The sequence below is a fragment of the Mustela putorius genome, unplaced genomic scaffold (assembly GCF_011764305.1).
Source record: "Mustela putorius furo isolate JIRA1106 unplaced genomic scaffold, ASM1176430v1.1 tig00003898_pilon_pilon_pilon, whole genome shotgun sequence".
Taxonomy (NCBI): Eukaryota; Metazoa; Chordata; class Mammalia; order Carnivora; family Mustelidae; genus Mustela; species Mustela putorius.
In genome coordinates, this window is record NW_025422047.1 from 20,910,874 (window position 1) to 21,154,666 (window position 243,793).

Consider the following 243,793-nt stretch of genomic DNA (forward strand, 5'->3'; position numbering starts at 1 on the left):
CCCAAAAATAAAGAAATAAATCTTAAAAAATAATTAAGTTCTAAGGGTCTTATTAATAATTCCTGCTGTGCACATCTGGAATATTTTCAGTATCTCAAAGCCAATTCACATATTACAAACAACTGGAAAATAATCATTGGTGGCTTCATAACTACCAGGGGCTTCAAACTGTCTTGCAGGGATGTACAAAGTGTACTTATTTCTATAAAATGTTTTGTCACCATTTTTCTGGATTGCCTATTGCAACCACTAGTTTTGAACAAAATAGGATGATTAACAGTTCGCGAAACAACAATCCTATGAAATAAAGTACTTATAAAATGAATTGTTTTTAGGTCCTAAAGTTCCTAGAAATTACTTCAAGACACTGGACAGGGCTTCAGAAATGGGCCCTCTCAATTATGTCTTTACATGAAAAGCTCAAAGTGAGATTTCTTTTTGAAGGGAAAAATAAGGGGCGCTTGGGTGGCTCAGTGGGTTAAAGCCTCTGCCTTCAGCTCAGGTCATGATTCCAGGGTTCTGGGATGGAGCCCCCGCATCAGGCTCTCTGCTCAGCAGGGAGCCTGCTTCCTCCTCTCTCTCTGCCTGCTTCTCTGCCTATCAAATAAATAAATAAAATCTTTAAAAAAAAGAAAAAAAGAAAGAAAAAATAAGTTTAAGAAAGCTTGAAAACCATCAATCTAGGTCATTTCAAATAATAACTCCATATAAAACTGGAAAAAAAATTTCATTCACATTCCATGAATGAAGGTAACTGCATAAATCACAAACAATTTAATCTTGGGGCACTTGGGTGGCTTAGTTGGTTAAATGTCCAACTCTTGATTTTGGATCAGGTCATGATCTCAGGGTCGTAAGACTGAGCCCTGCATTGGGCTCCGCACTGAGCACGGAGCCTGCTTGACATTCTCTCTCTCCTCCTTCTGCCCCTCCTTACTCTCCTGCAAGTGCTCTTACTTTTTTTTTTTAAGATTTTATTTATTTATTTATTTGACAGAGAGATCACAAGTAGGCAGAGAGGCAGGCAGAGAGAGAGAGGAGGAAGCAGGCTCCCTGCTGAGCAGAGAGCCTGACGCGGGACTCGATCCCAGGACCCTGAGATCATGACCTGAGCCGAAGGCAGTGGCTTAACCCACTGAGCCACCCAGGCGCCCCTGCAAGTGCTCTTATTCTTAAAACAAAATACAAAAAAAGGACCAACAACCAGGCTGTGGTCTAAATGTCTTGACCAAAAAAGGGCAGAAATGAACTGAAAGATTTCTAATATTCCTACCAGTATTAAAATATTACACAAAATATGGGGTGCCTGCATGGCTCAGTGGGTTAAAGCCTCTGCCTTCGGCTCAGGTCATGATCTCAGGGTCCTGGGATAGAGCCCCAGGCTCTATAGGGCTCGCTGCTCAGAGGGGAGCCCGCTTCCCCTCCTCTCTCTGCCTGCCTCTCTGCCTACTTGTGATCTCTCTGTCAAATAAATAAATAAATAAAATCTTAAAAAAAAAAATTACACAAAATAGCAATGCGGATATTGATGGGAGCCAGTTTAGAAAACAGCTTTAAGATAAGTATATTCCAGATACATAGTTAGATTGGGCTCAATTTTAATATAGTACAAAAGGCTTAAATAAACCATGAAACCATGTCCTAGACTAAACTGGTACAACTAAAACAGGTGGTGTTTTATTTTTATTATTATATTATTATTAGATGGCTTATATTATATATACACATATATATTATATATACTATTATCAGATGGTTCCAACCCAAGGTCTTGTTTCTATATCCCGACAATCTAAAAGGAATTAGTCTTTGCTCCTGTAATTAAAAGAAGAAACAGAAAATGAACTAAAAGACTGCACATATTCTGTAAAACTTTACTCCATGATCACTTTACTCACAGGATCTCTGAATATATACCATTTCATATCTGGGTTAGTGAATAAAGACTTGCATTATGGGTGTCTGTACAGGATCTATGGTTAGGATATTCAGTAACAAGCCAGATTCTCTAGCAAACACTGAGGGATAATCTGTAAGAAATTAATAATGTGGTGATTGTAATAATTAATAATTAAATTAAATAACCTGGATTATTTAATTAATAAATTAACCAATAATTAAATAACCTGGAATAGGTTAAATTACAACATGAGTAAAACCGAAAAGAAAACTGTTTTCTATTAATTTTAGATAAAGCTCCTCTACAAGTTTAAAATAACCAATTTTTATAGTTTAACAAAAAAGAAAAAATAAGGTAGAGGCTAGGGGGTAGGATGAAGAGGCAGAGCAGAGAGGATTCTTACAACGGTGAAAATACTCTATGATACTGGAATGATGGATATGTCATATACATCTGTCCAAACCCATAAAAGGTACAACTTAAAAGTGAACCATTAAGGTAAAATGTGGATCTCAGGTGATTATGACTTGTCAATGTAGGTCCTTCAATTTTAAGAAATGTACCACAATGGGGGCACCTGGGTGGCTCAGTGGGTTAAAGCCTCCGCCTTTGGCTCAGGTCATGATCCCAGGGTCCTGGGATGGAGCCCCGCATTGGGCTCTCTGCTCAGCAGGGAGCCTGCTTCCCCTCCCCTCTCTCTGCCTGCCTGTGATCTCTGTCTGTCAAATAAATAAAATCTTAAAAAAAAAAAAAAGAAAAAGAAAAAGAAAGAAAAAGACATGTACCACAATGATGGAGGAATGTTGTTAATGGGAGACACTATGCATGTGAGGGAGTAGAAGGCATACTGGAAATCTCTGTACCTTCCTCTCAATTTTGCCATGAACCTAAAACCATCTAAAAAAATGTCCTGAGGGGTGCCTGGCTGCCTCAGTTGGTAGAATGTCTGAAATTCATCCAGATACTTAAGAATTTAAAAACATAAATAAAAATAAAAAAAGAAGGGGCGCTTGGGTGGCTCAGCTGGTTAGTGTTGACTCTTGATTTCAGCTCAGATCATAATCTCAGGGTCATGAGATCGAGTCCTTTTGAAGCCTGCTTAAGATTCTTTCTCTCACTCTCCATCCGCGCCTCCCTGTCCCCTTGCATACTATCTCTCTCTCTCTCAAAAAAAAAAAAGTTAACTAGGTCAGAGGGACAATAAATATCTGAATATTGCAGATATTTTAAGCTTTACAAAGACAAAGAAAGGTGAGGAAGATTATAGAGCAAAGTTTCAACTGAGATTTTGTTTTTAGTTTGTGAGACTATAAATTGTTTAAAAACTTGGTTTTTCTTCTAGTTTTTCCAAATTTTCTTTAATACATACTACTTTTTATAATAAAATATTATTTAAAAGGATAAAATCCTATCCTCTGGAGAAAAAATACACCCTTCAAATCCTATGAACAGCTAAAATTCATAGGCCTAGCCAACCCAACTACTGGCTTTTATCACTGCAATTCTTTTTTATTTTATTTTATTTATTTGAGAAAGATAGAGAGATAGTGAGCAAGTGTGCGTAAGCAGGGGGAGTAGCACATGGAGAGAGAGGGAGAAGTAGGTTTCCTGCTGAGCAGGGAGCCCAATGTGGGGTTCCATCCCAGGACCCTGGGATCATGACCTGAGCGGAAGGCAGAGGCTTTAACCCACTGAGTCACCCAGGTGCCCCTCTCTTTGTTTTCTTATTAATTTAAAAACAGGAGTTATATGCACATATTTAAAGCCATACTAAAGATGCTTTGTGGTGAATAACAAGTTCTCCATAAGCACTTATACACTCTGTATAAACAAATGTGATTTTAAGGGGTAAGAAAAAGACATGTTTTATGAAGTTGGTCAGAGATAAATGTGTCAAAGAGTTCTAGAGTCGTGATTTTAAAATTAGGTATGTACAAGTAAATAGCCTCTTTCTCCACCTATCGAAAGCTGAATGCTGTTCTATTGGATCATAATGTTGTTTTGATGCTGTAAAACTGCAATGATAGGAGTCTAGGTGACTGCTTCTCTGGAAGCACTTAAGTAATAAGTCATCAAAGAGATGTAGGCTCTTTAGAAAGTTTTGGTCATGACTGTTTTGGAAAAAAAAAAAAAAAAGACAACTGGAGGGGACCCTTAGACATAAAACGGGAAATCAGTAAGCAGCACATAAAGAAGAAAAACAAGATAATGAAGAAATGAGGAATTACATTCTAGCTCCCTGTAAGGAAGTGAACTGATGCAGACAAGCTTCTGGGAAAGGTGACATCTTCTATTATGGGCACATGGCCACATTAAGTGTCTTAAACCAAGTGTTAATAATATGTGATATGTAGAAACTGAGCACTTTTAGCAAAGGGTGGAGCCAATGCAAGTTAAGAAATGTATTTCAGGAGTTGAAAAGCAAGGGTAAATGTAAGATTTCCAAGATTCCAAAGCCAGAAGCCTTCAGGCTGCTAGACAATAGAGAAGTGAAGAATGTTTATAAGGGCCATACAGGAAAATACTGTCTTCATTCTAGAAAACAAATCCTTGGATATGAGTAAGAAGCAGGAATTAAGAGAATGGAGGGAGACCGGGCAATGACACCAAACCTGAATCAGACTCATGTTAGCTGAGTAACTTAACTAGCATTTCTCCACAATCTCAGCTTGCAGATTTAATATGAGAAAAAGGAATGAGGACTTTATGCCCTATAAGCAAAAGGCTGGTTAAGATCCCCTGGAGCTATACCTTTGTTAAAGAATCTGTATACGGATAACCATTTTTTAACTTTTTTTTTTTTTTTAAGATTTATTTATCTGACAGAGATCACAAATAGGCAGAGAGGCCCACAGAAAGAGAGGAGGAAGCCGACTCCCTGCTGAGCAGAGAGTCCACCGTGGGGCTCAATCCCAGGACCCTGGGATCATGACCTAGCTGACGGCAGAGGCTTTAATTCACTGAGCCACACAGGCACCCCAAAACGTTTTTTTTCTACTAATTTTCCTAGACTGGACTCTTCTTGAAATAATTAACTAGTGGCAATAAAGATTTTGATCACGCAACCATGATCTAGAGGTGATTCTAGACAACTTCTCACTACAGAGAATGGATACTTCTCTCAACATGTTAGAAAAATCTGAAGAAAGTGGTAGAGAGAAAAATCAAGAAGGAGAGCCAGGAAGGATGTTATACATCAATTCTTCCTATCTGGGATTTGGTCTACAGCACCTAAACAGGAGGTTGCTGGAATATAAGCCAAAGATCCTGGTTAATTAAAATACTAAAAAACTATTCTGTTAGTCATTCACCAGTTGAGTAGATTAACAGGGGTAGGGCCGAGGAAGCCATATTCTTAAAAACAGTTTAATATTAAAAAAAAAAAAAAAAAAGCCTCAGATGCCATTACTGATTAGCAAACTGTTACTAAAAACCTTCCTTTAATGAAAATCTTATTAAAGAGAAAACCCTCAAAACATCCAAATAAGTGGGCACCCCAAGAGTTTACTGGCCTATGGCAGACTAACATTGCACATCTTGAAAGAATCTGATCTTCTGGGTAAACTCCAGGCATTACCACTGATGCAACTAAACATCACTAGAACTCCCAACTACCACTCCATTTAGGACCCTGACCAAATTCTGTGTCTAAGAGATTCATATTCTAGACAAGATCAGAGGTAAGAAAGTTTATGGCAGAGGGACGCCTGGGTGCTCAGTTGGTTAAGCCGCTACCTTCGGCTCAGGTCATGATCCCAGGGTCCTGGAATCGAGACCCACATCGGGCTCCTTGCTCAGTGGGGAGCTTGCTTCTCTCCCTGCCTCTGCCTGCCGCTCTGCCTGCTTGTGTTCTCCCCCCCCCTCTCTGACAAATAAATAAATAAATAACATCTTTAAAAAGAAAGTTTATGGCAGAGAGTACACTGAAGAGCACAAATGGCAATTGTTAGCTACTCTACAATTTACTACATTCAACTCTTCTAATTTATTTTTTACCTCTATCTTTCCTCTTCTTTTCCCTGTTCTTGCCCACCTTGATCAATTACCACCATAGGCAAAGTCCGGCTGATGACAAAAAGCACTGAAGAGACTGGTTAACCTTTATTCTAAATCTTTATTAGCTTTTGAAACCTTATTTCTGTTTAAGAATCCATTTTTTCATTTTCATTTCAAATTACATTTAGAACTGAGACTCTTTTTTTAAAGAGAGTTCCTCATCAAATCATGTTCCTATCATGAATTTTCAATGGTTTTCACCATTACTTTAGAATAAAAAACTCTCATATTCATTGGCTTTTGATATTCAAAGCCCTTGGCCATATTATCCTAATGTACCTTTTAATTGTTCCTCTGACTATTCTTGAATATGAAAAGAACGCTTTACTCTAGCTAGATTCATTTATTACCTCTCCTTTAAAAATATCACATTTAGGGGCGCCTGGGTGGCTCAGTGGGTTAAGCCGCTGCCTTCGGCTCAGGTCATGATCTCAGAGTCCTGGGATCGAGTCCCGCATCGGGCTCTCTGCTCGGCAGAGAGCCTGCTTCCCTCTCTCTCTCTCTCTGGCTGCCTCTCTGTCTACTTGTGATTTCTCTCTGTCAAATTAATAAATAAAATCTTTAAAAAAAAAAAAAAAAAAAAAAAAAAAAAAAATATCACATTTATCCCTAGCTTTATGCTTTCATTCCTTCCTAAAAATACTCTCTTGAGAGTTTCCTCTGAACCAATTCAAATCCTACTTATTTCTAGGGCTCAGCTCAAATACCACACCTTCTTCATGAAGCTCTCTAATCACACCAGTCCTCAGAGAACTTTTGCTCTGTATTTTTATGATCTGTGTGTTTACATTATTTATGTGGCACTTTAAAACATACCATCTTCTGTTGTTGCTTTTATATGCAATTACCTTCTCTCCTGAAAACATTTTACGAAGTGCTAACTCCCCATATGGACCATGGAGATACGTATATAGCAGAAATTTAATAAATATTTTCTTGACTTTTATTTGAGAAGAAACACTAATTTAGAAGAGTGTTCCCCTTCCTCCTGGCTTTACAATCAGGGAAAAGAGTGCTAAGAGCAAAATGGATCAATTGAGGCTCTGCTACTTTTGGATTTAAGGAGAAAAGAGATCTTTAAAATAACTTATTTTTCTTCTATCACTAAATATCTTCTAAAAATCTATGTTCAGAAAGGAATTCTAGGGGTGCCTGGGTAGCTCAGTCAGTTAAGCGTCTGCCTTCGGCTCAGGTCATGATCTCAAGTCCCAGGATGGAGCTCCATGCTGGGCTCCCTGCTCCGCAGGGAGTCTGCTTCTCCCTCTGTTCCTCCCTCTGCTCATGCTTGTCACTGCTCTCTCAAATAAATAAATAAAATCTTAAAAAAAAAAAAAAAAAGGAATTCTCTATTATCAGAAGGGTTAGTAACTTTGACATGCTCTAAAAATATTAAATATGGAATGATCACCTCCCATATGACCTTTAACATTAATTATGATTCAAAATACTTTAAATGTACACATGGGTTTAACATATCTATCTATTGCTCATGTGTCTTATATACATGTTTTCCTAAAAGTATACCATCTTAGGTAGTTTAGTAGATAAATGCTGCATTTCTGGATTTTTGCTTGAAATATTATACAAAATGAGTGCTTAATTTTTATATGAAAAAACTAATCTTGCCTAAATTGACTCCATACACCGAGTTAGAGATCCTTGTAATATGCTCACATGATGCGCCGCACTGCTTCTCAGAGCACACAGAACAACAGTAACTACTGTATAACAGTTTGATTAATGTCTAACTCTTCACTAGGCTATACTTTCCTTAGGGCAAAGACTTGTATTTTCTCTCCTATTTTCCTGGTGCCTAGCATGTGCCTAGCATACAATAGGCACTAAACAAAAATTTGTTATATGTATTAATGAACTATGGCAGATACCCATTTTGGGGGGGGGAGGATTACTGGATGTGCAATATGTCATCTATACAACTGGTGAAGGGATGACAAAGGGTTTTGACTACTGCTCAATGCAGAGATAGAGGACACTGAAGAGATACAGATGAGAAGAAACATCATACGGCCTCAGGAAAAACACTCTGAGGGGTTAATGCAACATAGAGGTGAAAGCAGACTTCCAAAAGGACATAATTCCCATGACAAATAGATATGAAGTATCAATGTCACAGAATTTCCCTGGGACTCTTAATGGAGGCTTAGGATGAAAGGAGGCCTAACTACCTCCCCCCACCAACTACGCAGGATTGACAAAACAGCGCAGTGGGGAGGGAGATACGTACTGGGCGAATGTCTGCTGAGCTCCAGCTCTGGTCTCTCCAGGCTGCTCTGAAAGTCAGGAGGCAGCAGGGAAGCCACTCCCTCAGGATGGATCATCTCGTCCTCCGACTCAGCTGAAGCTTCTGCAAAGTACAGATTGGGTCGGGGCAGGGAGGGAGTGAAGGGCTAAGCATGTGGGAATATGTAGAGGAATGAAGGAGATCAGGCAAAGTCGCGGGACACAAAGTATATACTAAAAAGAGCACTGTACATAGAGAAAAACTCCCTGGGATTAAGATCTACCTCATTTAAAGGGTAGCTTAATTTACTTAGAACTCTTGCTGCTGGCAGGAATCCTCTTCTAACAGAGAGTTAAATTGTTTTCTTCCCTGACAAGAGGTAAATAAACAACTCACTTGGCCTAACTACCAAAGCAAGTAAGTAGCAGTTTCAGCCTTATTCCTGAAATTGCCTAGTTAAACAGGCCTATCTACACAGTGACAGGAGTAACAATGAAAAACTCCTTGTGACACTCTGGGCTTACCTTCAAGTTCTGCAGCTTCTCGGGCTTCACGTTCCAGACGCTGCCTAAGTAGCTCCTGCTGCTTTTCCAGATACTGCTTTATGAAACTGTTCTGGCTCATTTCCTCGCCAATCTGTGTAGAAGACATGGAAAAAAGAAAAGTTGAGGAAAGCAAACCAGGGAAACGGAAGGAAGAAAATTCCTTGGAACAAAAGCTTCCTCCTTATATTTGAGCCTAAGAAAGATAATCAAAATGTTGGAAGGTCCTCTTCTAAGCTACTCTTGTTGAGGACCAAAATAAAAAATCTCATGATTCATAAAAGAGGACATAAAGAGGAACTGCACATAATTTCTTATTCTAAATATTCTGATCCCAACCAGCAATGCCCAAGTAACTTAAAATCAAAATTCCCATATAATTATGCCTTTTAATCTAAAAATTTAATCTAAAATATTATCTAAATTTTTCTTCCCTTAGTAACAAGAACTGAAAAAATACTAGTTCATACTAGGTCATTTTTTTGTTGTTCCTTTCCAGGAATCATTTTGTCAAATATCTCCAAAATTCAAATACAGTACTTAGAGTATGAAACCGAAAGATTAAGAAAAGGGATGTCTGTTCAACATTTAGACAGAGTTTTAACTCCGTTTTCTTTGGGTGGGAAGAAATGGTAATATTATACTTAAACTCCAGGAGTTTAATCTCTTTTCCCATTTCTTCCTGCAACGCAGACTTCCACAGCACTCTTCCGTCCTTCAGTTTTCTCTTTGCAAGCCCTCCTCCCAGAACCTTCTTGCCTAGCAAGTCCTAGTAGAACTCCAAAAAAAAGGAAAAATATCTGAGTAAATACTATTTATGGTTTTAGTTATCTTTCCTAAGCATGGTAAATGCTTATCTTCACCTAAAATAGAGATGAGTCTCCTCTTGGTATTCAATGGACACATGAAGTATGAGTTGCATGTATTAGAAAGCATATGCATTTGCTAGAAAAAATCCTAGATTAATGAAAGCAAAGCTTCAAAGACTAAAATGCAATGAATAAAAGGAATATAATCACAAACTGATTAACTTACGTAGTTTCTTAAGCTTATACTTAACTAAACATCTGTAAACTGACTAGACTATGATATAGCTTAATGAAGTGGTAACCAGGGAGTAGGAAGGCTCTCTTGTTTTTCCACAGTATCTTGGGACTTCATCTAGTACCAGAGCTGCACAACACAGCACTAACGAAGACCTGGATGTTTTCCTTTATGTATGTAACATACTATAATGAGGGGATTTTAAGAGCTGAAAAACATCTTATGAGATCAAAATGTCTAAAAATCTTATTTTTTTAAACTGTGGGGGCGCCTGGGTGGCTCAGTGGGTTAAAGCCTCTGCCTTCGGCTCAGGTCATGATCCCAGCGTCCTGGGATCGAGCCCCGCATCGGGCTCTCTGCTCTGCGGGGAGCCTGCTTCCTCCTCTCTCTCTGCCTGCCTCTCTGCCTAATTGTGATCTCTGTCTGTCAAATAAATAAAATCTTAAAAAAAAAAAACAAAAAACAAAAAAAAAACAAAAAAAACTGTGGAATGACGACTTCTAAAGAAATCTTATGCTGAAACTCAATATATAAAAACAGATAAAAGTAGATCTAATTTAATTAAGAGGGGAGTGTGAACCCCTGCTCACTTGGGAAGAAAGTTATCTTCCCCAGGAAGCCCCCAAAAGCAGCTCTACAAAACCAAAGTCAAGCAATTATAAAACCTGGATTTAGTCCAAACTTTTCTCATATTGTACATAGGAACTTAGGAATCCAGGGCCTCTAAAGGTTAAGTTTCTTGCCCTAAGTAACAGAGGAATTAATGATATTTAGGAGGAAAAGCATAGTCAGTATTAGCACTAGAGATGGTGTTTAATTTCCAAAAGACTGAATTCTTCAAAAATCTATGTCAACACAAGAATTCTTCTTACAAGTATTTTCTTCCACTGCCCTACTATCTACTTTATTTCTACATTAGAAGACATCCAACTATTCTTCCCAAATCAACGGCAAATAAATGACTTCAGATTCTTGTACTATACTTCATCAGTTGGAACCACATCTTTCTGCACATACCACTGCAAGCATCAGAAATTAACTAATAGCTTTCCTAATTCAGTTCTTGAATTCTTTATTAGAATTCAGCTGTCCTGGTATGAGGAAATTTTCAACCCAGGAACTTAGGAAAATACTGGTGCGGATGTAAGCACCAAGTATACATCATTATGTCCTTCTATATGTCTGTGCATCCAAAAAAGCCCACCTTATCTAATAAACCTTTTTTCTTACCTGGGAATTTGGCTGGAATGCAGCATGGGGTGTTGAGTGTTTCTGTAAATTTTCTAGCATTAGAGCCTGGTACAGAGAAGGGCAAAAGTCAGAATCTAAGGGAATAAACCCCACCCCTCCCAAATCTCTTCATTGAATGCAATGGCTAACCACACACACTTAACCTGTACTCCTTTTCCAGGGACCTAAAAGCCCTTTACTAATTCTCTTTCATCTTCAGAAGACCCTTAAAAGTAGCCATGGTTACTGCTGCCAAAAGTACAAATGTAAAATGCAGGCACATAGAGAAAATCATTGACTTGGCTATGTAATAAAATCAGTGACAATGACAGAACCCGTACTACACTCTTTATTATCTTCTGTACTTCTTACTAATGCCCCTTCTAAATCTGGCCATTCAGGTAAAATGACTTCAAATACTCAAGTCAGCTTCAAATACAGGAAACCAATATGGGGCTACTGGTTGTGGTCTGATTGAGTTACTTGGTCAGTTACCCAGGACTAAATCTACTTGAATGAACTTGTATTGCTTCCAACAGAGTGGCACCTAGATTTATCAACTATATAAAAATTTCAAAAAGGAGGCTACAGAACAAAACCACCACAGACTCTAAACTATGGCTGACCCAATCCACACACAAAACTGTCAGCTTCTGTAGAGGCAACGGTCTGTCAATTTAACCCTTGAGCCAACCCAAACCTAATCTACACTACAGGCCATGTATCCTAATTAACCCCAATTAAAACCAAGACATTTTCATCTTCCCTCCGTTTACACCGAATCTATACATACAAATCCACCTACTTCATTACGATCCCACTCTAAACTACTCAAATCGATTCAAAACCCCCAACATATACCAACCTGCCCCACCTCTCTCACCAATATTCACCAAACTCTTATCCGCCCAAATTGCTTCTGGATGCCCTATAAATTATACACCCCTCTATAACCGAGTCCCTTCAAATTAAGGTTTCTCTTCATCTCACCTACTAATCTAATCAGGTAGATTTTACTCTATCCCAATCCTATTCTTCCGGACACCAACACCGACACCAACCCCATTAACTCCTCCGCCCAACTATACCCCTAACTCCGACCCAGCCCAATTCGCCCCCCTCAGGCCAGCAACGCCGGTGGTAGTAGTGGGATTTAACTCCTTCTGCAGCGCATGCGCCGAAACCACAGACACAAACAAGGAGGGGGTGGGGGAAGGAGGAAGGAGCTTAAGACACTCCGGGAGAGTAGCGCGCACCCTCCCATTTTGGGCTCGTGCCGCTGCCGTTAAGGCGGGAACCGGCGCTATCTCTATTCCAGCGCGAGCCTCACCAACCACCGTGCGCGCGGATCCGGAGGCTCGCGCTGGCGGCCTGAGCTCGCTCGCGCGGAGCCCGGACACTGCGCCTGCGCCGCGGCAGAGACTCGTCTCTACCGGGTCCGCTCCCCTCCGACACTCCGGCAGCGCCGACTTCTCACCCCTTTGAGCCGCTTGACCAGGGCACTCTTCTGCCCGCTCTTCGCTAGGCCTCGCTGCTCCAGTGCGGCCTTCAGGTCGGTCACCCGCAGCGCCTGAAGAGGCTTCCCGTCCAGAGTCACCTCCTCCAGCTCCGCCATCTTGCGTGAGGTACTCGGGTCCGTCCCGACGGCTTCGGGCATCTTCGGTAATTTCCGCCAACGCCCTTCGAACGTACCGAGCTGACCCCGCCCACTGCCATAGTCAACCCCTCGATTACCACTCAGAACTCCCCGGGTTCCTCCGGAACTGCTCGGGTATTTCCGTCTCTACATCGGCACCAATCAGTTCTTTCCCTCCTCCCAGCCACTTCCCCCTCCCTCCCTCTGCTTGCAGAGCTCGGTTATTTTCGTCTTACCGAGGCTGTGAATCGAATGTACTCGGAAGCCGTCGACTCTGGCATAACCAAAATCGGAGTTACTCGGCCATCTCCGAGCCTAAGGCTGAGACGCTGAGGAGCTTGGGTGTTTGGGGCTGGTCCGGGACCGGAAGTGCGTGGGCTGCCGGGCTGGCCGTGTTTAGGGTTTTCAGGAAACATGGAAGCAGGGGCGACAGTTGGAGTTTAAGCACTTTTGTGACGGTCTTCGGGTGCCCTGTGAGAGGAAAGGGGAGGTAAGCGGGGTAGAAGTCTCTGTCTAGGCTGGGTCAGACTCGGTGTTTGCGGGTTACGCTAGAAGGGCACACTGCCCGCTCTGCTACCGATCCCCCTGCCGCCTCCCAATCGCTGAGTCCCCGCCACTCCCATCTAAGACTACGTTGCTCTTTGGGTCCTTGGAATGCCAGGCTCTGTGGCCTCCAAAGTGGGCAAGTGGCAGCACCGTGTTTTGGGGCCCAAACTGTGAACTGATTCATATTCTTTGAACTTGAGTTTGCTGTGGAGGCCGTGTCGCAAGACCCGACGGAAGTTTTTTCTTACCCGAGTAAGAATAAAGTTCCTTAGGAGGAATTGCTGTGAAAAAGGCGATCTCCTGGACTGTTTGGGTACTGGACTGATGTTGATTGCTTAGGGGTTCTTTTCTTTGTTACTACAAATACTCCCAACTTTCAGCAGAGGAAACGCAGACAGAATAGGTTATTGATAAGTAGTTTAAGGTTTTCATTGTTAGAAATTCAAACTGTGGAACTCGAAACCTATTCAAGTTAACTGACCTTCTGTTTGCATTACTGATGCAAATCACTGGCAGAGTACCACTGGGTATTTTGCATTAAACCTTGAAAATGTGCAAAGACATCAGTTGTTACACATCTACTGCAGTGTAACACTTATTAGACTCCTAAGCCACCAAACCGACTAGACTTCAGTCTTGAATAAACATGTGGCTTCTGTTTTTTTTTACTGTGTTATCTTCTTTGGGATGAGGCACCCTCACTCTGCTCTTAATTTTTCGTGGTGCTTTATTGGAAATATAAGGAAGAAATGGATGTTAGGAAGTTCTGGGCATAATTCAGAGGCTATATACACATTACAAAGAAGGCTTTTTCATCATACGTGATTTTTTTTTTCTTTTCTCACCATTGATAGCTCTGGATGATTAGCATCTATGCCCAGACCATCTGCATGTACTAGATTTTAAAATGTGTACCTTTTTTCATTTTAAGGAAGGTGAGATGCACTAACATTAATCGTTTTTTCTTCGCTCACCCTGGAATACAGAAGTAGGCCAGGGAGAATGAGCAAGAAATATGTTGGTTATTTTTAGGTTTCTTATAAGAATAATGGAGAGAAGAAGGGGTTAGGGAAGGTGATGGGTCTGAAAAAGAGGGAGGTTGGCAAGTATGAAATGAAGTTATTCTGGAGTGACTTCTCTGAGGTAATCAGATAATAATCTATATGAATTACCCTTTTGTTTTCCTGTAAGCTGAATTGTTGAAAAGTAATTTTATCTGTAGATGCTGGTTTTGATAAGATTTCTTGTTGGGAAGTTGTATTTTGGTTACTCTAGAGAGTATATAACAGTGCTTTTATGTTTCAGGATGCCACTGGAATCATCTTCCTCTTCAGTACCATTATCCCTCCCTTCTCCCCTACCCCCAGTACCAGATGGTATTACTAACTCTTCCCCTCCCCCAATGTCTTACATCACTTCCCAGGAGATGAAGTGTATTCTTCACTGGTTTGCCAGTTGGTCAGGTCCACAGCGTGAACGTTTCCTACAGGACCTGGTAGCTAAGGCAGTGCCAGGAAAATTACAGCCACTGCTGGAAGGGCTGGAGCAGCTTAGTGTGTCTGGAGCAAACCGACCACCTTGTATCTTTGAGTGCCAGCTACGACTTTGGGATCAGTGGTTTCGAGGTTGGGCTGAGCAGGAGCGCAATGAATTTGTCAGGCAGCTAGAGGTCAGTGAGCCAGACTTCGTGGCGAAGTTTTACCAGGCAGTGGCTGCTACGGCTGGTAAAGACTGATGGGCATTAAAGTCAAGAAGATAATCACAGCTGATAGAACTGCAACTTCACTGCGAGATCTTCAGATGTGTCACTTAAAGGCCTAGGAATGGTATCCTGATCCGCTGACTGAACTTTCTGACCAGTACAAGCTTGATTATTTGTTTGGAGGATGAAGGGGCAGAGGGAATGGGAGAGAGAGAATCTTAAGCAGGCTCCAGGCCCAGCACGGAGCCCAACACGAGGCTTGATCTCACAGCCCTGAGATCATGACCTGAGCCCAAATCAAGAGTTGGACGTTTAAGGGACTGAGTCACCCAGGCGCCCCAAGGCTTGCTTATTCAACGTTAACAGCCTATCAGCTGAACTGTTCATATGAATGTTTTCCATCTAAGTCAATCCAGATCAGCAGTCTGCCTCCTAGCTTGTTCCTTTCTACATGTCACACCCTCAAGAATTCCATGGCTTCTTTTGCAAGTATAACCAGAAGGAACCTACACATTGTAACCCAAGTCTATTGCTGGCCCATGGGGCTATAAAGTAGAGCCTTCCTATTCCAGAAACAGAGAGAAGGACTATTAAAAAAAGGTCATGTTTTTGTAGATTAACTGGATTCACATGGCTGGTTTCACTGCCCTTATCAGATTCTGGCATAATTATGTTGACATCCCAACTATTAGCTTTCCTAGTAATAATTTTGTAAGATTATGGAAAAATCAGGAAAGGGATATCATTCGTTACTCCTTTCCCACACTGATGTTTATTTGAATCTAAATAGCAATGACTTTTCCTAAAGCATATGTGATATTCTTGGAGCTGATAACAGATTTCCTATTCTGTAAGTTTGCTTGTGAAACAAAAACAAGTGACACTCTTCATAGGTTGAAGGGTTTATTTTTTGTATCAGAATAAAGAATGAATCTTCAGAACCATGTCTCTCGCTTTTTTTTTTTTTTTTTTTCATTACAAGGCTAGTACAGAGGTGATACCTAAAGAAAGAGGCATTTTGAGAAAAGTAGAACTGAAGTGTAGACTTGCCATCCAGTTGTCTTCCAAGAAATAATCTTCCATATCTATCCTGTTATTCTCTGGGTAACATCACACCTCCCTCATTCCTGTAACTGGGCCCCTTGTATCTTGGAGCTCTGGTGAACCGTAAGGGCCAGATGGTGCCACCAGAAGAGTAGCTCGTTTCTGATAGGCCATGGTTCCCAGTGCACCCACCAGGATAAGCAGTGTTAGGCAGAGTCCTGTGGACAGTGCTAGATGGGTCACAGAGGGTTTATGGTCCAAGGTAACCAGCAACCTAGGAACACAGAAGTAACGTTTGTCTTGGAATAATGCCTAGGCTTACGGGTGAAGGACTTCACCTTTATCCTAATACGCAGAGATCATGAAAGCCTGCCTCTTCCAATCAGTAAGCTACAAAGGAAGTCAGGAATATAGAACCTGAAAGTAGGAAAAAGACCAAGGTCTGAGCCTCCCAGCAACTTAAGTTATTGGAAGGAGATCTAACTTGGCAGTGAGGGGAAGTTTAAGGGAAGAGTTAGACTATGGTGTTTGGGTGACTGGACATGGTGCCCCAGTAGTACTTAAGGGAGGAAGAGGACTAGGATCCCTATGTCCTAGACTTGGAGAAGTCCAATGATTATGGAGGGAAAGGTGTCCCATAGTGACAGACCTGAGGTGATCATATTAATTGTCTTCCGAAATAACCCTAAGACTACATATGAGTGAGAGCTTAATGCAATTTCCAACATCTGGACTCCAGAAATTTGAAAGAAAACTACTTAGGATATTCTCTTACTTGATGTGTCTTGTGGTAAAGCTGGCTCCTCCATAATGTACTTCTAGGGGCTTCTGCTGGAGAGTGAGGGTCAGGTGTCTGTGCAGCATACCAACCGAAGGCCCTTGGCAGCCAGGGGACTTGCTCATGTACACAGTGAACACCAGACTAGTGGTAATGGAGGGGCTGTGGAAATAGCACCTATAGGGACATTTGGATCTTTTTAAGGGAGGAGGAATCCCTGGAAGAGTATATCTCCTGAAGCAGGTGCAGGCTTAGGAGTGGGACAAAGTGTTCAGAGGAATGTTGTGAAGTAACCCACTTAAGCTGTTCCTGTGGCCCACTGTATAAATCCTCAGCCTGAACTGTCCCTTTACCTGCTGGTGTTGCCTCTGCTCACCAGAGCCTGAAGTACTGCTTCGGTCAGCCCGTCCAGCTCTTCCTTCCCCACCGAGGGGCCTGGGGGCCCAGCTAATTGTAAAGACAGCTGGAATAACAGGTCTTGAGGCGGAAGACTCACAGGTGGGGAAGTAACAGCACCCGTACCTTTGAAAGTTTGACAAAGCCGACCCCGGGGACAGAAGAGAAGACCAGAGTACCCAGGTATCTGTAACGAAATACATGGCAGGATGTATTTAGGACCTCAGTTGCTTGCTCAAGCCCCCCTTCTAAGGAAAAAGTACGATCTAGATCGGGGTCATGGACTCAGTGGGCACTTAGTAAAAAATGAAAGAACATTGGAAGAGGTTGGATAGTACTGCTTGTTATATGAGCACTTTTAGACTTCCTTTTGCCAATGCACTATGTGGCTTTTTGCTTATGATACCCACCTGAATAGCCTTTCCGGGAAGGCATTGGACCCAGGCTGTCCCCTCAGCCCGCACCTCATACGCTCCTCTCTCTGTGCATTGGTGTAAGTAGCAGCGGCCTGTGAGCTCTGCTTCCATCGGATGTGGGATCTCAGACGGATGCCTGGTCTCATCCTCATGGAGCAAGTGTGAAGTGAGGTTGGCGAGGAAGCAACGACTCTGGGAATGGTAAATTTCCCCGTGGGGGTTCTCTGCCCCAGGTGGGAACCCGTTTTCCTTCTTCCAGCATTCGCTCTGAGGGGCGGGACAGGAGGCAGAAAAGTGTTTGCCGAAATGCCTTAGGAATTGACTCTGCTCTGGGCCAGTTCCATTCCTTTCCTTTCTATTCTCTAGTCATCTCACCCCATTGGCCAAGGGCTTGTACATGCGGCAGCCTTCCAGCATGGGGTCGGAGGAGCAGCTTCCCTTATCCAGATGCAGATAGTGGCAGCCCAGCCCGCTGCGTGGAAGGGAGGGCAGCTGACCACTAGGATCTCCAACAGCTGTATCACCCCCCAACCACACAGCACACCTACCTGCCAGTGCAGAAGAAGTCTGAGGAGCCAGCCCCACACGTAGTCACCAGGCCAAATTCCAGGCCAGATCCTGCTGGAGAGAAAGGAAGAGAAAGAGCCCTCCAAACAAAAGAAGCCCCAAGTGTCCCTCAGCTTGAGCTGTGCTCATGGCTTCAGTGACACCTCAGTGGCAGAAAATCCCCCCCCCAAACTCTCACTGCCCCCATGGTGCTCTGCCAGTCTCCCCTGTTCTCACCCTGGCCCCACGGCAGCTCCTCTGCCACACTGTGATTGACTCGGTACCAGCCGGAGTCTTCGAAGGCAGCAAGAGTGATGGGATCCAGTCGAGTGCGCCGGGCACCATCAAAGGTAGCAGTCATGATAGAACCCTGGAGCAGTCGGGCCTCCCAGTGTGAAGACAGAGGGCCCTAGGAAGGAGGGAGCTGGTTGCCACCAGACCATTCCCTCTTCCTTCCGGCACCACCAGGCGTCCTGTTCCCACCTCTTCTTCCAAGGGAACCCCTGGTGAAGTCCCTGGCACTCCCAAGTGTCTGGCCAGGCTGTGGCTAACAGCTGGGGTGGTAAGAAGCAGTTGTCCCCACTCATCTCTCCTTGTCACTTGTCGCCTTGTAGAACAGTTCTCTCTAACTGAGCACAGAAGGGGAAGAAGGCAATATGAGGTGAGGAATGCTTAGGAAGAGGGGAGCAGAACTGGAAGGAAGGCATGGGTGGGGGGCTAGTGATCCCCTCTTGTTGACATCATGGGAAAGCTTGCCCTCATTCCTCCCATTTACCACTGGGTCCTGAGGGACAATCCCGCCACTTCTTGAAGAGCTGTCCTGAGAAGCCCAGAGCATGGAGCAATTCATGGAGAGTGACCTGAGGACAAATGACCGCAGGATGAGGGAGACCGGGGGTGGAGCAGGTTCACCTGCCACTGGATAGTTCCTCTGCCCAGTCAGCTCTTCCTAGAGTTGAGGCACCTTCTCCTCCATCCTTAATAGATTCTTTCATTCGTGGGAAGCTGAATGATGTGCCCCCTCTCCCCAACCTGTTTGCGCCTTCCTACTTATCATGCAGCAGTCACCGTGACAATGTCACTATGGCTGAGGCTGGGGCTGGAGAGATGCTGGGCACAGTAGATGATGGTACCAGCAAGGGGTCTGTCTTCCGAGTCCAGCTGGCAGCAGGCAGCATAGGCTATGACAGAGGGCTGTGGATGGGCCAGGACAAGGTCAGAGGTGGAAAGCAGGGAAGTGGGGGAACACAGAAGCACTCTTCCTGAAAACGGACACCCAGGGAACCCAGCAGGGATAGCTCCAGGGGAAGGCTTTGAAGGGGCTTAGCTTCCACCCAAACTTCATCAACATGACCAAGTCACCTCCAATAATCACAAGTTAATAAAAGCTGCCTTTGTGCTCTCTCCCCCTTCCCATGATATTTAAAATTAAGAGAGGCAGAACAAGTAAAAGGATTTGATTTGAGTCTCACCTCTCCACGGCACTTGGAAGTGTGGGCCACCCACACATACAGGAGAAAATCCGTGTCTTGGACCCCGGGTCCATCTGGCTGGACCAGTTGTGGGGGACCGTGCTCGGGCCACAATGCGTAACCACGGAGATGGGCATCTGGGATCTGTCCAGAAGTGAAATGTTGCATCTAGCTTAGCAGATGAGGACAGCAGGAAACTGGGAGTGAGGAGCAGGCAGTCTTTATCAGAATAGGGACTCCTGCCATCCCTCCCACCCCCAGGTCTCTGATTTGATAAACTGCCAGGAGAAGGGGCTCAGGAAGTTACTTTTGTTAGGAAGCACATTAAGTAATTTTGATGTTAACAGTCTTGGAGAAGTCTAGGCAGGCTAGAGATCTTTGGATTCCCAAATCTGAGAAATTGCTCTCACCTTTGCCCCCAGGCAACTCTCTCCTTGGTACCCTGGGTTCAAGAGGCTGCACCTGCCAAGCGTGAGTATCTGTAGGTGAGCTGGAGCCATCTTTGGGTACCCTGAAGAGGTCGTATATACATTCTTGACACCACGAACTCACCTGTGGTAGTTTGGGGCATCTGGGTCCCCCCAAACAGCGTGGCAGTACTGTGCGGGGTCTCGACTCAGAAGCAGAGGGCCTTGCACTGGAGGGACTTAAAAAGAGTCGACAATTTCACCTCAACATCTTAGAGTTCCTTTCCTCTAGTCATCTTCCTCCCTTACCCTCTGCTCCTCAGCCCTCCCTGTTGCCTCCCCACTCACCTGTGAGCATCCCCTGGAGTTGCTGAGCAGCCTGTCTGGCTGCGGCCAGGGCCAGGGCTTGTGGTCCTCCTCTCATTCTGGCTCCCTCCGGCTCCCAGGCTCCATCTGATACAGGGTCTCTGATAGAGTAGGTTCGAATTCGTAGGGGCTGAGGCTCACGGAAGCCAGACAGGGCGAGGGTGGAAAAGCGGAAGCTGGGTGCAGGTTGGGAGAGATGGGGCCTGAGAAGTGTCACAGACTTCTGCGTCTCATCATGTAAGCATCTGCTCACAGCCGTCCCCATCACCAGCAGCAGCAGGAACATTTTGCAAGTGTTTCTTCTTTACCTGGCCAGGATCCTGTCTTCTGCTCCTCTCTTCCCTGCCTCACTGACTTCCCGCTTCCCCCTCTCTACTCTCTCTCCATACCCCTCCACACCCCTCTCACTTAGCTTTTCAAGATTTGAGTGTGTTGTTGACAAAATCCACATCCACAGTTCCCACCAGGAGGTTGGATGTGAAGAAAGGCCAAAGCTGCCACCCCCAGGGGGTGCTTGAGGTGGGGAGCCGTGTGTGTGTGTGTGTGTGTGTGTGTGTGTGTGTGTGTGTGTGTGAGAGAGAGAGAGAGAGAGAGAGAGAGAAAGAGAGAGAGAGAGAGAGAGAGAGAGATGTCAGGGGTGGGGAAGGCAGTGTTATTACTTAAGGCCTCAGCTGATCTTTCCAGGGAGGAGCCTGCCTCATTCAGGAATCTCTCATCCTAGTTGCCCTCCTTCTGAGTAGATAACCTTGGAACCATCCCAGAACTACAAAATCAGTGTTAATGTAACGGTGTTCATGGGGACACTCTGTGCTTCATAGATGCTTACTTATCTTATTGGAGATGGGCAAACGAGGCTTCTGCACATCCCTGGCCCTGCTCTCAGAGCTGGGTGGACTCTAACTAAACTGCAAGGCTTTCATGCACCTCTCCTACCTACTCAGGGCACTTAGTAGGTGCTCAGGAAATACACTTTGGCTGACTGACCCCTCCTAGGAAAAGCTGTTGTGTTAGCTCCATGAAGCTTCACAGAGCCACATATGGTCATGCTGGAAGGGAAAGTCACCTCTTAAAATGGACGTTAACAGAATGTGCTCAAGGATGTTCTCACCCAGCTCTTGGAACTCCCTGTTTTCTCTGTTCATGCTGTGTTTTCACATCCTGCTTCCCCTGTCTGGATACACTCCTCCTTCCCTGCCCACCTGGCCAATTCCTACCTTCCCTATAATTACGCTGGGAAGCCTTTTGTGCTTAACACCTTCTGCCCAAATTCCACACTTGGAGGGGGAAGGGAGCCCACTTCACAGGAGGGGCATCTCCTCCCCTCTCTTGCAATGATCACTGGCTTAGTGGCTTTCCCTTCCTTCCGGTCCCTCACTCCTTCCAGGTAAGCCTGCTTCCTGGCTGACTTGGTAGCTGCAGTGCTCAGCACTGTCCCCAGGGCCCAGTCTTCAGTTTGTGGATGAAGGAACAGAACCTAACCCCATTGCTTAACTTTTGAAGAAACAGGTCAGGGGTGAAATGACGTAAAGCAACACAGCTAATTAGTTACAGACAGGACAAGAGTTTACAGAAAAGCTGCTGATTTACCAGGGAGGCTGGATTTTATACTTGGACATTACCAAACCCATGGCTGGAACGACCAGTTACAAGGGAAGCAGTCAGATGCTGGAGACAAACCAACTCAGTCGCTTTCCACCTAGGTGACTTTGGTCCAATGCCTCCAGCCTTCCATTTGCAAAAGGGGGATGACTGCATGTCCCTGGCAAGGTTGCTTTGAGGAGGAAGCAAAGACTTCTTCAGGGGCATCTGGGTGGCTGAGTAGGTTAAGTGTCAGGGTCATGAGTTCAAGACCCACATGGGGCTACACGCTGGGCATGGAGCCTACTTAAAAAAAAAAAAAAGGATTTGTAGGGTGCTGAGAACAGCCTGCAGCTCATGTTCAATACCAAGTCACATCAACGGTTCATATTCTACACTTCCAACTCAGTGGAGAATAGCTCTGTTCTTCTTGACACGTGTATCAATCTTTATAGGATTCCTGTTCTTTTTCTAAGGCAAACCGTTTCCTCCAAATATCACATGCCCTCCTTTTCCTGGCTAGGCGGGCAGATTTGCCCAAGGGGGTCAAAGTCTGTGGGGGCTCTCCTCAGGTAACCCCACGCAGCCCCCACCCTGCTGCTGTCACTCCTAGTACTTTGCTGCCCCCTTGTGGCTGCATCGAGGAGGGTGCGCCCCGGCCGGGCCGGAGTTCAGCTGAACTTCACACATGCCTGCAGAACTTCTACCTTCCAGCAGCAACGGCACTAGAAACAGCTCGTGCTTCTTCTGCTGCAATACCTCTTTCCTGCTTCTGCCAGGCAAATTCGTCCTAGTCTTTCCGGAGCCAGCTGAGAGGGTCTCCACCTGCTGAGTTTTTTTTCTTTACCCACCCCCACCTGGGGGGGGGGTGGAGGTGGTTTGCCTCTTCACTGTCCTCCAATACCAGTTCTCACACGTCTTTCAAGTAGCGCTATTACATTCTCCTGACATTTATTTTTGTGCTTATTTGCCTGCTAGACTGTGGGCAGGGGCTGAGTCTGATTCGCCTGTGCCTCTTTGAAGAGGTGTTAAGTAGGCACAGAGGGATAACGGAGGTAGGAAGGTGGCTGGGAATAAAGAGGAGGTAAGGAGAGAGGGTGAGAATAACAGTTATGTGAGCACACCCTTTGTGCCCAGATGTCTTGCAAGTGCTTTAGAATCATGTATTCTTTTTGGCAACCTTCCAGGGTAGGAATGATTATAATTACCCCAGTTTTACAACCGAGGCACAGCAAAATTAGGCAGTGTGGGTCAGTGGTAAATGTGGGGTTTAAGCCACCATGCTATCATGTTCTCAAGTGCACAGCATGGAGACTAAAAGTAAGATTGATCAATCAGAGAAGCAGCTTGAGAAAGAGGGGGAGCAGGGAGAACGGGTGGAGACAGGAGGGAAGAAGGGTAAGGAGAGGATGAGTTGTGGCAGAGGGTGGGCAGACCACAGAGCAGAAGGTGAAGAGGACAGGAAGGGACAAGGTTAGAGGAGGAAATCAGGGAAGGGAGGGAAGGCGTTAAGGAGAAAGGGGAGGAGGTAGAGGCCAGCTAGGATGAGGAGGGGAGTGGGAGAGGATGGGGACGAGCAGAGCATGTCTCGGTGACCTCATGGTCCGTGTGGATGTTCCATCTGGCATACTGACTTCTCAGTTCCTTCGCTGGCCCATCTCCAGCATTCTCTGTTCCACTTCAGCCAGCCACTCCCGGGAGCCTTATCATCACCAGAAACTGTAGCACCTATGAAATAACTGAATCAAACATCACCCGCTCTGATATGATCTCCTTTCCTTACCGTTGGTTTGCTCAAGTGGGCTTACTGCCGCTCTTCTAGGGGCTCATGGAAGAACCGCTGGCCCTTCCTGTCTTTTCATCTTCACCTCCAGGCTCATCACCAAATCCCTCCTTTGAAAGGGATTTCCTTCACCGTCTGTCCTGTGCCTCCTGCCCCCGAATGTTTGTCTTCTCTACACTGGCCCCCAGCAGCTAAGGACCACTGAGGGCAATCACCCCAGAGGACAGCCTGTGGTCATGCCATTGGCATCATTGACTTCAGCGGGGCACCCTCAAGTCAGAGATCTCAGTCCTCTTCCCTCACAGCACCTGGGGTCTTGCTCCTCCGAGCCTCTGCTCGGTCCCTAGCACTGGGCTCCTCCGTCCTGGTAAAGACAGAGCCATTGGACAGAACAGGCGAAGGCGCGCCTTTTTCACCCTCCCTGCACTGGTGTCTATCGCTGCTGCTGTCCCTTCTTTCTCCTCAGAGGACAGGAAATATCCTCATCCTTTGGGAGGTCGTTCATCCCTCCCACGCTCTGGATTCCTTCAGTGGGAGATGTGGCTTCAGCCCCTCTCTGACTCGGTCTCTTCCCCAGTCCATCAGTGACCAGGAAGGGCTTGCCTGGGGCCTTGGCATGCATTTCTCTGTCTGCTGGGAACCCCTGCCCTTTGCCTGTCTGACTCCTCACCTTGCAGATGTCTGTGTGTTACTTCCTCAAAGACGCCTTGTCTGACCTTCACCTTTCAGTCAGGTGCCCTTGTTAACATCCATCCCAGTCACCCTTCGCTTTTGCCACATACCCCTGCCCATTTAGAATAATCAATTTATTTGTGGTGGTGTGTGTGTCTGTCCCCTTCATGGATCTGTAACTGGGGCAAGAACTGCTCTCCACCTTTATCCTGTAGCTTCTATAACAAGCAAAGTGTCCAGCCTGAAGTAGGTGTTGTAAGTATTTTTTAAAGATTATTTATTTATTTGAGAGAAAGAGAGAGCACAAGGTGGGGAGGGTTGAAGGGAGAAGCAGACTCCCCGCTGAGCAAGGAGCCCAATGCAGGGCTCAATCCCAGGACTCCAGGATCATAACCTGAGCTGAAGGCAGTCGCTTAATCAACTGAGCCACACAGGCGCCCCTATAATTATTTTCTGAGCAAATGAATACACGAATGGGCATGGTGAGGAGACAGGAGGGATGTGAGTGGGGAGGGCAGGTGGGGAAATAAGGTAGAAGGTGAGGAGAGGAGATGGGCAGTGTGGGGACAGGATGGTAATGAGGATGAGTGGCATGCAGAGGTGAGGTTAGGGATGGAGGGGAAAAGCGGGGAGAGGAAGACCAGGCAGAGGCATCTCTCTGTGGGCCCGCGTGAGGCTTCCAGACCCTGAGTGGCTTCCCAGGAGCTCTTGTCCCCTGGCCATGCTGCTTGAGAGGTTTGGAGGCCCAGCCCGTAGGCGGGGTTAGACTTTATCTTGGGGTGCAGCCCTAACCTCAGATGGTGACAGAGCGGGAGCGAGCTGGGGTTTTGCAAACCGTCCCGATTGCAGCAGGCCAGCCGGCTCGCTCTGGACGGCGGGTGGGGCCTGGGCTTATCTCCCAAGCACAGCCCTAACCTCAGATGGTGACAAAGCGGGAGTGAGCAGACGTTTTGCAAACCGTCCCGATTGCAGCAGGGTGGGATGACCTGGCCAGGGCCAGCAGTGCTAGGTGTAGGGGGCGACATAGGCTTGGACAAGTTGGGGGCCTCGGAGCAAGTCTGGCTTGTGGGAGCCATTCTGTATGTGGCTTGCCTCTACCTACCTCAGATCTCTGTTTCTAAAACCAAAGGGAAGGTCGCCACTCTGTAGGTGGGGCTCTCCCTGTTAGGAAGCCTGCCAGTTCCCAAGTCCTAGGACCCCTCTGCTCTTCCGGAAGTCAGAATTGGTGGCCAGTGGCAGCCATTTTCCTCTAAGAACACCAACCACATCTCCAGCGGGGTGGCCTCCTGTGCCTTTGAAGGTTTTCCAGGACCAGGCCTGCTTAAAGTTGCACTGACAGGGGCCAGTCAGAAGTCCTGCCTGAGCTAGACCATTCCCACTTAGGAGTAGCACAGGCTGAAAGGGGAGGTGTGCTTGCTGGGGGCTGGCGAGGGTGACAGGAAGTGACTGGTCGAAGAGGAGGCACACAGGCCCTCAGCCAGCCCTGGCTATCGCTGCTTCAGCATCTCCTATACAGCCCCCTGCATCCCATAGCCCCCTCCCTCGCTGGCGCAGGGTAGGGGTGGAGGCGAAGAGGCCCCTTTCCACCCCCACAACCCCAACCGGGATCTTGCAACACTGGGATGGGGGCCCTGGGGGCCCAGGCATGTGGCAATCCGTGGGGGTGGGGTGGGAGGTGTGCACCGAGCAGGGGAGCGGCTTTCACAAGCAGCCACTGCAGGACTGACCTTGGCTGGCTCACCTTGGGCAGCTTCCTCTCTCTTCCCAGTATCACCAAACAGCCTTCCTTCTCCTCCGCCGTTTCCCCCAGGCCTGAGATCCTGACTTTCAACTCAGCATTCTCATCTGGGTTCCAGGCTCAGCTCATGAGGGAAAACTGGGCCTGAGCCCACTGTAGAGTCTAAAGCAATGGGAATGCACGTGTATGCTGTTTGGATCTTGATTTGCTGGTTTCTTAAAGTCACCGTGTCCCAAGGACTAGTGCCTTGGGGCTCCTTTCTGCCTCTTCTTTCCCTACAGCAACTTGGGAGAAAGGGCTTGGGTACTGGAATCTTGCTCTCTGGCCCATTTGGGCTTCTTAGAGACTGAGCTCTCCTGCAGAGGGAATGGAAAGAAAGTTCTTGGCAATTCCATTCCAGATGGAGGAAGGCATTTTCTTGCTCTTCCCTTTCCTCCTCCTTTCCATTCAGCCAGGCTCCTTGGCTTCCTTTCTTTTTCTTGATCATCGGATGTCTTAGGCCTCCCCGCCAATTTGGCACGTCTGCCTCCTCCCAGAAATTTTTTAGGTTTCAACTTCAATGTCACCTCCTCAGAGAAGCTGTCCTTGACCACCCCAGCAGAAATAACCTCCCTTCCTGCTTGTGTATTTGGTTTTCCCGAGTGGAGTAATTAATGAATTTACTAAAAGTGCTTTGTAGAGGTGTGAAGGAACAGGACTGAGGGAGAGCTGCAAGGAAAGATGAAGACACTGACTAGCTGCCGCAGGCTCCGTTACTGCCCCCAAGGCCATAAGGGTGGCATCTGTGAGAGGGGACAATGGAAGGTGCCCGTCCCCGACAAGAGAGAGCTAGGGAATAAGCACTCAACTTTATTCTCCGTGCACCATCCTGTCCCACCTGGAGCACAGCAGGATGACCAGGGGTGGAGGGGATCTAGAAGGGCAAAGGAAGACACCTAGTGTGCACTAGCGTGGTGCCTTTTTCTTCCCGCCCATTCGGCTAAGACCTGGGTCTGTCTCGGTCACCACAGTGTTCTTGACACCCGACAAGGGCCCACAAGAGGAAAGATGTTCAACAAATACTTGTTGAATAAGTCTACTCTGGCCCACACCAGTCGAGGCCAGGTGAAAAGCCTGATTCAGAAAGTGTGACTACCTGTCACCTCCCTGGGACGTGATCTGCCAGAGATTTGGGGCCATGCTCGCCACTGTGCTCATGCACGGACCAGGTGTGCTCTTTTCTGAAGCTGGGGCCGTTACTCTTCTGCAGCCCTGGTGCCAGGCTCCCGCCTCAAGGAGCCGCAGGGTGGTGGGGGGCTGGGAGGAGACCCAGTTCCGAATGGTGGGAAAGCAGCTCCGGGCTGATGCTGAAGCAACCGAAGATCCCATCATCCAAAACCTTGAAAATAAGTCAAGGGGCAGTGGTCTTGAGCTGAGAGGAGGAAATCCGGAGGTTGAGTCACTTACCCTGTTCTGTACAAACCCCCCTTATGCAACCCCATCCCCCTGGGCTAGAAGCGAGGTACAGGATTCTCCTGGGCATCCGTGGAGACGGAAACCTCCCCCTAATGACTTCAGGACGCCCACTGGTGAGGGAATAAACCATCCAGCGAGTTCGAATTTATCTACCCAGACCAGATCTGGGATAGTAGGCTCCAGGGACAGGTGAAGGAGAGAGGGCCTGACGGACACAGAGGCAAAGACAGGAGAGGGGCTGAGTCCTAGGTGAGGCAGGCATGGTGCACACAGGTGCCCAACACATAGGAAGTCTCTGCCGCTAGGGGTGTGGAAATAAGGGGAAGGGTGGGAGAGAGAGAAGAGACTGAGAGGATCCTGCCTTTCCCCTCTCAGAAAGTTATTCCTTGACCTCCAACTCAGGCTTTCTCAGCAGGGGCCTACATAACATTGGTGGTCTGGGAGATACTCTGGCCCGCACTGTGTCTTGTGTCTCGACAGTCCTTGGTTACTTGCTGAATGGGACTGGCAGGCCCGCCCCGTGCGGTGTGCCTCTGTGGGGAGGGCGTGAGCATGGCCTAGAGAAGATGCCCTGTGCTGACACAGCAAAGGGACAGAGAGAGTGTCAGGAGAATGTCTCTTATCCCCTCTGGCCCTCAGCCGCTTTATCTGTAAGATGTGGCTCTCACTATCTTGCTCGTCTGAGGCCAAAGCCCACCAGACGATCTCTTGAGGTCTCCTCCAGCACCTCCGGAGATCCGTGATTTTTTTGGAGCTATTTTTGGCGCTGCCTCTAAGCAATTGTGTGACTCTGGCTAAGCACCCCACCACCACACCCTCCCCACCCAAGGCCTCAGTTTCCTCACCTGCAAAGTGAGAAGTTTAGATGAGATCCTAAGGTCCTTTCAGTTCTAGCAAAATGGAATAATAATGACTGGTCATCTTACCATGTGCCAGGCCATGTTTGTCTATGAATACAACAACACTGTGAGGTGGGTACTAATGCTGCCTCTTTCTATGGTGCAGATGGGGAAACTGAGGCACACAGAGAGGTAACTGGTTCGCATTGTACAGCTAGCAAAAACAGGAGGGAGATCCAGATGGATGCCCTTGGGCTAGAGCTCTATGAAAGAGGATACGCTTCACATGAGGGGGTTTCACTGGCACAGGTGGATTATTTTCCTCATTATCAACTTTCTCCTGTTCACAGAGGTCTCGAGGCCTTTCCCAATGGAGTCTTCCCCCAGGCACTCAGATTCTAGTGCTATGGGGCACCTGAGTCCCAGGGAGTGAGGGACAATGAGGGAGTGGGTGGGAGCCACGGGGTGGGGGGTGGCGGATGTCAGGCTGGTGGGCTCAAGTTGTGGAACCAGAGAGAAGTGGTCGAGTCCTGGCTGCAGAGCTAGGGAGCCCTAAATATGGCAGAGCCATCTGGAACCTGACTGGAGCTCCCAAACCCATATTTCGAGGCACTGGGGTCAGCAGACCTAGATACAAGGGACTGGGTGGCACTGGGATCTCCCCCCACAAGCCACAGAACTCCGTTAGGGAAGTATCCTGAGGCTGCTGCAGGCCCAGTGGGGTTGTCGGGTGGGGTGCCTTCATCATCTAGAAGGACAGAGCAGGCTCGGGTGGGGGCAGGAGGAGAGAGGAGCAGAGTGGCAGACACACAGCCTGGCCGTGTGGTGTGCTGTGGGCAAGCTGTGGGCAGTGTATCTCTATTCTTGGATATTCATCTGGGAATAGAACCAAGAGATATGCAGACCCAGCAACAGGCCCTCACTGCCCTTGGAGCCCCCATGTCCCATGTGCACCCCCCCAATTCCCAGGCCCAGGGTGTAGGCCCATTACTGAGTCATAGTGCAATTTTATTCGGCCACAGAATCATTATGCTGGGGTCTGCCCTCCTCCCTTGCCACCCGCTGCCATTTGTCCACGGTCTCTGCCTCAGGCTTGGCCCATGAGGGGCTCTAGGCCTCCAGCAGGGTAGGTATCCCCAGAGTCAGACTGGGCCAGGGCAGGGGGTGGGGCTGGTGCCATAGTCTGTCAGCCTGGCTCAGCTGCAGCCCCCCACGCCTTTGATGAGGCTGGCGGCCTCCGGGATCTGCCGGAAGAGGTTTCGAAGGGTGTCCAGCTCCTGGGTCAGCTGCTCCACGCGACTGCGGAGGCGCTCATTCTCCGCCATGTACTCCAGCACCTTCTGCTGCGTCTCCAGGATGCGCCTCTTGGCCTTGTCGCGGCTCTTGCGCACGGCGATGTTGTTCCGCTCCCTCCGCAGCCTGTACTCCAGGCTGTCCTTGTTCACCGCCTTCTTGCCTTTGTGCGAGGGGCCAGCTGGGGATGGCGCCTTGAGGAGGGGGCTGCAGGGGGTTGCGGCGGCGGCCACAGGGGCCTGGAGGGGGAAGGCACAGACCGACCAGAGGTGAGGGCTGGCCAGGACGCAGAGTGGCTGCCGGGCGGGAATCGCAGCAGTCGGAGAACGCCCAGGCATCAAACAGGTCCGGGGTCCAGAGCCAGCTCTGGTCTCACAGTCAGGACAGCCATAGCACCCCCCCACCTCCCCGCGTGCAGAGGGGGCCCCTGCTCTGACCCAGACTCTCTTTCCCATTCCCACACTGTCTGAGGACACTTTCCTTCAATTTCTTTTGAGGCTCTAATCTTAGAATCGGTAGGCATTTCCCCTTCCAGAAGCAGGCAGCAGAGAAACTTCCTTCCCTCCTGGAAGGGAGTGATGGGTCCCGAGGTCTGGGCAGGTCAGCTGGCCAGTAGGACAGCCTGGACTGTGGAACGCCGGGATCCCAGCCACATGGTGGGGTTCAGGGTGAGAAGGAAGTGACAGAAAAGCAAAGCAGGGTCATGGTGGTGTGGTGAGCACAGAGGGTTTGGGGGTGGGTGGGTCTCCCAGAGCAACACCAAACACGGACCCCTGAGCGCAAACAGAGTGCAGAGTGCCCCACACGCATTGGTCTCCCTCCAGCCCCTGGGTGGCAGGAATGAGATCTGACCTGCACTTACCTTGAGGACGCGCAGGGGCTGGCTGGGCGCTGCCAGGGCCGGGGGCAGGTGCATGGCCGTCTGCCCGCAGTGTGCTACTTGATACTGTAGGGGATTATAGCTGCCGCGGCTGGCCCCTCGGCTGCCCTCTGGCCCCCGAGGCTCCTCCTTCACAGCCACAGCCCTGGGGTCATAGCTCCCTGGGCTGCTGTAGATGCCAGACCCCAAGGCCTTCCTGTCAGGGCCGAAGGTATGTGGGGGGTAGGCGAAGGGCCGTGGGTCCGGCGGCAGGTAGTGGGGAAAGGCAGGGGTTCCGGGTCCCTTAAGGCCTCGGGCCTCAGGTGCCGGCTTCACTGCGAAGAGGTCGGAGAGGAGCTGTTCCTCCCCAGACTCGATGTAGGCAGAGAGGTCGATGGAAGCTTCATGCTCACACATGTCCCCCAGCTCCCCGGGCCCCGCTCGGCCCCCTGAGAACTCAAGAGGCTGCTGGCCAGCCCGGGGCTCACACTCGTAGTAGGTCCCGTGGGACATGGCCGGCCCGCCCCCTCGGCTCCCCGCCCCTGCCACCCTACTCTTGGGGCACCCTCTGGGATGCTCTGCCTGCCCTCTCCCTATCTCCCCCTGCCCTAGATCTGCCCTAGATCTGCCCTCTCCGTTCTCCTCTGTCACCCACTCCTGAGTGGCCTCTCTCCTCCCACCTCTGCTGTTTCCTTTTCCTTCCTCTGTAGTCAATGCCTCTTTTCTCTTCCCTTTTTTTCCCCCTCTCTCTCCCTGGGGTGACTTAGGGAGGGGCAGGGTGCACCCCAGAGGGAGGGATGCAGGGCTTAAAGAAAGGGGGCCCTGGCCTATTTAGCAGTTGGGAGCACTCCTTAGTCAGGGTCCAAGCCAGGGTTCTGAGATGCCTGGCTGATGCTTCTGGGAATGCCTCCCCCTTCCCTCTTGAGTCCAGGGGATTCCAGAGTCCTCGCTGAAGGCAACACCTCACTCTGAGTGTCCTCCTCCCTCCAACTTCCAAAAAGTTCTGTGCAGAAGAACGAGGTGCCAAGTCAGAAATGAACAGAAAAAACCCTCTTCCAGTGCCGACCCCCCACCTGATCTGAGCTCCTCCCTTGACACGCCTCCCTCTCTGTCCCCCAGCAAGGCTGGGCTCCACCTCCCCCCAGGGGCAGTCCTTTCCTTTTGTAGCCCCACCCCCAGGGCATTCTTTTGGGGGCAGGCCAGGGGCGTTGTTTGAGGGGGTTATAGTGATAAGTTCTGCGAACAAGCCCTACACGGGGTCCTGTGGTGCAGAGCATGCTCATTTGCTAGGTTTTTGTGCAATAGCTCAAACCCTCTGATGCTTCTAGCCCAGGGTGGCCCTAGCAGCCTGGCACTGTCGCTCACTGCCAAGGCTGGGCTAAGGCACCTGCTCCCGACTTGGGCCCTGTGCCCCAGACCCAGGCAGGCCCCTGCCCCAGGAGCCAACAGCTGCACTCCTCTGGTGGGTGGCTCCAGTGCTCCCCCTTCCAGCTGCCCTGCACTGTGGGAGCCTCAGGTTGTCGCTGGGTCCCCTGCTCCCACCCTGGGGCTCAGCCCTGTTTCCTGTGCCTGGGGCCACAAGGCTCAAGCACTCCCTGCAGCTCAGCTTGCTGTCTTTCCTCCTGCATGGCCCTTCTCTGACCTCGATGCGTGTCTCTTGGGTCCACTTCCTCTTGTGAGGCTTGAGAAGCCTTCTCTTTTGTCATCATCTCTTCCTGGGACTGCTTCAGGGGCTCCAGGAGAAGCCCATGCTCGGCACTTTGGGCCCCCTTTCCCTTCCCTTTTCTTTTTCCTCTGGGAACTCCCCACTCTCTCCTGTTAGAGGCATTGCTGTGGTTCTGTTTTTACCTTGAATTTCACCTACAAAAGGGACTAGAGGTCCAGAAGAGGGAAAGGATGCAGAAATGCGTCACTGGCTCTTTGATCATTGGCAAATGCTGGGAGCACCCCATGGAGGTCAGAAGGTTTAACAAGTAGGGTATACCAAGGGCCAGGCCACAGGGGGGACAGACGCAGATGGGATATGGGTGGCACTGAATGGTAAAATAGAGTAAGCAGGTGCAGACAGGCCTGCCTCTGCGTCAGGCTAGTTACCCTTCCAGACAGCATCTTCCTCCCTCCCTTGCTCCCCACCACCCCATCAACCCCAGGAGCTTTCTGGGCACAGTTTAGGGTCCTTTCTCTGGGAGCCCTGACCTGGCATTGGGAGATCTGTGTGCATCCTGGAGACAGAGCTCAGGGACCGGAAGGGTAGGTTGGGTAGGTATTGATCTCATCTCCCTTTCAAAGGACCTAGGGTCAAACAGGTAATCAGAGCTTGAACTACCTCAGTTTGGCAGGAATGCCTCTGTTGACCGGCAGGCGGCAATATTGGTCCATAATTCGGAACTGGAGGGGCTGCTGTGGTCAGGCATCAGGTGGACGGCAGGGGGCAGGCTTCTGCAGCCCTTGCAAGGGCAGGACCCTGTCGGGCCTCTGGGAGGAAGGAGGGGAATCGTGGTGAGGTGGGGTCTTGCAGCGCAGTTACTGGGGGAGTGGGCAGGGTGAGAGGACTGGGGCGAGGGTCGTGTCTCAATGAGCAGAAATTCTAGCCCTCTCCGACTTTGAAGTAGTGATGACGGTTAAGGCCTGACGTTTTCTGGAGTTATGCTCTTTTTGGTCATTGAAACATTCACTTTTCCAGACGGATCGGTTCCATGTGAGTTAAGTAGGAAGGAAAGCAAGACCGATGCCATTTTAAATCTGCCTTATCAAGGAGGGAAACGAGGCTGAAAGGCCCAACCGCCCAAGGTCAGACAAGGATACAGCTTTGCTCTTGGGGGGAAAAGGCAGTGGGTTAGTTCTTGAAAACCCTAGGCAATTAGGAATAGAGAAAGGGGGAGCTGTGTGACTCAGAGAGCCCTGTTTGCCCTCAGTCTGCCGCGGGGGTGGGAGGCGGGGGTGGAGGGGTGGGGGGTGGGGGCCGGCGGGACGACTGCGTCAGAAGCCAGTGAACGGGGCGCTGGAGGAAGCAGGGAAGTGTGCAAATAGAGCCGGCAGGAAATGAGAAAGGCTGGGGCCAGGGGGAGATAAGTGATCTCCCTCCGGTCCCTCACCTTCTAGGCTGGTGGCTGACGTTGCTGGAGTACTGACATTACGTTTCCCAGTAACTGAGGAGTTTGGGGAGGGCAGGCAGCATTCTGGATGTCTAGACAGGGGAGGAGGGGGGTCTGGACAGGAGCAGGGGTGGGGAGGGCAGTCCCAGACAAGAGCTGGGGGATTCTTGGGTTCTGTGGAGTTGCTCAGGTGTGGAATGAAGCCCTCCCTGAGCAGCAGGCTTTCTTTCTCCTTTCTGCTTCAGTTGCTACCTGTTTGCCTTAATGGAAACAATGCAGGTATATTTTCTTAGTGACTTTGTAAAAGGCCTCAGTTCAAAGATCACCTCCTTCACCAAGTCTTTACAACAGGGAGCCAGCCAAGCACGGCAGCAGTGGAGTGTCAGAGAGACCCAGGCTTAAATCCTGCCTCTGTCACATCCCAGTCTGGTGACCTTGGGCAAGTTATTTAACCTTACTTGTAAAATGGCAGTAGTAACTTCTACTTTGTCAGATTGTTTAATGAAACTTTGTATGGAGAGCAATGTTGAGTCTTCCGCCATTCCTCCCACCACCGCCCGCAGTTTATCTGAGTGTCCTAAGCAGACATTATCTACAGCCCCATCTGATGCCTCAGTTTAACAGGCATTTTGGGGCACGGAAGTAGCAGACACAGTGCAGACTCTGGGGATCTGGCAGATTCGGCTCCTGTCTGCCATGGCTGGAGGTCCCCCCTCCCCAAGTGGGCAGTCAGCAGTGCGTGTGTGCCAGGAGTGTTCTCGCCTTCTTTCCCTGTAGACGATTTGCTCCTCAAGGGTAGGGTCAGATCCATTTTTTGAAACTTTTCAGCTGTGGTGACCGTATAGCCTGGATAAAAATTAAGGAAAGGTAGATTGTCAAGTATGAATATTTTTATGAAGACAATGGAACAAAGCGTTTGAAATCTGTGCTGACCCAGAAACTTCAGGAATAAGTTTGTTATTCTCACAGCAACTAAAAAACTCCGTGGACACAATGGTTATAAAGTGTGTTGTGTGACTAACGAATGAATGCTTATGCAGCTATGATTTTGGTGCCCCCCCCCATTCCCTAAGGTCAGAGCATCTGAATTCCTACCATTAAAGGGACTGACAGGGTTAAGACTGGATAAAGGCCCAGGCTAAACATAAATACCTTGTGTTCTGGAGGACACTCATATTTACCATGGCCCAGATTAAAAAGATCAGCATGTGTCACTTATGTGGGGAGGGGGGCTGCTGGTGATGGATAGGAGCGAGTGTCTCCACAGAGCGAGAGGGGCTTTGGGGAGGGCCGGACTTGCTGGAACAGGGCAACATGGAAAATACAGTGGCAGCCCATGGAAAGGAAAAGTGTGTGTGTTGGGGAAGAAGCAGTTCAAAAGTGTGGATTTGAGACCTCGGGGACAGCCTCTTGCATAAGACTGGTCTCTGCCCAGTTTTGCCATCAGTATCTGGGGACAACCTTGGGCTGAAGATTGAGGAAAGCTTTGAGATTCGGTTCAACCTTTTTTTTTTCTTTTCTCAGAAAGTACTAAATAGGTTAGGTGACTTGCCCAAGGACACACAGCTGTTTGGTGGCTGCTGAGCTGGAACTTAGAGCCAAGCAGCTGTGCCCTGTGACTGGCACGCCTCCAGCCTCAGCTGAGAAAAATGCCAGCCACAGATGAGGAGTGTTGGGGCTGGGTGGGGACTGGGAGTGAGGCGTTTTGCCTGCCTGTGTCCTCACGTGTCCCTCATGGTGGAGGATGATGTCTTAACACCCCCCCTCCCCTGCCCATGTCTGTCAGACGTGCAGGCTCTGGAGTAATGCTGCCCTAGAACAGGCAGCTGGGACGGCTGCCCACGAAGGAGGCACTCCAAGCACTGGGTCTAATCCCATCAACTTCCTCCAGCAATTAACCCCAATCACCAGTGGATGTGTCCCTACCGTACCTGGTTCCTCCTTTGTCCCCACTCAACAGCCTTCCTAGACCGCCGACTAGACACAGCCCTCTCATTCAGCTCCATGCAGCTGAGGGGACCCTGCCTCACATCCCAGTGCCTTCTGTCAAACCCCTCGGATCTGGCTGGCTGCTTTCCTAAGTGCCCCTGGCTTCTCTCCATAGGCTCAGTCCATCCCTTCCTTTCCCATTCAGTGCCAGCTGTCCCAGTGCCAGAAGACTTGGCTGACCAGACCTTGGAGAACCACTCTGCCATTGCCTCCCTCCACTCAGCTAAGTCCTGTCTGCCATCTACTTTCCCACCTGGGCAGTGGCGATGTTCTTCCTAGCTAGTTTGCAGGAACTTAATGAACACTTTGGGACTTCACTGAAGAAATGAAGTTATTGGTTCAAAATGAAGGTAGTTAAAAACCAACCCCTCCCCACCAAAAAACGCGAGAGAGTTGAGTGTGCTGGTACTGGGTCCCTGGGACAGAGCAAGGGCCTCTGGGAATGCCATCCAGGAAGGAACTTAGCAACCAAAGTCCTGACGAAGATAGGAAATGCCCAGGGACTCTGTCTCAGAAGGTCACTGAATTACTACCACCAACAACTTCGTTTCAATTTAAAATTTTATTACATCAAAAGAAAAAAAAAAAAAAACCCTCCACAAAACAAACTCTAACCCTAGACCAACTCAAAGACAGAAGATTATTATCCAGGTATAACTAATGCCCTCCCCACCCAAACAACCTTACATTAAAAAATTTAAAAGAAATAGAAATGCCAGCTTCAAAAATATTTATCCAAAAAAGTAAGGCATTCACTTTATGAAACAAATGAACAAACAAATAAACCCTAACAATTGAAGGAGGGATGGAGGTTGGAGGAATGAGAAGAGGGAACAGGAGGGTGGTCCCCTGACCTTCCAGGGGCCAGGCCCAGCCCACCTGGGGTCCACTCTGAAGGGACCGGAACTCAAACCAAACCTGACATCTCACCAGTTGGGGTTGGGGGGAGGCAGTCAGGCAGGACAGGTAGGAAGCTGGGAAAGCCAAGCAAGCCAGGAAGACTCCCAGCATATTCTAGTCTAAGCAGGTGGTAGGGGGAGGTAGGAAAGGGGGCCCTCCTGCTTTGGGATGAAAGGATCCTAGTCCTTAGCACATCAAGTGTGATAGGGAGGCTGCAAGGCCCAGGGTAAACATGGTGGTGTTCCCTCGGAGCGCAGGGAAAGGCAGCCTCTGCCCACAGGACGGCCAGAAGTGCGCAAACCAGAATGTGTCTCCAAAATGTGTACTTTCTGCCACTGCCCTTTCATTCTGTTTGGGAGGCTGTCCCAAGACAGGGCAGTGGTGGGACCAGAAGGGGAGGTGCCCGAGTTGGGGGAGGAGGAAGGAACTGGCCTTCAGAAGACACTCTCTCCCCACATAGTATCTGAGGTTATGGGATGGGCACACTTCTGGGGGGTGGGTGGGAAAGCACCCTCCATTCCAGGAAGGCTTTTCATACCAGGTCTGTCCTGAGGGTTAGAAATCAGGGAGTATTTTTAGGTCCAGTTCTTGGATAGGAAGTGATTTAAGGCTGATTTGGCTTGGGTTTCCGGCCTGAAGGTCTTGGGATCCTTCATACCGGTTGGTCCCGGAGCCAAGCCAGAGAAGAGGGAAAGGGCACAATGGGGGCCACCAGCAGTGCTGGTTCCATGGAGGTATGTGGGGACGTAGCTGCAGGGATCGTGGAGTGACTGTTCCTTCTCACTGGAGTGGGGAGGGAGGAGCTAAGCAGCTTTGCCATTAGGAGAGAAATGTCCTCTACATGGAAAATAAGAAGACTTTCTGGCTTCAGGAAGCTTTGGCACCAAGTGGGGGTCAGGATGCAGGAGATGGGGCAGGGCTGGGTTTCTGCAATTTGAGCCTTTCCCAATCTGTTCCACAGGCCTGGCTTGGGTTAGGGGGAGGGGGCAGTTCTCCTGCTCATTGGTCCTTAGCTCAGTAGGGAGGTGGTGTCCTGCCAGGAACCTTGTTCTGGACAGGGAGCTCAAGCTGGGGTGAGGGGAGGCACGATGGGGAGGGGGAGAGGAGAGGGCAGAGGGAAGCATCTCTCATTTCTTGGGTCCCTAGTAAAGGGAGGGGGATATCAGTCTCTCCAGCTGACCTTTAAAGATGACAGATTTGCCTAAGTCTGTCCCTCCCCAACTGACTCACTGTTGCTTCTGGTTCTCTGAGCAGAGGCCTCCCTTGGGCTCAGGAATGGGGAGGGAAGGCAGTACTGACTGGGCTCCTGAGGAGGCAAGTACAGGGTAGAGGGCCCTGTGGGGTACCGCCAGAAGCTCCACTCTCCTCCCACTTCTTGGAGCAGCCCTGGTGAGGGTTTTGGACACAGGCCCTGGTGGCGAGAGGCTGGTTCTTTGGGTACAAATGTCAGTGTATTTGTCTATAGTTTCTTACCACCCACACCCAGGTTCTGCTCCTGCTGGACACACCGTGTGTGTGTGTGTGTGTAGTGTGTGTGTATTGGGGGTACCTAGGCAGGGAAGGAGAGCAAAAAGGGGGTATAGGAGGAAGGAGCCAGCTGAGAGGCGATGGTGGTTCTCAGGGTTGGGGCTGCTCCGAATCCTTGTCCTTGGAGGCCGTGGGTTGGTAGATGGGCTGCCGCTGCTCCTCTGGGTCCTCATTTATCTCCTCTTTACCCGAGCCTGCTTCCATCTTGGGGTACACAACCACACACATCTTCTGGCTCACGAGGGTTAGTGACTCTATGGGAAGTTACACAGAATGGGTCAGTGCTGAGCATCCCACCCACCCCGCCAAGCCGGCCATGACCCTGCTCCACTCCCCTGCCCCATGTGTTGCCTCAGCAGAGCCCTGGTGCCTTCAGGAGACTTCCATTCCAGGAGACAGCCACCTTGCCTCTTCCTGTGGCTCTGAGCAGCCCGTCTGCTGGTTGCCCCTTCTCATCAAAGCCGGAGTCCCCCACCTTCTCTAAGCCTCGTGACTACCAGTTCCAGGATCTCCCTTGGCCTCTCCCCCAGGCAGCTCCTACAGAATGGCTGTCAGGGTGCCTATTCTTCCAGCTCTAGGGTCTGTGTGCAAACCTCAGCTGTTCTCCTCTCCTCAGAGGTCTCTGGGAAGGCACCCACACTTCCCTGCCCCATCTTCTTCTCCAGGGCTCTGTGGACCAGCCTAGGTCTCCTGACCAGGAGACCTAACTCAGACAAGGAGATCCTCTAGCCACCTGGCGTTTTTTTTTTTTTTTTTTAAGGAGAAAGCAGGCTCCCCACTGGGCAGAGAGCCTGATGCGGGGCTCGATCCCCGGATCCTGAGATCATGACCTAAGCCGAAGGCAGAGGCTTTAACTCACTGAGCCACCCAGGTGCCCCGCCACCCGGCATTTTTAACAACTCACCAATGAAGTTATTGAAACACTTGGGCTTGTGTTGCCAGTAAACACCCAGGAAATAGACGGGCACTCCTGTCAGCATGATGGCCAGGCCAATGCCACACACCACGGGCTCTGACCACAGGCTAAAGATCAGCAGAAAGGCCCAGAACAGCAGGTAGATGACGGGGAACAGCAGGTTGATCTGTGGAACAGATGTGCTGTTAGATGTGTGGATCCCGTGGTCCTCAGGATCAGGGTGTCCTCTCTCTTCTCAATCCACAGAGAGGCACCTTTGAGGGCAAAGGCTAGGCTTCACTTGGCTCTCTGGCTCCCACACCCCAAGCCCTGATAGATCAAGTGTCATGTCAACAAACGTTGGTGAACTTGGGTAGTAGGACGGGAAGAGGAAGGGCAACTAGGAAGGGAATGATCCTCATTCCTTTCTCTTTTCTCCTGGGCAGAGGCTAAACAAGTCCTTGTCATCCATGCTTCAGCCAGGGAAGCCCATGGGGACTGATAGGCTCTCTGGTTTATTGGTATATGTTTGCTGACATCCTAGAGTAGAAGAGAGGTGGAGAAATGAGTGAGGGGCAAGAAGGAAGTGGCCCAGGTCTGTCATACTCCTTGTTCCTTTCCCAGTTCGAGGTAGGGCCCTCATCTGGGCACCATGTGGCAAATGTCCATCCTTCTTTTCAGGATCAGTCTCAATGTGTTTTTCTCAAGCAATCTGAGAAGGTAAGTCTGCTAAGATCCAAGAAGTCAGGAAACCTACCATACTGTCAGGCACTCTGGGACTTTGATTTTATTCAGAAAGAAGCATCAGCTCTATGGGCTTATTGGCCATCTTGTTGGCCACAGGTGGGAGTGCCCAGTAGAGTCTTCTTCAAGACTCCACATCTAGCTGCTTTTCTCTTCCTTGTCATCTCAGAGGGTATGCAAGTGTTGGGAGGAGGGAGGGTTACTCTACCTTGTCATCCCTCTAGCAAGCTTTCTAAGAGTGACAGGAAAGTGGTGGTGGAAAACAGATTTGGAAAGCTGAAATCCCCAGCTGGGAGAATCTTCTTGAAGGATCTAGTCTCCTGTTTCCAGAAAAGGATTGTTCAAATAGCTCAGGTCTATGCTCTATTCTAATTTGCACGAGAACCCATAATGCTCTCGCCTGTTTTATTCTGAGCAATGCCATTCATTCACCACAGTTATCTCTTGCAGCAATCAGTAGGTTCACCAGGCACACTACTACATATAAGGCTATAGTAGTTTAAAAAGGGAGGCTCATGGAGGGCTGTAGTGGACTGAAAAGCTTCAAGGGAGAGGAGGAACTTGAGGCCTATGTGGAGAATAGTTATAATTTGGATAGGCAGATGGGAGAAGGAAACTCATTCTGGGATGGAGACATAGTTCAAGTGAACTCAGCGATGGGATGGAGGGAGGAGGAGGAGATGGGCCATACTAGTGGATTCATGGAAATGCTAGAGAGGTAAGAGAGCCCTGAAAAATCAACCGGAGTTTATAAGAGTTGTAGGAAACAACTACAATGATGAGAGTATCATTTAATCTAACTTACTCTTCCAGCTATGATTTGTTCTGGTCCTGTCTCCAGTGGAAAATGGAAATGACTGCCCCACTTATACATAGCACTTGCTTTCCAAAGGGTCTACTACCATCATAGAGAAGGTAGATCATATATGTGGTCAGCAGCTGAGAACAAGGGGATTTAAAAATCTGAGCAGCAGCTAGATTTGGAGAGGAGGGGAAAGGGATCTCAAGGGGAGGTTCTCGCACCTTGATAGGGCGGGGGATGTCAGGCTTCTGCCAGCGAAGAACGATTTGTCCCGCGACTGTGACTCCATAGAATAGGTAGTTGATGAAGCCCACGTAGTTGATGAGGGTGTACATGTCACTGGTGACCAGCATCAGCAGGGTTGAGATGCACTGTGGGAAATGGGAGAAGCTCATCAGTGATCAGTAAGGTATCTGGACACTGAAGGAGCTGTTTACAGGTGGGAGACTGTTCCCCTGCCTCTAGACAGACGATGTCATTTTACGATGAATGTCCTAAAATAGAGACTTTACAGCCTCCCCTCCCTAGGCATCCTGGCCATTGTTAACAGCTTCATTGCCAGGAAATTCTTTCTTATTGCAGGAATGATAATCAAAATATTTAACTACTGGTATGGCATGGGCACTAACCAGTCAGAATAGATACTGGCCATAAACAACTGGCTTGGCCACACAGGCAGTGCCAGTCTCATTTGTATTTCTTCCCTGGTTGTACCTCAAGCTAATTTTGGTGTTTCCTTTTTTTTTTTTTTAATCCCTTAGGGAAGATTGTTAACTGCAGATTAAAGCTTTGATTCCTGCCCTCATCCTCTCCTGGCTGAGTCATGTAATTTATTTTTCTCCCCCCTCTACCTTTTTTAATATTCTAAACAGTTATAAAGCATTTGCTAGGTGGCAAGCCCTGTTCTCAGTGTTCTACAGATATTAACTCATTTAACTCTCATAACATCCTCATGAGGTTTTCTTGATAGAATCCACTTTACAATTTCAAACTCAGCTCAGTGGCTCTCTCGGAATCATGTTCTGCCCCTCTGCTAATTTGTTAAGGCCAACAGAAGATTCTGTTCTTAGAGCATCTGGGTGGCTCAGTTGGTTGAGCGTCTGCCTTCGGCTTGGGTCCTGATCCTGGGATCCAGTCCTGCATCGGGCTTCACATCAGGCTCTCTGCTCAGCAAGGAGCCTGCTTCTCCCGCTGCCCCTCCCCCTGCTTGTGCTCTCTGTCTGTCACAAGTAGGCAGAGAGGCAGGCAGCGAGAGGAGGAAGCAGGCTCCCTGTTGAGCAGAGAGCCTAATGAGGGGCTCAATCCCAGGACCCTGGGATCATGACCTGAGGTGAAGGCAGAGGCTTTAACCCACTGAGCCACCCAGGTAACCCTAAATAAATAAAATCTTAAACTAAAAAAAAAAGAAGGTTCAGTTCTCATGTAAGATCTGACAGTGAAAATAACCTAGAAGATTTTAATGGATGAATAAGCCAGATTCTGACTGTATTTGCCTTGTAGCACAGTACTGTACCAATAGCTCAAACTGGAAAAAAGTCTGTGTCTCACTGGGAGTACTAGGGGTCTCCGGGCACCTTTCACAGCTAACCAATCATGATGGCCTTCATCCTGTATCTGAACATTCTGAAACTCCCCCTCATGGTGTACAATGAAGGCACTTGACTCCTGAGAGCTCTCAATTATCCTGATCTAACTGCTTCTCTGATGGACCAAAGTCATTTTCAATATTTTATTCAGGATCCAGAAAGAAAAAATAGTAACTTAAAAGACTCAGTGGGGACAAGTCTTTGCTCTTTCTTTTTACCCCTCTAAATGATTCTACACTAGGCCATTCTACCCTCATTTCTTCCCTACCCCAAGTTTTCTTTTCTCCATTTTCAGTTGCTAGTCTTCTTTTTCTTATAGTTTGTCTTATTTGGTGTACCTGTAACACTGAATTTGTTTCAGTGATATTTCCTGAGAGACAGGCAGAGCCTCCTTGGGGCAAGAAGATTGATGGGGAGTGGTGGACGTGGTGGACGTGTATGTGATTGGCCAGGAATGGGGGCCCAAAGCTGCAATCCTGGGGGCAACAAGTGCAGGGGAGAGCCAAGAAAGGAGGCTTCTTTATGAGACTGTAGAGTTGTGACATAGTCACTTCAATCTGACCCAAAAGGATGGGAGAACAGCAATGAGCCAGGGTGAGAGCCTGAAGGTGTTTCAGGACACAGGGTCTTTCCTTGTTATTTCTCTTGATATTCACAAAACCCATGTATATCATTTACCAGATTATCTAAGACCCAATGAAACCTGGGAGCAAACCAGGAAGGTGACAGGGCTGTGTGTGGGAAGTGCGAACTTCAGCTCAGAGCAAGTACAAAGAGGGAGGGTGTGTGTAGGGCTGGCAGAAGGAGGCGCCCTTACTGTGAATAACAAGGCCGGGATTGGGGTACAGCGCTTCACGTGGATCATGGCCAGCACGCTGGGAAGGTGGCCCTCCCTGGCTCCAGCAAAGAACAGCCTGGTAAAGAGAAAAACAGGTCAGCCTGGGGTGACCTATAGACTACCCAAGGAAGTTCCCTCCCCAGCCCAGTCTTCCTCATTCATGCCCACCTTCTGCTCACACAGGAGCATCTCCCCCACCCAACCACGTACCTGCCCTCCCATGCACACTCCAGCCCACTTATCACAGGACCCACATTCACAAGTGCAGGTGCAGGCAGACCAGAGGCAGCCAGTGGATAACGGATGGATTCTGGGTGCATGGAGACCCGAAGTATGGTCTGAGTGGCTTGGGGTTACTGATGATTATGACTTCACTTTGTGGGTCTCACAACGTCCTAATCCCTTTAAAAATGGGCCTCCCCCATCCTCAAGGAATACAGGTTCTCTGAAACATGGGGACTGAACTGTATGTCCATGGGAAGCCTTAAAAACACTGATATTCTAGTCAGGAGGTAGTTGCTACTGTGGGGATGGAGAATGGGTGGTGGACCAGAAAGGGACACGGAATAACTTGGTGGATATGTGAGAATGTTCTATATCTTGTTTTGAGTGGTGCTTACATCACTGTATACAACTCTCAAAATTCATTAATCTGGACAATCTGTGTATTTTATTGTATTGTATGTATTGTATTATATCATACCTAAAAATTTATAACCTTAAGCTACTTTTTCTATTCCCAAAGAAGCCATCCTAAGGAAATGAATAGTGAGTTAGTGAAAGATATATATAAAAGATATTCTGATGATAAAAAAGATAGGAAATATCCTAAATGCCCCCAAAGTAAAAGACTGATAACATAAATTATAGCATATCTATAAGATGGGATATTTTACAGTCTTAATGTTTTGAAAAAAATTCATTACATGAGAACATACTCAAATACAATGTTAAATGGAAAGAGCAAGACAGAACACTATATGATTCCATACAGTATGATTCTAATTAATTTAGAAATTATGGTCATGTAAAAACATACCAACTGATTATCTCAGGGGGATGGAATTATGAGTAATTTTAATTTTCTTCCATAGACTTTATTTAAAAAGTTAATTTCTAAAATGGATGAGAAATTTTAAATTGGAATAAAAATGATTTTTTAATCCTTTTTAAAAATTAGATCCTTTTTTTTGAGATAATTGTAGACTCACATTGCAACTGGAAGAAATAATACAGAGAGATCCTAGGTATCCAATCTATTTCTACTGGTAACATACTGCCAAACTATAGTATAATATCATGGCTAAAAATATGTATTTTTAAAAAGAGAAATTTTAACATAAAAGGGACTTCTTCTTCCCCTTTCCTTTTCTCAGAGAAAAGAATATTATAAGCCGTTGGAAGTTGTTTACATATTAGTATGAATTAAGCACCTAAGGGGTAGGAGGAAGGAGTTGGTGTAAAGGGCACAGGAAGGCACAGAATCAGCACGCTGGGTGTTCTGAAAAAAAAAACAAAAACCTGTCACTTACTTTGGAATTTGTGTGTGAGGGGGAGAGGAACTAATAGCAGCAGTTTGGCAGAAGGGTGGGAGTCCATTATGGCCCCAAGTACCCATGTGCATCACCATCAGTTGCCATCACCAACTACCGAGGCTACTGTCACTGGTTTCATGCAGACACGCAGCATTGCCCCTCTATGGTGCAGCCTCATGCACCTAAATGAGCTCCGGGTGCTCAGGGAGCCTCATCATGCACGTAGCCAGGGCCCCACATTCATGTCCCTCCTCCACATGCAGCCAGGACCAGTGTAACTGTCCAGGTCCAACAGCATTTGCCAGTGTCAAGTTCACAAGAGACAATCCTTGCCCAGCTAGCTGACAACAGAGGAGACAATGACATTAAGCATGACACACGCCCACACACACTCCTATTTCTCAGGAAGGGTCAACCTCTCCATATACCAAACACAAAAGAGTAAGGGAAAGAAGGAGAGAGGGAGGGAAGGAGGAGGAAGGAACGAAGGAACTGGAAAGATGAGCAGAGGAGGCCTGGTGGGTGAGCTGTGCCTCTGAATCAGAGGCCTCGCACGCCAGGGCCGCCGTGTCCTACATGCACACACAGCTGTATCACATGCATGCAGACCATCACTTGGCCTGCCCGAGGGACAAACCCCACTCTAAAGCGACTGTAGCCAGTCACTCTCTTCCATAGATCCCAGAGAGCCTCATGGGTCACTGCTCTTCCACTGCTCGCCCTCAGTTGGGGACTCCAGGTGGCCACAGCTCCTGTGTAACACGCACACGAGGTTGCTGTGGGTGAGTCTCAGTCTCATAGGGTCCCAGGCCACAGAGGACACCCACACTCCCTCTTTCCTGCCCTGGGTCCTGAAAACATGGCACTCCCTTGACATTTCATGAGAACTCCTCCCTGAGGTAATGGGTGGCTTTGGAAGCAGCTGAACTCAGGGACTGCCTGTTCTTGCTGTATCTTTCAAGTAGGACTATGGCCTGGGGGCAGGGTAACTTTCTAAGAAATGGGGAAAGTCCCCTTGAACAACACTGATAGGAAACAGTCCAGTGTCTGCTAGCCACAACGGTCCATTCTGGAGATAGGGAGAAGAGACCCTGAGGAGGGGCAGATTTCTGGGGATGTAGAGGCAAATGTTAGGGATTTCTGGACTGACTTGAGTTTCTGGCTTCCCTGAGAGTTTGGGAGTTGGGGGCCTGGCTTTGGACAAATGCTTTCCTTCAGCTTTTCCCCACTTCTCTCACTTTACACGCTCTGCCTAAGTCTTCCGAGCAGCCATGACAAGGCCGCCCACAGCCACTTGTCTGTTGAGCAGGGAGAAGGATCCATCCCACCTGCAGGCTGGTCCCAGAACTTCCATAAGAGGCCAGCCCAGAGCCCCCAGCCCACAAGCCTGTGTCCCTCCTGGTCCCTGATAGAGTGGGGTTCCTTTCAAGGCAGCATAGCCTGTTTCCAGGCAAGTAGCAAAGGGGCTCTGCGGTTGCTGCTGAGATACTGTCCTGCTGCTAGTCACGGTGCCCAGACCTACGACTGCGTCAGGCAGCCTGGGACCTCCTCAGCCCTCTGCTCCTGCTGAAATGAGGTGGGACAGGGCTTCTTGCCACTACATGTGAAGCCACACACATCGCAGGTAACCACATGAGCAGCACACACCCCTTTGCGTCCAAGCTGACATACAAATGCCCCTTCGTGAGCAATCACCCCCTACGAGGTCACCACCCAGGTGCCCACACAGACCCCTGCTGACAGAGACAAGCCCCCCACATATACACAGAGCAGTATGCGCAGCAGAATGGGCCCTGGCCCAGGAAGGACTGGGACGACACCTACCGGGAAGAGGTGAAGAGAGACCCATTGACTCCTCCAAATGTGGACAGGGCAACAGAAATGGGCATGATCCAGGCCATGACCCCAAGGAGCTTCTCTCCGAATGTCTGGGAGAGAAAACAAGGGAATGAGCAGAAGAGGCAAGGTTACAACTCAGCACTTGTACATCACTGCTGGGAATGCTCCCTCCCATCTTTATGCTTGCTGAGTCTCTCCTACCAGGGTCCTTGCAGGGAGAGTTGTTTCCCCAGCCCTTCCTGCACCGCACCGCCACTTCCCTTCCCATGGTAATCACACACAGTGGAGATTTAACAAGTGTTTTGGGCTATTAACTGAAGGAGACAGTGCATGGTGGTAATAATAATAATAATAACAACGATGATGATGATGCGTGAACATCTGTTCTCCTTGTTTTATGGATGAGAAAACTAAGACACAAAACAATTAGGTAGTCTGCCTAAGATCACAAACCCAGAAAGTGGAGGGCCAGGACCAGAAACCAGCTGTGGGAGTCCAAGCCTCAGTTACATTACACACTCATGAGTCAGGCAGGTTGGGGTTCAAATCTTAGCCCAACAGTTTGGAGCTGTGAGACCTTGAGCAAGATCCTTAATTTTTGAGCCTCAGTTTTCCCATCTGTAAAATAGAAATGGTTCTTAATTCATAGGGTGAGAATTTCTAAATTTACAGAATTAGTGTAGGAGGGGGAAAATGGTAAGAACAAGCCACTATGTAGGCTGAGAAAGAAAAGGTGGTAAAGCTACAGACTAGTCTCCCTGTACTGAAGGAATGTAAAATGTCAAGGGACTAGGCTTTTCTATATTTTCTGAGCCAAGTACACACTCAATTTCTCACACATTATGGGGGAGGTGTTGTTTAGAATAGATGTGCTGCTGGGTTAGGCCCGGGGTCATGCCCCAGGACACTGAAGAGCCTCTTTCTTTAGTCTTCTGAGAGGAAAAATGTGATGACAGTTTGGTAGGGTGGCGTCAGGGCTCAGGTGAAGCCAGGTCAGGGGGCTGCATGGCTCCCAGGTTTCTCCTGAGTATCAAAGACCCCAGTGCTTTGGATCCGCATGATCTCTTTCCCCAAAGAGCACAGACCATTCCTACTACCTGTTTATTGGCACACACTTTTCCCTGATGAGGAAAGGAGTCAGGCTGCATGAATTCCAGAGGAAGAAACAAAGGCAGAGAGGAATGGCATTGTCTTGTGCAAGATTATATCTTTCTAGGAGGAGACTGCCTCCATTACACAATCATCACATTTAGAGTTTAAAGTGCCCCAGAGCAGGAACTGGCAAATTTTTTTGTAAAGGGTCATATAGTAAGTAAGGTAGCTTTGTGGGCCATAGAGTGTGTGGCAACAAGCTGGTTCTGCTGTTGTCACTGTTCTAGGTACAACATGGCCGTCAGTTTCCACCTGGGCACTTGAAGATATGGTTTCTGCCCTGAGAACTTGGGATGACTTCCAATTCCACAAATTCATGGATCAGGGAAAAGTGAGTAGGGCCAATCAGGCAAGTCTATGTCAACATTCCTGGTTTGAGGAACTGTGTTTGATTTCTTACCACAGCGACTGCGTTTGATGCCAGCAGCTCCTGGGGGGACATTGCAGTGACATAAGCGACATTGGCAAAGACATACACAAATGTGACCAGTGGGATGGAGATGAAGATGGCTCTGGGAAGGTTCCTGTAGAAGGAGAGGAGGTGAGAGGGTAAAGGCCTAGCACCTGCCTCATCACGGGGTTTGGGAGGTGCCTTGTCTTTCTGCTCCAAACTGACCTGGCAACCTTGTGTGACACTCCCTCTCCCTGGGGGGATGTATTCTTTCTCAAAATGGGCAGGGCAATTTAGAGAAAATGTAACAGGGTAGGCTGGGAATATGCTTCATACCGGTTGATCTCTTTCTGACTGGGATCTCCATGATACACCCTTCTCCCCTGCCTCAAGACACAAAGACCCTCCTGACATTTCATCCTCTAAGGCAATGGTGCTATCTCAGCACTGTTTCAGCTTTTAATCTGCTCTGAGACAGTCACGGGATCATTTTTCTCCTCCTGGCAGGGCAGATGACAAATGGTTTAAGTTCCTGAGAAATAATTGTTTCTTCAGGATAGAGCAGGTCACAGTCAGAACAGGGGCAGAGGTGGAGAAGTGACCAATGGACACCTGACTCTCTCTTCCTAGTAGCAGGTGCTGTGGCCTTTCAAGGGATTTGGGAAGAGCTGGGCTATTTTAACTCACTTGTAGGGATCAACAAGTTCCTCAGTCACGTAATTAAGAAAGTTCCAGCCTCCGTAAGCAAAGGAGCCCTGAAGGAAAGCCAGTGCGATGAGGCCGATGTCGGGTTCTTGGAAATTCTCAAATGCGTTCTTTGGTTCCAGCCAGAAATACTCTCCTGTGGATGCAAGGGGCAGGGAGGGGGCTGCTCAGAGAAAGGAGCTAGAGGCCTGGAGGCCTCTAGCCTGCCTAGTCCTGTCTCAGCTCCTCCTGCAGTGAAAATCCAGCTCTTGTCTTGTTTCCAGTGAACTCCACACATTGGAGAAGCAGGACCAAAAGGAGAATGGAAATAAGATTAGGACTTTCACAGAACCTAGGAACCAGGAGTCCAAATGCAGGCTCAGGTTCAAAGCACAGATCTCAATGTTCTTTTCAAAGGCAAATTTGCTTGGAAGGAAAGGCGGGTTAGGGCAGAGTAGAGTAAATCAGGGGTGGTGGGCAGGGGGTGGGGGTGGGAGGGACCTGGGATTTGGAGATGCAGGATTAGGGCCATTGGCAGTCTCTTGACCACCTTCCTATAGATCTAAATTTATACATTTTCACAAAGAAAGCATAGAGAACAACAAACCCTCAAACAGAAGCTCCTCTAACACCATAGAAGTTCATGAGCATTCTGCTTTCTTTATCAATAACCTCTTGTCTTTCTAAGGCATCTCTCTCTCTCTTCATGGTATAGATTCCCTGAGGACAGGGTCCTTCAGCAAAGAGCTTTTCCACTGCCTTCCCAACCTTCAGCACAGTGTCCTACATGCACATGGGCCCTCAAGAAAGTTTGCTGATGATGTTGTAACGAAACACAGAGTAAATGCCCATATTTTACTTATTCATCTGCAATCCATCGTTTGGACAGAAAATAAGGAAATTAGAATGATCAGGAGAAAGCATCAGGGCCAGAATAGAAGAGACTTTTATCTCTGAAAAGATAGCATAGTGGGTTCTTTCTTTCTTTTGTTTTTTAGGGGGAAAGCATGAACCCAGTCCTCACGACCACATATTATGTAGTCCCATTTCTCATGTTTGGGGAAACTGCAGGGGTCAGCATATCCATAGTGCCATGGATAAACCTTGCCCTTGTAATACCCCCTTCATGATCATGGTATCTCCCCTACCAGGCAGGGGATTTCTTAAAGTGATTTCTTTAAGCCTACACAATATTACCTGCTAAAGAACTTAACACAACTGGTTAAAATAACAGCAGAACCTTAATTATGTTCCCTAGAGTAAATATCCAGGCACCCCACATGGCCTTCAAAGCTTGTAGGTGGGTGGGTGGTCTCTCTGTTTGTCATCTGACTTTCTCCAGGAGGCAGTGACACTGGGCAGAGCCTAGTGGTGCCATGGTTCCTGTGGAAACCAAATACAGACTTGGACTTGGAAGGGACCAAATCCAGTGGGGAATGTTGGCAGGGGCCCCAGGAATGTCGAGCTCTCTCTTGTAGAGATTATGAGTAATTTTGAAATGTGTAAAAATCTCCTCTGTTCTCCATTTTAAGATACGGGCAACATACAATGTAAGATGCAGGGAGCTTCTCTGGAGATGGGACAAGAGGGGAACAGGAGTCCAGAGGTCTGGGGGCTTCACCTAGCTGGGCCAGAGCCAGGAGGTTAGCATGGGAGACCTGAACTCTGCAAACCAGGTGGGGAAGGTTCAACTTCCAACCATCCCAGGAAAATGGTTTCTCTTCCCCTTTGTGAAGCAAGTGAAGAAGAGAAGTCATTCAAGGTCAGAATTGGAAAATCTCAGGGTGCACGTGTCTAAAGACAATGTGAGGGGGTGTGCACATGAAAAAGGCAGCAAGTTGGTTGGGGTCCTGTATTTTGGGTGCTACTCACCTTTGCAGATCTGGACAACTCCCATGATGATGATCAGGGCCAGGGCCAGGAGTTTCCCAGCTGTGAAAATGTCTTGAACCCGGGTGGCCCACCGCACGCTGGCACAGTTGACCCATGTGAGGAGCACTGAAATGACAGACCCCCAAACATACCCTCAGGGCTATAATGAGGCTGTAGGAGGCCCTCTGGACAGAAGTAGAAATGGTTCCCTGCTTCTGACGATGGGACTATAACAGGCGAGCTAAATTTCCCTCAGACCCAGCCCCCAGTCTCCAGAAACTTTGGCTAGGTTAATGGGTTACAAATGGAGATTACATGCCACAAATTAGAGCTTGGTCAGAGCGTGCCCTGCCTAGGGCTCGAAGCCAGAAGTAGGCATGGAAGTGAAGGCACAGGCTTTGAGGGAAATCAGCATCTCACCAGAGTGCAAGTATGGGCTTTGTTTCCAGGCCATTGTGTGTTCAAGGGGAGCCCTGAGCAGCTGGTGGGTCCTGAATGTCATCTTCCTCAGCCTGATTTTGGGGCAACAGAGGGTTAGGGGGAATCTTTCTTCTTCTTTTTTTTTAACCTGTGGTATAACTTACATAGAATAAAATTCATTTTTCTAAGTGTACAGTTTGATGAGATCTGACAAATGTATTCAGTTAGTTAATCACTTCCACACTCTTTATATGGAACATTTCCAACACTCCCAAAAGTTCTCTTTCTGGCATGTTAAGCTCCTTTGAAGTCAGTTCCCTTCCCCTACCTCTGGCAATCACTAATTTGGTTTCTGTCCCTATAGTTTTGCCTTTTCCAAAATGTCACATGAACAGAATTGTACAATATGTAGTCTTTTGTTTGGCTTCTTTCACTTTACATGATACTCTTGAGATCCACTCATGTTGCTGTGTATATCAATAGTCTGGTCTTTTTATTGTCATGTAGTACTCCATTTTTTTTTTTTAAGATTTTATTTATTTGACAGAAACATAGCAAGAGAGGAAACACTAGCAGAGGGAATGGGAGAAGGAGAAGCTGGCTTCCTGCCGAGCAGGGAGCCCGATGCAGGGATCGAATCCAGGACCCTGGGATCATGACCTGAGCTGAAGGCAGCCGCTTAAGGACTAAGCCACCCAAGTGCCCCAACGTAGTACTCCATTTTATGTATTGGTTTCTACTTACTGGCTAATGGACATCAGGGCTGCTCCCAGTTTGGGGCTATTATGAATAAAGCTGCTATAAACAGCTGCATAGAAGTATTTAAATGGATTGTAGATATCTTTGAGAAGAGTTTTCCTTTCTCTTGAGTAAATATCCAGGAGTGAGATTCTGAGTCATAAGGTAAATGAAAAACTTTTTTTTTTAATTGTTATTTTTAAAAGTAATCTCTAGGGACGCCTGGGTGGCTCAGTGAGTTGAGCATTTGCCTTTTGTTCAAGTCATGATCCCAGGCTCCTGCAATCAAGTCCCACACTGAGCTCCTTGCTTGGCGGGGAGCCTGCTTCTCCCTCTGCCTGCTGCTCCCCCTGCTTGTTCTCTTTCTCTCTGACAAATAAATAAGTAAAATCTTAAAAAAAAAAAAAAAAGTAATCTCTACAGGCTTGAACTCATAGGCCCAAAATGAAAAGTCACATGCTCTACTGACTGAGCCAGCCAGGCGTCCCTAAATGTATGTTTAACTTTATAAGAAACAGCCAAACTACTTTCCAAAGGGGTTATATCAGGGCGCCTGGGTGGCTCAGTCAGTTAAGTGTCTACTTTCGGCTCAGGTCATGATCCTGGGGGCCTGGGATCAAGCTCCACATTGCTCAGTGGGGAGCCTGCTTCTTCCTCTCCCTCTGCTGCTCTCCCCAGCTTGTGCTCTCTCACTCTCTCAAATAAATAAATAAATAAATAAATAATCTTAAAAACAACAACAACAAAACCCCACAAAGTGGTTGTATCGTTAGCATCTCCACCAGCAATGTAGGCGAGGTCCTGTTGCTCTGAATCCTTTCAGCATTTGGTATCCTCAGCTCCAAAAGCTTGGCTCTTCTGAGAGGTGGGTAGGGGCATCTCACTGTTATTTCAATTTGCATTTCCCTCATGACTGGTGAGGTTGAGCATGTTTTCATATGCTTATATGCTACTAGTACTTTGTCTTCTTTGGTAGCATAGGGACTTTTAACTCTGCCTCCTATCCTAGGAGTCACAGGGCTCCCACAGAGATCCCAACAACATGGAAACTCCAAGGGATGGAGGAGAGTTCAGAGGCTGAATCCTAGGAGGAAGGGACTCTATTTTACAGCCACACTCTCCCAGCAACCCAGGGAGCCTGTGCCACAGGAATGGGACTCTCATCTTCCTGGTGCTTAGGAAGTCCTTGAGAACAAAGAGAAGAAATAAAATCCTCTTGTTTCCCCTTCCCCTGAGACAATGACGAGGACTCCCCCCCACCCTCCCAGTCCTCCAAAGGTACAAGTCACACATGTAGAAGCACCAGCCTTTCTTCTCAAGCGCTGCCCCGGCTTCTGACTTCACCTGAACAGTTGCTCAGATTATATCAATACCTGATCTTTAAACTGTGTTTTTACTTTTCAAGTATATTCTGACCTTACTTGATTCTGAGACCAAGTCAACAGGGTGAAGACCTGACATTATTATCTATCTGTAACCTTTCTCCCCACACCGGCTCTACCTGGCAAACTCCTTCTCATCTTTCAAGATCCAGCTCAAATGTCACCTGTTCTGTGTCTTTATTATTTTATGTATTCCTGACAATGTGGCTGCAAGGGAAGATACACCAGCTGCATTTTACAAACAAAACAAACAAACAAAGTTTGTCCCTCCTCTTTTTTCTCAGACCACGTTGTTTATATTTAATTTTGGCATCTACTTCTTTGTATTATAAAGATCCGTTTCTTTTTCTCTGTCTCCATGTAGACCAGGAGAGCAGGAACTATGACTTTTCATGTTTTCAATCCCTGGGCATCATTAATGTCTGCAAATAGCATGTGCTCAACAAATATTTAATACTTGGATACAGAAAATGCCTCAGTTCATTAGCCCTGCAATCTCATCTCAGTCTACAGATTTTACAATGCACACAATCTCCCCTGCTCCCCAGGAATCTCATCAAAAGGAGACACGAGTCCCAGTTGGTTGCACAGAGTCAAAAGAGCGACAGGAAACTTGAATTCAAGAGTAGAAACTCTTGACTCCTCACAGAGAAGTTGTTATCCAAGATGGTGTCATATAAGGAGAACAAAAACATGTTGTCAGAGGAAGGATTTTAAACGCCTGAACAGGGAGAACATCTTGTAAATACTCGAATGTTCCAGATGGACCGAGACATCCTGATAAACACACATTTGGTTTATCTTACTCAATTCAAAAAGGATTTCAGGATCACATGCCTGGTGACAATCCAACCCAAATCATTCTAAGCAACAGGGCCTGAGATCTGTTTCTCCTCAGGGCCTTGAGGACTGCTAGGTACAAGGCTGGGCCCTCAGCTCCCAGGAGTTCAGGAAGACACAAGCAATGACTTAAGGATAAAGGAGAATGATTTATGAAAAGAAGATTAGGACATAAAACCCATGAGGCTCAGGGATAGGTAAGGATTACAGAATAAGGAACCAGACTATGATTCCAGAGAAGAAAATTATCCTCTATCAAGGGGAGGACAGGGCACGGTGGGGAAGAGAGGGCAAAGTACTTGGAGGAAAACAAGGGATGAGCAGGACAAGTCACAGACATTCTTTCCCCAGTGGGTGGGGGGAATGTGGCCACCTCCTGGTGGGCTGGGATAGAAAACACAAAATCATGTATCTCCTTAGGAGAGGGACTTTGTCAAGGCAGTCAGAAAGATTCCTTCAGTCAACTCCAGAATATTCCTGGGGGATGGGAGATGTTTGAAGGAAGGGATAATTTGTTAAATAAACTCACTGTGGGTATCTTCTGTCCCACCTGACCTTATCTTCACAATTTCACAAGAACCCAGTCTTTGACTAATATTTAACCTTTTACCTTTACAGAGATCTTTCAAACATAAAAAGAGAAATCCCGAGAATTGGGTGGGGAGACATTTTGCCTGTGACACTAATCTCTTTAGAACAATGACTGCAGGCCCTCACATCTGACCCTTATCCCTGCTGTTGGGTGATCACAGCATGTGACTGAGGGGAAAGAGGGCACTTTCAGTCTCCTGCTACCACAGGACAGCTTCCCTCACAGCAGGCTGAAACCTGAGCCTCCAAACAGAGAGGAAAGGTCAGTGAGTGAAGGCAATACTGTTAGGTGCTTGCCAAGCCCCTGCCCTGTTCAGGCATCCTACCTCTGCCTGTCTGCTACCCAGAGCCCCTTTGTATTGTTAATGGCTATGGCTCCTCTCTCTTCTCAGCCAGAAGGTGCATTTTGAATGCTTGAGAAACAGTGACCTCAGGGAAGCCACATGCAGGTGGGGACCAGTGGCCTCTGCAGCTTGAAATGTAAGGGTTTTCCTTCATCAATCCATCCATCTGTCCATCCATCTAACCACCCATCTACAAATGGCCTACTGTGCTGGGCGCCCTGGTAGGTGGGGGAGTTATAAGACACAAGTCCTTGTCCTCAGGAAGTTGAGAGCATAAGGTGGGGAAGATGGGTGAACTAAAAGATGATAATACAACAGTGTGCCGACAGCAAGGCTCTTCACAGAAGCAAGTGGGCATCCATGAGGAGTCCCAAACGCAGCCCAGGGGACTCAGACTTGTGTCCTATAGGAGGGGGAGACCCTAACCAAAAGGTGAATTTTATAATTTTGACCGAGCTGGATAACAGAAATAAGGCATAAGACTCTGGTTCTTGTCCATCGTAATATGGCTGTGTGGAGGTTCCTGCTTCTCTAGAAGCCCCCATGGAATCTCGGGCTTATCTGTATTTCTTGGGCATTTTCTCCTTTCTCTTTGGTATCCTTTCTGTTTGCTAGGTTTAAAAAAAAAAAAAAAAAAAAAAGGTGGAAAGACTATCAAGACGATACTTCAAAAAAATGCTGAAGTCAGGGGTTGGTTACTTAATCTGCCAAGCTGGAAAAGGTGACAAGGTGACACCTTAATGTCAAGGTGACAGGAGAGATACAAAAAACAGGCAGGCAGGAGTAGGGCACTCAGAACCCAGAAATCTTGTGAGCTCCTCAGAGCTCAGGGCCCAGGGCCTCTCAGCTGCTGAATAGGAGGTGGGCTCAGGACTCCCTGTCTGTGGGAAAGCTGAAAGCCTGACAGAAAGGTGCGGAGTCCTTGTCAGATTTTTTGTGACAATGCAATCCTGTCACTGACCTGGACAGAGGGCCAGAGTTAGAAAAAAGAGACATGATGTTGGAAGCAGAGGTCAGAGAGGGAGAAAGAAAGATTTGAAGAAGCCATGCTATGGGCTTTGAAGATGGAAGAAGGGTCCACGAGCCAAGGAATGTAGGAGGTCTCTAGAAGCTGGAAAAGGCAAGGCAACAACTGTCCCCAGAGCCTCCAGAAAGAACACAGCTTTGCTGGCACCTTGAGTTTAGGACTTCTGACCTCCAGAACTATAAGACAGTAAATCTGTGTAGTTTGTAGTCACTAAATTCATGGTAATTTGTTATAGTAGCAATAGGGAATTAATTCAGGGCCAGGCACCATACAGAAAGACCAGAAAGCAGGTGGCACACACTGAAATAGCAAAACTTTTAAAGAGCAACCAGGCGGCACACCGCCGGACCCCAAAGGAGTACCTGTCCAAAGGAGAAGCCCCTCGGGTCTTGTAGAATGCCAGTGGAGGTAAAACGTGTAGAACACCAGTGCTTCTTCTGGTGGGGCTCTCCAGAAGAAACAATGAAAGTGAGGTCACCCACGTGCTAACCTAGTTAGCAAATTTCTACACCACATGACAGCATCCCAACTCTTCAATAACCTCAATCCTATAGCTAAGGTGTCACTGCCTCCTGTTTCTTCCCTTCCTAATTCTATATAGTATTAAACAGGCTCACCCTCCAATAACTCTAGCTGTGCTTTTCCTCCCAGAAAAATCCAGGGGCAAAAGACACTGCTAATATTCCTCTTCTATCCAATTCCAGGCTCTTTTTCCAGTAACCTCCATATTCCATACAACTTCAAGCCCACACAGGCAACCCAGATACACATACAAATGGAGGCCCAAGTTTCAAACTTCTTACAAGGCGAGTCTAGTGCTGGGAGGCTCACAGAAGTGACTCTTTTCTTCTCTGCCCCTATGGTTTTGTTGGTCTCCTAATTTTACTGACTAGATGCTATAATCACAGATCATAAAGGAAGTAAAGATGGAAAGCCAAGAGATGAACTCAAGAGTCCTGAGACTGAGTTTCTTTCTTAAGACAAAAGGTAGGGTGGCCACACTGTGTGCTATCTTGCAGGGGACAACACCAAAAGCACCCTGACAGAGCTAGTTCTGGGACTTTTCCAGGTGGAGTCAACCCAACCCAAACCCCCAGGAGGTAAGGCAAGGTTAAAGCACTACAAATTTTAGAAAGGAAGAATAAGAACTACATGTTTTGGGAATCTTTACCTTAGATGAATATGTTATAGAGTATAGGTAACAGAAACAATTTAAAATTAATCTCTCCAGTCCATTTTTAAACAGAACATCAGTGACTTGCAAGCACAAAGTAAACAAGTTTTCATTTAGAACATTTTAAGCATGGATTTGGGAAGGAATTGTGGGGCTGGTTTTAAGTGTCCGCAATCAGCACAGCCAGGGCTCTGTTTTCAGGTGCTCCCTTGCTTCTGGACATAGGATTCTGGCCTCTTGCTGAGCTGGGCTGGCAAATGGTCATTCTGTGCCTTTATCAGAGGGCCAGTGGACACCTTCCTGCATACATCCCTAAACTAATCTCATTCCTTTTGTCAAGCCAGCTTCTGCTTCATGGAGCACACTGTTCTGGTGTGATGGGGTGAAAGCCCAGATGTGGCCATTTAGATAGGAGGCTGGACTGGTTGTTATAAGAACAGTGCTCAGAAGAATGACCAGGTTGGGGCTTTTCTTGTAGACAGCTCTCAGCACTGGAGAGAGATGTTTGAGGCCTGTGCCCTACTACCCAGAGGCACATTTCTAGCCTCATGAGCAGAGCCAGGAATGACCTGAGAGCCTGAGAACCTCATATGTACATGGAGTAAGACCCCAGTTAATGTCCTCCTGCCCCCACCCGTTCCCAGTTGCTTATTCTTCCACTATGTCAGCCTTTCTTTCATCATATACATATTATCCCACTGTCCCTCTGTCCATTCCCACATTCTCTCTCACCCTGCTCCTGTCAGTGGTACCCATGTTCATTGCTCAAGGGCCACCCTGAGTCAGTAACCTGAAAATAACTAGTCAGTTTGCTTTCAGAACAGTGGGAAGTAAGATGCCAATGTAGCAAAAATGGGAAGACTACAATGGCCACTCCTGAGAGACCAAGAGAGTTGTGTCCATTGTTCCCAGAGCTTTAGAAAATAATTTCTCACTGGAAGATTTGACTCCTTGCTTTGTATTCCCTTCTCTGGCCCCTTGTCAATGTCACCATCACATGTTCTCTTGAACTATGGGAACTTCTTTAGGATTTCTTGGTCTTGCTGCTTGTATCTTTCTCAGGAGTGGGCTAGAGGCAGCTTGGAAAGGTTTGTTTTCCTTTAGCATATTCAGAACTAGTCCTCTCCGTCTTTTCAGATAGGAGAAAACAGACAGTAGAAAGGGGCAAAAAAATGCCCAGACTTGCCAAAGTCCATAAAGACAGGTAGTGAAGAAGGGAGGGAAAGAGTGAGCCTGAGAAATGCCAGTGGGGAGGAAGGAAGAGGAGAAACAATATACAACGTTACGAGTGAGGAGAAAGAGCTCAGAGCATAGCACAGAGAGAGAAGGCCAAGACAGGAAAAAAGAAAGATGTAATGCACTAAGCAGACAGCTGTTGAAAAGGGAAGCTGTGACGCCACTTTGTAGAAATCAGAACACCCTGTTCCTCTCCAGAACATCAAAATAAGCACCTTTCTGGGATGGAGCTCCCAGCCCTCTGAAGCAGCCGTAAATTTCACCTGGGTTATGGGCTTGCCTGCCAGAAACACTGGGATCTTAGTCTCACCTTTTGCTGGGGCACGCACTTCTCCTCCTTCCACCTTCCGCCATGATCTGCCAGCTCCCCCTGACTCCCTCCCTCCAGACCTGGAACTAAAGGGGCAAAGTGACGCCCCTCAGACCAGCCCTCTAGTGTTCATGGTGCCCATGCTGGAGCACCCCGTGAGCACCCGGCCTGTAGGAGGGGGTGTGGCGAAAACTGGGCTCTGTGATAGGCTGGATAGGACTCCCTGGCCGCCTCTCCCCACCTCCTGCTCTTGTAAGGATCTGGGCACGTGTTTCTAATTGTGGAAAGGCTGCCTTGGCTTGGCCTGCCAAACCTCAGCTGTTTCCAGATCTAGGAGGTTACCAGTGCTGGCTACCAAAAGGCACTGATAGGCAAAGAAAACACTGAACCCTGTTTGAGTTCTAACGCACACAACCTGAGGCTCTGATAAGATTCCAGGTCTCCACAGGGCTAGCCTGAGCTATCTTTCCTTCTCTGAGTCCTCAGAGAGACCTGGAGGGAAACTGGGTATGAGTGAGGAGACAGAGCCAGCTTCTTAAAATCCTTCCCAGTGCCCAGGACGAGACATTTTCACTTGGGGTGAGGAGTTGCATTATAAAGTCTCAAGTTGTTGACTAACTGAAACAAAGGTTGTATTATGATACATGTAAATAACTTGACTGATGAAAGACAAAAACATCAAAACAAAGCAACAGCAATAACACCAGAATAAATGAAATGAGCCCTTCCCTAAAAACTAAGCTTTGATCCCAGCTGTAAGGCCACAGCGAGGCTGTGAAACAGATCTTGCTACCATGCCACAGTAACATTTGTACTTCTCCAGCCCCTTTCATCTGGAAGCATTCTTCCAGCTAAGCTCCCACCCACGCTGCCCCACCCCCTTCCCGGCTCTCTCTTCCCCTTCCTTCTTCCCCTGACCCCTCGGTGCCAGTTGCTAGACCTGGAGTTTCTGCTGAATCACCATCTGGTACTGAGTTTAGCCAAGAAAACCCAAACTCCCAGCTCAGCATTTTCCAAGAGCTGAGTACTTCTCTCTTCAGCAGAAACTAAACATGGCCTCTGAGCTAGGGATGGTGGGGGGAATGGAAGGCAGCTGGAAAGCAGGGGAGACAGACCTAAGGCATCATGCCACCTCGGGGAAGCCCCTTTTGAATCCTATTAATTACCGTTCCAGTCCCGGCCTGAAAAATTCCTGTTATCTCATGCCCCAGTTCTCAGGGTGGTTGCCTCTCCAACACACAGCAAGGGGAATGCGGTGTATTCTGTAGGGTCTGCACAGAGCTCAGGAGGGCGAGTCTGACTTTCCATCATCCTCAGCCTTTGAAGAGAAGGTGTGGGAGGTCTGGGTTGGTTCTTGGACTGGAAGACTTGTGGGCTCTGTTAGTGTCACTGAAGCTTATGAACAGGGACCCAGGCTGCAAAATTCCCAAGACTGGTTTGGTTATAACCCTATTCCAATGGTAGGTAGTGTCCAAACTCGCTAAACTCTCATCTTTCCTCCAAAGCTCCCTGTGACACTAAGCCTCACTCCCATCAGTCTTGACTTTTATATTCTTGGATATGTGATATAAATTTGGAGTGTCACATTAACCCTTACAAGTTCACCAGACACAATTAATGCCTGAACTTCATAAACTACAGGCTCTGGCTTCTCTGGGAAAAACAAAGTAATCCTGAGAGTCAACAACAAAAGGCGAGAGGAGAATTTTATCTTCTATTGGTTCAAGAAAGTTAGCAAGTTATTTCCATCCTGGTGGAAGCTGAACTACTGGAAAACTCTATTTTAGGAGGCCTCAATCCCATTCATTATTCTCCCAACTAGGTCTGGACACATCCCCAGGAACAAGCTCCTTATTCCCCGGTTTCCAGAACTTGGGCTATGTGCACCCTCTGAACAGCAAACGCCACTCTGAGATTAAAAGCTGGAGACCAGAAGAGACAGTATGAAAAGCCAGGAAAGAGGAGGTGATTTGGACCAGCAATTAAAGCATACTGAAACTGAAAAGAATGCTTTTCAGTCAGCTACCTTGACTTCTCAGGTAGCTGGTGGGAACAAAGAGCCTGGTCTGAGAACAGAACTTGACTTAGACTAATTGATAGCAGTGTCCATCACCAGTGGATCCCTAGGGAAGAAGACCTCCGTAAAACTCTAGAATTCACCATGATACTTATAATTGCTTATTATGATATATAAACTATAAAGTAGTTACTGATAGTTTCTTCTTCTTAGAGCTCAAGACTGGGTCATTCTTATGGAAATGTAAGATGAGAATAACAAAGATACCTTCACTCCTAGGGCTTTGGGCATGAGGAATACTCCAAAGGCCATATAGGGCAAAGATGGGTTGAAATGGCACTGAAGAGCAGGTGTTCACTCTGCCATTATGGGCATGGAGGCCAAAAGCACATGGACTGCCTTCCTCAAGGGAGGCATCAGAATTTGAGTATTGAAAAGTGAATGGGAATGGTTGCAAAGTCAGGGGGCCAACTCAACTGAGTAAGAACTACACCCATGACAAGGCACTAAAATATGATCCAGAGTTGGCGGCGCCTGCGTGGCTCAGTGAGTTAAGCCTCTGCCTTCAGCTCAGGTCATGATCTCAGGGTCCTGGGATCGAGCCCCGCCTCAGGCTCTCTGCTCAAAGGGGAGTCTGCTTCCCCACCGTCTCTCTGCCTGCCTCTATGCCTACTTGTGATCTCTCTGTGTGTCAAATAAATAAACAAAATCTTAAAAAAAAAAATCCAGTGTTATCTTTGATTTATTTCATCTGCATTCCAACAAGAATGTGCCATCCTTGACTCCCTAGTCACCCTAATCATCAGGTCCTGCCATTTTTACCTTGTAAAGGCCAAATACACATATTTCTGTATTTTCCCACAGCTCCATCCCCGATTCACATCATTGTCATCCCTATCCTGGATTTCTGTAAACACATTGTACCTAGTCTCCTTGCTTCTGGTCTTATTCCCCTCTCCAATTCATCCTTTATCCTTGTAGCCATGAGTCTTCTAAAATGTAAATATGATCACGTCAATCCTTCCCATTGCTCTTAGGGTAAAGTCCAATCTCTCCAGCATTGCTCATAAATGGATTCCTGGCTGGATCTTCACTTCTATCTGTATCTCCTATCTCCTAGTCTATGCTGTGGCTATGCTGAACTACCTGGAGTTCTCCCAAGGGGCCAGGTTCTTTCTTGTCCCCAGACCTTGGCACATGTTAATCCTTCCAGCTATAACATTCTCTCTGCCCCATCCCATTCCACTTTCCTCTCCATGCTGGATACTGCCTGGCTATCTCCAACTGGTCTTTCCTTAACTTATATGTAGTTTTCTTCAAGATTTTCCTTAACCACACTCCCCACTCCCCATTTCTGTTATATCTAGCTCGGCCTGGATGTTGTCCTCTTGGAGGATTTACTACGTAGAACTGAAATTTCCTGTGAACTTGTCAGAATCATCCAATGGATGGTTCCCTAGTACAGGAATCTTTTAATCTCTCATGGCTAACAAAGTTCCTGAAGCAGACACTCACAGATTTGAAAATGATTGAATGATTCTGTATCCTGTGTGGTACCTAGAAGACACACAAGTAGACTCAGTAAATGTTGATTAAGTCTTAATTTCCCATTGCTGCAGCTGCAAATGAGACAAATGAGGGGCTTTTTTTGGTTCATGGTTGTATCTCGTGCCCAAAACAGTATCTAGCGCATCATGGGCACTTAATAAATGTTTGTTGAATGGAACAGGGTGTGGAGATTCTCATTTGCATAATGCTTCCCAAGAGTCTCAACCCCTTTCTGAGTTGTATCACTCTAGAGCAGGCTTTGGACCAGTAACCTGAGGTGGCTACCCTGAGGAAGACTTCCAACCAAATACTTGCTAAGGGCTCCCCAGGGCTTTGTGGGGGCAGCAGAAGGCAGAAATGCAGAACACATTATGACTGCTCATCATAAACGCTGGAGAGTTGAGATATTTCATTTTGATTTGTACTAGATAAACTAGATTGCTCTCTTTTAGCAGTCAATTAATCACCATGTCCAGTTGATTCTACTCTGAAATCTTTCTTGTTTTTGTCACCTTGTAACTTCATTTTTATTTCAAGCCAGGACTTCTTGGGCCTGCACAAATGCTTGGCTGGCTAACTCATCTCACTGCTTCAAATGTCACAATCTTTCTCCACTCAAATGTAAACCTAATCATGTTACTCCTCTGCTCAAAATCCTTCCGTGGTTCTCGTGTCTTGGATAAAGACTCCTCTCTCCTGCATGATGTACAGGATCCTTCCAGAACTGGCTCCTGCTTGCCTGTTGAACCTCATCTCCTGTCACTCTCTTGGGCTTTCCACACAAAAGTACTTGCTTTTCTCCAACAGGTCATTTTTCTCTTGATGCCAGGTCTTGCTTGTGCCCATCCCTTTACCCTGCTGTTCTGTCTCATGCCTATCGGGAGCTACCTATTTACCTTGGAAGATTTAGCTCAATCTGGGAGCCTTCCCTAGTATTCCTCTCCCAACTTTGAAGCACCTTTCTCTGTGTTGTACTTTTGTCATCACATTGTATTGTAATTATTTGTTTGCACACCAATCTCTTCATTAGCCTTTAAACTCTTCCCAGACTCTGTATAAATAATGCCTTATCTCCACTCAAAGCAGGAGCTCAATCTGGGGATTAACTGATAGATTTGCAGTTTCTTTCTTTTTTCTTTGGGAAGCCACTTACAAAATACCTTTAGTCTTTATGAATCATAAAAATGAAAAATGGGGTTTTAGTCAAATTGACCACTCAGTAAAAAATTAAGAGATTTTTCAATATGCAGTTGACCCCTGAACAACAGTTTGAACTGACCAGCTCTATTTACATGTGAATTTTCTTTAGTACAGTACTATAAATATATTTTTTCCTTATGATTTTCTTAATATTTTTAGCATACTTCATTGTAAGAATACGGTATATATAATGCATACAACATATAAAATATGTGTTAATTAGCTGTCTATGTTATTGGTAAGGCTTCCAGTCAATAGTAGGCTAAGAGTAAAGTTTGGGAGGAGTCAAAAGTTATATGTGGATTTTCAATTATGCAGGGAGTCAGTGTCCCTAACTGCTGTGTTGTTCAAAGGTCAACTGTATTTAGATTTTAAATGTTGGCTAGCTAGAAGATGTACAGAGAAGGAAGATGACTTGGATGTATGGGAATCAAGTGTAGGTGGTCTATGTTTGTCTGACGAGGATTATGAGGCACCCAAAGAACTCTGGTGGCTAAGGACGGCAGGAAGGCACTGCTGCTCAGGCATCTGAGGCAAAGAGTTTAGTGCATGACGATAAATTTGGGCCTTGAGAATGTGAAACCTCAAAGGCAAATGAACCGAGATTAAGGGACTTAGAAGTTAGGAACAACTAGAACCCTCTGATGTCAAGGGATTAATTTGCAAGAGACTTGCAAAACAACATACAGGTTTATCGATCATAGCATCCTGCATCAAGGACCTGGGGACTTTCCACAGAGGAATGCAGAGCAACTCAGGGTTAAACGTTATATGTAACAGTAAAGTCCTTTCCCTTCTAAACTGCTCAAGGGAAAAGAAAAAGGAGGAGGACAAAAAGAAGAAAAAGGAGGAGGAGAAATCTGAAACCCTAAAAAACCAACCCCTTAGGTATCTAAGTAGAAAGCTGGAAAACAAGATAAGAAGCATTTGTTTTACTTGTGAAATACACGCAGGGCACTCTTGTCCCCTCAGGGAGAGAAAGGAGAAGGAGCTTCTTTAGTACAGGCATTCAGGGGAAAGAGGAGACTTGAATGAAAAGAAAAAAATTCTACTTCAGATCCTGGACATGACCCTAGACCCCAAAGAGAGGAGGGAGGCCAGGAGCTGCCTGAGTGAAAGTTGACCAGTCTCAAGGACAGGGAGACAGATCCTGAGAGAAAACCCAGAGTAAGGGAGCAAGAAGCACAAATGGGGGACCGCAGAACACCTGATACTCCTTCAGTGCCACTGGGACCACTTTGTTTACAACTAGAAACTCAGGACAAACAGTAAGCTGCAGAAATCACCTATCCATATGTATATGATGAGACACACACATGTCTATATGCCCAGACATGGAGGCATGCATTTTATTTAGAACTGGATGGATACCTATCCACAGTTAGCACGGTTACTGGGCATGGGAGAAGGGTGATAGTAAGGGGAAGCTCTCACAGTCGGCTCCCTTTATATATTCCTTGAATCTTTTCCCGAGAGAATATAGTCATTTATTTACAAAGTAGTAAAAAGGGAAAGAAGGAAAAGAGAAACACTCAAAGCACATCCTAGAAGAAGGCACCAAAACCAAGTTTCAACACCTCCTATTCCCTTCCTTCCTAATTCCTTCCTCCCACTAATATGCTTGCTCTGGAGAAAGGAGAAGGCTTTCCATTTAATTAAAATGTAAAATACATTCTTTTTTTACTGCCTGGTGGCCAGGGATATTCTGCTGACTCAGCAGTGAATAATCAGCTTTGACCTACATAATAGAATAACTCAAAGTGGCAGCTGCAGTTGCATAAGCAGATCCAAATCTGCAGTTCCTTCTCCCTCCCCCCAAGGCTCCTTGCAGGCAAGCCAGTTCCGCAGGTTCTCTCCACCTCTCCAACCCCCATCTGGCTGTCCCACCACCATTTTTCATCCAATGTATTCTGGCCCCACCATAGAACCACACTTGACCTGATCTCCCTCCCACAGCCAGTGCCAGGCAGGGGCTTTGCCACATGGATCTCCCTGCTGGGCTGCCCACCTTGTCTTCTAGCTCTCTCCAGAACACACCAGTGAGGGTGGCCTTTCCCTCAAAAACTCTCATCCTACAGTGGGTCAGCTTGCCCTTGGCATGCCAAGATGATCCAGCAGAAAACAGAGCCTCTGGTTAAAATACACTCAGAAGAGCCCAAGATCTCCACTGGTTCTCTCAAAAATATAGCTGGACTGGGCCACACTTGGCTCTCCTGCCAAAGAGCACCAGGCCTATTTTCACACAGCCGGCTGGCCTGGCACCAGTTAAGAGGACAGGGAGCCTGGGGGGAAAAAAAAGGTAAGAGCATTTAAGGAAAGCCTTCCTGACCGTTTAGTTCTTATTTCACCAGATAACTTTTTTTTTTTTTTTTTTTAAGATTTTTATTTATTTATCTGAGAGTGAGAGAGACAGGGCATGAGCGGGGGTAGGGGGCTGGCAATCATGACCTGATCTCTCTTAACCAACTGAGCCACCCAGGCACCCCTTCACTGGATACTTAAGAGATGATTTGAGGGGCCTGTGAAAGTGGGTTCCAGAAAAAAAAATATTCAACAAACCAGAAAACAGAACATTTCTTTGCACAGACTTGAAGCGGCTGGGAGTATTTGGTGAGAAAATGTGAGTGTGTGGCTACATCTGCTCACATACCCCTGCAGGCGAAGGGGTCCTGGGCTCCATATGGCCTTCCCATCTGGGAGGAAGGGGGTGGCACAGGATTAAGGTGAGGACCTGTTTTCCATTTCCCCCAAAAGAAATAAGGAGAAATAAGTTCAGGTTTAAGAAGATTTTCCTCCTTACAAAGGTGAAAAAGTACTTGTATACCTATCTCAAGGACACTGAAAAACTCCTGTCTCTGGAGGACAGGACTGACCAATGTTAAGTTCAAGATAATCTCCTTGCAGTTCTCTTTAGGAGGCAGAGGACAAACCAGATAAGCTTTACTGAACCTCGGATGGCAGAAATTGGGAGGGGACTTTGTCATGTGGTCTTCGGAATTTTTAATTCTAATTCCTCCTTCCCTCTATGCTAGCAGTGTCAAGGTGAGAGGTGGGCTGTGGAGGGGACGGCGTGCAACCTGTCTTTCTGGAGAGGCAGACAGTTCTAATTTCCTGTCCTGAGGGGACATCTGTGGGGCTGTATTACTGCAGAGGGTATTTGCACAGGGGTCACCTATACTTGGCAGGTTGGGGGTAGGCAAAGGAAGTTGTAGGGTCAGCAGTCCAGGGAACTCTATCCTATGGCCTGCTTTCTCTCCTTGGTGACCAGTCTGAGGGTTCTCAATTTCTCATGGGAGAGTAAGGGCGGCCTCTTGTCTGAGACACTTCAGCAGTATCAGCAGGAAAAAGGAAGCAAGTCTGCGTGCACGAGACACTGAAATAACAGTGGCCAGCACTTATGGGGTCCCTCTTCCCACGCCCATTAACCTGGCTAATGGCAGAAACAGCAACTCTTCCTGCATTCCCATGCCCCTCCCCACACCTCTCCCTCCCTGCTCTGGATCCTGCTAGCAAGCAAGGACTGAGTGACTACCCTCAGGGACCACCCTCAGTGACTACATGACCCTGTGCTAAGAACATGTGTTGTTTCATGCAATCCTTGCAACCATGACCTCCTGTGCAGGCAGGATTACAACCCCCTCTCACAGTGGGATGGAGTGTGGAACTTTGCCAAGCCTTTGCCACAATTAGAAAATGGTGCAGAGAGATACAGCCTCAAGCAACCTGGTTCTGGAGCCCACATTCCTTTGCCTCCAGGGCCATAAGCAGACCTGACCAAGCATAAGGAATACAGTCCAAACAAGTATCTTGGCCCCAAAGTACCACCTGTCTGGATGGTAGGGGTTTAGCCCAGGGCTGAATATCATTGCCAAAGAGGGCACACTTGCCAAGGAGACCACTCCTTGGATCCCAGCTGGCTGCACTGTGAGAGGCTTTGGGGTGGGCAAGTGATGCCTCCCTCCCTTTCCCACCAGCACGACAGAAGGAAAGTGTCAAGACCTGGGAAAGGGTGTGGCCGGGATGGTCACTGCTCTCAGCTAAGGGTATGTGTGTTGAAAAGTATGGTAGGGCAGGGGTCATGTTAACACCAAAAGTGGAGCCTTTGAAAAAAGTACAAATATTTACTTTGGAAATTAGTTTTGTGGGGGGCACCTGGAGGGCTCAGGTGATGGTCTTGATTTCACCCTGATTTCAGCTCAGGTCATGATCTCAGGACCCTGGGATCCAGCCCCTCATCAGGCTCCCTGCTCAGGAGGGAGCCTGCTTGTCTCCCGTTCCCTCTGCCCCTCCCCCCAAAAATAAAGAAATAAATCTAAAAAAAAAAAAATTAGTTTTTGGTTTAAAGATATAAAACACCGCAACCCATTGAGATCCCTGAGAATTCCTTAAAGTACGAGTTGCAGAACTTCTCTACAATAAATCTCTAACTATTCCAGCTCACACAAATCTTTCCCCCTTCTCTGAATTTTTACTGCAATTGACTCTTCACCACAGAACCTGTGTATATAGCTTTTCTCCCCAGTTAGGCAGGAAACATATCAAAGGTGTGGGGAACCACAGAAAATGCATTTATGTTCTCCCAACTCACATGTTTACACTCTCCTCCCAAAGAGTTTTAAGATGTGAGTTGGCAGGTTGAGGAGGAGGTGGATGAAGCCAGAAAAATCTTCCTGCAAACAGCAGGAAGCTCCAGCATCGTGTACGGCATACGTACGTGCTGGAAAGAGAAGGAGTCAGGAGACCCGGCTCCACTCAGGGCCTCCCACCTTGGGTATGTCACTTGCCTGGCTCCTTTCCTTATCTGCTTTAGGAAAGTGATAATCCAGGCCCTGCTTACCTCATGGATTTGTCATGAGGCTCAGATCAGATAGTATAGATGAAAGTGCTATGAAAATTACTGTGCCTCTGAGTAGCTACCAATATTCCTTTTTTTTTGAAAACCAGCTCATTATTCAGAATCAATTCATCCAAAGCACCCATGTAGGAAAAGCAATGGGGGGAAATAATAAAGGAGGGAAGGAAAGAAAGAGGGAGAGGCAGGAGAACCGGAGGCATGCGGGCCGCCAGGAAGGCCAAAAGAGGCCATCCTGAGAGCAAGGCCCAGATGGCACTTACATAAGCAGATGGCAGCCAGGAGTCGAAGGCCAGACTCTGGGGGGAAGCAGGTGGGGAAGAGTGGCTGCAGCACATAGTTGGAGAAGGTGAGTGCGATAACAGCCTGGTTGGTGGGGTAGATCACCAGCACTGCAATCCATAGTCTCAGGAACCTGAAGAGGGAACAGGACAGAACTTGACCCAAGACAGCTGCAGGGACCCTCACCCCCACCAACATGCATGGCAGGGATTCACGAGTCGTGGGGGGGAAGCCTGGGCATGTTTCTGGGCAGCGTTAAGAGAGGTGGGTGGGCTAAAGGGGTACATCTCCTTTTTGTTTTCCGGGATGCTGAGAAGCCCAGTCCCTGCTCAACCAGACAGCCAGCCCTCCGCAATGACAATAAAGTGGTTTGATGACAAGGGGTGAAGAGTCTGTTAGCATAAACACATGGCTTGGCTTCGCTTCTCTCTCCCCTGTCCTCTTACTGTCTCTTCTCTATGGTCTGGGCCCCAGCATCCAGTGGTGGAAAATAAAATTGGCAACCCCAGAATTCTGACAGCCAGGACACGCTTAGGGTGTGGCCGCTTAAGCAACTGCCAAGGGTGGCACTGAGCGGGGTCATGAGAGGGAAGTGCGCTCCACACCCTTGGCCCCTTGGTGAGCGCTCAGCTCCTTAGTAGCAGGGCCACAGATGCTGAGGAAACTCAAGCTCAGGGCCTGGCCCTGCAGGAAGCCATCATCCTTGGTTGTGTGAGAAGAGGGTACCCCGTATCTAAGGTGGTCACTCTAATTTGTCAAGATAAGACGGCTTTGTTTTGGGATGTGCTTTCCCTAAGAGTCTATAGTCAGAGTTGTCATAAAGTTCTATTTGCTGTCACCCATAGAATCTTGCCCACTGAGGTCAACAGAGAGGTCAAAACTAGAACCTGGTTCTTCTGCCACCCTCAGGAGAATCAAGGGGACACATAGCTACACTAATGACCATGACAGGGAGGCAAAATAGGAATCCAAAAGAGGAATCCTTGGCACATTGGCAACCACTGGCCTTGGCTTCTAGACCACCCAGGCCTTCACAGATCCTCTTACCCAGCCAGTCCTCCAAAGATGTCCTTGACGTAGGAGTAATCACCTCCAGATTTGGGGATGGTGACCCCAAGCTCAGCATAGCACAGGGCTCCCACAGCGGTGATGAGACCAGTCACAATCCAGACAATGAGAGCGAGACCCACAGAGCCGGCGTTCTCCAGCACACCTTTCGGCGAGACGAAGATTCCAGAGCCAATGATGTTCCCTGTATGAGGCACCAAAGTTGCCAGGAGAGACAGTGGAGTTAGCATTCGCAGGAGTGGTCTTATCTCTGGTTTGATTCTAAAATGCTTTTGGAATGCATAACTCACCTTCAGGCAGGTGTGTCTAGTAGTAATTTACAACTCACCTTCAGGCAGGTGTGTCTAGTAGTAATTTACATGTCTCCTTTAGTCCTCAGTATAGAGTCATATATCATTTCTCCCATTTTACAGAGGAGGAAACTGAGTCTTAGTGATATCCAGTGCACTGCCTGAGTCCACATGGTAGTAAGTGGTGGGTTGGGTATTGAACCTCAAGATCCTCTTACTGGACTTACCATGGTCCACCCGAGGTAACAAAGGTCTTAAGACTAACAAAATGGCAAGACTGGAAAAGGAGGCTGTTCTCAGAGATACTCTGCAGGGTAGAAAGCTTCAAAAGTGAGCCTAAGGGTAATACATTTCAGACAGACTGTGGTCATACCCCGTGACTGGGGGTTTTCAAGACTTATGAGCCTCGACAGCACTCCTGGAGACTGGCTTTCACCCCAGACAGGACAGCCGCACTCTTGGTGAGGAACATGAAATAACCCTATAAAAACAATCCTAAAAATAGTCCTAGTCCTACAAAGTGGTTCATAGAAATGCAATATGTGCAAGGGTTTAGCACTACATTCTTGAAAGGTTGTCCCCCTCCATTCTTTCATGTGACCCTCACAACAACCTTCTGAAGTACAGAAAGAGGAGGAAGAACAGGTATTCTTCTCTCTATTTTGCAAAGAGGCTAAGACACAGAGGGGTTAATTGCCTTTTCCAAATTCCACGGCTACTGATGGGTAAAATTGGATCTAGAAGTTGGTCTCCTGATGCTTAATCCAGTGCACTTTCCACTAATCTATTTCTGCTTCTGTGTGCAAGGGGGTGACTTTCTCCTGAGAGATGAAGCTGGCAGCAAGGACTGAATGGTTGGCTTTTGGGATGTGTGTGCTGGGTAGGGGAGGAGTAAGAGGGTGGGAGCAGCTCCTGACAATTCCTTCCCAAGCTTCCCTCTACTTCTTGTGATTCAAGGTGGTGATCAGGGTGCACTGCACAGGTGCTTTGAAAACTCTCTCTGAGCCCCACCCAGCTGTACTACTAAAAGTCTGAAGGAAGAAGCAGAGACTAAGTGGATCCAGGTAGAAATGGAGAACAGGAGTATTATGAGGCCAGCTTGGTTTGACAGTGTTCTGAGGACATCTCATATTCCTACCACTTCTCTTAAGGGGTTCAGATCTGGGCTGAACAAGATGCAGAGTATAGGATTTTACACTCAACTTGCAAAAATGACTTTCAGATCTCAAACATAACTCCACCTCAATCCAGTCCTGAAACTTTTCACTTCTAAATCAAAATTCAGTTTTTAATCCCAGGCCATGCATCAGTTATTTCAGTCAAAGGGGACAAGAAGAGAATATTCACTTTCTAAAAGCAATACATTTTATTCCTCTGGGATAGCTTTTCACACTAAAAAACTGTAGTGTGAGATGAATGGGAAAGGAAAAGGGTCTAGGCAGGTGGAAGAGCAGTAACTGTGAGATGGACATACAGGATCTGCAGCTGGATGCAGCTGGAAGGGAAGCACATTTGTCTCAAACTTGCCTTTCTTTTTTTTCTTTTTTAAGATGTTATTTATTATTTATTTATTTGTTTGTTTGTTTGTCAGAGAGAGAGAAAGCGCACACAAGCAGGCAAAGTGGCAGGCAGAGGAAGAAAGAGAAGCGGGCTCCCTGCCAAGCAAAGAGCCTGATACGGAACTCGATCCCAGGACTCTGGGATTATGACCTGAGCTGAAGGCAGTGGCTTAACCGACTGAGCCACCCAGGCATCCCTCAAACTTGCCTTCCTTCTCTGCAGATAGTCCTACCCAACAGAACTGGGCCACATATAGAGATGATGCTAAAAGAAGAAACAATACCTCATGTTCAACTTTGTGATCTAAACATGAGGCAAAGAGAGATATAAAAATGAAATTCTGGGACGCCTGGGTGGCTCAGTTGGTTAAGCAGCTGCCTTCGGCTCAGGTCATGATCCCAGCATCCTGGGATCGAGTCCCACAAGGGGCTCCTTGCTCCGCAGGGAGCCTGCTTCTCCCTGTGACTCTGCCTTCCACTCTGTCTGCCTGTGCTCGCTCTCGCTCGCTCTCTCTGACAAAATAAATAAATAAAATCTTTAAAAAAAAAACAAAGGAAAAAAAAAAAGAAATTCTGGGCCCCACCAGTTCTTAAAGGCTTTTCCTTTTCTCGTACATTTATTTTAAGTCCTATGACAGGAACAAGAGACACCTTTCAGCACCCCCTCTCCTCCACCAGTCTCCACATGTGCTTTGCATGAAGACTGGGCTAGTGGAAACTTGGAGGCCTTCTAATGGTGTGTCAGGACTCAGGACACAGTTACCCTGGCAGGTGACCCTTAACCTGCTAAGTGAAATGTGCTGCTGCCCCCTGGAAGATACCAAGTGCCAGAAGCCGAGTTGCTAACAGGGCAAAAGGTGATAGCAAACTCCTTGTCTAGCAGGAATTTATCAGAAGAGTAATTTGTAGGGCATTTCAAAGGCAGCCATGAAGAGAGTAACACACCTAGATTATAAAACTAGTTCAAGGGGTTAGAAAAACGATCAATACAGGAGAAAAACAAGGTTTGACTTTGGTCTGCAAGGTACTGAAAAGGGAGGTGATGGGGGAAGAGGTAGGTGTTTCTCAGAGCCAGGAATGTCTGTCACAGGGAGGAAGTAGGGGTGAATGTTATTAAAGAGATCCTGTCTTCTCAGGAATGAAGTGTCAATGTTCTACTAAGGATTCTCAGAAAACAAATACCACAGTGGGGCTCAGGAAGCACTTCTGTTCTCCAGCTTTTGTTCTGCCATTTCCAGAGTGTGTGCTCCTTTCCTCATTCCAGGTGGAGGCAGCCACTGGAAGATGGGATGTACAACACCAACAGCCATTTACACAGTCTGGTTACTTCCTGCCTCCCCTTATTCTAGATATGTACTTCCATGGGGCTGCTGGAGTGATGGTAAGGTTTGTAATAAGCTGACATTGGGACAAGAATCTTCATTTTACAAAAATTGAATTCTACCCCTTGCCCTACAATCTTAATTTTGGCCAAATTAAAATTACAAAGATAAAAACTTCAAAAAAAAGGTGGGGGGGATTATGCTATAGCCAAAATGGAGTGCTAGAGAACAGAAGGGGAGGAATATCTCTCTTTGATTCTAGGAAGCTGCTACCTAGAAAACCAGAATCAGATAACATTTCCTCCACCTGAGCAGCCTCTGGAGCTTCTGGAGGGGGAAGAATGTCAGACATAGCTGAAAGAACATTCAAAAGTAATGCCTAGGGCGCCTGGGTGGCTCAGTGGGTTAAGCCGCTGCCTTCGGCTCAGGTCATGATCTCAGGGTCCTGGGATCGAGTCCCACATTGGGCTCTCTGCTCAGCAGGGAGCCTGCTTCCTCCTCTCTCTCTGCCTGCCTCTCTACCTACTTGTTATCTCTCTCTGTCAAATAAATAAATAAAATCTTTAAAAAAAAAAAAGTAATGCCTACTATATACAATCTTAGTGTGATTGATTAATATTTCTGTCTCCCACTGGACTATAAGACTTACGACAGCAGAGACTCTATGGTTTCCCTTCACCTGTAAAGTGTCACACAGTAGACACTCCATATATATTTACTGAATGGTGTCAGACTTCCATCTAGAACTTAGCTCCACAGAGCACTATATGTGTTTCTTTGAAATCTCCAAATCCTATGAAGTATGTCAAGTATGTATTGCAGGCCAGTGAATAAAGTAACCTACTTATTTCACTGCTGAAAGGTGATCCAGCTATTATTACCATCTCCATTTTTTTAAAAGATTTAATCTATTTGAGAGAGAGAGTATGAGCAGGGGGTAGGTGGGGAGGAGAAGCGGGACAAACAGATTCCCTGGGGAGCAGGGAGCCCAAAGCAAGGCTTGATCTCAGGACCCTGAAATCATGGCTTGAGCCAAAGTCAGAGGCTTAACTGACTGAGCCTCCCAGGTGCCCCTACCATCTCCAATTTATAGGGGAGGAAAATAGGGCAACTATTTTTTTTTTATTTTTATTTATTTATTTGTCAGAGAGAGAGCGAGCGAGAGCGAGCACAGGCAGACAAAGTGGCAGGCAGAGTCAGAGGGAGAAGCAGGCTCCCTGCAGAGCAAGGAGCCCGATGTGGGACTCGATCCCAGGACACTGGGATCATGACCCGAGCCAAAGGCAGCTGCTTAACCAACTGAGCCACCCAGGCGTCCCAAAAAATAGGGCAACTATTATTTCAATTTTCCAAATGGGAAAAAATGAGGGAGGTATTACCATCCCTATTTTATGGATGAAGAAACTGAGACACAAAGAAGTTGTTATTTTCCTAAACCACAGAGTAAGTTAATAGTGACTGGATTAGAACCTGAATCTTCTATTGTAGCCTCAAGCTTTTCCCAGGGAATAGTCAGTTTTACCAAGATGATGCTTATTATGAGAAGATGCTTATTAAGATACTGGAACACATATCCGACTCCTTCCTTCTACCGCACCACGTTCGATGGTGATTTACAAAATGTTCTCATTTGTTACTTTATTTGATTCTTGGAATTACTTTCCTAGATGCACAGGGTGGATATCATCATTCCAATTTACTTTTGCTAAGACTGAGTTTTAGAGAGGAGAGGAGACTTGACCAAAATCTCACAAAGCATAGGCAGCAAGGCCTGGACTAGAGGCCAAGTCCTTGAACTTCCAGCCTGGGTTTCCTCCACTACTCTACATGGCCTCTCCTCTAGAAATTGCATAATAGGACTTTTACACTTGAACCCTGTCCAAATGAGGTTTTTCTGGAGTGGCTCCGAAAAAGGAGAAGGGGGAAATGTCTTTTCTATTTTGACTATGAAGCTTTCTTAAGAGGCTAGAAGAAAGTTGATTACTGTGGAGATGTATTTCTCCATTGTTTTACTTTTAGACTCCTTGTCTATAAAACCATTCAAGAATGAAATGCCCATCCATCTAGTATAGCCGAGGTTTCAATCCTCCCTTTCATCCACCCCAATTAGTAAAATAATCATGTTATCACATAGATCTTCTTTGGTCAAAAGGGGTCCTAGGATGCCTGGACAATGAGGCCCAGCTTGGCTTCTTCTGTCAAAAAAAAGCTAAGCAAACCACTCCATTAAAAAAGAGGCCAAGTTGTATCTGTGGGCAAGTCATCACTAGAGAAATGTTGGAATTAAGAAAATCCATGTTTGCCATGAATAACCACTGACTTCCCCACTTGTGGGCCAATACCCATGTGACTCCTATTAAGGCTTTACTCACATCCAGGCCTGTCCACACTAGAATGCTGCAGACATCAAAGAATTTCCTAGGGCATGGATTTACAGACTTCTAATGCCCAAGAGACCCTCAGATACAAAAGGTTTGGCCTTCCTTAATAACTCATGCTAGTCTTAGAGTCTAGTCAGAGCTCCTCCTACGGCTTGGAGGTTCTGTCCATTTCCATAATGTTCAGAGAAAGCCAAGGTGAACTTTCTTTCTTTTCTTTTTCCTTTTTAAGATTTTATCTATTTTATTTGAGAGAGAGAGAGAGAGCATGAGCAGGGAAGGGTAGGGGCAGAAGGAGAAAGATAAACAGACTCCCCACTGACCAGGGAGCCTGATGTGGGACTCGATCCCAGGACTCCGGGATCATGACCTGTGCTGAAGGCAGACGGTTAACCAGCTGAGCCACCCAGGTGCCCCTAAGGTGAACTTTCTTTATGTTTCTTCCTTAAAGTGGCTGAGAAGATCTCAGGACTTTCAGGATGGGGGGAAGATGGAAGCAGAGTCTGGTATGTTGGGGGCTTTGATCCTCATGGCAGGAAGCTCACCCTGAGGACACTTTCCCATCAGGACCATACAAATAGCTACATCAGAGTGACCCTTTGGAGCTGCCATTCTGAGAAGAATAGAGATGTGGAAGGTGCTGCAGGAATCCCACTGTTTTGGATCCCTTACTGAAAAGTGAGGAGGGCACTAAGGCTCAGAGATGGGGGAGCCACTGATTCCTTGCTTTGCCACCCACAAGCCATGTAACCTGAATTTCTCTGACAGTCCCTTCCTTCACCTCCTGAATGGAATGATTGTTCCTGTCCTGACAATCTAATGGGTTTGTTGTGGGGATCAAGGGAGGAATATGTGTAGGAGCACTTTGTAATCTGTGAAATACCAGCAAATATAAGGAATTGGTAGAATTTATAGCAGTTAGAATAGAATCGATCTCTAGAAGAATCCAACGGACTTGCTTTGGAGGCTTGGTTCCAAAACATCACTGCAGAGCCAGGACCATGAAGCATTCTCTGAGTCATTTGTCTGCTTGTCTAGGTATAATTTTTAGATGCCGCAGGTGGGCGGCCAGCAGGTAATTGCATCTTAAAAAGTATTTACTGAGCACCCACTCTGTACATGCTTGCTTTAAAAGGTAATTGGGAAGCACTTGTTCACACACGGACTTTTAATGACATAGATGGAGCCAACCTCCACCCACCAGCCTCTGAAAGGCAGGCATCCTGGCCTGAGGGGCTACTAGTGCTGAGCCCTCACATATGCCCATTAAAGATTCAATTCTGGCCTCCAGCGTTCCCCTGTCTTGTTGGGGAACCAGGCACCAGCAGAGACAGGTTTTATCTATCTCAGTGGTTCTCATCCAGGGGCAATTTTGTGCCATTTCCTCCAGCCCCAGGGGACAGTTGGCAATGACTGGAGACGGACTTGATTGTTACAACTGGGGGAGGGGAGTTCCACTGGCATCTAGTGGAGGCCAGGGCTGCTGCTAAACATCCTTGGTTACACGTCACAGCTCCCCACAACAACAAAATATCTGGCCCATATGTTAACAGCACTGACGTTCAGAAACACTGTTCTAACCTCAAGCCTCACTGTCATCATCTGGTTCATCCCTAAAGTTCCTTTTAGTATATGTGCTGCCGAAGTGAGCACTAAAGTTCCTTTTAGATTAGAACTTGGATGATTTTTGGGGCGCCTGGGTGGCTCAGTGGGTTAAAGCCTCTGCTTTCGGCTCAGGTCATGATCCCAGGGTCCTGGAATCAAGCCCCACATTGGGCTCTCTGCTCAGCAGGGAGCCTGCTTCCTCCTCTCTCTCTGCCTGCCTCTCTGCCTACTTGTGATCTCTGTCTGTCAAATAAATAAATAAAATCTTAAAAAAAAAAAAAAGAACTTGGATGATTTTTTAAAAAAGATTTTATTTATTTATTTGTGTGAGAGAGTGCCCAACCAGGGGGAGAAGCAGACAGAGGGAGAAGCAGGCTCCCTGCCAGGCAAGGAGCCCAATGTGGGACTTGATTCTAAGACCCTGGGATCATGACCAGAACGGAAGGCAGACACTTAAGCAACTGAACCACCCAGGCGCCCCAAGACTAACTCATTTTTAAAAAGATTTGTTTAGGGGCACCTGGGTGGCTCAGTTGTTTAAGCATTTGTCTTTGGCTCAGGTCATGATCCCAGGGTCCTGGGATTGAGTCCTGCTTTGGGCTCCCAGCTCAACGGGGAGCCTGCTTCTCCCTCTGCCTGCTGCTCCCCCTGCTTGTGTGCTCTCTCTCTCTGACAATTAAATAAATAAAAGATTTAAAAGATTTGTTCATTTTATTTTTTTATTAATGTATAATGTATTATTTGCTTCAGGGGTACAGGTCTGTGAATAATAAGTCTTACACAATTCATAGCACTCACCATAGCACATACCCTCCCCAATGTCCATAACCCAGCCAGTATTTGTTTATTTTAGAGAGAGAGAGAGAGAAAGCATGAGTGGAGGGAGGGGCACAGAAAGAAGAGGAGGGAGAGAATCTCAAGCAGACTCCCTGCTGAGTATTGAGCCTGATATGATGCAGGGCTCCATCCCACAACCCTGAGATCATGACCTGAGCTGAAATCAAGAGTTGGACACTTAAGCAACTGAGCCACCTAGACACCTGGAGAATAACTGATTTTTAGGCCAAGAAAATTTTTTATTGTGGTAAAAATCATATAACATTAAATTCACCATCTTAACCATTTTTAAATATACAGTGCAGTAGCATTAAATATATTCACACTGTCAAACATCTCCAATGGATGATTTGTTTTTAACTGACTGCTATCATTCAACAAACACTTCCTAAGCATTTGCCACGTGCCAGGCTGAATACTCAGGGATGTGAAAATGAGTAAGACTCAGTCCCTGCCCTCAAGGAATTGTGTGAAGTGAGGACACGTAAGTGGACATGGAGCTGACAACGACTGTGCTATATGACAAGGTATCAAAAAGGAAAGGTCACTGGCGTGGGCCACTCACAACAAGCTTCCTGGAAGAGGGGAAATACAAGACAGATGCTGATGTGTAAGAAGACTCAAATCAGCAGCGAGGAAGGGGAAAGCCTTGGCTGGTTGATAAACAGGTCAGGCTTGGTCTGAACTGGCCAGTTCTTCTCATCTGCCTGATTGGTCCAATCTAAATTTCTGAACCAGAATTACTGAGTATGTGTCAAGAAATTGGAGGTGGGAGGAAAGTAAGGGTGATGGAGGAGGAGGAGCTCAAGGAGAGAAAGAAACTAAAATTTATTAAATATATACCAGGGGAGACCAGCTGTATTTTAATACTCCACAAGAAACTTCCACTTACAGGTAAGTAAACTGATAACTTGTTACAGATTACAAAGCGTATAAATGGGCAAGCAGTTTGCAAATTTAAGACTATCTCCTAAGCCCCTCGTCTTCTGCTACATTACCAATGCTTCCTCCCTTTCAAGGACACGCTGATACAAATCGTACAAAAATTCATTATATGCCCTCTACTCCAGCATCAGAGCCTGCTTAACAAAAGCCGCCTTATCCCTAAGGCAACGGACCCGCCTGTATCAGCTGCTTACTAAATATGCCCTAAAGAACCGTACCCTAAAGAACCAGCTAAAGCATTTATGCATTTCATAGATCTTTAAAATTTATCTACTGATGAGAAAAGTACATTGAGCATTTCTGCAGCAAGAGTACTCTCTCTGGGTAATCCACTGTCACAACATGAAGCAGTGTGAAGTTGCCTGGACCACCTTCTGGCATATTGTGAAACCCTCGCCCCAGAAGTGACGTCACTGCTCATGCTGAGGTTATTTAAAGTAGGGAGCAAACCAATGGGAATACTCGTGACTGTGACAAAGGATGAGGGATGAGATAGAATCGATAAAGCTTTCAGCTCAAGCTTCATTCATTCTATAAATAAAATAGCTTGAAATAGGTCTGAGGGATACTTTTTGCTTCTTAGAAACAAAATTCACCAGTGCTCAGCACAGGACCTAGCATATAATGTGCTGAGTAAGTGTTTGTTGAATGTTAAAATATAGACTAGTCTCAAATCCTGTTATCAGCAGCTCCTACCTCCATCCCAAGGAGAAGCCTGCAGTTTGCCATTTCCAGATTTCCTGAGAGAAGGGACTTGGGGAGCCTGATTTGTGGGCATGTTCTGGAAGGGACGCAAGGCATAGTCTTTCTTGTTTGGTGTGCTCAGCCAGGAGTTAAAAATTGGAAGGGAACAGTTCCTAGTTCCCAAGCTCCTGAATGGTTGTTGTTTTTGGTGGTTCAGAATATATTATTGGATTTGTTGCTCATGCCTGCTTTTTTGACACCCCTACATAATCACCCCAAACATTAACAATAACAAAATAGGAGCAATGGCAAAAATTCCTGATGTATTTCTTTATAGGTAGCTGTGATGCTGGATTAACCCTCAGAGGAAAGCAGAAAACCTTGGTAGCCAGGCAACTTGAGAAACTCCAATCTGTATGCCCCATACCTCCATGCCACTTTAATATGCTGGTTTAATTCAGAAAAGCTATATATATGGTGCCAACCTCTCCAAGAAGTCATTTGATCTGTGTACAGGGTATTTTTGTCGTTGTTTTTCCTAAATAAAATGAGCTAGTTGGTTCTGTTTCTTAGACACAATTTTTTCCTTGCTCGGTTCCTACTGTTTTCCCCCAACCCCAAGAATCTCCTAGACACTCAATCGCAGAACTCTGCTCTGTGGGAGAATGTATTATACCCCTGCCAGTAGCAGGCTCAACCAGACTGCTCCTTGAGCTCTGTGGTTCCTGGAGGCAGGAAGCATGCAACAGGATCCCTGTCCCCAGCTGCCTGGAGTTACATGCTGTGGAGCATTTTGGTTAAGCCCAGCGGCTTCAGAGTTTAATGACCTGAAGGGAATCCTGGCTCTGTCATTGCCCACTTATTCATTCAAACCCTTCCTGTCTATGACTGTACTAATTACATGAAATTAGGAGAGAATATTTAGAAAGCACTGATCAGGTACTATTGTCAGTGCATCATAGTGCTCAATAAATGGCAGCTACTTATTTTTAAGATTACACTGCTGGGTATAGCCTTTCTCTATTCACCAAGATGTGTTTGTTTTGACAAGCCTCCTACTTGGCTTCTGTCTCGAGTTTTCTCTGAGAACAATGAGTTTTAAACATGTTTTTATCTTGAATGAACCAAATCCTAATCCCTCTGTGTTTTTTTTTTTTTTTTTAAGTTAAAGTACAAACTCAAGAAGCAATTGTCACACTCCATCCCTCTGGTTAACATCCAATAGGCATTTTAGGGATTAGAAAGCTAATAAACATCATATTAGAGATTAAAATGTAAAATCTGAAGTGGTGGAAAATGCATGGGTCTGAAAATCTTTTGGACTTGAAAAATTTCCAAATCACTCCAGTGCTATTGTAGTATGGTCATACAGATAGCTATACTTCTTTGTTGACAAACCCCCTTAGGGAAAAAAAAAAAAAAGTCAGGGGTGCCTGGGCAGCTCAGCAGTTAAGCTTCTGCCTTTGGCTCAGGTCATGATCCCAGGGTCCTGGGATGGAGGCCCTCTGCACTGGGCTCCCTACTCCCCGGGGAGTCTGCTTCTTCCTGTCCCTCCACCTGCCGCTCCCACTGCTTGTGCTCTCTCTCTCTGTCAAATAAATAAATGAACTCTTAAAAAAAAAAAAAAGGATTTCCCCCAACCTTTTCAGTATCAGACATCTAGGGTCTTTCCTGACTCCGATGTCAGGGTTATGGTCCTCCATGGCCCACTGCCCCACCACACAATACACACTGGCTTTATTCCTTTCCCTCATGGTGGCTAAGAGCTTTGGCTCTGGAGTTAGGCCATCTCAGTAATCCGTTGTGACCATGGGCAAATTACCTACCAGATCTGTGACTCAATTTCCCATGTTTAAAAATAGAGATAATTATGATACCTGCTTTCAGGGGATCGTGGTCAGGATTAAATAGGGTAATATACATTAAAAGTTCATAGCACAGGAACTGGCATTTAGTAAGAGCTCAAATACTGTTTTTTTGTTTTAATTTTTATTTTTTAAGGTTTTATTTTTAAGGAATCTTTATACCTAGTGGGACTTGAACCCACAACCTTGAGATCAAGAATCATATACTCCACCCACTGAGCCAGCCAGGCACTCCGCTAAACACTATTTAAAAAATAGTGATCAGTATTGTTTTGCAGCAAGTATACCAAGTCCATTCATAAATATACATGTGCTAAAAACAAAATGGTCTGACATACTATGAGTATTTTTTCTTTAGGCTCTTTAGCTGGCCTGGTGCCTCCAGACCTAGATTCTGGGTATGTACCTACATATGTAAATGGCATAAAGTGACCGAAACAGCCAGGAACTCTGTGGGCACCTCTACCACGGCTGGGGAAAACTCTAGTCCATAGAGAGGAAAGGTGTGGATGTGGGAGAGTTAATAGGAGCAGGGTCTGTGCTGACCAGATCCTGTAGTAGCTGAGCCAACCTCAGGCTGCCCCTCAAGTCTTACTGCAATTGTACCAGGAATGTTACCTTTTGCTCCCAATCAGCTGAGCTGATTGCTCAGCTCCCCTGTATCCTGGGGCACTTTTTTTCTGGGAACGCACCACTAACTGCTTCATCTGTAAAAACAAATAAGGACCTCTGCCCAGGGTCTAAAGGAAAGCATCCCTTTAGGACATAAAAATAGAAATAGTAGAGAAGAATGCTTAAAAGCTGAGTTCAGGATTTAGATAAGCTCTAGGTTTGAATCTTGCCTTCAATACTTTTTAGCTGTGTGAACTTCAACAGGTTGCTTATCCTTCTGAGCCTCTATTTCCTTACCTGGAAAAAGGGTAATAAGTGCCCCCCAAGAAGAATATTGTGAGACATAAATGGGATACTGATGTTAGGTAATTGCACAAGTTTCTGGCATATAAATAAGTGCCTAATAATGACAGCTTTGGGGCACCTGTCTGGTTTAGTCCATGGAGCATGTAACTCTTGATCTCAAGGTTGTAGGTTCGAGGTCCATGCTGGGTGGAGAGATTATTTAAAAAAAAAATAATGATAGCTGCTCCATGGGGCACAGGGGTGGCGCAGTCCATTAAGCATCTGCCTTTGGCTCAGTTCATGATCCCACAGTCCTGGGATTGAGTCACCCTCTCCCCCCACCCGCATCAGGCTCCCTGCTCAGCTGGGAGCCTGCTTCCTCCTCTCCCTCTGCCCCTCTTCCCTATTCGTGCTTTCTCTCTCAAATAAATAAATAAAATATTAAAAAAATTTTTTTGCTTCTCCATCACACTCTCTTTAGATTTTGCAGGGACCACACATTCATGGTAAAATCAAAGTTCATCTATTGCCAACAGATTTCCTTAGCCAAGTATATGAAGAGCAATAGTCTTATTAGATTAGGGCAAAGGTGATGTTAAAAAATTAAAATGGCCTGGAGTGTCTGGCCAACTCAGTCAGTGGAGCATGCTACTCTTGATTTCAGGATTGTGAGTTCAAGCCCCACACTGAGTGTGGAGCTTACTTAAAAAAAAAAAAAATTAAAATGGCCCAAACTAATTGATTTGGGGGCTTGATGAAATTATTTCTTTCTCAAAGATTTTTCAAGCCAGGTTCACAACAGTCCTTCAGATAAACACTTCTTATAACATATTCAGGTTTTTTTCAAGAGCCAACTAAATACAACAATCATTTGAGTTATTGTTCCATGTCAGACTAAGTACCAAAGATTCAAAGATGTAGAAGATACATTTTTTTTCCTCAAGGAAATAACTGTTTAGTTGTTAATCTTTTTACCTGTGAAATCTCCCAGAATCACCTTCTCTATTCTATCTTTTCCCATATCCTTTAAGATGTTTCTTAATCTAGGGCTGGGTGAGAACTTCTCACTCTTTGTGTTTCCCACCATTCATCTAACTTTGTCCTCATTCAACTCCTACATAACTCAACAATATCATTAGCTTTTAAAGTTTTTTTTTGTTTGTTTGTTTAATGTATATGAATCTCATCTCCCCAATCAGATTATAAGTAACTTTAGGGCATGGGTTTCTATTAGTTCATTCTATATTTCTATAACACCTGCCATTCTGTTATTCCTTATTTATTTATTTTATTTTATTATCCCCTCCCACCCACTCCCCCTGTTATTCCTTATTTAGATCATCAAGGATGACTGTCAATGAAATTTTATGAGCTTGTACAAAATACATAGTTTAACTTATCCCTCTAAGTCAATTGGGTATGAGATAGATGGATTTGGGGCAAGTGAGCTACTTTCCCATACAGCATCACCTGATCCATTTAGGAAATTTCCTTTCTCTTTTTGCCTTCTAATTTTCTCTCTTCCACAGTGTTGGAAGATCACTGAATTCTGCATGGAAAATGCCATTTCTATTTTTGCCTTTGGTCTTAAAAAGGCTTGAATCACTATCATTCTTGAAAAGGCTTAAATCACTATCATAGAAATCCCTCTAGAAGAGGACAGGGCAGCTGCTTAGCACATCTGAAATTCAACAGCCAAGCAAGAGGAGAAGCAGAAAGGATTTTGCCCCCATATCATCCTAAAGGGGAAAACTGTATCTTACCCTGGCTTAAATGGAGTTGGAATAGTGCCTATTAACTCAAAGATTCTCACACTTTGGAAAAACATCCTGATTTCTCTGAAATCACCTATATGGGATCTTTCTTCACCACAGAGTTATTATTCTTATCACTGTAATGTCAATGGGAATATTGGGACCATTCTCACAGTGAAGCGCGGTCCACAAGGTTGTGGACAAATCAGTAGTAACATTCACCCATCTGAGATTTTTTTCAACATTTATTACATTGTTGAAGGGAGAGACAAGAACAACCTCAGTATATAGGAAAATGTCCTCTACCCTTGAATACCTGCATATACACAGGGTGGGTGAGCAAGGCCAAGGCAGGAAGGAGGTTTGATTGTGCTTGTGTGCATGTGAGTGTGCACATTTGTGTATGAATCAGAACCTTCCCAAAGGGAGGAAAATGCTTAATCCTATCAGTCAAACTGGTGAAAGAGGTAACAGGCTCTGGGCTATTTATAGACCTTAAATTGGCATGTGCTGTACATATTGAATACTTTGCTGATCTCATTTTTTTAGAGCAGTTGAGATGAAGGAAAAGCAAAGAAAAGGTAATAAGATTCAGATCATGACTGTAATTTTAAAAATAACATTACCTTTCTTATAATTGTAGATGCCTGGAAAATTTCCCAGAGTCAGAGAATTAGATAAAACGGGATTCAATTTTGAAAACAGAGTGGAGATAACCTGATCACTGAAGTCTGGGTGTAGAGGTGAAGAGGATTATCTGAATACTGTACTGATTTTATTTGATTTCAAGGGTGTTCTCCAGTGTCACTATTGCTTCCGTGCCAAAATGCCTCTGTGCTGCTGCATATAACATGGGGTCATCCAGAGACACTGACTTGAGGGCAGCAGTAAGCAATAAGCCCTCAAAAGGAACTTTGGAGAGTTGACACAAACATAGCTGTCCTGATCATCCCACGTCCCTTTCTCTAGGAAGAGGGTAAAGCTCTCTACCAAAAACAGCAGAAGAAACGCTCACCCTCTGAAGTAAGGACAGTAATGAGCCATTGCCCATCCATCTCCAGGGCCTCTCTGGAAAGAGGAAGGTGTGTTGTTTAGAGATGGAACCATATTTGGGACTCTTTGCCCAGCAGACTGCTGTTAAGGGGTTGGAGTGGCCTGCACTGGCTCTCTCAGGTACACTTGGGCCCCCCAGCTTCGAAGTCTTCTGGCTGGGACACATTTTACCCATCAATTTCTCCTTGACTCCATGTTCTAGTCATTCTAGTTACTCCTATTTCCCTTTGAGAACCTCAAAAGGTCTTCCATAAATGTTAAAAGATGGGCGGACTTGCTAGGCAACCAGAGAAACTGCAAATTCTATGTTAGGGAGAGGCATGATCCATCTTATCTCTCCTTTTCTTCCATGATTTATTTCCTCATCTGTGAAATGGGAATAACAGCACTGTCGCATTTACTTTACAAAGCGTGACTGCTGCATAAGATGAAAATCTACAGAAGCGCAAGGCATTAGCATTGCTGTGATAGTTATTTTTGTTATTACACATCCCCAAGGCTCACAGCTTCTCAGGACTTAAAACAACACAATATCTACTAAACTAAGTAGGTCTCAAAAGCCTGTCCCCAGCCTGTTAAAGAGATGGCTGCATGAAAGCTTGTTAGAAATTCAGGTTCTCTAGCCCCACCATAAGCCAACAGGATCAGAGCCTTCAAGTGTGAAGCCAAGAGACCTAGATTTTCAACAAGCTTCCAAGCAATGCTGACCATCAGCCAGGTGTGTGAGCCCTATTTACTCCATTCCATGAACACTAGACAGAACTGCTCAAACACTGGTTTGAAGGAAGAGATGGATGACATACACAGCTTCCTAGACCCCTCAGACTTGACCAGTGGGGGATGGGTTACAGCACAGGTGAATGACAATTCTTTTCTTGGGGAGTAGGAAGCAAAAACAGCACTTTCGAGGAGCTAAGCTTCCACAAGAGGACCACCAGAGAAGGGAAGGAGTGGTGGGTGGGAAAAGTAATTGGACTCACCTACAATGATACCACAAGCACTGACCAATCCAATCTCTTTCTTCAGGGCTACTCCACCTCCTCCGGAACCAGACTCGGGGCTGGCCTCCGACTCGCTTCCACCGGGGTGGTTCTTTTCAGTGTTGTTTCGGTGCCTGGCTCCTTTTTCCATCTTTCTCGTAGGATTCCACCTCCGAAAGGTATCTCTCTTTCTGAATAAGTGTGGGTGTAAATATATTTTAAGAGACTGTCTTTCAAACTGAAACGTCTTTTTCTGAAACAAGGACCACTCCTACCCCTCTTTAAAAAGACTCAGGCAGATAAAAAGAGAAAACTGAAAATATTCCTATTCCGTATCGACACTTTCTTGTCACTCGTGCTTAGAACAAGGAAAGGGCTGTTAAAAAGGGGTGGGGGGAATAAACATAGATATTTAAATATAAAAATAGAACTGTACCAGCTACTCCGGCTGGAATTTTCCTGAAGGGGATGTAGATCTTCAGAGACCAGGATGGTTCCGCAATGTGTACCAGGCAGTGGCTTATTTTAGACTCTTCAAAGATAGTCTGGGTTTCACTCAGCTCTGCCCCTAAGAAAACAAAGATTGTCTTTACCTCCCCTTAGCCTTTTCTTTTTGATGAAGATAAGAGTTTTCATTAACTGAAGGGAAAACAGGCAATCCTCCGGTACTTTCTTCTCTTCCAGAAAAACAACTGTGGACCAGACCGGTTTGCTCTAGATCTTGTTTCCACCTGCTGTGGGTTTGTTTTCCCCTCCCTGTCTTCTGCCTTCCGCTTTTTCCAGATGTCCTCTTCTGTTCGTTTGTTTTCCTGTCCTTGTTTTCTTTCTTCTGAGCTCCGTCCTCACAGCACAGACTGCCCCATCTCTCTAGGTTATGGGAGAGTGACTCTGGCACACAAGATTGTGCTTCCCTTTTAGCATGGGGTTTTATGTGCTGAGATAGCTCCGCCCCCCACCTCCTCGGTCTCTCCATCCTCAGTCTGTCTCCTCCCTCTTCTTCAATTTAAATATTAGCACCCAGCCCCCAAAGATCACCGAGAAAATGGATTAAAATATTCTGCCTTGTAATCGTCTCTCATTCTCCATCTTTCTCCTTGTAAGAAGTGGAAGTAAAATCCTTCCATGTCAACTGTTCTGGGAGAGTTCGTTAGCTGGTATAGCATTACAGGTCATACAGCATTTGCGAGCTTTATAAATAAGGGACCGGTTGTGCAGACACTTTAATGCCATCAGAAATACACTGGCAACTGTGCTAAAATATTTATGTCCGGATCATTTGAGGATACAGGAGAGAAGGTTGTAAGGACCTTGTTTTCAAGTTTCTGAAAGTAGGAAATGCACGGCTGAGGGAGGGGAATGCAAAGAATTAAGAATAATGGAAAAGAGGTTCATTTAAGTAATTGTGAGCTGTGAAGGGCATAAGTGAAACAGAACCACCAAAAGAGGTGGTAGACTTACTGTTCACATCTCTTATTTAGTGTAAGCTAAGACAGGACAAAAATGACTCCCATCTTAGATCCAGGAAAGAATGACACAAAATCTGATCGAATGGAACCTTTCATAGCTTCTAATACTTTTTGCATAGATAAATTATTTGAGAGATAGCCCAGGCAAGGAGTGGGGAGCTTTCAGCACCTTTCTGACCATAAAGCAGATTGCTGATGTTAAGAGATGGCCAACTAAGGACACCTGGGTGGCTCAGTCCTTAAGCGTCTACCTGCGGCTCAGGTCATGATCCCAGGGTACTAGGATCAAGTGGCATGGGGCTCCCTGCTCAGCGGGAAGCCTGCTTCTCCCTCTCCTGCTCCCCCTGCTTGCTTGTGTTTCCTCTCTCTCTGTCAAATAAATAAATAAAATCTTATTAAAAAAAAAAAGAGATGGCCAACTTATTACCATATTGATATTGTGTCTTGGATTCCCTGAAGAATTTCACCCAGGAACTGCTGCCTTATGGCAAGAGCAACAATATCTATTGTATTTGTAAAGTACATTGAAAAACAGCAAGAAGCAAAATAGCAGGCCATACTATAAATCTAAAATAAAATTGTTTTGGATCTGTATTAAATAAATTGTGCAAAAGCACTTGATTTTAAAGTGGGTCTAAAAAATAAAGCTGACAAGTAAGTACAGAAATTTGGCCTCACTTTTTGGAAAATGTTCCAAAGACTTCAGATTTTAAGGAAAATACCTAATTGCTTAAAAGAGGGATAGTTGAGCTATTGTAGCAAAGACTTTTCAAATAAGATAAAGTCCAATCCACAGTATTTCCACTTTGCCCCTTAACCACTCAGCAAGTATTAAGAAGTTTCAAAGGTTGGGAGTTTAACTTTTTCTTCAAGATACAGCAAATTGAAAGCCTCAGCAAAATAAATAAACAAATAAATTAATTAATAGGATTTTTAATAAAGACAGAAGAAAAGGAAATATATAGCACAAAACTCCACAGGAGGGGATGAGTCATGGCAATTTTGAGTTGCCTCTGGCCTTTCCTGAAGGACAAAGCATTGAGGAAAAATTTGATGGATTCATCTTTAAACAATGCGATTTGAAGATTTCTGCCCAAATTTCAACATTAATGTATAAAAAATAATCTTTCTCCTTCTCAAAGATGAGTTGTTTCAGTATAATATGTATTTCTAATTTAACTGATATAGATTTAATATGAGATAAAACATGAATGTGCATTCTGACCACAGAATGGCAGGCTTTAGTCAGCTGAATTTATGATTAAAGAAGTTAAGGAGGGTTATGGGATCAAACACATTCTACACAGCCACTAAAATACTTAGTACTAGAGACTCTTCCCCTCTTTCTTTCTTTTTTTTTTTTTTTTAAATTTATTTATTTATTTATTTGACACAGAGAGAGAGAGATCACAAGTAGGCAGAGAGGCAGGCAGAGAGAGGAAGGGAAGCAAGCTCCCTGCTGAGCAGAGAGCCCGATGCGGGACTCGATCCCAGGACCCTGAGACCATGACCTGAGTCGAAGGCAGCGGCTTAACCCACTGCGCCACCCAGGAGCCCTTCCCCTCTTTCAACAGGAACATTTATTTATTCAGATTACATGGCTCACTTCAGGTTGGAATCTTTTTGTGAAATAAACCCTAGGGAGGGGCGCCTGGTTGGCTCAGTGGGTTAAAGCCTCTGCCTTCAGCTCAGGTCATGATCCCAGGGTCCTGGGATTGAGCCCCACATCCCATTGGGCTCTCTGCTCAGCAGGGAGCCTGCTTCCCTTCCTCTCTCTGCCTGCCTCTCTGCCTACTTGTGATCTCTGTCTAAGTAATTAATTAATTAATTTTAAAAAAAGACCTAGGGATGTCAAAATTCTATATGACTAACACTGAACACAAGAGAGTACAAAAGTCTTGATGTAATATGCTGAAAAAAAAATCTACAGTAATGATTAACTGAAGTTTCTTTTTTTTTTTTAAAGATTTATTTGACAGAGAGAGATCACAAGCAGGCAGAGAGGCAGGCAGAGAGAGAGAGGAGGAAGCAGGTTCCCTGCTGAGCAGAGAGCCCAATGGGATGTGGGGCTCAATCCCAGGACCCTGGGATCATGACCTGAGCCGAAGGCAGAGGCTTCAACCCACTGAGCCACCCAGGCGCCCAACTGAAGTTTCTTATTGAAATTTTGAACACTGAATTATTTTTTACTCATTATTTTACATTTACCTTTATATCTTTTATTCTACTTTCTACACTTAAATAGTGCTGCTTTACAATCTACAAACTATTTTATGCCCAACAGCTCAGGGTTTTGTTTTTTTTTTTCTTCTTTATTAAATACTTCAGGTAGACAAGGCAGTTTTTTTTGCTTATTATGAAGATTAAGAAGCTGAGCCTTGGAAAAGTGTCTTACCTGAGGTCAAAGACAAGACAATCTGCTTCTGGGCAAGTGGATGCCAATAGTTTACACATGGAGAATTTTCCTGGGACATATAGCTACTTGCTGATGCTAAACTTTTTTCACATAAGGGAAACAGAAAGTCTTTGGTCAGGGCCATGTCCACATCTTCTTGAGTTGGTGTCATAACTGTGCCTTTTAGGGGAACCTGGGTGGCTCAGTGGGTTAAAGCCTCTGCCTTCAGCTCAGGTCATGATCCCAGGGTCCGGGGATCGAGCCCCACATCCCATCGGGCTCTCTGCTCAGCAGGGAGCCTGCTTCTCCCTTTCTCTGTCCGCCTCTCTGCCTACTTGTGATCTCTGTCTGTCCAGTAAATAAACAAAATCTTTAAAAAAAAAAAAAACTGTGCCTTTTAAAGATTTTATTTATTTGTTTGTCAGAGAGAGAGAGCATAAGCAGGCAGAGGCAGACACAGAAGCAGGCTCCCCGCTGAGCAAGGATCCTAATGCAGGACTTGATCCCAGGACCCTGGGATCATGACCTGAGCTGTAGGCAGCAGCTTAACTGACTGAGCCACTCAGGTGTCCCATAACATTGCCTTTTAGAGAGCCATCTTGATGCCAACACTTAATATCTGTTCAGTGAGACCCACAGGACTCAGTCCGCCCTCCCCTCCAAAATTTGTCACTCCCTTTACATAGTCCTCAGTTTGGCCATTTTCCAACTGCATTAGTACAGCTCTATTTCCAGTATCTGGGTGACTCTTTATTGTTGATTTGCACACTTACGATGGGAAGAAAGTGGTCATTTCAACAAAGGAAAGGGTGGGTAAAAGGGTCGTTTTCTTATGAATATGGATTTACCAAGAGAAAGGCTGTATGAGGCTGACACCTACTGCACAAAGAAAGATATGGCACAGGAACACGTTACTTGTATATATTGAAAAAAAAAAACAAAACAGTCATGCTGTCATATATAGTCCCTTTTTGAAACAACAGCTAAGAAGTATCTGTTAATAAAGAGGAATGGAGCACAAAGTTCATTTACTCATTCTTTTTTTCCCCCCTTTGGGACCCAATTGTTTTAACAGAGCTGTGAAGTCTGAGATCACAAAGAGAGGACCCAAATCTCTTCCTGGAGGAAACTCACAGGCCATGCTCCCACTCCATTCTTCTGCTTGCACCAACATGACCAGAGTCAGAGGAAACCCTGGTTTCAATGAAAGCCAGTTTTCTTCCTAAAGTCATAATGACCACTGGCCTATGGTTAAACAGTCAAACAGTGGTTTCCTAAGCTAGTGGTTCTGGGACCCTTTATTTCATTCAAAATGGAAAGTAGATCAAAATTAGTGAGCAAAGAGGAAAGAAATAAAAAAGTAAAAGCCAAAACCAGTCAGAAAGAAAAGAAGATGAAATGAGGAGATGTAGTTAGATAATAAGCCCTTTTTGGTGTATGCTCTGTTTGGATTTTGGACATATTCACAAGTTCAAAGAAAGTTGTATCTTCTAGGGTTTATGCAATTCTGATAATTTGGATGGAGAAGATCCTGTTTTGTTATGATGGTCAATTAATTCATGCTCTTCTGGAGATAATGATGAATCCTTGCTCTGACACTAGCGACAAAAATTCCAGCAGATTACTCTTCTGTCTGCTGCACTTGACTAGATTCCAGGGAGCTAGCCCAGCGCTAGTGGGAAAGAAATAAAGGCTCCTGAGACAGCTGCATGTTCTTAATTCCTTTGCCAGGGCAAATCTGTCTCAAAACCTTGGTATTCTTTTTAAGCATTTAGGTGATTCAAATGCTGAGTACTTAAGTGTGGAAACTTCCAGTTCCTAATTGGTTTTCACTGAGGATTTATGTTTATCAAAGATAAAGACTCTTATCTTTTAGGATTATGGAAAATAAGTTCCCTGAAATTAAAGATTTATTTTGTTCATTGCTGTAGCCCCAGTACCAAAAATGGTGCCGGAACTAAGTAAATATGACTGATTGAATGAATGAATGAATGAATGGTAATGCACATTAATGCACAATAATTAAACAATATCTGATGGACTGATGTGTTTTATTTATTTATTTATTTATTTATTATATTTAGATTTATATATATTTATACATTATATTATATTTATAATATATTTATAATATATACATGTTATTATATTTATATATTTATATATAAATATATTTATATATTTATATATATTATATTTAGATATATATTAGATTTATTATAGTAAGATGTAGTCCTCTGTGCTTAGAGAGAAGCTGGACTGGAGATGGAGGAGAAAAACACAATCAAATGTTTGACTTTGAAGATCATTTCATATGGAACACAGATCTCAACCAGGCCCCCCAACAATGCCTGGCATTCTCACCACTGTCCTGCAGTCAACGGAGTCTTTCACTCACTTTCATTCTCTTCTCTGCAAGTACCATCCCCCAAATCTTCACTCCAGTTGATGTCCTTGCCTATTGCTTCATGGAGAAAACAGAAAGGCAAAGAGAACTTCCATATCCTCCAACCACTAACACGGTCATTTGGTCTGCCTGACGCGCACCCACATATTCTGTCTTCTTTCCTATAGAAATGGATGTGCTGTGCCTGTTCCTATGTATCTTCCTGACTTGTGCATCAGCTTCCCAGACTAACATCTACTCAGGGACTTTGCTCCTACAATTATTCCCCTCTCTCCTGCATCATCAGTTTTTTCACTCTTAAGGGGATTATTCCTATCAGCAAACAAACATGCTGTAATACTTCCCAGAAAGAAAGAAAGAAAGAAAGAAAGACCGACCAACCCTTAGCAACTTCCCTTTGCTCTACATTCCTTTTCAGCTTCGATCCAACTTCTTTGATCCCTTGTTTTTACTTCTTCACTTCATTCATGCTTGAACCCACTACACTTAAGCTCTCATTTCCATCACTCCACTGAATCCATTCTTGTCAAGTGACCAATAGCCACCACATATTTCAATCTTGTGGCCATTTTTCAGTCTTTGTCTTACTGGTCTCACAGCAGCATGGCTCCTGGACATCCAATTTCCTGGCTTTCCGCTTCCTCACTGGCCTCTTCACAGGCTCCTCAGCTGGATCTTTTTTCTTCTCAAACTCTCCTTTTCTCTAATGTCCCTGACTGGGTGATCTCATCCAGTCCTATGACCTTCAGAAACATCTATACACTGATATTTCCCAAATATTTAGATCCAGCCCTCATTTCACTCATAAACTCTAGAGTTAGTTATCTTTTTTAAAAAGATTTTTATTTATTTATTCATGAGAGACACAGAGAGAGACAGAGAGAGCGTGCGAGCAGCAGAGACAGAAGGAGAAGCAGGCTCCCCAAGGAGCAGGGAGCCTGACGTGGGACTTGATCCCAGGACTCCGGGATCATGACCTGAGCTGAAGGCAGATGCTTAACCAACTGAACCACCCAGGGGCCCTACAGTTAGCTATCTACTTGATGTCTCTGCTTGGATGCTTAATAGGAACCTCAAACTTAATAGGAACCTCAAACCTTAATAGGAACCTCAAATGTCTAGTGCCTTCATGCATCTCCAAACTCTCTCTTCTTCCAGTATTCCCCACTTTAGGAAATGGCAAATAGTTAGTTGGTCGAGCCAGATACCCTGAAGTCAACCTTGACTTTGGTCTCTCTCAAGTGCCCTACAATTGTCTTGTCAGCCAATCCTGTTAGCTGTATAGATTTACTCTTATCTAGAAATGAATCCCTTCTTAACATCTCCACTGTTACCACCCTAGTTCATCACCATCTCACCCTCAGCAATATTCCCTGGACTATGCAGTAGCTTTCTAGTTGGTCTTCTCATTTCCATACTTATTCTGTGACAAATGTCCTTTCAACACAGCGGCCAGAATGATCCTTTATAATTATAAATCAGGTCATGTCACCCCCTGCTCAAAACCCTTCAATGGCTGCTCGGCATACAGAAGATTCAGATTTGAAGTCTTCTTTATTGTGATCCCATTGGCCACTCGACATTTATATTCTTCTGCTCTTCCTTCCACTTAGTACTACCAGACTCACAGGACTTCTCACTATTCTATGAAGGCTGAGCTCTGCCTCAGGACTTTGGACTACCTAGGGCCTCTCAGGAACACTTCCTCTAGACAGTCACCCTCTTTGTCCTGTCATGTTATACATGTTCCCTCAGTAAACGTTGCTCCTTACAGAGGGTTGCTCTGACCACCCAATGTACCTTATTTTTATCAGCACTGCTTAACATTGTATGTTTGTTTGCTTGTTTGTTGTTTGTCTCTCCTGTTAGAATGTAAGCTCCAGATTGTTGAATTTTTGTTTTTTTGAGGTGGGTTATGGTCATGGTTAAAGAATATTTCTCTGTTAGGGGCACCTGGATGGCTCAGTTGGATAAGCGTCAGCCTTTCCGTTCAGATCATGATCCCAAGGTCCTGGGATCCAGCCCCACAGCAAGCCCCACATCAAGCCCCTCACTGGGCTTCCTGATCAGCAAGGAGCCTGCCTCTCCTTCTTCCCCCTGCTTGTGCTGTCTCTTGCTCTCTCTCTCCAAAATAAATAAATCTTCAAAAAAAGAATACTTCTCTTTTAGAGATATATGCCAATATATCTATGAATGAAATAATATGACATCTTGGACTTACTTTAAAATAATATAGGGGGAAGGATAGAAATAAAAGAAGGTCAACTATGAATTGATATTATTTAAGATGGATAGTAGGTAGATAGGAGTAACTTGGGTTGTACACGTTTAAATTTTTTCATTCAAACAAACAAATAAAACTTTGCTTGTTTCTTTACCATTATATCCCTAGTGCCTAAAGCAGTGCTTGGCATATAGGAAGAATTTGTTAAAGAAAAAAAAAGAAAGAAAACAGGCTCAAAATGGAGTCACTTGTGCTAAGCCCTATGTCAGCAAACCAAGGCTTTATATCTAATCTAACTGCATTTTCAGCCTCTCCCAGCAATGTGAACTTTAATCAATCTGGTATTACTTGATCAGCACTAGTGAGGAAATCTTCCTGATAGACCCCCTGCCCTTCTCCCAAAGGAAGGTAGCCTGGCCTGAAATAATCCACTCTTTGGTAGAAAATTCCTTTTTCTGTCTTCATCTGCCTATGAAAGACTTCCATTTTGTACAGCTCCATGGAGCCCCTTTCCACTCTCTAAATGGGATGTTGCCTGATTCATGAATTGCTAAATAAAGTTAACTATATCTTCAAATTTGCTCAATTGAATTTTGCCTTTTAACAAACTCATAAATACATATTCACTCAACAGTCATTGCATACTGAATCCGAAGAATAAAGGTATATTTTCAAAATAAGTTTTAATCATTTACTGCCAATTGTTGAAAATCTAAATTCTAAGTTCCAAACGAGGATTTTATAAAGAGTACCCCCTTCTGGGCCCTGAGTCCAAGAATGTCCTAATTGTGAAGATGCCAAAAGCTATGGCATGTGGCTAATTTGGTGATAGCTATGCCTTTAATTATTTTCCTTAAGACTAATTTTTAAAAACATAGCTTTGTTCTTTCCTCTTTTTCGCCAAATCATGGTAATTAACTGTGATATCCCATACTAGAATAGCATAGCAAAGTTGGGAAGGAAATACAAAAGTCTAGGTAGGTGAAAATTTATGGATCCAATCACTTAGAACTTTTGCCAGGCTACAGTGTGGAGATCACTGATATTGAATATAAAAATCCCTAAAAGAAAATGTGTCTTTTAAGAAATTTCCAGAACTACACAATTTATTAGACTAATAGCGAAAGCAATTCTAGTAGAAATTTATTGTATGTAACTGGGTGTAATCAATTTCATTAAACTACTTAGCCAATCTAATCAACTATTTACTGTGTTAAGAATATAATGGTGAGCAAAGACCTGCTTCAAGGACCTCAGGCATGTGATGATTAATTTTATATATTAACTTGACTGGCCACATGGTGTCCAGATTAAATATTATTTCTGGGTGTGTTCATGAGGGTGTTTCTGGGTGAGATTAGCATTCGAATCAGTAAACTCAGTAAAGTTAGTTGCTCTCCCCAATCAGAGTGAGCATTATCCAATCTGTTGGGGGCCTGAATAGGACAAAAGACAGTGAACAGAGGAATTTGTCCTTGTTTGCCTATTTTAAACCTGCCTGCTGGAGTAGGGACATCTCATCTTCTCATCTTCTCCAGCCTTTGGATTGGATTTTAACCATTGCCTCCCATGATTCTCAGGCCTTTGGACTCAATGAATTACAATACCAGCTTGCCTGAGTCTCCAGTTTGCAGATAGCAGATTGTGGGATTTCTCAGCCCTCAATAATTGCATGAGCCAATTTATCATAATACCTCTAACTTTGTTTCTGTCTCTGTATCTATTTTGACCTCCACCTGTATCTATACAGGCAAAGCTCAGAGTATGATACTGCACATTCAGTTCCAGTAAAGCAAGTATTGCAATAAAGCGAGTCAAATGAATTTTTTGGTTTCTCAGTGTATATAAAATTTACATTTAGTCTGTTGGGTGTCTGCCTTCCTTCAGCTCAAGTCAAGATCCAGGGTTCCTGGGATTGCGTTTCTCACTGGGCTCCTTGCTGATGGGGAGCCTCCTTTTCCCTATTCTCGCCTCTCCCCTGCTTGTACTCTCGCTCTTTGTTGAACAAATAAATAAAATCTTTAAAAAAAAAAAGGACTAACACAGATTTAATTTTTAAAAATTACATTTACACTATATTGCAGTCCATTATGTGTAATAGCATAATGTCTAAAAAAAAAAGTACATATCTTAGTTGTAAAATACTTTATTGTTAAAAAAAATTGCTAACCATCATCTGAGCTTTCAGCAAGTCATAATCTTTTTTGTTGGTGGAGGGTCTTGACTTGATGTTGATGGTTGTTGACTAATCAGGGTCGTAGTTGCTGAAGGCTGGGGTGGCTGTGGCCATTTCTTAAAATAAGGCAACAGTGAAGTTCGCCAATTGATTGACTCATCTTCTCACAAAGGATTTCCCAGCACATGAGAGTCCTAGATGGCATCTTCTTCCCATATAACGCCGTTTCACCTAGAAAATCTGTTCTTTAGTGTAGCTACTTTTAATTATCTTAGCTGGATCTTCTTGGTAACTTGCTGTGGCTTCTACATCAGCACTTGCTGCCTCACCTTGCACTTTTATGTTATCGAGGTGGTTTTTTTTTCCTTAAACCTCATTAACCAACTTGTTGTAGCTATAAACTTTTCTTCTGTAGCTTCCTCACCTCTCAGCCCTCAAAGAATTGAGGAGAGTTATGGCCTTAGGCTTTAGTTTATCAGAATGTTGTGACTGGTTTGATCTATCCAGACCACTAACACTAACAGCAATAAGGCTATTATTATTTCTTATCATTTCCATGTTCACTAGACTAGCACTTTTCATTTCAAGAACTCTTCTTTGGGAGCACCTGGGTAGTTCAGTCAGCTGGGCATCTGCCTTCATTTCAGGTCATGATCCCAGATTCCTGGGATTGAGCCACATGATCTCAGATTCCTGGGATTGAGCCACATCAGGCTCCCTGCTCTGTGGGGAGGCTGCTTCTCCCTCTCCCTCTACCTGCCGCCCCCTCTGCTTGTACTTTCTGTCAAATAAATATATGAGATCTTAAAAAAAGAATTAAGAAAAAAACCCCAACTTTCCTTTGAATTCACAATTTGGCTAAATGTTTGGTATAGAGGCCTACCTTTCACCCTATCTTGGCTATTGACATGTGTTCCTAACTTAAGTTTAATAATTTCTAGCTTTTGATTTAAAGTGAGAGATACATTTGGAGCACCCGGGTGGCTCAGTCAGATAAGCATCTGACTCTTAATTTCAGCTCAGGTCATGATCTCAGGCTCATGAGATCAAGCCCTGTGTCAGGCTCCACACTGGGCATGGTAACTGCTCAAGATTCTCCCTCTCCCTCTGCCCCTGACTCCAGTTTGCGTGTGCTCTCTCTCTCTTTCTCAAAATAAATAAAATAAAATAAAATAAAATAAAGCAAGAGATATGCAACTCTAGCTTTCCCTTGAACACTTAGACACCATTTAAGGTTACTAGCGGGCTTTATTTCAATACTATTATGTCTCAAGGAATAGAGAGGCCCAAGGAGAGGTAGAGAGAAGAGGGGATGGGTGGTCAGTAGAGCGGCCAGAACACACACAGCATTTAAGTTTGCCATTTTATATGGGAGCTGTTCGTAACGTCCACAATTACAATGGTAATATTGAAGAACACTGATCACAGCTCACATTAATAATAATAATAATAATAATAATAATGAAAAAATTAGAGCATTAAGAGAATTACCAAAATGTGACATGAAGACACCAAGCGAGCAAATGTTGTTGGAAAAAAAATGGCATTAGGGTTCCCACAAATCTTCAATTTGTAAAAAATGCAGTATCTGGGAAGTGCAATAAAACTCTGTTTCCTCTATCTAACCTCTACCTCCACCCAACCATCCATCCGTCCATCGTCCCCTATTGGTTCTGTTTCCATGCAGAACTCTGCATAATAATACAAGGACCTTAGATACAGACACTTTAGGTGTTTCTCTTTCCTCCTGAAGTCCTCAGCTTAGTTACTTAGATTCCCTGACAAAGGATCATTGGACATTGAGGAAAGCTCTAGCACAAAATCCATAGACAATAAAAAACATGGATGATGCAAGGAGCAGAAAAAAACTTCCAAAAAATTACAATTCATATATTCAAAAGGGTGTTTAGAGTGAGAATAGAGGACCCAGCTCTGAGCCCTGGTTTTAGCCCCATTAGGTCATACCAGTCATTGATTTCAAAACCAAACTCCTCTCAGCTACAGACAAAACTGTTTTTCTCTCCTGTGTTCCCATTTGCTATGCCCATAGCATCTTGCTATCATAGCATCATGGTCTTAATCAACAAGGCCTGAGACCTTCATCTTTTTCCCCCCTCCCTTTCCCTTAGCCCCATATCCAACTGGTCATGAAGCTCTGTTGGTTCCACCTCTGAAAACTGTCTCACAACTGTCTTCTTATCCCATAGCTGTTGCCCTATTCCAGAAATCCTTCTCTCTTTTCTGTCCCCATTGCAATAGGCTACCAACTAATCTCCCTGCCTGTGACTGTACATCCCTTCTTTCTGTCCCTAGAATTATAAAATATGATGGTTCTCCATTATATAAAGCAGGAGTCCCTATGGCTGGCTGACGGAGCACAATTACCCCAGGAAATATATATTTGGCACAGGGGAAGTTCTCAATTTCTCAGGTAGACCTTCTCCTATGGTACCCTCTGGTGGCAACTTCATGCAATGGCCTATCTTCATTTCACTACCAAATTATGAGATTCTAATTCAGTGGATCTGCTTGTTGCTTGAGGAAACTACTAGCTTATAAAATAAAATTCTGAACTCTTGTATAGAAGCTTCAATCCATCTTTCCAGCTTTTTCTCATAACCTCCTCTTTTCCTCACCTTCCCTTTTTATGTTCCACTCACTCTTCCCCTTCAATCACAATGGACCACCCTGTATTTTCCCACATTGATGTCTTTACTGATGCTTTCCCTCCACTTGGAAAACTTTCACTAGGTTCATTTAAATATCTGTTCATTTGGAAATCTGTCCGAATTAACCTGACCTCTCTTTTCTCTGTGTTCCTACTCCTACCTCTTCAAGGAAGCCTTCCCAAATCACATGCTTTCATTGTTATAGGTGTTTTGTCTTTTATGACAGTAACATACTTAATGGATATATATTTATCTGTGAGATTTTTTTAAGTGTCTTTTTCTCCTACTATACTGTAAGTACCTTGGGCAAGAGCCATATCTGTTACCATATACAGCTGGTACTCAATTGTTTGTTGACTGGGTGAATTAATGTTTCTGAAATGATCACATATTCTGTTTTGTAGTGTGTAGAGTTGTAAGTACTTAACGATTCCCTTGTTAGGTCACAGGCTTTTTAAAGAGATAGATAATATCGCTTATGTCTTTGTACCTCCCCCCCATTCCCATGTAGCTCTGCACCTGGGATACAGTAGGAGCTTAGATACAACTGCCCTAATAGAACCCCAGGGAACACTAACTCCATGAGAGCCAGGACTTCATCTTTTTTCTTTGTTATATCTCCAGTGACTAGAATTAGGATTACTGATCCCAAAGTGATATGTTTATTTATTTATTTATTTATTTATTTCCCAGTCTGGTTGGAGAGAGAAAGAACTGAACAATTATAAAATAGTGAGACAGGGCCATGATAGAGATATACAAAGGATGCTCTGGGAGCTCCACTCTGTGGACAGGCCAGAGTAGGCATCTGAAGAAAGTGATTTATTGATTGATTGATTGATTGATTTTACTTATTTATTTGACAGAGAGAACACAAACAGGGGGAGTTGCAGGCAGAGGGAGAGGGAGAAGCAGGCTCCCCGCTGAGCAGAGAGCCCAACACAGGACTTGATTCCGGGACTCTGGAACCATGACCTGAGCTGAAGGCAGATATCCAACCAATTGAGCCACCTGGGTGCCCCTGGAGAAAGTGATTTCTGAGTTAAGTCTGGAAGGATGAATAAAAGTTAAGGAGGATGATATGTCAAGCAAAGCAAAGTTTGCACAAAGGCACACAAGTGAGAGAGTGTGACTTAAATTCAATGAGACTGAAGTGCATGGTGACCAAACACTGAAAGATAAAAGGGAAATGCAGATCATGAAGAGCTTGAGTGCCATGCTCTCAAGTACTGGGCAGTTTCAAGCAGAAGAGTGATTGGATCTGGCAACAATGGTAGGATGGAATGGAGTTGGGCAGATCTAGAAGCAGGGAGTAGTTTGGAGGCTATTAATAAATCAGCAGAGAATAAAGAGGGACTAAAAGAAAGCAATAGTGGTTAGGGGTGCCTGAGTGGCTCAGTTGTTAAGTGATTAACACTGTTGATTTCAGCTCAAGTCATGATCTCAGGGTCATGAGATCAAGCCCCATGTCAGGCTTTCTGCTGAGTGTGGAGTCTATTTGTTCCTCCACCCCCTCACCCGCTTGTTCATGTTCTCTCTCTAATAAATAAATAACAAAGTCTTAAAAAAAAAAAAGGATTCTCTCTCCCCTCCTACCTCTCTAAAAAACTGCAAGAGTGGTAAAATGGAAAGATGGTGGATTCAAGATATGTTTATAAAATATACAAAATTAATGAACAATTGCGTGTCTAGAAAACTACTTTTAGAAATAATTGCATGGATGCTCAAAGATAAATAACACAAAGACATTTATTACAGCTTGTTTTTGCAATAATTAAAATTTGATGAATACTGTGTCCATCAATATGGGATTTATTAATTAAATAAGGTACAATGAACCAAAACATGCAAATTTGGAAAAGAATGATGTATAAAAATGAAATTTTGGGGCACCTGGGTGGCTCAGTGGGTTAAGCTTCTGCCTTCAGCTCGGATCATGATCCCGGGGTCCTGGATCGAGCCCCGCATCGGGCTCTCTGCTCCACGGGTAGCCTGCTTCCTTCTCTCTCTCTCTGCCTGCCTGTCTGCCTACTTGTGATCTCTGTCTGTCAAATAAATAAATAAAATCTTTAAAAAAAATGAAATTTTAACTAGAAACAAATTGTAGATGTATATATCAGATTTTTGTTTAGAGGTGTATAACATATATGTATGTTGGTATATGCACTGAAAAATTATAGAAGGATTTATATAAAGGCTATCAACCATGTTTGTCTTCGGGAAATAGGATAAGAACAATAGGTTCTCATTTCCCAATTTATAAATTTCTGTTTTAATTTTTTTAAATGGACAACTAATTTTTTTAAAGATTTTATTTATTTGATAGAGAGAAAGCAGGAGAGCACAGTCAGGGGGAATAGCAGAGGGAGAGGGAGAAGCAGGAGCCCCGCGGAGCAGGGAGCCAGATGCTGGGCTCAATCCCGGGACCCTGGGATCATGACCTGAGCAGAAGGCAGTCATTTAACCAACTGAGCCACCCAGGTTCCCCTGGACAACTAATTTTCTTAAAGCAACATATTATTCTGGATAGAAAAAAACAATATTTTTCTCTTTCTATAAAGGACACTTGTGAGACAATTAGTGAAATTTGAATAAGGTTTCCAGATTAGATAATAGTACCATATCAATGTTACTTTCTTGATTTTGTTAATGGTACTGTATTTATGGGAGAAAATGTCCTTATTTATGGGAAATATACACTGAAATATTTAGGAGTAATGAGGCATTATGCTTGCAAATTACCCTCAAATGGAACAGAAAAAAATAATAATAGAGAAAGAATAACAAAGTAAATGTGGTTAATGCTAACATTTGGAGAATCTGGACTAAAGTAAACAGAAATTCTATGTAATTTTCTGTAAGTCTGAAATTACAAAAATGCTTTTAAAAAGGTATAGAACAGGGGCGCCTGGGTGGCTCAGTGGGTTAAAGCCTCTGCCTTCGGCTCAGGTCATGATCCCAGGGTCCTGGGATCAAGCCCCACATTGGGCTCTCTGCTCAGCAGGGAGCCTGCTTCTTCCTCTCTCTCTGCCTGCCTCTCTGCCTACTTGTGATCTCTGCCTGTCAAAAAAAAAAAAAATCTTAAAAAGGTATAGAGCAGAATATAAAGTATGTTACTATTTGTGTGTGTGTGAAAATGCAATATATACATACATTTGTAAATATATAAATGATCTACAGAATATATGCAAGAAGCAACATTATTAATGCCTTTGGAAATGAGGATTTAGTGGCTAGGAACAAGGGGTAAAAGTTAGTTTTTCACTGTATATCCTTTGATAACTTATGAATTTTCACTAAATAATTTGCCTACCAAAAATAAATATAATTTACAATAATAAAACATTTTGCAAAATGAAGTATTTCTACTCAAAAGTAGAGAGGAATACAATGACTCCCACATGCCAGAATCCTTACCCCAATTCCACCATTATCAAGATTTTGTCATATTGGGGACACCTGGGTGGCTCAGTTGGTTGGACGACTGCCTTCGGCTCAGGTCATGATCCTGGAGTCCCGGGATCGAGTCCCACATCGGACTCCCAGTTCCATGGGGAGTCTGCTTTTCTCTCTGACCTTCTCCTCGTTCATGCTCTCTCTCACTGTCTCTCTCTCAAGTAAATAAATAAAATCTTAAAAAAAAAAAAAGATTTTGTCATATTGCTTTATTTATTCTTTCCCCCTCTATTTCTTTTGTCTTCTTTGCTGATATTTTACTTATTTATTTATTTGGCTCCATGCCTACTGTGGAGCCCAATATGGGGCTTGAACTCACATCCCTAAGATCAAGACCTGAGCCTAAGATGGAGTCAGACACTTACCCAAATGAGCCACCCAGGTGCCCCTTTGCTGAAATATTTTAAAGAAAATTTCAAACATCATTCTACTGCAACATATCTCAGGAAGCACCTCTTAAAAAAACAGATATTTTGCTACATAATCACAAAGTCATTATCATATCTAAAAAATTAATAATCCTTTAGTATCAGCTAATATCCAGTCCATAATCAAATTTCACATGTTGAAAAAGGTCCACATACTGTATATACTGCACTCTAGCTGGTAAATTTACTTTCCATGGGGTATATATGGGTTAACAATTCTGAAACCGGTTTACATATATACTGGGGTTCATTCAATAAATAAATGTATAATGGATGTTGGGAGCTAGGGTTCTCACTGTCAGGAAGAAAACAAGAAGGAAGGCCTAGAATGAACCCTGTGGTAATAGTTAGAATTAGAGACATCAGTATGAACTCATGTTTAACTTAGTACATATGTAGATAAAAAGAAACAATGACAGAAATACGTGCATACACAAATTAGTATACACACATATATTACCTAGGGCTGTCCACTGAGAGGGCCTAGAAGCAATGACATCCCTATAGGAGTGGTCACACCTTGTACTCAGATTTTGGTTTCAAAATACTGTTCTCCAATAAAAGCAACCAAGGATCCCTGCCGAAATGTCTGATTTTTAGAACTGGGTCAAGGAAAATACAAAATAAGTCCGGAGCATCTTGTGATACCAGAAAGGAAAGAAATATCAAAAGGTTAGAGAAGTCAACCTGAGGAGTTCCCTAATAGCCAAATGGAATAATTTGAGCAATAAAACAGTGCAGTATTAGGTTAAAATCCAAAGTGTAAAATAAATATAGAAGTGTCTATATTGATATAGTTAAATGACTAAAAACATAACTGAATGGTGGAGTAGAAACAAATCTTCTTTACAGAATTCCACATAATGTATGTAGATATTCTCCCTTATAGGAGGTAGTGCTTAAACACTGCTTCCCCACTTTGACGGTGTGCTAGACTTGTAATCTTGCTTCCAAGGAATATAGAAAGGGAATGATATTTGAACTTTAAAGGCAGCATCTCGCAAACATTACCTTAATTAAGTCATCAGATTAACATCACCATTTTGTCATGTTGATATCATGAACACCCCAATGTGATGTGATGAAAAGGGCACTTGCATCTATGTGGTATTCTTTTATTTTTTTTAAAGATTTTATTTATTTTATATAGAGAGAGCACGCGAACGCAAGGGGGTGTAGGAGCAGAGGAAGACGGACAAACAGACTCTGAACTGAGCACGGAGCCTGACGAAGGCCTAGATCTCACGGCTCTGAGATCATGACCTGGCCCGAAATCAAAAGTTGGATGCTTAACCAACTGAGTCACACAGGAGCCCCTATGTGTATTGTTGTTTAAAAACTGTGTCATCACAGTGTTGTGCAAACATCACCTCTAGTTCCAGAATTTTTCACCACCTCAAACAAATTCTGTACTCATTAAATAGTAACTCCCCAATTCTCTCCTCCCAGTCCATGCTAACTTCTAATTTACTTTCTCTATGAATTTGACTATTCTAGATATTTCATATAAGTAGATCATACAATATATTTGACCTTTTTTAAAAAAAAGATTTTATTTTGGGGTGCCTGGGTAACACAGTTTGTTAAGCGTCTGTCTCCCTGCTCAGCATGGAGTCTGCTTCTCCCTCTCCCCTGCCCCTTACCCCACTCAGCACTCACTCTCTCTCCCGAATAAATTTACTTGAGAGCGCTAGAGAGAGTGGAGAGTGCAACAGAGAGAGAAGGAGCAGGGGGAAGGGCAGAAGGGGAAAAAGCAGACTCCATGCTGAACAGGGAGCCCAACCTGGGGCTCGATCTCAGGACCCTGGGATCATGACCGGAGCTGAAGGCAGATGCCTAACTGATTGGGTCACCCAGGTGCCCCAATATTTGTCCTTTTATGTCTGGTTCATTTCACTTAGCATGTTTCCAAGTTTTCTTCATGTTGCAGCATATATCAGAACTTCATTCCTTTTTGTGGCAGAATAATAGTCCACCGTATGGGTATAGCACATTGTTTATCCTTTCATCTGTTAATGCACTCTTGTGTTGTTTCCACCTTTTGACTGTTGTGAATAATGCTGCATTAATATTGTGAACACTCATGTATAAGTGTCTGTTTGAGTCCCTGTTTTTCTTTTTTTTTTTTTTTTCTTAAAGATTTTATTTATTTATTTGAAAGAGATCACAAGTAGGCAGAGAGGCAGGTGGCGGGGGGCGGGGGGAGCGCGGAGCAGACTCACTGCCGAGCCGACAGCTTGATGCGGGGCTTGAGCCAAGGACCCTGAGATCATGACCTGAGCCGAAGGCAGAGGCTTTAATCCACTGAGCCACCCAGGCGCCCCTGAGTCCGTTTTTGATACTTCATGACATAAACCTACACGTGAAATTGCTGGGTCATATGGTAAGGCAGTTCTATGTTTAACTTTTTGAGGAATCACCAGACTATTTTCCAGCAAAGACATCACTGTATATTCTCACCAGTAACATACCTGAGTTTCAATCTCTCCACATCCTCCCAACTCTTGTTTTCCTTTCAAAAAATTATAATCATCCTAATAGAAGTGAAATGATAGCTCATTTGTGGTTTTGGTTTTCATTTCCTCAATGAGTAATGACAGCATTTTTTTCACGTGTCTATTGGCCATCTGTATCTTTTCTTTGTAGAAATATCTATTTAAATAATTTGCTCTGGTTTTTAAAAAGATGTTATTTATTTAGAGAGAGTGAGATGGGGAGGGGTCATGAGGTGGTACAGAGGAAGAGGGAGAAAGAATCCCAGGCAGATTATACACTGAGCATAGAGCCATATGTGGGGCTTGATCTCACAACCCTGAGGTCATGACCTGAGCTGAAATCAAGAGTTGGATGCTTGGGGTGCCTAGGTTGCTCAGTGGGTTAAGCCTTTGGCTCAGGTCATGATCTCAGGGTCCTTGGATCAAGCCCCGTGTGAGGCCCTCTGCTCAGTGGGGAGCCTGCTTTCCCCTTTCTCTATGCCTGCCTCTCTGCCTGCTTGTGATCTCTCTTTCTCTGTCAAATAAATAAATAAATAAAATCTTTAAAAAAAAAAAAGACGTGTGCCTGGGTGGCTCAGTGGGTTAAAGCCTTTGCCTTCAGCTCAGGTCATGATCCTGGGGTCCTGGGAGCAATGTGGGCATAGGGCTCTGTGCTCAGCAGGGAGCCTGCTTCCCCCTCTCCCTCTGCCTGCCTCTCTGCCTACTTGTGATCTCTGTCCGTCAAATAAATAAATAAAATCTTAAAAAAAAAAAAAAAGAGTTGGATGCTTAACCAATTAAGCCACCCAAGGGTCCTGCTCTGTTTTTATCAGAGTTGTTTGTCTTTAGTTGTTGAGATGTACAAGTTCTTTATATATTCTAGATATTAAACTTTTATCAAATATATCATTTGCAAATATTTTCTCCCATTCTGTGGATTGCCTTTTTGTTCCTTTGATAGTGTTCTTTGATACACAGTTTTTAATTTTAATAAAGTACAATTTATCCATTTTTTTCTTTTGTTGCTTGTGTTTTTGTCATATTTAGAAAGCATCACCAAATCCAAGGCCACAAAGATTTGCCCTTATTTTTTTTCTAAGAGTTTCCTAGTTTTTGCTATAACATTTAGATCTTTGATCCATTTTTAGTTAATTTTTGTATATAGGATAAGGTAAGGGTCCAACTTTATTCTTTTTCATATGGATATCCAGTTTTCCCAGCACTATTTACTGAAAATAATTTACTGAAAACTATTTACTGAAAATTCTTTTCCCACTGAATGGGGGGGAACTTTCATCCTTGCTGAAAGTTAATTGACCATTGATGTGAGGGTTTATTTCTGGATTCTGAATTCTATTCCATGGTCCATATGTTTACTCTTAGGCCAGTGCTACTTAATTTTGTAGTAAGTTTTGAAACTGGGAAATGTGAGTTCTCCAACTTTCTTCTTTTTCTTTTTTTTTTTTAAAGATTTTATTTATTTATTTGACAAGTAGGCAGAGAGGCAGGCAGAGAGAGGAGGAAGCAGGCTCCCTGCTGAGCAGAGAACCCAATGTGGGGCTTGAACCCAGAACCCTGGGATCATGACCTGAGCTGAAGGCAGAGGCTTTAACCCACTGAGCCACCCAGGAGCCCCACTCTCTTCTTTTTCAAGATTGCTTTGGTTATTCTGGATCCTTTGAAATTCCATATGAATTTTAGGATGGGCTTTACAATTTCTGCAAAAAATACCATTGACATTTTGATAGGGATTGTATTGAATCTGTGAATTGCTTTGGGTAGAATTATCAACAATGTTAAGTAGTTTTCCACGTACAAGTCCTATACCTCCTTGGTTAAATTTATTCCCAAGTATTATATTATTTTTGACCTTATTATAAATGGAGTTATTCTCTTATGGACAACTAATTTTTTGACAAAGACAATCTAGTTGAGGAAAGATAATCTTTTCAATGGATGGTGCTGGAACAATTGGATGTCGACATGCAGAAAACAAAAACGAAACAGCACACACATAAACATGAAATAACTTTATCCATACCTCATACCATACAGAAAAATTAACTCAAAATGAAACATATTCCTAAGTATAAATTCAAAACTATATAGATTAGATTTCTAGAATTTCTAGAAGAAAACTTGGGAAACTCTTTGTGACCTTGGATTAGGCAAAGATATCTTAGATAATGACACCAAAAAGTACTCCATAAAAGAACAAACTGATAAACTGGACCTTATCAAAAATAAAACCTTCTACTTTCCAAAAACCATTATTAAGAGAGGCTGAAAATACAAGCCACAAACTGGGCATATATTTAATGAAGGAGTTTCTTCAGAATATATGAAGCAGTCTCAAAATCAATAATAAATGAATAAATAATCCAATTAAAAACTAGCAAAAGATTTGGATACTTCAACAAAAATATGTATACAGATGGCAAATAAGCACATGAAAAGATATTCCCCATCATTAGCCATGATGAAAACACAAATAAAACCACAATAAGGTACTACAACATACTTAACTAGAATCATTAAAATTTAAAAAGACTGAACATACTAAGGACTAGCAATAACATAGAGAGCCAGAAATTCTCATACATTGTTGATGGAAAGGTAAAATGGTACAGCCTCTTTGGAGAAGTTTAGCAGTTTCTTTAAAAGTTAAATATATACTTACCACACCTGCTATATGATCTAGCCATTCAGCTTCTAGGAAGTTACCTAAGAGAAAAGAGAGCATAGGTGCAAAGATTTGTGCATGAACATTTATAGCAGCTTTATTTATAATAGCTCCTAACTGGAAACAACTCAAATATCCATCAACAGATAAATGGACAAATTGTAGGACATATATACTACTCAGTATAAAGTGAAGTGTGAAATGAAGTATAGTGAAATATTAGTCAGCAACAAAAATGAAAGAGCTATTGAAGGATACTGAGTGGCTCAGTGATTTAAGCACCTGCCTTGCACTCAGGTCATGATCCCAAGATCCTGATATTGAGTCCGGCATCGGGCTCCTCGCTCCTTGGAGATACTGCTTCTCCCTCTCCCTTCTGCTCTGCCTAGTTGTGCTCGCTCTCTGTATCTCTGTCAAATAAGTACATAAAATCTTAAAAACAAACAAACAAACACCCCAACTATTCTTTCAGCCATTAATTGTGCTTTCCCTCATTCTTTTATTTCTGAAAAAAGTTATAAGATTTTTTAATTGAGATTTGTTAGTTCTTACTTAATATGTTCTCTATCCATGTCACTTTTTAGTTTTTCTATTTCTGACTTATGCTTTTCTTTCAAAACATCCATTATTTACTTCATTAAAAAATGTTTGAAGGGCATCTGGGTGGCTCAGTCCGCTCGGCATCTGCCCTCAGCTCAGGTCATGATCCCACGGTCCTAGGATCACATGGGGCTTCCTGCTCAGCCGGGAGTCTGCCTCTCGCTCTCGCTCTTTCTCTCTCCCCCGCTCAGCTCCTCCCCACTGCTCATTCTCTCTCTCTCTCAAATAAATAAATAAAATCTTTAAAAAAATTTGGTTGAAATTTTCATCTGTTCTGTGACTACATTTTTCTAGTGTATTACTACCTATAGGAATGTTACTCGCTTTACTCTTACCTTGTTCCCACAGTAACTTGTTTGGGGTTAGGTCATAGTCGTCATTTGTACCCATTCTTAAAATAAATAAATTTTCCTCAACTACCAAGGAGAGGAACCCTTGCCTCTCGCCAGGTATGGCGAGTCCAACTTTCCCGCCCACTACGTGCCCGGGGGCTCCGCCCACGCCTCGAGCACGCTCCAGGCCCCGCCCCCTCAGCCCGCCGCCTCGAGGCCCGCCCACGCCTCTTAGGAGACGTCGCCAGCCTCTTGCTTCTGCTTGGTGCCAGCCTTGGTGTATATTTTCCCGCCATTTCCAGCTGTTCGTGAGGAGAACTGGATGATTTCGGTGAGATCCCAGGGCTTCTGAGATCATGGCGGCCAAGCGGGCAGGGAACGTAGCTAGAAAAGAACTACTGGTCGTGAGACTGCTAAATCGCCATTACCTCCAGAAGTCCGGCAAGTCTTGCCCTCGGAAGCCCTTAACTGCCCTTCTTATAAGGGGTTCCTGTGGACAACTCATTTGAGTAACACTGTTGTTGCTGCCCTTATTCAAAGCAGGGTGTATATATATATATATAGTGGGACTTTTTCAGTAGTTTTTCAGACTCACCTGCTGTAGAAGTTAGTGTATTGTGAGCAATAAATCGAAATCTAAAACTCATGACTGTGTGTAATGCCTTTGCACTGATTATTCAGCAAGTCTTGATCGTGAATCTTGTCTTTTGTGACAAAAATGTTAAAGTGTGGTGCAAACTAGTCATCATTCTTTTAGTGAACCTCTCCATAAGCTACTTAAAGACTCTTTAAAGAAAACACTTGGGTGGAGAAAAAAAAATGTTACGTTCTGTTTGGGTTATTTTCCTAATGTAATTTTAAAGGAAATCAAATTAATAGATTATATATTCTTAAATAACATAGTCATGGACTGAAACATGTGGATTCATTATAGGTATGAACTAATTACAGCTTAATATGTTTCAGCTTATTTATTTTTTTAAATATGTTAAAACGTGTTTTTTAATACGTCAATTTTTTCATTTAAAAATCCTTTTTATGTTTTTAAATGCTTTCTGATATGTCAATTTCTTCATTTAAAAATCTTACAAAGTCACATTTACATAATTACATATTTTACCAAGTGTATGGATGGAATTAGTATTGGCAGAAAATACAGGATGTATGGTTGCCATGTCTAACACAAAGGTTTATTTGATGTGGTAGCCAGAGCTTGACACAGGAAGTAAGAAGAGTCCAGTTCTAATCCTAGAGCTGACATTAACTAAAGATGGAACTTTGGACAAGTAATTGAATTTCAGTGAAGGTGAGGTGTATCTTTGAAAAATGATGGGATTGGACAAGATGTTAAATGACTTTTGAAGCCCTTTCCAGATCTATGATTCTGAGTGTCTGTAGAGTAGAAGGGAAAGTGTACAAGCTGAGGCAACATTATCATTCACAAAACATCTTTCCCTTAGATAAAATATGTACCGAGTGGCTAATATGAAATCCATTAATTGTCTACTATTTCCTCCTTGCTCCATCTCATGTATCACAGGGAGCTATTAGGAAAGAAATGGATGGTTCTTTTTTTTTAAGATTTTTTTTTCTGATTACAAATTAGTACATGAATTAATCCAGAAAACTTGGAAAACAAAACAAAACAAAAATGTAAAGGTCACGCACACACACACACACAAACACTCATCTTACCATTCCAAAAAAAAAAAAAAAAAAAATCTCGGTGTTCCATTACTTTTCTAAATATATACGTATTTTTCCTTTTTTATTTTTATTTATTTATTTTTTTAAAGATTTTATTTATTTGACAGACAGAGATCACAATTAGGCAGAGAGGCAGGCAGAGAGAGGAGGAAGCAGGCTCCCCGCAGAGCAGAGAGCCCGATGAGGGGCTTGATCCCAGGACGCTGGGATCATGACCTGAGCTGAAGGCAGAGGCTTTAACCCACTGAGTCACCCAGGCGCCCCATTTTTCCTTTTTTAAAAAATGGTTTAACATGGCTTGCATTCTGATTTTTTCCACTTCGAAGGTATATGTACTTCCTTATGACCTACTGGAATCCCCACAATAATAGTGCCTACATCCCCAAAAGATAACAGAAGCTAAGTAAACATTGTTACGTAGATTTTGGAACATCTGTAATTATATTATGCTCCCGGTTATTTTTCCTTTCTCTTTTTCTGTTCCAGAATGGATTGGTTTCACTGCAACCAATGTTTCCGAAAAGATGGGGACAATTTCTTTGTCACCAGCTGTGGCCATATTTTCTGTAAAAAGTGTGTGACCCTGGGTGAGTGACTTAACTGTTTTCAGATTCAGGCAAAAATGTTTTTAATCTAAAAATAATGATTAGCCATTTCTCTATGTGACTGGGGATAAAAATCACATATTGGGCCAAAGTTAGTGTGGATACAGTAGGAACGTTGATTATGGAAATTTGAGGCACCCATTAATAAAGAATGATTTAGCAAATGGAATATCTAATACTTGAACACCAGAAGGTACTTGTCAGTGTTTTGAGGCCTGTGACAGGGAAAGCCACAAGATATATATAAGAAATAGCTCAGAAGAGGGACTTAGGATAGGGTGCTTTGATCAGGGAAAGGTTCATAGAAGAACTATTGCTTCAGTAGAGTTCTGAATAATAAACTGGAGTTGCCAAGTGGATAAGGCAGGGAGGATCATTCTAGTTTAAGAGAACAATATGTATAAAGGCATACCACATTAAACTCACAGTGCAGGGGGCTACACATCATTGGGATTGGTAGAGCATAGAGACTAAAGTGAGAAATGGTTGAGATGAGGCTAGAGAAGTGGGCAATGGCCAGATGTTGGAAAGGTCTATGTACAAAATTGAAGAGCCTCAACTTTATCCTGCAGGTGATAGAGAGCTGGGGAAGTTTCTTTGTTTTGTGTTTTGTATTTACTAGCTCACTCTGGCAATGATATGGAGGGAAGACCGGAAAAAACCTTTAGTCTTCAAGGAAAGAAGAGTGAGTTACTAGCCTCTGGAGAAGGTGTTTTTCTTTATATGGATCTCGTGACCCTTTTAACTTATCTGCTAAAGTAACAAAACTGTTTACCATGGTAACAGCAGCTCACCTTGGAGAGGTTTGTCTTGGTGAAGCATATATCATGTGATGTTTTCTCTTGATGTGGCATTTATCTTAATCAATAACCAGCACCACTACTAGAATTTTAACTTAAGAGAAAGATTAGGAATTTTAATTTTTACATGTTTCAGATTGGGTTAATTAGAGAATGAGAGCAGAAGAGCTCTAAAGCAAGTTCTAGGAATATTAGCAAAGTGAGAATAAGGTAGGAATTATTGGGAAGTTTCTTGTAGTGTCTATAGTGTGCCTGCTATCGGGTAGATGGGGGGAAAAAAGAGCAACATACAGTTGAAACCATTGGTACTGTTGTGTTCTTCCTAGTACTCTCATAACTGTACTCTAATACTCTTGCTGGGTGGTTAGAACTGCCCCCTTATCTGCAGGAGAAAACTGGAAATTCTTTTTTTTTTTCTTTGAAGATTTTATTTATTTATTTGTCAGAGAGAGAGGGAGAGAGAGCAAGCACAGGCGGACAGAATGGCAGGCAGAGGCAGAGGGAGAAGCAGGCTCCCTGCCGAGCAAGGAGCCCGATGTGGGACTTGATCCCATGACGCTGGGATCATGACCTGAGCTGAAGGCAGCTGCTTAACCAACTGAGCCACCCAGGTGTCCCAAAAACTGGAAATTCTTAAAGAGGAGTTGGATAGGGATGCCTGGGTGGCTCAGTTAAGTGTCAGACTTTGGCTAAGGTTATAATCTCAGGGTCTTGAGATCAAGTCCCATGTTGGGCTCCCAGGTCAGTGGGAAGTCTGCTGGAAATTCTGTCTCCCTCTCTCTCTTCCTCTGCCCCTCCCCTTACTCATGCATACTTTCTCTCTCAAAAATAGATAATAAACCTTTTTTATTTTTTTTTTAAGATTTTATTTATTTATTTGACAGAGAGAAATCACAAGTAGACAGAGAAGCAGGCAGAGAGAGAGAGGGAAGCAGGCTCCCTGCCGAGCAGAGAGCCCGATGCGGGACTCGATTCCAGGACCCTGAGATCATGACCTGAGCGGAAGGCAGCGGCTTAACCCACTGAGCCACCCAGGTGCCCAATAATAAACCTTTTTTAAAAAAAGAGGAGATGGGTAGAGCTACAGTGTGAAAGCCATACTTGTCATCAACATACAAGTTTGGAAATACTGATGTTAAGAACAGAGAGCTCAAGATGATGTCCTCTTATAGCACAAAAATATTCTAAATTCAGTAAGAAACTGTTTCTTGCTTGCCTACTTGACTGTTCCCATGTATTTTAGGAAGATCCTACCTCTTGTCCATAGGAACCAAACATTTTTTTCCCTTTCCCCCTAGAAAAATGTGCTGTTTGTGGAAGTGCTTGCAAGCATCTGGCTCTTTCTGATAATGTAAGTTTTTCTCCCCCTGCAACAAACCATCTTATTATCCCATTCCTGGTCTGTAAGAAGTAAGAAGTATGCAAGAAGTACAGTAAATGAGTGACTAAGCAGTGAAATTTTAAAAAAAGAAAAAAAGCAACAAAACTCACAGATAGCAATTGTGAAAAAAGGAGGGTGTAAACAACAGAAGAATTATCTGTGGCTGCTAATATAGAAGTATGAGTTAAGGAGGATTAGAACATAAAATCAACATCTCCTAGGACAGTGATAAGCTTCTTCCTACTTAGCATAGTGAAATAACACAATGCTTTAGAAAGGGTGGTACATCCTTTGTTATATTTGTCAGTATCTTATTTCATTCCATTGTGGATATGCTCAGTGTTTGTCTTTCTCTCTCTTCATAGCTGAAACCTCAGGAGAAGATATATTTCAAAAGCCCTGTGGAGACAGCTTTGCAGTATTTTAGTCACATCTCTCAGGTATGAGAAACAAAAGTGAAGAAAATCAAATTCGCTAGGGAAATTCTAATTGCATCTTATTTTTTTAAAATCAGAGTCTCTTTGATTTATTTGTACACAATATTTTTGTATTTGTACACAATGGAGAGGATTGACTGTTCATTTACTTTCTTCCCTAAGGATACAAATCTCAACAGTTAACTTTTTTAATGACCCCAAACCTGTGATAGACTGTAAAAACCACTATGTAGCTGATATCTTGCCTTATACTTCCTCATTCTATTAAGTAATTTCTTAGAATAAAGAAGGCTCTCGGGATACCTGGGTGGCTCAGTCGATTAAGTGTCTGACCTTTTCTTGATAATGAATGGCTCAGGTCATGATCTCAGAATTGTAAGATCAAGCCTCACATCTGTTTCCACACTGGACGTGGAGCCTGTTTAAGATGCTCTCTCTTCCTTTCCTTACCCCCTCCCGTTCCCCCCCTTGAAAAAGAATAAAAAAGGTTCTAGGAGCTTTATCATCTTTCTGTGCAGACTAAAAATTACTTTGGATGTACAAGACTGACGCTGTAGTCAGTGGATTTAATGGGCTAGCTCTCAAATTTTTGCTTAAAGACCTATGTTTGGATGAGATTTCTTAATTTCTATTCTCAATTTTAGTGATCTTTTTTAGTAATACATATATATTTAATTTTTTTCGTGTTTATAATTGGTTGCTTGAATTTCAGAAAGTATTTTTCTTTCCTGATACATCATTATATTCGTATACCATTGACTTGGTCAAGAGCAATAGGAATATGGTAGGAAGTGGAGAGAAGACAGAATAACCATTTGAGAGTTCCCAAATTGTAAAAACTTTGGTTTTCCCCTTCCACTCTCCAGTTCTCTACTGAGAATATTTTATAGCCTAATAGGATTTCTATCTTGGTGTATTTCTTGGAAAATTTAATCACTGCTTTTTTCTTTTGTACTCTTACTTCTCATTCATATGAGCAATCCTTTCCTTAACATGAAGATTATCCTTTGTCGTGCTCTGGCTGCAGATAGTAGATTTAATTTTCGCTGGTGTCTCACCCCTCAATCCTAATTCTGGAAATAGAAGAAGAGTAATTAAAGCTTTCACTGCATTCAGCTTTTAGTTGCTTGGGTGAGCCATCATATTTGAGATACTATTTAACATTGTGGGGAGATAAAATCTAGCTGAGACTCAAGGAGAAATGTAAACAAGGTCACATGAGAAAGAGCAGACTTTTGGTTAATAACTAAACTCAGGACTAGCTAATGATCAGTAGAGAAATTATATGTAGTCTGAATTCTAACCTACCTAATCAAGGGACCAATTACACACGGTCAAGTAATCAAGATAAAATAAATGGAAAGGGTCAGTTAATCATCACTTTAGTGAAGGACCAGTTTGGTGAAGTCAGCAATGCCTGAAAATGTGTTTTCCTAGTCTGTGAAGTTGAAAAACTGATCCAAATAATATCTAGATTGCCTCATTCAGGCCTCGGCTCAAATTTTTCTTTCTCAGTCAGACCTTTACTGACTCTCATATATCAAATGGTAGCCCCAGCACTGTCTGCTGCTTACCGTGCTTTATTTTTCATCATAGCTCTTATCTCTAACGTTGCATACTTATTTATTGTCTGAATCCAACACTGGAATGTAGGCTCCATAAATTCAGAGATTTGGTAGGTTTTTGTTGTTGTTGTATACCAAGCCCTTTGGATAGCTCTTAATATGTAGTAGACACTAAAAAATTGTTAAATGAATGAATGGTATATTGATCTATATATCCACTTGTGTTTTAATCATCCCAGATCTCTTGAAACAACCTGCCAAAGGTATTTTTTTGCTGTACTCTATGGCCAATAGTTAAAACTTTCTGTTTAGAAATCTTTACTCATCTCTAGATAAAACTAAATATATTTGGGGATTGGAGATCCTCCTATAAACCTGTGAACTTTCTTCTAATCCTAGGTCATAGATTATCCATTACTAGCCATTATCCATTACTAGTTATCCTTCAAGTGCATGCCAGTAATTGCTCCTTCTTTGGTAAAGCTTTCCCTGATTCCTATAGGCAGATTTTTGCACTGCCCTTTGTAATATAACACCTTACTCTTACCTCTGCAAAGGTGTCTTAATTTATTTGTTCTTATGTCTCTCTCACTTAACCAAAAGTTTTGAAAGACAGATAAAAACTTTGTATTGCCCAATGGCAAATGAGGTACCTAACACAAATGAAGTGAATAAGAAATGTTTGTTAGGGGCACCTGGGTGGCTCAGTGGGTTAAAGCCTCTGCCTTCGGCTTAGGTCATGATCCCAGGGTTCTGGGATCGAGCCCCGCATCGGGCTCTCTGCTCAGGGGGGAGCCTGCTTCCTCCTTTCTCTCTCTGCCTGTCTCTCTGCCTACTTGTAATCTCTGTCAAATAAAATAAATAAAATTAAAAAAAAATGTTTGTAAAATGAATGAGTGCACATTAAGCCTGGGAGGGAGGTAGAAATGATTCAAAGTAAGGTCAGAGGGGCTTGAGCCAATATATAGGGACTTGTAGGCCATGGTAAGGAATTTAGATTTTCTTCTAAGTGGCAGTGAACAGCATTGAAGGGTTTTAAGCACAGAAATGGCATTACCAGATATATACTTTTTAAAAAAGATTTTATTTATTTATTTGACAGAGAGAGACACAGCGAGAGAGGGAATACAAGCAGGAGGAGTGGGAGAGGGAGAAGTAGGCCTCCAGGCGAGCAGGGAACCCGATATAGGGCTCGATCCCAGGACTCCGGATCACGACCCGAGCCAAAGGCAGAGGCCCAACCACTGAGCCACCCAGGTGCCCATCTGATATATACTTTTAAAAGAGAATCTGGCTGCTGAGTGGAGACTAGACCATAGAGAAGTTAAGAGTAGAAGCAGGGAGGGGCGCCTGGGTGGCTCAGTGGGTTAAAGCCTCTGCCTTCAGCCTGGGTCATGATCCCCGGGTCCTGGGATCGGGCCCTGCTTCGGGCTCTCTGCTTCCTCCGCTCTCTCTGCCTGCCTCTCTGCCTACTTGAAAAAAAAAAAAAGAGTAGAAGCAGGGAGACCACGTAAGAGGCTGTGGGAGAGATCTAAGTAAGACTTCTTGAGCTAAAATGGGAGCAATAGAAATGGGGAGGGGTAATCAAATCTTAGATGTTTTCTAGGAAGAACTGATAGAACCATTGTAGATTTGGATGTGGGAAATAAGAAAAAGAGAGGAATCAAAGAAGACATCTGGGTTTTTGTCTTGAGCAAAATAAGACAAATATGTGGGATGATTATACTCTTCACCAAGGCTGAGAAGACCATTTGAAGAAAAATACCATTTTGGACATATTAGGGCATAGATGATTGTTAGAACTCCAGGAGGAGAAATCATGAAGGCAGATAGATTTACTATTCTGAAGCTCAGGATATAGGTCAAGGATAAGATATAAATATGGAACTCATTATGATATAGATAGTTTTTTTAAAAGACTGTATTTATTTTTTAGAATTTTTTTTTAAGATTTTATTAATTTATTTGTCAGACAGATATCACAAGTAGGCGGAGAGGCAGGCAGAGAGAGAGAGGAGGAAGCAGGCTCCCCACTGAGCAGAGAGACCATGCGTGTGGGGCTTGATCCCAGGACCCTGAGATCATGACCTAAGCCGAAGGCAGAGGCTTTAACCCACTGAGCCACCTAGGCGCCCCAAGACTTTATTTATTTATTTGACAGAGATCACAAGTAGGCAGAGAGGCAGGCAGAGAGAGAAAGGGAAGCAGGCTCCCTGCTGAACAGAGAGCCCAATGCCGGGCTTGATCCCAGGATCCTGGGATCATGACCTGAGCCAAAGGCAGAGGTTTTAACCCACTGAGCTACCCAGGCGCCCCACAAGCATAATATTTCTAAGGTTCATCCATGTTGTAGCATGTATTAAGACCTCATTAGTACTTCACTCCTTTTTATGACCAAATAATATTGCCTTGTATAGGTGGGTATACTTTTCACATATTCATTCACCAATTGAGAGATATTTGGGTTATTTCTGCTTTTTGGCTATTCTGAACAGTTCTGCTGTTAACATTTGTGTACATGTTTTTGTGTGGCATATATTTTCATTTCTTTTGGATCCTTATGTAGGAATTGAACTACTGGGTTAAGTGGTATCTCTATGTTTAAATTTTTGAGAAAATGCCAGACTGTTTTCTCAAATGCCTGCAATATTTTACATTTTTACCGTAATGTATGAGGGTTTTGATTTCTCCATTTCCTCACCAACTCTTGTTTTTATCTTTTTTATTGTAACCATCCTAATGGTGTGAAGTAGTGTCTCATTGTGGTTTTGATTTTAATTTCTCTGATGACAAATGATGTTGAGCATCTTTTCATATTCTTACCGGCCATTTATATATCTTCTTCAAAGCAATGTCTGTCAGATCCTTTGCCCATTTTTAAATTGGATTATCTTTATATTATTAGTTATAAGAGTTCTTTATGTATTCTAGGTACAAGTCTCTTGCCAGATATATGATTTGCATACATTTTCTTTTATTTTTTTAAGATTTTATTTATTTATTTGAGAGAGAGAGAGAGTGAGAGCATGCACGTATGAGTTGGGGGAGGGGCAGGAGAGAAGCAGATTCCCCCACTGAGCAGGAAGCCCAATAAGGGTCTCCATCCCAGGACCCTGAGTTCATGACCTGAGCCAAACATAGCCACTTAACCAACTGAGCCACCCAGGCACCCTGATTTGCACACATTTTGTCCCATTCTTTGGGCCCATCTGTTTTAATAACCCAAATGTCCATTAAATAAATATAAATAGGAAGAAAAGACAAAGTAGGACATCAAATAGTGTAGGAAATAGGAAAGATTGATAGAAAAAGAAGGAAAGATATAAATTCACAAAAAAAGAAAAATTCAAAGAAAAAGACAAAAATGGATATATAAAGACTTTCCTAAATTTAGTGTTGGGATTGATAAACTTTCTCCTTTTTTAAAAAGATTAATTTATTTATTTTAGAGAGTGCATGCGAGCCTGCACTAGTGGGGGGAGGGGCAGAGGGAGAGAATCCTCAGACTCCCCACTGAGTACGGAGCCCTGGGGCTTAGTCTCACAACCCATGAGATCTTGACCTGAGCTAAAACCACGAGTCGAACACTCAACCAACTGGCACCCCGATAAACTTTTTCTTAAAAGACCAGTAAATATTTCAGGCTTTGAAGGCCATACAATCGTTGTTGCAACTACTCAACTCTGTTGTAGTACAGAGCAGCATGGTGTTCCAGTAAACTTGGATTTACAAAAACAGGCATCTGACCCGGTCAGTAGTTTGCTGACTTTGAGGTCATATGTTCTGCTAACATATATGTAAGTAATTACCACATATGCCAGTTGAGTAAAATCAGGTCAAGGCCTGATCTCATCAGTAGACCAGACCATTATTCATCCCTTACTTGAATTTAAAAATTGAACAACTGAGATAATCAATGATGCCTCTGAAAAGTACTACTGCCTGCTGAAAAATAGAAGGTAATTTGTCAATATTTAGGACTTCTGAATCAGTACACTTGAGGTTTTTTCTTTTTTTTTTTTAAAGATTTTGTTTATCTAGTTGGCAGAGAGAGAGATCACAAGCAGGCAGAGAGGCAGGCAGAGGAGGAGGGGGAAGCAGGCTCCCTGCTGAGCAGAGAGCCTAATGTAGGGCTCGATCCCAAGACCCTGAGATCGTGACCTGAGTCTAAGGCAGAGGCTTAACACATGAGCCACCCAGGCACCCCTACTTTAGTTTTTTTTTAATCACTTCACTGAGCAGGAGGTTGCAGTGTGAGAGATAGTATTGCTTTGATCACAAATTATGCAACTCAAAACTTCACTTCCCACTTGGTGGGCTGCTATGGATTTCCTATTCAGAGTGGGTACCTCTGATATCTTATAACAGTCTTTTAATTGTTTTTGATAAGGAAGCATTTTTAGGGATCTTTTTTGCTCAAATCTGTTCTCTCTGGGTCCCACAATAATCTATTTCAATTATAAGTCTGAACATTGCAACTGCCTTTTCAAGACCCTTTCATGGCTTTTCATCACTTGTGTTTCAGATTTTTCAGAGTGACACCTAGTTCTCTTAATGGGCTGGTTTCTCCTAACCTCTGCAATCACATCCACAGTGACCACCTCACATCTTTTATACCACCGTAGTTTCTTATGTAGGCTATTTATTACCCAATCTGTAAGGTAGATTTAGTTCTTTGCAGTTCTTTTATGTGTGCCCAGAATGCCTGATTTCCACATTCTGAAGACCAATTAGTTAACCCTTTTTTTTAAAAAAAAAATTTAAAGATTTATTTATTTATTTAATTGGGGGTAGTAAGTGGGATGAGGGATAGAGGGAGAGAATTCTCAAGCAGACACCCTGCTGAGTGTGGAGCCTGATGCAGAAAATCCTAGGGAGCCTGATGCTCAAAATCCTGAGATCATGACCTGAGCTGAAATCGAGGGCTGGACGATTAACCAACTTTGCCACCCAGGCAACCCCCAAATAGTTAACTCTTATTCATTCTATACTTTACACATATTTATTCTGTTCTGCATAACACTTTGTGTTTTTTTTTATTGGTTCACATGTCTGAATGCCTTGTACTATGGAGACGAACTACTAAAGGACAAGAACTCATACTGTCCTTCATGATATTTCCAGTTTAATGTATCTGCCACCCCATTTCACCAATTATCATCAGCTCATGGCCAATCTTCCTTTATCTGTACTTCCATACACCCCATCCAGACCATTTTGAAACCATAACCAGATACGTTATGATTTTTTTTTTTAAGATTTTATTTATTTATTTGACAGAGATCACAAGTAGGCAGAGAGGGAGGTGGGGGGTGGGGTTCTCACTGAGCAGAGAACCAGATGTGGGGCTCGATCCCAGAACCCCACATGGCCAATCTTCCTTAATCTGTACTTCCATACACCCCACCCAGACCATTTTGAAGCCATAACCAGATACGTTATGATTTTATTTTTTTTAAAGATTTTATTTATTTATTTGACAGAGATCACAAGTAGGCAGAGAGGGAGGTGGGGGGTGGGGTTCTCACTGAGCAGAGAATCAGATGTGGGGCTCGATCCCAGAACCCTGGGATCCTGACCTGAGCTGAAGGCAGAGGCTTTAACCCACTGAGCCACCCAGGCGCCCCTATGTTAAGATTTTAATCTGGTAGTATTTCAGAATGTGTCTCTAAAAGATGGGGGCTCTTTTCTTAAATATAACCATGTTGTACTAAAATAACAATCCCCTAATCTTATCCAGTAATCAGTCAGTGTTCACAATTCTGTAGCTGTTTCATAATTATTTAAAAATTTTGTTTGAATTGGGTTTTGTAAGGTCCATATAGTTCAGTTGGTTGTTAATGTCTCTTTAGTTTCTATTGAAGTATAAGTTTCCACTCATTTCTTTTTTTATTATTTAAAAAAATATTTATTTGTGTATTTTATAGAGAGAAAAAGAGTGTATGTGCACTGGGGGAGGGGCAGAGGGAATGGGAGAATTTCAAGTAGACAGCAGACTCCCCGCTAAGCATGGAGCCAGACTTAGGGCTCCATCTGAGGACCTTGAGATCATGACCTGAGTTGAAATCAGGAGTCAGATGCTTAACCCACTATGCCACTTTTTTTTGTCCCTCTTTTTTTATTGTTATTGAAGAAAATGGTCTTTTGTCCTATAGAGTTGTTCCCTGAGTGGGTTTTGTTTATTGTACCCTTGTGGAGTCATTTAATAATGCTTGTCTGTGCTCTGTATTTCCTTAATCAGATTATTTGGTTGGGGGTGGGTGGGAGGCAAGCCTACTTTATAGCAGTGTTGTGCTCTGCCAAGAGGTACATAATAGTCTTCCATCTCTTATTTTGTGTGAGGGTGGCAAATGATGAATTTTACATAGATCTGTTGATTCATTAGGAGCTGCAAAATGCTCATATTTAATTCTATCATTCCTATCTCTTTTTTTTTTTTTTTATTTTTTTATTTTTTTTTTTATTTTTTTTTTAAAGATTTTATTTATTTATTTGAAAGAGAGAGATCACAAGTAGGCATAGAGGCAGGCAGAGAGAGAGAGAGGAGGAAGCAGGCTCCCTGCTGAGCAGAGAGCCCGATGCGGGACTCGATCCCAGGACCCTGAGATCATGACCTGAGCCGAAGGCAGCGGCTTAACCCACTGAGCCACCCAGGTGCCCCCCTATCTCATTTTTAAAAAAGATTTTGTTTATTAATTTGACAGAGACAGCAAGAGAGGGAACACAAGCAAGGGGAATGGGAGAGGGTGAAGCAGAGAGCCCACCAAGCAGAGAGCCCGAAGTGGGGCTTGATCCCATGACCCTGGGACCATGACCTGAGCCAAAGGCAGACGCTTAATGACTGAGCCACCCAGGCGCCCTCTATCTCATTTTTTTAGGTGGAATACTTCTATAAAGAGAAACTTCCTTTTCTCAACTATATGATTACCTTGAGATATAATTTAAAATACTAAAACCTTTAGATACTGTGAAATGAGGGAGTCAGTTTCATAAAAGATAGATAAGACAAAAAAAAAAGACAAACCAGTGAGTTTTGAGAGTCAAAGTAGATAATGAGTTTACCAATACTACCAATTTACTTTGAAGTAAATTAAGTTAGGATCAGGCGTATTTCACTGATGTTTGGGATACTGTCCCTTGGCTAAACATCACATCAATCTGTAACATGTACTGCTCCCCAAGCCCTTGCCACTTTAAGTAACTCCTGGGATTCTGAGTGGGGTTTTCTGCAGCTGCACTGTTCAGATTTTTTTTTTAAATGATCATGTTTTATTTTTATGAAAATAACCACTTTTTAAAAATACTAAAGAAGACTATAATGAAATCTTATATAAACAGAATTAGTTGAGTTTGCTTTTGATTGGAGAGACAAAAGGCTAGAGGCTATGTAAACTTTCTCTTTTTTTTTAAGCAAGGTCTTTTTTTTTTTTTTTTTAAGATTTTATTTATTTATTTGACAGAGACACAATGAGAGAGGGAACACAAGCAAGGGGAGTGGGAGGGGGAGAAGCAGACTCCCCTGCTGAGCAGGGAGCCTCTTGCAGGGCTCAATTCCAGACCCAGGGATCGTGACCTGAGTTGAAGGCAGAGGCTTAATGACTTTGCCACCCAGGTGCCTTGAGGCTATATAAATTTTCAAGACCAATTCTGTAGTAAGGTGGCAAAAGCAACTTGCAAATTAGGTGTGAACAGAAAGTTTTTGACAAAAGTACCAAGATCTAAGGAAGGACCTTAGACAAAAGGTTTATAGTCTGAGTAGGGAGGAAGCAGATGAGACATAAATACTGCTGTGTATTCAAAAGTAGAACCTGACAAAGCTAAAACACTTTCTAAATATTAACTTTTGCTCTGATTCAGTAATCCCCTGAAAGGCACATCAGTATATCAAATGGTAAAACAAAGCAAAAGATAAAATTATTTGCCCATCCCCAGAAATATTCTCCTTCTGTGCTTTTTTGCCCTTTACTGTAGCAGCATAAACAGCCTGTGAGTGCCCCTGTATGAATATCTCAGGGAAAGTAAATCGGTTACCAGTGCTCTGTAATAGCTAGGAATATGAAAGTTGAGTCCAGACGGATAGTAGACAGGTTAGAACAAGTTCTAAGCTTGAAAAAGTTTTTTGATATCACTCTTCTTGCTCAAGATGAAAGATTATGTTTTTAAAGGGCCATTCTACCATGCCAGAATATTCTCAATAAGATATTAAGAAGTTGGGGCTCTCAGGGGGCTCAGTTGTTAAGTGTCTGCCTTCAGCTGAGGTCATCATCCCAGGGTCCTGGGACTGAGCCCTGAATCTGGCTTCCTGCTCAGCGGGAAGCCTGCTTCTCCCTCTCCCACTCCCCCACTTGTGTTCCCTCTCTCGCTGTCCTTCTCTTTGTCAAATAAATAAATAAAATCCTTTTTAAAAAATATATTAAAGGGGCACCTGGATGGCTCAGTGGGTTAAAGCCTCTGCCTTCCGCCCAGGTCATGATCCTAGGGTCCTGGGATCGAGCCTCACATCAGGCTCTCTGCTTGGCAGGGAGCCTGCTTCCCTTCCCCTCTCTCTCTGCCTGCCTCTCTGCCTACTTGTGATCTCTGTCTGTCAAATAAATAAATAAAATGTTTTTAAAAAAAATTCTCCCTCTAAAAAAAATATTAAAAAGTCATTGTCCTGGAAATGAGAAACTTTGGCTTTCCCTAATGCCAAATCCTCTAGTTTTGGGGAGTCGTGAATTAGGCCAGATCCTCCAGAAAAAAGTGATCAGTGTTAAAGGATGAATTGATTGATGCATTTCCTTTTGTTGCCAGAAGTAAGAGGAAAAGAATTATGGAAGTGCATGTCAAAGATCTATTTTTTGGGGTACCTGGGTGACTCAGTGGGTTAAAGCCTCTGCCTTCGGCTCAGGTCATGGTCTCAGGGTCCTGCATTGGGCTCTCTGTTCGGCAGGGAGCCTGCTTCCCCATCTTTCTCTGCCTGCCTCTCTGCCTACTTGTGATCTCTCTCTCTCTGTCAAATAAATAAATAAAATCTTAAAAAAAAAAAAAAAAAAAGATCTGTTTTTCCCTGTTAGGTGTGGAGTTTCCAGAAGAAACAAACAGATCTCCTCATCGCCTTCTACAAGCATAGAATTACAAAGTTAGAAGCAGCCATGCAGGAGGCACAGCAGATGGTGACCAGGCAGGAAAAGTAAGTGACAAATTAAATCACCAGAGAGCTTTTTTTCTTTCAGAGGAGCTGTAGTGCTTATTTCCTTATGGTTGCAAAGCCTGAACATTGCTACATGTGTTTATGTTTGTCTTGGGCAAATCAGGTACAGAATTTTTGGTCCCCTTAATCCCCACTTTGTTTTTCTCTTTCTTCCCTATAGGGGCCCTCCTCACTTTATAGCTTTCCTCTTGTACTTCCCTGACAAAAACTGCTTCTTTGGAGAAATAAAGCTTAGCTTTTCAGTGATAAAGATGAGAGATAGCATTTAAAATGTTGCCTCAGGAAGGCATATTTTGGAAATCTTAAGCCAAAAGATGGAATCCTTGAAGGACGTTTTCAGACAGCAGGAGACCATGGGTATGTGTGGAACTATATGGAAACTCCTCTGAAATCATACCCAGTGACTACTGATTTTGTCCTCCTGATTCTCCCGGTCATCAGACTCTGCCTCTGCCTCTGTCTCCTGAATCCCTAGATCTCTGACAGAAATACCTTGTATAGTGGCAAGCATCTCTCTGTAAGCATTAACTAGATGTCAATAATAATAAACATCAGGGTTTGGATCCCACTAACCTACTGGAGATGATTATTTCTATCTTTTGCCCAGAGAGCTGTCAGTCTTAAAGAAGGAAAATGGAGAGCTGAAGAAATGTCTTGCCATTCTAAAGGTGAATGGATTCCTTAATTCCTTACTATTATTTCCTTACTAATGAATTCCTTACTGTTATTTTCTCTCCTACTTTTCTCATCTAGCTGACTAGATGCTGTCTAGAACAATGCTGCCTAACCTTTTCCACATCATGGCATAAATAACTGATCATATTTATACAACAAGTGCATGGTAGTAAATGGTTGAGGCCACAGAAGACCTAGGAGGACTGGAAGGATCAATATGTAGCACACTGGTAACCCATTCTCAAACATCATTAAGTCATGACATACCATTTGGGAAACTCTTTTATTGAAGAGACATCTGTTGTAACTTAAAAGTTTCTCTTCAAGAATCCCAAGGCACCTCAGGACTCTTCCTCTTCCTCCAATCCAACTCTATTTCCCAGAGGTTTCTTTATTTACCTAAGAATGTTCTTTGTATTTGTATGATTTTCCTCTTGATCTTACTGCTGTAACTATTCTAGCATATTTTATCCTGTCATTTTCCTTTCTCTCCCCCATAGACTCTCCATTTTTTCCCACACAAATCAGTCTTTGGGATTCCCAGTGTGTTTTTATGAAAAAGAACTAAAATTTTATTCTGTCAAAGCTAATAATTTCCTAGGGAAACATGGCTGCTATTTTTTTTTCTCCTACTGTAAGTCTTAGTAACCACAGCTAGAGGACATTGCAGCTTAGTTATCTAGCAAGTAACATTCATTGATTAGAACCCTAATCCTAACTGCAGCTTCCTTCACTCCCATTTTTTTTCACCTACAGGAATCTCCAAATTGGTACCAAGGAAGCAGGTCAGTTTTATCAGGCCCCATACTAGCCCTGATTGAAAATTGCTGTTCTTTCTTGACTCTTGGCTGCAACACCTGTGTGGGATCGAAGGTGGAGGAGATGGTTGGTAAATTTATCTTCACTTCCCCAGTTAACTCACTGAGAAGTGCTGACGTGAAATATTGAATGTAATGCTCCCTCATGAAATCCTACCCATCCTTCAAAATTCAACTCACATGTCATTTCCTCTGTCAAGACTTCATTAGGAGGGGTTTGATATTCTGTTATTCGTTAATTAAATTAATTAATTAAAGGGACGCCTGGGTGGCTCAGTTGGTTAAGCAGCTGCCTTCGGCTCAGGTCATGATCCCAGCGTCCTGGGATCGAGTCCCACATCGGGCTCCTTGCTCAGCAGGGAGCCTGCTTCTCCCTCTGCCTCTGCCTGCCATTCTGTCTGCCTGTGCTCACTCTCTCTCCCTCTCTCTCTGATAAATAAATAAATAAATAATATTTTTTTTAAATTAATTAATTAAATATTAAGTCCCTATTGTTTATCAGGTACCATGCCAGGTGCTGGGTGTACATCACCCGTTAGTCTGTACCCTACCAACTATTAAATGTTTTTTACCTCAGCCCTGTATTGATGGGTTGAGAGACATGGCTCCTGCACTCACAGAAGTTACAGTCCAGCGTTCTTTCAGGCTTCTGTATTTCTGATATACCCACCATAACGCTTAGCATTACTTTTATTTGTTTTTGTCTCTCCCACTAGTCTGTGAACCTTTCAAAGATAGGGACTGTATTCTAGTTGTCTTTGTAATCTCAGGATCTGGGATGTATAAACACTAAGTAAATGCTTGTTGGAGAGATGGATGAGAGAATGGGAGTGAGGGAATGATGGATTTATGAGTGGATAAACAGGTGGATAGATACATATAAAACTGAGAGTACTTGGTAAGGCACCAAGGGAAGGAAGAAAGGAAGACTTCAAAATTTCTCCTATTGTGGGCAGTAGAGGAGGTTTCACTTAGGGAGTTAGAGAGTCAAGGAATCTCAGATGGAAACTTTGCCTCCATATTTTGGGGTGATACCTGTAATACATGATAGTAAGCAGTTCACACTCACTCAGAGAGTAAGCTATTGTTTAAAACAGTGATCTGATTGACTGATTGATCCTCTCAGGTGGTACTTAACTTCTGCTTAGAGCTTCCTCTCTTTTTCTTTTTGCAGGTTGGCCACACCTCGACCAGTGGGCATTACTTCTCCATCACAGTCAGGTAGAGAACATTTGTTTGCCCAAATATCTGTGTGAGATTAATAAATCTCCTTTTCCCATATAGAAGATAGTTTTCTCTCAGAGACTGTAATGCAGTTTTCCTAATTTTGTGTATGATGTGAGAACAACATACAACAAGATACCCATTTGTGCTGGGTTGGTTAGGCAAGGCAGGGCATGACATGGATGGCAGCTCTTCATTCCTCACTTGATTTTCTTCCAGTCACTCCACGACCCATTTCTCAGCATAGCAGCCAGGTGGTCAGGTGAGTAGGAAGCCTACCCAGCCACATGAAAACTGCTGGCAAAAGTTGGAAGATAAAAGAAATACCTAGATATGGCAGAGGTAGGGACTGAGGAGACTTTAGGTCTATGTCAAGTTTCAACCCAGTTTGTTTTCTTTTTGTCTCACCTTATACAGTCGGTCCCCCTCTGTGGAATCTATTCCTTACAGAATATCTGACTTTAGTAGCTTGGGACAAGTAAGTAATATTTACCTTCTCTTCCCAGATTGAGATTTCCAGTGCTAAATGAAAGCAAAGATGTCAGGCAAGAGTATTAAGCTTATATTGGTTTTGGTATAAATTATCCAATGCTATGCCTGGGCTGTTTTTTTGTTTGGCAGTGCTAAAAAGAAAAAATGTTAGAAGCTAACACAGAGAAGGGTGCCAGAGTGGCTCAGTTGTTGGGCCTGGTTTTGGCTCCAGTCATGAAATCTTGAGCTCATGATCTCATGGGTCCTGGGATGAAGCCCCATGTGGGATTCCACACTCAGTAGGCAGTCTGCTTAAAAGATTCCTTCCCTCTGCACCTCCCCCAGCTTACTCACTCACTCTAAAATAAATGTCTTTTTAAAAAAGGAAGCTGACACAGAGAATGAATGGGATGAAAGTAGTGTAAATGTTCAATGGCTGAATTAACAGTAATAATTCATTTTGAAAGTAATAGTGTATCCTTCTTGGGCTAGCATACCTATTCTGCCAGAACAACATATGCTTCAATGTGTAGATATAGAGAAATAGCAAAGAATACAGAAGCCAGAGAATTAGGATATATTTATTAATTGTTTATTTTTTGTCCATCAGGGAGCCAGAGGCCTGCAGGGAAGAAGCACTCCCAGGGACTCTCATACCGGTGAGAAGGGGAAAAAAGGTTCAGAAACCAACATATTTTGTGCAGATACCAGCAGATTTCTGGTTTTCTATAAAATTATGCCATTATGCATTTTCTGTGCATAAGGTAATGCCATTTGTTTTTTTCCAAACACTGATTCAAGGTATCTAGAGATATATTATTACTTTTCAAATAATTATATTCCTGTTCTCAAACTAATAAGGAGAAACTTTTTTGAGCAATAGAAAGTCATTGAAAACCTTTGGTTGGGGCACCTGGGTGGCTCAGTGGGTTAAGCCTCTGCCTTCAGCTCAGGTTGTGATCTCAGGGTCCTGGGATGGAGCCCCGCATTGGGCTCTCTGCTCGGCAGGGAGCCTGCTTCCCCCTCCCCCTCTGCCTGGTTCTCTGCCTACTTGTGATCTCTCTTTCCCTCTCTGTCAAATAAATAAAATCTTAAAAAAAAAAAAAAAGAAAGAAAGAAAGAAAAGAAAAGAAAACCTCTGGTCAAAGACGGAGGGTTAACTTGAGTAAATAGATTTGGATTTTTTTTAATTGCCACAAGATGGCAGTAGAATTTAGGTCTAAAAGGAAGGCTAACTAGCCATGGATTATGTTAACCTGAAGGGTATCAGGCTTCTTTACTGTGTATTAAACTTAAAAATATTCCAGTGAAGAATACCCACTTAATTTCTTGTCTCTTTCCTCTTAGAACTACTTTTATTATTACTACTTTCAAGGGTATTAGCCAGTCCATAGAGAATATTTAATGAGAGAGGATTTCCCTTTCTTTCACAAGAGGCAATTGTGAAATTTGTCTATTTCTTTCTGGATAACCATTTTTGAAAAACACCAAATAGTTTCCCTCCAATTCTTTCATATTCACGCTTTGAAAAATGTAGAAGTTCTAGAGAATTTTTCAGGTTAGTAGTAATAGTCTCTCTTTCGTTCCTGATTTTAGTTATTTGAAGCTTTCTACTACTTTTTTACTTTTATTTGGAGAGCCTGGCTAGCCAATCTAGTTGAACATTTCAAAGAAATCACTTTTGGTTTTGTTGATTTTCTGTTTTTCTGTTCTCTGTTCCATTTGTTTCTGCTCTAAGTTTTATTTCTTTCCTTCTGCTTGTTTTGGGTTTAGTTCTCTTTTAGGTTTTTTTTTTTTTTTAAGATTTTATTTATTTGACAGAGCAAGAAATCAGAAGTAGGCAGAGCAGCAAGCAGAGAGCAGCAAGCAGCAATCCCAGGACCCTGAGATCATGACCTGAGCCAAAGGCAGAGGCTTAAACCACTGAGCCACCCAGGTGCCCCCCTCTTTTAGTTTCTTAAGACAAAAGGTTGGGTTATTGATTGGAGGTCATTTTTAATGAAGACATTTTCAGTTATAAATTTCACTCTAAGCACTGCTCTCATTGTGCCCTATAAGGTTTAGTATTTTCTGGCTTTGTTTTCATTCATCTCAAAATCTTTTCTAATTTCTTTTTTTCCCCTCCTTTGGACCATTGGTTGTTTGTTTAATATCAACATATTTTTAATTTTCACAGATTTCCTCCTGGTACTGATTTTTAATTTCATTCCATTGTGGTATGACAAAATACTTTTTATAATTTAGATACTTTAAAATGTATGGCCTTGGGCTCCTGGATGGCTCAGTCAGTTAAGCATCTGCCCTTGGCTCAGGTCAAGATCCCGGGATCCTGAGATGGAGTCCTTTGTTGGGCTCCCTGCTCAGCAGGGAGTCTGCTTCTCCCTCTGCCCCTTCTCCAATTTGTTCTCATTCCCTCTCTCTCTCTAAAATAAATAAAATCCTTTAAAATGTGTGTGTGGGGGGGGTGCCTGGGTGGCTCAATGGGTTAAAGCCTCTGCCTTCGGCTCAGGTCATGGTCCTGGGATCGAGCCCCACATTGGGCTCTCTCCTCAGTGTGCAGCCTGCTTCCCCCTCCTCTCTCTGCCTGCCTCTCTGCCTACTTGTAATCTCTGCCTGTCAAATAAATAAAATCTTTAAAAAATAAAAAGTAATAATAAAGTATATGTGTGTGTGTATCTATAAAACAACAAAGTCTTAGGTAGCAAAGGTGCAAGACTAACAGAATCAAAGAGAACTAGAGGAAAACTACTAGACTTTAGTACCCCACTTTCAGTAACAAATAGAGCAACTAGACAGAAGATAAGCAATGGAATAAAAGATTTGAACATTATATACCAACTAAATCTAACAGACTTCTTTAGCAGTTGAGCTTCTTGGAAGTGTAGAAGTGTAGATTTTTTTTTTTCATCTAATTTGGGAAGTTGTCAGCCATTATTTCTTGAAATATTCTTTCTGCTCTTGTTCCTTTTTTTTTTTTCTAGAAATCCCATAATGCATGTGTTGATAAACTTGATGGTGTTCCACCAAGGTCTCTGAAACTCTCTTCATTTTCCTTCATTATTTTTTCTTTCTCTTCCTCACATTGGATAGTCTCAGTGGACTTCAAAATGCTCATTTTTTTTTCTTCTGTTTGTGCTGATGAGATGCTCTAGTGAAGTTTTCATTTTTATTATTTTCAATCCCAAAATTTATATTTGGTTCTTTTAAATATATTTTTTCTTCATTAATATTCTCTATTTGCTGAGATACCACACTCATACTTAAGTGCTTTAGACATGGTTTCCAAAGATATTTGAGCATATTTAAAATACCTGATTTAAGGGTACCTGGCTGGCTCAGTTGGAAAAGTATGCAACTCTTAATCTTGGGGTTGTGAGTTCAAGCCCTACCTTGGGTATAAGATTACTTGAAAATAAAAAATCTTTAAAGAAAAGAAAAGAGGGGCACCTGGGTGGCTCAGTGGGTTAAAGCCTCTGCCTTCAGCTCAGGTCATGATCCCAGGATCCTGGGATGGAGCCCCACATCGGGCTCTCTGCTCAGCAGGGAGCCTGCTTCCCTTCCTCTCTGCCTGCATCTCTGTCTACTTGTAATCTCTGTCAAATAAAATCCTTTAAAAAAAAATATCTAATTTAGGGCTCAGCTGGTTAAGTGTCGTCCTTGAGCTCAGGTCATGATCTCAGAGTCCTGGGATTGAGCATATCATGTGGGACTCCCTATGAGGGAGCCTGCTTCTCCCTCTCTTCCCTGCTCATGTCCTCTCTTGCTCTCTCTCTCTCTAATAAATAAATAAAATCTTTAAAATAAAATACCTGACTTAAAGTCTTTAGACGACAAAGTCTAGGCTGGGCTTAGTACAATGTCTGGGCTTCCTCAAGGACAGTTTCCATCGATTGCTTTATTTCTTTATATGGGTCATACTTCTTTATATACCTCATTTTTTGTTGGAAATTGGACATTAAAATAGTATAACATGGCAGTTCTTGGAATCAGATTCTTCCCCCTCCCCATGGGTTTTTTTTTTTGTTATTGTTCTTGCTGTTTATTGTTTAGTGACTTTTTAAAAATTCTATAAAATCTGTATTGTCATGTGGAGCCACCAAAGTCTCTATTCAGTTAGTTTAGTGGTCAGCTAAGGACTGGACAGAGATTCCCTTAAACGCTTGGAACCAGTAAGTCTCTCAGTCTTTGCTGAGGGTTTCTGTATATGTGTTAGGGTTCTCTTTCAGCACTTAGCCAGGCAACTGACCTTAGCCTTCAACCTGCTTGTATGACCTCAAGGTAAGAGATTGGGGCTTTTTCAGGTATTTTCTGAGCATGCATATAGTCCTGCATATGCATATGTTCTAGACTCCAAGAATGTATTGTTTTCAGAGTCCCCACCAACAATTTATTCCCCATCTCTTCCAGCTATGCTTTCAGGTTAGCCTATTATTTGCCCCAATTGATATTCACATTCTCAAGCAGCCCAAACAAGTGCTTCTAATTGTTTACAACACACACTCCTGGGGAAAAGGCTTTTCACAGGTGATGAACTCTAAGCTCCAAGTCCCGATGAGTTTGCGCTCCAGGTCGGATCAAATAAAGTCAGCCTTGCAAGTGGAGTCTTCCAGTTGCCACTGGACAGGTCAAATGATTATTTTCTGGGAATGAGGCTTTGAAAGAGTTCCAAACCCATTCCATCCCCACGATGATGCCAGAATGTTGGTTTTCAAGGCTACCACGGAGCTGGAGGAGAAATGGGAATAGGGGAAGTTAAAATGCCAAAAAGTTCATTGTTCTTAAACTCATTTGGCTATTACTGTGGAATAAACGTTCCCCAGACTGCTTCAAGCACTTTGTTAATTTACACAGTTCTGAGAAAGTTGATTCTGACAATTTTTGCCAGTTTTCTCATTCCTTTTATGGAGAGAACTTTGGAGGTCTTTATGCATTTTTACCATCACTCCTAATGAGTTTAATGACCCTTTGTCTTTAGCCATTCTTTCTGGTAATTACCATCTTAGAGGGGAAACCAAGCACAGATCTATTAGAGCACATCAAGGCAGTAATGAATCCTGGTCCACAGATTAATGAAAGAAATGGGGGGTGGGTGGCTGGGTGGCTCAGTCGGCTAAGCTGTCTGCCTTCAGCTCAGATCATGATCTCAGGATCCTGGCATTGGGCCCACATGGAGCTCCCTGCTCAGCAGGCCCTCTGGGTCTGCTCCTCCCCATTTGTGCTCTCTAAAAAAAAAATTTTTTAAAATTTATATATGTATATATATATATACACAAATATATATATATATATACATACATATATATATATGTATATATACACACACACACACACACAACATATATAAAATCTTTTTTTAGAGAGAGGAAGGCACCTTTAGGAGACACTGCTAGGTGATGAGATTTTTCACTTAATATTAGTCACTAAGCCTAACATATATATTGAAAATCTTTCGTGTCCAGTTTCTTTGCCCTGATCCCAAGCATACCTGAACAAATCTCTTCTCTAGTTCATCATGGGTTATCTCATAGCTTCACTTTTATGTTTTCCAGAAACCCCTTCACCAGCTTCTACTCACAGCTTTTCTTATAGGTAAGAGATTATGCTTCCTTTCACTGGGAATCTCTTCACACTGACATTCTGCCAGCAGTCCTGGGGTTACTCTTCTACTGGCTTATACCACTGAAGTTTAAAAATCTACCTTGTAAACAAGAGAGCATTTAATAGTACTGTCTTATATATGTCCAAATTAGTTTCAGTCACAAGCAGGGTATTTATTTCCTGTCTTGTCTAAATATATAGGCTCTCCCTTTACATGTACTTTTTACCTTTACCTTCCTTTTCTCTGCTGATGCTTCTTTTTCCCCTCCTTAGGCCTTCACCTGCTTCTTCGGGACAGGGGATTTTTTCTTGTAGACCATCACTAAATGGTGGGAATTCAGGCCACACAAGAGGCCTGAATTCAGGCCTCACCCCCAACAATTCAGGTATGTTAAATAACATTCCTAAAGGAATGGAGCTAACCATTGACATATATACTAAATAAAGATTTTCAAGGTGAAAAGAAGTTAAGAAGAGAATGGACTTAATAACCTACTTAAACTGCTTAGCTAAGTGTTTTTCTGACTAGTGTTCTACAGATTAAGATCTACCTATTTACCCTGACCCATAAGTAAAACTGCCAAAGAACTGCCCAAGGGAATTATCTTTCATCATTCCAATTTTTTCCTTCAGGTCAGAGGGAAAGCAGAACCCCACTAGAGAGTCTTCCTGGTTTCCAGCTACCAGTTCAGCAGGTGAGCCCAGGCTAATCTAACTATCCTGCATATGAAAAACTCACATGGTTAGGCCTACACATGAAATGCCTTTTGTACCACCTGTTAAGGTGGTAGAATATAACTGGTGGAGAATGACATGGCTTTCAAATATGGTAATCATATGTTCACAATCTATCAGGATGGTCTCAATTTCAAAACTTCTATCCTACTACAAGATTAGCTTCCTAGTTTGGGGTTTAAAAATTAGGTCACATGGTAGTGAATGGCTTTAAACTGAGAGGTCTCGGCCAGTGCGAACTAAGTGTGTAGACACAACTAACATTCCCGAAAGTTCCACAAAAAAATATTTCAATGGAATAGATCTTTTGGGTAGAGGTACTGCTTGAATAAGGAAAAGCTATGTGCACTTCTCTAGACATGGTTAGAGTAATGCTTTATAAATTTACGGGACTCTGATACGATATAGGCAATAAGAGAAAAAGGGTAGGGAACAAGAAGAGAGGTTTGTAGGGAGCTCTGCATGAAAAGTCTAGTCTTGCCTTTTAAGTTATCTTTTAGTGCCCAGGTTTTGAGGATATTTAGGCCTTTTAATGCCAAGCTCCTGGTGACCCCAAGAACATCTTAAGATAGGTAAATATTTTGCTCTTGTATTCCGAATGCCCTTTATTTTCATTGGCAAAAAATTATTAGGCAACACTGGGGAAATAACATCCCTGAGATCCTCACAAATGGAGAGGTTAACCTACAGATGAAAAAAGAATCTACAAATATATGGCCCCTAATTGGATCCTGATTGAAACAAACTGTAAAAAAACAAAAACATTTATGAGAAAGTTGAAAACTGAACACCTCTTGGATATTTGATATTAAGGAATTGTTAATAGTTTTCTTTTGTAGGCATAATGGCTATTTTTAAAAATAGTCTACCTTTTGGAGATAACATACTAAAATATTTAAGGAGAGGAAGTTAAATGATTCTCTGGGGGTTGCTTTAGTATAATCTAGTGAACATAGGAGAGAGAGAAATGAAAGAAAAACTGGCTATGAGTTATTTGTTGAAGTTGGGTGATGGGTACTTATCAGCTCTTTATACTACTTTACTTTTGTATTTTTTGAAAACTTCAATAATAAAGTTTTTTTTTAAAAGTTATTTAAGGAAGTGTCACCTCCCCAGAGGCATGAGAATCCTGCCTCACTGCTAATCCTCTCTTGGCATAGTCTCCAGTTTTCTCTCCATATCTTCCAAGATAGTTTTTTTTTTTTTAAGTATTCTGCCTTATTACCATAAAACAATAAATGTTCTAAGATTTTCATAATTAGCAACAAAGCCTTTGTCACACTAGGTGTATCAAATCTTAGTTTGGAAGTTAGTTCATCACACAATGGAGAAAACTATGGGGCAGTAGTAGTGGTGACCTGCTGTCTTGATAAACTTCATGTAATGGTGAGAGGGCCTTAATTAGCTTTTTTGTTATAAATGCCCATATCTGCCTTCCTTCCCTCTGCTGCAGACTCTCTACGAACAGAGACAGATGGGATTAGCCAGGTCAAGAGAAGCATGGACTACTTCCAGATAGATTGTCTTCAAGGTCTGATCTAAACATGTTGCTTAAAGAAGGCCTATAGCATCCAATGCCCATTAAGTGCCTTGGAAAATGTCTCCCTGCCTTGTTTCCTGGTTTCACTCTCTTGACTTTTATGATATACATCCTCTGTTACCTCCTAGGAAAATGGTCAGGCATTATATAAGGCTAGTACTACAGGAAGATGTTTAGATCTCTCCCACACTCAAGTAGCTCTCTCATTTCCTGCAACTTAAAGGTTGTAAAAACAATTCTTGGCATCATTGGGTGTGAGAGGTAATATACTCATTAAGTATGGTTTATTTCTATATTTCATTCTTTTAGCTTTGGGTATATTCTTCCATTGCCAATGTTAATAAGCAATAACTCTGTTCCTTGTCCTAATTTATTATACTTTTGTTGCCTATTGTTTCCTCTATGCCTAGTTAACTATGTTGATTTTCCTTTGAGACCCAGACTTTCAGCTTACTAAAGTATATAGATAAAATAAAGGTGTCCTTTTATTGTTATTGCAACTCTATTGGTTTTATATTACAAGCTCTGAATGGTGGAATGGACAAAGACCACCACAACTTAGATGAAACCTGTATTCTTTTTTGGGTACTAAATAGAAATGAGAAATTAAATGAGTCAGCCACTGGCAGGGAGACCATAAGCAAAAATATTGAAAAAGTGTAAAGATAGCAGACATCTGCCAGAAATAAATTAGGTCCTGGAAATGACCCTGAAAGAGTAGGATTCCCTACTCTTTCTGGAACTCTGAATTTATTTTTAAAGGCATTTCTAGACACCTCTTCTGCGCAAGAGCCTGTGCTGTAGCAGGTACAGGAGACAAATCTGCCCAGTGATAGATGCTAATACACTGCCTTTCAAAGTTTTTGTTCCTTTAGTTTTTTTTAAAGATGTATTTATTTATTTTAGAGAGTGCATGTGCGCATGCAAATGGGAGAAGAGACAGAGGGAGAGAATTCTCACACAGAGGCTTCATTTAGCACTGAGCGTGGAGCCTGATCTCATGACCCATGAGATCATAACTTAAGCCAAAAACCGTGAGTAGGGTGCTTAACTGACTGAGCCACCCAGGTGCCCCAGGTTTTGTTTTCTTAATCTACCTCAATATATCCTGCTGTTAAAAACAACAAGAAAAAAGTATACTAAATCAGAATGTTAATGGATTTGGCTCCATTAATCTCTAAACCATAGAAGTGGCAAAGTGGAGGAGAGATAAACAATTTTATTTGTGGCCTTTTATTATTATTCTAGCAATTTGGGGCATTCACTCTTATTTCTAGATGGTTAACCCATTGAAATCTTTATATCTGACTCCATCTGATGGAAACCATTCTAAAACATCAATAATCAATTAAGTTAACAACCTGGGTCCGTCCCTCTGTCCCCAAGACAGATCCTATAAAAAGAGGAAAGTCTCAATTACAGACATAAATTGAACCAACACCAAAAAAGATGAAATATTAGTCTCTGTCAAGTTAGGCAGGAGGGAGTTTCAGGTTTGTAAAACCAAACCTGGAACCTACCTGCACCCACCTTCTGAACAGTAGAAACTATCCCTCTCCTCTATTCCTCTGTAACCTAATTCTACTTTTTAAAAGGACATTTCCCCTAATTCCCACATCCAATAAATATCCAGTCTAAATTATTCTCCACCCAATTATTAAACTTTTCACAAGCTCCATGGGGAAGATTTACCCTGAGACAAATAGTGAACAAAATAGGGACTTTGGAAAAAGATTAAAAAAAAAAAAAAAAGTACAAGGCAAAAGTGGTCCCAGTATCAGAAATGAAAACATTCTGCTACCTGTGCAACTCAGTAACAAGGAAGGTAAACCATATAGTCACGTTGGTGAGCATTAAGGAAAGACTAGTGATGAGACTGGGACATACTAAGACTCTTAGCTGTATTATACATGGACTTGTGCTCAGAAAAGGGGTGTGAGGCAGCCTTACATTCCAGGGAAAATGGTGGGACTGGGGTCTGCACTGGAATCATCAATTGAATCAAAATTCTTTACTCTTCTTTTCCAGTCCTCCTATAGATGTATGGCCAAGGTCTGGGCTTTCCATTGCACACTAAGGGAAAAGAACAGCAGACATGAAGAGAGCAAAAAAGCCTTCTCCCAGCCCATGGTTTGGACCACATCCTTAGCGCACTCTTCACTGAGACGAGAGGACTGATTTCTGTTCATCCAATTCCCACCTCTCTTTAGATCCTATGGTCATACTCTCTGGTCCACCCTCACTACATCCCCAATCCCCCAACCTCAAGAACACAAAGCTTTTCAGTTCTTTGCCACAAAGTAATTTAAAAAAAATGTGGTTTCTTTGTTTAAACAGTTACTAAGTTGGTTCATCTTTTAGTAACAGACCTTCCCTCCCCTAGTCCCCCCGACTCAGTCCTGTATGATCACATCGTCATCATCATCATCCTCTTCTTCCTCCTCCTCCTCCTCTTCATCCTCGTCATCTTCTGGCAGTTCTTCCTCCTCCTCTTCTTCCTCTTCATCTAGACAAACCACCACCTCAGCTGGCTCAGGTAATCGAGAGTCAAACCAATCCAGTACCTGCTGGGTGCTAAGCCTTGATGCCTGACTCAGTTGAGGGATATCACTTTCCCGTAGCTGTTGATGGGCTGCCCAGTACCTCTCCAAGGGTCGTATATCCGGTGGGGGTGGGGGGTTTGGCAGAGGTGGTGTCTCAGCCCATTCATTCAAGGAGCGGGTTGAAGGTGGGGGTGTGGGAATTGCTGGGTCCTGGAAACTAGAGGTACCAGGTACTGCATTGTCCCGAAACCATTTTAGTTGCCCATGCTTCAAGGCATAGCGTGTGTCACCAAACCACTGAATGATCTCAGGTCGAGGTAAACCAGTGATCTGTTCTAATTTATGGTAATCCTCACGCCGTGCCCATTGGCACTGTAAAAAAAAAGATTTGAGGATAGCCAGCTGCTCTTTGGTTTTGCGCTTGGTCTTTCGCTGGCGTTGCATATCTGGGGAAAGGTACTCTGCAGGGCCAACCCTACCTGGTACTGAATTATGTCTTAGCCCCTGGGGCCAAGCTGGCTCCAGATGTGGGGGCAGTGCCTGTTCACTGGGTGACAGTGGCTGTGAGATACAGCCTAGTGACTGGAGCGGTTTAGAGGTGGCAGTAGCTCCATTAGCCAGTACTGGGAAAGTGGAAGAAGAGGTAGAGGGAGAAGAAGGAGTCATATTAGATGTTGACTCCTGCTTACAACTACTAGCAAGTAGTGAGATTGGTGGGGGCTTATCCCGAGCATGTGGCGGATGGACAGCTGTGGAGTGGTTCCAGGAAGCAGAACCTAGGCCATGTGACTGGTGGGGACCCCTGCCTGCCTGCTCCTTAGAGAAGCCACCACTTTGAAGATCCTGCCAAAAATCTGATTGGTGGGGGAATGCCCCACTGCCAGGTGCCATCAGGGGTTCCTTTGCTTTCTGGTGACTCAGCAGCTCTGAGGACTCCTCAGGTTCTACCTTCAAGCCTTTCATTTGGGTGGGCTCACTAAGAGTCAGGGGTACTATTCCAAGACCCATTTGTTCTGGAGGTGGCAATGGAGGAGGCACCTCCTCTGGGGGCCGCCCTGCATGATGAGTAAAAGAGAGAAGGGATTTGAAATGGAGCTGGTCCCGATGGTAGACCACTCGGGCTCGAGTCTCTTCTATTTCTTCAGATGACCAGCTAATGCCACAGCGGAGGCGCTGGGCCATGAACCAAGTCTTGACTTTCTCCATCTGCAGCCCATAGCGTAAGCAGAGAAGGGCAATGTCTGCTAGACTGGGATAGGGAAAGTAGCTGAAGGTTTGTAGCAAGTGTTCATTGCCATCCAGCTCACTGGTCTGGGCTGCTTGGGTCCACACAAGTTGTAGCTCCTCGGAGATTGGAGGCAGGCAGATGAGCCCCGCTGGGGAGCTATTAAGACTGCTGGCCTCTTTATTAGGAGGCATGGTGCTTTCTGATTTGTGCCCTTCAGAGATAGCTGTAATAAGAAGAGAAACAGCTCAATCACTGGGGCTCCTCTTTCAGCCTATTGCTCAATTTCTGTCAAACAAAATGCTGGACTCCAATACAATCAACTATCTATGTGTACCATGTTGGATTGCTTTTAAAGTGCTTTAGTAGTTTCTCATTTAATTTTCCTAATTTTATGACCCTGTTAAAATTCCTGTTGTATGTATGGAAAAACCAAAGTCCATAGAAGTCACATGACTAGTGAATACTATCACCAGGACAAAAATCTGTCTTTAGAGATTAAGGAAGAAAACTCATCCTTATGTTGCCTTAGCTTTTCTAATTCAAACTCACTTCATCCTCTAAGTCCATGGAACAGGAGTCACAAAATGAAATCTCAACCACAAAAACATGAAGTGCAGTAATCTCAGAACTAATGCAAATTGCTTTAACTCCTGGCAATTTATGATTACCTCTAGAATGTCGAGACAGGTGGGAAATACAAGAGAGGAGCTAGAAGGCAGGACAGCACTGTTCCACTGCCCAGCCCCCAGCCCTCTTTCCTCTTCCCTTTTTGGTGATGGAGTCCTTCAGGGAGGGCAATGATAGTGCCTTTAAGCCCTAAAACCAAACCCGTTTTATTTTCTCTCTGTAGGATAAGACACAGGTCAGATATCTGGGATAAATGGGGCTTACTCTTCCTGGGTTTTGGGGTCCTGTGGGGGTAGAGGGAATTGTTTCCACCAAGTCATCCTCAGAACAAAGGTTAGCCCCTCCCCCAAGCCTTTGTCTCTTCCTACAGCTCAGTCTCTCTCTGGGGAGCCTGGAGAGCTCCCTCAGACTGTAACAGCCCCTCCACACAGGGCCAAAGCCCTGCCAATCTTATCTCTGCAGCCCAGCTTTCTTCTCAGGGCCAGGTGGGCAGATGCACTGTGAATGGAAGCCAGGTCCTGCAGGCTCCCCAGCAGCACCACTGCTCCCAGGGCTGTGGGTGTGGGGGCTGCAGGGAGAGCTCCTGATCCTGCATCATGCCTGAAATACCTGCTCAGGTTATTTCCCAGAAAGTTCTGTTGACCAGGTTTTAACTCAGCTCCCTGGATGGGCATTAGAAACTCTTTAACACATCTGCCACCCTTTACTGTTAGAGGAATCCCTTCTGAGTTTATAAATATTTACCTCTGATATGTTAAGGATGGGACAGGATTCCTAGGTAAACACTACATGATGAACCGAGAAGAATCTCAAGTCCAGGATGTTATAGTACATAGTGGTATCAAGGGATTTTATATGACGATTAGAAAAATTTGGAAGCATTTTAATGAGTCTCCATTTCCTTTTAACAATCTCATCTATTGAACTGAAGGCCATGCAGATCCTAAAGGCTGTACAGCTTGAAGAGAACCTGAAGAGGGTAAATGGAGGCAGCATGGCACAGTGGGTAGAAATGGGATCCCTGACTAAGGCCAACCTGCAGTCTGAATCCCAGTTCTGCTACTTACCAGCTATATGATCTTGGGCAAGCTACTGAACTTAAAGGAGCTTTAGTTTCTTCATGTGTAAAAAATGCACAGTGCTGCATGTCTATAAAGCTATATATTTTTTATCAAGAACCTACTATGTGCTAGGCAAGACCTAACACAGCTGTTGGTGTGCGGGTCTGGGGTGAGGCAGATTTGAGATTAACTGCAGCTCCACTCCTTCCTAGAGTGTTGCCTGTCCTTGGGCAAATTATTTAATCTCACAAAGCCTTAGTTTCCCCGCAGAAAGAAAGGCGGTCGAAACAGCACCTTCCTCCAAGTTTATGGCTAAATGAAAAAAATGCAGTTGATGTGATGCCTAGAACAAAGTAAAGGCTCAATAAATGGCAGCTTTTCTCATTACTTCAGCCTCACAGGGCAATTCTGATATAAGGGAATGCCATTCTCTTCCTAGACATGGAGGGAAGTGAAGCAAAGACTGCATTCTTTAAAATCATTGTTTTCCATCTCTTTTTTCAGGGTCCTAATTCTAATGAGCAGTGGAAAAAACCAGGATATCCATGATTTTATGCTCTTTACATTTTGGGAGTTGGATATCATTCCAGAATGGATTATGCTGCTTTAAAAAAAAAAGTATGAAAATCACAGCTTTAGGAGAACTGAATCTGTATCTTGGGTTTAAATCCTTTTTGATTGCCAGACAAATTGCCAATGCAGTACTACCTCTACCTTTACCCTCCAGGTTCATCCCAGACACACCTGAGTGGCCTGTGAGCAACTGCTTACACAGATGGGTGCTAAACCACCATTCAGACATTGTGGCCCACCGCCAAACCTAAGCTGGAGAATACTTTATGATTGCAGCACTTGACATCTACTTAACCTTATTTGTGTCTGTTTTTTAAGTTCACAATTATACTTTAGATAAGAGAAAACTGTGGCCCAAGGAATAAAGCAGTCCAGCTTAAGGATGAAGACTGTCAGACAGGAAATAAGGCAGGTACAGCTATAAGCCTTACAAGGAAGCATTTTGTTTTCATTCATGTGGTTTGCTATCCTCCAGATTCTCATGGTATCAGTTTGATGTTTCAGTATAACATACATAATGCAAATACCGTATTTGGGGTACTGCATACATCCAGTTTTCCAATTACTCAAAACAAACTGTGGAAGATTTCCTGATGTAGAGTAGTGGCTTAAATCAAGGCACAGCTAGCTGCACAGCTAGCCACCTGGTATCTCCCTGGAAGAATGTGGCTTTGACACAGGAAGAAACTACAACCAGAGAGAGGCTTATGAGAACTATAACAAGGAGAATAGACCCCACATTAATCAAAACCACAATGAAGACACCACAGTGCCTTGTGTTCTTATATCTCCATTTGGAAAGGGTAGAAAAAGAAGGGAATCAAAACTGGAGAAATAAAGACTCCTATGGGCAGAGATGGTAGTGATGATGGGATTACCAATTCTGAATAATTACTAAATTTGTTTCCTTATTAAATATATATGCCCTACCACTCCTTCAAATAGCTAGTAAAAAATATAACGAGAAAAACATATATAGAGGATAACACCCTTCGTTCCCTTTGGGCTTTCCATACTTGTGGACAGATGGCAGTAAAGAATGGACTAACTTAAAACTTCCAGTTTGGGTGTACATACAATCCTAGGAAAAAGAGGGGTTCACAACTTTAGGGTTGATTCTAGACTTATGGATAAAGCAGGAGACTGTTCAAATGAGAAACTAATGATCCTGCAAAATTACCCTGTATCTTTATTCAGAAAAGAATTGGAGTACTGCCTGAAATGTGTCTTGGTGATACAGTTTTAAGGGCCTTAAAAGAATTTTCAGTGGTATTCAACTTACGTGCTTCTCAACTTTTTTGGGTCATGAACTTCTCTGATAATCAGATAAAGGTATGGACCACTCAGAAAGTTATGACTACCCCCACCATAAACATCCAAACATCCAAACTACATTATATATAATCTCAAAGGATTCACTGGCTGCCTAGAAGCCCAATTTAAGAACCTCTGCCTTATGTCCTTCCAACTTAATAAAAAAAAGAGAGTGATGGTAATTGCTTAAAGAGGAACATACTGCTTGATGTGAATGAATGGAAAGAGTGGATGAAATACTCAAAATTGGGGCGCCTGGGTGGCTCAGTGGGTTAAGCCACTGCCTTCGGCTCAGGTCATGATCTCAGGGTCGTGGGATCGAGTCCCACATCGGGCTCTCTGCTCAGCAGGGAGCCTGTTTCTCTCTCTCTCTCTGCCTGCCTCTCTGTCTGCTTGTAATCTCTGTCTGTCAAATCAACAAATAAAATCTTAAAAAAAAAAGAAATACTCAAAATTTAAGTCTAAAAGGGACTGGATATTGGTGATATTAATTGGAGAGAATGGAAGGGAGAGGTGTTCAACTGGGCCAGGAGTGTGATTTAACTGATCCACTGGGTTATATGACCAACACCCACAGTGTGCCATGTACTAGAGGATGGTAGGCTACTCTCCTAGTGTGCCAAAATCACGTTCCCTTCACCTGCCCTATGAGCCTGGACCAGTTGCGGGTGATTCCCAACCTGTTTATGCCTGTTTTTTCTTTATTTATATAATAATGTAATTAAATATCACATAAATCTATGAAAAATTAGTGCGCTAAAAACTGTTTCTATGAAAAAGTCAAATGTTAAGGTGTTGTACAGTTGTTGAATTGGGAGTAGCAGGGAACTGTAAAAGATTAGAGGGGCAGGGGACTTAAAAATCTCAAACGTTTTCTGCATTCAGATTGCTCCAAGTGTTTAAATTCTCACTGCATTAAAACAAAACAAAACCGGGGCGCCTGGGTGGCTCAGTGCGTTAAAGCCTTTGCCTTCAGCTCAGGTCATGATCCCAGGATCGAGCTGCACATCAGGCTCTCTGCTCAACAGGAAGCCTGCTTCCCCCTCTCTCTCTGCCTGCCTCTCTGCCTACTTGTGATCCCTGTCAAATAAATAAAATCTTTTTAAAAGTAAATAAAACAAAACAAAAAAACCCTTGAAATCATACATCAGAGGCAGTGGCACATTAGAATTACCTGGGAAATTTAAACCAGGGAACCCTCCTTCGTATTTTGACTTAAATTAGTCTGGACTCGGGCCCAGGCATCAGTACTTTCAAAAGTTCTCGGGGTGCAGCCAGATTTGAAATTCGCTTGTGTAGTTTATATGGAAAGACAACTGGGAACTCCAATCAGCAGACTTACACAAAGAAAACGCCTGGACACTACCCCAGAAGATTGGTGCAATGAACATACTTTTAATGACAATGCTTAAGAGATGTATGCATCATTTTAAAAATTCCCAAGTTTAACTGGCTTGTTTTTTCAATCATTGCCATTTACCTGTCCTACTCATATAATATAAAAGGGCTTCAAATGTATGGTGAGGAGGTTCATACGATAAAAGATCTCCTGATCTGGGCCCACATTACCAAACAGGTCTCAGCTTGAGTCTTTCAGTTTAGAAGTCTCAGATTAGGACACAAAACCAGGAACCTCTGAGAACTCGGGTTCTCACTTTTTTGGTTTGTTTTCTGAGTATGGTTGGGTAGGGGGTCAGAAGGCGCAGTTTCTCCCAAACCTTTCATTCCCAAATACCATCGCTTCCCAGAAGTAAGACCAGGTTTCTGTACGTGTGTTGAGGTCGCCAGGAGGTAGTCGTGGGGGGAGGAGGAGAGGCCTGGGAAGGAAACGTTTCTCCTATCCTCCATTTCGCAGGCAGTCTATAAGGCTCCAAACTGGGTCAGAGAACAAAAAGTTGCTGCACTTGGGGCGATGAGCCCCAGGGAGCAGCCGAATCTCAATCCTCCCCTCGCGGGGGGGCGTCCCAACCCAGCCTTCCCCTCCTCCCTACACACCCACTCACCCTCCCCCAGTTACAACAGGGAACCGAAAAGTCCAGAGGAGAAAGGAGAGAGAACGGGGCGACTTCGAGCCTAGAATTCTCCAACCACCACCCCCCCTCCACAGCGCGGGGATGGGGCTCCGGAGGTCGGAGATCGTACAGGGGCTGGGAGGGGTAGTCGAAGGGGCTGGGGATCACTCACCACGGTCCGGCCCGGGCGGCGGCTCCCAGCCTCGCACCATGGGCCGGGGGGAAAGGGGGAGAAAGGGCAGGGGGCCTCCGGGGTGGGAGTGGGGTTCCCGCCCGGTGCGGCCTGCTCCAAGCCCACCCGCGCGGAGGGCCGGGACCGGGACTGCCCCCCCTGTCCCCGAGAGCGCGCCCGTATAGCCCAACCCTGGTCGAACGAGTTGGAGGCGGGGCGGATGGGTGGGGCGAGCTCCAGGGGCGGTGCCAAGGTGGCCCGTGTCCCGATTGGTGGAAGTAGGCAGGCAGGCACCGGCGGAACGCACTGGGCCGGCCATTGGCTGCGTGAGTCTCGGCTGAAGTCGGTTATTGGCTGGGTGGGCCTCAGCCGGGGTGGCTATTGGCTGCTTGGGTCAGGGAAGATGTCCCCCAGGGCCAGGGTGCTGTGAATGGTACCTCCTCTCCCCCCCTCTTCCCCCTCCCCCAGCTTTCGACCTTTCCGCGCGGGACCTTCGGAGTACGCTGAGCCCTGGTCTTCCCGGAATTGCCCCAAGGAATTCACAGGAGTTTGTTCAGTTGTCCAAGACTAACTTGCAACTACTCCCCATTTGTTCCTCCTGAAGGAAGACTTTTTTCAGCATCCCCTTGTCAGCCTTACACGCGAGTAGAACCAGAGCGGAGCCGCGCCTGCCCAGCCGAGGGCAGTCAGCAGCGTCGCTGTAAACGAAGCGCCCAGAGCAACCGGGAACTTGTTCTCCAGATGGATCAAATGGCTTGCAGCCTGAAAGACGAGGATCCCAGCAGCCCGGCCCCTTCAGAACGCTGCACAGGTGTTCCCACGGACTGAGTGCCGGAAGTAGGCACCTGTTTGGGGACACCCCCCCCCCCCAGACAATCCGACCCCTAGGCCCACCTCTCTGTCCCAGTGAGGAGGACCTGCCTCATATATTTGAGGACCTTGATTTTCGCTGTCAAGAAAAAGATGGCAACAAAATGGGACTTTTCACCAGAGTAGTCACAAAAGTTGTAGGACAAAAGTTAATATATTTGGAATTTGGGCCAAAGCTTGTATATTTAGGATTCTCGGTCTTTAAACAAAAACTTGGACACAGTACTTTCTTGATTCTTTTGTTCTTATATGCTAATCTTTGAAAAAGTCTCTTTTTGCCTTTAGGTCACTTAATAGTATATACAACTACAATAATTTATGAAACAATTTCAGACTTTGTTCTGTATCCCACAGACATCACCCCTCCCATATACTAGCCACCAAACCAATGCCTGCTATGGATTCTTTATTGCTCCAATTTAAGGTCTAGAGCACTTTCATGGTTGTCAGACATCAGAAATGGTTTTCAACTTCAGCACTGAGCCTCATGTTAATTATGCCTGTATTTGCACCTGCCCTCCTCCCAGTCCCATTACATTCAGTAAAAATTTCAACCTCCTAAGAGCCAGCCCTACAATATTCAAACTAGTATCCAGCAAAAACATCAGCAAAACATAGGTGTAAACAAAGGAAAGATATATATACTCAGCTTTAGAGTTGGAAACTTCTGATCCCTCAGGGTTTAAGCTAGGGCTCGTAGTACATAACAGACTTTGTCTTAAATCATGACTATTACCATGCCCCAATAGTTTGTATACGATAAAAGAAAAAGTGAAATATTTTAGGCAGCAGCAGCAGTTTTCAGTGGAGTTGTTCTCTCATAATCCAAACAAATAACAAGACTGGGTTGATTGGGAAGAAATCATGATTAATCTGGCTGGAAAGCCAGTCAATGTCTGCGAGAACCTAGTGCCTGCCCCTCTATAGGAGGATCAGTTAGGCACCCTGGGCAACACTGATCACCAGCTTTTGGAAATAAGAAAGGTGGGCCTTTTCTGCCACCTTTCTTGTCTCATTAAGACACTCACTCCTGAGACTCGGGAGTAGGAAGCAGAATTAAAGACAGGTTTAGGAGAGGGGAAATTAAAGGAAAGAAGAAACTTATCTACCCCTTTTATAGAGTGCGTGCTAAGCTTCCCTCTTTTTTTTTTTTTTTTTTTAAGATTTTATTTATTTGAGAGAGAGAGAGTATGCACAAACAGGGGGAGGGACAGAGGGAAAAGCAGGCTCCCTACTCAGCAGGGAGCCTGATGTGGGCCTCCATCCCAGGATCCTGGGATCATGACCTGAGCCCAAGGCAGACCCTTAACTGACAGAGTCACCCAGGTGCCCTGTGAAGCCTCCCTCTTATGTGGGTTTCACCCTAAAGCTTTAGAAGATGGAGTGGACTAGGATGGGGATTGGAAGAGAGGAATAGATGCAGGCTGACAATATCAAAGAAGGGAGGGCCCCTACCTCTAGCAAGACAACAAAACTTCTCAGCTTTTCCAGGGACTAGTGCTGAAAGAATGAGGACTTGTCATCCTCAATGTAGAGATGTTAATTCCCCATCTTTGGTGAAAATTCTCTCTTCCTTTGCATGGCTTAGATATAAGTAGGATTAACCAGAGGCACATTTACCATAAACCTAAGGAAACTTAAGTTTCAAAGTCACTTCTTGCACAGACCTCTTCCAAAGCACTGGAGAAGCTCCAGGGTGTGTTAATATGGTTATGGCTTTTTGTAAAATTTGAAAAAAAAATATTTAAACTGAAACTGGCTAAGATTGATGTCTCTTTCCTTTCTGATTTCCCCTCCATTATTTCTCCTTCTGTCAGGTGGCAGTGGAAAGGCCATGGGTATTTTGAAATTGGCTAGAGAAATGGAGTTGGGGATACATTTAGTTTGGGTTGAATAGGTATATGACTGTGGTTTGCTGTAATTTCTGTAAATACTTTAATAGCCAGTATGGCATTAGGGGCTGAACTATGTCGTCCATCACCGCCCCCCCCCATTCTTATGATAAAATCCTAACTCCGGATACCTTAGAATATAACTGTATCTGGAAATAAGCTCTATAAAGAAGTGATGACGTTAAAATGAGGTCTTCAGGGAGGCTTGGGTGGCTCAGTCAGTTAAGTGGCTGCCTTCGGCTCAGGATCCTGGGGTGGAGTCCCACATCAGGCTCCTTGCTCGGCAGGGAGGCTGCTTCTCCCTCTGCCTCTGCTTACCACTCTGCCTGCCTTTGCTCTCTTTCTCTGACAAATAAATAAAATCTTTAAAAAAATGAGGTCTTCAGGGTGAGTCCTAATCCAATATGATTGGTATCTTTATAGTAGGAAATTTGGACACAGACATGAACATAGAAAAGACCATGGGAAGACATAGGGAGAAGATGACTCTAAGGAAAGGAACCTCAGAATTAAGTAAACCCTGTGGATATGTTGATCTCAGTCTTCTACCCTCCACAACTGAGAGAGAATTTCATTTTAAGCCACCCAGTGGGTTGTATTTTGTATGGCAGCTCTAGCAGACTAATACAGATACATTAATCCTAATGTCAACAATCCAGAGTATATTAGTCATTCCAAATCTGTAATGCTCTGAAATTTTACACATGTATCAAAGAAACTTGATGGTGTTTTTTTTCAGGTTTGACAAAAATCTAAAAAATCATGTAACATTATCACTTATAAAAGTGTGAAGGTGAAAATTTTCTAAATAACTAAGAATTTTTTGGGGCGCCTAGGTGGCTCAGTGGGTTAAGCCGCTGCCTTCGGCTCAGATCATGATCTCAGGGTACTGGGATCGAGTCCCACATTGGACTCTCTGCTCAGCAGGGAGCCTGCTTCCTCCTCTCTCTCTCTGCCTGCCTCTCTGCCTACTTGTGATCTCTCTCTGTCAAATAAATAAAATCTTTAAAAAAAAATCACTAAGAATTTTTTTAAAAAGCAATCATGTAGGGGCACCTGGGTGGCTCAGTGGGTTAAGGCTTCTGCCTTCGACTCAGGTCACGATCCCAGAGTCCTGGAATCAAGCCCTGCATGGGGCTCTCTGCTCAGCGGGGAGCCTGCTTCCTCGTCTTTTGTCTCTCTCTGCCTGCCTCTCTGCCTACTTGTGATCTCTGTGTCTGTCAAATAAATAAATAAAATCTTAAAAAAAAATCATGTAGAAAACTAAATTACTTTTCTGTACTTCTTATAGAAAACATTATAATAAACAATATGAAAAATCTATCAAGGAGCATGCACCCAAAAACAAAATTGTAAAAAAAAAAAAAAAAAAAAATGCTAGTCAAGTAGGTAATTTCTAAAATTTGTTATTTTTCTTGATTTTTATTATTATTATTATTATTATTATTATTTGACAGGCATAGATCACAAGTAGGAAGAGAGGCAGGCAGAGAGAGAGAGGGAGGGGGAAGAAGGCTCCCTGCTAAGCAGAGAGCCCGATGTGGACTCGATCCCAGGACTCTGGGATCATGACCTAAGATGAAGGCAGAGACTTTAACCCACTGAGCCACCCAGGGGCCCTTGATATATATATATATATTTTTTTAATATTGTGGTGTCAGCTCCTTAAAAATTTTAATTTATCTTTTTCATTTTAAAGTTTTCACTTTAGTGCCTAATGTATTTATTTTTCTTTTAAAAGGCTCCAAAAGTTGTATTTCAGGCACTTCAAAACTTGGATCTACCTGGGACAAGCCAAATGGATATGGTGAGTTTCTGCCTCACTTAGGAGAACCATGCCTCACCATTCTATGCCCTGTCTCCTAAGAAATACAAAAGCTGAGGGCTGACCAATCAGAACTGCAAATATTGAAGATTTGGGATAGCAAAAGCTGCAGTGGAGTTTGTGGAAGAAGGATTTCAGACAGACCTAGCACTAAACTAAGGTGCGAGAGGCCTGGAAAGGCATTTCGGCTACAAAGGGACCTAGGCAGTAAGCCACGGAGAAGAACCCTGGGAAGCCCCGCTTACCTCTCTTTGGGTGTCTGCTCCTCATGCTGACTCTACCCTTCAGCATATCTAGTTTCACAACGTAAGTGTGGGTGCTCTACCATGACATCACAACTTGGCCATTATGATGTAATGAGGAGGCATCTGATTATTCTCAGGCTAGGCTTCCCTATTAGAAACACTGTCTGGAGGGCACCTGGGTGGCTCAGTGGGTTAAGCCTTTGCCTTTGGCTCGGGTCATGGTCTCAGGGTCCTGGGGTCGAGCCTGGCATCTGGCTCTCTGCTCAGCGGGGAGCCTGCTTCCCTTCCTCTCTCTCTTGCCTGCCTCTCTGCCTACTTGTGATCTCTTGTTTGTCAAATAAATAAAATCTTAAAAAAAAAAAAAAAGAGACCTCATCATTTTGTGGGTAACTGGATTCTCTCATCGTTCAGTTGATGTGGGAGTCAATATTATGTTAGAACTTGATCTTTTTCGAGGATGTCTCACTTAAATACCTGTTGCTCCATTCTGTATTAGACAGGTCTTTGCTTTTCCTCATCATCATATTTCCTATGCTTTGCTCTTTCCTTTAGGGCTTACGGAGCAGAATGTAACTTAGATGGCCCCCTTAAGGAAGAAGAGCTCCTGCCCCCAACCTGAGGGGAAATTTGGCACTTTTACCCAAGCTGTACCCTTTAACTGCACCAGGAACTGGTGCTGGGTGCCAGGGCACTAAAGCTGGGTCCTGATAACTTTCCTACCACTACCCAATATGGTGGTGGGATTCTATTGGAGTGTCTTATACCAGGGCTGCCCAACTCCTCCATATCTTTTGCCCACCCAACTTTTACAGAGCAATAGGATACCAGCAGATAGATTTTTAAGAAATGAGATGACCAAGATACCAGGGGGTGGGAGAGAAGAATCTCATTTCTGGGTCTCTTGCCACCCTCTACCCCAAAAAAACAATACTTCTCAGTATTTTATGATATACTTTCATGTTTCGAATTTATTTCAAGTATGAGGTCTTTTATCCAGAAGGGAGGGCAGTTGCATGAGGAAGCTGAAGTGAGGCACAATACTCATGGATTTGGGGCCCAGTGAACAGGGCTGCACTGTGAAGAGGGTGAGGACACTCTGGGAGGGCCTGATGAGAACAGTGGTTTGGGGAGATCCACAAAGCAAACTTTCAATTCCTCTCCAGGTTAGCTAGTCAATGGGTGGATTATTCAGTCTTTTTAGTAACTTCACTGTTCCTTAGCAATATCACCCAAAGAAGCTGGGAAAACAGAGAAAACTACAAGTGCCTTTTGTTTCTTTTTATGCCTGGATAGGGAAGGGAATGGAAACTAGCAGCAGAAAATGAAACATTTGTAACATTATCCCTTGCCATGAAAAATTATGGGTCTGACTATTAGAGGCCGCTTTGTAGCCTGGGAGTGGGATATGGTCAGGAGGGCAGGGGTTAAGCCCCATCTTGAGCCGCACTAACTAACAAATTCTCTGACCCTGCTGAAATCTTCTCATCTCTGGACCTGTGTCCTCATTTGTACTGGAGCATGGACTCAGTGATCTCTAAAGACAAGTTTTTCCAGGTCTCTGATTGTATGATCTTGCTGATTGCAAGAGCCCAGAGATCTGGAGGAACTCCAGAGAAACGCAGGTGTTAGAAGCAAGGGAATGTGGGAGTTTGATTGGAAAGTTCGATTGGAAAGCCAGGGCTTATTGTGAAGAGAAATGAACTACAGTCATGAAGAGAAACAAAGGTACGAGAGGAGGGTTGTTAGATAAGCAAGTATAGGAAGACATCTGAGGTCTGGATGAGAGAAAGAGGCAAAAGTGTTCTAGCTGTGTTGCTTCAAGGACCCAAGCCCCTGACCAGGGTAGTGTTTTCTCTTCTAACACTGCCTGGTCCACAGCTGACCTGTATACACCAAACTGCTCCTGCTCATATAGTCAGCCTTCAGGGGAAAGGACCCATCCCCGTAACATCTAATACATCTCTAAAGATTCCACCAAACTTCTAGTGCTTCCCATATCAGATTAGACTATCAGCTTACCCCAAGCCCTGGGGCAGCTCTACATGGAAAGAACTAGAAGATTTAGGTGTTGGTTCTATAAAGCTGAGAATGACAGGGCAGGTAGGGGGTTGGAAGTCATAGCTCTTCTTAAAGAAAAAACTCAGGGGGTTCCCTGTCTCCAACTAGTTTACATTTAACCACTCAGCAATATCCGGGCTCGCAGAGAGAGCCCAAGCATAGACCATTCAGCAGTTGTCCTACTCAGGGATACCCTTTAATGGATACTTTAGGGATTGGTCATTTCAAGACCAGTCAGGGGAATGGAAAGGGTGTCATACCAACAGATGCAGAATGTTGGTTAGGGGCAGGAGAGAATCCCAATGTAAGGAAAAGCTGAAGTTCACATGAGTTCCCGAGTTCTCTAGCAGGCAGGCAGTGTGGTCCCCTTGCTGATTCTGCAGAGCTGGGACACTGGTACAGGACAGAGCAGCAAGCTCCTGCATGGGAGCTTGGAACCCTCTACTTTGCCTTCTCTCTTCGGTAAACTGGGAGGATGGGAAGGCAGAGGAGTTAGAAACTGTGGTCTTTTCCTAATAAGAGATTACATATGGCAAAGTTTTCAGTTTTGTTTTTGAAGGAAAAAATGTAATAACATGGTTATACACAGAAGCTTTGGAGATCCTGAGTTCACAACCCTAGCTGTGCTATTTACCAGCGATGTGATCTTAAACAAATTACTGAGCTTTTCTGAGTGGTTTCCTCATCTCTAAAACAGGAATAATATTTCTCAACTGATAGGGTTGTTCTGAAGATTATAATGCATGCAAGACACAAGACACATGTGAGCTATTACAATTGTTAATACAACATGACAATAGTGCATACACATTAGGCAAGAGGTTAGTATACACTGAGCCCCCACCTAGGCTCCCGCTCCATCATCCTTCCTTGGGCTCTCTATTGATGACTAAAAAGTGCATTGCTTGGTGGCTTCCAGGAGGTTCTTTCTTCACTTTGCTGGAACTTTGACCTGAAGGTGATCCACAAGTTGCATGGAATTCTTTGTTTTCTTCTTCACATAAGGATGCTGTTTAAACCGACACTTCTTTGAGGAGTGACTAGGGGTTCCTCCCTTTTGGCCATCTTCCTTCAAAGGACTAAGATCTCTGGAAAGGAGGGGCCTGGTAACATGCCCCATACTCTGTTCTGAATGCATGTATGGGCATGTATGCATGCACTCTCTGACTCAGTAATAAGAGGGGGATTCAGACATTTTTGAGAAACTAGTAATAGATAGAAAAGGGTGTGGGGAGCTGTTTTACCTGGGAGCAGCTGTTCATCTGCATCAGGAACTGCTTCTTTTCCCTCTTCTCCCTTCTAGAAGACTGTCAAGAAGGAGCCTGAGGGAGGAATGTGGATCAACCATGGTCTTGGAGAAAAGGAAGTAGGTTCTCCACCCCTTCTGGAGGGAGAAGGAATAGCAGAGATCAACAAGGATGAAGATGGAGGCAAATGGAAAAGAGAAAACGAAGGTAAATACCCTATATATTAAAAGAAAAACGAAAGTGATGAGAGAGGGACAATGAAAGAAAAAAGCAAAGAGCTCGGGAATAGGGTAAGAGGAAAGGAAAAACTACCAACAGAGGTTAACCAGGAAGGGAGACCTAAGGCATGATGGTGAATGGATAGAAGAGTCCAGCTTCCCCATTTCACTTGCTCAGGGTATGAAGACTGCCATCTTCTGGTGCCATTTAATTACCAAGTGGCTTTGATTCTTGATTTGAAATGCTTTCCATTCCTTATATTCATAAAACTTTATCCTCAAGAGATCCTCAGCATTGTTTCATCTCTGGAGCTCCCAAAATCATTTTCCCCAACAGATATGCACCTGCCCAAAACTGTCTCAAAGTGCCTAGACTGGAAGTCTGTGGGGGCAAGAGCAAAAAGTATGGGGCAGAGGATGAACTGCAGTTTGAAAAAGGGTTTGGAATACCATCAGGCTGCAGCTGGTTGTGGGATGCTTCCTGAGCTCTGGAACATCTGTGTCAAAAACTTGAAGACCCATCCTCAGCCCCAACCAAATGTTGGGAGTACTGTGTGTTCTGAACCGTAGCACTCCAAATGTAGGTTGAAGAGTGTGGCTTCTTTTCTACACTCATGGAGCATAAAATGTCAAAGCAAGAAGAGACTGTGAGAGATCACCTAGTTAAAATCTAATTTCCCAAGGAGGAGACTGGGGCCCAGAGATGAGAAACAACTTTTCCCAAAGTAATACAGCTAGTCAGTGACTCTTTCCTCCCAAAGCAGAATCATGATAGTGATTCTTTTGATTCACTGTTTCTTGACAGTGCGTAAAGTGCTTAAAGGTTATTAAAAGGCACTCCAGAAAGGTAAGGCTGGCATTTTCCTGGAAGTCCCGGAGTGTACCAGCTCCTCAGGCACGTCATTATTTGGCTACAAGGACAGGCCTGGAGTCGGTTTAGCCTTCATTTTAATCCCCAGGGCTGCCTGGAGGAGGAGGTAGGAGCTCTGATTGCAGCCTGCCATTACTCCCCAGCCAGTCAGGGGGAAATGAAGCCCGGGATCGTCGGAAATGACAAGGGAATCCTGTCATAATACCAGGGGCTGGGAAGCAATGGCCAAGTTCCTGGGACTTAAGCAAGGCAATTATGGCTGAGTATAAAGCTAGGATGGGCAGGACTGAGGGACCTGAGGTGGCAACGGCGGTTAAGAAGAGGGAATGAGCTCGCAATCCAAATGACTTAAGCAGGGTGGACTCCTACTTCAAAGTACCTCCTCAGTCTCAGAGGTACCCTAACCATCTGCTTAAGTCTGACAAACCCACTTACTTTCTCCCAGGACTAAGTTCACGGTATCACCATCAAACCCCAGTCTTTTGCTTTTTTCCTAATCCTTCCAGCACCCTTTCTGGCTTCCTTTCTTCTATGCCTTAGATTCCTATCACTCACATCCAACTCTGTTTTTCCACCCCGACCTCCCCTACTTTCGTTGATTCCGCCCACTCCCCACACCCTTTTGATTTTTCCCATCCTTCTCTCCCTCCCCGACTCGACTCTCGGACAGCTCCCCGCCAAATCTTCGAGCTCCCCCAGCCCCTGGGTGCCTTTGGTTTTCCCGCCGTCGGCCCAGGCGTCTCAGATAAAGTGGATCCACCCCTGGGGCTCCGGGTTTCCGCCACTCCCGGGGTGCTCGGGCCCTCGTAGAGCATAGTCGCGGCCGCCGTTGTTGTCCCAGAACTCGTGGCCAGTCACGCGGTAGCGAAGGGCGAAAAGCAGGGCGCCCCCAATGGGTGGCGCGGGAAGGCGAAATGCAAAGCGGTCTGCACGCGGCGGGGGCGGTGCCGGGCCGGCGTAGGAGGCGGGTGCCTCGCGTTGACTCCGCCAGCCGTCGGCGCTCCAGCGCACGCTCACGCGCTTCTCGTACGCCAGGTCCAGCACGCGCGCGCTCCCGGCCACGCCCAGCGGGCCCGCCTCGGCGCGTTCCAGGCAGATGCGCTGCGCCTGCAAGCGGGCGGCAAAGCCGGGCTCGCTGGCCGGCTCCAGGGCGGCGCGCGCCTCCTGGGGGAAAGGGGAGGAGAGGGGAGAGGAGAAACGGAGGGCGGGGTCAGGACGAGGCACGAGGGCAGTCCGAGGCCGATCCCGGCGTGGGGCAGTCGGAGTGGAGCCCAGCTGAGAGAGTGGCCCCAAAAGGAATGAGCAAAACTAAGTCTAGAGTTGGGGAGGGGCATGGGTGTTGCTTGATAAATCCTCTCCCACACGCCCACGGCGGCCGGCTCGGGGAGGTCCCGGGAAAGGGGCGTGCCGCTGCCGCCCGCCTACCTGGAGGCCGCGGGCGCGAGGCTGGCACGGCCCGAAGTGGCGGAGGGCGTCCCTCTGCAGCTGGATTTGCACGTGGCGGGGCACCCGGGGCAGCTCTCCGGGGCGGAAGCGGCGCACCGCGGCCAGCTCCAGCCCAAGCGCGTCGGCGAAACGCACTCTCTTACGGGTGTCCGGGCTGCGGCTGCGGGGCGCCCGGACCCCGCCGCCTCCGGCAGGTGCAGAAAGGGCCCGGCGACCCCGACTCGGAGCGGGAGCGCGAGATCGGGCCCCAAGGCGCGTCCCGCCCTCGCCTGGCTCCACCTCCGGCTCCTCCTCTAGGCTGGGCCGCTGGCTGCGGTAGTAGGCACGCTCTGTTAATGCGGCTATGAAGCTCAGGTTGCGGGGGATGTCGGTGCGGGGGGGACGCTCTCGAGACATGGCACCCCCCGCCCGGGCGGGGCAAGCCCGCAACGCCGCCGCGTTCCCCTGCTTTCCTCTGGCTCGACCGCCCGGCGTCCGCGCAGAAGCCGCCCCTCGCCGTTGCGTACTCTTCTTGCTGTTACCTCCAGGAACCTCCACCTCCTGTAGCTGTCACCCCTCCGTGACTACCTTCCCCTCCAACCTCCCTCCCACCCCCAGCTCTGACCGTCAGCTCTCAGGATTTTAGACCATCGTCTCCGGCCTCCTGCAAGCTGTCTGCTCTGAGCGTGCGCTCGGCGGCGCTCGCCCTCCAGTCCCGCGGCCCTCTTGGCCGGGCCCCCGCCCACAGTCCTCTGACAGGTGGCTCCGCATCTGTCTTTGCAGCGTACCAAGGGGCGGGGATCCACCTTCCGGTCCTGAGACCATTCAGGCTTTTTTTTTTTTTAAACGGCTTCAACCTCTCTGGCTTGGCAAGAGTTAATGTTTAAAGGAGGGCAGAGTAACCTTTCATTTTCTTGCTAAGGATGGTTAAATATGCCCAGCGTGTGACTTTCTCTTCAGGACTCACCATTTTCTTTTCCAAACCCTAGGCTCCAGGTTTTGGAGGGGGCTTACAGGGAGTGCACAGAAGGAACGGTCATGAAAACTAGGTAGTGTCTCAAATAGAAACTAAAGTGTGGCCCTCAAAAGGATGGGTGGTCCATTAGAAAAGAGTTCTGAACTGAGTTGTCGGAAGACAGCTCTGGTCTCACCTCTGGTAGTATTTTGCTGTGTGACCTTGAGCATGGCATAACTTCTCTGGACCTCAGTTTTCTCATTTGTGAAAAAGTAGATTAGAGTTCTGATCTGTAATCCCACTGCAAGTCCTTTGAGGGCAGAGGCTGTGTCTGAGTTACAGTTTCAACACATAGTTGCAGCACATAGTAGGCTCTCAAATTATTGAATGAATGAACGAACACACAACTCTCTTGAAGTTGGGACTGTGGAGTTCTGGTTCCACTGGGAGCTTTCAACAGGGGTACAGAGCTGGCTTTTTTTTTTTTTTTTCTCCTTCATTTTGTTCTACATTAGTGAAAAAAAAAAAGGTGAAGTATTTTGTGTAGTTCTTTTTTTTCCCTAAATCCCCTACTGATTTTGTATAACACAATGTACATACTAGGTACGCCTGTAAGAGTTTTGCAAATTTTAATTCCTGTAAATCCCCATCAAAAGAGTAGGTTGTACTAGTATGCCTATTTTACAGGTGAGAAATTTGAAGAAGAGAGGGACTGGGACTCTTGCCCAGAGTCACATAGGCAATGATTGAGGACCTGAGATTAGAACATCAGCAGTCCAGTGCTAGAGCCCACTCTTACCCACTTGGTTATATAAGATTAAAACGTTTAGTAGTAATAGTTAACATCTTCAGAGTATTGTAATGAGGAATCTTAGAGTAGAAATGGAATCTCTAAATTTAAAACAGCAGGATAGTTTAACTGTAAAATCTCAAGTGACTAAGCTAGAAATAAACCATGAGACACATACTATCGAGGCCCAACCCACGGAGCCACCCAGGCACCTCTCTTATTTGCATTTTAACTCCATATTAACCTTAGCAATGCTAGTTAGCCAGGAATCATTTTTATTTCTTTTTAATTTTTTAAAAAAATTTTATTTATTTATTTTAGATCACAAGTAGGCAGAGGGGCAGGCAGAGAGAGAGGAGGAAGCAGGCTCCCTACTGAGCAGAGAGCCTTTGGGGCTCAATCCCAGGACCCTGGGATCATGACCTGAGCCAGAGGCAGAGACTTTAAGCCACTGAGCCACCCAGGCACCCTAGGAATAATTTTTAAAGTAGTTTTATTTTCTGACTTTATACACGTACATATAATCCATGGACCTATTATTTTCCTATTTTATGGTGTAAAATAATGTTACACTAATTTGTGTTACAATCAAGCATTTTAAAACTGTCTTCCTTGTGTGCCTGGGTGGCTCAGTGGGTTAAAGCCTCTGCCTTCGGCTCAGGTTATGATCCCAGGGTCCTGGAATCAAGCCCCACATTGGGCTCTCTGCTCTGCGGGGAGCCTGCTTCCTTCTCTCTCTCTGCCTGCCTCTCTGCCTACTTGTGATCTCTGTCAAATAAATAAAAATCTTAAAAAAAAAAAAAAAGACAACTGTCTTCCTTGCTCTTGTAAGATATATCGTTGAGGGGCACCTGGGTGGCTGAGTTGGTTAAGCATCTGCCTTTGGCTCAGGTCATGATCCCAGGTCCTGGGATCCAGCCCCACATTGGACTCCCTGTTCAGCAAGGAGTCTACTTCTCCCTCTGTCCCTCCCCTGCTCGTGCTCCTAATATATCTCTCTTTCAAATAAATAAAATCTTTAATATGTATATATTAATTAAAAAATATATATACATATATATATAATTAAAGGAATAGATAAGGTTCAAAGTGGTCTATATGGCCTGAGGTTTTCTGATAAAAACACTTGTGCTTTGTCTATAGTTTGAGCTGCCATTCCTTGGCTCCATGGTGTTGGTCTGAGAAGATCCTTGAGGTACACAGCTTTGGACCAGGTATAATTTGTGTTGGCCTAGCAGTTCTGTTATGGCTGCTCAGGCTGACATTGAACCTTTCTTACAAATCAATGTTTCTTTTCTTTCTTCTTTTTTTTTTTTTCTTCCTCTTCATAGTTCAGTCTTTGCTCTTAAATAGCCACTACAGTTATCTTCAAACATCAGAGTAGGCTTACAGTAGGCACTGTATGATTTGTTCAATCAACATTTACTGAGGGTCTATTAGGCCTGAAGGGCATAACAGTGAATAAAATTCCATTCCTGCTCTCACAGGGTTTATAAATAAATGGGAGGGCAGACAGAAATGTATTTGGATCCTGAGACCTAAAAGTGTTGTTATTTCAGTTAAGTATCTGAGAAGAAATCAGTATTTCTGATTTCTTTAGGAAATGGAATGGACCAGGTTATTCTATGAATGATGCAGCAAGGCAGACTTGCTGGTGGCAGCTAGAATGATCAGCCCAAGAGCAAAAAAATGAGAATGGTTGAAGGATACAGTCATAAAGGTGTGCAGTCTGCTGTGCCTTCAGAATGGAGGGGATGACTGAATTTGGACTCGTAAATGTCATAACAACATAGATTATCTGAAACAGAGAGATGACCTTCTAGCAATGCACTTAAAGTTAAGACAAACTTTACAGTCAGACAAAGTTGAGTACCAGTTTCTGAGTATATGGCTTTGGGTAAATAACCTCTCTAAGCCTCACTCTTTTCACCTATAGAATGAGAATAAAACAGCTTAGGGACTGGATTGAGGATAAATATGCATGTAAAGAAAGCACCTAGCGCCTAATAAGTCCTCAAAATGTATTAGTTGTTACTATTATTTATTTTTTAAAAGATTTTATTTATTTGACAGACAGAGATCACAAGTAGGCAGAGAGGCAGGCAGAGAGAGAGAGGAGGAAGCAGGCTTTCTGCTGAGCAGAGAGCCCAATGGGCTCGATCCCAGGACCCCGGGATCATGACTTGAGCGGAAGGCAGAGGCTTTAACCCACTGAGCCACCCAGGCGCCCCAATTGTTACTATTATTGTTACAGAAACAAACTTTGTTCTCCAGAGACTGTAAGGGCAGGTAGGAATATCAAGGCTTGGACCCCAGGTAGAAGCAAAGGGAACCAGCAGGAAAGGAAAATTGGGTTGCCTCTTTCTAGCCTTTGGTTGGAGGTCCCTCCCAATGGAGTGGAAGGAAGTGCCAGTGCAAGAACCAGTGGGGCCCAGTCAGAATGCCTGAGAGAGCCCTCCTGAGGATCACCTGTGGTCACACTGCTTCACATCCTGTGAACTGCCCTGTATAAATGATAGGCATACCTATATGTATGTGTGTGTACACATACATACATACACACACACACATATAAAATCTGAAAGGTTAACCATCAACCTTGACCTTGATTGGCATCCTCCAGAAAGGGAGGCAGAATTGAGCAAGGGGTGGAAGGCGGAAGATTGAGGACTTGTATTTGTTCCCTTATATCTCTATATTGTTTGAACTTGTCATAATGAGAATAAGTTCATGTGTGGAGTAAAGAGAATGAAAAAGAAAACCAATCTGATTACAAAAAAATGAAAGAAAGTAAAGAAAGGTTACCTGCAGAAACTCCTTGCGGTCCAAGTCTTGATGCCTGGCTAAAGCCCCAGCCCGCAAAGAGACTACTGGGTTAAAGGTCCTAGAGAAAAGAGGGAGTGAACTGTTCAGTGTCCGTGTCGTGACTGCCAGTCCCACAGGGCGAGACACCTGGCAGGCAGTTCCCACTGGAATGGGAACTGCTCCTCTAATCTGGGCATCCACTCCAGGGCTGGAAAAAAATTCAACAAGTACATGGAACATCAGAGACCTTCTGGAAATGGTGAATTTGCTCCGAGGTTTCCTGAGGTCTAGCCGGCTTCTCTGGGCAGCCTTCAGTCACAGGAGCCCAGCCTGGCCTTCTGTGTCCTCTCTGCCCTGCTCTTTCTTCATGGCCTACAGCGGCCCTCTCTCTTCCGGAGTTGTGGCCCTTCCCAAGCTTGCTTCCCAGCCCCGCCCCTCTCTCTGGACGCATCTCTGGGCCCCATCATCACCCGGCGCCGGGCCCTCCCTCCCGCCCCCCCCCTTTTCTCCTCCCTCCTTCCTTCCCTCCCTTCCTCCCTCTCTCCCTCCCTCCCAGCTCCTGCACCAGGAAACGGCCCGGATCCTGGCAGCGGCCTGACCCGTGAGATCCCTAACCTGGCAGGCAGGCGGGGTTGGAGACTTGCTGAGGGTGGGGGTGAAGGAGGAGCTGGGCTGTTGGACTGCACTGGGGGGAGCCGGGAGTAGAGATGGTGTCGGCAGGAAGCCCTTGGCCCTGGGTTTCCCGGGAGGACAGTCATTAAACATGGATTCGGCCACACAGCTGGTAGAATGCTGGGGGCAGGGGCCGGTCCGGGAAGCTGCAACCCCAGCCTTCTCAGTCCAGACCCAGATCCCTGGCCTTCCCAGCCTAGCTCTGCTCTCCCCCTCCCCTTCCCAGGGCTCCACGCTGGCCAGGAGGATGAAAGGCCCCAGCTGGGGGCTCCTTGCCACCAGCGCTGGGTCCTAAGAGCTGCCATCCAGGCTGGGTGAGTGTCCCCTTCCTTCTCTGTCCCGGGCAGCCCTTTGCTTCTCCCACCTTTCCCTTCAGCCCCTGTCTCCTCCCCCATCTTGTGCCTTGGCCAGCATCTTCACATCTTCCCTCTGGGGAGGTTCTGAGCCCCTTCCTTAAGCCAAAAAGGTGTGTACTGTGGAAAGGGGGTTTGTAGGGGGTGTTACAGAGCTAGCATTCTCCTATTATGGAAAGAATCTAAAGTATTTTAAAAATAAAATTTACTTGTTATGCATTTAATGTGGCATATTACGAATTTAATGGCCAGCCCCCTCATGCCCTGTCCTCTCACCTTGACTTAGTTCCCGTGTTCTTGCCCCTCCCTGCCCAGTGGTCTCTGAGCGTTTCCTCCCACCTCTCTCCCCGGCTCACTGGGTTGGCCAAGCCTGAAGCACCCCTTCTGGCTTTCCAACCATATATTCACGCCAGCCTTTCATCCTTGACTCTTACAGCCGCCCGGATGGCGACCCCGGCCTCAGCCCCAGACACACGGGCTCTAGTGGCAGACTTTGTAGGCTATAAGCTGAGGCAGAAGGGTTATGTTTGTGGAGCTGGCCCTGGGGAGGGCCCAGCAGCTGACCCACTGCACCAAGCCATGCGGGCAGCTGGAGATGAGTTTGAGACCCGCTTCCGGCGTACCTTCTCTGATTTGGCAGCCCAGCTGCATGTGACCCCAGGCTCGGCCCAGCAGCGCTTCACCCAGGTCTCTGACGAACTCTTCCAAGGGGGCCCCAACTGGGGCCGCCTTGTGGCCTTCTTTGTCTTTGGAGCCGCACTGTGTGCTGAGAGTGTCAACAAAGAGATGGAGCCACTTGTGGGCCAAGTGCAAGAGTGGATGGTGGCCTACCTGGAGACGCGGCTGGCCGACTGGATCCACAGCAGTGGGGGCTGGGTAAGAAGCTTCTCAGTTGCTGCCCTGCACACTCCTCTGCAAAGCTGGTCTCCAGAGGGAAGATGGGGCTCTGGCTTGAGGCTGGGGGCTGAGTCTCCCTATTTGGGTGGCACCAGATGCCCTCACTATGGGTGTCATGCTGGACTCTGCACTCCAGGGCTGCCAGGCAGTCATCACTGGATGGGCTCATGGTCCATAGCAGAGGACAGAGTACACAGTGCCTGCAGGGAAATGGCATCCAGCTGTTGGGGACTTTTTACACCAAAGTATGTGACATGGGTGGGGGGCAGGGGTTGTCAGGCATGGGTGGTGGTCAAGAAGGCCTTGGCAAAGGATGCCAGTTCGGAGCAAAAATTTCGGCCCGGGAGAGGCTGGCATTCACTTGAGGCAGAGAGGGCCAATGAGCCAGGCGCTCATGGGGGATGATGGGGGATTGCAGCCAGTAGAACTTTGGCTGGAGAGGAGCTGGGTATGGGGTAGTGTTTGCAGTGGATGGAACTGGAACTCTTCCTCTCCTCTTTCCTCCACTCTTTCCTCTCCTGATATCCCTTTCTCCTTCTTTCTCTCCTACTTCCCTTCTCTCCCACAGGCGGAGTTCACAGCTCTATACGGGGACGGGGCCCTGGAGGAGGCGCGGCGTCTGCGGGAGGGGAACTGGGCCTCAGTGAGGACAGTGCTGACAGGGGCCGTGGCACTGGGGGCCCTGGTAACTGTAGGGGCCTTTTTTGCTAGCAAGTGAGAAAGTCTAGGGTCAGGTGGGGCTAGGTGTGGCTGGGGGGACACGAGAGCAGGAACAGAACAAGAGAAATGCCCTTGGAAGAAGTGGGATGAATGGACCGGAATGGAATGGGGATGGGAGGGGGCAGGGTACTGTGTGAAGGAGCTGTGTGTGCCAGGCAGGCAGCTGGAAGGAGGAGCTGGAGATATTAGGGAATGTATTGGGGAAGTATTTGGGGGCCAGGAGATAAAGTCATTCCAGGGTTGGCAAAGGTGGGAGGGATCATGTCTGGGGCATAGGCACATAAAGCTACACCTTGCACTTCATATGTAGCCCTGAGGAAGGTCAACTTGCACAAGGGGTTGTTTCTCCTTTGGTTAAGTGGGATTTGGGGAAAACACAGAAGGCACATCCCTTTGAAATGGAAGCTTGAGTTTGTCAGGTGATAGGGAGAGGTGGCTGTGATGGCGGGCTGCTTGGACACGCTTGTGCATGTGCACGCATGCTCGTGTGCATGCTGGGCTGCTTGTCTAACCTGTTGGTGGCCGCATTCAAGGAGAAAACTTCTCTGTTGGGGAGTGGCAAGAACAAGGGGCCATTCTCTGCCCCTGCTCCCAACCCTCTCCTCCCTGCCTCTCCTTGTCCCGAGGCCTCAAGGCTGTCGGAGAAACACTGTATCCAGAAGAGGGCTTTGGGCACTTTCTGGCAGAAGGTCATTAGCAGGCCTCTGGAGAGAAGAGAAGTTCTGTAGCTGGCCTATTGCTTCACCATCCCCATTCCTTGCGCATCATGTACTTGCTGCTGCTTCCTGGGCTCTGAACAGAAAACAGAGCTGCAGAGCCTGCAATGGCCTGGGGGGTGGGGGGTGGGGCAGCAACAGGGGAGGAGGCCTGGACCTACCTACCACCCTCTGCTGCCACCAGGGCACACTGGTGCCCAAAGTGTTCTGTGTCTCGGGACCTTCTGTACCCAAACTTAGACTTTAAATTGGGACTCTGATTTTCCTTTGGAGTGTGTGGAGGTAAATATTGATCTAGAGTGCAGTCTGGGTCCTGCACTGTGTCTCAGTGAGACTGCTGATGCCTTGAGAGGAACATTCCAGCTCTGAACCCCATAGGTGTGAGGGTGACCTGTACTCCGTGATGGGCCTATGCCATGTAGTGGGCTTTGGTGCTGCTTTATCCAGGGCCAGGTGTACGGGTTCTAGAGTACCTACCATGACCTAGAAGCATTTCTGTTTTCTTTGAAGCCACGCTGTTTGCATGGGTATTACTTGTCTGTACCTCAGAGTCTGAGGACATTAACTTTAGAGCTCACGGTCCTCTAGAACAGATTCAGATGATAGCTTTTTCCTTTGAGAGAGAAATGATTTCACTCCAGATGCATGTCCTGAGCCAGACCTCACTGCTGCACTTCCCAAGGTGCTAGAATTGCTGCTCTCCAATGCTAACTGCAGACACAGTGCTCTAGAAGCCTGCCCTTAATCCCGAGCACTGATCAGCTTAGCTAGACCGTGGTTGACTCTTCTTGGAGATTTTCGCTTGGTCCCGGAATGTGGCAACATAGTTGTACTCACAAGAATGTGGGACCAAAATCGGCCTCAGGTGTTTAGCCCAGACTTTTGCTTTTGAGAGAGGGCTGCACTTTTTAATGGTATTTATAGGGGATGTGGTAGACTGCATGCGCCACTTGGTCTGTTGTGAGTGTGCTGACACCAGAAACTCAGAGCTGGTCTGTGGCAGGCAGTTGGGGTGGGGGTGGGGTCTCTGGCTTGCTCAGGACAAACTAGACCAGTGGTTTTCAGACTGCTTGGCAGAGCCCTGAAGTTTCCTAGGGGTTGCCTCAGGAGTCCTTGGGGAGGTGAAGAGGGGGTGCTAAGCAGGCTGGGCTACATGTCCTCAAACAGAATAGCTCCCCTTGTAGCTGTCTTACATATCGGGGTTCAGGGTAAGATTTTATTTGCATTAAGGGGTTTGCTGCTGAAAAAAAAAGTTGGAAAACCACTGACTAGACCATCAGCTCCAAATTGGAGTCCGCGCTCCCCCAGGTTTTGGGGCAGACTCTTCACCCTCCCCTCTACCACAGGACACCTATCCTTGTTAGCTCTGCTGGGGGCGTTAGCAAACCTGAGCAGCAGGGACCATGGTCAGGTAACCACAATGCCCTGCTCTGAGGCCTTCACACCTGGGTGGAAGGAGAGGTTGTTTTCTGAAAGGGGAAAGGGCTTGGATTCCCAGAAGCGTAGCTTGCCTGGGACCAAAATGGGCAGTTTTGATCTGTCCTGTCCTTTTTAGCTTGAGGGGCAATGGAAACCCCAGAGACTCTTCTGTCAGGGAAAACTAGAGACTCTCTTCTAGAGCCATATAGTTCCTTGGGATTAGCTCTTGGCCAGGAAGGCTGAGTATGGCTCCCAATTTTTAAATCTATTTCATTTTTTTAAAAATAAGGGAAATAAATCTAACTGCCATTTTTCAGAGATTAAATAGGTGGAGAGGGCGTTTCTTGCTTTCTGGAGCCCAAAGGGACAAATAGGGACTTTGCTTAGGCCAAGGAAGGAGCAGAAGTAGGGCAACTAGGTCCTGCAATTATTAATCCCACTCCCCACTTATTCTAGGGTATATACTATTTTACTTTTTTAAATCATAAAATGGCGGGAGAACAGATTTGGTTAGTTTAGAAGAAAAGAAAGAGCTCTATAAATATAAATATATATTCCTGTATTTTTATTTAATAATTTATAAATACCAAGTTCATTTGACTTTTATTTTTGTGTAATATGTAATGGTCGTATTAAAAAAAATAAATAAAGCCCAGAAGTTTAATGAGAAGGACTGAGCAGGGTTTGTGACTTCTACACTCTGTAGCCTGGTGTCAGGACATTTCTTGATCTAATCATCTCTTCATGACCTTGTTAAGGGCAAGATCTAGGGTAACAGGGGTTTGGAAAGAAAAGAAAATCAGAGTTGTTCTCCCCTCCCCCATCTCCCAACCCTTTCCAAATGCCCAAAGCCAAGAACTCCCATCTGTGCCAACCCAAATCTTAAGAGGGTGTGTGTCTACAGTACTTTGGGATGGCTACAAATGAAAACAAACCAAAACAAAGAAAAGTTACCCCAAAGCTTTGTGTGATGGTAATCACGTCCCCAGTTGTGGTTCAGCCTCTGATGATAATGAGCATTTCTCCACAGTTCCTTGCTGCCTACTTCTGGCAAAAATGGAGCCCCTGCTTCCTTTCCTGGCCCCCTGAGATAATTCGGTTCAGCCATTTTAATGCAAACAGCTAAAGTGGTTGGAATCTGCAGAAATTATTCAGCCCATACCTCTACTTCTAGTCTAGGACCACATCAAAATCATGTCTGACAGGAATAATGATCCTAATTTCAAATTATAAGCAGGAATTTCTTGTCTTTTTATAATCCAGTGCAATTAAATTGCATTTGGGTTTATGTGTTAAATTGTAGTTAGAAGTATACTGCTCAGAGGAGAGTTTCCATCCTCTCTCTATAGAAAATCAACAGGGCAAGCCATATTAAAATCTGAGAGTGGCTTGGTGAACATGGCATTAGGGGAAAGAGAATTAGATGCTCTTAGTAGTTAATATTATCAGGCGATGAGAGCATTCATCTCCACTGTAGTGTGACTGAATTAATGATTGATTTGTATTTGACTAGTTCCTTCCAAAAAGCATTTGCAACATCTTACTATAATACACAAAAGACAAAATGGGCAAATATGGGTTTTTAAAGCAGATGTAAAGGGTAAATTGAAATAAGATGGCAGCAAAGGGAAAATTAATGTACAGAAAAGCATTCTATAAGTAGTATTTCGGAATACTAAAGCTAAGCTATGAATACGGCCTTGAACTTTCTTAGCAGCTACGGCAAATTGGAAAACACAAGATTCACGTTCCTGTTAGGATTTAGAAAAGCCTATCAGTTCCTTAAGATGGGCAAAAACTTCTGTGGCTATTCTGAGATGAAATAGAGGATATCACCCTCCATAACAACTGACAGTAAATATGATGCTGAGTTTTGCACCAGTATTTCTCATAGAAACACCAAATGGGGGTTTAGTAGGTCCTAAGCTTGTTTAATGAGGGTTATCACAATTTAGCCCAAAGATATCCTATGATGCTTCAGTATAGGGCTAAATTTCATACTATCTGAATGGATAGATGGATTGTTTACCCTTCAGACATTTCTTCATGAGTGTCATTCCTCCAGATGGTACTTTTGATAAAAGTGGGGCAACATTTAGTTAGTTTCTAGCAACTAGATGAATTATAGACATTCTGTTTTTCTTCTTAAGAGCGGATCCTTTGAAAACTTTAAAAAGCTGCCTTAAATGGATATAGGTGTGACATAAATAAATTAAGACTATTTTAAAAATTAATGAGAAAATGAAATGTAATGGAAATTTCTGTAGTTCTTCACTGATTGAATCATTCATTCATGCAGCAAATATTCAAGCCTCTTCTGTATGCTAAGCACAGTTCTAGGCACTGAGCTAGAGAAGGGCACAGACACAAAGTTCTGCCCTCATGTTCCTTACATTCTAATAAGGGAAGCAAACAAAAATAAATAAATTCATCTCAAAATATTCATTAACATGACATTTCATGTTATGAGATGGTAAATGCTATGAAGAAAAAGAATTAATTAGCATGGAATTGGGAAGTTGTAAGTACAGATTTCATTGTTAAATAGAATAGTCAGGGAAGCCCTCATTTCTAAGGTGACTTTTTTGAGAAAAGTCATGGAAAATGAAATTGGAAAAATATTTTTGTCAATATGGAAAGATGTTTCTCACTTGTCAAAAAAAAGAAAATATATACAGTATGATCCAAGTTTGCTAAAATAAGTATATAAATGTGTGTGTGTGCGCGCGCGCGCGCACGGCGCATGCACGCGCATGCGTGCACTCACAGAACTATATATGTATTTATGTATTGAAAATCTCAGGGAGGGTATATGCCAAAATATCACTAGTGATTATCACTGGGTGTTGGATTTTACTGGTGATTTTATTTTGTTCTTTTTTTTTTTTTTTAAAGCTTTTATTTATTTATTTGACAGACAGATCACAAGTAGGCAGAGAGGCAGGCAGAGAGAGAGAGGGAAGCAGGCTCCCGCGAGCAGAGAACCCGATGCGGGGCTGGATCCTAGGACCCTGATATCATGACCTGAGCCGAAGGCAGAGGCTTAACCCACTGAGCCACCCAGGTGCACCTATTTTGTTCTTTTTACTGTCAGTATTTTCTGGTCTTTTCGTAAAGAACACATATTTCTGGTATGGTATGTTAAAACAAGTTTTCCAGATACAAAGTTGTTAAGAAGTTAACCAAGCAGAATGGAAAATAAGCAGCCCAATGGAGGTTCTTTCTCATTTAAATGGACACCTCACTTCCCTGCAAGGACAGACCTAGGGAGTTAAGGTAGGCAAGGCTAGACTTTACATTAGAAAATAATTGGAGTTGGGGCACTTGGGTGGCTCAGTCAGTTGAGCATCCAACTGTTGATCTCAGCTCAGTTCTCCATCAAGCGTTGTGAGTTCAAGCCCCGCGTTGGGCTCAGCCCCCTCAAAAAACAACAAAGAAAATTACTGGAGTCCACTCCACAGGAGAGGTGAGTAAATGATCAAAGCTTCAAGCTTCCATATCAGTACTGTCCAACAGAAATATAATGTAAGCCATATATGTAGTTTTATATTTTCTAGCAGCCTCTTCAGAAAAGCAAGAGAAATGGGTATGAAACTAATTTTAATAATATTTTACTTAGGCCAGTATATAAAAATTACTATAATTTCTGTCTATAATTAATATTACAGCTATTAATTTATTTTACAGTTGCTTTTTCATACTAAGTCTTTGAAATTTAGTGTATATTTGACACTTCCAGTGCATCTCAAGTCAGAATACTCATGTTCCAAGTGCTCAAACCACGTGTGATGAGTGGGTACCATATTAAACAATGTAGTTCTAGATTATAGAGAATTATTATAGCAGGCAAAAAGAGCAAGAGTTAAAAATAGGGATGAAACTGCCAAGGAGCCAAGTATTTATGTAGTTTAGTGAGATGGCTTTTCCTTTTGGACAGAACTGGAGGTGCCCTCATCCATTTTTAACCGATTTAATTCTCCTTTTCTTAAGTCCAGTAACCATTCACTTCCATTAACACATTTTTCCTCCTCGGGCACAACAGCACTGAGTTTTAGTTTTCCTGAAACTCCATGGTTTCTATTGAGAGGTTATTACTGAAGAAAAATCATACTCATGACGGGGAAATTTCACATCATTACATCTAATTTCTTACAAATTCATTCTTAGAAACTTATTTCTTTGGTGTTTTCTATTAATCAACAATGGGCAAGGTATTAAAATTATTATAGAAGATTATTCAGTTAGCATTTATTGGGCACATGGTGATGGGCAATGGGAAAACAAATATAATTAAGATGATGTCCTTGCCTTTTTCAGTTTACAGTCTAATAGGGAAGTATCTTACTTTACAAGTCTCCAAATACCTTTTTAAATGTGTCTTTAAAAGTAATCATGCTTACGAGAGTAAGTCTGGAAGTTGGAAGGTTAATTTTAAATAAAAATGATATATTGTGGAAAAATCATAGAACATGGAAAAGTATAAATTAAGTATAATCCTACTCAGAAAGTACCACTGTTAACATTTTGGCATATTTCTTTCCCACCTTCTATCTGTGTTTCTATTTTAGGATCATACTGTATATACAGTTTTGATTTTTTTTTTAAGATTTTATTTATTCACTTGACAGAGAGAGAGATCACAAGTAAGTCAGAGAGGCAGGCAAAGAGAGAGGGGGAAACAGGCTCCCTGCTAAGCAGAGAGCCCAATGTGGGGCTCAATCCCAGGACCCTGAGATCACGACCTGAGCCAAAGGCAGAGGCTTAACTCACTGAGCCACCCAGACGCCCCTGTATATACAATTTTCTATACTAAAATACTGCTTACAGTTCTATTGCACAGTTTTTCCTTGTCATTAAAAATATTTTGAAGGCAAAATGACTGTATAAAATTATACCTACGTGTATATAATAATTTTCCTGAATGTGCCCACTTGGAAATTCAAATTGTTTACATCTTTTCACTTTGATGAATATCTTCATTCTCAAATGTTTATCCAGTTTTTAGATTATTTCTTTAGAGCAGAGTGTAAGAAATACAATCACTGGGTTAAGAATCTCAAAAGTTTGGAATCTTTTAGTAAATATTACCAAAGAAAGGATCTAACTGGTTCTTGCTCCCTTTTCTCCCCATGTCCAAGTTATCTTTTTAAAAAATAAGATATGACTCACATCATATTTCATATACAATCTTACACTCTACTTCTTTGGCCTAACAAAAATTATTTTTGCATGTTATTACATGCTATATGTATCCCTTTTCATAGGTGCATAATCTTTAGATATAACTAGAGTCTGCCTAATCATTTGTTATTGGAGTTTAGTCTTTTTTCCAATTTCAGCATCATATATAATGTAATCTTTGTGTATCAAAGCAGACCTTTTATAATTTTGATCCAAGCTTTGAAAGCTCTGAGTTCCCGGCTAACTTTTTTTTTTCTCCTCTGCTCACCTTTAATTAGTTCCATGACTTGTGCAGTTTACTTCACTCTTTCTTCATCCCTAAAAAAGGTTATAGTTTTGGAAATATTTGCCTCATAGAGTTGTGAGAATTCAATGAGATAATATAATGAGTCTAGGATTGTGCATGTTACAAAATCAAGTACTCAACAAAAATAGGAACTGGAGGCATTATAAAAAAAATCCCATTTCCCTTGATTGGCTTGATTAGTTTAAACCAGGTGCCAATAAAACAAAAAATTTTGATTAGATTAGGATTAGTAGAAAATCTTATTTTCCCTATTAAACCCCCAGTCTTTCAGAGCTTGTCTTCCATGCTCAAGTTAGTTCTCCCAGACCACTGGAGCTGAGATGGCTGCTGAATTAATTTTCAGTGAAATTTTAAGTGACTATGACTCTGCTTTGAATCCCCCTGTTCCTGAGGTAAGGATTTGTGAGAAAACCTGACGGTGAGGGGGAAGAGTGGAGTATACTGAGAAGCTTATGGCTTTTTGGTTGGCTGACAGGGATCTCCTCTTATCAGTCTCCCTACCCCAGACATACACATCCTGTTGGGGCTGTCTAATTTGGTTGGGCTCATTTGAATCTGGCTGTAAAGCCCTAGCTTGGTCTGGCTACAAATAACCCTCTTGCAAACTTAGCACCGCCGTTCCTTCCTTTTTAAAAAATGTGTAATATCACTACTATAATATGGCAACCCTGCTTTCCAGGACTAGGTCCCACAGGTAATCTCAGAGGGGAAATTCCTCTGCGGTCAGGAGAGTTTGAGGGCTGGGAAAGTGTTGAAGAATGAGGGTGGCACCCAGATCTCAATCAATGCAAAATTATTGACACCTACTATGTGCAAAGCATATTGTCCCACAGTGGAGCTGCAAATGTAAATAGGATCCAGCCTCTCATCTTCAAATTCACAATGCAGGACAAAATGATTAAGCGCACAGTGGAGGTAGGCCTGCTTGTCATGGAAGGGATAGGAGGCTCGCGGAAGGTTTTGCACCAGAGGTGATGCTGAAGTTTGCAGTGGTCTGGTTGAAAAGGGACTGCGTGTACAGAGGCACAGAGCCGGATGCAGGTAAACCACCTGGGATGAGGATTGTAGAAATTACATTTGTGAAGGAACCTGGCCCTGAGGTCTCTAAGGCCACGGTAGAGTTTTACTTTTACCTGGCTAGCAAAGGGGAGCCAGCTCAGTCTTGTAGTGGTGGAACAGTGACACGATAATCTGAAAGACCTGTTAGGGAGCTGTAGCAAACAGTCCAACAAACAAGCTGAAACAACGGCATAAGCAGAGGGCTTGGAAAGTATGCCTGTGAAAGGAAGACATTCAGATAGGACTGGTAGCTGTGGAGTAAGGATTTCTCCCCGCTTTCCGGTTTGGGACCCCATGGATGTTGGTCCCAATAACTTCGATGGGAAAAGTAAGGTCCTTACTGGAGAGCTCCATTCAGAACCTCCATTTCCAGCAACATTCCATCTACTGGTCCTTCTCCTGGTCAGCAAACCAGTTTCCAGAAACCGCCTCAATGTTTCTGTCCTCCGCTTTCCAACAGCTCTCTAGCTGGCAACCAGTAGTGTCAAGATGGCGGCCCCCCTGAGGACTAGTCATGTGACCTCGGGTTTCCATTGCTGGAAGCCTGGCGGTCCGTTGCGGGGCAAGGTTCACCTGTCATGAAACGGGTGTTAGCCCTTCGAATCTCACGAGCCAATGGACATCTGAGACGGCCATTGCGGCGAGGCGATCGGAAGATTGGCGCTCTCCCTTCGCCTAACCAGCGGCCAATCACCGAGCGTCACATACTTCACAGACCGCCTTGAGGCGGTGGGGGAAGCAAGAATGTCGTCACAGCGTGGCGGTATTGTTACCTAAGGACTTGAGAGGAGGTGGGACGTATGTTGACTGACAGACCAGTTCCCCTACCGGGATTTGAGAATTTGCCGCAATATCCCGCCTTGGGGGTGGGGTCTTGTTTGACTGCCAAGTAATATTCCCCAATGGAGTCCTAGCTCGTGATGACGGGCAGGCTGTTAGACTAATGAATCCTCGGCGTGCCCGGCGCAGTTCTCCAATCGCCGGGCGGCGGGCCCCAGTCTGAGCGGCGATGGCGGCGGCGGCGGCGGCGGCAGCAGCAGCGGGGGCTGCGGGCGGTCGGGGCTCCGGGCCGGGGCGGCGGCGCCATCTTGTGCCCGGGGCCGGTGGGGAGGCCGGGGAGGGGGCCCCGGGGGGCGCAGGGGACTACGGGAACGGCCTGGAGTCTGAGGAACTGGAGCCTGAGGAGCTGCTGCTGGAGCCCGAGCCGGAGCCCGAGCCCGAAGAGGAGCCGCCCCGGCCCCGCGCCCCCCCGGGAGCTCCGGGCCCTGGGCCTGGCTCGGGAGCCCCCGGCAGCCAGGAGGAGGAGGAGGAGCCGGGACTGGTCGAGGGTGACCCGGGGGACGGCGCCATTGAGGACCCGGTGAGGGAAAAAGGGCGAGCGAGCAGGCCCGTCCGTGTCACGGGAGGCCCAGAGCTCGGGCGAGCGGGAGGCAGGCGGGGGGTGGGGGTGGGCGGGGAATAACGTGGCTGGGGCAGGGCCGGGAACGGATCCTCGACCGCCAGAAGGGGCCCAGCCGGGTTGATTCGGGCGTTATGGGTGCCTAGTGCTGTTCTAGAGAAGGTAGCTTGCTTTTTTTTTTTTTTTTTTTTCCATCGTGACCCGCATGTGGGGCGAGGGAAATGGCCGAGCATGGTTAGGGCCGCGCTCGGACGGAGAGCAGGGCAGAGCCCCTGCGTTGGTTCCTCTTAAGCTCTTCTCCATACCCTCTCCACTCATTGTAGGAGCTGGAAGCGATCAAAGCTCGAGTCAGGGAGATGGAGGAAGAAGCTGAGAAGCTAAAGGAGCTACAGAACGAGGTAGAGAAACAGATGAATATGAGTCCACCTCCAGGCAATGGTGAGTAACTGGCGGTTGCACGCGGAGCCCGGGTCCTCCGAAGGGTTGTGCGAGCACGGGTTGTGTGGAATTGGATGCTCGGGACCTTGGAGCTGCTTGTCTGAGCAATTACTGGGCAGGTGGTGCGGTCATAGTCCATTGTGTGTTTCTCTGACCTTAGCGAGGCAAAAACCTACATTTTAATGGTGGTGATCTTGTGCCTTTCTTTGTCCTTTTAACAAATGTGTTCTTCTTTGTTCTTTAGTCTGCCTCTACTCTTTGTGGAGGTTGCCAACTGGCATTTGACCTTCAAGTCTCATAGTTCTTTCTTTAGTTGGAGACCCTTTAGTTAGGAGTTCTAAGAGAAACTGCTCGACTGCAGGGGGGTGGGGGGGCATTCCCTTTAATAAATCTAGAAATGTTGAGTTTGGGTTCCCTTGATTTTGTTCACTTTTCACATGATTTCAGTCAAAGCTTTTCAATAGGGACTTGATTTGGGGGCAGGAGGGAATTCCTGTACCATTTTCTCTGTTTTAAGAGTGTGTTAATCTGTTGCTTGATTTGTCAAATGTTCAGTGAGTACCTATTGTGTGCTAAACAGTATTCTTGTTAAGGGGTACAGCAGGGAACAGAACAGACTAAAATCCGTTTTTTACTCTAGTGCTGGTGGTGGTAGTGGTGCAAAAATTGGTCAAATAGAAAACCAGCTTTCACCCCGGTTCTTTTTTTTCTTCAAAGCTGGCCCAGTGATCATGTCCATTGAAGAGAAGATGGAGGCTGATGCCCGTTCCATCTATGTTGGCAATGTATGTATTAGCGTCCTCATTGGGGTTGGGGAAGCTCTTGTTTTGGGAGTTGCTTAATAGGAGGCTTGAAAGGAACATCTCAAGGATAGGTGATGAATTTGGGGAGTATTGGGAGGGTTTGGAGGAGGTAAAAGGTAACGGTGATCAGCAGAGGCTCTGGGGTTGGAAAGATAAAAGATTAGTTTCTTAGAGAACAAGATTTGATGTGCCTTGGGGTAGATGGGTGGCCCAGCCTAGAGGCTAGGCAGGGTACCTGTGAAACATGACCACCTCTGCTCCCCCACAGGTGGACTATGGTGCAACAGCAGAAGAGCTGGAAGCACACTTTCATGGCTGTGGTTCAGTCAACCGTGTTACCATACTCTGTGACAAATTTAGTGGCCATCCTAAAGGGTAAGAAGGGAAGTAGATTGAGGTCATTTTAATCATATTTTAGAAATAGATAAATTGTGTTTTATATTGAGCAGTAAGTTAAAATATGTGGGGTTCGTCTTATAAGTTGGGGCTTGAATGTATATATCGGGTTACACATAAATGGGAGACCATATAAAGATGAAGGTTAGTGTGGGTGGGATCATGAACTAGAAGAGGGAGGGGCAGCTTTTGCTTAGCCCCAGCTGATTCTGCTATATGGAAATCCAGCCCTGTGTAAACTCTTTTATAATTTTCCAAGAGTAGCTGAAAATTTAGATTGAAGTTTTCCGTTTAAAAAAATTTTGACAAAGAATTAAAAATGTGGCTACGCCGTTACTCAAACAGAGCATACCTGCAAGTTGGATTTGACGTATAAGCTGCTATTTGTAACTTCAGATAGATGAAATGACAAATTATTTTTTTTAGGTTTGCATATATAGAGTTCTCAGACAAAGAGTCAGTGAGGACTTCTTTGGCCTTAGATGAGTCCCTATTTAGAGGAAGACAGATCAAGGTAAGCCCCATTGCCCATTGCTGTTCTGGTTCTGTGTTAAACTCTCCAGGCCTATTCTGAGGCTTTCTGCTGTACATTCCTCACTCTCAGGTGATCCCAAAACGAACCAACAGACCAGGCATCAGCACAACAGACCGGGGTTTCCCACGAGCCCGATACCGTGCCCGGACCACCAACTACAACAGTTCCCGCTCTCGATTCTACAGTGGTTTTAACAGCAGGCCCCGGGGTCGCGTCTACAGGTCAGGATAGATGGGCTGCTCCTCTCCCCCGCCTCCCATGAGCCCTGTATGTTTCCTTCTTTCCTGATCTAAGGAACCTCCCTCACTTACCCTCCCCTTGGTCTCCAGGGACTTGGTCTCCTGCCTGTGCAGGGTGAGGAAGGTAGTTGCAGGCCAGGCCAGGCGGCCAGTCTCATCATCGTTTTCTGGAGCAGGAATTGGTGATAAGGGCTGGATCTCTCCACTCTGTTCTGAGAGATGCTTCTTCCCCCAGCCCTTTTTTTTCCCCCTTGAGACTTGGTGGCAGTGAAGGTGTTTACAAAGCAGGCCAGGAAGAATGACCTCAGAGTAGTGAAGGCACTGCTTGGACATTTGCTACTTTTCCCAGAGTTAAGGAGGGGTTGAAGATTGAACCTCCCTTGGAAGAATGCCAGAGGCTAGTTGATCCTCCTCAACAGCCATGTGGGAGGATACTGAGATATTTACTGTTTAACTGAGCCAATGTTTTGCAAGGTTAACTTTTCTCTCTGGGCCTAGTGGTGCCCATGTTGCTTTACTATCATCTCCCTGCCTTTAAATAGACAGAATAGGCATATAGACCTTGGCTTTTTGCAAGATTCACTTATCTGCTCCCAGGAATTAGGGAGGATCTGATGGTGAAGGCGTGGGGTTTAAGAGCTGTGAAGAACTGAAACTGGAAAAATAATGAGTCCATTTTTTTGCCCCTTTATCTCAGATACACTTTTGGTTTTTTGCCTCTGGCAAGGTATTCTATTAAATTGCCCCTTCCCATTTGCCAGGTGTGTCACAATTTCTGGGATTGTGGGGTCAGTTAAGGATACTTGGAAATATCTTGGTCCCCATTCCCTGCACTGTAACTGGGGCAAGGGGCCACGGGGAGGGGCTTGTGCTGAACTCCTAAGTGATCATGTTAACACCTAACTCTCCTTCTTTCTTCCAGGGGCCGGGCTAGAGCGACATCATGGTATTCCCCTTACTAAAAAAAGTGTGTATTAGGAGGAGAGAGAGGAAAAAAAGAGGAAAGAAGGAAAAAAAAAAAAAGAATTAAAAAAAAAAAAAGAAAAACAGAAGATGACCTTGATGGAAAAAAAAATATTTTTTAAAAAAAAGATATACTGTGGAAGGGGGGAGAATCCCATAACTAACTGCTGAGGAGGGACCTGCTTTGGGGAGTAGGGGAAGGCCCAGGGAGTGGGGCAGGGGGCTGCTCATTCACTCTGGGGATTCGCCATGGACACGTCTCAACTGCGCAAGCTGCTCCCCTTGTTTCCCTGTCCCACTTCACCCCCTTGGGGGCTGCTCAAGGGTAGGTGGGCATGGGTGGTAGGAGGGGTTTTTTTACCCAGGGCTCTGGAAGGACACCAAACTGTTCTGCTTGTTACCTTCCCTCCATCTTCTCCCTAACTTTCACAGTCCCCTCCACCTGCTCTTGTCCTGCCAGGTCTGCCACCCACCCCACCCCTCTTTTCCGGCTCCCTGCCCCTCCAGATTGCCTGGTGATCTCTTTTGTTTCCTTTTGTGTTTCTTTTTCTGTTTTGAGTGTCTTTCTTTGCAGGTTTCTGTAGCCGGAAGATCTCCGTTCCGCTCCCAGCGGCTCCAGTGTAAATTCCCCTACCCCTTGGGGAAATGCACTACCTTGTTTTGGGGGGTTTTGGGGCGTTTTTTTGTTTTTCAGTTTTTTGTTTTGTTTTGTTTTGTTTTCCTTTGCCTTTTTTTCCCTTTTATTTGGAGGGAATGGGAGGAAGTGGGAACAGGGAGGTGGGAGGTGGATTTTGTTTATTTTTTTAGCTCATTTCCAGGGGGTGGGAGGTTTTTTTTTAATATGTGTCATGAATAAAGTTGTTTTTGAAAATAAAAATTTGTTTGGCCTTTTGGGTGTAAGGATTATTTATCTGTTTTCCTATTTTCTCTTAGATCCCAGATGGCTGTTAATTCTCCTTTGTGGAAGTGCTGGTGTTGTGGAGGGGAAGTTCTCACTTAACCAGTTAAGGAGTAGGAGTTACAATTACAAGAGGAACATTGTGTGTTTAGTTGGGACTGATTGGCATTTGAGAGGTGCACCGAATGAGTCTGGGATGCGAAAGAATGGCCAGATGAGAGTGATCTAGTAGCGTATCAGTGTGCACTCCTGATTAAACTTACGTGCAAAGGAATTACCCACACCAACAGCACTGGAGTCTTAGCTTGGGGTCTGGGTAGCTTTTCTTGTCTACCTCAAGGCAAGCTCAAAAATGAGGGGAAAAGTCAGCACTGTCAATAGCAGGGCTTAAGCTAACTTGTGTAGCCATGTGGTGACCACTTAATCTGCTCAGCTAACATTTTGAATCATACTGTTAATCAGGACTTAATAGGTTTTCACTGATTCAGTATCCTTAGGTTTAGTACTTGGTCAATTAATAACCAGATTTCTCCAGTTTATATTCTTACATAAGACTGGTCTTAAAATTCTTGGGTGCTACATAGTCCCCCAGGCCCTGCTGGAGTCTTCATTGCAGACAAGATTCCTAAATACCGAAACCTTTTTGCATTCTGCTACATCACTCCCTTCTGTTCACAGGATATTTTGCAGTTGTCTCTGATCCAGGTGCTCTCTTCAGTAATCCTGGGTTAAAGAAATGAGTGTTCTGTATATCCATGAAGACTTACCCCATTTCTCAAATGGCTTTGTATTCTGAATTCTCAAATCCGTGTTGACTGCTTCAGCATTTGCTCATGTGTTATACTACCTCCTGTGGCATCATTTGTTAAGCATTCGGGGGTCTTTCTTTTCTCAAACTAGATTCAACTAAAATAGTGCCTTGTAATCTGGATGTGGAGATTTCTGCAGAGGCTAATTAGTAGGAGTCTGCATAGTTTCAGTATCAACTTGGCTAGAACAACGGGGAGCATATTAGTGCATATTAGTGTGTGGAATCTTAGTGCCTTACAGGTGGGAAGGTCTTTTTTGTCCACCAGGGGGCACTACATGGCTATCTTTTTTTAAAAAGTCCTATAAATTGTTGAATCTTGGACAGGGTGAATATCATTTTTTTGACCCTTCTTTTTTTTTCATTTTGTATGTCCAGTTATTCCTCAGCATCCTCCCCATTCTTCCCATTCTGTTTTAACTGCTTCAGCAACTCCATATCTTTAAGTGGGTTCCTGGTTCTGGCTTTGCCAGAAAAGCCCTGTTCTGCCACCAGCAATTACAAATGTACTTAGGTGTGGAACTAAGCCCTTGCCCAATTTGATCCTGATCGTTTCCCTGCCACATCTTGCTCTACAGCTGATGCCCTGTGCGTTCCAGTTGAATTTTACTTAATGTATTGATCATGGTGTGCGGATTCCATTTACCCTGTTAAAATCATAAGGTGTAAAGCCAAGCCCCAAAGACGTAAGCCTTCATTCCCTAGTCATGAATGAATTACTCTCTCAGGGCAAATTGTTCCTATCTCTGTTAGCACTCCATGGCTTTATAATTAAAACAACTATCTGTTTCACCACTGGATTGCAGGCTCCTTGAGGGCATGGATTGTGCCTTTGTATAATTTAGTAGGTGCTCAGGTGTTAATTCCCCTTGGGAGTTCCCTGTATCCTGGACCTGCTGGTTGCTATCTTCAAGAATCAGATTTCTTTCCTTACCTGGTCTGATTTTCCCTCTATCAATGATTTTAGAGGAAGTGGCATGGAAGGAAAGTTGCTTTCCTTGGGAAGGATTGCTTATTCTTTGGTCACTCTGATGAGCCACCTCTTAACCAAGGGATTGGAATGAACTTAGTTTCACTGGGATTATGGGGGAGGGAAGTGTTTAAGAGACGGGGTGCCTGTCTACATGATTTCTGGAGTTAAGTCGAAGATCTTTAGAGGGACTATGAGTCATAAAAAATGAACGAAGACAACCCAGATAGGATTTGTCCGACTGGACATCAGCAATACAGAAAAATGCTGTTTATTTTAAATCATTTTTTTTCCCAAAAAAATGCTTGCTCTTCTGTATGGTTCAAATGAGTAGCCTTTCTTCAATCGTGATTTAATTTTAAAACATCTTTCAACTTTGCTAATGCTAATTTCTCATGCTTTCCCTTTATTTGTGCTTATAATCATTGATTCAACAGATATTTACTATTTACCAAGTGCTAGGCACTGTTTTGGGTGCTAACATTTGTTAAAGAAGAATCATTTAGTAAGAACTTTAACTTTATTTGCTGATGGAAAGTGTCAGTATACCATAACTCTGACTTGCCCACCACTGAAATCTGTATGGATTTTGTTGTTAGATATAATTCACATACCATAAAAATTTACCTTTTAAGTGTACAATTCAGTAGTATTCAGCGTAACATATATACTTACATGGTAGTGATTAACATATATATGCATATATATGTCCATATATCACCATTACCTAATTTTAGAGCATTTTCATAACCCCCAAATGAACCCTATACCCATTAGCAAGCACTCCTAATTTTTTCTCCCCCTAGCAACTCTTAATTTCTGTTTCTCTGACTTTGCCTGTTCTGGATATTTCATATAAATAGGGTCATACGATATGTGTCCTTTTGTGTCTGGTTTCCTTAGCATCATGTTTTCAAGATTCCATGTTGTAGCATGTATCAGTATTTCATTCCTTTTCATAGATGGGTAATAGCTCCTTGTTTTGATTGACCACTTTTTGTTCTCCATGAGTTGATGGATATTTGTATTTTTCCTTTTTTTACTGTTAGGGACAGTGCTGCTACAATTCACAATTTTCTGTGAACATACCTTTTCATTTTTCTTAGGTGTATACCTAGGAGTGGAATTGCTAGGTAATAAGCCACATTTAACCTTTTGAGGAACTGCTGGGCTATTTTCGAAAGCAACTGCATCATTTGACATTTCTACCAGTGGTGTATGAGGGTTCCAGTTTCTCCACATCCTCATCGAACTCATTACTGTCCATCTTTTTGATTACAGCTATCCTAGGGGATATGGTATCTTATGTTTTTTTATTTGCATTTCCTTAATGACTAATGATGTTGAGCATCTTTTCACATGCTTACTGGCCATTTGTATATCTTCTTTGAAGAAATGTCTATCTGGATTCTTTGCCCACTTTTTAATTGGTTTATTTGTCTTTTTATTGATGAATTGTAAGAGTTCTTTATGCTGAATATTCTTCTATATATGAATTTGTAAATATTTTCTCCCATTTTGTAGGTTGATTTTTCACTTACTTGATAGTATCCTTTGAAGCATGAAAGTCGTGAAGACTTATGCCTCTGTTTTCTCCTAAAAGGTTTTTTTTGTTTCGTTTTTAATATTTTATGTACTTATTTGAGAGAGAGCATGAGTGAGAGAGCACAAGAAGGGGGAGCAACAGAAGGAGAGGGAGAAGCAGTCTCACCGCTGAGCAGGTAGCCTGATATGTGACTCCATTTCAGGACCTGAGATCATGACCTTAGCCGAAGGCAGACACTTAGTCAACTGAGCCACCCAGGCGCCCCATATTTTTTTCCCCATTTTCTTGCCTCATTTTCCTGACTAGAATCTTCAGTACAGTGTTGAAATGGAGAGAAATGGTGAGAGAATTTTGTCTTATTTCTAATCTTTGGGGGAAAGCTCTCAGTTGGTCATGATAAATAGGATTAGCTGTGGGTTTTTCAGTTTCCCTTTATTCCATGGATATTTACTTATTTATATAAAGATTTTATTTGTTTATTTGACAGAGAAATCACAAGTAGGCAGAGAGGCAGGCAGAGAGAGAGGGAAGCAAACTCCCTGTGGAGCAGAGAGCCTGATGTGGGGCTCCATCCCAGGACCCTGGGATCATGACCTGGGATCATGACCTGAGCTGAAGGCAGAGGCTTTAACCCACTGAGCCACCTAGGTGCCCTCAATGGATGTTTAAACACTGGTTCTCTGTGCACACCAGTCATGTTCTGTCATACCTCTGGGCTTTGCACTGTTCCAGTCCAAATATCTGAGAAGCTTTCCTTGCTGTCTCCAGAAGAGTAGATCCTTCCTTCTGCAGAGCTGCTGCACCACTTTTTACATTTCTCTGCATTTTCTATACAGGATTGTAAGTATTAGTCTCACAGTGTTCGGAACTCTTACAGGCAAGGCACCATGCCCTTCCCCCAGAGCTGAGGCAGCAGGAGACAGTAGTGGATCGTCAGCAGAAAGTACTTCCGTGGTGGCCAGGCAAGGTTGACCGAATGAGAGGAATCAGAGTGGCCTTCATGTAATTTTCATGTAACTTAAGGTTAGTAATGTGCCTTGCACATTCTTTTAATTTCCCCCTCAATAATCCATTATGGCTCATAGTTGTGAATCCAACTAAACCTTTCTAAAATCTGTTTCATGTTCACGAAAGAAGTCATTTCCTTATTTGCCTGAAAAGCTATCTCTAGTTCCTGGGGTGTCTTCTAAACAGATAACAGGATAAGTAATAACTTTCGTGGTGTTTAGAACTATTTTCTATCTGGTATGCAGTAAGAAGATGGCAGGCTCTCACTTCTCTGGATCTGGCTACTCTAATTACTTAACAGTCACATAACCTTGAATAAATTACCTTTCCAAACCTCAGTCTCCTCATTTGTAAAAACCTAAAACATGAATACTGTTTCTCATGGGGTTACTGATGAGGGTCCAGTGAGATTATGTGGTTGGTGAATTTTAGAACAAGATGCCAGTTGTTTTAGCTATACACACTGACCCTTTTGACCTAGACTATGAATTGCTTAAGGATAAGGGACTGTGTCTTGCCCTGTGCTTCACTCATGCATCTTGAATGCTTTCATTTTCTTTGCCTTCACCTCTTTGTTGAAATCAGAGAATCTTGTTCTGTTTCACCTACTCTCCTACAGGAGCTGCTCTAACTTTCTGAGAGTTTTTACTTTTTTCCCCTAGATCTTCTTCCAGGGTGGGTGCAAAGAATGGGTTTACTGGAGTGCCTCTTTGATACCGCAAAGAATGGGTTTACTGGAGTGCCTCTTTGATACCGTTCTTCACAGTATGTATTAGACGGTGTCATTAGCATGTAAATGATTCCTTGGCTTTACAGGGGCTCTTCCAAAAAGTACAAGAGCTTATCTACCATCATGTTGGTTTTTACCAAATCTCTGGAGACAGTAGTGAGTATAATCTCTCGTTTTATCATTGTTTATCCCAAGCTAAACAGTGAACATTGGACTCAGTTACACTGTTCACAGACATTGTTGTACAGAATGTGCGATATAGAGTACATAACTGATGGAATTGGTAGAGTTGAAAGCACAGCCGAAGGCCTGAGTTTGAGTCCTGGATTGGCCATTTAATGGCAGACCCTTCTCATTTCCATGTCCTCAGTAGTTAAGTAGGACAAAAATAACAATATCCACTTCAGAGGGTTTTGAAGATTAAATGAGAAAGGTTCTCATGAGTTCTCCAGTACCATGGTTAGTATCAAGAGTCCAGCAGTGTGGCTTAGTACAGAGAGCTTTGGGCCTCAGACTTAGATCAGCAGAGGGGAAGGAGAGAGGATACTGTTGCTACAGGAACCTGTGGAGAATGGACCTCTCTTCTCTGGAAGAGGCTGGCCTTAAGACTCTAGTTTCCCTAAGACTCCTTCTCCAGGACCACCTCACCCTTTCCTAGCTTCAGGCCTTTGCTCTCCCTTATAGCTTTTGGGTTGAAAGCATTGTACTTTTCTCCCAAGCCCTTGTCTGAAGACTTTCTGCTTCCTGAGGATCTTACCACTTAGGGGGGTATAATTTAAGAGGCATTTGTAATACATGATCTTATTTAATCTCATAGCAGCCCTTGAAGGAAGCTGGAGGTTAAGAGATTTGCCCAAAGTGGTAAAGCCAGGCCAGGGCTAGTCTGAAAGGCAGGCCTTGGCTCTGATATAGAATTAATTTCCTATGGCCAACTCCTAGGGTGCCCTGAAGACTCACTCCTCACTTCCAAGGGCAGTGCCTAAAGATTACAAGGAGTTGGGAACGTGGCCACAGTGTATATCAATGAAGAGCAACAGCTCCATGATCTAATTATGTCCCAGCTCTGTAACTCAATAGCTTTGTAAACTTGACCAAGTTACTGAGTCTCTCTGAGCATCAGTTTTCTTATCTGTAAAAGAAGAATACTCTACTGGGCATCCATTGTTTTTACCTGTGCAACATATAGTCCTACTTCTGCTAACAGCACCCAGTTGTGGCTTTCCATCTTCCCAGTTGTCAGTAATAGGGGTGGGGATGCAGGCAAGTTACTCAAGCTAACCAGTCATTTGCTCTCTAGAAATGAATCTTCAGTGGGATGAACCAAAGATGGAATCCCACTAGAGGTCATTCATCAAGGTGAGGCCCTGGTTCCTACTGCCTAGACCAGGGGCCTTCTCCTGTTCCTGAACTTTTCTTTTTTCCTAAAATATGGAATACTTCATGAGTTTACATGTCATCCTTGTACAGGGGCCATGCTAATCTTTTTGGTAGCATTCCAATTTTAGTATATGTGATGCCCAAGTGAGCATGGTTCCTGACTTTCATGAGTAGTTCTGCTTCTCCTGTGAGCTCCCCACCATAACCCTCTGATAAATTCCCCTCTTTGTTTAAGTTCAGTATGGTCAGTATTTATTGCTTGCAACAACAAGAAAACTTTCAGTTGATCCAAACACCTACTTTGCGGTGTTGGAAGGACTAAATGGTTAAGTGAAATTCGTAAAGTGCCTAGCCCAGTCTTAGCAGCTTAGCAAGCCATCCATATAGGGTTGTGGCTGTGTGTAAGTTAACAGAGGGGCAAGGCAATGGGAGGTGGGGAGGGAGATTGTTACTGATTTTGGTTCCATTCAAAGAAACTTTCCCCCAAGAGACAGGACAACAGAAGGGAGGGAAGTCCAGGCTATGGTATGCTCATTTCTTCAAAATGTCTTTATTGAAACAGAATGATAGAGCAAGAAAGAATGAGGTCTGGGAGGATGTCTTTGGGCACAGGATGGAGCCCAGACCTAGCGGTTACACTGTGGAGCTCACTCCCTGTCCCCTGACTCTTGCCAAGGAAGTGAACACAAAGCAGCAGGGAGGAGCTGGGGGTGGGGACAACCCTCTGAGCCCTCCTTGATGACTGGCATGAGGTGCCTCTGAGCCTTCTGGGCAGCCCTGCCTTCCTCACTTGGTCCTCCCAATCTGCTTGCCAGGGCCTTATGCCACCTTTCGGTATGAGCCAGCCTCCTGCCAGGGTGCTCAGAGGCCACTCAGAGGGCAGGGTTGGGGGTGGCAAGCAGTGGGACATGGTCACAGCGGTTAGGGGGTGGCTGCCGCAGCAGGGAAGGCCGGCGGCACAGCTCCCCATCCCGGAGCACCTCGGGCAGGAGCTTGCGCTTGGTCTCTGGCAGAAGCATGATGCTGAGGATGCAGAGGAGGGCACAGGCTGCCAGCACCACGTGCTGCAGGAAGGCTCCATGGCCCATGTGGAGGCGCTGAGCTGGGCCACTCAGCCCTCCCAGAGCCCCCAGTGCCATGATCAGGCCCAGGCCTCGGCCCCTGGGAGAGACAGAGGAGGCACTCAGCCTATAGCTGTGGGCCTCAGCCCAACTCTTCTTCAGCAGTCTTCCCTCCCTCCCCTGAGCCTTTCCTTCACCAAAGTAGCATAACTCTCACCGGACAGTGGTAGGGATGACTTCAGCAGCGAGGAGAGTACTGAGGATGGCAGCAGCTTGGGAAGAGAAGAGACCAAGGACAGAGAAGGTGGTGATGGCAGCCTCGTTTAGATCTGGAGGACCAAGAGGGAGACTGTGAATGGAGGTGAGGAGATCATGCTCAGCTTAGGCCCTGACATCATCCCCTTGGCTCTCTGTTCCCATGGCTCTAGCCGGGTGGGCTCTGGGTACCCACTAATTGATTGGGAGGATAGGGTTGTGTGGCCACGGGGAGGACCATGGAAGGTTCTTGGGGGGCATGTGCCAGAAGCAGTGGCTGAGCCTGTCTGAGCCACCTCTCCTGGGGTTCCTTTGCTCAGCCCACACTGTGGGAAAGGGAGGATGCTCACAATCCCACAGGCCCAGCAGGACCAGGGACGCAATGCCAGTGAGGGTCATTGAGAGTAGCAGGATGCCCCGGCGGCCGAATCGATCCACGGTGACTCCCAGGAAGACGCAGGCCAGGGCTGCTGTGCCACTGGCTAGCAGGGAGCACAGGTAGAAGTCAGATGGGCTCCCTCCTCCTCCCACCGGCTGGTAGCAGTGGCGAATGGCGTGGGCAATAAAGCTGTGAAAAGGGGGTAAAGCAAAGAGCAGTGTCTGAATCCCCATCCAGTCTTCTACTGCCCCTGCTGCCCTCTGCAGGCCTTCCCCACCCAGCCAGCCCCCATTCCAGGTACTGGCCTGACCCTTGGCTCAGACACCCAGGCTCACTTGGTGAAGCCCAGGATAAGCAGATTTTTCCAGATGTTGCGGTAGTTGAGGAGGGAAGCGAAGGAAAAGGAAGATGTTGCAGGGAGAGGGCAAGTGTTCTCCAGGTCTTTGAGAAAGAGAGAGGAGCTGTCTGTTAGAAGGAACAGCTGAGAATCCAGAGTCCTCCCACAAGGGTGGTGGGGACCCTGGGAGGTGGCACAGCTATAACGATGGAGAGGGCACTATCATGCACGCAGGACTAGGTGTCACCTGTAGGGACACATTTCTTACCCTGCAGGGCCTCCTGGGCCTCTTCTCCCAGCATCTGCCCATGGGGCCGGTTCCGCTCAGCCAGGATCCTCAGCACGGATTGGGCCTCCTCAATCTGTCGCTTCACTATTAGCCACCTTGCAGACTCCAGAAACAGACCAGGCCAGCTAGGGATGGGGTGGGGGTGCACTCTGAGGTCTCCCATCTCCTGATCCAGGGGTGGGAAACTCCCATCTCTGAGGGGCCGGGGCTGGGGCATGTCTGGACAAGGGGTAGTGGAGAAAGGGAAGGGTTTCCGGGCTAGAGCCAGGCTGGAGTTAGAAGTGGGAATGGCCAGACAATAGGTGGAGGATGATACTAACCCATAAAACAGGAAGAGGATGCAAGGAGCGGTGATCATTCGTTGCAGAAATCGCCAGTCCTTAGAGACAAGGGCCAGGCCCAGGAACAGGAAGTGCCCCCCCACCCCCACCAACTCCCCTGCCAGGGCCACCCGAAGCCTCTGGGTTGGGTCGCACAGCTCCAGGCCTAGAGATACAGCAGGGAGGGAGGAGATGCCAGGGAGGAAGGAGGAATGGGAGAGAGGAGGAGAGAGGGAGGGAGGACAGAGAGCAAGGTCAGACCCCAAGATGAGGCTCAGCCATCACCTCCCACAGACTAACCTCTGAGTGGCAAAGAGTGGAGAGACTGTTAAGTCCTCTCTCCCCTCCTGCTCAAACCTGGGAGGGCTCAAGGGTCAGAGTCCCTGGTGAGTGTTCAGCATTCCTAGACTACAGGCCCTTTCACATCAGACCTCTTATTTGACCTTCATATCAACCCTTGTTCAAAGGCATGCAGCTAGTCAGGATTTCATCTTTAAATAAGGCTCCATTCTCTGACAGCAGTAAGTCAAGGGCAATGTAAGCCTTAAAGATTGGGGGATGGCTAAGGGAGAGGGGTCTGGAGAGAAGCAAAGTCCCTGGCTCCTTCAAAGGCTAGGGCAGAAAGACAGCTGAGATCCTGGACAGCTGAAGTTTGGGGCTGAGAAGAGACTGAGGGGACCCTAGGGGGCAGAGGAAACAGCCTGGGGATGTAGACAGTCAGGCATGAGCCTCAAGGGAAGGACATCTGGGAAGCTGCCACTCACGCATCAGGTAGACACCAAGGTCAACTCCGGCAAGCAGAAAGCCCAGGAGGAATCGGAGGGCCATGACACCTGTGGAGGAGCCTGCAGCAGCCCCTCCCACTCCACAGGGGCCCACCAGCCCCAAGGTCAGCAGCACAATCCCTCGACGTCCAAACCTGGAAAGTGGGGAGGACTTCTGGTCACCCAGACTCCCTGGAAGAGGAGATGCCAGGTGGGGCCCAGCTGCCACTTCAAAGCCTGGAGATATGAGGATGAGGCCCAGGGTAAAAAGTTGGACTGCTGCTAGAGAACTTGGGAAGGAATGGAGACCATGGGTAAGTGATGTCTAGCTACTAGGCACTGGGTTGTAGCTATGGATTTGCAAGCGACTAAGTCTTATGGATGGGGCTGTTGGTCAGAGATGAGAGCATGGAAGTGAGACTGACCATCAAAGGAGATTAGGGAACATGGAACAATTGATCCTTGGGGATGGAGCTATCTGCCAATGACAGAGCTTGTCTTAGACTGGGCAAGGATATGTGGGTTTGGAACTCTAGACCTGTCAAGGTGAGGTCATTGGCAACTTATACATGGGGATAGTATTAGTGAAGATGTAGCTATTAATCTTAGGCAACTGAATAATTGATTTTGAGGGATGAGGCCATTTTTCCGTCATGGGTTGGTTCATGGGTCAATTAATCCATAAAGATGGTCACTGAGGGGGGTCATTTGCCAGAAGATCCACTGATCCATGGGAATATAATTATTTATTAACCCATGGGGTAAAACTGTTGATCAATGGGGATGATCATTTATCTTTGAAGACTGGACAAATGGGCTTTGGGGATGATGCCATTGATTCATGAGATGGGGACATTAGTCCTTGGGTGGATGGGGCTGTTGTCAGTGGGGAATGAATCTATGGGGGTATGATTCATGGGGATAATCAGTAATCAGGGGGTCAAAGACTAGGGAAGCTGAGGCTATTGGTTAGTAACGATGATCACTGACTATGAATCAGTGAGGACAAGGCTACTGATCCTTGGAGGTTGGGATATTGATCTTTGGGGATAAGACCACTGATCTGTGGGGTTGAAGATAGGGGTCACTGATCATGGGGAAGCGTGACTGATCCCTGAGAGGGAAGCTACTGATCCAGTACAATGGGACCATTTTCCCATGGAGATGAACTTATTATTTAATGAGGTTAAGACTACTGAATTTAGGTGACTGAATTATTGGTCTTTGGAGGGGGATGAGGGTATTATTCCATAGGAATGATGCTACTGGTCTGTGGGAATGAGACCACTAATGTGTGAGAATGGGTTGTTGGCCTGTGGGTTTAGGAACATTTGCCCAACGGTGTGTGGCTTTTTGGCAGTGAAGATAGGTATTGAATTTAGGGATTATTGAATGTTGGGTTGCCTTTGATCCATTGGAGTTGAGCTATGAATCCATTTGGGTAAGACTGTAGATGGGTGGAGATGAGTCTAACAATCTATGAGGATGGTCAGTGGAGATGGAGCACCTGGTCAGAGGATAATGTCAAGAATCAGAAGAATTAGGAGTTTTGATTTCTGGGAAGAGCTATTGGTCGGTGGGGGTAAGCTGTGGACCTTTGAGATGAGGCCATTGATTGAAGTGAACTGGGCTTTTGATCTGAGAGGATCTAAGAGCACTGAAGACTCATGAGGATGGGACTGTTAATCTTGGGGCGGGGTGGGGGGTGCTGCTGCTATTGTGGTATTGATCTTTGGGGGTTTGACTACTGACCCATAAGGGTGGAGTCATTTGTTTGTAGAGTTGAACAATACAGGTCAGTGGGAATGTGGCTGTTGATATTTAGGAATTAACATAATGATCTGTAGGAATAAGGCCATTGAGATGAAGCCCACCATGTAGATTGGGCTATTATTGGAGATGAGTCTATTAATCTAAGAAGATAGGGAGGTGACAGGGACAATAGAGGAAGAGCAAGGACTTTTATCTGTGGAGGCATGGTTTTTAGTCAGTGGTGATGGGGCTATTGTCTTTGGAGATGAGCCATTGATCCATGGATATGGGGATGGGGAATGGGTGGTATATCATTCCCTTGTGCAGAAGAGATATGGAAGAAGTATTTCTTGATGGGGAGTGAAGTTGAGATACAGCTGGGGCTGCATGTCATTGAACAGAAGAAGTCCAGAAGACTGCAGAGTTCAGTGAATCTTCTTCCGCCTCGCGCAAAAGCCACCTGTCTGGGCTAGCCACCCTAGCATCCCTTCCTCTGTACTTGCCCTGTCCCCACGGCAGCCCTCACCTGTCCATGGCAGCCCTCACCTGTCCGCCGGGTAGCCCAGGAACAGGTAGCCAGAGGCAAAGCCCAAGATGAAGAGGATCTGCTCCAGGATCACCTGCCAGCCCAGGTCACACACTAGATCCCACTGGGAATGTGAGAGGGATATAGCCCGGCGTGAGGCCCCGTGCTCCTCGCTCTGGGCCCGCCCCCAGACCCACAGCCCAGGAAGCCGCCTCACCTGGCCGATGGCGTTGGTGGTGAGCACCGGCAACCCATTATAGTCCCAGTCCTTGAGACAATGGTTGAAGTCCGGCGGGGCAAAGCCGCTGCACGAGGGGTCCGTACTGGTGGCGACGCGGCTAGCGGCGCTGGCTGCTAGGGCTGCGCTGGCGACGCTGACGCCGCTAGTGTTGGGGGGCTGCTCCCAGCCAGACGCGTTGGGGGCAAAGCCCCCATAGTGGCAATGCAGTGGGGGTGCCAGGGTAAAGATGGGGTCCGAGGCCATGCCCAGCGCCACGAAGAGCACGGGCAGGCAGCAGAGGCCAAGCTGCAGCTGCTGGCCGCCGCCCAGCGCCCCCACCTGGGCGAGCAGCGCTTCAAAGCTGAGGGGGCCGGGGGGCACGGCCAGCGACAGGCTGCTGCCCATTCCGTCGCCGCCCGCGTCGCCCTCCCCCTCCCGCTCGCGCTCGCGCTCCCGCTCACCCTGCAGCTGCTCCGTGGGCACCGCATCTCCGAGGGTCCCGACCTGCTGTGGGTGGGGGGAGAAGGGTGAAGCGGAGAAGCAGAGAAAGCCGCAGAGCAAGGGAAGAGGGCGGGTGAGAGGAAGGCGGTGGTGGGGGGCGGTGCGCAGGAGGAAGAGGAGAAAGATGCCAGGCGCTGGGGGGGGAGGGGTAGGGGGAGGATGATGGTGTAACCCTCAGGGCATGGGCACTTACTCCGTTGGGGCTGGGGGTGATCTCTACTGTGCTGTCGATTTTGCTGCCGCCCCCGCCATTGGGCTCGGGGGTCCCGGTGGCCACCCGGGGAGCCAGTTTGCCGACCGCAGGGGCCCTGCCGGCCCGCACCAAAAGGATGCGCTGTCCTTTGGCCCAGTGGGGAGCCCGATGCCTGGACACAGTGAGACCCCGCTCTGCAGCTCTGCAGCCGCGGGCGCCTCCTTCGTCTCTGCGATCTCTGCGCTGCTTTCCCCTCCCCTTCCTCCAGACTCTCCTCCCCTTCCCACGTCAGCAGAACCTTCGGTCCAGACTCTTCGTCAGAGGGAGGAAGGGGGGCCAGGGCCCAGGGGCTCTGTCTCTGTTCCCTGGGTCTGCAGGCCATTGCAGTAGAAAGGGAAGAAAGCTGAAGGATAGCCGGTACCCAGGCAGTTGCCAGAGTCCTTCTTTGCTTCCAGTTCTTCCTCATCATTCATTCATCCAGCCATCTTGCCATCCATCCACTCATTCGTAAAATTTATTGAGCGTCTATTATGTGCCTGGCCTTGTGCTAGGCTTTGGGGGATGACAAAATGGACAAGACCACCTTGGAGTAGCTTACTTGGGAGACAGTGTGTTTACTGGCAACTACAGTTCAGGGGATGCACATGGAAGACTGGGTTGGACCCTGTAAGGAGCTCCAGCTGCGGTCGTCCACAAGACCACCCTCTCTTGTCATTTTTTTTTTTTAACATCATTTAGCACTGTAAGCACTCCTCTAAACACGTTCTTAGTGGCTAAGTCTCACACATTTCTCATTTTCTTTCTCTTTCTCCTCTTCCCCATGCAGATTCCTCCTCCTCTTCACCATCATTGTGTCTGTGAGCCTGAAACTTGGTCCTGGGTGGTCCTCTCATTTCACCATTCCCACCCTGAAATCTCACCCATGTCCATGGCCTCATTCGCCCCCGATATAAACAACACAAACCTGATATCCAGATCTATATCTCCAGCTCCCATCTCTCTTCTGATCCCCAGACCTATGAAGCCACCTCTTATTCATCCTCTTAACCTTGGGTGACTCCCAGGGACCTCAAACTCAATACATTCAAGACCAAACCCATGTTCTTCCCCCTGTAATGTGGTTGTCCTCTACTGCTTCTTTCCCCCAGTGAATGATACCCTTGTCACTCAACCATGGCCAGGTGCTCAGGCAACAGTCCTCACAATGCCTCCTCTTTACCTCCGTGCCAAATCCTTTACAAAATGCTGTCCTTTTACTTCCTATGTAGTTTTCACTCGGCTTCTCTACATCTCTACCACCGTTAGTCAAGCTATCTTTTGCCCAGACTGCTTGGCCTTCTAACGTATTCTGCACCCACATTGTTTCTGCTTCCTTTCCCCTAACCTTATTGCTAGTGCAAGTGGAGTGATTTAAAAAAAAAAAAATGCAGATCTGTTTGTGCCCCTTTCCTGCTTAATAGCCTTCAATGGCTCCTCCTCACCAACAAGGTAAATTCCAGAAGCCTCATACATGCTTCTGCAGGCTTGATCCCATGCTCCCTGGTGCTTCACCTCGCTTCTCTCCCCAGACTGCACTCATCATACTGGCCTTCTTTCAGTTTCCCCAATGCCACAGGGCCCTTGCACTAGTTGGTCTTTATGCCTGAGGTCTTCTTCTCCCCTAGTCAAGTTCTCATCCCTCAGTTATCAGCTCAAGCATTATCTGCCTCAGCGAAGCCTTGGCTAACCCCTGGACTTGCTACTCAAAGTGTGATTTAAGTCCTTGAATCATGATTCAAGCCCTTGAATCATAATCTCCCTCTTAACCAGATCCCCAGGTATATGTATAACCACATCAGAGACTTAATACCTAAGAGATTTAATACCTAATAGATACTATATTCTCTAGTCTAAGGGTAAGGGCTAGAAAGGAGTGTGCAGATAGTCTCAGCCAGGAAATCCATTGCCTCTTCTCTCCACTGAACCACACACTTCCAATTTGTCCCCTCTGTTCAGAAATTTCCCAGATATGGGAACTCTTCTAATCCATTAAGCAGCTTCCCACTGCTCTTCTACCCTAACTCATTTCAGTATCTCTTTAGGGTTTACTTTGGTGTGTTCACAGCCAACATTCCTTGGAGATTCAATTGTGCTGTGTCTGTCCTGGAATTATATATAACCCCTCACCTTTATGTGGCACTGGGTCATTCACATGCATTATTTTGTTACAGCCTCACAACCCTGTGAGATCATTATGATCATTCTCCTACTAAAGGTAACACCAGGACTCAGAAGGACTGAGAGGAGCTACCTGCACGCACGCAGGTGCATGGCAGACCTGGGACTTGCACTGAAATCTCGGACTCTTTCTGGCTTGTTCTCTCAACATTCTTTCTGGGAGATGATGGAGAATAGCCATTATATCGTCAGCACACAAGGGTGAATTTGGGTGACCCTAGAATCTGGGAGTTTTCTTTTGAGAGTGAAATGAGAAAGAAGGAGCCAAAAATGGAGAAGACAAGGCATTGGGGGAGGCAAAAGACTCAGACTGTGACTGAAGTTTGGGGTGCCTCTAATCCAGTCACGGTGCCAAGATGTCATCTGGGGAAAATACAATGGAAGCCATGGATCTGTGGCTTGGACTTTTTCCCTGTGGTAAGTGGCTGCAGTGATCTCCCATCTAAGCCATGGCTTGTCATTGTCACCAATGCTTTGGGACTATGGACTAACAGCACATTGCATTCACAAGAGGACCCTTGGCTCCTCTAATAAAAAGTTTGTCTAGAGGACGGTCAGCAGGAGGCCTAGGAAGGGGGGCTGAAGGAGCCAAACCTTCTTGCCTTAACCTAAGGGAGTGGGCACCCAGGCCAGCCACCAGCACTGTCCAGTTGGCCAGAGCCGTGCTGTGGCACCATACGAGGACAGGCCTTCACTGGGAGTGATCTCTTCAGCTCGGCATGTTTCAGGGCTCTTGTGAACCCGACCTCTCAGCACCTCTCTATTGACATCATGTGGCAATGAAGTCTTGCAGGAAAGGACCCCAGTCAGTTATCAGTGTCTGCCTTCTGGGAATGCTAGGATCAGACTCTTCTTGGTGCTCTCATCCCTGGGGCCTCAGCTCAGATATTACCTCCCCAACGTCCTGTCCAAAGTCTCCTTCAATGGTCTCTCCCTCATCCAATTAGTCCCTCACATCACCCTGTTTATTTCCATTACCAGCAACTGTCAAATCTGTGGCAGGTTTTTTTTTTTAATTTATTTTAACTGACTCAGTTTTATTCATCCCATTCCACAATGCGCCTTCAGAACTGTGCTTGGCACATCGTGGGAGCTGAAACCCACCGAATGAGTTGTTATTTTCAATATCAAAATCTCCCCCCAAACCTAAGGTGTGTGTGCCCACCAGTTTAGGCAAGGGGCACCAGGCTTGGCCCCTCCCCCAAGCACCCAAGAAGCAGAGTCAGAGAACCAGATAGCAGGGCTCACTCAGGCCCAGCTCTTTCCAGCTTCCTGTGGGGAGGAGCCCTCAGGCCTCTCCCAGACCTCCACATTCTCGGTGATCCATGTCCTGCCCTCACTCTCAGCCAGCAGTGAGGCGCTTATGTTCTAGAGTCAAGAACCACGACAAGAAAGGGGCTCCGGGCGGCCCCAGGTTTCAGCCAGCTGATTCTCTGCGGGCCATGTTTCCAGAGGTGCGGTGATCAAGAATCTCCCCACCACAGGCTAAGACAGAAGAGTCCAGTTCCTCCCTGCCCCTGACAAAACAGGGAATACTATTAAATATAAATAATTTATACAAAATGGCTCATACAAAAAGCTGTGGGAGGGGTAGGGACATCTCTGTGAGAGACTGAGATGACCAGAAAGGGAAAGATGCCCACACCTCTCCTGGTCCTTAAAACAGAGCCCTCCGGAGGCAGCCCAACTCCCAGCAGGGGGCTCTGGCAGGCAGAAGAGAGGCAGAACAGGGCCGAGGGGGGCTCAGGGGGCCAGGCTGGAGAGCAGAGTGGTGAACTGCAAGGCCTGCCCTGCCAGTGCCGCCACACACTGCGCCATCTCTTGGGCCGCAGGGTGGGACGGGTAGCCCAGGGCAGCCCCTTTGACAGCCAGGACGGTGGCCCGCAGTGCCTGGCCCAGTGCTGTCCCTGCAGCCCCAACCTGGGCTCGCAGAGGAGCGGAGGCTGCCAGCCGGCCCAGAGTGTCCCCAACAAACACCAGACGGTGAGCAGCCACCACCACCCGTTTGCCGTGGGGCACGAAGAGGCGTGGGGGCTGGTTGGCCTGGGTGCTGGATGTGAGGGCCGCCACGGCAGCCTGCAGGGCTGAGTAGTGGCTCTGGCACTGGCCTGCATAGAAGTGCAGGAGCTGCAGGTCTCCAGTGGGCAGATCCAGTGGCTCCTCCGGGCATGGGGCCTCCTGATGGCAAGAGCAGTGGTTGATGGGCACGCCTGCTGCAATGAATGCTCCTTTTGCAGCCCCTTCCTCCCTCTTTCCCTTGCTCAGCTCCTCATTCTTTCCTTTCTGCCCGAGCTCTTTGCTCTGCCTACCACAACCTTTAAATTCTCATAGCCAGGGCTAGGAAAGTGCTGGGAGCAGATGACAGAGCAGTCTGGATTCAAACTAGTCTCTGAACTTGTTTCCTTAGCTCTAAAACGGGGCCTCTGGGACCACATTGTCCAGCATCAACATAATGCGAACCACATGTGTAATAAAGGTATTTCTAGTAGCCATGTTAAGAAAAGTAAAAAGAAATCAGATTTTCCCCCTAACTCCAGATATAAAAATTGTTGTAATCTCAACATGTAATCAATATAAAAATAACTGACGTTTCTTTTCACTCTAAGCCTGCAAAATCTGGTGTGCGTTTGGTTTATACGTACAGTGCCTTTCAATTCAGCCTAGCCGCATTTCAAGGACGCGGTAGCTGCACGTGGTCAGGGGCCACCATACCATATTGGATGGTGCCATTCCAGTGTCTGCTTCCCAAGGCTGCAGCATAGTTACTGCCGCAGCATGCAGCGAGAACTTAGAACGTTGCACACGGTGAGCACCACTCAAGTACTAACTGGGGCTGTGATCAGTGCTGACCCATGCAATGTGCTTATTAGCATGGGGCCCACACTTGGGATCTACCTGAGAAACGGTAGCTACAATGCTTAGGACCATTCTAGACAGTCAAGGAGACCACCTCAATTTCCTGAGGCCCAGAGAGATTAACTGGTGACTTCAGGGCCCCTGGCTTCTTACTGGTGGAGCTGGGATTAGAAGCCAGGTCTCTTAGGAACCCAGGAATTCACAGTTGGAAGGAGCCTCAGAAGTCACCTGGCCCAGCCCCAAATTCTGCTTCCCTGGCTGTTTGGTTTTCTGATTCTTCTCCAACACATTCTTTCCCCTCTTTCTGAATTCCTGATATCCTTTTCCAGGTTCCAGCTCCTTCCTGCTGAATTCTTGCTCCTCTCTATCCCAGCTCCGGCTCCCCGAGTTCTTACCCCCATCCTAACCTCCCTCCCTTGCTGCTTCCCCCAAGTTCCTGTTCCTCCTTCCTGTTCCCACAGGATTACCTGCTGCTCCGGAAGCCCCCTCTCCAGCAGTTCAGGATCCCCTGGGCAGGCTTTATCCAGGGGCCTACATCCCTGAGCTTTATCCATGCCCTGTAGGAGGGGCCAGGGTCTCAGTGCAGGGGTGGGGGAGCAGGGCAGGTACCCCCTTCCCTGTCCCTCTTTCTTCCCCAGGTCTCTCCTGCCATCAGAGGTTGTAGGTTCTTGATTCCAGGTCTGGGAGAGTTCTGGTGGCAGGTCAGATAGCTTGGGGACCCCAGGCTGGGTTTAGATGGAGTACAGCACCAGTACAAGTGGTGGGGCCAAGTATTGGGGTCCAGGCCCTAGGGTGCAGGGCCAGTGGAGGAAGGGAGGAGGAAAGAAAGGGAGAGTCCCTCTGGTTACCTTGGGGGCATTCCTGGTGGGAGGGGAACTTACCTTCAGGTGGACATAGTCGTACTCTTCAGCCATTGGGATGCCCTCATACTCATTGTGGGGTCCTGCTGGATCGTCCTCTACCTCCCTGCCCTCTGGATCCTCCTCAACCTTGGGGCCCCCATAGCCCGGCAGGCGGGGTGGGGGTGGGGGTAGAGGTCGGTCCTGGATGCTGCCTTTCCGGCCTGGAGCAGGAGAGGGAGCGGGGGAAGGGCTGGGGGCCTCAGGGACAGGCAGGGCAGGCAAAGGGCGGCGAGACAGGCTCTCAGCTGAGGGCAAGCGGGGCCTGTGTGGGAGTGGGGGGCTTCTGGCTAGAAGCAGGGCCAAAGCGTCCAGGTCATTGGAGGCCGAGGCTCCTGGGGGCTCTGGAGAAGGAGGCGCCTCTGGTCCCAGCAGGGGCACATCGTAGATGCCCTCATCAGTGCCGCCACCTTCCCCATCTGCTAGCAGTTCCTCCGGCGCTTCGTACAGATTGAGCAAAGCTGAGGCCCGTTTCAGGTTGGAGGGGGCAGCGTAGAGGGGGGGCTCGGGTTCCCGGCCCCCTTCCCACTCCAGATCTGCTTCCAGCTCTGATGGCAGCTTTGGGGCCAAAGGCACATCGTAGGGAGCTTCATCCTCTCCAGGGGGCTGCAGGGCACCCTGGGCCAGAGGGCGGCTGAAGGAGGCAGGGGAGTCGTAGGGACCATTGGAGGGAACTCGGAGGGCCGTGGGGGGCACGTCATAGACCTGGAGAGGGAGCCCAGCCACCAGTTATTGTCAGATTCAGCAGGGGACACCCTCCCAGAGTCCTCTGCTCCCTGCCCAGCATATACATGGGTGTCTAGCTCTCACCTCCAGGGCGTCTCCAGGGGCGGCTGTCTGGGTCCCACTCCCTCTGGGGACCTTGTAGATGGGATCGGGGGAGGGCAGGCAGGGTCCGGCCTGAGGTCCTACGGTAGGACAGGGCCGAGCTGGGGGTGGTACCACATATACCTGGGGGATCAAAACAGATGGAAGGGTCAGGAGTGGGGACCAGAGAAGCAGAGAATGTATGCCATAAAGGAACTTATACCCTTTCTGGCCCCCATCCCGTGCCCATGGGGAGACAGAGCCCAGGGAGGGTTGGCAGAGAGGTTTCACCCAGCTCTGGGTCCATGAAGAGCTGCAGTCTCAGGGCTCGCCTTGCCCCCACCCTGCTGCAGGCACCAGCAGAGGGGAACGGGTCTCTTCTGGCTTGGGGTGGGGAGGGCTCCAGCTCTCACCTCCTGGTCCTCATTGCTGTGCTCTGGGGCTGGAGATGGTGAGCCAGGCTGGGGTGCTGGGCCGGCAGGAAGGAGCTTCACTCTGTTGGCGGGCACAATGCCCTGCTGGCCATGCAGCGAGCAGAGGCACCAGCCATCCAGGCCACCAGCGCCCTCCCTTTGCAGGACCCGGAGGACATCCCCTCGGCGGAAGGATAGCTCCTGGGGGGACTCAGCGGTGTTGTCGTACAGTGCCCGGGCCAGCTGGGCCTGGTGGGGGAGGCGGGAGTGGGGAGAGGGGTCTCACACACATAGCAGGTCCCTTGCTCAGAAATATCACAGAGCTCCCCACATCCCTCAGGCTACAGATCTGAACTGACTCAGCCCTTACTGACTGGGTCCTGCCTTGTCTCCAGCTTCATCCCCTGTTCTCTTCCTCTTCCTATCTATTCCCTGAACTAGAGAGATTCTTTCCCACTTCAGGGCCTTGGCACTTGTGGTTTCCTTTACTCTTGCCTTGACTCATCGCCTGACTGGCCCTTTTTCATCCTTCAGTTCTGCTGAAGTGTCTCCTCCTCAAAGAGGGCTTTCCTTCATTCTTCTTCCTACCCAACTCTGTGTCGGTCTTCACCATTGTTTCCTTCATCAGACTTTACATTATTTGCCTACTTCATTTCTTATTGTCTATCTCTTCCCTTACCCTGTAAGCTCTGGGAGAACAGAACAGGGACTGCTCTATTCCTGGCCCCTGCCAACGGGCTTCACCTGGAATCAGGTCTGAAGGAACATGTGTTGCATGAATTCCCTCCAAAGCTTCGTGTACATGAGAAAGACCCGCTAAGGTTTGCCCGAGACTCTCCTTCACCTTCCCTGTTTCCCAGTCAGCATCCCCCACAAGCAGAAGTTTAGACTGAATGGCAGCAGAGACCCAGCAATCCGCGAGAGACTGGGAAAAACCCAGCACAGACAGTGCCTAGGCATAAAAAGGAAGAAAACAGAAACTGAAGCAACTGTTTTGTTCTCAGTCTCTGCAAAGAAGGTTCTATCAGAGGAAGCTGAGGTTACCATGGAGAGGAGAAAAGAGTATACACTCTACTGTGTGTGTGTTTGGGGTGGCCGAGCAGGGAGGGTGGGACTGGCAGATCAACCAAGAGCAAACATTTGTCAGCCTGTTTCCAGTACTGTCTGGTAGGGACAGCTAAGCTTTGTTGCTTTGAGATCCACTTGCTCAAGTGGAAAAGTCACAGATAATCAAGTGAAAATTATGTATCCAGACACTTTGCAAGTCTTTACACTAATCATCTTATCTCATTTAATCCTAAAACACCCTTATGAGGATGGAGCCATCATTATCCCATTTGGAAAGGTGGCTGGGACATAGAGGGTAGGACTCTGCCCCCAACAGAGAGCTGGTGCTGCTGGCAGAAGTGACTTGAACCCCAGGCTGTTTGACTCCAGAGCCAGTGCTCTTAGTCACCCGCTTACTGCTTCTCCACCATCACAAACATGAGGTTCTACTTTCTTCTTTTTCTATTAGTGACTTAACCTCTTGGTTAGGTAGAATCCATGACTCCAACATGACTCAAGCACATATGAAGTCTTCGTTCTACCCGATTTCCCTTTGCTATTCAGCTCTCATGGGGCTCCGGTCCCATGTTGCCTTTGATAGAATCAGGCTTCCACCACTCACTGTACTGGAACATGTTCTGGTTGGGTTGTGCTTGCCAGGTGACTGTGCCTGCTGGCGGGCTCCCAGGCGATGGTGGTGGACAGCAGGAGTTAGGCATCACCGAGCAGGTAATCCATGTGCGCTAATTCAGTAGAACATCTCAAGCTAAAGGTCTCTGGCAGGGGTGCATTTGGTCCCAGACCCTGGAGAGAAGGAGGCCTGGCTCAGGCAGCAAGAGTGCATGTTCCTTTCATGGGCATTTCCCTTGTGTGGAGGGGGGGTCCAGCCCTCTCGGCTGGGTGATTTTAACAACAAAGGACTTTTCCTCTTGCCTGGTTCCACACTCATCAAGCCATTTTCTGACTATATTTTGGCTTCTAAAGGATATTCTCCCACAGAAAGAAAACATGCTAACCAGATGGCACAAATTTCTGGTTACCTCAGCACTTTTCTTTCTAATTGTTAATTAGAAATTAGTGTTTTGGGTTAGGCGGGGGGGGGGGCGGGGGGCGGTGAAGAGCACAGTTCTGAGGCAGACAGACCGGGGCTTCAGTCCTGGCTCTGTCCCTTTCTAACTGCATGACTTTGGGCAGGTTGTTTGACCTTCCCAAGCCTTCGGTTTCCTCCTTTGTAGAATTCCGTGGCCATATCCAAATATCCATTTCTGGATAATAACAGCGCAGGGTTATGGTGAGGACTGGAGGAGATAATGCAGCAAACCACCAGGACAAAGCTTAGGACCCACACGGGGCCTATATATGCTCAACAAATATTAGCTACTATTAGGATCCTGTGAGTTTGATGAATGTGAATGCCACCCCCCACCTCTAGGTACAAAGAAAAATTTGCCTCCTGGGACTACAAAGCTGACCAGCTGACCTAAGCTAGCCTTGAGCCACCATCTTTATGTCAGAGTACCCCTCCCTTTTCAGGACCTCCCCCTCTCCAGGCTCTGAGTTCAGGTCTTCTCACCATCATACAGACTGAGGAGCTAAAATGAGTTTGGTCTGAGAAGGAGTGAAAACTGAACTCGCCCTGGGAGTATGGGAGGATGTCAGGAGCCATGCTTCTCGTCTTTCCAGCCTCACAGTCCTCCTGCCCAGAGTACCCATTCGGAAGGCACCAGAAAGCAAGAGGCAGCCTCGCTTTCCCCGGAAATCACAGCATCTAGGGAAGGGTGGAAAGGGGACAGAGTTTCTTGGACTCAAACTGTAAGGTGTGCAGGGCAGAAAGCAGAGGTGGGCTGTGGAGAGCTCCTCCTAGTGTTAAGGTTTGAATTCTGTCCCAACAGGCCAAACTTCTGGGCCTCACCATTTCAGGAACTCAGGCCAGAGCTGTTGATAGACTGATTGATGACGGGTGTGGCCACTCTGCTCTACCCCCTCCTCAGGGGCCCAGCTGACTTGTGAGGGAGTGGCTGCCTTAACTGGGGGGTGGCAGTGGGCCACAAGCTTTCTGGGAGGCCTCCTCCCACCCTCCCATCATGCCAGCTGTCTCCTCCCTTTGTCCCCAGTCCCCGGAAAGTGGCCAGAGGCTGGCTGACATCACCTCTCCTCCTCCCTCTATTTTCTCTCTCTCCGTGCCTGATCTCCCTCTTTAGCTTTATTTCTCCCCTTCCCTCCATTCTTCCTCTACAGAAGGGCCTCTTTGGCCTCTCCTATTTTCCTGTAGCCACCTCCATTCCTTCACCCCCTCCCAACCTTTTTACTTGCCTCCCAATCACAAGCCCCTGCCAACCACCGGTGGCCATCTGTTCCCGCCCCTAAAACAGCAGATAGGACTCGGGCTAGGCTTGCCCCCTCCCCTCCATCCAGGGGCAGCCTCTAGAAAGAAAAAGAGGAGAATGGGGAGGGGGAGGAGAGAAAGGGGAACCTAGACCCAGAAGGAGTTAGGGAAGGGGAGTGAGAGGGAGAAAGGGAAACAAAAGCAAGGGCGGGGGGTGAGGACACAGCCTCTCGGAGGAGAAAGGGCCCAGGGAGAAAGACAAAGAGAAGGCAGAAATAAAAGTGACAGGAGTGCAGGGCAGGCCGTGGAGGCCTATGGCCCGCAGCCTCCTCTCCCTGGTGGACTCACCGACGTGGCTATGGCCATGGCCTTGGCCTCCCGCGCGGCCTGCTTCAGGCCAAGCTCGGTTTCGCTGATTTCACCAGCGGCCGCCCCGCATCATGGAGGCGGCCCCCGGCTGCGGCGCCTGAGTCGTGGCCTCCGCGGAGGTTGGAGGAGGAGAAAGAAAGCCCACAAAACTCCCCAAATGGGAGGCAGCTTGGCCGGGCAGGAGGAGGAGCGGGGCGGGCCGGGGCGTCGCTGCGGGACCTCATCCAAGGGCGCGCGCTCCGTGCCGTCCCGGGGGCCACGGGGTTGGCCAGGCCGCCGGAGCCGCCCGCCCTAGGCCGCTGAGGGACCCGGGGTTCGCATGGGACAAAAGCTCCCTCCCAGGGCCGGGCAGGCGAGGAGGCGGGAGCTGGGGCAGTGCTCGACGCCTCGCCGGGCCGCTCGGGACGGCCCCGAGGGCTGGGAGAAGCCGCCGGGGCGGTTGGGCTGGACGGGCGAGTTCAGGGGCCAACCGTCCCCAGCTGGGGGCCGCGGCGGAGAGCGGTGCCCCCAGGGCTGTGGTCGGGGAGGCGCGGCTGCAAGGGGGTGGGGCGAGCGAGCACGGAGACGTTCGCCCCTTTTCAGACTCGCCCAAGTTGGCAGAGGGAGGCCAGGTTGGCGCGGGAGGCCTGAGAGCGTGGCTGTGGGGCTGCGTCGCCGGTGGAGCTGCGGGTCGGCCCAGACACTCGCACGCCCGGCGGCGAGGCGGGTTCACACTCACGCACACTCGCCCTCTGCACGCCCGGGACTCAGGGGGCGCCGCGACGGAACCTCGCTCCCCGCACGCGGGCTCGGCCCGAAGGAGGGGGACGGCCTTCCCCACGCCGCCGCGGGGCCCACCCGCGCGCCCCCACCCCTCGGCCCGCTCACGCGCACCCGCCGCAGGGCCCCTCGGCGCGCTCTGGAGCTCGAGGCAGCTCCCAGGTGGCTCTGGGGACGGAGAGAAAGGCCACAAAGCAAAGGAAGCAGCAAAGAGAAGGCGAAGGAGGAGCAGGGGCCAAGGGTCCAGACTCGCCTGGAGGGGGGCCCGGAAGGGGGGGCACTGAAGGGGCTGCGAAGGCTCCGGGGGTCGCGCGTGGCCTTCGGGCTCAGTCCCCGCGCGCGCGGCTCCCCTTCCCTCCCCTTCCCGGGCTCCCAGCTCCCTCTCTGGGTAGCTCCTTCCTCCACCCCTCGGGCCCTCTACGCCGCGGCGCGGGGCTCAGTCCTGGGGATTAAAAGAAAGGAGGGAGGGGGAAAAGGGAGGGGAAGGGAAGGGGCGGAGGAGAAAGGAGGACGATCCCTCCGAAGGCGGGTGTTGAGTTTCAGCTCGGGACCCTCGGGCCAAACCGCGCGCCCCCTCCCGGGCCCGCTCCCCGGCGCCTCCTGCTCCCGACGTCGCGGCCGACCTCCGGTGGTCTGGTGAGCTCCTTCCTGGGAGCCTCCCTCACCCAGCCGCGCCCCCGCTCTGCCCCGCGAGCCCCGCGCCTCTCTCTGCGTCCCTTTCATGAGCCCCACATCTGTCTTTCCCGTGGGAGGGAGCGCGCTCCTTCCTCCTTTCTGGGGTCCTCAGCCGAGCGTCTCTTCTGCCTTGGCGTTGCCTCAGCAGCGGTGACAGGGTTGGCCAGCCGCTCCTGGAGGGGATTGGGCGGCGGGGGGGGAGGTCTGCAGCTGGACATGGATTCGGGCCCTGGCAGAGAACATGAGCCTGGTCCCAGAGCTGCAGGCGGGCGGGTGGTGCCGCCTCTTACACTTTTCTGCCAGTCTGGGCCTGCCCCCACCCCCTTTCACTCTGCAGCCTCCGGAGCAGGAGTGGGGACTGTGGGCACAACAGGGCAGACCTCTTTCAGAGGAGCTAGGATCAGCTGAAAGGACAGAGTACGGGGGTTCCCACATCTCTTTGGTGTGCTGTTTCCCTCCAGCTACCCCCATCTCTTGCATCTCCCTTTTGGGGGCACACCTCAAGGCCTCTTAGGCTGGAATGGAGCCTGCCTTCTTCCATTTTTGAGGTTCCTGGTGTTGAAAAAGTGAGCTGCCATACAGGATTGAAAAACTGTGTTAGATTTTCAGTGTTTACTTTTAACAAATTAACACTTCAAACACATAAAACAGAGGATGACTATGTATAACCTAATTTGGAGATAACATCAGAAGTCTAATTTAAGGCCCTTTGTGAACCTGAGGCCTTGAACAGGTGCTCCCCTCTTTCTCTCCTCACATTACACAGGCCCACACATCCAGGCATTTCCTAGCAGGGGAGGGGGCCACCAGCCCTGTCTCCCTTTCCCTGTCACCTAGGACCTGTGAAGAAATCCTATGCATAGGGGAGAAGTAGGGTGGGTTAGGAAAAGATTCTGGGGTGAGCGTGGGGATGGGCACTACAGTATTGGTGCTGGACTTGGCTCACAGACCTGAGAATGGGCCTGGGAATTATAAATAGACTTAGACTCCTTAGGATGGTAGAGAAACTTAGAAATTTCCAGATGGATTTGTAGGGAAGGAGAGCTCCACATCCCAGCTCCAGCCCAGTCCAATCTCCTCCAGACCCGAGTCCTGGGGGTGCCTGGCTGCCTGGAACACAGACATTCAGATGCTGGGGAGTGACTTGCTTTGCTCCGCCCGGGGACTGCCAAGAGTAAACTGGGGCCAAGATGGAGGCGGGCAGGAAATCCAATTCCCAAAGATGAATGTTCAGAGAGGCACAAGGAGAAAGAGACAGTGGCCGAAGAGGCAGGACTAGGCAGGAAAGAGGGGCAGGCAGAATGGTGGTATGGGAGGTGGGCTTTGAGGCTCACTGCCTGAACTCAGTGCCCAGGGCAATAAATGTAGGTGAGGGGGAGCTGCTGAGTACAAACCTGCAGGAAAACAACACTGTGCTTCTCGGAGGCCCAGGCATGAAGGGAGCCAGTCACACTCAGGAATGAATCTCCAGTTTATTAACTGTGCGACCTTGGTCCAGTTATGTAAAGTCTCTGAGTCTCAGGTCCTGATCTGCAGCAGTGTCTTTGGTGAAGAGCAAAAATATGTAAAATGCCTATAGCACAGAGATCTCCCTCCATGGCTTTTCCTCACCTTGGCTCCCTGGCTCCACACCCCCCCCCACCGCCTCCCACTGTCCTTTCATGAAAACGGAAAGTGTTTCTTTGTGGAGGCCAGGAGGAGCCTTTTCCCCGTCCTTATCTCATCTCTGCCTCTCCTTTGCAGGGGTTTAAGGCAATTCTACCTTGTTCAGGGAGAGCTCTGGGCTCCATGTGAGGTTGGGCGGAACCCAGGCTGGGCAGTTAGACCCGGGGTGGGCGGTGGGCGGTGGGCGGCTGCCTCAGGTAGCTAGGCCTCCACTTGAGGGCTTGCCTGGGCCATATCCCAAGGGTAACAGGGAAGGAACCCTTCCATCTGGCTTTCTGGGCCCCAAGTTCTCCCTGCTTCCCAGCAGGGCCAACTGCTGGTTTCTCCCATCCCTTATCATGACTATTCTTGCTCCTCGTGCTGCTCAAAATGCAGGTACTCAGGGCTTCTTCCAGTTCTCCTCTCTTGGGACCGCACAGCAACTAGATTACCTGAGTTCTAATGCTGTTTCAATACTTAGTGAACTTGGCAAGACCTCTTGGAGCCTCTGGTTCCCTGTCTGTAAAGTGGGGATAATAATTAAATCAATAACTTCAGGCTTTTTGTGAAGATTAAGAGATTCCTGAGAACAGTGCCTTGCCCTGCTGTTAAATGTTGGATAAAAGCAACTATTATTATTGCTATTTGAGGCCAGCCCCATGGAGGCAGCAGCAGGTCAAAGACACAGTGTGTGTCCTTGAGAAACTCACATCACAGAGACCATGCTTGAATCCAGTCAGGACCTTGAAATAAAATCCAAACGCTCTGTCACAACCAGTAAGACCCTCTGCGATCTGGCCACTGCCCACCTTGTTACTTTATCTCATCCCGCTCTCCCTTGTCCTTTGTTTTCCACCCACATTGTCCTCTCTAGCTCGCAGATACTTCCAGCTCTTTCCCACGTCTAGGACTCTGTCTGTCCTGCTGCCTCTGTCTAGACCACTCTTCCCCCACTTGTTTTCCATCGTCATGTCAAATTCCTAACCCTCAGAAAGCCCTTCCCTGGCTTTCCAAGTCCGAGAGGCACCCTCCTTCCATTCCCCTCAGCCTCCTATCTCAGAATGCTGTTGCGTTTTCTTCATAGCACTAATGATTATCAGACATGATCTGGTTTCCTTGTTTATTATCTGTCTCCTAAAACGTAAGCTTCACAAGGCAGAGATCTTATCTGGCTTGTCCTCCTCTGTCCTCGTAGCATTCAGAATAGTGCCTGGTCTCTACTGGCGCTCAGTAACTACCAGCTGAGTGGATGAAGGAACAGGGCAGCTGTGACCCTAGGACAAATCTGAGTAAGCCCAGGGCTTCCATGGGTGCCACCAGCACTGGGCTGAGGGGAGAGAGTTGTGGGGCTATTTGCCCAGTGCTCCCAGATTTTCCATGTGTCTCCCAGGCCAGACAAGTTTCTCTCTTATTCCTTTTTTTTTTTTTTTAATTCTCTTTCTTTTTTTTTTTATTTTTAGATTTTATTTATTTATTTGACAGAGAGAGATCACAAGTAGACAGAGAGTCAGGCAGAGAGAGAGGGGAGGAAGCAGACTTCTTGCGGAGCAGAGAGCCCGATGGGGGCTCGATCCCAGGACCCTGGGACCATGACCTGAGCCAAAGGTAGAGGCTTTAACCGACTGAGCCACCCAGGTGCCCCAATTCCCTTTATTTCTTAAAGACTCGCTTACTTATTTGAGGGGGTGGGCAGGGAGAGGAAAAGAATCTCAAGCAGACTCCCCACTGAGTGTGGAACCTGACATGGGGCTTGATCTCAAGACCCCTGGGGAGATCATGACCTGAGCTGAAACCAAGAGTCGGACACTTAACTGACTGAGCCACCCAGGCGCCCCACACAAGGTTCTCTTTGAAGGCAGGCTCCCAAGCCTAAGCATCTTCGTAACTACAGGTGATACCACAGATAACAAACCACCAGTACCATTATCACTACCTAATCAGGGCGCTGGAGGGCCCCATTGCTGGCTCACAGGCAGGTTGTGATCCAGGAGGTAGCCCCCAGGGCCGAGGACAGTATGTATGGATTTACTGGTCAGGAGAAGTATTTCAGCATTTTAACTGCTGGTGTGGGGCCTTCCCATCAGGCATGTGCCAACAGGCTTGTGAAGACCCTGCTGAGTCCTATGGTTTCAGTGGTAGCTGAGGTCCAGAGTGGCTCTGAGCTTGTTGGTGCTTTTGTGGTCAACCAGGTTACCCTCTCAAAACCGAAAAACAAAACAGAACTAAACCACAAGAAAGTCTACAAATGAGGAGAAAGGCCCAGAGAGGGTCGAAGGTCAAGAAATGACCAAAGACAGGGGTAGGACTTCAAGGCAGCAGGGCTGTCTTTCTGTGGAAGGGCAGGACAGCCACATTCTAGCTTCTTGAAAGCCCCCAGGGCCTCATGGTGGGGATACTTTCCATCCCATCTCCCCTGCCCTGCCCTGATGGGTGCTGATCCCTCCTCCCAGGGGCTCTGTCAGGCCCCTCTGGCTGTGGGGCCATGCCCAGGCAAGTGAGGACAGGTGTGAGGTGAACTTTCCTATGCTTCCGCCTTCTGCATTCTTCCCATTGTCACCCCGATCTCCCCACACCCCCAAGGATTCCCTGGAAGCTGAAATGACTCAGGGATTCCAAAACTAGTTCCCCCAGGAGGAAAACCCTCTGGAAAATGTTTCTCATGGCAGGGAATCACCCAAAGGAATCCCACAGAGCGGCGAGGAGATAAGGACAGAGGCTGAGCAAACCGGAGGGGTGGGGTGCATGTGACTCAGAGCCCAGGTTCTCAGGTCAGAGCCGATCACCACAGTGGGGGAAAGGCCAGCCCTGGGGGCAACCTAGTGCTCGCAGGGGCCTTCCCTCTGCCTCATAGGGCTTTCTTCAGGATGTCCTGGTACAGAGGGAAGAGGACACCCCAAAGGCCTCTCCTGAAGGGCAGTGTGGGTCTCTGGCAGCATCAACAAGCAGCTGGGATCACTGCCAGCTCTTTTGAGCACCCCCTCCTGGACAGGGCCAAGATGGGAAGATCTGGGTCAATATGAATCTCTGAGGGTCTCATTGGTTTGGGGGGCTCCCACAGGGATCCAGCTCTTGTGGAAGAGCAGTGGCCCCTCACAGCCTTTTCTGGGGTTAAGGGTTTCTCCAGAACCCCCAAAAGCCATGTGCCAGGCAGTGGGTCCCCTCCAGCAGGGCTGAGTGCCCAAGTAGACAGGAATGTCCCTGGCCTCTGGCAGGTTCAGGTGAGACCTGTCCTGGCCCAAACCTGGGTAAGCAGGAAAGCACAGATGGAGAGTGAGGAGGGGGAGGGCCTCTCTTCCATTTGCAGCTGACTAGCGGGTCAGCCCAGTGTGGCTCCTGCGTGCCAGGAGGTTAGATTTGGAACCGGTCAGGGCTGGGGTAAAAAGCCAGCTCTGTCCCTAACTATACAACCTTGGGTAGGTTACTAAATTTCTTGGGGTCTTAGTTGTGTCATCTGTAATATGGGGATACTAGTTTCCATCTCATCGTTTCGTTGTAAGGATAAAATGAGCTGCTTCAGGTACAGGGCCTGGCCCTATCCTGGCACGTGACACAGAGGAGCCAAGGTCCCATGGCACACAGAAGCTAGAGGGTGTGGGGGAGCCTAGGGCAGACAGCAGGGGGACAGGAGTGGGTGATGTGTTCCTCACCTCAGTGCTTTTCCTAAGAGCTCCTGCTCCTCCAGCCACCACCTGTTTCCCCTAAACCCCCGCCTCACCCCCAGTTCCAGGTTTCCTCAAACCCACCAGAACAGCTTCTCCAATTCTCCAGGCCGTCCCCCCAACCTGATCTCATCACTCCTCCACTCTGGGACTGCTTTGCCCTACAGCATTTGAAGGATTCCTCCTCATTCTGCAGTTTAACTTATTCCTGGGTCCCTTTGTTTATTTTCTGAGTCCTTGGTTACTAGAAGAGTATTTTCTAAGGGAAAGCACATGCAAATCAGAAAATATCATTCTAGAGACCATGTCTGTGTATGAGTGTGTTGGGGGTGTGGGTCGTGGGTGTGGGGGATGAGGGGGATGGATGGGCAAGGATGGAGAGGAAAGGCTTGGAGGGAAGTAGGTGGCCTGCTCTCAGCACTGTGTCTCCCAGGAGGGGTGACCCCAGGCTGACTCAAGTCTTCAGGGTCAGGCCTAGTTAAAGCACTTCTGAGCACGGATGCCCCCTCCTGGCCGACAGTGGCCCATGGAGCTGGGGGCGGGGCTGAGCTTGGGTGGACTTGCCCCATGACCCTAGACGGGCAGCTACCTGCTATGGCCCTTGTCCCCAGTGCCTTGGGAGTGGGGGTAGGGGCAGGTCCGTTCTGGAACTGGGATCTCCTGCTGGGCCATAGGTGAGGCTGTTAACAACCAAGCCCTTCCCCTTCCTGGCTTCACATCATTTATGCAATGGAAGCAACCACCCACATCTTCTTCCATCAGACCCTACACATCCAACTGACAAACTGATGGGGTCAAGGCATTCCAGGCAGTCCTGTGGGGTTAGGCCTGCATCCCTGGCCCAGAGGAGATCAGGACAGGGTGGGATGGGGCATGGAGCAGCCACTGGAGTGGGTGAGGGGTAGTGGGTAATGGACAATGAGAAAGATGTCTTAGGTGATGGGGGTCCTAGATGTTGGGGTCATCGAAAGCGAGAAAGGGGTCAGAGAACAGAAGGGTTGAGGGTCAAAGGAGATAGAGGGAAATGTTCACTAAGCTGGGTGACCAGATGGCTGTCTGAGAAGAAAGGGAATGGTAGAGACAAGACCCTGGATGAGGGCATGGGAATGAGGCCTCTTGAAGACAGACCAGATGATGTTCCCTAATTTGGGGTACCAAGCCAACCAGGGGAATTCCCATAACACCAGTTCTCCAGTGCCCAGAATGGCAGAGTACTATTACTTTGACCCCACACCCAGAAAGCTGCAAAGAACAGATTTTCCCCAATAGGCTCCCAAGGTGTGATGTGAATTACAACTTCCATGAATATAACATTTGAGCAGCTTTTGGAAACACTTTCAGGTTTTTTTTGGTTTTGTTTTGTTTTTTAATGTCAGGTCACTCCCTCCAAAAGGTCGTGGAAATAAATTTGAATAAACAAAACAGGTTTGCTGAAAATAAAACCAGGACGCCGCAGCCGCTCCAGTCAGCCTACTTCCACAAGGCCCCACCCGTCAGCCAGCGCGGCACTGTAGCTGGGTGAGCAGCATCAGACATGAACCAGGTGAGTGTGAAGGGGCCGCACAGGTGCTGAGATGTCGCTGAGGGTGGAGAGAGGCCAGGTTCCAGGGCTGGGGCTGGGGCTGGGGCTGGGGGCCGGTGGAGCTCTTAGGGAACAGCTGGGGAGGGAGCACCCTGATTGTTTGAGAGCAGTTCTCTCATTGGCCTTTTCCTGTAGGTGATCGTGTTCTTGGTCATGGCCATGGGAACCCACAGCCTCAATTTTCGCATCCGGAAGGACTGCGCCCACTGGCCCAGCTGCTGCACCGGCAAAAGGCAGGACCCTGCTCACGAGTGGCTGAAGGGGAACACTGTGCTCAAGTTCCCCCGAGAGGCCACGGGCTTCACCCACCACCCAGAATCCTGCAGGGCCAGTGAAGATGGACCTCTTAACAGCAGGTCTATCTCTCCCTGGAGATATGAGTGAGTCTGCTGCCCCCTCGCGAATGCCAGCACATGGGCCATCAGGGCGTATGAGAGGGACTTGGGGGAGGGGTTCCATCCAAGTCCAGCCGGCCCACACCCCCTTTTATCTCAGAGAGGCCATAAAGGTAGAAGCCTCAGGCAAGGCCTAGTCTGGGTGCTAGCTCCCACTCTTAGTGGGTGACTTTGAGCTACTTCCTCAAGGTTTCAAAGCTGTTTTTTTTTTTCATCTGTAAAATGATGTAAGACACCACCCCCCACCCCAGGCCATTGTCTGTAAATGATGTAAGACCCCCCAGGCCAACGTGCAGATCAGATGAAATAATGTGTGTAAAATCTGTACAGGAAAGTTTGGTTCTCTCCTTTTCCTCTCTTCTTCTTCCCCCTCCTCCTCCCCCATCTCCTCCTCCTTCCTCTTCTGTCCCTACAATGGGACATGTTTTTCTAACTGAAATATCAGGGAATGAGGGTATGAAACAGGCACGAAGCACCCCAATACCCACTACCAGTGACCCAGTCCCTAGGGGGGCTGTAAGTGTACCAAGTTAGTGAAATCTTCCACTCTGAGGGTAGCCAGAGCCCTGGGCTGGTTTTCTTTGGTTATGGGCAGTCTTACTCTTCCATTCAGTGTGCCACAAAAATCCTAAAATTCTCTCTTGGTGCCATGATGTAACACGTATTAGGAAGCAGTAAATTTGGGACAATGACACAGAATATTAAAAATTAGGGCCTTAGGGATCCTTGTCTTGTGTATTCTTGGGGTGCCTGTGTTCTCATTCTTCGTAAGTCTAATTCTGGCTTGGCCTTGGTTTTGGGGATGGTGGACAAGTTCGGTGGGTAGGGAGATGGTCAGCTTTGGGTGAGACCAGATCTCTGGTAGAGACTCCAGGTCATCATGCTTTGAAGTGGTCTCAGAAGTCTGGCTGGGTCCCGGGCTAAATCCAACAAGGCAGGGAGCCACTCTGGGAGGCTGGGTGCCAGAGGGCTGACCTGGCTGGGATCCAGACCCCTCATTTGGAGGCCATGAACCCCTGATGACTACTTGGCTGATCTTTCCGCAAAGTATTCTTTGCCATACTCGTCCCACAGGCTGCTCCTCAGGAAAAAGTTTATGACAGTTAAGTGTGGGACACCTGATCCAGCCCTCACCCCTCAGAGATTCATAATGTGCTCAGCATGTTCAAAGTTGCAAGAAGTCTGCAGAAGAGAAACTGTAAATTCAGCATTTCCCAAACTCATTTGGCCCCAGGCCCCTTTTCTTGTAGAGTACTTATTAGGGAACCCACCCTGGGAAAGGCGGCTCGAGCCGAGCCCCAGCTCGTGAGGGCTTGTCTGCATGGAGAACGGTCTTGCAACCCAGAGGCTGTTTCCTGCTAGCCTTTGGGAGGTCCAGACCTTTGGAGCGTCTACATTTCGAGTCTTGTTTTGGCCACAAAACCCTTTCAGAATAAATAAATAAATCTTACCATTCATACTTACCTGTGCTTATAGTAGATGCAGGCAAGTGTCTGGAAGGATATGCAGGCACTGGTCGACAGCAGCTCCTTCTGGGGAAAGGGACTGGTAGGGAGACTGACTGTCTTCACTTTACAGTGTTTCATACTTGGATATAAGAGCGATTTTTACTTTATAATAATAATTTTTAAAAGTCCTAAAAATGTAGTAACAATGACAAAAAGTAACCTCATGCTGGATGTACATGAGATGGAAGCAGCGCTTGTCTGGGGGGCCTCCACATGGCTCCGGGACCAGAAAACCATCCCTCCTTCCCTGCCCTTCACTATTGGTGGGGGAAAATAAATCCCAGAGAGGAGGGGGTGACTTGTTGAAAGTCACTCAGCAAGTGGGTACAAGAGCTGAGTGGGGGGGAGGGTAAAAGCTCAGTCAGGGGGGTCCCACCCCAGCCGCTCCCCAGTCCCATCCCCTGCCTGCCTGCCACGCCAGTCTCCCTCCAGAGTCTGACCAGTGCCTCCTCCACAGGTTGGACCGGGACTTGAACCGGCTCCCCCAGGATCTGTACCACGCCCGCTGCCTGTGTCCACACTGTGTCAGCCTCCAGACGGGCTCCCACATGGACCCCCTGGGCAACTCAGAGTTGCTCTACCACAACCAGACCGTCTTCTACCGGAGGCCGTGTCCCGGCGAGCAAGGCACCCGGGATGGCTACTGCCTGGAGCAGCGGCTCTATCAGGTCTCCTTGGCTTGTGTGTGTGTGCGGCCTCGAGTGACGTCCTAGTCGTGCTGCCCCTGCCCGGTATCCAGTCGGACCACCCGCCACGGCGAGCCAGGATGCCTGAGTGCTCAGCGCTTCCAAAGAACTACCTGGAGCAGCAAGACTGTGGGACAGGATCGGGGACTTTCGGGGGAACCGCACGTTTCACTTTTTAGAGTGGATGGGAAAAGTGGGGCGAAGCAGCAGAGAAGCTTATGGCCACGGGAAGAGGACCTCCTGGCACTTCCTCTTGGGAAAAGTCTTTAAGGCTCCAGAGACCACCTGTCTCTTCCTCTTCTCCCATCCCTAGCTGCCCTGGCACGGCACAAGCACTTTCTTGCTCCTTTCCCCTTTGCCAATGGAGAGCCCGTCATTTCATGTGTTCGTCCATCTGTCCACCTGTCCATCCATCCATCCACCTGTCCATCACTCAGTGACATCTACTTTGCACATACCTTGGTGCAGTTACTAGGCTCTGAGGAAGAGGCTGTTATTGAGCATGGAGAGACTTATCTAAATAAATAATCTGTATTCAAAATGGTCTAATTTATCTTGGCGCCCCCAGTGCCTGAACACCAGGCTCCCCAGCCTGGCTCCTTCTCTTCCCCATGGTCAGATCTCACCTACTACCCTGTCCTTCTGCCTTCCAGAGTTTCCGCTGTGGCCTCCCGTCCCTCCCCTTCTCTGGCTCCCTGGCCTACCCCTGAACACTGGGGTGGGGGTCAGGCTGCCCTCCTGGCATGCTGGAGAGACAGAGGCCCATTGAGGCACTACGGCAGGCACACAGCGCCACCTTGTCCCCCCAACAATCTGCCTTTGTCCTCACTCTTGGCTGCTACAGCCTGGGCCAGGGGGGTGCTGCCTGGGCCGGGCTCCAGCTCCCACCCTTTCTAAAAGGAAAAGGGGGAAAGGACAGCCAGGAAGAGGGGAATTAGCGGAGGGGGATGTAAACTTCTTCAGGCTTGGGTCCTTTGGGGGGCTCCTGGTCTAGCTCAGATTCTCAGCTTACCTCCCCGCTCCTCCCATTTTCTGTGTGGACCTCCTCCTTTCCCCCCTCCTCCCTGCTCTCCTTCTCCAGGCCGGGTTGGGCTCCAGCAACCAGAGGGCTGACCACTCCTCCCCGCCCCTCCCCTCCCCTCCCCTCCCCATGTGCTTCCCGGGGTTGAGGGGCGGGGGCGATGCAGGCACCAGCAGGGGCACTCTGGGCAGCTGGGAGAAGGCCCGTCTGGCTGGACGAGGCTCCTTGGCGGCCCCTCGGCCGACCTCCCCGCTTCTCTTGCAGGCTTCTCCAAGTGCCTCCCTGCTTCTGTTTGCTTCCCCATCTCTCCAGGTTTCTGTTTTCCCAGTTCCCTTCTTAGGCCGGTGGCAGTGGGGGCTGTGCCTGGTGGGCCCCACGGAGATGCTCAGTGCTCGGGATCGCCGGGATGGGCTCCCTGCGGAGGGGGCAGCTGCGGGGCTCCAGGGCTTCGCTGTGGACAAGACTTTCCTCTCCTCCCTCAAAGGCATCCTGCTGGAAACCGAGCTGGTAACAGCCACCTCCCCGACCTGGCGCCTCCATCTCTCCCAGTATGATCTCACTCCCCTCTCTCCCTGCTCAGTGCTCTCACTGGGCTCACCCCTTGGGTGGTCTCCTTTCCGGGGCTCTCTGGATACCGCTCCTGTCCCAGCTACCCTGCCCTCCTTCTCCACCCGCCCTTGGGCTGCCTCTCCCTCTGAAGGCCCTTACAGCAGCTTCAGCAACTGCAGGAAGAGCTGAAGTTAGAACACGACTTTATCTGCGTCTACTCCCCGTGAACACCTGCTCTCGGGGCAGGATCTTCCCCTGTCACTTAGCAAGACCTGAGTGTCATCCTAAGTCCGTGTGTATGTGTCAGTGACATTGCCAGAGCTGAAGGGACCCTTAGTCCACTGTGGAACTACTGTCTTCTAAATCTTGTCTCTTGGTGTGGAGCCAGACGGCTGGTGTGTACCCTGTACCCTGGGCTTTCAGCAGGACACCTCTTCTATGGGTTCCATAGAATGGTACCCCCTGGAGGGGTGCAGCTTGGTCATACAGCTGGGGTCCTGGACACGGGGAGCTGGGAAGCTGGAGATTGCCCTCGAGGGGCCAGTGCCCTGGAGTGTGGCTCCCGCGACCAGGGCTGGGGAGACTGGCAAGGATAGGTGTTGGGGGCGGCCTGAGGAAGTTTCCGAGGAGGGGAAGGCAAAAAAATCTGGCTAGTCCTGTGTCCCCTTCCTGGCAAGCTTCACACCCCCGGGTCCTGCAGGCCTTGACCTTCGTCATCTTCATCTGCTTCACGGCCTCCATCTCCGCCTACATGGCTGCAGCGCTGCTGGAGTTCTTCATCACGCTCGCCTTCCTCTTCCTCTACGCCACCCAGTACTACCTACGCTTCGATCGGCTGAACTGGCCCTGTCTGGTGAGGGACTCTGCCCCACCACATTCTGGTCCCTTACTTCTTGAAGGTGAAATTTCCCTTTTCCCTCCCAGCCTCTCTCCTTTCCCTGGGTCAGTACGGGGCCCAGCTCCTACACAATCACTTAGAGCTGCTCTCCCACTCACTGAAGCTCCCACCCCAGCCCAGGCCCTGCCCTGGCCCCCTGGTCGGCCTGCTCCAGCTCTGCCCACCTCCCCCTGGCCCAGGGTCCTGGCTCCTAGTTCTGGCCACTCTGCATTCACCTGTATCCCTTCCCTGGCTCACTCGTGCTCTCTGTATCTCTTCCAAGTGCTTCATATCGTGCCCAGGGGTCTCTCCATGTAGGGATTCACAGTGCCTGAGGGTAAAGTCACTGACTGGCCTGGAAAACCTCAGGATGATGTTCTCTTGCCTTCCGACTTCCTTTTGACCCTGGTCCCCCTCCCCCCCATCCCCCAGGACTTCCTCCGCTGTGTCAGTGCCATCATCATCTTCCTGGTGGTCTCCTTTGCAGCTGTGACCTCCCGGGATGGAGCTGCCATTGCTGCTTTTGTGAGTCCAGCCCTACAGAGCTCCCCAGGCCCTTGGGACCCCTGGCTGGTGTTTGCACACCACTGGTGCCTCCCCACAAGCCCAACCCAGGGCTCTGGTTCACACAGTGCCCCATCCCGCCCACCTCCCTCTCCCTTGTATGTGATGGCCGGCGGCTTTCTCTGTGTCATCCCAGCTCCTACACACCTACTCCCACAGGTGTTTGGCATCATCCTGGTTTCCGTCTTTGCCTACGATGCTTTCAAGATCTACCGGACCGAGATGGCTCCCAGGACCACCCAGGGTGAGTGTCTGTGCCATGGGGAATGGACGTGCCCCCTTCCCCCCCGTGCCCCAGCTACCTGATCCTGATATGCCTTCCCTTCCTGGCTCCATATTCACAGAGGACCAGCAGTGACCCTGAGCTAACTGGCTCCTGGGCCCAGCCAGACAAAAGGAACAGAGCAGCCCAGACACATTTCCTTTGGATTCCCTAGCCTGCAGCCTAATATCCCCCAGCCAGGCCTTCAGGGATGGAGTCTGGCCTGAGAAGTCACCAGGAACTTATCTGTGGGGCTCAGTGCTCTGAGATCTGGCCCCCGATGAAGCTCTACCGGGAAGGGGGTGTTTTGGGGAGGGAGAGCAGGAAGAAGCTGATCATTCCCAAATTAAAAGATTTGAATCCTACTGGTGTCTTTTTCTTCCCCAGGAATTAGGCAGGTCAGGAAAGCCAGGGAGTAGTCACAAAAAAGCTGCCTGGAGCAGGTCATGGTCCCTTCTCTGCAACCAGGTCTGAGCCATGAGGAAGTGGGACTGGACTGAAGGTGCTGAAGACTTCCTTCCACACCACACTTCCTCTCTACGATCTGTGTGTGCCACGCTGCTTTGTGGTGGGCCTGCTGGTTGGGCTCCCAGAGTCCTGTGTCTGAGAAGGCTCAAGCCTTCCCCACGTGAGTGCCCACCAGCCGCACCTGCGCACACAGGTTTCTTAGGGTTTTGGAACCAGGTGCTTGCCTGGGGCGTGTTTAGAGCTCCCCCTTGTGGTGTGGGGAGGACTTGGCCCGCAGACCACAGGAAAGAGGGCAGCTTGTGGCACCAGATGAAGGCAAAAACCCTCTAGATACTTGCTCTGGAAGAGCTCTTAGATATCAGCAGGTCCAATGCCCTCATTTCACATAAGAGGAAACAAGCCCAGTTACAGGAAATGACTTCTGCACTTGTGACAGAGCTGGGACAAGAACCTAGCTTGCCTAACACCTATACAGGTGATCAGGATATCGTACTGAGCTCCCGGTAGCTCAGAAAATAAATGGCCCAGCCTCATCTCCAGCTCCTTCCACCAGTGGGTCTACTCGACCAGCTTGCCAGCAAGCAAACATTTTCTGAGCATCTCCTCCCTAAAGACCCTGTGCTGGGCCCTGGGGGATTCACAGGTGACAGGAGGGCCTGTCCTTGGGCATTCATACCCAGGGAAGGTGACAGGCTAGTGAAGGATGGTCATGACTGCCCACAGCGCATGCTAGGGGAGGGTTGGGCTGGGCTTTTTGGAGAACAGACACTGCTACAGTACAGGAATCAGCCCTGCCTGGCCCATGACAGCCAGGGTACTAGGGATGTCCCTGCTCACCCACATGGCCTAACTTAGCAGCTCATACAAGCTGGCTTACTATCCCTCTAATGCTGGCTTTCTCCTGCTCTGAAATATCTTCCTTTTTTCTGGGGTGCTCCTTCCAGAGGCAGGCCCTAGCCCCCAAGACCTGCCTGAACCCTGGAACTTCAGTAGAGCTGCTGTGCTTCCTTAGGTGGTAGTCGTGGGCCTGCCTCAGTCTGACTTCTCCAACTTTCCTGTCCTCGTGTCCGGGCTCCTCACCAGCACAGACAGCATCCCCAGGGCTAGAACCAACGGGATTTTGTGTTTTTCTGGGTTTCTGCTCACACGCTTAGGGCTCTAGGCACTGATTGGCCACCCCAAACCTTTCAGGGAGGCATAGCAGGGGCTTCCCTGGCACCCTTTACGAGATGGGGTTACCAGATGCAGGGATGAGAAAGTGGTTAGGAGAACTGGGCTGTAAAGCCCAGGAGGGGGCAGGGATTTGTCTGGAACAGAATGGGGCCGGGACAAGCCCTGTTTCCTGGGCAGGAGTATGACCTGGACGAGACTGTCCCTGGTGGGTGCTCCCAGGAGAGCAGGGGTGTGATCTACAGCGTGTACCTGCTCATACAGCTGTGCCCACCTGTGCCTGTGTGAGGGGCCAAAATGAAGCAAAGCTCGGCTCTGGTCCACAGTGCCTGTTGACATAGGCTCAGTGTCAGCGGGCCCCAGCGTCCCAGGATTCCCCTCTCGGTGAGGCATGACCACAGAGGCCGAGCTCACATGTGGGCCCCAGCCGAAGGGGCCTGGGGCTCCCTGTGGATCGACCAGAATGGTACCTGTGCCAACCCCTTTATGAACCTCCACCCCCAGGGAGCCTGGAGCCTCTCGTGGTATCGGTGGGAAGTTCATCTGGGAGGGAACGGGTGTCCCAGGACACCTTTAACCTCTGCAGCCCACAGCTGGGGTATGTGGAGGGGATCTTTGTCTTCCACACAAAAATCCTATCTCTCTGCACACAGAATTGGTTCACCATGCTGGTACCTTTGTTTTCTCTCCTTCTGACCTCACTTCTCTGGGCCTTGGCTGCCTCCTCTGTAGATGTGGAAAGATGTGGAAAACCTTGGCTCCCTCAGGTCTGACACAGAGGCAGGGCCTCCCTCCACTTGGGAGTTCTAAGAGCTCTTGACAGCAGCGGCAGCGGGAAGAAAGGGGCGCAGGCAGAGTCTGGCATTCATGTTTATTCCAGGCTGTCAAGAGGGAGGTTCCTGATGCAGTGTCACTCCTCTTCGAGCAGTTTTTGCTGAGAAAGGAATAAAAGGTATAAGGGGGCAGCTGACAAGAGGGAAGGAGGGTGTGGAGAGGAATCTCTGGGGCTTTCCAGGGCCTCAGGGGGCTGCCTTGAGAGGGCGACGTTCTGGCCTCAGGGACCTTGGTTCTCATTTAGGGGTCTTTGTACTTTAGTGTGAGGGGCCAGGCTTTCTTCCAAGGTTTCAGTCTATATGGGCTGCTTTGACCAGGAAGGGGTTTCTCAGGTATGGATGTTGTGGGACTCCCCGCCAAGTCTGCCATAATATAGGCTAAGGAGTGCCCAACCTGAGGGGCACTGATGGTGGCAGGTGTGCTGACATGGCCACTAGTGAGGCCCAGCCAAGGGACCCACCTTGGCGCCGATGTCGCGGCTCTTGGCCCGCAGCTTGTTGACCTGGGACTCAGCGATGTCCGCCCGCTCCTCGGCCTCATCCAGCTCGTGCTGTACCTTGCGGAACTTGGACAGGTTGGTGTTGGCCTGCTCCTCCTGCGGGGGTCCGGGGACGGGGAGGAGGAGGTGAGATGCAGCAGGGTAGCTTGGGGGAGCTGGAAATCCCCAGCCTTCCAATCTGACGGATTCCCTGTCCCTGAGCCAGGAGCTCAGTGCTCTCACCCCTCAACTATGTCCCTGCAACTGCCTTGCTAAGGGTCTCCTGTTCCTGGCTTGGCACCTTCCTCAACTTGCCCAGCATTCAGAATCCTGCATGGCCACCCACTGCCCAAAATGAATGACATGCTGCCTGGTCAGTCCCATTCTTTTTTTTTTTTTTTAAAGCCAAGTGGGTTTTTTGTGTGTGTGTGTGTGTTTTTTAAGATTTTATTTATTTATTTGACAGACAGAGATCACAAGTAAGCAGAGAGGCAGGTAGAGAGAGAAGAAAAGAAGCAGGCTCCCTGATGAGCAGAGAGCCCGACAGACCCTGGGATCATGACCTGGGCTGAAGGCAGAGGCTTAATCCACTGAGCCACCCAGGTGCCCTGGTCAGTCCCATTCTGAACCGAGCTTCACTGCACCTGCCCAGCTCTGACTCTGCTGCTCCCAGCTGTCCGGTTTCCTGCACACGTGTGTTCATCGACACTTCACTTTCACACTTTACAGCCCACCCAGACTCTTCCCCCACTGCCCTATGGCCAGGGCCTCTCCTGGGCCCAGTTCCACAGCCACCTTCCAGCCTCCAGCACCATGTGGCCCCGTGGCCTGCTTAGCAGCTATACTGTCTTCTGTCGGGTCTACCGGAGTATGGATTATAAGCAGGTTGTAAGCATTGCCTTTGCTTGCTCAGAGTGCCTGCTCCAGCTCTGAGCACACAGGACGCGTGAAACGTCCAGTCCCCATGCTGGGACCGAGGCCCGTCAATTCTCACACAGGGAGATGTGTGTAGGGAGAGTGAAGAAAACCATGAACTCACCGCCTCCTCGGCCTGGCGCTTGTAGGCCTTGACCTTCAGCTGCAGCTTGTCCACCAGGTCCTGCAGCCGCAGCAGGTTCTTCTTGTCCTCCTCCGTCTGGGGGTGGATGGATGGGAGAAGCCAATTTGGGGGAGGAGCAAGGACAATCATTGTTCCCTCCTTCAATATATCACTGTTCTCCCCAGGCCTTAGCTGCCCCTCCAACCCTCCGATGGGCCAGGTGAAAGAGGGGGCCTGGGGGATTTCATCTCTGCCTTGACTTGTAGGTCAAAGGGCCAAGGCAAGGTCCTCAGTCTGGATCTAGAAAGCAAAGCGGGCTGAGGCCCTAAAGCTAGAAGTGGGGCAAGGGGCTCCTAACCGAATGGAATTCCTTCATCCAAAAATATGGGGGCATTGGGGCTCCTCCAGTCCCAGCCTGGAGCCCCGTAGATTCTCTTGGCCAGTGGTCTGAGAGTGAGCCGAGAGGAAAATGAGGGGCACGGGATGAAGGGGGTACTGTCATAGTCAGACCATTCTCATCTATCATATATATACTGTACTAGGCAGATTTGGGCACCAGGATCACTGGCTCTAATGTCACCTGACCATGTCTAGCTCCTCATCATTGCATGGACTAGGGTGCCACTCCCACTTATGTACACAGTACACCTGCTGGTCTCCCCAGCTGCATCTCTTTCTCAGGCCTCTCATATTCTGCTGTCCAACGGACCAATACCTCCTTTCCTCGCCCTTTCTTCCCGGGTGCACTGGGAAAATAACAGGTCAAGGGCAAAAGCTCTGAGTTACAAAGGTGCAGGTCTTAGAACATTTTGGGATCATCTTTATCTAAGGTCCCACAAGTTCCATGGAATATCTGAGTCTCCTATTCCGAAAGTGCCATACTACATCCTTCCCTCTCGGGCTGGCAGAAAGATTCCATGGACGGTGCTAAAGCCTTCATGGTAGCACTTTGGGTTCTTAAAACAAAACAAAACAAAACAAGAAAACCCAAGGAAATGCTGGTTAAAAGAGCTTTCAGGAAGTAGAGGTAGGTTCTCCACTCACCAGAAAAAATCATGGACTCAAGCCAAACAGACTCCAGGGAATGTGCAAGAAAATTAATCTAAAGACAGCATCTCAAGAAGTAGGTGCCAGGGAGTTGAGTGGTGCACCTGGACAGCGGCTGTGCCTGGGGCCCGTGTGGGTTGGGAAGTGAGGCAGGGGAAGCGCTTTCATATCCACTCTTTCCTGGCCCCCAGAGCAGCCCCCATGCCCGCACCTGGTAGGTGAGCTCCTTGATGCGACGCTCACTCTTCCTCATGCCCTTGATCGACTCCGCATTGCGCTTCTGCTCAGCCTCCAGCTCGTTCTCCAGCTCCCGCACCCGGGCCTCCAGCTTCTGCAGCTGCTTCTTGCCGCCCTTGAGGGCGATCTGCTCAGCCTCATCCAGCCGGTGCTGCAGGTCCTTGATGGTCTGCTCCATGTTCTTCTTCATGCGCTCCAGGTGGGCGCTGGTGTCCTGCTCCTTCTTCAGCTCCTCGGCCATCATGGCAGCCTGGGGGCAGGGGGGAGGTCTAGAAGAACAGGGCCCAGGGCCCCTGGTCCCTCCAGGATCGCTGTCTGCCCAGCCTGGGGTTTGTTTCCCGAGGCCCACCCACCCGTGCAGCTGCAGGAGTCGGCTTGTCATGGCATGGTGGCCTGGCTGGGACCCAGGGCCCTCGTTCCCATCTTTAGTGGGGGGCGGGGGGGAGCAGTCACTCACATCGGTGATGGCCTTCTTGGCCTTCTCCTCGGCGTTCCTGCACTCCTGCACCGCCTCTTCTACTTCTGATTGGAGCTGGGTCAGGTCTGACTCCATCTTTTTCTTTTGATTGATGAGACTGGTGTTCTAGATATAGGTAGAGGAAAATATTAATATATACTTTGTTACTAGATTCTACACCTTTAGCTGCAGAAAATTTAAACTAGTCATTTTTTATTTTTTAATTATTTACTTTTAAAGATGTATTTGTTTATTTGAAAGAGAGAGACTACGGGCATGAGTGGGAGGGGAAGAGGGAGAAAGAGAAAGAATCCCAAGCAGACTCTATGCTGAACACGGAGCCTGATGTGAGGCTCGATCCCAGGACCCCAAGATCCCGACCTGAGCCAAAACCAAGAGTTGGAGGCTTAATGGATTGTGCCACCTAGGTGCCCCAAAAAACTAGTTACTTTTTTTTTTAAGTCTTGCTTTTGTTTATTCCTTGGGCATTTGTTGTATCTTTGTTATTGTATATCCCAGGTTTTGTATCTGTTTTTCCTTTTCCTAAGAAAGCAGATATGTTCTATATGTTATATCTAAAATTACTCAGCTTTGAAGAAAGACTTCAAACCGGAAAGGGCCTATATGATTCTACTTCTGACATCTTTAGTGACGTGTCTCTTTAGGAGCATGAAAACATTCCAAGGAAAGTGGGAAAATTTTTTTTTTTTACCAGGACAATATCCTAGAAATGATTGTAGTTACAGAAAGAATATAGTGGAGTAAGGAAGAGGGGAGGGGGTCAGTGCATGACATCATTCCCACATGTACTAGATTACAGAGAAAAGTCCCACAGGACCCTGCCAGAAGATGGACACAAAAGCTCATGGCAGAGCACAGTTGGAGACAGGGTGTGTGGGATTGCAGAATGATGGTGCTCCCTTGAGAATTTGATTTGCGTATGGATGGCATTTGTGCTTCTTTAAACTCTCCAGATCTCCTCTTTACAGAGCAAAGGAGGCTGTCCTCTAGATCAGGGATGCCAGATTACAGCAAGCATGGCACGACTCCCAGACTTGTGACTTGGGTGAACATCACCAACCAATCATGACATCATTAGCTTTGAAGTACATGCCCCCTTCTCAAGGTAGTGTTTCCAAGAGCCCCCATCAGCAGAGGAGAGATGGCCCAGGAAACAGATTTGCCATCCCAGTTGGACACGCTCGCTCAGGGCATCCAATTCAGAACTTCTGTAAACGGGCTGGGCTCTGCCCCTTGGGGGCATCTTCGTGGGGTCCCGACCGCCTCACCTGGGAGTGCAGCAGCTGCACCCGCTCGCTGGTCTCGATGAGCTCCTGCTCTGCCAGCTTCCGAGAGCGCTCGGTCTGCTCCACCACAGCCCGCAGCTCCTCCAGCTCGGCCTGCAGCAGGTTGTTACGCCGCTCCACGATGGCGATGTTCTCCTTCAGGTCATCGTTGGCGTGGAGCGCGTCATCCAGCTGGATCTGGGTGTCCTGGGGTGGGGTGGGCGGATGCATGTTGGAGACCTGCACCCATCCCATCAGGGCTTCCTAGTCATGGTCTGACACACCCTATGTCAGGTTCACAAACCTTCTCTGTCAAGTGTAGGGCCAGGGCCACGGCCCCTCCTCTGTTGTCTAGGTCAGGAGGTTGGGCTGGTCCAGGACATGCTTAGGGTCTGGTTCTCTTTCGTCAAGCCTCCAAGCCCAGGAGGTAGGTGGCTCCCCCTTTCTCCTGTGTGCTAACCCAGGGCCCTCACCAGACCTGCAGGCAGCTCCCTTCAGGGAGTCCCCCACTCTGTTACCTTCAGATGGGCTTGGGCAATCTTCAGGTGCTTCTGGGACTCGGAGGCTGTTCTGTTGGCCTGGCTGAGCTGGATCTCCATCTCGTTGAGGTCGCCCTCCATCTTCTTTTTGACCCGCAGGGCCTCGTTGCGGCTACGCGTCTCAGCATCCAGGGACGTCTGCAGCGAGTCCACCACGCGCAGGTGGTTGCGCTTGGCCTGCTCCATCTCCTCGTCCTTCTCCGCCAGCTTCCTCTCGATCTCTGCCTTGATCTGGGTTGAACTCAGCTGTGCCCGCAGGATCTTGCCCTCCTCATGCTCCAGGGAGGCCTAGCAGGGGGTGGGGCCAGAGGGTTGGAAGCGGACAGTCAGGGTATGGAGCGAGGATGGGAGGGAGGTAAAGGAGGTGCTGGGTATCAGCCAGGACTGTGGCTTGGAGAGGAAAGCCTGGGGAAAGACACAGGAGGTGGGACCTGCATCCCAGGATGTCCTGGGCTTCCTCAGTCAAGGAAAGGCCTTGGACGTCACCAGTGCCAAGACCCTCTAGGACTAACACCACACCATCCTGAACTTCTAAGTCTCATAGGAAAGGGGGAGGTTTTCATAACCACACACTCCAAGCTTCATTTTTGTTTCCCGGGTCACTTACCTTTCAGTGAAAAAAAGCTAGATGCCCCCAAATTCAGGGCCCTCTCTGGGTTCTCTAAAAACGAACAGTAGCAATAGCAAATTGGGCAGGAAGGACACACGCATGTTGGAGGCATGTATTAAATTTTTAAGTTTGTGATCTCATTTAATCTTCATAACAATTATGCATAAAATCTTATTGGGTATGCATATTAGTTCCATCAAAAATAAGAAAACTAAGGTACAGAGGGGTTAAGAAACTTGCCCAGTAACACAGCAGAGGTCCTGAAGCCAAGTTCCAAACTCAAATCTGCCTGATTCTGAAGCCCACACTCCCACCTACTGTTTGAGGGGTTATGATGATGATTGTATTTCAACTTTATAAACACGGTAGGTTTTATAACCTTTCTGCCCATGATCACACAGTGATGTTTTCCTTGGTGGAGACCTTGGCTTTGGAGGCAGTCATGGTATTGGGCTAGTGGGCAGACTGAGAGAAGGGAGCTAATAAATTTTGTCTGGGGATGAGTATCACCTGCTGGTGAAGAAGAATGGGGAGTCAGAGACAAGAAGGGGTGGGTAGGAGTGGGTATGAAGTAGGGGTGAGGCAGGACCAGGCTCACCTCAGCCTCCTCCAGGGCTGACTGCAGCTCTAGCTTCTCAGCCTCCAGCTGTTTGCGGACTTTCTCCAGCTCGTGAGCATTCTTCCCTCCTTCTCCCAGCTGCTCCGTCAGGTCGGAGATCTCCTCTGGGGGAGGGGCCCGGGCCGCTCAGTTGGGGGCTGCCATGGTCCCCTGATGGGGGACGCCCCTCTTGGAGCCCCTGAGTGGCGCCACACAAGGAGGCGTGTGGGTATCAGCCAGCCCCTCCCCGGCCTCTCCAGCCCCAGCGCACCCTGGAGGTTCTTGTTCTCCCTCTTGAAGGTCTCCAGATGCTCCAGGGACTCCTCGTAGGCGTTCTTGAGCTTGAAGAGCTCTGTGCTGAGGGAGCGTGCCTCCTTCTGTGAAGACTCCAGCTCGGACTGGGACTCCTCATACTTCTGCTTCCACTCGGCCAGGATCTGTGGGGACCCAGTTCACTGTACAACCCTCAGCCCCAGCACCAACCGCCCCCCCCGCCGCCCCTGGTCCTCCAGGGCCTGCCCAGGCCCCTCTGCGGGGCTCAGCCTCCTCCCCAGCACCCCCCGCCCCGTCCCCCAGGAGAAGGTCCCTGGCTTCCTGGTGATGCTGGCCTCCCTGCTCTGCCCCTGGTCGAGTCCCCCAGCCTGGGCCTACCTTGTCAAAGTTCCTCTGCTTCTTGTCCAGGGCCGCGGCGGCTGCGTTGGAGCGCTCCACGTCCACCATCAGGTCCTCGATCTCATTCTGCAGCCGGTGCTTGGTCTTCTCCAGCGAAGAGCACTTGGCGTTGACGGCCTCCACAGCCTCCTCAGCGTCCTGCAGCCTCTGAGCCAGCTTCTTCCTGCCCCGGGCAGTGAGCGTGTGTGTGTGTGTGACTCTACCTGGGAACAGCGGGCCCTGGGAACCCCCTCCTCCCTGGACCAGGGTGACCCCATCCTCCCTTCACCACAGCTCCTTGGGACCCTGAGCAGCCCTTCAGGCCCCGGGTCACCAGCCTTGAGGGACCCCAGCCTGCAGGTCGGAGGAGGAAATTGTCCTCCGTCTGTGTAGCGGCGTCTGCGTGGCAGCCTCCTCCCCTCCCCACGCCAGGCTGATCGATGGAAGCTCCTCTGACCAACAAGCTTTTTGCTCGTCTTATACGTGAGCATCAGGTATAACCCGAGCCAAAAGCTCATGCGTCACAGGAAGTGAGTCCGGGCCAGCCAGGTTCACTCAGAGGCCAGGATCCAGGCTCCCTTTCAAGCACCTCTATTCCCACCCCGCTTCCCGCCACTTCTCCCACCCTCCTCAGATCCCCTTCCCGTGTCCATTCTGCTTATCTGCCCCTGCCCGCCCTGCTGTCCTCTTGCTCCCTCCTCTTTTAGAATCAGGGTGGTGAGGCCCAGGACTCACTTGGCCTCCTCGAGCTCCTCGGTCCTCTGGATGGCGTCTGTCTCGTACTTGGTCCTCCACTGCGCCACCTCTGAGTTGGCCTTGGACAGGACACGCTGCAGCTCGGCCTTGGCCTCTGTCTCCTCCTCGTACTGCTCGCGCAGCAGGTCACAGTCATGCCGGGCGGACTGGAGCGCGTGGGCCAGTGCGTTCTTCGCCTGCGGAGGGGAAGCACCAGGAAGAGGGCTTATCTTCCAGGAAGGTGGGAGGGAATGTGCCCCCCACCCCGATCATTGTCTAGATCCTTTTCATATCCATGAACTTCGAACAAGCCCAGCCTCACTCATTCAGGGTGAAGGCTGGTATGGAAATCTCAGCATCTCAGAGCAGCTTTCCAGCTTGCCCACCCCTTGCACATAAGGAAATGGCAATCAATGGTGTTCAGGTGTGGCTTAGCTGGAATGTAGAGGAACCTAGCCTGTGGGGGTGGGGGTATCAGGGCTTTCCGCCACAGACAGAGGCTTCTCTCCAGCCTCCGAGTTCCATTCATGGTGTTGATGTAATTTAACTACCCAGGGCTGCCATCAAGCCTGTCCCATTGTCCCATAGCTGGGCCTCACCTTGCCCTCCTCCTCCAGCTGCCTCTTGAGGTCCTCTAGTTGCTGGGTATAGGAGAGCTTGCCTCGAGTCATCTGGGAGATCAGTGCCTCCTTCTCATCCAGCTGCCGGGACAGCTCACCTGGTGGTGGGAACAAGAGAGCCTCTGTGGCCTGTGGAGGGGGCAACTGGTGCCTGACCCTGAAGCAGGCACAGGGCCGGTTAGGGGAACCCACCATTCTCTGTCTGCAGTTTGGCTCGCTGGGTGGTGAGGTCATTGAGGGAGCGTTGGGTCTCTTCCAGCTTTGCTCGGTACTCATTGGCCTGGTCCTCCAGGGTCCGGGACATCTTCTCCAGGTTTGCCTTCAGGCAGTAAGGGACAACTTGTCATGGAGAAGGAGCTGAGTGGACCAGAGAAAGGAGGGGAGGACCAAGGTGGGGAAGCACAGGGCACAGAGAGCTGCTGGAGAGCGCAGTCTGAAAGGGGTGCATGAATTAAAGGAGGGAGGGTGAGGAGCTGTGGGGGGAGGCAGGGAGGGCAAGGGAGAGAGTGAGACAGAGAGCAAGGGGTGATGAAGGAGTGACAATGAGAAGACAGGGCAGAGAGAGTGGAGGAAAGGCCGCTGTGAGGGGAAGGGGGTGAGGACGGTGAGCAGGCCACCCACCTTGGCCTTGATGATCTGCTCCATGTTGGAGGTGACGTCGTCCAGCTCCAGCTTGAACTCGCTCTTCTCCTTCTCCAGCTTCTGCTTCACGCGCTGCAGGTTGTCGATCTGCTCGCTCAGCTCGGCCACGCTGTCCGCGTGCTTCTTGCGCAGGGCCGCCGCCGTGGCCTCGTGCTGCAGCGTGGCCTCCTCCAGGTCCCGCCTCATCTTCTGGAACTCGGCCTCGCGCTTCTTGTTCATCTCGATCTGCACGGATGTGGCCCCGCCGGCCTCCTCCAGCCGCTCGCTGATCTCCTCCAGCTCCCGGGACAGGTCTGAGCGCAGCTTCTCCACCTTGGCCCTGGCCGTGCGCTCAGCCTCCAGCTCCTCCTCCAGCTCCTCAATGCGAGCCTGGCCCGGGACACAGAGGGCTCAGACCCACTGCCTGGAGCCCTCCCTTGGGGAGCGCCCATCCCATAGCTCTAGAGCATTCAGGTTCCTCTAGGGCAATGGTTCTTAACTAGGGAAAGCTTTGTACTGCAGAGTGTAGTTGGTGATGTCTGTAAACACGTTTGCTTGCCATGACTTGCCATTTAGTGGATAGAGACAGGGGGTGCTGCTAGACATTTCTGTAACATATAGACCATCAGTAACAATTTGGTCAAAGCTGAACCCTCAAGGCATCTAGGCTCAGTCTGAGAATCTGCAGCTCTGAATCCTAAGAATCTATGTTTGGATGGGGATTCCGAGATCCTATGAGATCCCGAATCTCAAAGATTCCACAGATTCATTAGGCTCTGCTCTACTAGACATAAGGCAGGAAAGCCTGCACTTGTGTCCTACAAATATTTGCAACAATATGCCTTAATCCAATAAAAATTTTTGTAATCTTCCAAGTTAACCACACAGTCCTGTCAATCATATTCTTGACTCCCCAGGGTTTGCCATATTTATGCCTGGGCTTGGTTCCTCCTTAACTGTTCCCTTCCAGGCTGGGTGAGTGCTAGTGGGTTTCTCTTATCATCATCATACCCCTTTGGCCTTAGCCCTGGCCTTGACTAAACTGGGAGAATGTCCCATTTGTCATTTTGATCCGTTCCCTGACCAGCCTGGAGCAAAGGGGGAGCATTGATCAGTGGGATCCTTGCATCGGTGGTTGTGGACAGTGTTAACAGGATGCTCGTGGGTGGGTTCTGGGAGCAGGAGAGAGCCTCTTCTTGGGAGTCTCTGCTCCCGAGATGAAGGAGGTGGGACTGTGTGCAAGAGCCTGGGCAGGAAGAAGGAGGAGCCACAGCCCATTGCCAAGACCTGGTGAGGATAACAGCACTGTTGTTCTGGGTCTAGGAGCCAAAGAGTTTGCCTCAACCCAGACAGAAGAAGAGCCTGGAGAATGTCCTCATAATCTAGCTAAAACCCACGAGGCAGGGCATAGCTCAGCAAGACATCCTTTTTAGTAGGCTTGTTTGCCTCCCTCAAAGAGCCCTGCTAAAATAAGACATCATTGCTTTAATGGCAGAAGGCCGGTGATCCCCAGTGCCAGATGAGGGCTGGTGGGGTCTCCAAGGCTGTCTGGAGCTCTAGATACTGTCTAGAACCCTAAGCAGTTCCTGTATCTTCAGCTACCTCACCACTGAGCTCGCCATTAGCTGCACCAGGAAGAACTTCACCTGATTCTCCTTCAGTTTCTTCTGCAGCTGAAGGGCCAGTGCCTGCTCGTCTTCAATCTTACTGTTCTGCTGATTAATGTCAAATTCTTTCCTGGAGAAGAAGTGGGGGGTGGGTGACAGGTGCTCTTCCTTCCTCTGTACTCATTCTCTTCTCTTGCCAGGGCATGCCAAGACCAGCCCCCTCCCTGCTGGCCCAACGGGTGAATGCAGGAGAGTCATTTGATCCCCTCATTCACACTGTGCCCAGGACAGTCATGGCCAGTGGGGCTGCAGCACCCTGTGCTCTAACTCCCAGGCCAGACATCTCCACTAGACCTTCCTGGTCAGCTCAGGCTCCTACTTCTTGATCTTTTCTTCCAGCTGCAGCTTGTCATTCTCTAGGTCCATGATGCTCTCCTGGGTCAGCTTCAGGTCACCCTCCAGCTTTCGCTTTGCTCGCTCCAGGTCCATGCGGACCTTTTTCTCCTGCTCCAGGGATCCCTCCAGCTGGTGGGAAGAAGATAATAAATGAGGTCTAGAAAACCTGAGATCCACAGTGTATGCTCCTCTGTTCCCTTCTAAACTCAAAGTCCAGGAGATTGGAGGACAAGCCAGCAGAGAAATACTTGCAAGCACAAAAAATTCTGAGCCCCAGTCTAGTGAGGAACTGCGAAGAACAAGAGCCCCCAGGGGTCATAGAAGTTGGTTTAGGTATCATAGAGTCCCTTGGCTATTGATATTGCCAGCAAAATCCTGACCTGGGAGAGACAAGCATGGTTCTTATTACTCACATCATCCACCTGCTGCTCCAGCTTGACCTTAGACTTAGTCAGTGTGTTGACCTTGTCCTCCTCAGCCTGAAGGTCATCTAGGGCCTGCTGGTGGGCCTCTTGCAGAGCCTTCTTCTCCTTGGTCAGCTTGGCAATGATCTCATCTAGCCCAGCCATTTCCTCTGTCAGGTTCTTCACCTGTGGATCAAGAATCCCAACCCCTTCAGGGTAAGAGGTCATTGGCCTGGAGACATCTATGGGGATGTCCAATGCCAAGGACTAGGACCACACCATGGTCTAGGAATCCTAAGACCTGGGCTAGAGCCAGAAGGAGCTGCCCTCACCTTGTTCTCTGTTGCATGCTTCTCCTTCTCCACCTTGGCCAGCGTCAGCTCCAGGTCATCAATGTCCTTCTTGAGCTCAGAGCACTCATCTTCCAGCTTGCGCTTCTTGGCAGTGAGCTCCGCATTCATCTCCTCCTCATCCTCCAGCCTCTCGGTCATCTCCTTCACCTTGGCCTCCAGCTGGATCTTGTTCTTGATCAGCTGGTCACAGCGCTCCTCTGCATCATTGAGGTTATCTTGTTCCTGGGAGAAGAGGACAGAGAGGAGACTTAGTGATTAAAGAGAGGAGAGATCCAACGTCTTAGTTCCTGGGGATGACATGGGCTATAATCCAGGGGAGGAAAGTGGAGGAATGAAGAGATTGTCATGAGGCGATGGCCTCACCGCCTGCACTTGGAGCTGGAGGTCATTCTTCTCCTGCAGCAGGGACACCATCTTCTCCTCCACCTCCTTGCGGCGAGCCTCTGACTTCTCCAGCGCCTCCTTGATGCGCCCAAACTCCTCTTTCATGTTGGCCATCTCCTTCTCTGTCTCTGCACTCTTGAGCAGCGGCTTGATCTTGAAGTACAGCTTCATCCAGGGCCAGTTCTTGACCCCCATGAAGGCCCGGATGTTCCACTGGATGACCAGCAGGGCATCCCTGGTAAGGAAACATGGAGGTAGGAAGGGACACTCTGAAAGGGCACTTCATAAACACAAAGCAGCTGCACTCAGCTCCCAGCCCCTCTAAAGCTCATAGGCACCTGAGGACTGGAGCCCTGTCTTGTTGCCTTGATATACACCCCCACTCCAACATTACCACACTGAATATGGAGTTGCTCAATAAATATTTAATCGAGTAATTCAACAAATGGGCAGTTTATATCTTCCCTACTAGGGTGTTAGTAGTAATGAAAGCACCGCTCACAGAGTGTCTACTAAGTTCAATGTTTCTAATCCCATAAGAACCTCAAATATTTTAAACATATTTTGCATGTAAGAATATCTATAGTATATATGTAAGTCATGAAGCATGAAACAAAATGACTACATATGAACCTGCCAATCCTTCAAACAATAACTAGAGCATTGCCCATGTTGGCTCTCCCTGTGGGATTTTCCTCGTCCCTTTTCCTGGTCCCCCCACCAGAAACAGCCACTATCCTGAATCTTGTGTTTTTCATTTCCTTACTTTTTCAAAACATATTTTAACCGTATATGTATGTGTCTTTAAACAACATGTCACTATTTTTTTTATTATCTCTGAGTTTTATAAAAATTGCATTACACTGTATGTATCCTTCTGTGACTTGCTTTTGTTCACTCAATATGCTTTTGAGGTTCAGACACATTGTACCATGTGGCTGTAAGTCCCTCCTTCATTGCTCTATAATATTCCACTGAACAACCATACTATTTGCCCATTCCCCTGAGATGGAAACTGGGATCGTTTCCAGATCTTTGCTGTTTTGGTCAATGCTCCTGTGAAGATTCTTTTTCATCCCATGCTTCATCCCATGGGATTGAAACATCCTATGAGATTCTTTTTCATCCTGTGGGATCTTTTTTCATCCCATTCATTCCCATTCTGTGGGAATGCACTTAGGAGCGGAACTGGAAGCTATGCAATTGTTAAAGTTTTTTTTGCGGGGGGGTGATCGCTATACCCAAAATGGGGCTCAAACTCATGATCTTGAGATCAAGAGTTGCATGCTCTATGGACTAAGCCAGTCAGGTGCCCCTGCAATTGTCCATCTTTAAAAGATAATGATAAATTGTTTTTCAGGGTGGTTGTGCTAATTTACCCCATAAGTGGGTCAGATTTACTGATTTTTGTCAAGCTCGTGTTTTAAAATGGTATCTCACTCTTTATGGGGGAATTTTCTAGCATGGTAGTCATTTGCTCAAGCCAGCTAACAATTGACGAAGTCAGGGTTTGAACTCAGGTCTTCTGAGTCACACCAGTTAGCACTGCTTGTCTACCTTTTACACCCCTGCGAAAGCCTCACCCTTTCCATTGCCTCACCTGCGCTCCACGATCTTCTTGAACTCAATGCGCATGAGCAGGCCCCGGGCTTGTGCCTGGATGCGGGTGATGATGCGGCTCAGCCTCTCATCCCGCATCTCCTCCAGCAGCCCCAGCAGCCCCGCCTTGAAGAACACCTGTGGGCCAGCAGTGGGTGGGCCGGGAGGGGAAAGAGGAGAGGTTGCTTTTAAGCAGTGTAAGGCCAGTGACAGCTGGAGCTGGGACAGGGGCACTGGATGGTCCATGGAGAGGGGGAGAAGGCAGTTCAGAGATGGTCCTAAGATGACTGGTAAAAGGGAAGGAGCTGTGAGGTGGGGACCCAAAGGATAGGAGAGGTCCCTCTGTAGTCAGCTCGCCTCCTCCCTTCCCTCACCTTGGTGTGGCCAAACTTGTACTGGTTGTGGTCAATGTCCAGGGAGCCCAGCAGCTTCTCTGCCCCTTTCCTGCTGTCAATGAACTGGCCCTCAGGGATGGCTGTCGGGTTCAGGATGCGGTACCTGGAGAGGGTGGTGCCCCGAGTCACTCATGTTCTGGACCAATCTGCTCTGCCCACAGCACTCAGGGCCACCTGTGGACTTGCTTCCCCACCAAGTCTTCCCAGGCTCCCCCTGCTCCCTGAGCTCTGGGGAGCCCCCGTACCCACCTCTGCCGGAAGTCCCCGTAGAGGATACGGTTGGGGAAGCCCTTCCTGCAGATGCGGATGCCCTCCAGCACACCGTTGCAGCGCAGCTGGTGCATGACCAGGGGGTTGTCCATCACCCCTGCAGCAGGAGAGAAGGAGAAGGTATTGGCCTCAGGATAAGTGATGCCAAGTGCCCTCCCCAAACTAGACCCTTGCACATGGCTCACCTGGAGCCTTCCGTTCATTGGGGATGATGCAGCGCACAAAGTGAGGGTGGGTGGTCTTCAGGTTGGTCATGAGCTTATTCAGATTCTCCTGGGGGTGGATGAGAGTGGGGAGTCAGGAGCCACAGGGACCATCTTTTTGGGCCCTGGGCCCCTGAGCCTGTCTCCAGAATTCTCCAGGGGACCAAGAGTTGACATGTCATTTATGATGTGAGTTCAGGATTCTATAGAATTTACATGCCCAAAATGACCATGTAGTTCTAGCTTCCTTCCTCCCCAGACTCAGACAATCAAATTAGGGTAACACAGCCAAAGGACTGGACCTGTACACCATGGGCCCCCTGGCATCTCTGAGCCCTTCTTACCCGGTGGAGGGCCGACACTGTCTGAAAGGATGAGCCCTTTTTCTTGCCTCCTTTGCCTTTACCGCTGTCCCCTAATAACGAGAGAAGGGATGAGGAGTCAGAGTTTAAAAGCAAAGGAATGCTCGGCCAGGGTCAGGGCACTGCTTCTCACTAGCCATGTGACTTCACAAAGTGATTCTCCAGGTCTCAGTTTTTCCACAAGAACAGTGACTGCCTCTCTGGGACAGAGATTAGATACGCTTGCTTGCCACACCGTGGGTGCTGAAATAGTATGAGTGCTCCTCTCCCACTTTCTTCTTCGAACCCTACCCTTCATGCTTGCATCTTTCTGAGGTCAGCCTTCCTTCTTGTAGTTCTTCCTCCTCTTCCCAAGCCACACCCTTGCTCATCCTTCTCTGAAACGGACGTTCATCTGTGCTCCCAGGTGCTCAGTGATCCTCTCAAGGTTTACCGAGAACTCCCACAGGCACAGCTCTACGCTGGACCTGGCACAGCTATGCATGCCACCTTCACTAACTTCCAGGTGTTCAGCCTTGAGGAGACTCGACCAAGACCCATAATACAGAATGGAAAATGACTCTTTCATAAACCAGCTGCAGAATGACTGCTGTGAGATCTCCTGACCCCCATCCCGTGACTCACGGGATCCCTTCTCTCCGCTAGAATCCTGTGCTTTGAAGCCGAGGGCCCCTGGTCCCTGGCAACTCCAGAATTGCTCTAGCCCAGGGCAGGGGCTGCCCTCTTACCGACATCAGCAGAAGCATAGGAGGAGAAGAGGGTGGCCATGAGCTTGAGGGAGGACTTCTGGTACAAGCCCACCACCGTCTCGTTGAGCGGATCTTTGTTCTTCTCCAGCCAGCCCAGGATGTTGTAGTCCACGGTGCCGGCATAGTGGACCAGGGAGAAGTGGGCTTCCTGCTTCCCCTTGACATTGCGTGGCTTCTGGAAGTTGTTGGACTTGCCCAAGTGGTTGTCATAGAGCTTGGCCTTGAAGGTCATGTCAGTGGCCTTGGGGAACATGCACTCCTCCTCCAGGATGGACATGATGCCCATGGGCTGAGAGCAGGGGGGAGTAGAGAGAGCATCACTATGTGCCCTCCCAGGTTTCCAGAGTCCCACACCTTGCCAATGGAAAAGCCACAGCCCGGTAGATCTGACAGGCCACAGAGTATCTGTGCTAGCACCTCTAGTCCCAATAGAGGATGCTCATATTCCAGGAATTAACCTAAATCCAATTCTATTCAAATCTGGCCTATAACCTCTTTCTGCCTCAGTGGACCTAGTGAAGAGCCCTATGCTCCCAGCCATCCTTCCATGTCCCAAAGGCCTTGCAACAAGCCCCTTCTTCTTGGAAGGCTCCTTGCCCCAGGGACAGGTGTATTTCCGAGGTGCCAGACTCTGCTTAGGTGAAGGGTAACTGTTCTTCAAAGGATGGTTAGAGGGATCCATGTTCTACAAAAACATCCTGCTCTTGAGAGAGTATGATGGTTCTTGACTTTCCTTGGGGCAGGAATCCTAATGAGCATCTGATTAAACTAAAGATGTTTCCCTGGAAAAATGCATGTAAACACGTGTGTGTGTGTGTGTGTGCGTGTGTGTGCGCACGCACGCCTGTGCGTGTGTGCGTGTGCGCGCGCACACACACACACACACACACACACACACTTCCATATATTTTCAGGCGATTCTGAGACCTCTGGAGGAGCAGCACCTTGGATAACCACCCAGAGCTTCTGGGAAGCTTTGGTTTTCTGAAGGGCACTGGCTGGCTAAGTGAGGGAAGATGTTCCAGGCTCTGGTCTGTATCAGCAAAGGCACACTGAGAACAAGCCAGCACTGGGAACCTCACACTAGCTCTGTTCTTGTCTCCTCTGAATCTATGGACAAGAGGGGCTGAAGACCCTCAGCTATCAGGAAGAGGCTGGGAAGCCAAGTGTCAGATCCAAAGATCCTACGGTCAGCCTGGGATCTTTCCATAGATGATGCTTCTCATGGGCTGTCAGAGGGGCCCGTTCTCCGTTCTCCCTCTCCTCACTACGTCCCCTTCTTAAGACTTTGGGAGGTGACCACCATATGGGAAAAGGTCTCAGGTCCTGGGGAGAGGAGAAAGGAGCTCATCCCATGTATGCCCATGACTTCATGGTGGGTAGGAACTGGGCTTGAGAGAGGCTGGGGATTCTGGGACTTCAGTTTCTTGGCTGTAGAAGGGATAGCACTGCCACTCTGTCTGGAATGACAGGGGACGGGGACACAGACAGCGGGGGAGGCAGCACCTTCTCAATGAGGTCGATACAGGCCTGCAGGTCCATGCCAAAGTCAATGAACTCCCACTCGATGCCCTCCTTCTTGTACTCCTCCTGCTCCAGCACGAACATGTGGTGGTTGAAGAATTGCTGCAGCTTCTCGTTGGTGAAGTTGATACACAGCTGCTCAAAGCTGTTGAACTGTGGGTGGGGGGGTGGGGGCTGAGTGGGTCAGGCCCACAGGAGTCTGAGCAGTCTGTGTGGTCTGCCCTGGTCGGTGCCCAAGCCCAGACAGGGGTGTGGCCAGGCCCCTGCCCTGTCAGGTGGGGGAGGGGTACTCCCCTGGAAGACAGGACAAGGCATCTGTTACCGCTGAGCCCCGCAGCCTTTCCCAAGATTGGCCGTGATGGTCACAGGTGAGAACAAGTGAGTCACCCTCCCCTCCCCCCACCGCACATGTGTGCCTAGGCTCCCCCACTCACATCGAAGATCTCGAAGCCGGCGATGTCCAGGACCCCTATGAAGTACTGGCGTGGCTGCTTGGTCTCCAGGGTGGCGTTGATTCTCGTCACCATCCAGTTGAACATCTTCTCGTACACGGCCTTGGCCAGGGCCCCAATGGAGTAGTACACCTGCTGGACGCTCTGCCCCTTGGTGACGTACTCGTTGCCCACTTTCACCCGAGGGTGGCACAGCCCCTTGAGCAGATCGGCTGAGTTCAGCCCCATGAGGTAGGCGGACTTGTCGGCATCTGGAGGAGAAGGAAAGAAGTCAGCAAGCACTTACAGCAGACCCTCTTTCTTTCCCTGCTCTGGGCAGGGCCAGAGACCTTCTGAAGCATTGGTTCAGCTGCCCTCACTAAAGAGTTGCATATCCAGGCCTGGAAGGGTACCAAGCTTGCCAGGGGGCATGTAGTCACCAACATACAGAGTCCGGCTGGCGCCCAAGCCTCCTCCTCATCTGTCCAGAACCTCCCACCACCCAGCAGTTCCTGCTGCCTCTGTCTGTAACGTCTGCTTGGTGCCCCCGGTCTGGGTCGTGGAACAGCACTGCTGTGAGCACCTTCTCACGTCTCCAGGGCACAGACTCTGGCTGACGGAGATGGGCCCTGCTCCCTGCCTCCTTTGCTCCCATCCCCAGATCTGATCCAGGACCGGGCCCGTTCCATTCTGGATCCATGCAGTGACCAACTTGGTATTAAGGTTCCTAACAGCAAGGCCCTCCCCACCCCAGCTCTCAACCTGTGCCATCCAACATATGATCTCTATTTAGAAGAAATGTATTTGATTCAATTTCAAGAGTTTTGTGATAGCTGATGACTTGTTCTCATGAAAGCCAGGCTTGGCATTTTGATCTGGAGAGATACAGAGAAGGAGTCCTTGAAGGTAGGCTAAGAGGAAGGTTCTTGGGCATTTGTCTGGCCCTATTAACACCTTGACATCTCCTTCTCAAAGAATTCCTACAATGGCCCCAGAGTGAGCTAGGAAGACTGTTGTTCCATTTCACTGAGGAGGAAACTGAGGCCCAGTGAGGTATGCAACATGTTAATGGCAAGCTATATCCTGACTCCTGGCCCTTACCTCCCAAACAGTACATGGCACGGGGCCTGAAAGGGACCCATCCAAGGGCTGGGCAACCTCCACATACACACTAATGGCCAGGATGTGCAGAGCTCAGAATCTGTGCATTTCTGAGCTTGGCTGAGTCTTGAGCCTAGGAGGAGACATCCCAACTCACTTCTGGTCAGTGCAGCTGGGGTTGAAGAGTTGGCAGGATTGTAGGGGGCCTCCCTGCCTGCCCGTCTCTCACATATCCTTGTCCCTCCCTGGCTCTCACCCCATCCATCTACCCCACAGGCCTCAGGCCCCCAGGAACCAGCCTGTCTGGGGACAGTGGTTGACCTCTGACTAGGCTCTAATGAGGAGAAAGCCTGGAGGTCGGGCTGGATGGTGGTGGGGCCCTGCCCCTGGGACGAGGTACTGCTCTCTGACCATTTGCTTCTCATACTTCTGGCTTCCTCCCACTTTCTCCATCATGGTCCTAATTACCTTAATAAACTAGGTTGTCAGCCTAGCTCTTCAAGAATTGTTGAATAGCACCACTGTGGGACCCAGCATGGGAGACCCTGCTCCCAGAGGACGATCTCCTCCTGACAGGTGAACACCCAGCACCTGCCCCCACCTTCGGTGCCATCTGGCTCAGCTTGCTCTTCCCGCTGCTTCTGCTTGAACTTCATATTCCCGTAGTGCATGATGGCGCCCGTTAGCTTGTAGACTCCAGCTTTCTCCTCGGAAGTAAAGCCCAACACGTCGAAGGCGCTCTAGGACAGAGCAGGAGAGGCAAAGAGGGAGGTTGGGTTTGGTGGTGCAGGAACCCTCGGGAGCTCTCATGTTGCCTCCTCACTCACATCTGTGGCCATGAGCTCCTCGGAGTCATCGATGGAGGCCACAGACACCTCTCCCTGAGACACGAAGGCGTAGTCGTAGGGGTTGTTGGTGACCAGCAGCATGTCTGTCCAGGCAAGGAGCAGGGCAGGGGACAAGGGGACGGGAGAGGGCAAGGGATGGGCAGAGAGGGGTTGGGAGGAGGGCATGGTGGGGTTGGGGCAGGGACAATGAGGAGAGGACCAGGAGCAGGGAGAGAGGAGGACAGTCAGCAAGGACCATGCAGAGAATCCAAAAGACATGAAAAAGTAGGCAGGGGACTGGGGAGGGAAGACAGTGGGAGAATGACACCTGGCAGCAGGGGAGGCATGAAGAGGAGAAGGGGAAAATCAACCAAGAAGAGGAGAAGATACATGACAAAGAAAGAGTGGGGAGAGAGGCAAGAGGAGACCCAGGCCGATCTGAGATGGGGAAGGAAGAGAAGACCTGAGCAGACTAAAGGAGGAGGGAGAGGAATGGGGACAGGTGAGGAGGAGGAGGACACCCACCCTACCTGGGGAAGGCAATGGGGGCATTGAGGTATAGACAGGCTCACCCAGAAGCTCTGGCTTCTTGTTGGACAGGATCTGGTAGAAGATGTGGTAGTTCCTCTCAGCCTTCAGCTGGAAGATCACCCGGGACTTCTCCAGGAGATCTGAAGTCAGGAGAAGGGAGGAAGGCAGCAGATAAGGATGGGGAGAGAGTTGATACAGCAAATGGGTGTAGATTAGGGGAGAAAGGCTCTTAGAACAAAATGGAGAGAGCCAGGGGAAGAGGAAAGAAGGTGGAGAGGGAATGTTGAGTTAGGGTGGCCCAGCTGGGAGAGAAGGCAGAGGCAGAGGACACAGAAGGGCATGCACGGCTCCCTGCCATACTCACAGGTCTCTATGTCTGCAGAAGCCAACTTTCCAGTGGCTCCAAAGTGGATCCTGATGAATTTCCCCTGCAGGTGGATGGGACAAAGAGTCAGGGAACTGGCCAGAAGGGACAGAATGGAAATCTTGGACCTCAAAACAACCCAGAAAGCCCTGGGTAGTTCTGGGAATGTTAATGACTTCTTTGGTGTCCCAGATTAGTATCAGTAAAACAGGGAAAAGTATACCCATCTCCATATTACTAGATGTGTCTGAGAAGAAACAACAACACAGGAATGAACACAGATACAATGCCTCCTGTTTGTTCCTCTGGTATGATGTCATCAATCCTTTCAGTGACCTGCGAGGTAAATATTTCTACCTCTGTGTTACAGACAGAGGATCTGGGACTTAGGTGCAGGGACTTGCTGGGCAGGTGGGAAGCTGGGGAATTGGCTCCAGCACCTATGATCCCTGCCCACTTCCCATGTGGAAGAGCGCTGGAAAAAGTCATTTGGAAAATCTAGAATGTGCTCCAAATCAGCTCCATTACTTGGTTATGGAATCGCTCTGGTGACTCTGGGTCTCTTTTCTTGAGTTCTCCGATCTCAGGGAGCCGGGCTGGGTCAAGAGGGTTTAAGAGTGTGTGTGTGCACACGCGCACCCTTGTTGATATCCCAGAACCCAAATGCAGGATGATCACCTGGGTGTGGTGACTGTTGAGAAAACGACACCCCCCACCCCGCTTTTCTTGTCCAGGCCAAAAGAGGCCAGTTGGCAGCTGTCAAAGGCACTCACAAAGCGGGAGGAGTTGTCATTCCGGACGGTCTTGGCGTTGCCAAAGGCCTCCAGGGCGGGGTTGGCCTGGATGATCTGGTCCTCCAGGGTGCCCTGTGAAGGCAGCAGAACCCCGAGGGTTTATCTTCTGTCCACCTCCAGCAGTGGGGAGGGCAGGGGGCTATACTGGTCCTGGGGGATGGGGGTGGGGCTGGATGGATGGCAGGTAGGTCTCTGGCTCCAAAGGGCCATATTCAGACATCAGAGTGTGTGTCTCCTTCCAGGCAGGTCTTGAGCATTGGGCTCAGTGGTGCTGTACCCACTGTCCCCCAGGGCAAGGCTAGGGGTCAGCTGGGTCACTCTGCCCCCAGGTCCCTCTGCTGAGCCTGTGGCCCACCCCGTACCTTGTTTGCACTGGCATTGTCCTTCTTGCCACGGTCACCTATGGCCGCGATGCTGGCAAAGTACTGGATGACACGTTTTGTGTTCACAGTCTTCCCTGCACCGGATTCTCCACTTGAGGCAAGAGGGACCCATCAGAATCCAAGATTTCCCCTATGCTCCATTTGGAGTTCAGCCCCCTGCACCATCCTCCCTCAGGATCCCAGCCTTCTACATTCCTCTACCAGGGCCCAGGGCCCTGCAGAATTTGCATATCATTGTAGATCACTCCGACACCCCTCTGAGAGCCCAGCTCCCTGTACTCCTTGCAACCAAAACTTTAAACCTTTCCTCCCCTCTGCACCCCCAGGAATCAGCCTGGGTCCCCCCCCCCCAAGTCCCTATGTGGGTGGATGGCATTTGCTCACGTAATGAGGATGGACTGGTTCTCCCGATCTGGAAGAGAAAAGAGGAGAGGCAACATGGTCAGGTCCATGGGTACAGGCCTGAGGGAGCACGGGTCAGGGCTGTCAGGCCCACCTGTCAGCATGTACTGATAGGCGTTGTCAGAGATGGAGAAGATGTGGGGCGGCGCCTCGCTCCTCTTCTTGCCCCGGTAGGCGGCCACCACCTCGGCGTTGTACACCGGCAGCCACTTGTAGGGATTGACGGTGACGCAGAAGAGGCCCGAGTAGGTCTGGAGCAGGAGAGGGAACAGGCGTGAGGGGCTGGAAGGGGATGCCTGGGTCAGGTGGGGACAGGCAGGGGAGTCCCTGGTCACCCAAACTGGCTCCTCTCTTCCTGCAGCTGACCAGGGTTAGGGAGGGGGCAGAGGGGAGCTGGGGTCCCTTGGAGAATCCTGACCCCTTGCCTTGAGAGAGTGGCGCTGGCCTACTTTGTCGTCCACCCAGGGCTGGCTTCCTGCCATGCGCACTCACATAGATCATCCAGGCTGCATAGCGCTCCTTGAGGTTGAAGAGCACAGCAGGCTCGTGCAGGAAGGTCAGCATGGCCATGTCCTCGATCTTGTCAAACTTGGGTGGGTTCTGCTGCAACACCTGGTCCTCCTTCAAGGTTACAGTCTGGGGAGGGTACACAGACAGGGATGACCGCACCCCCCCACCTTGACAGTCCTTGCTCGCCACCCTCACGCACTTACCTCCTCCCAAAACACAGTCTGCAACCTCGATCCCCCAGCTCTCCTCTGACCAGCACCCAAGCCCTGCCCCATGCTTTCCCCAGACGACTTAGAGCTCACTGTGTCTCCCATCCCAGGGTTTCCGTGTCTTGCCGGTGCCCCAGGGCTTGTGACCATGAGCAGCCCCTTTCTGTCCCTGCTTCATGCACCTAGAGGCAAACTTGGTGGGGCTGGCAGCTGTCCAGTCTGGGCACATACCTTACCCTGACTCCTGGGGGCACTGCTTGTGGGCTTCAGTGGCTCAGGGCAAACCTTGCCCCGCTGGGAAACATCTCTACCACCAACCTATAGTCCCCATTGGTCACCATTAAGGTGGTTCATGTGACACCAGTCACTTTGCCATGCCCTAAGATCTTCAGACCCTGCAGGTAGGTATTCTGGTATTGTTTCTGGACAGTGGAGGAAGCTGCGGCTAGAACAATTAAATGGTTTACCAGCTTGGTAGACAACCAGCGGCAGAACTGGCACAACCCCAGCAGGTTGTGACCTGTTATTGCACACCTCATTGGGACCCAACATTCAGTCGGCAGGTCTGAGGACAAATGGTGTGAGCTGCTGCTAGTGACCAGTGACGACCCTTACGACTTGTGAGAGGAAGCAGGTACTATGGACTTCTGAGCACTGGTCACTAACCCCAAGACTGAGCGTTCAGCTCAAGAACTCCTGCTTTTTGTGTTCATCTGGTTCTAAGAGTTTGCTCTTGGTTTGGGTGAGGTGAATTTGGGGGAGCTGGTCTGTGGAGGAAACTGAGGCACAGAGAGGTGGGGATATGCATACAAGAATGAACTTTACTTGATACTGTGCCTCTGTCTTTTTTATCTCCAGGACCCCACTGAGGCAGACGCCAGTGGAGGTTCCGCCCACCTCCCGGTCCCAGCATCTTCCCTGGCGAAGAGCACGCCCCCCTGTTCCACTGCTTGGGTCCATCTGAGAAACGTCCGAGTTCACACCCAAGTGCTAAGTTCCTCGAGGGGTCATGTCTGGCACTCCTACTGGCTTTAGCTCTTCTCCCAAGCCCTCAGCTCCCACAGCAAGTGGCCTCACCCTTGCAACCCCCCACCAAACCTTCTCTCCCTTTCTCTGGCACTATGCCCCACACACCTTGCCATTCTCTGTCTCAGCGGTGACCTTGCCTCCCTCCCGGGACAAGATCTTGGCCTTCACAAACTCCTCCTTGTCATCGGGTACGAAGCACTCAGTGCGGATGTCAAAGGGTCTAGTCTGGGCCTCCAGACGTTCCTTCTCTGATTTGCGGAGGTACTGGGCTGCCGCCCCAAAATCGGCCATCTGGGCATCGGTCATTTTGGTGCTTCCCTGCGCTTGAGACAGAAGGGCCAACTGAGACAGTGGAACCTCCTCCCGTGCTCTGCACCCCCACTCCCTGCCACCCCTCCTCACCACCTGTCCCTCTATTCTGCCCTACCACTGAGGAGACCCTGGCCTGGGTCCCGTCCTCCCTGTGCTTCAGGTTCTCCTTCCTTTGCCCTCTGACCTGACGCAGAAGGAGACTCTCTAAGGGTCTGCGCTGGCTGGAATTGGCTGGTGTTCTGAGGTAGGGGAGGTTCCGAGCTGCCTAGAGGAGAGACGGGGGCCCCGGTCCAGCAATCTGGCTCCCACGAGAGGATTGGAGGGGTTCTCACCTGGTTATCTCTTCACGGAGAATCCTGAAGACTCTGGACCATGGGTGGAACCACAGAGACCCAGGCGGGCAGAGGGAAGACCAGACGAGGAGAGAGAACAGTGGAGAAGGGTCATCGGGGAGAAGTGAGCCCGGAGGATCGACCCAAAGAGCCGGACGCGCAGGACCGACCGAAATGGGGAATTTGGGAGAGAGAAGAGGCAGAGAGCCGGTAAAGAAAGGATGCAGAGTTGGTGAGAGCACCAGGGGTGGACAGGGAATCAGAGTGGGAGATAGAGGTGAGAAGATTAGAACACACATGCACGCCGACAGGAAGGATGGGCCAGGGAGACAGACAAAGAAGGACAGGAGTGACAAGTATTGATAAAGACCAGGAGATAACATAAAACCAGACAAAGAGCAGAAAGCTATCCAAGGAGGGAGGAAGATGGAGGGCAGAGCATGGAGGATACAGAAAGTGGGGGACAGCAGAGGCAGGGAAAGAAAGGTAGATCAGAGGAGAAAAGAGTTTTCTGGGTTTTCCTTGGGAACCACCCCTCTGTCGGTAGGAACTTCCCAGGGTTGGGCAAGGCAGTTCTAGCAGAACCCTTGGGTCTCAGACCAACCTGCACCCCACTCCCTGAGGTGGGGGCTCCGGGGACTGGACGCAGAGTCCACCAAACTCTCTCTTACCTGGTTCAGAGGAGTGTCTGTCTGTCCTGGGGGAGCCTTCTCCTTTATATCCTGCTGCTCCCAACCCCTGCCTAAATTTGGAGTCCTTCCGGAGGGACCCTCCCTCCCACCTCTCTTCCCTCCCGGCTCCTCCTCCCTTGATCCCTTGGCTCTGGAGGTGACAGGAGGACAGCAGTGCCTCTAGATTTGCCCATGAAAGGTCTGTCACCCTAGCCCCTCTGGCTCCAGGGCCTTTTTTTAGTCCTTGGGCACATTCCTTTCCTCCAAAGAACTGATGGGCAGATAGTAGGAAGACAGGACCTTCTCGCACAAACGCCCCTGCCTGCCAGGCCCTTACCTTGGTTATTTTTAACCTGGAGGGTAAGCTGAGCACACTGGGCTAAAGTCACCTTCTCCTGCAGGCCAGATGCTGTCCCCTGACCCCAGCTAGGGGTTTCCCACTCTTCTACCCATTTCTACCCTGGCCTGACCTAACATACCCCCAGGCTGGGAACATCTGCCCACCCTCTCTGACCTGAGGTCCCATGGTGTTAGGGGCTGGGAGCTGGAGCTGGGATGCCCAATAAGGGGAATCTACTGCCCAGCTCCATGACTCAGTTTCCCTTTGTTAGAAAACAGATGTGTATGCTGCCCTCTCCCTGCACAAACTCAGTGTACCTGGTTTCCTTCTGGTCCCCAGATCTCCAGGCAGGTATTCTCCTGCGGACTTGAGGCTGTGCTGCTTCAGGTACATATCTGGAG

The 243,793-nt window shown here is 47.0% G+C and overlaps 14 protein-coding genes, 1 long non-coding RNA gene and 2 other non-coding genes across 46 annotated transcripts in view; 5 read left to right on the top strand and 12 right to left on the bottom strand.

Annotated features, from left to right (window-relative positions):
- ACIN1 (apoptotic chromatin condensation inducer 1) overlaps nt 1–12,676 on the bottom strand; it is a 34,364-nt gene extending 21,688 nt beyond the window's left edge. The window contains exons 1-4 of one of the 2 annotated variants that reach the window (XM_045067832.1): nt 12,492–12,675; nt 11,015–11,080; nt 8,723–8,834; nt 8,202–8,321 (exon numbers count right to left, since the gene is read on the bottom strand). In XM_045067832.1, coding sequence (XP_044923767.1) covers nt 8,202–8,321; nt 8,723–8,834; nt 11,015–11,080; nt 12,492–12,671 — 478 coding nt within the window. In that variant the 5' untranslated portion in view covers nt 12,672–12,675. Of the gene's footprint in view, nt 1–8,201; nt 8,322–8,722; nt 8,835–11,014; nt 11,081–12,491 lie in introns of both variants that reach the window. The other variant, XM_045067834.1, reaches the window with a different exon arrangement.
- On the top strand, nt 12,556–15,839 carry CUNH14orf119 (chromosome unknown C14orf119 homolog). Of its 2 annotated transcripts, none has more exons than XM_045067837.1 (2): nt 12,556–12,676; nt 14,502–15,839. In XM_045067837.1, exon 2 carries the CDS (start codon nt 14,503–14,505, stop codon nt 14,929–14,931), a length of 429 nt encoding a protein of 142 aa, XP_044923772.1. In that variant the 5' UTR covers nt 12,556–12,676; nt 14,502; the 3' UTR covers nt 14,932–15,839. The 2 variants fall into 2 exon arrangements, with proteins under 2 accessions (XP_044923772.1, XP_004755392.1); XM_004755335.3 differs by lacking the exon at nt 12,556–12,676 and adding an exon at nt 12,712–13,140.
- Nucleotides 15,803–20,877, bottom strand: LMLN2 (leishmanolysin like peptidase 2). Its single transcript, XM_045067953.1, has 14 exons — nt 20,306–20,877; nt 20,103–20,196; nt 19,961–20,012; nt 19,551–19,694; nt 19,147–19,272; nt 18,854–18,938; nt 18,562–18,707; nt 18,316–18,487; nt 18,081–18,150; nt 17,908–18,004; nt 17,527–17,799; nt 17,074–17,303; nt 16,718–16,897; nt 15,803–16,216 (listed from the first exon to the last, which is right to left on the bottom strand). The coding sequence occupies exons 1-14, from the start codon at nt 20,607–20,609 to the stop codon at nt 16,009–16,011; spliced, it is 2,181 nt and encodes a 726-aa protein (XP_044923888.1). The 5' UTR covers nt 20,610–20,877; the 3' UTR covers nt 15,803–16,008.
- An 8,498-nt stretch (nt 20,878–29,375) lies between these two features.
- On the bottom strand, nt 29,376–31,600 carry CEBPE (CCAAT enhancer binding protein epsilon). Of its 2 annotated transcripts, none has more exons than XM_004755329.3 (2): nt 30,544–31,581; nt 29,376–29,920 (listed from the first exon to the last, which is right to left on the bottom strand). In XM_004755329.3, the coding sequence occupies exons 1-2, from the start codon at nt 31,051–31,053 to the stop codon at nt 29,585–29,587; spliced, it is 846 nt and encodes a 281-aa protein (XP_004755386.1). In that variant the 5' UTR covers nt 31,054–31,581; the 3' UTR covers nt 29,376–29,584. The 2 variants fall into 2 exon arrangements, with proteins under 2 accessions (XP_004755386.1, XP_044923800.1); XM_045067865.1 differs by lacking the exon at nt 29,376–29,920 and adding an exon at nt 29,927–30,308 and having other exon boundaries at nt 30,544–31,600.
- A 4,567-nt stretch (nt 31,601–36,167) lies between these two features.
- Nucleotides 36,168–86,509, bottom strand: SLC7A8 (solute carrier family 7 member 8). 5 transcript variants are annotated; one of them, XM_004755327.3, is made up of 12 exons: nt 86,181–86,509; nt 85,588–85,778; nt 69,398–69,602; nt 68,332–68,483; nt 50,390–50,515; nt 48,521–48,674; nt 47,843–47,966; nt 46,276–46,379; nt 42,896–42,992; nt 40,714–40,863; nt 38,956–39,133; nt 36,168–38,305 (listed from the first exon to the last, which is right to left on the bottom strand). In XM_004755327.3, exons 2-12 carry the CDS (start codon nt 85,736–85,738, stop codon nt 38,142–38,144), a joined length of 1,605 nt encoding a protein of 534 aa, XP_004755384.1. In that variant the 5' UTR covers nt 85,739–85,778; nt 86,181–86,509; the 3' UTR covers nt 36,168–38,141. The 5 variants fall into 5 exon arrangements, with proteins under 5 accessions (XP_004755384.1, XP_004755383.1, XP_004755382.1 ...); XM_004755326.3 differs by having other exon boundaries at nt 86,024–86,509; XM_004755325.3 differs by having other exon boundaries at nt 85,588–86,509.
- On the bottom strand, nt 49,515–49,676 carry LOC123388406. Its single transcript, XR_006602954.1, has one exon. It is a non-coding gene; the product is annotated as a U1 spliceosomal RNA (small nuclear RNA).
- Nucleotides 86,510–109,108: 22,599 nt separating the features above from the next.
- Nucleotides 109,109–136,137, top strand: RNF212B (ring finger protein 212B). Of its 4 annotated transcripts, XM_004755320.3 has the most exons (15): nt 109,109–109,228; nt 111,091–111,191; nt 113,308–113,360; nt 113,756–113,830; nt 124,446–124,561; nt 125,190–125,250; nt 126,014–126,042; nt 127,250–127,296; nt 127,519–127,561; nt 127,717–127,777; nt 128,381–128,429; nt 133,320–133,359; nt 133,642–133,754; nt 134,002–134,063; nt 135,557–136,137. In XM_004755320.3, exons 2-15 carry the CDS (start codon nt 111,092–111,094, stop codon nt 135,620–135,622), a joined length of 915 nt encoding a protein of 304 aa, XP_004755377.1. In that variant the 5' UTR covers nt 109,109–109,228; nt 111,091; the 3' UTR covers nt 135,623–136,137. The 4 variants fall into 4 exon arrangements, with proteins under 4 accessions (XP_004755377.1, XP_004755376.1, XP_044923679.1 ...); XM_004755319.3 differs by lacking the exon at nt 127,519–127,561 and having other exon boundaries at nt 126,014–126,142; XM_045067744.1 differs by lacking the exons at nt 127,519–127,561; nt 133,320–133,359; nt 133,642–133,754; nt 134,002–134,063; nt 135,557–136,137 and having other exon boundaries at nt 126,014–126,142; nt 128,381–128,745.
- Nucleotides 132,132–150,105, bottom strand: HOMEZ (homeobox and leucine zipper encoding). 4 transcript variants are annotated; one of them, XR_006602848.1, is made up of 3 exons: nt 145,174–145,400; nt 137,594–139,637; nt 132,132–132,495 (listed from the first exon to the last, which is right to left on the bottom strand). XR_006602848.1 is itself a non-coding variant. In XM_045067743.1 (3 exons), the coding sequence occupies exons 1-2, from the start codon at nt 145,211–145,213 to the stop codon at nt 138,037–138,039; spliced, it is 1,641 nt and encodes a 546-aa protein (XP_044923678.1). In that variant the 5' UTR covers nt 145,214–145,400; the 3' UTR covers nt 136,843–137,716; nt 138,013–138,036. The 4 variants fall into 4 exon arrangements, 3 of the variants coding, with proteins under 3 accessions (XP_044923678.1, XP_004755379.1, XP_004755381.1); XM_045067743.1 differs by lacking the exon at nt 132,132–132,495 and having other exon boundaries at nt 136,843–137,716; nt 138,013–139,637; XM_004755322.3 differs by lacking the exons at nt 132,132–132,495; nt 145,174–145,400 and adding an exon at nt 150,006–150,105 and having other exon boundaries at nt 136,843–139,637.
- An 850-nt stretch (nt 150,106–150,955) lies between these two features.
- PPP1R3E (protein phosphatase 1 regulatory subunit 3E) lies at nt 150,956–157,270 on the bottom strand. 9 transcript variants are annotated; one of them, XR_006602914.1, is made up of 4 exons: nt 155,825–157,270; nt 153,308–155,563; nt 152,908–153,015; nt 150,956–152,530 (listed from the first exon to the last, which is right to left on the bottom strand). XR_006602914.1 is itself a non-coding variant. In XM_004755318.3 (2 exons), the coding sequence occupies exons 1-2, from the start codon at nt 156,239–156,241 to the stop codon at nt 155,141–155,143; spliced, it is 840 nt and encodes a 279-aa protein (XP_004755375.1). In that variant the 5' UTR covers nt 156,242–157,270; the 3' UTR covers nt 150,956–155,140. The 9 variants fall into 9 exon arrangements, 1 of the variants encoding a protein (XP_004755375.1); XR_006602915.1 differs by having other exon boundaries at nt 150,956–152,575; XR_006602913.1 differs by having other exon boundaries at nt 150,956–153,447; nt 153,979–155,563.
- Nucleotides 157,271–159,740: 2,470 nt separating this feature from the next.
- On the bottom strand, nt 159,741–160,802 carry LOC101680472. Its single transcript, XR_006602916.1, has 3 exons — nt 160,622–160,802; nt 160,375–160,453; nt 159,741–160,073 (listed from the first exon to the last, which is right to left on the bottom strand). It is a non-coding gene; the product is annotated as an uncharacterized LOC101680472 (long non-coding RNA).
- Nucleotides 160,803–160,858: 56 nt separating this feature from the next.
- LOC101678249 (polyadenylate-binding protein 2) lies at nt 160,859–176,498 on the top strand. Of its 4 annotated transcripts, XM_045067901.1 has the most exons (10): nt 160,859–160,975; nt 161,273–161,360; nt 161,836–162,275; nt 162,865–162,981; nt 173,421–173,535; nt 174,253–174,320; nt 174,607–174,713; nt 175,161–175,248; nt 175,339–175,490; nt 176,431–176,498. In XM_045067901.1, exons 3-10 carry the CDS (start codon nt 161,844–161,846, stop codon nt 176,468–176,470), a joined length of 1,119 nt encoding a protein of 372 aa, XP_044923836.1. In that variant the 5' UTR covers nt 160,859–160,975; nt 161,273–161,360; nt 161,836–161,843; the 3' UTR covers nt 176,471–176,498. The 4 variants fall into 4 exon arrangements, with proteins under 4 accessions (XP_044923836.1, XP_044923833.1, XP_044923834.1 ...); XM_045067898.1 differs by lacking the exon at nt 162,865–162,981 and having other exon boundaries at nt 160,860–160,975; XM_045067899.1 differs by lacking the exons at nt 160,859–160,975; nt 161,273–161,360; nt 161,836–162,275; nt 162,865–162,981 and adding an exon at nt 172,693–173,058.
- A 7,355-nt stretch (nt 176,499–183,853) lies between these two features.
- LOC123388371 lies at nt 183,854–183,960 on the bottom strand. Its single transcript, XR_006602927.1, has one exon. It is a non-coding gene; the product is annotated as a U6 spliceosomal RNA (small nuclear RNA).
- Nucleotides 183,961–184,334: 374 nt separating this feature from the next.
- SLC22A17 (solute carrier family 22 member 17) lies at nt 184,335–190,542 on the bottom strand. Its single transcript, XM_013057641.2, has 8 exons — nt 190,406–190,542; nt 189,709–190,218; nt 189,512–189,615; nt 187,214–187,368; nt 186,450–186,615; nt 186,109–186,254; nt 185,087–185,198; nt 184,335–184,969 (listed from the first exon to the last, which is right to left on the bottom strand). The coding sequence occupies exons 2-8, from the start codon at nt 190,114–190,116 to the stop codon at nt 184,681–184,683; spliced, it is 1,380 nt and encodes a 459-aa protein (XP_012913095.1). The 5' UTR covers nt 190,117–190,218; nt 190,406–190,542; the 3' UTR covers nt 184,335–184,680.
- Nucleotides 190,543–190,995: 453 nt separating this feature from the next.
- On the bottom strand, nt 190,996–202,084 carry EFS (embryonal Fyn-associated substrate). 4 transcript variants are annotated; one of them, XM_045067662.1, is made up of 6 exons: nt 201,319–202,084; nt 197,598–197,846; nt 197,188–197,328; nt 196,360–197,082; nt 195,946–196,035; nt 190,996–194,832 (listed from the first exon to the last, which is right to left on the bottom strand). In XM_045067662.1, exons 1-6 carry the CDS (start codon nt 201,334–201,336, stop codon nt 194,176–194,178), a joined length of 1,878 nt encoding a protein of 625 aa, XP_044923597.1. In that variant the 5' UTR covers nt 201,337–202,084; the 3' UTR covers nt 190,996–194,175. The 4 variants fall into 4 exon arrangements, with proteins under 4 accessions (XP_044923597.1, XP_044923596.1, XP_004755367.1 ...); XM_045067661.1 differs by lacking the exon at nt 201,319–202,084 and adding an exon at nt 199,123–199,251; XM_004755310.3 differs by having other exon boundaries at nt 194,161–194,800; nt 201,319–202,034.
- Nucleotides 202,085–208,473: 6,389 nt separating this feature from the next.
- Nucleotides 208,474–212,788, top strand: IL25 (interleukin 25). The gene is made up of 3 exons (XM_004755306.3): nt 208,474–209,619; nt 209,794–210,038; nt 212,019–212,788. The coding sequence occupies exons 1-3, from the start codon at nt 209,611–209,613 to the stop codon at nt 212,272–212,274; spliced, it is 510 nt and encodes a 169-aa protein (XP_004755363.1). The 5' UTR covers nt 208,474–209,610; the 3' UTR covers nt 212,275–212,788.
- Nucleotides 212,789–213,174: 386 nt separating this feature from the next.
- Nucleotides 213,175–215,885, top strand: CMTM5 (CKLF like MARVEL transmembrane domain containing 5). 2 transcript variants are annotated; one of them, XM_013057675.2, is made up of 5 exons: nt 213,183–213,775; nt 214,518–214,670; nt 215,127–215,219; nt 215,418–215,502; nt 215,603–215,885. In XM_013057675.2, the coding sequence occupies exons 1-5, from the start codon at nt 213,398–213,400 to the stop codon at nt 215,614–215,616; spliced, it is 723 nt and encodes a 240-aa protein (XP_012913129.1). In that variant the 5' UTR covers nt 213,183–213,397; the 3' UTR covers nt 215,617–215,885. The 2 variants fall into 2 exon arrangements, with proteins under 2 accessions (XP_044923804.1, XP_012913129.1); XM_045067869.1 differs by lacking the exon at nt 214,518–214,670 and having other exon boundaries at nt 213,175–213,775.
- A 2,130-nt stretch (nt 215,886–218,015) lies between these two features.
- Nucleotides 218,016–243,068, bottom strand: MYH6 (myosin heavy chain 6). Of its 2 annotated transcripts, XM_045067765.1 has the most exons (39): nt 243,053–243,068; nt 242,382–242,414; nt 241,843–242,060; nt 240,482–240,625; nt 240,084–240,240; nt 239,972–239,999; nt 239,567–239,678; nt 239,184–239,276; nt 238,411–238,474; nt 238,088–238,186; nt 237,516–237,619; nt 237,290–237,428; nt 235,591–235,859; nt 235,139–235,309; nt 233,612–233,921; nt 232,866–232,936; nt 232,504–232,591; nt 232,298–232,415; nt 232,028–232,151; nt 231,655–231,791; nt 230,034–230,289; nt 229,650–229,892; nt 229,327–229,503; nt 228,897–229,042; nt 228,557–228,647; nt 226,911–227,300; nt 226,482–226,608; nt 226,269–226,387; nt 225,670–225,866; nt 224,935–225,118; nt 224,555–224,720; nt 224,284–224,408; nt 223,055–223,363; nt 222,540–222,743; nt 221,251–221,376; nt 220,768–221,043; nt 219,510–219,605; nt 218,453–218,587; nt 218,016–218,092 (listed from the first exon to the last, which is right to left on the bottom strand). In XM_045067765.1, the coding sequence occupies exons 3-39, from the start codon at nt 242,041–242,043 to the stop codon at nt 218,069–218,071; spliced, it is 5,820 nt and encodes a 1,939-aa protein (XP_044923700.1). In that variant the 5' UTR covers nt 242,044–242,060; nt 242,382–242,414; nt 243,053–243,068; the 3' UTR covers nt 218,016–218,068. The 2 variants fall into 2 exon arrangements, with proteins under 2 accessions (XP_044923700.1, XP_044923701.1); XM_045067766.1 differs by lacking the exon at nt 243,053–243,068 and having other exon boundaries at nt 241,843–242,055.
- Nucleotides 243,069–243,793: the final 725 nt, after the last annotated feature.

Coding starts and splice junctions, on each gene's coding strand:
- EFS (XM_045067661.1), bottom strand. CDS start 199,155: ATGTTGGAGTCATGGATTCTACCTAACCAAGAG. Junction 197,083..197,187: donor CCCCTGGAGACGCCCTGGAG/GTGAGAGCTAGA, acceptor CTCCCTCTCCAG/GTCTATGACGTGCCCCCCAC. Junction 196,036..196,359: donor ACGACTATGTCCACCTGAAG/GTAAGTTCCCCT, acceptor CCCCTCCTACAG/GGCATGGATAAAGCTCAGGG.
- MYH6 (XM_045067765.1), bottom strand. CDS start 242,043: ATGACCGATGCCCAGATGGCCGATTTTGGGGCGGCAGCCCAGTACCTC. Junction 229,504..229,649: donor AGCATGCAACAGAGAACAAG/GTGAGGGCAGCT, acceptor CTTGATCCACAG/GTGAAGAACCTGACAGAGGA. Junction 218,093..218,452: donor GCCGCGACATCGGCGCCAAG/GTGGGTCCCTTG, acceptor TTCCTTTCTCAG/CAAAAACTGCTCGAAGAGGA.
- SLC7A8 (XM_004755327.3), bottom strand. CDS start 85,738: ATGGAAAAAGGAGCCAGGCACCGAAACAACACTGAAAAGAACCACCCC. Junction 50,516..68,331: donor CCTGGCTGCCATCTGCTTAT/GTAAGTGCCATC, acceptor CTGTCATTTCAG/TGCTCCTCACATGGGTCAAC. Junction 46,380..47,842: donor CATCAAACGCAGTCGCTGTG/GTAAGAAATCAA, acceptor TTTCTCTCCCAG/ACATTCGGAGAGAAGCTCCT.
- LOC101678249 (XM_045067901.1), top strand. CDS start 161,844: ATGGCGACCCCGGCCTCAGCCCCAGACACACGGGCTCTAGTGGCAGAC. Junction 174,714..175,160: donor TTTAGTGGCCATCCTAAAGG/GTAAGAAGGGAA, acceptor TATTTTTTTTAG/GTTTGCATATATAGAGTTCT. Junction 175,491..176,430: donor CCCCGGGGTCGCGTCTACAG/GTCAGGATAGAT, acceptor TCTTTCTTCCAG/GGGCCGGGCTAGAGCGACAT.
- SLC22A17 (XM_013057641.2), bottom strand. CDS start 190,116: ATGGGCAGCAGCCTGTCGCTGGCCGTGCCCCCCGGCCCCCTCAGCTTT. Junction 189,616..189,708: donor CCACCAACGCCATCGGCCAG/GTGAGGCGGCTT, acceptor TCACATTCCCAG/TGGGATCTAGTGTGTGACCT. Junction 186,255..186,449: donor ATCCTCTTCCTGTTTTATGG/GTTAGTATCATC, acceptor CCCCATCCCTAG/CTGGCCTGGTCTGTTTCTGG.
- HOMEZ (XM_004755322.3), bottom strand. CDS start 150,051: ATGCTGAAGGGTAGAGTCAGCATGAGGAGCAGACACCCAAAGAGAG. Junction 139,638..150,005: donor GAGCAGACACCCAAAGAGAG/GTAAGCGGGGCT, acceptor TTCTTATTACAG/CTATCTCTGAAGGGCACAAA.
- IL25 (XM_004755306.3), top strand. Junction 210,039..212,018: donor ATCTCTCCCTGGAGATATGA/GTGAGTCTGCTG, acceptor CCTCCTCCACAG/GTTGGACCGGGACTTGAACC.
- CEBPE (XM_004755329.3), bottom strand. CDS start 31,053: ATGTCCCACGGGACCTACTACGAGTGTGAGCCCCGGGCTGGCCAGCAG. Junction 29,921..30,543: donor AGCCCCTGCGCGTCCTCAAG/GTAAGTGCAGGT, acceptor TTCCCCCTCCAG/GCCCCTGTGGCCGCCGCCGC.
- RNF212B (XM_004755319.3), top strand. CDS start 111,092: ATGGATTGGTTTCACTGCAACCAATGTTTCCGAAAAGATGGGGACAAT. Junction 126,143..127,249: donor GATCGAAGGTGGAGGAGATG/GTTGGTAAATTT, acceptor TTCTTTTTGCAG/GTTGGCCACACCTCGACCAG. Junction 133,360..133,641: donor ACTCACAGCTTTTCTTATAG/GTAAGAGATTAT, acceptor TCCCCTCCTTAG/GCCTTCACCTGCTTCTTCGG.
- CMTM5 (XM_013057675.2), top strand. CDS start 213,398: ATGTGCTTCCCGGGGTTGAGGGGCGGGGGCGATGCAGGCACCAGCAGG. Junction 213,776..214,517: donor TCCTGCTGGAAACCGAGCTG/GTAACAGCCACC, acceptor CGGGTCCTGCAG/GCCTTGACCTTCGTCATCTT. Junction 215,220..215,417: donor GAGCTGCCATTGCTGCTTTT/GTGAGTCCAGCC, acceptor CTACTCCCACAG/GTGTTTGGCATCATCCTGGT.
- LMLN2 (XM_045067953.1), bottom strand. CDS start 20,609: ATGTTCCTGCTGCTGCTGGTGATGGGGACGGCTGTGAGCAGATGCTTA. Junction 18,708..18,853: donor TTGTCCCTCAGGACCCAGTG/GTAAATGGGAGG, acceptor TTCTGTGCTCAG/TTAGAGAGAACTGTTCTACA. Junction 17,800..17,907: donor ACAAGCCCTTGGCCAATGGG/GTGAGATGACTA, acceptor CCCGCCCCTCAG/AGCGAATGCTGGAAGAAGGA.
- CUNH14orf119 (XM_045067837.1), top strand. CDS start 14,503: ATGCCACTGGAATCATCTTCCTCTTCAGTACCATTATCCCTCCCTTCT.
- PPP1R3E (XM_004755318.3), bottom strand. CDS start 156,241: ATGTCTCGAGAGCGTCCCCCCCGCACCGACATCCCCCGCAACCTGAGC. Junction 155,564..155,824: donor CTCGCGCCCGCGGCCTCCAG/GTAGGCGGGCGG, acceptor CCTTTCCCCCAG/GAGGCGCGCGCCGCCCTGGA.